At 42.7% G+C, this 288,358-nt stretch overlaps 1 protein-coding gene across 1 annotated transcript; it reads left to right on the top strand.

Annotated features, from left to right (window-relative positions):
* The first annotated feature begins 48,272 nt into the window (after positions 1-48,272).
* Positions 48,273-278,017, top strand: LOC124620085 (lachesin-like). The gene is made up of 9 exons (XM_047146754.1): positions 48,273-48,315; positions 48,365-48,567; positions 66,833-67,040; positions 151,823-151,993; positions 171,577-171,705; positions 221,283-221,421; positions 267,275-267,423; positions 271,390-271,452; positions 277,863-278,017. The coding sequence occupies exons 1-9, from the start codon at positions 48,273-48,275 to the stop codon at positions 278,015-278,017; spliced, it is 1,260 nt and encodes a 419-aa protein (XP_047002710.1).
* Positions 278,018-288,358: the final 10,341 nt, after the last annotated feature.

Here is a 288,358-nt window from a genome sequence, read left to right as displayed (position 1 = left end):
GAAAGAAACATAAATCAATGTGTTGCAGAGAAGTTGGGAGCCGATGACTTCCGTTTTTCCTTTATTTGTTTAGCACATTGTTATCACTGCACATCGCTCACTGTTAGTCCATTCTGCATTCTATACTGTTCCAAAATATAAGTAACACTTAATAAGTAATAAAAATTAGCTTATCGCGTAATGTCCGCGCTTTTATGTAACCAAGCCAGAATAGTTTACGTGCACAAACTTAAAATAACAATATTATTGTTGTGTCTTTTGCTCAATAGAACGTTCTTTATCGTGATCAAAGCAAGAGCTTTCTGTTTTATTGGTAACTGTGAAAGTTTTTTATGAATGAATTAAGCATTTTTATGTGAGCTCAATGAAGTATTAAAATATTTTTGGTACGTTTTTGTTTTGGGATCCTTTTTAATTTACGTGTCTCTGAGGAAACAGCGTCTTAAATCGATATGTAATAAACCTGTAATTGTTTAATTTTTTTTTATTTTTACAACGACTCCCCTCTGTTTCACGTTAGGAATCAACAGTTTTCAAATAAAGTGTGAATTAAACATTTACAACTCCTATTCTGCTATAAATACTGTTTACTTTTAAATAACAGACAGGAAGAATACCGCAAAGGACAAATATACTGATCAGCCAGAACATTATGACCAACGACCTAGTATCCATGTAAACCCGTCCAGGCGATGGCAGCGCCACCTCGTGGGAAGTAACTTCTAGTCAGACACACGCACCGTGCATGTAGTATCAATGAGCGTGCTACCCGTTTGCAGAACGGGGAAGGTGCGAGATCTATCTGAGTTTGACCGAGAACAGGTTTTGATGGTCCAGAGGCATGGCACGGGCATTTCGGAGATTGCAAGACTTGCCGAGTGTTGGTGGAGTGATGTGGTGAATATCTTCAAGACGTGGCGAAACCAAAGTGAAACCGCATCCAGATGTCAGGGGTTTGGGCGGTCACACCTCTTTACAGATGTCTATCGTGGGCTGGGCGGACTGGTAAAAATGGACAGGCGGCCAACTGCGGTGGAACTAACATCAAACTTTAATGCTGGGCAGAGAGTAAGTGTGTCTGAACACACTGTGCACCGAACGCTCCTAACAATGTGCCTCTGCAGCTGACGACCCACGCACGTGCCAATGTTAACACCACGACATCGGCAACTTCGACTGAAATGGGTCGTGACCATCAGCACTGAACGCTAGCGCAGTGGCAGAGTGTTGCACGGTCATACGAATCGCGATACCATCTTCATCATCCGGATAGGTTAGCGCGACTCAGTTGTCTTCCCGGAGAACAGCTCATTGACACCTGTGCTCTGGGACAGAGGGCGGCGGCTACATTGTGCTCTGGGGAACACTCACGTAGGCATCCATAGATCCAGTTGCGCTCGTGCAAGGCACCATGAGTGCCAAGGACTATCGTGCACTGGTTGCAAACCAAGTAGACCCCTTCATAGCGATCACGTTTCCCAAAAGCATTTGCATTTTTCAACAAGGCCAGGAGTGTGGTGTGTTACAAATGACGTGCTGGGCCCCAACTAGCTAGTTCTGAAACCGATTGAACACATCTACGATGTCATCAAACGTGGCTCTTCACCCCCTCTCCACAATGTACATGATTTAAGCGATTTCTGTGTGCAGATGTGGTGCCAATTCCCTGCACTGACCTACCAAGGCCTCATTTTTCCATGTCACGACACGTCACTGAAATTATCCGTGCCAAAGGTGGGTGTACCATCTATTGTACGAGTCTAGGTGGTCGTATTGTTCTGGCTGATGAGCGTATGTTCTGTAGGTAATGTGGCCCTTTACGTACGCTCACTCAGTATCTAGACGGGTCACTGCTTCCATGTTCTAGGGAAATCTAATAAGGCACTGATCTCAAAATGTAAACAAAGCGATCGGAATGAGGTAACGGCTGACAGGTATGCAAAAGGCTTAACGAACATGTAGCGTGGTTGTGATCCCAATTGGTCAAAGCTACTGGGAAAAGTTACCGTAGTCTACGCTTGCTTTTGATAGTCTACGACAGCCTACGGTAGTCTTACAACTATACTCCCTTCTTATAGCTTCCCACTATGGTCATATGTTTGCTTATGTTAGAGCGCAGTAGGTACATTTAAGGCTGTCCAACTCTCCGTGTATACTAGGCACGTACGGCTGTTGTACGAAGGGAAAGAATTGAACTAGGCGAGGTCATGCACGTATCTAATTTGTGCACACAGAACACAGTTCATAGACATTACAGTTGGGGAGACATGTGCAACAATGAACTGCTTCTCAGCAATTCTATTCGTTTTTTGATAATTTTTTTACAGCCCCTGTCTGTACAAAAATTGATTTTTCGCACGCATTCACATTCCTTTGCGTTAGGCCTAAAAAGCCAAATATATGATTTGGGCAACGTATATCGACAAAGGACTAATTCCGCCGACTACAAAGACAGAGTTAAACGAAGTGTTTGTCTACAGTTCCTCACTAGTGAGTACAACCTGGAAATGTCAATATCAACCATCAGCAAATAGCAGCTTCCATTCGCACTTTCGACGACTACACAAAAAATACATGGTGAAGAAGAGAGTTGGTTCAGGACACCCGGTTGAGAAGGCGTTGTATTGCTTTCTCGGCGAGGTGCATTTCGTCATTCTGATTGGTAATTTTTCCAGAGAATGAAACATCAATCGATTAACAATGTACCATAATTCGTCTTTCGTGCCAATTTGTAGTAGACAGATAGCGGTGTGATGGATACCTTTAATTACAACATTCAACAGGACCTGAACAGTTGAAATTTCCTGCACATAACACACCATTTAAAAAAAGTCATGCATACCAGGTTGGACGATAATGCTGGCGAGGTTTCAGCCAATTGTAATGATGATATTCTGGCTATGGAGGTCTGATTTGATGAGATTGCTCAGTCCTGGTTACTCTAGGATGACAACAGGACCTCTTTATCTGTTACTTTTTCATACATTGTGGGGGTGCACAGTGATTAATACTGTTACAAATATTTACTATCAAAAGCAATCTTGATCACAAATTATTTGTCCCGGTGAGCGGATTCGACCACAACTGTGGTCATCTTCAGACCAATGAGTATGAACATCCTTCTGGTGGTAAATCACTACCACCAGAAGGAGGTTCTTACGGATTGGTCTGAAGATGGCCACAGTTATGGTCGAAACAGGTCACTGGGATAAATAATTTGTGATCAAGACTGTTTTTGATAGTAAATATCTCTTCATATGTGTTTTACGTGAAATGTTTTTTCAAAAAGTTAACAGATGCACGAAAAGGATGAATCGCAAGAGAAAGCAGCTTTCTTAACTAATCCACCGTGGAGAAAAAGGGATGGAAGCCACTGTTAAGGGAAAAGAGGTATAGAAATTTTCCAAAGAAAAAATAACAAGGATAAAACTGTTTAAGAAAGAGAATAAAATTAAGAGTGGAGGAACCAAAGGAAACTACGTGAAGATAAATGAAAGGGAGAAGAAAAAGGACCCAAAGCTAATGAGGGTGATTGTGAGGACTGCCCTGACTGTGAATGTTTATACAGGGTGGTCGTAAATTTCCATTACAAATTATTAGGACTTGTAGAGGGGAGTGAGTACATAGTACTCAGAAAAAGAACCTACGTCCAGAAATGTACCGTTTCCGTACTAAAGCCGTTGGAAATCGTAGTTGCTAGGTAGATCCGCAAATCCGCAAGAGTGTAGTCATGGTGGCAGGCGCTTATGTCAGATCGGCTCATGTCATTTGACGCCCAAACGGGCTCTCTTATGTGGTTCGAGTCCCATTCACTTGTCTGTGAGGGTCTGAGCAACATGGTTGAGCCAACGTATGTAGAAAATACCGAGATGATACTTTTGTATGGTGAATCTCACAATATTGGATGTCTTGCTCGTCACTTGTACGAAGATCATTTTCGCCACAGTTACGCATGAAAGTCACATATTTGTCTGACACGTGGGAGAATATCACAGACACGCTGAAGAAGCTCAAATGGCAGGTTCCTGAAGATTGACGAAAACAAATCCGAGAAAGAACCCTTACTAAGTTACATGAGAGACTTTAAATGATGACTACAGAAACATATTAAATCTCCTGTGCTTCGCTCCCGGAGGAATCGTTAGTACAATGATTAATTACACCACGCATGGAAGCATTTAAATAATCGTTTTTCCCCCGCAAAATACGAGACCGGGACGGAGAAAAGTCATAATAACTGATGCGATGGGACATACCCATTGCCACAGTCAAGTAAGGGGCGAGCCTTTGTACTCTGAATATATCCTATGTTCGGAGGAAGTAGTGGCCGCACGGGCCGATCGGCCAGCCGGGACCCGGCAGCAAACACGTGGTGCCGAACTTTAGCCGGAGTAGAAGGGTAGCCCCAGCGCATGGTCCAGCCACGTGGCTGGGAATTCCATTGTGACGCTGTGTCGCAGGGAGTGCCAAAGAGGGCGGACTTTGTGAAACCTTAATGACAGACATTTCACACTTCGTATAGAAATTAATAGTAGCTAGATGTATCATGATTATTAAAAAAGAATAATGTACGTTACTATTATTTGCACGACGATTCTGATGGTGTAATCAGATTTTCAATAACTTTATTAGTTTAAAGTGTAGAATCTGACTGTAAATTATACAAGTAACACCGAATTTCGAAAATCCAAACGGCTGATCCGATTTCGTCGATCTACATGTCTTTAGAAGATATAAGTCTGAACCTAAATTGGTATGAATTACAGGCATGTATCTTGAATAGTACATGAGTTATTGGAGGTCAAAGTGGCCGATTACTATCGATCGCGTCAGGCCGTAAGTTCTCCACAGTCAGACGAAAAAACGGTAGCAGCATGCTTATAAATATATTTATTCATCTATGTCTTTGTTTATATCCGATATATACTATTCATGAAGAAATTGGTTAAATATTTACTGTGTTTTAGAAAGTACAGAGACATTAGGCACTGGCCTACCTTTTGTTGCTATTCTTTTGATATGTTTACTTGATTTGTTTATATAATAAATAATGTGTGTTAGAGCGTGTTTATGGTCCAGCCGTAGGATTATTCATTTAATTTCAAGTATTCAAATGTAAATCTAGCATTTCGTATATGTTTTAATACGTTTGTGGGTAGGTGTTGGTTAGGAGACATGGAGGGAGCGTCCTACCCAATCACAGAGCTCGTGAATGGGGAGACTGGGTGGAAATTGGAGAGAGGACAGGGGGCCTCTGAGGGTAGTTCTGGACAGTACGGGAGAGGACACGGTGAGTGCTGGACACGGACAGTACTTCGCGGATCGCGCGGGATTAGCCGAGCGGTCTCAGGCACTGCAGTCATGGACTGTGCGGCTGATCCCGGCGGAGGTTCGAGTCCTCGTTCGGGCATGAGTGTGTGTGTTTGTCCTTAGGATGATTTAGGTTAAGTAGTGTGTAAGCTTAGGGACTGATGACCTTAGCAGTTAAGTCCCATAAGATTTCACACACATATGAACATTTGAACAGTACGGCGCGACGGAAGCACAGTCTCGGGAAGGACTTGGAGAGTGGAGCGGTTTGCGCGTGGTCGCAGCAGATAGATATACTTTGGAGTGCCGACTTGTGGACTTCTGAGATACCCGTGGCTTCTGCAGTGAAGGCATAGTGTACGTTTAGGAGTGAATATCTCTAGAGCTATGTTGTTGTTCATACCTAATTACGTGCAGTAGGAATCTATTCTTTGCCTGTTATTCAACTGATATTTTATTTAAGTGCTGAACCATCGAGACCTATAAGTCTTTTGCGGAAATATACCTCATTCTCAAGAGTACTTCTACTATCGTACACATCATTTAAAGTCGTTAAGACAGTACCTGCAGATTTTATTTAATTGCAACCTTACATTTATAAATTTATATGTTACTTTCATAATTCGCAATTGCCGAGTGATAGAAATATTCGACCATTCGATTCATGTGTGTATTCTTATCGTATATTGTAGTCTTAGCAGTATTTGGCCTGTAATGCGGCAAATACGTATCCCAGCCCATAAACAACGAAACCAGCCAAATCTTTTAATATTGTAGTTGAGGGCAACCAACCTCATTTCATTTCCTTATCGGAAAGCCCGCACCTAGCAGAGTACATATTTGGATGTAGATATGGCTGACAGTACTCAGATACAACCCGAAACTCCTACTACTTTCTTTGCCATTTATCCTAATTTGTTAGTCCTTTATTAGGCTTAAGCCACTCAGCTGTAATACGAACAACTTTCAATGTAATACTCATTTCGCATTCGACCTATCGCAAGCTAATAGTTAGTTAAGAAAACCTGGTAAAAATGGCTTGTTTTAATAAATACAAACAGTTAGTGACCATTTTTGTGATTTTATCGATTTCTAGTTGAACGATCCCCCAGAGACCTACGTTCAGGCCCCTTAATACTAGTCTGATCACAATTCAGCTGTCGCCGAAAACTGCTAGTAAACTCGAAGTTCCGGAACCTGCCTAATTAAGAAGGAGGGACTTAGATTTCTAATTAAACAATCCTTGGGGGCCGAGAGTCAATTTAGTAAGACCATACCGGCCATCGTAAGTAACCGAGCCCTGAAACGCTATGAGGATGTACGTTCCACGGAATGTCAGTGCCGGCTTTGAGGAACCAATGAGCGTCAAGGGATGTAAAGGACGTCTGGGGTCGAATTCACGGGCAGCTGTAAATACAACGTTAGTTCAACAAATAAGTGGAAATGTTGTATGAAATGATACAAAACTTCGACAAAACTTGCGTCATATGGGGTTGGCAGTCCGCTTTGCAAACGGGATGCTGGGTGTCATCCTAACAAGATGGGGGCGCCCTTGAAAGTTTTCACCATCGTGGTGCTACCGAGTATGGTCCGATTTCTGTTAGCTATAGGACTGCAATCAATCGAACTCTGCCATCGGATGGCAGTACACTGTAGTGAAAACTATTTGAGTCAAACGCAAGTGTACAAGCACGCAGATAAATTCAAACAGGGTGTAGCAAGTGTTCTACATTCATCATGCCCTGAACACATTGTCTAATCACGGATAACAACACTGCGAGGGTTAATTGACTGATAAGGAAAACTATGCGTATTACCGTAACTGATTTTGCAACAACTATGAACATTAGCCTCGGATCAGCCCACCAAATTGTTGATATTCAAGAAAGTGTGTGCCAGGCGAGTTCCAAAACATTCGACAGCATAAATGAAAGAAAGGTGCATGGATATGTGCAGGGGCACCTGAGGTACGTCTGCTTATTCCATCTCCTGTATGCACCGAAAGCGGCACGTCTGTGACTCAGTGTTCGCTGATGATGACGTAGTGTAGGGTAAAGTGCTTAATTTGGTGCTCACATTCCCCCAAGAATTCTTTGCACGTTGTACTGAGAAGTCTGTCCAGCCCTGGCATAAGAGCGTAAAACTGTAGAGGTTCAATTGGCTCTGAGCATTATGGGACTTAACATGGGAGGTCATCAGTCCCCTAGGACTTACAAGGGAACCTCCCCATCGCACCCCTCTCAGATTTAATTATAAGTTGGCACAGTGGATAGGCTTTGAAAAACTGAACACAGATCAATCGAGAAAACAGGAAGAAGTTGTGTGGAACTATAAAAAAAAATAAGCAAAATATGCAATCTGAGTAGTCCATGCGCAAGATAGGCAACATCAAGGACAGTGTCAGCTGAGGAGCGCCGTGGTCCCGTGGTTAGCGTGAGCAGCTGCGGAACGAGAGGTCCTTGGTTCACGCCTTCCGTCGAGTGAAAAGCTTACTTTCTTTATTTTCGCCAAGTTATGATCTGTCCGTTCGTTCATTGACGTCTCTGTTCACTGTAATTAGTTTAGTGTCTGTGTTTTGCTACCGCACCGCAAAACCGTGCGATTAGTAGACGAAAGGACGTGCCTCTCCAATGGGAACCGAAAACATTTGATCGCAAGGTCATAGGTCAACCGATTCCTCCACAGGAAAATACGTCTGATATATTCTATACGACACTGGTGACGGCATGTGCGTCACATGACAGGAATATGTTGTCGATCCATCTATCGTGTCCACTTGGCGAACGGGTAAAATTATTCTTCCACCTTGCCCGATTTAGGTTTTCTTGTGGACGTGATAATCACTCTCAAAAAGTGACGGACGGATAATAATAGTCTGAAAATAAAGAATTAAACTTTTCATTCGAAGGAAGACTTGAACCAAGGACCTCTCGTTCCGTAGCTGCTTACGCTAACCACGGGACTAAGGTGCTCCTGAGCTCACACTCTCCTTGATGTGGCCCATCTTGCATATGGACTACTCAGATTGTATATTTTGTTATTTTTTTCATAGTTCCACACAACTTCTTCCTGTTTTCTCGATTGATCTGTGTTCAGTTTTTCAAGGCCTATCCACTGTGCCAACTTATAACTAAACCTGAGGGGGGTGCGATGGGGAGATTCCCTTGTTAGAACTACTTACATGTAACTAACCGAAGGACATCACACACATCCATGCCCGAGGCAGGATTCGAACCTGCGACAGCAGCATTCGCGCTGTTCCGGAATGAAACGCCTAGAACCGCTCGGCCACCGGGCCGGCAACTGTAGAGGGACTACTTTGAAAAATAAATGTGTGTTGTATTCCATTCTCATAACACATCCTTTAAAAGAAATTCGGATTTTTCGTTGAAAGACTCTTCCAGTTCACAGTCTAGTTGGAGATCAGCAAGCGAATAAACATAACAACACGACTAAGAGAACCTGAAGAAGACGTCTGGGTCACTATGCAAAATATCTTGCGTAAAACTGAAGCCACAACTCGCCTGAACATGCAGGAATACACCGCTACCAGTGTTCACTAAAGCTAACTTTTTTTTTTCCAAACTGTTAATCTCCGATACCTCACGAGGGTGTTATTGTTTGCACTTAACGCAAACAAACTCGTCCCAAATGGACTGTTGACATTTCTTTCGTGTTTTAAAGTTACTCTCATCGTTCTTTTTTCAGCCCTAGGAAGATATAGAAAAGTGTTTGAAATGTCACTTAACGGCGAACAGAAATTATAGCCATTGCCTGCTGGGACCCAGCGTTTTTTACTGTGTAATTTACATTATTTCCATGGCAACATCGATACTAAAGGATTAAAGAACAAACCCTGGTTTTCTGGCCATAAAGTGTTAATAGCCTGCGTGTCGTATGTTATGTAAAATAAAAGCTCCTGGGCACTTTATGGCTCTCTGTGGGAGCAATTATGGTTATTAGGGGCATATAATTAGCACGCGAAGCGGCCCGCCGGGTATATCGATTACCTACACGATCCCGAATACATACCGCGAGCGGAATTTCAATTTAAACGGCGTCGCTCGTCAAAGTAGAATGAGTTTAGTCGTGCGACGGCCGCATTTGGTCACAAAACGCCGTAAATGGTGAATGAGAACTGAAGGTAGAAACGTGAAATTTGATGCAGTGTGCTGTGTGGCACTATTCATAAAAGAAAAAAAAAAAAAAAAAAGGAATGCGGTATTACAGGTATTAGAAACCTGAAATTAATTACCTGCCTTCATCTAAATACGCTGAGAGTAAACTATTGGGATGAGCTCTTCCAAAATGCGAGTGATACAAGTATCACTGTTGGAGCGAGAGAAGAGTGAAGGACTTGTGTCATATCACAGCCCTCTAGATCATGCGATGCCCCTATCCGAATTTTCTGTATTATTATTAGACCATGTGACATCGTACTTCCGGAAAGCGGCTCTCGCATGTCATAGGTTTGAATAGACACTCTATGGTGATCCAACTACTACACGGAATTTTTGGAAAAAATGATGATAATGGCGCGTATCAAACTTATTTTGACGTCTGTATTTGATTACTAGTAGCACCGATAATCTCTTTGAAGTGACTGAACAGGGATCACTTAATTCTGTATGTTTGATATTGTCTAGCAGGAGGACATTATTCATTTAGAACAACACTGTAGTGACTTGGCAAGACAGCCAAGCCACTCGGAGGTAGCCGAAAGGCACGCGTTTAAGCTCACGCAGACTGGCGTGATGTCTGGAGCAGGACAATGTCTTGAGAATTACAAATAAAGTACGAAGATCTTGGAATCCTTAACTTTAATCCATAATTGGTGTACATCGCTCTTGACGGTACATTAATAACAATCTCAATATAAACTGGTAATGGCGCCTTGCTAGGTCGTAGCAAATGACGTAGCTGAAGGGTATGCTAACTATCGTCTCGGCAAATGAGAGCGTATTTGTCAGTGAACCTTTCCTAGCAAAGTCGGCTGTACAACTGGGGCGAGTGCTAGGAAGTCTCTTTAGACCTGCCGTGTGGCGGCGCTCGGTCTGCAATCACTGACAGTGGCGACACGCGGGTCCGACGTATACTAATGGACCGCGGCCGATTTAAAGGCTACCACCTAGCAAGTGTGGTGTCTGGCGGTGACACCACAAACACCACAGCCGGAAATCGTTTCACAATACATAAACACCGTGATAAACACTTGAACTTGTTTTAGGTTAATGTAAACTACACAAGTTGTAATTACTGAATTTAGTGTTATTGAGCTTGCGTTGTGCTGAAGGTACGCTTAATTAAAGAACAATATAGATCCGCTTGTCAATATAGTTACTGAAAACACTAATAGGGAATTACGTTGCTCGGACGGAACCGAGCAATTTTTTACTTTGGCAATGTACTGAAAAGCCACCACATCGTCCTGGCTAGTAATTAAGGTGGCACAGTACCTGGCATCTTCCATCCGTTGCATGAAGCGGCGTCTGCTGCCAATTTCGGCGTTAATTCCGACTATTTTCTCTTGTAATATAGCTACGCCGATAATCACGCACCATGACTTTTCACTGATGTTGCAGCACATATAAATCACTGGATATGGGGTAATAATGAGCTAGTTCCGTTAAATAATTGATTACACTCGGGGAATGCAATTTAAACCACAAAATTATTATTGCCTCCAAAACAAGGTATTATGAAACGAATCACTGAACATAACACAGGGTGTATCCAAAAGAATCATCGGATTTAAAAAATGTTAAGTATTGAGTTATTTGAGACATGAGCGTGAACAACGTACTGCTGGAAAGAGCAAATTGTCGAGTTTTATATGGTTCCCGCTAGGTAGCAGCAGTCTGAGCCCTCTTCAGTTCTACTAAAAATGGTGTCGGGACGGCAGAACGCGTTTTGTGTTGTATGTTTTGCGCAGTGCAGGTCAGTAACAGCCGTTCAGGGTGACTTTCGTACTACGAGTAGTATGGTGTGGATCCTCCTACAGCACAGAGCATTGGACGATGGCATGAGCAGGTTGTTTCTGTAAAGGCAAAATGCTGGGCCGTCCCCGAGTGTCTGACAAAGACGTCGAATGCATCCGCCATGGTTTCACAAGGAATCCACAGATATCGCTTCGCTGTGCATCTCAACAGCTCAAAATGTCCCCGATGTCAGTCTGACATGTGTGCGACAAGTTTACACATGAAACCAAACAAAATTCAGCTACTGAAATCTCTTTGTGAAGGTAACAAACAGCAACTTGCGGAGTTCTGAACTTCGTTCCTGGTAAGATGAAGGATGACAGTTTTCTTTCTCGCTTAGTGTTTAGTGACGAGGCAGCAATCCCATTAAAGGGAGAGGTGAACCATTATAATGTGAAAATGTGGGTTACGGAACAAAAACATGAAGTTACACTACATGAGAGGGACTCTACAAAATTTAATGTGTTTTTTGCCGTTTGAAGTGATAAGTCCTATAGTCCATTTTTCTTTGCCAAGAACTCTGTTACAGGAAGAACATATTTCGATATGCTTGAGAACTTCCTTTTTCCACATTTCTAAACTGATTCGAACGGCGTCTTTCACCAAAAGAATGGGGCACCACCACACTGGCTTCTGGAAGTGCTGTAATTTGTAAACCAAAGGATTACTGAATGATGGATCGGTCGCTCTAGACCAAATGGTTCAGCCTTACACTGCTGGCCTTCGAGGTCACTGGACCTGACTGTAAGTGATTTTTTCTTTGTGAGGGTTTATAAAAAACTGTGCTCATGTGCCTTCGTTACCAACAATGGTGAATGACCTGTGACATCGCATTGCATTAGATGTGAAAGCTGAAACTCAAGATACGCTCGCTGCAGTGGGGGAAGAATTTGAATACCACATTGACATACGCCGTGCATCTCAATGAGGGCTTATTGAACATCTATGAAAAGGTATTAGAAAAAAAAAAATGCTTTGTGAGTGGGCCGTTCATCGGAAAACAAAATTTCTTGTTTAAATTTATTAGTTTCATAAATATAGACATCCCAAATCGGATGATTCTTCTTGGTACACCTTGTATTTTTGAGCCAAAAACGACACATGTAACGATGTGTTTTTAAGTATTCTGCTTTCTGCATGTTTTAGAATTAAAGAACCCAATGATGCTTGTGATTTTGTTGTTGAAACTAGTTTGGTAACATATAAATAAAAAACAACGGTGTTTTGCATCAAGGTGGACCCACGGTCCCATATCGTTGGCCACTTTCAATAAATAAGCAATATGTTAAAAATGTAACCTAAGGCCTTTCAAATCGGCCGCCGCTCCAGGGCGATCTAAGTTATGGGTAGCTGCAGTTATCATTAATGCACCAACCCGTAATCACAGAAAGCAATATAGTGCCCCACTGTTATAACAAAAGTTACAATCGCTATCATTCCATGATTCATTACTGAGATATTACAGAACGAAACACTGAACTCAAGTTTGGCATGAAAAGATTTCTGACTTAATAGACATATAATTACCACAAATAAAATTAAATTACACTACATATACACTTTTGTTATTCCCATTTATAGAAGTGTATCAGATTTTTTTAGTAGTGATCATATTCCAAATATCTTTCTAATATGAAAAGAATATGGTGGGGACCCATAAACTGCTACTTTCTCAATAGGAAACTCTATGATTATTTCAGAAACAAAGTTCAATTCCACCAAAATTCATGTATAGCCCCACTTGGAATAATTTATGTTTCCATTCTTTAAAGCAATTTACTCAACATTGAGATCGAAAAACCTTTAAAAAATAATAGTTTATGGTATCAATTGTGACTAAATTACCTTCAAAATAATCTTAATTTATTTGCCTTTTCCATCGCCTGCGAAGAAGGTATTTTACACAGTGACATTTACACACCCTGGCACTGAACTTTTGCACATTTAATACACAGAAACAAATCACTAGCTTGTTAGAAACAGTACACTCGGTTTTCTGCACACTTAGGATAGGGTCCTGCATCGGTTCATGATAAGGATAACGTTATGGTTCAAACACAGGTCTATAGCTCTTGGATTATTATTGAAAGACACTCACACAAATTATCTGGACCATGCTCTAATACATATCTACGAGTCTAAAGTTGGTGGAGCAGTGGTGAGGTAGTGATGGCAAGCGACGTGGTGGCTAACTATACTCACTCCTCTTGATGTTGAATTACCTTTATAATTTCGTCTTGGCGTCGGATTTGTATCGTATTAGAGCCATTCCTTATTGCCTAGAGCACCATGCAATAGCCAAATCCGCATCCTAGGCAATATTCCATACACAACGGCTTCCAAATGCCTCCTTCGGCACCCTCGATGTTTTCTGTACAACGGCTATCCAATGACTGCGTACCGATCCCACCAAGGAACTGCCCAGATCGACAGCCAAAACCACCTTTTACCTCTTGCCAAGCCACTTCCGTTGCGGTGGGCCTTCCCTACAGCTTTTATATTTCACAATACAAGTTCCCTAAGCATGAAACAGCTCCCAATATACATATTTCTCTTTATGAACGTACATATTTTGTAATATTTCTTTATTTTAAACAACATTACCTATTTTTCGTACGTACATTACAAACTTTAAATTTCTTGACGCAAATCAATGACCTTAATTAACAAACAACAAACACTTCATGATCAGATACACATTTGGATAGTATAAACCTACTTACTATCGATATTGTTGTTACATTGTGCCGGTAGATTAAGAAATCTTTATTACGCACGTCGCCTAACAGTGCCAAACACAATTCTCTGCACATTAGTGAAGCTGTTAATACGCAGAGAAGGATATCCTCACTGTAATGCTATTGACCTATGTGTTTATGACATAACGCATAATTTGACGATCAATAACATTTATCATGATGATAATAATAATAATAATAATAATGTAATCAAAGACAAACTCTCTAAGGCTATCGTTTGGTATGGAGGGTATAATATTTCCTGAGGTAGCTTCTACTCTTTTCCGAAACGATATAATTGCCTCCAATTGGGACGTGTAAGTTAGAAATTACGCACAAAGGTGCCTGCTACCTTATTCTGTAGTGCTGCAAGTGGATGACGCCCTGCAACGTCACCCTCTGGCACTACAACGCTTGAAACAGCAAGGTGTCTACACATGCGAAGAAACGGTCGCAGCTCAGCAGTTCGTGTGAGCTGCAAAGTGAGTTAAAGATGTCACACTGCCACCAAATTTCACGAAAACTCTGCCCTACGCTACCGTGGACGTGTCACACGATGGGAAAGCCATCACAGCTCCTTTACACACTTTTAACCGCTCCTTTTGACGTCTCTGCGATGGAGGTCAGCACCGCAGCACCCAGCATTGAAATCACACGCGTTTCTTAAAGGGTCAGTGAAACCTTCCATTTCCATGGGGCACTGACTCTCGCACATTTACCTATCGAAAACAAGAGTTCACATTGCGTTGAGGCACAGGAAGATGCTCTTTACCTCCTTTGACACTGCTGATACCTCGGGCATATGAACTCTAAGGTCATTGTAGCGCTGCATGTTCGTTGAAAGTAATCACACTCCCTTTGGAGTGCAGCGCAACTGCAATTTTTTTTCTCTCGTGTACAGGGTAGGGTCAATAGGGACCTTTAAAATCCGTCCGACAGATTTCGAACGTGATCCGAGGCAGTAAAGGGTACTTAAGCTTTTCCAACCGTCCTATTTTGTGCTCACCTGTGGCGTCATCACGCAGGAGTGTTACTTGATCACTTCCGCGAATCAGCCAGAGAAGTGTCCCTCAAGGACCGTCCCAGATCGGCAACACCCTCAGTGCTACCCACGCAACTTTACTGATCCCGTTGCAAATGTGCTTATCACAAACTTCAACACCAATGCAGCCTGACTGCTGCGCTGGTGCCTGAAGGTTTGCAAACTGCACCCGAGGATGTGAAACGGTTGCCTAAGCCTCAGGCGTCAGAGCAGCCGCTACGTTGCTTTGGTGTCGAAATTTGTAGCGTGGTCAACAATACTTTGTGGGAGACACGTATGGTATTACCATACTGATCCGTTATATTCACACGTATACTGCACAGAAAACAGGAAGGTTGTAAAAGCGTAAGTACATTCACTGGTTAGGACCATTTTCAAATTTCGTCGAATTTCTCTGAATCGTTCGTAATGACTCCAACCTGTACATATGAGCAAAAATATCCTTTGCAGAAAAGCACCTGGTACTTAAGTGCTACAGCTACATCTGTGAATGAACAGGAACAATTTTTAACATACAATGTAATACAAAATGCTCTAGCAAACCCTTATGTCTGTCTGAGAGTGAAGTTAACTCAATCGGAAACAATCATGACTCTGACTCACTCTTAAAACCTAATGCTAGAATACATGTGCGCACGGAATTGTGAAACTGTGACACTATATTCACCATCCAGGTGCTTTCAAGTGGATATATATAGGGCTAAGCTGGTATTTAACATTTCCTGGAACATTGGCAAGTTTCAAAACAACATTTATTAACATATAATGACGTTTAATGAAACACAAATCAAGGTACGAAAGTTGAATAGGACAGACGAAATTTTGTCATCATAAAACGTGAAACTAATGTATCTAAACTGTTTAAACCATTTCATTGAAAATGGACCATTTAATTTACTTGTTAAAACAATAAGTTTGCTAGAATTCCAGAAATGTCACTTACAGTGGCCTAGCAATTAACAACATGAGAATAAATTTCACCAATTCCTGTTTGCAACACGATACAAGTTATTTGATACCAAGTGCCCACGGCTACTGGCCCGAGCTGAGGAGAATTAACAATTTGAATAACAGAGAATTCGGGCTTTCGCACTCCATAATACACTTAGGAGACACATGTGACTACATAATAAAGTTAACAGATTACATTAATACTTCTTCCATAGAACGTGAATATGAAATTTCCTAATGATGTGGAACATGTCATTTCAACATATGTTTTCATTACACAGTATAATTTTCCTTTACTTCAGTCATCAGTCTTCTGACTGGTTTGACATGACCTGCTACGAATTCCTGTCCTGTGCGTATCTCTTCATCTCAGAGTAGCACTTGCAACCTGTGTCCTCAATTACTTGCTGGATGTATTCCTATATCTACATCCTCTACAGTTTCTGCCCTCTATGGCTCCATCTAATACCATGGAAGTCATTCCCTGATTCTTAACAGATGTCCTATTATCCTGTACCTTCTCTTTGTGCCGGCCGCTGTGGCCGATCGGTTCTCGGTGCTTCAGTCTGGAACCGCACTGCTGCTACGGTCGCAGGTTTGAATCCTGCCTCGGGCATGGATGTGTCTGATGTCCTTAGGTTAGTTGGGTTTAAGTAGTTCTAAGTCTAGGGGACTGATGACCTCAGATGTTAAGTCCCATAGTGGTTAGAGCCATTTGAACCATTTAGAGCCTTCTCTTTGTCTGTATCTTCCACATATTTCTTTCCTCTCCGATTGTGCACAGAACATCCTCATTCTTTACCTTATCAGTCCACCTGATTTTCAACATTTTCACGGCTGCAAGGTGAACTTGGGTGGGCTCCAGCTATCATTCTGATTACACGATTTAGTGCAGTGAATACTTTTTCTATTAATGATGAATTACCCCAAAATATGACACCACATGAAAGCGGCGAATGAAAATAGGCATAGAAACTAATGTACTGATATTTTTATCACGAAAATTTGAATAATGCTAAAAGCATCAGTAACTGAACCTAACCGTTTCAGCAGATCATCAATGTTCTTCTTCCAGTTCAACTTCTGATCAATAGACACACCCAGAAATTTTAAATATGACACCTCAGAAACCGATTTCTGTTCAAAGTCTATATTTATCAATGGTGTCATGCTGTTTACTATACAGAATTGAACATATTATGTGTTCTAAAATTTAGTGAGAGTCCATTTGCAGAAAACCACTTAATAATTTTCTGAAAGACATTCTTTACAAATTTCTCAGCTTTTTCTTGTTCGCTGGGTGTGATTACTATACTTGCATCATAAGCAAAAATCTGCAGCTTTCCATCTCCATGAATATATAGTGGAAAGTAATTAATGTATATTAAGAACAATAAGGGACCCAAGACTAAACCCTGTGGATGACTTTCTTGATACCTCCCCAGGTAGAGGAATCTGTTGATTTGTGTAGACTACTTGTACTGTTAATTTTAACATTCTGCATTCTTGCAGTTAAATATGATTTAAAATGTTTGTACACTGTCCCACTCATACCACGATACTCAAGCTAGAAGATTTTCATTATTTACAAAGTCAAAAGCCTTTGAGAGAACACAGAGTATCCCAATGGATGATGTTTGGCTATTCATAGCATTTAATATCTGATTAGTGAAAGCAAGAACAGCATCTTTTGTTGAAAAGCCTTTCCGAAAATCAAATTTACATTTTTAGTACTCCATTTTTACCAATGTACTACTGTTTAACGCATTGCTTTTTCTAGAATTATCGATAAAGCTATCAGAAGTAAGATTTGGCGATAGATGTTAACATCAGACCTATACCATCTTTTATGCAATGGTTTAAAAACAGCATACTTCAGTCTATAAGGAAAAATTACTGTTGCAGTGAGCTACTATATATGTGGCTGAGAATCGTGCTTATCTGTTGGGTACAGGCCTTTAGTACTCCACTGGAAATGCCATGAATTACACACGAGCTTTTACTTTGGCACAAATTTATTATTTTCTTAATTTCAATAGAGGAGGTGGGTTGAATTTCAATATTATCAAATTGCATTGATATTGCCTCTTCATTATATAGCCTTGCATTTTGTAATGAATACCTGGATCCTATTTTATCTACAAAACATAAGAAATGATAGTTGAAATATTTTATACTTCCGACTTTTTGTTAAGAAACTTTTCATTGAGTGCTGATAGAAATACAGTCTTCCTATGCTCTCAGTTCCCTTGCTTCATTTTTAGTAATATTTCAAATTGTTTACTTCTAATATCAGAGGTGCTGATCTCATACATAATGCACGTATTTCTGGACTTTTTAATAATTTATATTAGTGCAGTGAAGTTGTTTTTATTATATTTCACTGTTTCTGACTCATTAGTCCTTCTAGCTAAAAGATACATTTCCTTTTTCTGCTTGGAAGATATTTTATTTCTTTAGTGAGCTATGGCTTTTTAGATGGTTTCCAACAATAATGTTTCACTGTTTTCTTAGGGAAACTGTTTTCAAATACACTCACAAAGGTATCGTGAAATAGTTTAAATTTTAGATTAGCATCATATTCCCTGTACATCTCATCCCTTTCTAACTGTTGCAAGCTTTCCCTAAAATTTGGAATTGTTAAATCGTTCACTGAACACATTACTTCATACGACTATTTTGCATAACTGTATGGAGCTATGTCATATACTGTAATTGGCTGTGTATCTTGATCAGGTAGATCAATCTAACCAGGGCAAATTTTTATTTGATTAAATTTATCTTGGTCTGTAACACATTATCTATCAGTGTGCTACTCTCCTGAACCTGAGCAGGAAAATCAATAACTGCCGTCAAATTGAAAGATCCAAGTAATACTTGAAGGTCAAGATTTCTGTTGGACTCTTTCAGAAAATCTACCTTGAAATCCCCACAAACAATAATTTCATCCCTCTGTCAGACAGATAGCACAACAGAGAACCCAAGTTTTCCAAAAATAGATAAAATTTCCCAATGCAACCTATGCACAGCTATAATTATAACAAAACTATTATTTGGTTTAAACTCACATGCACCTGTAACTATATGTTGAACTACATAAAACTATTTTAAGTTTTTCACTCTATGATAAATGTTAACGTATATGGCAACTCCTCGTATCTACATAGTGTCTCTACTTACATGTGCTGAATGCTTACATCCATATCTGTGACTATTTTATGTTTAGACAGGCATAGTACATCTATTGCACCCTCAGTTTCTAAATCTTCTAAACCAACAATAAGCGCATCTAGTTTGTTATTTAACTCCTGGCATTCTGATGCAATATACGAACATTATATTTCACTATGCTTTGATGAGAATCTTGTGTGGTACTAACATTATCTATTCCTCTACTTTTATGAGAATCTTGTGATATTTTCACATATCTATAACCTTTTTGTCTGAGCTTCTCCTTAAGCTTAATTTAATTCGATGCTAAATCATTGGACACCGATCTTAAACTAAAGAAGACGTACTCCCATGAGTTTCAGCGCCCCCCCCCCACCCCCTTAAAGATTTTGCTATCATCCCGTCCCTATTGAGATGCATGGGATGCCTTGTGAGGTCCAACCTAGCAATATGATCAGCAGGAGAACCAAGCCTATACCTGACAAAGTAGCCGCCTGAAGCAGCTGATCTAGCACCACATTGACCCTCCTGACAGAGCTGTTCCGATCGTACAGCACGAAAGCAGTAGCCAAACTAACATTTGTATAGTTCGTTGCAGATGTTATTTTTATCACGTCACACTTAATATTGCAGCCCAGATCCATATCAATACGCGTTGTTTCCCGCTCCACCTGCAATCACAATATGATCCCGCTTTCTAGAAACTCTTGCACAATTAATCTGCATCGTCTGTCACTTGGCCAAGACCAGCACTGGGCTAAGAAAAACTTGTGACCTGGTACCTATCACCTAGTTTTTCCCTCAAGATCTGGTCCACATCTCTTCCTTGGATACTACCTGACAGCAGAACTTTCTTTTTACTTTTTTCTAACAGTCGGATTTCTGATGAATGTCTGTTGTGTATTAACTACACTAACGTCTACCTGAGCCTCTTCCTTAGTTAATAGAGGTAGTATGGCAAATACGTTGTTTGTGCCCATGTTGAATTTGTCATACACTGTTCCTATTTCTGTGGCCTCTGTTCCTTGCTACCATTTTCCACCTGTCTTCGCCCCTCTCTCCCCTTAGCCTCATCAGTTCCTCCATATTACAATCCAGTTAACCATCGAGGGCTCTAATCTTCCCTTCCTGTTCGGCTATTATCCTATCCCTTGATCATATTCTACAATGCCATGGAAAAGACTCATTTACTTCCTCAGTTCCCATGCCACTATATTCCCCTAATGCAACCATTTGTCACAACCGCTGCATAGAACCCCAGAACTTATTTGCCGATGGCAGCTCAAACACTTCTTGCTCATGGTTGTTTACAATAATTTTACAAAATTTATCTGGACAATAACAGTAATATTCCATTAACTATAGATCACAAGAGTCACTAATGTTATGTGAAATACTGAAATATGTGTATACCATCAACACAGTAACGTAATTCACTTAAAATAACATTGAAGCTCAAAACTTATACATCCGAAAAATTAGGCCTTAGATCGCTTATATGTGATATGGACTTTACGCGTTTTGAAAAGAAGTACAGACAGAAGTTAAAACCTTTAACACACGGAGTGGATAAGGCATTACTAAAGAATGTGTAACGAAAATAACCTAAATTCTTCACTTAATACTTACGCAAACGTCTCAAATTTGTATGTAAACCTACGCCTCTAGTTCGCGGAAACATGCCCTTGGGTTATGTTTTTTTTTTTTTTTTTTTTAATTAGAGAAATATATTGAAGTGAGTGAAATCTTCAATAGCTAACTTGAAATGGACTCTAATTAACTTCCTTACAGTGTGATAGTAACTTAATAGACAGTTATTACAGAATTAACTACTCATCTTCAGGAGCTCAATATTCAAGAGTGTGCGGTCTGCACTAGTGGCTCTGAGCACTATGCGACTTAACTTCTGAGGTCATCAGTCGCGTAGAACTTAGAACTAATTAAACCTAACTAACCTAAGGACATCACACACACCCATGCCCGAGGTAGGATTCGAACCTGCGCCCGTAGCGGTCGCTCGGTTCCAGACAGCAGCGCCTAGAACCGCTGCCAAGTATCAACAGATGGAAGCAAGGGTGGTGGTTGGGGGGGGGGGGGCTGCGCCAGGCAGATCTATAACGCCCAAGGCAATTATAACGGAAGACTGACATGATAGTCGCAAAATTTGCGTACCAGTCATGGCATTGTTGCTAGGCATTATTCGCGGACTGTTCAAAAGGTGGACACGACCAAGAATAATAATAACAAATAAACGACAGCAATGCATTCAGAGTGATTTCTGAAAAGAAAACCTCTCAAACCGAGGTAGGAAATTTAGCAGGGTGGAAATGTCTCCGCCCATTTAGTCCCTGTGGACCGATATTAGTTTAGTCGCCAGCCATTATTCAAAATCAAATATTGCGCCTTTGGCGATGAACCGAAACGAATTCACGTATCGGCACGCAGGACACACTCAACGCGTGTGCGAAAATGCTGCCGAACGGTTATCTAGGGAACTTATTTTGTACTGTACCAGAAAGCTTTTGCTGTAATAAACTTTATCAAACTTCACCATAATGAGTTGTTAGATTTCAAGGTAAAATCTTCATTTACAGATATACGTTCTGATTATAGTCTAAAGGATAAAACAATCACATTTCATTTGTGGGTGGACTCGTTGAAGCGATATTTTCTTTTACATACAAGATTTTTAGTTGCGATGGTTACTTTTACTGTAGTGGTTTTATTTCTGTCATTTAACTTAAGATTCCCTGTCAGTCCAACTCGACGTTCTCTCTTGTGAACGTTGTGCGAAAGAAAGTTGGGAAACCTACCAAATATGTCAAACTATATTTTCAGTAGCTAGAGGACACTGAACATACACCGGGCTTAGGTACTCAGTTTTTAGGCAAAACGCTGTATTATGGTAGTAGTCTTTTCATACCACATTGTCCTCTTCTTGGTTATTTGAAAGTATAACAAATTAAAGTTACATTCACGATGAGAAAATGCATCATTTAACTGGAACAAATGGGCATATAAAATCAAAAAATCCTCTTAAAATGTCTTCCCGACGCCGTATTACTCAATAAAGCACTGTAATTGTCATTAAAGGACGATAGTTGCGTGCACAAGAGAGAGTTAAAGAACAAGGAGCAATCGTGTGGTAATAATTCTGACATACTAATATGGCGGTGCCCCATTCAAACCAACGTACAGTGTAAGGCTGTAGCAGCGTAATCCTTTATTATACCTCCATGGCCGCGGCTTATCGATTGACCACGAATAATAAACGCTATGAAATAGCGTGGAAGTAGTAGTGAATCTTAAGTTGAGGAATATATACACTGAAGAGCCGTAGAAACTGGAGCACCTACCTAATATGGTGTAGGACATCTGCGAGCAGGCAGAATTGCCAAAGGAAATGTTTAAACTCAGAAGAGTGTCCCCGGAGCCACTCTGTAGCAATTATGGGCGGGTGGTGTGTAACATTGTCCTGCTGGAATTGCCCAAGTCCGTCGGAACGCACACTGGACATGAATGGATGCAGGTGTTCAGACGAGATACTTACGTACGTGTCACCTGTCAGAGTCGTATCTGGACGTATCAGGGGTCCCATATCACTCCAACTGCACACGCTCCAAACCACTACAGAGCCTTCACCGGCTTGAACACTCCCCTGCCGACATGCAGGGTCCATGGACTCATGAGGTAGTCTCCGTACCTATACAGGTCCATCCGCTCGATAGAATTTTATGCGAGACTCTTCCGACCGGGCAACATGCTTCCCGTCATCAACAGTCCAATGTCGGTGTTGACAGGCCCAGGTGAGGCGTAAAGCTTGGTATCGTGCAATCATCAAGGGTACACGAGTGGGTCTTTGGCTCCTAAGGCCCATATCGATGATGTTTCTTTGAGTAGTACGCACGCTGACACTTGTGATGGGCCAGCATTGAAATCTGGAGGAAATTACGGAAAGGTTGCACTTCTGTTAGGTTGAACTATTATGTTGGTCCCGTTCTTGCAGGATCTCTTTCCGACCGGTGTCGGAGATTTGCTGTTTTGCCGGACTCCTGAAATTCACGGTACACTCGTGAAATGGTCATACGGGAAAATCCCCACTTCATCCCTACCTCGGAGATGCTGTGGCCCATCACTCGTGCGTCGACTATAACACTACGTTCAAACTAACTTAAATCTTGATAACCTGCCATTTAGGAGCAGTATCCGTTCTAACAACTGCGCCAGACACTTGTTGCCTTATATAGTCGTTGCCGACCGCAGAGCCCTAATCTGCCCGTTTACATATCTCTGTATTTGAATACGTATCTCTATACCAGTTTCTTTGGCGCTTCAGTGTATTTTATCAGTGAAAAAGTTAATGTGACAAGAGATGCAACATCTGCTGGAATCAAAGACATTTAGTTTATTACAAAATGCCAGAGAATGAAGAGGCACTTTATATTACAGGTTCGTCTTGATCACATAATTTTTTTTACATATCACAATGGCTGGTTTCGGCTACTGCCATCTTCAGATCATAAGATATTTTGATGTAGTATCAATTTGAAACTAAACCTGTAGGTAAATAGTAAGTGAGTACTATGTACATACATATTTAGTTTGAGAGTAATACTACATCACAATATTGAAATGTAAAAAAAAAAAATTATGTGATCAAGATGGACTTGTAAAAGAAAATGCCAAAAATATGATCACAGACACATTTTTAGACTTTATGTCTTGAATTGAGAATGAAGAGGCATCTAAATAGATCATGAAACCATGAGAATTACAGAAAAGAACATTAACTATGAGACGTAGGTAAGTGAAATATCAGTGAGAAACATTACCCGACGGGGGTCAGTATTTGGTGAATATCCTATACGTGAGCTTGTGAAATTCAACTCGAGCAGACAACACATCAGTTTCAGTGACTGCCTGTCAGTTCAAAGAAACGAAGAATCCCATAAATGGGAATGCACTGACGAATGTCTGAACTGCTATCCGTAATGGTTGTAACAGGCCGAAGCTGCAGGTTAACCTAGCCATTATCAGTGGTGTGATATGAGCAGATTTTTTACTCAAAGTCTGATTGGCGTCGAGGACAGCACGATCCGCTCTGCAGAGGACTCCAACATCGGACCCTGTCTGCTGCTCCAATTCAGAGTGAATGCGGTGGTATACCGATGCGTTCAGTGACGAGTTTGGAGACGGAGTCTTAATTTCTAGTCAGTAAAGAACCAACTTTCCTCTTATTTCCGCCAATAACCTCAAGAAGTGGTTCAAATGGCTCTGAGCACTATGGGACTTAAGTTCTGAGGTCATCAGTCCCCTAGAACTGAGAACTACTTGAATCTAACAAAGCTAAGGACATCACACACATCCATGCCCGAGACCGGATTTGAACCTGCGACCGTAGCGGTCGTGCAGCTCTGGACTGTAGCGCCTAGAACCGCTCGGCCACTACGGCCGGCGAACCTTAACAACCAGTCCTCTTAAATTTATGTTGGTCCGCCAATGGCGTAATTGTTTCCTGGTAACAACATAGCACTCCATCTCGATTTACTCCCAACAGCTCTAAAGAATCTCACGCAGTGTTTGCGACTTCCTGACGCCCCATCAATTTCCCCAGTCATCTCACTTTGAAGCAACAGCTAGCATCGCATCACGGGCTGTGGGAAAAGTTAAAGAAACAGTGCTCGAGACTACCTGCTGCTCTCCAGTCTCTTATGAGCTGCTTCTCGGTGTTTCTTTGGACAGCAGGTAGACGTTTATAGGCTTAATGCGCTTTCTCTGCATCCTCCTGCCGAGAGAGTTCCTTCGTAAGCAACGAATGGCTGCAGCTCAGCCGTTCTAAGCGGGTAAGTGCAATAACCTGCACAACAGGCCCGGCGCTAGTAAGACGCTAGCCGAGGCGACTTTCCCCAAGAAACACCAGCAGCCGACTCACGTCCATTATCCGCTGCCATTTCTGCGTAGCCCATGTTCCCTCTGTCAATAGAGGACGGTTTCGGCGTGCCACACTGTTGAGTCTCTTGTGTGTATCTTCAGTGCTTCCCAATTCTAAACCTCACCCTCAACATAAGTCATACAGCTAGCAACAGGTTAAATTAAAGAATTCATTTTAAAAAGACAAGACCACTTTATCAGTAAGTCTTTCATTTATAGGCACGACCAGTTGCATTGTTGTGTGTGTGTGTGTGTATGTGTGTGTGTGTGTGTGTGTGTCTGTGTGTGTAACAGGATGAGGCACCATTCATAGCGAGCAATTTTTCGCGAGGAAGCGGTCGCTAAACATAAAACACCATAAAATAACGTAAAACGCTCCCGTAATACGCTCCCATGGAAGCATGCGCAAAATGGTATGGGGGCTCCAGACACACGCTATAATATCGAGTATGGGATTATGTAAAATAAAGTAGCTCATGGTCCGTCGTTTACCGACTGCAAGAGTCGTTGGATTGTGTAATAACGGTGACATACTCTCCTGGAAATTGAAATAAGAACACCGTGAATTCATTGTCCCAGGAAGGGGAAACTTTATTGACACATTCCTGGGGTCAGATACATCACATGATCACACTGACAGAACCACAGGCACATAGACACAGGCAACAGAGCATGCACAATGTCGGCACTAGTACAGTGTATATCCACCTTTCGCAGCAATGCAGGCTGCTATTCTCCCATGGAGACGATCGTAGAGATGCTGGATGTAGTCCTGTGGAACGGCTTGCCATGCCATTTCCACCTGGCGCCTCAGTTGGACCAGCGTTCGTGCTGGACGTGCAGACCGCGTGAGACGACGCTTCATCCAGTCCCAAACATGCTCAATGGGGGACAGATCCGGAGATCTTGCTGGCCAGGGTAGTTGACTTACACCTTCTAGAGCACGTTGGGTGGCACGGGATACATGCGGACGTGCATTGTCCTGTTGGAACAGCAAGTTCCCCTGCCGGTCTAGGAATGGTAGAACGATGGGTTCGATGACGGTTTGGATGTACCGTGCACTATTCAGTGTCCCCTCGACGATCACCAGCGGTGTACGGCCAGTGTAGGAGATCGCTCCCCACACCATGATGCCGGGTGTTGGCCCTGTGTGCCTCGGTCGTATGCAGTCCTGATTGTGGCGCTCACCTCCACGGCGCCAAACACGCATACGACCATCATTGGCACCAAGGCAGAAGCGACTCTCATCGCTGAAGACGACACGTCTCCATTCGTCCCTCCATTCACGCCTGTCGCGACACCACTGGAGGCGGGCTGCACGATGTTGGGGCGTGAGCGGAAGACGGCCTAACGGTGTGCGGGACCGTAGCCCAGCTTCATGGAGACGGTTGCGAATGGTCCTCGCCGATACCCCAGGAGCAACAGTGTCCCTAATTTGCTGGGAAGTGGCGGTGCGGTCCCCTACGGCACTGCGTAGGATCCTACGGTCTTGGCGTGCATCCGTGAGTCGCTGCGGTCCGGTCCCAGGTCGACGGGCACGTGCACCTTCCGCCGACCACTGGCGACAACATCGATGTACTGTGGAGACCTCACGCCCCACGTGTTGAGAAATTCGGCGGTACGTCCAGCCGGCCTCCCGCATGCCCACTATACGCCCTCGCTCAAAATCCGTCAACTGCACATACGGTTCACGTCCACGCTGTCGCGGCATGCTACCAGTGTTAAAGACTGCGATGGAGCTCCGTATGCCACGGCAAACTGGCTGACACTGACGGCGGCGGTGCACAAATGCTGCGCAGCTAGCGCCATTCGACGGCCAACACCGCGGTTCCTGGTGTGTCCGCTGTGCCGTGTGTGTGATCATTGCTTGTACAGCCCTCTCGCAGTGTCCGGAGCAAGTATGGTGGGTCTGACACACCGGTGTCAATGTGTTCTTTTTTCCATTTCCAGGAGTGTATAAAAACGCAACTGCCACAGTTACATCCTGACATGACGTCTGTTAGTATACAATCCAGTGCTCGCACTTGCTGTGGGTAAATGAGGGACTCTGAGCTGCTTTATTTCACATAGTCCCATAGGAGATCATGTCAAGAGTTATCTATATTTTTACAAAGCTCCATTACAAAATGTAGACCTTAGACAATGGAGATTGTCGTGTAACACTTGGATATGAACTACGAGGGTTGCCCAGAAAGTAATGCACCGCATTTTTTTTTCTCAGCCGAAAACAATGCTACGAATGTGAAACGCTACGTATGTATTACTTAAAGACTCCTGACCGAGCACGCCAAGTTTTCGTCACTTCCGACAGACAGATTAGCAGCAGTACAGTTTCAAAATGGTGTCGGTAGGTGATGCACGTTACAAGCAACGTGCCGTCGTAGAGTTTCTCACTGCAGAGACAGAAACTGTAGGGAATATTCACAAACGCTTAAGCATAGTCTATGGAGCATCTGCTGTCGACAGAAGTGCACTTAGTTTCTGGGTACAGAGTGTGAGGTCATCAGAAGGCAGTTCAGCAGAGCACCAAGACCTTCAACGGTCGGAGAGACCATCCATGCCTGTCGCACCTGACATGTTGCAACGAGCAGGTGCTGTCATTCGCGAGGACATAGGCTTTACGACTCTGCATTTGGCTCTGCATCTGTCAATGAGCAAAGGAAGTGTGGATGCAATTATCCGCACTGTTGGATATTCAGAAGTGTGTGCAAGGTGGGCCTCGCTATGCCTAACGGTGCTTGACAAATCGCACAGAAAAACACGATTGTCTTGATTTGCTGCAACGTTTTGAAGCTGAGGGAGAGACCTTGTCCCTGATTGTGACAGGTGACGAAACCCGGGTTCACCATTTTGTGCCCGAAACAAAACGACAATCAACTGAATGGTGCCATTCCCACTCACCACAGAAGAAAAAATTCCGCCCGTAACGTCATCGTCACGGACTTCTGGGACTGTGAATGTGTGATTATCATTGAAGTGACGCCAAGTGGCGGTGCCGTTAATTCAGAAGCATACGTCAACACATTAACAATATGAATCGTCCCCTTTGTAAAATTATGAATTACTGTGCTGGTACACTAAGTTATTTGATACAGAAACAGCTGAGTACAACACAACGTACGCAGACAGTTTTCTCTTTACTTATTATGATCAACGCTAAACTGACAATATTTTAGCGCAACGCAGTCTGACTTTCAATAATTCATACAAAAGAATGGCCCTGACTAACAATAACCTATGCCTTTCATGAATCACTTACCTCACAAAAACCTTCGTTACTCGAACTGCTGAAATTTCGGGAGTACGACGGTTCAATCCCGCGTCCAGCCATCCTGATTTAGGTTTTCCGTGATTTCCCTAAATCGCCCCAGGCAAATGCCGGGATGGTTCCTTTCAAGGGGCACGGCCGACTTCCTTCCCTGTCCTTCTCTAATCCGATGAGACCGATGACCTCGCTGTCTGGTCTCCTTCCCCAAAACAACCCAACCCAACCAGCTAATGAAATACAGCGGGCGCCAATACTGACAGCTAAATAAATGATTCTAACTCCTGAAGGCACTAACTACAGATTGGCATAGTTAGCAAATGAAAGATTCTGATAGAGAACAATGTATTTACCTTAATAATGTTCAAAAGTCACTATGTAATCAGTTCATGATATCCAGTATTACAAATTTACTCTTTCTGGCGGACACACGTCCAGATCGTCCGCTTTTAAAATTCTGCCATCTCTCTCCCCACATCCACCACTGCTGGCAGCTCAACTCCAACTGCGCGACGCTAAGCGCTGTTCATGTCCAACTGCCCAACACTACACTAGCGAATATTCCAACAATGAGTCTAACCAGCGACAGACTACACACAGCAGTCAGTGATTTTCATACAGAGCACTATGTCGCGTTTCCAACATAAATACCTAAACTGCCTATTTACAACAAAACTCAAAACGCACTTCCGGCAGCTTCGGGGTCACAGCAACCCATGAGATGTTTTGGTGCTAGACGACAACGCTAAGCTCCACGCAAGTCTGCGGACTGCTGAACACATCGCAAAACGGGGCTGACCAGTGTTATCTCATACAACCTACAACCCTGACCTAGCCCCCTTGGACTTCCTCTTCCTTGCGCCATTAAAGGGTGCCATTCGTGGAAGACATTTTGAGGACGATGAGGAGGTGATTCGCACATTGAAGCACTGGCTGCGCCACCAGGACAAGGGTTGGTACCGAAAGGGCACACACGCCCTCATATCGCGCTGGAAAAAGACCACAGAAAGGGATGGAGATTACGTGGAAAAATAGTGTGTTTAGATATAACACAACTCTTTCGTGTGTGTATTTCTCATTATGTTCAATAATGAATTTGTTGAAGAAAACAATGCGGTGCAATACTTTCCGGGCCACCCTCTTAAGTAACAAAATAAAAAATGATTACCATTACCGATGCCATCAAGGTATCTTGAAATAACCGTGGTGGCACTTCTTTCAGATCCAATGCTGTAATGCTAAAATTCTCGTTTTCGCCAGGCATGAAGCCTACTTTGAGCAATAATATACTGAATTGCTCCGTCACCAGAACACACCTGTGCAAAACCTCATCGGATTTTCACTGTCATTTCCACTTCGCGACCGATCGTTCCTTACTTTCCGAAGTGGTAAAGGGAACAGTCGTTGCCGTGGCAGTGGTCGTGGGCCAGGAGATAAGCTTATCAGCGAGGGCAGACCGCTGACGTCCGTGCTGTGGGCGTCGAGCGCCGAAGCTGGCGTGGCGTGGCGTGAGTGTTAATCAGGCCACGCCCGGCGGCTTCCAGCGCAGCAAATCTGCGCTTCGCGTGGTACCGGCCGGACAAACCGATACACCGGCCACGCGGCTCTCCACTTACACACAATTATGTTTCATTTACATACCAAGCGCGGAAGCCCCCACAAAACGGTCACTACCTTCCAGAAGGCTCGCTCTCAAGCACACGGTGTTGGGCGAATTTATACCAGCAGTACTGAGCTCTTTCTGAATAACACGCCTCAACTCTCAGCTTAGTCAGCTCGAAGACGCGTGCCCCATTCTTGAAAATACATTCTTGGAATGCAAATAAATAGAAAAATCAATGTATGCTTCTCACAAAGTGCACAACGGAAGTTAGTACGAGGGCTATTCGGAAAGTAAGGAACGATAGGTTGCGAAATTGAAACCACAGTGAGAATTAAACTTTTTTTTATTTGCAACAGTTAGCTTCTACTTCCAGCTACTTATCTCCATAGTCGCCGATCCGACTTAGACAGTTTGTCGTAGCATTGTACCAACTTTCCAATACCCTCGTTACAGAAGGCAGCCACCAGTGCTTTCCGGCAATTCTCTACGCTGGCCTACAGCTCGTTGTCTGTGCCAAAATGTTGTCTTCATAGCCAGCGGTCCATGTGAGCCAAGACGCAATTACGGGCTGTAGTGAGGGTAATCAAACATTTCCAATTGAAAACGATGCAGGAGCATCTTCGTCCCCGCAGACTGCGGCTGAGAATTGCCTTGGACAAGGAAACGCACGTCAGTTATGTAATGTTGGCTGCATAGCTTCAGGCGAAATTTCTCACCAGGCCCTCGAACTTGGCGGGAGACACTATTGTCCTAGGTATCTTTATGTGCTCCCTGTGTGCTCAGATGTAGAAAGAACGACGTAACGCTATCGACGGGCATACTAGAGACAATGCCCAACAGACCTGTGCAAAACCTCATCGTATTTTCACTGTCGTTTCCATTTCGCGACCGACCGTTCCTTACTTTCCGAATAACCTTCTTATTTCCATGAATCGTGAGAGGATAAGGTTTAAGCACATCGAAGTTTTTCATACATCGACAGCCTCTTACAAAGGTGAAACGTAGAGAATACAGTTATTTACACATATTGCAAGAACTTTTTTCAAGGAGATTCCCTTTCGCAGCACAATGAACTAGCCGTTTCATTTTGGACAGTCAGGAGACCTAATGCTTCTTCCACTGATATTTCGGCCATGTATGTTCCAACCGTCCTGACTTTGCAAAGGAACTGACGACACGGTTTACAGATTTACATCAATAAACCAAATAACAATGACCACCATCTACAGCGACATCCAATCCGCCATTTTTCCTTTTTTTTTTTTTTTTTTTTTTTTTTGAATTATCAGTATTCTGACTGGGAGTAGAGACAAACAGCCAATCATTTTTGAAAAGATAAGGGCATAAATGGCAAAGTCCATTCACAAAAGCGATTTAGAGGAAGGACGAATTGTTGTGGCTCGACACCTGGGACGGTTACTTCACAAACATCGCTGCTTTTCGCGTGGTATTATCGTGCGCATGGAGGCAGAGTACGTCAGAGAGGCAACACCCCGACCAGTGAAGCCAACTGAGCAACCGTCAGCTGTGTTCTCGGAAGTCAAAACAAAAGGAAATGGTGCATGACATTTCATAAGGAAATTACGAAACCTACGTGGATAAATAAATTATCATGTCTACGTGAACTTAAACACATAAAAGTTCTCCGGCTACGTTTGAAGTATGTGCAGAATATTTAAAGCTACTGAAAGATGATGCATTCGGAGTACGCACAAATAAAATGTATTCGTAGCTTTATTGCATTTTTTATGTGCAGTTATACAAAGCGAAAACGTTTGGCGTGATTTATAAAAGAAATGTGGCAATTGCTTATCTTACAAGTGCGCAGCTGCAATATCTCGCCCTAAAAGCAACAGCAGAATGACGAGTGATTAAAATGAGGAAGCTGCAACTGCTTCCGGCTCGTGACGTCCCTTGCTCGCTACTTATGAGAGCAATCATCGTATTTAGTTTTTCTCCGTAACATTTGCGCTTTACGACAGTGAACCGCTCCAAAGCAACGGTGAGTTACAGAATTATCACAAACACGAAACTCTAGGTACGGTTTGTTGTAGCTAAACGTCAGTAAAAGGCACATCAACCGTAAAAGTGCTCAGGAGATTCCACGCTAAGCGACAATTGTGTTCGAAATTGTTTGCGATCACTGTCGTCATGTGGTTAGAGACGTGTAGTTACGGAATCGAAGGAAGTGTTTTCGTGTTCTGGCAAACGATATATTTTTTCTCTCCACCTTCGCATTTGTAACACGTTCTGGGATTCATTACTCGAGTGCGAGAAAGTACTTTCTGCAATATTCGGTGTTATGTACAAAGAAGAGCATGATGTAGAATGAATTTCTTCGATTTCGTGACTTCATTAGAAAACCAAAGATGAAATTTCTGCCAACACAATGACATTTAAATTCTTTCTTATCACAAATATTTGGGTGTTCTCCGATGGGAATGGTTCGGCAGGAACCTGAGAGTATAGATTAAATGGCTGCGAATGAAACAAGAATCGGTCACAGCTACAGTCTTTCTTGTCTTAAATATTTAGCTGCAGTCGAATCCTCAACAACGCTGTCGCATCACACAGCGAACGCTGGAAGTCAAGTGACCGATTACTGATTTCAGCCGAACGCCAGTTGCGCGCCGTGGTACTTCCCCAGTTTAGTTACTCGTACCCAACGACTTCCTGAAATATGGCGATTACTGTGGCACCCCAGTGAGCTCCAGATAACGCTCCACAGCCCCTGCACGTATGCACACTCTTTGGTTGCGAACATCTATGCTTGAGGAGCTTTCAGTCCACGAGTAGGCCTCAGGATGTTGGAAATCTTCGCCTCACCACCTCTCTGTAAAGTAGTATATGCGGCGATCTGTGTAAGATCCGAAGCCACAGTGCTTGGAGCATGCCATACAGCGCGCTTTTTTGAACGTGGGTCTCCAAAACAGACGACCCCTATTTGTTTCCCTGTTGAACCAACTATACTGACAATTGTGATTGCACTGGGAACAGAATCTTCGAGGTAAGGCCGTAGTGTATTGGAAAACTATAGCTTGATCAGATGAATCACGTTTCTTGTTACAGCAGGTCGATCATCATGTCCAAATACGCCATCATCCACCAGAACGGCTGCTTGAAAAATTCACCATGCCAGTAGGCTTTCATGCTCTAATTTTACTCTACAACATGTTGTTGTTGTAGTCTTCACTCTGAAGGATAGTTTGATTTTACTCTCCTCACAGATGTGTTCACAGCAGGCCCCTTCAAAACTACATAACTACTGCAACCTACATCCACTTGAATCTAATTACTATAAGTTAACCCTGATCTCATTCTATATTTAGTATTTCTGTAATATTAGTCATTCTATGTTGAGTACATTCATGTTCAGAAAAAACAGAACGCCTTGAACGACTAGAGGTAGGACGTTCATATTCACGGGACATGTACATTAGTATGTCCTGGAGTAATGATTATCATTTGAACCACGGCGGCCCGCGCGTTCAAGGACAATATCGATATCTCAGGGCATGCCACATTACGCTAAAATGGCTGCAGTTCTCGTTGTCGCTATAAACAGAAACTAATGGATCAGTGTGACTTTAGCAGACGTTCAGGATGCCTCGCAGACGTACGCGCGAATCGTACCGTCATGTCAGTGGGTTTGGAAGAGTGCGCATTAGCGAAATGAGAGAATGTGATGCATCCCTCCAGGAGACTGCTGTTCGTGTGGGACGAAGTGTTTCGGAAGCGATTGTGTGCAGTATGGTTCACTGAAAGCCGCAGAACACGACGAGATGCGTCAGGTCGCACAACCCAGACCAACGCCCAAGATGATCGATACATCATCTGAACGGCATTTCAGGATAGATCTGAGTCCTTCTCGGCTCTGGGTCACTAGCGGTGAAATCTGGGTTTTGCAGGACAGAGCGGATCAGGTTATGGTTGTGGGAAGGGGTCAAGATCAGTTCCTGTTAGTTGTACTAAACACACATCTTCATTTTCCTAAAAAGACTTAATCAAACATGCCATGAAAAGGATTCAATAAGAATACGGCCGAAGGCCTGAACACAAGTTATTAAAATTGCCTTAAGGAATACACACGGCTGAAGACCTTAGTTACAAAATTTTACCTAAATAGTCGGCTGAAGGCCACACACTAGACATAGAATAACTGAGGCTTAAGGCCTCGATAACAAAGATTTCAAATGGAGGTAAATCTCCTTTGTAAAACAGTTTTAAACCAATCAATCTTGAAGGCTTAGTTTAAATCGGCTCAAGGCCTTATTTTAAAATTAAAACAACTAAACTAAGAGACGGCTGAAAGCCTGGCACAGTATTTGCGACAAAAGGAAATCACAATCACAAACAACAGAACAGTGGTGCTCAGAAGTGTTCCAAGGGTCGGCTTGAGGAGGAAACCCTAACAACAGGTTAGGTGAGACAGGCCGCCAAGAATAAGACTTAATAATTGGATGGCAACCCCACCCAGGGATGGCTGAAGGACCGACCACAACCTTATCAAATCCGCTGCGCCGACCAACGGCACGACAACGGAAAATACCAGCCAAGGACGAAGATGCCAGCAGCACTACGTCTTCTAAATTGGTGTCTAGAAACAGCCAAGGCACAATAACCACTCAAAAATACGAACAATACCAAAGGCTGTCAAACTACACGCGCTACGGACAGCATCAACACGGCGAGGAAAAAGACACTGCGGAACACTACGGTAATAGACTTCCTCGCTGCACTGTCCCAACCGACCGACTGCCTACTCCAGTACGCAGACAGCATTAACGTAACTACTCAGTCGAAGTTACACAAACTAGACACAGTTCCACGAAAACACTTCCACAAGAGCTCGAACAATCGTAAAAGCAATCACTGTGGAACAACCAGGACGAATGACAAGTCGACACACACACAGAGAACCAGAAGCGGTCGGCGACCAAATATACGTCCTCAGATGAGACGACCGACCGGACGACAAACCAAGGTCGTCCCCACTCAAGTCATGACGGTCAGCTACGGTCGGGCGAGTCTTGGCTGTCCGGACCTCACTTCAGCTCCAACCCGACTCAACTCCATGTCCAATTGGAACTCCAAGACACGGCGACCCGGGCACAATGGCTCGGACCCAACCAAGCAGAGGTAACACTTGCCCACTGGCCACCCGACATCTCTGCACATTGAAGGAACCGACCCACGTCCGGCAAGATAACCAACTGACAAGGCCCAGAAACGGTCAAAAGATCAAATACACGTCGCCCGATGACACGACCGACAGAACGACCAACCAATGGTCATTCCCGCCACAGTCTCCTTCCGTCGGGCAGTGCATGTGTGTCACAAGCGGTCGGCGAATACTGGCTGTCCGGACCTCACTAGGGCTGCCTCCCGACTGAACCCCCGACACACGACGAGCCGCAAATACTAGCGGTCTCTTCCAAGATAATACGACAGTGCTCTTATCCATACGCGCTGCTGCTGCCACTCGCGGGCAGGCAAGCCTGCAACTTAGTGACGCCAGTATATCGAATAAGAAAGGAGGAGACAGTTCCGTAAAGAGAAGCTGTCAAGCAAGAAACGGAATGAACACGGGCCGTGAACGGGTCAAGTGCAACGGTGTAACACATCGTCCAATATTACGGTCGACAGTCCGTCATGGTATATTACGGAATGGGTTACGCGGGTGTCCTCCACTTCTCCGCCTACCTTTGTCATATAGCAAAAACATGCAACATGCAATGACTGCCTTCGCACAGATCATACAGCACCAACTCATGGCCTCGTTGTATGGGATGCTATTGGGTACAACCACAAAACATAGCTGGTGCGTGCCCAGGACACTGTGACCAGTGTGATCTATGTGTATAACATCCTGCGTCTCGTAGCCATACCCTTTCTGCATAACACGCAAGACACCATTTTCAGCAAGACAATTCACGACAACATTTTGCTGCATGAACACGTGCTATCTTGTTGTCACAGAATGTCAGCCTTTTGCCTTGTCCCGCCAGATCACCAGACTCGCCGCCAATTGAAAACGTGTGGGATATGCTGAAACGACGGGTGCAGCACTGTGACCCAGTGCCAACCACCACAGATAAACTTTGGAACCACTTGAATACAGCGTCGATGGTTATACCACAAGATGCAGTTCGCGCCTTCAAAAAATGGCTCTGAGCACTATGAGACTTAACATCTTACGTCATCAGTCCCCTAGAACTTAGAACTACTTAAATCTAACTAACTTAAGGACAGCACACAGATCCATGCCAGAGGCAGGGTTCGAACCTGCGACCGTAGCAGTCACGCGGTTCCACACTAAAGCTCCTAGAACCACTTGGCCACAACGGCCGGCGTTCGCGCCTTACATGTGCGATACCATCACTTATGGAACAAGGTATCAGCGCTCATGGCAGACACTGTGCGTACTAGAGAACTCGACACATGCTCCAGAACGTACTAATGCACGTGTCCTGTGAATATGAACGTCCTATCCCTAGTCGTTCAAAGTGTTCTGTTTTTTTTCTGAACATGAGTGCTTATTCATACATACAATAGCGTGAAACGAACGTATATCGTGTTGGTTGGTACATTTGACCCCAAGGAAGACGTCAAGTATGAAAGGATTCAAGTTTCCTCAGTATTTTTCAAGCATTCCACAACTGTAATGGTGCCTTCGAATACTATCGCAGGTCCCATGAAATCGCACGTGAGTGTCCAAAGTAAGACTGCATACAGTTAGCAGTTCTGATAACTGTTGGCAATCTTTACACAACCTGCTGTACATTGGATTGTAACCTACTTGTGTGATTTACGACAGCTGTCAAATTACGTGTATTTACTTGCCACTGTGTAACATCATTGTATTTGGATTGCTGATGAGTCATTTATAGTGTTACGAACTTTTGTGAAACTGATGTACTGCTTTTCTTCCATTGGTGATGGCTACAGAAACGGAAACCGGAAAAGAGTAGAGATGTATGTGTATGGATGATGACAATGTAAATACTTTCCTTCAAATATTTAGCAGCTGTTGCAAGTTGTCTACCTGGACGTGCTGGAAAGCAATACCTCTGAATATTTCACGTGTAAACTCATGAAGCAAAATCAAAAAATGATATTAACATTCTACATCTTTATTCTTCATGTCCACACATTTATTTCTCAACACAGTCACCCTAACGGCGAACACATTTCTCCCAACAAGTGACCAGTATTTCAACATCGCCACTGTAGAATGTTTGATTCTCTAGACGGAGAACAACATTACCTAAACTTGCATCGCTTCATCACTATGAAACTGGAGTCCTCCAAGGCGTTCATTAAGTTCTGGAAATAGATGAAAACTGGATGCGGGCAAGTCGGGACTGAATGGAGGATGATCGGTGACAGTGATCCCAAGGCATTGAATCGTTGCGGATGTTGTAGTGTCCCTATACGGTGTGTCATTATGATTCTGAAGCAGATGGTGCTCCATGAGTGGATGAACTCTTCTTTTCTCACTCACCGACATACTTACGTTACGGCCGGAAATATTCAGACATGAAGAATAAAGAGGCCGAATTTTAATGACGTTTTGTTATTTGAAAAGGTTTAAGAGATTTCACGTAAAAAATTCGGAATCATTCATTTAGAGCACGCCTTCGTATGAAAGTTAATGATATTGAAATACTTTATGAACTGTCGATGAGACCTTAACAGCACACATTTGTCTGTACTGAATGATCTTCACATTCTGCAAAAATAATTATCAGTATGCACCAAAAACTAATTAAAGTAAGGTAAGAAGTATTAGCAGTGCAGAAAACGAGAAAGGGACTACACGCACAGGAGAAAATAAAATATTAACACTTTTAGTTATAGAATTGCACCAAACATTTGCTAGCAAACATTTGTCGTGCGTTCCGGTCCATTCTGCAGCGTGTTTGTAATGTTACACTGTTATTGACGTCCTGTCACGGGGAGCGCATTGTGAGGTTTCTACAGCATTGTTCCGTTTTGACTGGCAACAAAAACCAAAATTTCCATATATTTAGGCTTTGAATTGCGGTGTTCTGGTACATGAGGCATTATTAAACTGGAAATTCGACGTACTTTTGTCTTTTTTTATTATTTACAAGGAATGGTGACCTATGTCACAAGCAAAATTTAATACGAGAGTAACAATGAATGCAACTAATTTAGACGAAGCCTGAACTTCATTCCTACAGTTATCAATTTTGATAGGAAGCTACCTGCAGGCAGTTCATTGTTTAAGATTCAAGAAGCAATTAGAGGAATTTAACCTTTTTTATGTAATGAAATATCTGTATACCGATTGTTCAGTACACTATGTATGCTGAATGCATGTAAAAAAACCGATAGATGAGTAGATGCATTTCAAATTACTACGCTTGATATTTATTCTCATACTATTACATAATATTCGCTTTCCATCCTCGCGCACTGACAAAGCAGAGAAATGTTGGTGACGAGTAGTAATTACAACGATGTTTGGCACCACCTAAAAATATAAAAATAATATCATAAGGAGCAGTTACTTGCGGCTATTACTTGGTTTATTTCGACAAATACCACGTTTTGTATAAAAAGTCAAAAATTTAACCAAATTAATGTGGTGTGCAAATTGATACATTAACTGGTGATACACATAACTTCGAAGTTATCGTGTTCATAAAAAAGTTATCACTTTTCGATAGATCATATCATACTGATATGTTTACTGGACAGATTGAACGAAATTTATTTTACATTATGTCGAAACTGTTGATCGGGGATAAAATTCAATGATTAACGTTGGAAATATTTTAGAAACGTGCACAATTCAAATATGGTTACTAAAATCACTTTTGGGATGCTACGACTCTAAAGAAGCATTTAGAACTGAAAAGAGTATGTTGAGAAGAAGGAGCACATTAAATTGAAATATTGTCTTTATCAGAGCCAACATCAATTAATCATATCACTCTACTTTGTATATCCTTGATAAGAGTGCTAAACTGTATTTGTTTAGAATGTGAATATACATGAGTGCACATGTTGATTTAGTAGTACCAACACCTGTTTAATATTTAGTCAGCAGTCTAGAGTAATTATCAGAGTCCTTCATAAATAAATCCATAAACATAAACGTTTTACTAACTTCCGAAAACGTGCAAAAAACAAGAAAGAGCGTTCCTTCCTTGACATGCAATGGAGAAAGACTTGTGTGTGTGTGTGTGTGTGTGTGTGTGTGTGTGTGTGTGTGTGCGTGTGTGTGTGTCAAAGCACTGTGCAGCGTGAACGCCCATCTGTGAACCATAATGCGCGTGAAACATAGGTGAAGCATGAAGAAACAATGAACGGGGAAGACATATTTCACTTTAACTGGCAGCGCTCAATGATTTACTTCGATTCACTTCACAAGACACAATGTATAACGTTTCTACAGAGCTGCTAAGGCTGATCTGGAGATACCAACCACGCATTTTCGACTTCAGCGAGGTCACCAAGAATAAGTATAAGTACATCGTGCATCCGTATTTTCTTGAGCATAAATGAATCTGTAGTTCTGAATTTAAGTCATCCATGACGGCATAGACTAACTCTTCAGATATTTCCAGTGGAGGTGAGAGTTATTGGATTCGTGTATTGAAAAATTGACGTAACAGCGATCTTGGTTCTGTTTGCGTGATTTTCAGGAAATCCATTGCACTGTCTCGTATGAATAACAGCAGGTTACTTTTCTGAATCGAATCCTAGTTACACTTCCACTTGTTTCCATTTTCGCCCCATACGTTAAAAATAAATAAATAAATAAACTGTTATACTCTAACGGTTATAAGTTACAGCGAATTTACATGTCTCAAGTAAACTGAAATGTCGTTTGCATAGCAGAGTCCATGAGCCAATGGTATTCACGTTATTTCACGTCAGTGTGCGCTCACAATGGTCGTCATTCTCTAACTGATGCAATCGCTAACATCTGCAGTTTGTATTATTCTTTACGTTACGTTTAAGTGTCGTATTGTACAAATAGGTTCCGGTACTTCCTAAGTGAAAGAACACAAGATACACAGGAGAGACTACAATTTTGTTGCGATTTTTGTAATGACAATAGCGAACGTGTCTCCGACGTTTCGGAAGGCTTACGTTGTTGTATCATCTTCTGATAAGGCGACTTCGTTGTAAGATGGGAGGAAAGAATAATCCGAACGAAACATCACGGACACATTCCGAAGTCACTAGTAAATTTTATTGCTGTCCTGGGCACCGAAAACATTCATCATTATATGTGAAGAAATTTTTGTTTCTATATTCACTTTAAATATATTATTGTTTGAAACTACAGAACAACACAACAGTACCGCGTCTCTCTTTGCCTCGTAGACTTGTAAGAGGGTTGGAACTTCAATAGCGACAATTATTTATTTACAGCTCGTACAAAATAGATACTTGTTCCAAAGTTTTACTGACCCTCAAAGTAGTCACCAGCATTGTGTGTAACCAGTAGTCAGTGATGTGGAAGTCGTAGGATACTCTTAGCAGTGCCAGTTGTGTTGACAGTTAGAGCGGTACGGTCTATTGCCCGACGAATTGGTAGCAGTTCCCAAACGAATGCCGTGAAGTGTTTCCTTCAGTTTAGAAATCAATTTAGACTCAAGGGGGCTTAAGTCAGCGGAGTGCAGTAGGTGGTATAGCACTTGGCAGCCCCATCAGTCAAACATATCAGTAATAGCTGTACATGCTTGAGCATTGTCCTGAAAAATGATGGTCAGGTCCTGCAGAAAGTGTTATCACTTCTGTCTCTATGCTCTCCACTTTTGGAACACCATCTACGGCCAGCTTACTGTAGTATTTCCTACCCATGACGTACGATTTTAACGACAAAAAAGTTGGTAGTCTTCTTCCAAGAACTTCAGTGGTGCCCTATATACTTTCGAGAACTAAATCACCGTCCTTCCAAGGATTTGTGTTTAATTACACTGCGTGTTTGAGCTGTTCTTTTGTCTGCGTGCTAAGGACTAGTCGCACCTCAGCAGAGCTTCAAATTCACTGCAATCGAATTCCATGATTTGGCATTTATCCACAAGGGAGCTACAATTCAGACCACAAGGTATAAACTCTTTTGAAGGTGCTGTATATTTCTTGACGGTCTTTCGGTGACGGTACTTCCCTAACGAGAAGAGCATTGTCTGTGAGCGATATGAGAGCGCTGTTGGTCCTACCGGAAAAATTCTTTATGTATACTTGTAATATTTCGAAGAATATGCTCAAATCACTTAGTAAAAACAAGTCTTTCGGTCCTGACTCTACACCAGTTAGGATGCTTTCAGAGCTTGCTGATGTAATAGCTTCGCACTTTGCAGTCACATACAACCGCTTGCTCTACTAAAGTGCAATACCTAAGGACCGGAAAATTTCATAAGTTACACCATTACTTATGAAAGGAAATACGAGTACTACAGTGAACTGGAGACTCATATCACCGATGTTGATTTGCGTTAGCTTCTTGGACCGCACACTGTGATCGAACATTATGAATGACCTCGATGAAAACAATTTGTTTGCAAAGAGTCATCATGAATTCAGGAAAAATCATGCTTGTCAAACACAACGAGCACTTTATTCACAGGACGTAATGTGTGTTATCGACAGGGGACCGCAAACTGATTCCACATTTCTAAATTTTCAGAAAGCTTTTAACAACGGTCCTCATGAACGGCTTCTAAACAAACTGCGTGCCTGTGGAATATCGTCTCAGCTTTGCGAACTGTATTCCTGATTTCCTGTCAGGAAGATCACAGTTCGTAATAATCGACGTAAACCAATTGAAAAATTATCTAGATAAGATATCCGTATAGTGCAATTAAACTGTTAAGTCATCCACCTGAAAGTACTAAACGGACCCCGTTAAAGCCGGCCTCTGTGGGCCGAGCGGTTCTACGCGCTTCAGTCTGGAAACGCATAACCGCTACAGTCGCAGGTTCGAATCCTGCCTCGGGCATGGATGTACGTGATGTCCATGGGTTAGTTAGGTTTCAGTAGTTCTAGGTTCTAAGGGAATGATTACCTCAGATGTTGAGTCCCATAGTGCTCAGAGCCATTTGAACCATTTGAACTCCGTTAAATTACAGTTACGTGATAAATCACAAATTTCTTCAGGCCGCCAATTCAATGAGATACCTAGGCATTAGGGTTACGAACAACTTAAATAGGAACAATCACATCGAATATTGAATGCGTACCGAAGACTCTGTTTTACTGGCAGAACACTTAGATGATGTAAAAGATCAACCTTGCCACATGGGATCCGCAATTCACAGAGGACATGGAACGGTTCAAAGAAGGGGAGCTCGTTTCGTATTATCGCGAAACGAGAGAGAGTATCACAGATATCGTACGCGAGTTAGAGTGCAATTAAAAAAAACACAATTTTCGTTGCGGTGATATGTTTTTACCAAATTTATGTCAACGTCTTTCTCCTCTGGCTATGAAAATCTTTCGGTGGCGATGCCCTACGTAGGGAGAAATAATCATCGTAGTAAAATAAGAGGAACTAGAGCTTGCTCGCTTCGCTTTCCCTCTGCGCTTTTCCGGAATGAAACACTAGCGAAATATTCTGAAAGTGGTTCGATGAACCCTCCGGCAGGCGCTTGAATTTGAATCGTATAGTACTTATGTACATGTAGATCTAGATGATGTACTAGGTCGTGAGGGTATTGGTCCATCTGCTCTTATGTAATGAGAAATATTGTAAATGATTTCCAGCCACGCGAAAATACTAGTTTTGTGACTGGTTATTGATAAATATGAGTTTGTAAATTTGTTAATCGAGCACCGTATTCAATTTAAAATCATAAGGGCATTTCGTTCGCCTGCAACAATTGTTTTTTTTCCATTACTGAGGTTTTATTTATTCCTCTCTTGCGTAAATGTCGAGTAAACAGGATGTCTGAGATGCATGCCTTAAGAGATGTGCATTTTTTCGTTATTGTGAAACATGTCTTTGCTACCGAACAACTGTTTGTAGCTCTATGCAATTTGGAACCCGTGTCAGATCTATTATTTGTCTTGTTTTGGTCGTACTACCACCTCTTAAAATATGCAATATTTTTTTAACACTGTGTAGTTATATTTTAAAATGTGTACTGTAAAATTTAAAGAATTACTGTTTTCCTTTCGGCTTGTATGAAAATTCGGTTGTGTAGATGAGGGATATGTAGCAATATCGCCCACAGTCGCACTGGACTATAAACGTCAAACACAGGAGACTCTCAATCGTGTCTCTTCTTGTATGAAATCGTTGGCTTTACATCTCTTTCTACTCGTTCTACAGGACACATAACTTCCCAGTTTTTGTTTTTCTTTTAGGCTTTTCTTCACTCTAGCCCCAGTGTCAGACCTGCAGTTCGATTTCCGAACGGAGATCAACATCATTCGCGACTTCGAGCATGCTCTCAGCATAAAATGGCCGCAATACTTTCATATCTATACGAACGGTTCTGAGCTGGGTTTGGTCGCGCCTTCTTTAGCCCTCTGCTGGCGCCTACCAAATGTCTTCCACCTGAATCTGCTATCTACACGGCCTAGTTACTTGCCTTCTGGGAAGCCATTTTATATAGTACCCGGACATTCAAGTTCGTCGTGATATTTCTACACTCTCCAAATGTGCTGCATAGATTGCAGCATCCCGCGTTTGACAAACAGAGCAAAAGATATGTTCTACATTCTTGGCGGCCATAAGAGGCGCGCAAAACTTGGGCATTGGCGTCCATTTACTTTCGATTAACAGACTGATGTCGTCATAATGAAAATGTTGACCACTTTGCCAGGAGGAGCATTACAGAAAAGCAGCTACACACAACATCAAACCCTTACGGAAGGCTGTTTATTACGCTCGTGACTGTGAATGGCACGTCTATGAGCACTCTAAGAACGGTCACCTGGCGGCCTTACAACCTAACGTCTCGACCACGAATCGCCTCGGGTGTTGTCCCGCGCAACTATATCGGTTGTGGTTAGCCCCTTCCCACCAGTGTGCCTGTTTTACTCCACCATTTTGATAATACATTCGTACCTTGCTCTCAAACTGTTTGAAAGCCACAAGCGCCTCGCGGAGTGGCAGCGTGGTTTGAGACGCCATGTCACGGGCTGCGCGGACCCTCCCACCGAAGGTTCGAGTCCCGCCTCGGGCATGGGTGTGTGTGTTACTCTTAGCTTAAGTTAGTTTAAGTAATGCGTAAATCTAGGGACCGATGTCCTCAGCAGTTTGGTCCCTTATGAAGTCCCACACACATTTGAATAAAGCCACAAGTATCAAAACTTTCTTTAAGAGTTTGCGAGGCCTCCATTACCATTGGCATCAACGCGGTTGTAACTGTCTGCGTAATTTTGTGTTTTAATTAGCGTACAGACCTCTACTTGGACATCAAATTTTCATTACTGCTCTCTTGTGCATTTTATGTCACTGATCTACTGGTACTACTGTACTTACCCCTGGTTGTATTGTGTTTATGATGTTTAATTTTTCTTTTATTTTTAAATACGTCCGTCTACATGCTACATTTCTAATGTTTTTATACACTGAAGCGCCAAAGAAACTGGTACAGAGATGCGTATTCAAATACAGAGATATGTAAACAGGAATAATACGGCGCAGTGGTCGGCAACGCCTATACAACACAAGAGTCTGGCGCAGTTGGTAAATCGGTTACTGCTGCTACAATGGCAGGTTATCAAGATTGATATTCCTCTGAACTGGTGTTACAGTCGGCGCACAAGCGATGAGACATGGCACCTCCAAGGTAACGATGAAGTGGGGATTTTCCCGTACGACCTTTTCAAGAGTGTAGCGTGAATATCAGGAATCCGGAAAACATCAAACCTCCGACTTCGCTGCGGGCGGAAAAACATAATTCAAGAATGGGACAAAAGACGACTGAAGACAATCGTTCGAAGTGACGGAAGTGCAACACTTCCGCAGATTGCTACAGATTTTAATGCTCGGTCATCAGCCAGTGTCAGAAAGCAAACCTTTCAACGAAACATCATCGACATGGGTTTTTGGAGCCGAAGGCCCACTCGTGTATCCTTGATGACTCCACGACAGCCGGCCGAGGTGGCCGAGTGGTTCGAGGCGCTACAGCCTGGAACCTCGAGACCACTACGATCGCAGATTCGAATCCTGCCTCGAGCATGGATGGGTGTGATGTCCTTAGTTTAGTTAGGTTTAAGTAGTTCTAAGTTCTAGGAGACTGATGACCTCAGAAGTTAAGTCCCATAGTGCTCAGAGCCATTTGAACCATTTTTAACTGCACGACACAAAGCTTAACGCCTCGCTAGTGCCCGTCAGCACCGACAATGGACTGTGGATAACTGAAAACATGTTGCCTGGTCGGACGAGTCTCGTTTAAAATTGTATCGAGCGGATGGACGTGTACGGGTATGGAGACAGTCTCATGAATCCATGGACCCTGCATGTCGGCAGGGGGCTGTTCAAGCCGGTGCAGGCTCTGTAATGGTTTGGAGTGTGTGAAGTTCGAGTGATATGGGACCCTGTAACGTCTAGTTACGACTCTGTCGGGTAGCACGTAAGCATTCGTGTCCAGTGTGCATTCCGACGTAGTTGGACAATTCCAGCAATTCGACACCCCACGTGTCCAGAATTGCTACAGTGTGGCTCCAGGAACAATCTTCGGAGTTTAAACACTTCCGCTGGCCATCAAATTCCTCACACATGAACATCATTGAGGTTGTCTGGGATGTTCTGCAATGTATTGTTCAGAAAAAAATCTCGACCCCGTCCCACCCTCCCTCTCCTTTCCAGGACTCTTACGGGTTTATGGACAGTTCTGTCCGATTCATGGTGTCAGTATCCGCTGGTGAACGAGATTTGCTTGAAGGCTATTCATAGCCAGAATGAACTTCAAAATGTGCTCATACTGCTTTTTGTAAAGTCTGAAACCTGTACGTTTCCCTTTTTATTAATTACCTAGTCGCGTTTTAAGACTACAGCCTGGTGTTATTCACAAAACTCTTCTTATGTGATTAATGAAACTGATTACTGGTACTTATTCTTTCGTGCAGAATGAGTGTCCAAACTGTATAATAGCGTCAGTCCACAATATCTTATCAGGAGTAGCTAGACACCTACACGTGAACGTTAATACAGAATGCGTGTATCCTTCGTTGTGTGCATCTGGTTGATGAGGGTTCTGAGTACCTCTGAAGGAATGGACGTCCGTTCTTCCTCAAGAGCAGAAAGTAGAGGAGGTAGTGATACTGGACGCTGGTGTCTCGGTGAAGTCGACTTTCCAACCCATCCCAAAGATGTTACAGTGGGTTCAGGTCCCTCAGACATTGCCTCAAAGACATATGTTTGACTGTCATGTTGATACTGTCCAGAGATGTCGCTCTTTGCAGCACCTCAAGTGTCGCTTAACAATGACAGTAGAAATCTGTTGTTTATGAGGAGCTGCTCGAAGTTTGTATGCCATTCGTCTAAACTTCCTTCCTATGTACAATCATTGTGGTTGTTGAAATACTGGTAGCAAGTTGGAACTCACAAATGACCCTTTCCGCTGATACCATGGGATTCATGCAACCACCCTCAGCAGTGCTCGACGGTCCCAGTCTGGTTGTAATGATTTAGCTGCGGTTATGTTTGGCATTTGCGCTTCTATCACATCAACTCTTTAATTGCGCTGTTTTAGAAGGGTTGGAATTCCATGATTAATAGGTTACTCAGGAAATATCGAAATACCGGCTGCATTCGAAGTCTCTGAGCTCCACTGACAGACTCAATCAACTCTTATCGCCCTCTACTGAAAACGCGATACACCTTGCCTGCTTTCATACTGGTGGGTCCGCCTCTCGTGGTGCCAAAAACACACATCAAAAAAAGTTTTGCAACACCTCGATTCCGAGAGTTTCTAAACCTGTACAGAAAATTAGAATAGACATCGACATAAACATCATTTCCGCCCTTTTTATTGCTCATGAAAACCACACATTGCATGCTGTACCACCATACAGAGAGACTTCAACAGGTGATGGTCCAGATAGCTGTACACACCAGTACCTCTAACACCCAGTGGCCCGTCCTCTTGAACTGATGCATTTCCGTATTCGTCCTGGCATACTATCCACAAGTTCAAGAAGGCACTGTTGGTCCAGATTGTCCCACTCCTCAACGGCGATTCGGAGTAGATCCCTCACGTCGTCCATACACAGCCCATTTCAATCTATCCCAGGCATGTTGGATAGGGTTCATTTCTGGAGGATATGCTGGCAACTTTAGTCGAGCGATGTCGTTACCCTGAAGGATGCCATTCACAAGATTTGTACGATGGGGAGGTGAATTAGCGTCCATGAAAACGAATGCCACGCCAATATGCTGCCCATATGCTTGCACTAGCGGTCGGATGATGGCATTCACGTATCATACAGCCGTTACGGCGCCTTCCATGACCACCAGCGGCATACATCTGCCACACATAATGCCACCCAAAAAAAGCAGGGAACCTCCACCTTGCTGCACTCGCTGGACAGTGTGTCTAAGGCGTTCAGCCTGGACGGGTTTTCTCCAGTCACGACGATTGTCTGGTTGAAGGCATATGCGACACTCATCGGCGAAGACAACGTGATGCCACTCCATTCGTTGTTCTGCCCATCTGTACCGCGCTTCATATTGCCTTGGTTGCAAAGATGGACCTCGCTGTGGTCGTCGGGAGTGAAGTTGAGCATCAAGCAGCCTATTGTGCACAGTTTGAGTCGTAACACGACGTCATATGGCTGCACGAAAGAATTATTTATCATGGGGGCGTTGCTTTCAAGATTCCTCCGAGCCATGATCCATAGGTAGTGGTGATTCATCCATTGCAGTAGTAGCCCTTGGGCGGCTTGAGAGAGACTTGTCATCAAAGAATCCGGTCTGTCTGTGTGTCCTCCAAGTCCGAACAACATGCCTTTCGTTCACTCGAGACGCCTGGACATTTCCTTCACTGAAAGGCTTTCTGGCACAAAGTAACAATGCGGACGTGATTGACCGAGATTGACCGTCTAGGCATGATTGTACTACAGTCAACACGAGCCGTGTACCTCCTTCCCTGTGGAATGGCTGGCACTGATCGGCTGTCGGACCCCCTCCGTCTAATAGGTGCTGCTCATGGATGATTGGTTGCATCTTTGGGCGGGCTTAGCGAAACCTCTGAACAGTTTAGGGGACTGCATCTGTTACACACTATCGGTAGTCGACGACCATCTTCAGGGGTTCTGGGAAATAGGGTTGTGTGAAACATTTTTGATGTGTGTACTTAACTCCACTTTACATTTTTGTCATATTGTTTGTGAGTAAAAAATCCCTGTACATAACACAATCTCTGGCTTTTATATCAGGCTCACAAGCACAGTGGATCTCAAGTCGCACAGTGGCTGACACCTGGCTCCGCCTCTCACCTGTTGCAGTGGCAGACACGTGGTCTCCGCCCCGGCTGGTGCCACCAGAGCCAGAGTTCGTGGCGCCCGTTGGTAACCTGACCGCGCCTGTTGGCAAGGAGGTCATCCTCAGCTGCGTGGTGGACCACCTGGGCAAGTACAAGGTCAGTCCACATCACGTCCTCTGCCATACATCATGTACGACAGGTTTCTGGTAACGACAATGTTTTCCACCTCTACTGGTATCAAAATTATCCTTTCGCCATGGTCGCTATTTCGAGCTATTAAGCTAGTTCCAGGTGTTATCTCACCATGTAGTTGCGTCAGTGCATATACTTCCTTTTCAGAGAATACCTTCCTCGTATCAGTCATGTTTAAACTAAATCTTTCTGTTGTGTACATAGTTCTGCGTAGTCAGCGCACACACAACTTTCCCACTAGAGCGCGCCCTGCTGAGCACAACAGCGCAGGCGCAGCGCCCGTCTGTCTCCGCACTACGAGATGGCGCTGCCTTAGAGACGGACCAAATTCTGCTTCCGCCGATCAGCGTAATAATATGTAACGCAGCCAATGAGATTGCTGCTAACATAGAACCTTTTCTCCTCACAGATCACACTTGTGTGTGATAATTAATCAAGATCTGTTTAAAGTTGGTCACCGTCAATCTGCTACTCTAAGCGTGCAAGAGGCATTTCTATCGCCTGACCTAACGGCAGAAGATAAACACGCCATGATAAGACCATGAGACATGTTGCTGACACTCGCCTACTTCGTTAGTGCGACAAGCCAAATAATCTGATGGTGTGTGTACCGAAGGTCTTACAGTACGCACACCACACTTCCCAGTTACCTGCTAATAGTTTAATTACATTTCGTACATCAGCCCTATTTTAGCTGTCTTTCCTACACCTGCGAATACTACAACTGGTAAATTTCATTTACTTCAGCAATATTTGTATACAGGGATATTTGTACATGTATATTTGTATACAGGGTTATTTGTACATGTATACTTACGTCTATTCGTGAAAGACATACATATTGCATTATTGATGAATCCTGATATCAACTGCCGCTGTTCTTTATGATGGCAAAATAAAGTCACGTAGTAATTTCACAACTGACAGGTCTCAACAATGCTGTGTGTTTCTAGATTACAGCTATTCAGCGGTATTGTTTGAGTTACAGATAATTTAGTGGTCTGTGGAATCTTTGGTTGTTTATTTTTTATCCTTTGGCACGTTCTAGAATGTCAATAAAATATTGTAGGTAATATTTATGTTTGATGTTTTGCGGATAATTTGTCATGTGTATATGTGTATGTATGTTTCAGTTTTTCCAGCATTTTCATGGCAAGTCATATGGTATTACACGCAAGATTTGAAACGTAGTTTCGATTTTCTCGATTATATGGTTCTAACTTTTTAAATGTTTGAAGAGATTCGATTGTTACTATCATGATCAACACCATCATCGTTTTCCAACTCCAGTTTCCCGGATGTGGTGTATAAACATTTGCCATCTCCTGGTCTTCATACATATTCTGTTCCAAGGCAATTTTCCATTTGTGCCCTTTCTTCTCCACACCAGTAAATAGTATACTTAATGACACCAGCTTATGGTGCACAGAAACAGATTTTTGCTTAAACATAACTAATCATAGTGAATACAATCTGTAGTAAACTCTCAAATTACAAGATTTTATTAGTCACGGGCTGTGAAGCCAAGTTGTCAATAGAAGGCAATCATGCTTGGAAGTGTGGCTGTCTTCGGGAAAGTTCAATTCAGCTATATCCACCATAAGAGTAAACACCAGTGATGTACGATGATTCCGGCGTAGATAACATAATTTTATTAGTATCGCTCTATTATGCACTGTGAAGCTACATTTGTTGGAGCATCTTGTGGATGTCCTGAACATGGCCCACGAAAGAGGCAGATGATGTGACACTTAGAGCACTTCCTACGTCAGTGCTCCAAAATTTTTATACCAAGCGTTTCAGGGCATCCCATCCTCAGGATATCTGCAAAACAAAATACAAACAATACAAACTCGTGAGTACATGCGTAAACATGAATAGTCATTGTGAGTATAAATACCGAAATTATTACAAAAATTTTCAAAAAATAAAATAATCATACTAACAGTTACCTGCACAAAGTATAACGTCACATACCTACGCCCTCACAATCAGTACTCAGCTCATGGGGAGTGGCCATTACAAAACCTAACTACCATAATAAACCAGCAGGTGGTGTGGCTGTGTGGGTACCGTAAAGTGGCGCTACTGACGTCCATAGAACGAAATAAACAGCTAGATAACAACCGTTTGTAAAATTTGTACAGAAACCGGAACAAAGACCTACACATGAAACTCAATACAAAAAATTCAAAAACGTATAAGCAATAGTACATTAATGCATAAACGGCTCAATTGGGACCGATGGACTTGGAAAGTGAGGCTAACAGGAGAGGGAGAAGGGTTGGGGAGAACCAGCATAATGGGGAAGTAAGAAACCAATCACACTGCAAAATCCATAGAAAGAACCAAAAAATGTGAAGCAACAAAATCAGCCCAAGTACTGGATTACATAATCACCCATGCTGGCTGGTAGATAAAGGAAGACAGCAGTGATGGAGAGAAGCACCTTTATTACAAAGATGGTGTCACTGCGCCGACTGAGTCCTTAATACACCACTGGGTTTTCTAATAATGTGTGCATCTGTATTGTAACACTAAACATCGGTGCATCTACGGAAGAGAAGTACAAAACTTAAACTACAGGGTTCTTACAAACAGGACAACGTTGTCCAATTAGTAACGAAAAATTGTTGTATAAAGCCTTATGCCAAGGAAAATTAGAACATGAGGATTAGTTATTCGTACATTCTATGAAAATAAAAGAATAAAAAAAGTGAAAGTACGACGCAAAACGAATTATCCGAGTGGATCGGATATCGGTAGATGTAATGTACATGTACAGCTAAACAAATGATTACAGTTGCAGAGGAAGTGGATGATTTACTCAAGAGAAAGGATTTCACAGGCTGAGCGAGTCAACGTTGCGTTGGCTCACCTCTGACCATTATTCATGCGGTTATTCGACCTGTCACTGACTGATACAATTGTAAGATATCCTTCTGGGGGATATCATGCCAAATTTGTCCCACTGGCGCGTCATAACGTCAAAATACAGAGCTGGTCTGACGGCCCCGCCCATAATCCACCAAACGTTCTCAATCGGGGAGAGGGCAAGTGACCATGAGCCCTGGTTGTCTGGCTGTACCCAGACACGATATTGCTAGAACCCGGGGAACATTTCGAAGTGGAACTCATCAAACGGAGGCAAATCCATTCCAATCAATAAGATTACAGGCCGAAGACGTGTTGGAGACTCACTGGGCAGCGTTGGGATACCGCCATACGGCCCGACAGTCTTTGGTTGTCACCCCGCGGCTCTCTTACAGCACAGCGATACGCTGACGATATTCTACGCCCCGTTTCTTTCCGCCAGAGTATTCGAGGGTTTTTACTGCTTATCTTTGTGCCAGTAAAACCCTACATTGGCCATAAGGTCGCCGGAGTTGAGAATGCTGGAAGCATTACGAGCAGGGCCTTTCCCAGCTTGGGATTTTGACAACTCTACAGTCGGACAGAATTTGGCAGCATATCCCCAGGAGGAGATCCAACAACGCTATCAATCAGCGCCAAGCCGAATAACTGCTTGCATAAGGTCCAGCGGTTGACCGAAGCATTAATGACTTGATCGATTTGGGAACCTATTTCCACTGAAAAAAGTCATAAGTTTTTTCTGAAATCGCAATCATTTATTTTACTGTAGATATACATCACATGTAGCGATTCCAATGCCATTCGGATGGTTCCGTCGTGGTATGTCACTTTTCTTGTTTTATAGTGTATTCCATAAACATAAAAATCTGTCTAACGTTGAGAGTCTAATCAGTCCTAAGAGACAAAGCTTGCTGTAATGTAACGTCCCTGCGTATGTCGGAACAATTGGATCAGCGAGTATCAGCTGTCATTCATGAACAACCATAAAGTAAGAAAACAGAACACCACCGTGAAGGAAACTAACAATGTTGAAATATGTTGATATAACTGAAAAACATGCATACACTTCTTTCAAAAAGAGATTCACAGTAGCGTAGAGGACAAAGTTTAAACAGCCTTGTGATACGTAATAAATATAGCCATAGCAGTGGGTTTAAAATAGAACAAAAGGGGTTCGGCTGGGTTCACAGAACTACAAGCCATTTAAACAAACGCCACGCAGGGGTGAGAGTCAAAGGGTTCTTGAATTTATTTGACTCTGTCACAAGTGTAGCAGTGTACTGTTGGGCGGACATTCTGAAGAAGGGCCGCACTCGAGATATAAGAATTTTTGAACAACATGGCCAGTTCATTTCTAGTGACGTAAGAAGTGGTCTCCATTTTACATCTTGGTCACAGGCCTCCTGCGTGACTTCTTGTCGCATCTGAAGGCGGTGGGACATCATTTGGAGGCAGCAGTGGCCACGGGACAGCTGTGTTCGTGCATCGCAGGAAGTGTACGGGTTTTTGTAGCACTGGGTAGGAACAGGCTCTTTAAAACTCCACAAAACTTCCCCGAGATCCGTACTTCCAAGACCATCCACTACGTTCCTCTGCAACAAAAACATGACTATGTGACTATTGTATTGTGAACGTTACTGGAACGAATGGCCATGAGATTCAGTGGAGCCGTCCACTTCAGAACTAGGAGCGATTGACCACCATCTCTTATGGCGAAAATGAGCAGACGTAGCATGGCATGTTCAATAGAGACACGGACGAACAGAAAACGTGAGAGCTGCTTGAATAACTCGATATGACCTTGCATCAGAGTTTGACCCAAGGAACAGAATTTCTCAGTGCTATGAAGGATTGTCTAAACGGTTCGTAACGGAAGGTCCTGTTGACACTAATGTTTTTATGTTGCCACGTAACATCTAGTAGCCTAGTCAGCTCATTTGATTTGAAAGTTTCCGTTACAGAACCCTTCAAAGAAATGTTAAATTTTACGCTTTGTTCAAACCGAATGGCTGGAATAACAGGCGATTACAACATATTTTTGACGAGTTACAGTCTGCGAGATGTACTCCTGAGCTGGTGTGGGCTCGTAAGGATTCTCGTTACCATACATTCAACACTGCGGAATTGTCCGTTGATTTCACACTCGACGCTCCTTCTTTTGAGAATTCTCCATGTGGAGAACATACTAACACCAACCACCGACGAAAAATTCGAGTAAGTGAACAATACAGAATATATAATCGTCAATCATAACTGTGTGCAGTAATTGACACTAGCGGCATACTAGAATAACTGTTATATTTTGGTATTTGCAGAATGTATTACACGATGTACTTTGCAAATTCTTAGGCACGCCTGCGTGTCTGAAGGAACAGACACTGCCGCGAATGACAGCCTTATCAAATGGATTATTTCTATTCGCATTGCGAATACATTCAAGTCATATTGTGTTTTACGTGAGCGAATAACTACGAATGCGATATCTGTACGAAATGTGCCGAATTTTTTAATGCTCCTTTTTCACGTTACATACCATAGCCAAACGGTCTTATGAAGACGCTACTAATTTAGACATGTAGGAAATTTAAAGGTTATCAGTGCTTCATAAGCCGAAAGCGGTTGTGACAAGAAAGAAGGATCAAATTAATAACAACCTAACTGGAAAAAATCCGCATTCATTTCTGAATGCTGACCTGAAGTATGACTGACAAAAAATATTCAACACTTTTTTAATGATTTGAAAAATAATTCAACTGATTTGGCGCGAATATTCGATTTTTTCGGTATGTAAATTTTGACTCGATAAAAGACAGCTAGTATAGCCGTGCATGTGTAGCCAATGGTCCTATAAAGAAAAGAAATTATGTTGTCCTTCCTAGAGATATTTCTTCTACCACTAATTATCTTTAAAGTCGTATTTTGGAAATTCCACCCAACCTCTGTAGACTAGAGGAGAAAGCACACAAAGTAAAACAGGGAAGAAAATCACTTTTCATTGTGGCACTGAGAATTGTTTGACGAAACCAAACTGTTAACAAGAAATCAGTGAATACGTAATTTTCTCAGAAACCTTTTGCAAAGTGAACTATTGCTCTCCCCTTACGAAGGGAATTTAGGAAATCCAAGCTCTGTAGACTGGAGGAGAAATCACACGAAGAAATGGGAGGAAGAAAATTACTTTTCATTGTAGCACTGAAAATTGTTTGACGAAAACAAATTGTCAACGACAAATCAGTGAGTATGTGTTTTCATAAAAAAACTTTTCGGAGTGATCTACTACTTTCTTCTTTTGAAGGGAAATTGTTGTTGAAATATCTTGTTACTGTGCCGGAAAACGGCCTATTTTTCGGAAACAATTTAACAAACACTCCTGTCTACATTGAATGAAAGATTAGCAGTGCGACGAGCTTTCAACCAAGTAGTCCTTGGCCATTGTCAAGTGGAATACAATTATTTCTGATACCTCCATAGAGAGAAAAACGTCATTCCTTCCAAATCTTACCTGTACCACCAAGTTGCCGATCGGGCGCAATAGGAGTGCCAGCTGTGGTGCTATGCCATACTGTAGGAGACTCACGTCGCCATGCCTTTTTATATAAGAGGACGCAGATATAGATGTAGATGTAGATTTAGATTGTTCTGGGGGTTCGAAAACCTGGTCGCATTTCTCGATAATCTTACTTAAGGGGTGTAACAACAGGCCTGTGGAAAATATCTTGTATTTTTATTCACAAATCCCGCTTCGTATCAAGCAATTTTCAAGTGCATTTCGTGTTTATCCCGGGTACAAGCCACCACGCGGGCGGAGGGAGAGGCGCTGTAGGTATCGCTCACAACGAACAGACAGGACAGACTAACAAGTAGCGGACCACATACACTAAGACCGACCACGCCACAACACGAGGCAAGCAAGCAGGAGCGGAGGTGACAAACACGACGAGAAGACAACAACGCAGGAACACTCCCAAACAACGGGCATGCAATAAATGTTTCTTATATTACATATATGTTCAGTTCTCCGGATAGTCACTTAATACATTAGAAAATAGCCCGTAATGGAGTCTAAACCGGGTAGGTTTACGAAATTACAACAGAAATGGCATCTGGAGCACTTTATGTCAATAAGAGTGATAATCTCATTCTTAAATGTTTTCAAAGAGTGGCAACTATACGTCACTAAAATTCCGTATGTGGGTAATAGACAGCTCGTGTAACATATCAAGGATAGCGAACATTGGAATTATGAAATTATGTAACGACAGCTAGAGCCACATTTATTGCCATCTTACTAGGCAACAGCAGGTGTCTCTTCGTACAAATATAGCACCAGATACCATAGAAGCTATACTAGCTACAGCGGTGTAGAGAGCTGTTCTGATGCGTGCATCACATTGTAAATTATTGGATACCCGCTATCACAGTAAAATTAAAGATATTTCTGGTCCACGATGATGGTGGCATTTTATGTAGTATACTTTGGTCAGCAACCACACTGTTAAAATTCTTCTGGATGTAGTGGGCTACACCCCAGAGCCACATTTTCGGCAGTGGCACAGTCTTCCAGGCAACAACACCGCTGAAATTCCAAATATAATGTCAATTCGATGATCACATTGTTTTAATAAACTGTAATATGTCACTGCTACTAATCACTTGCGACTTTCCCTCGAGATAAAACTTACTTGGAATTTATGCTATCAACCGACACCCCGTTAAAGCCCTATGAGAGTTGCTTTCTCTTCCCAATATCTTAGTATCAGCGTTAAAGAGGATCCTCAAAACATACCGATGTGTGCCAACCGTATCTGCTCAGTAGCTTGGTTTCCGTCATAAATAAAAATGTGCTCGTTATGGAGAATTTGCTGCCTAATATCATCTGTTTTAAGATTAATTCTTGATTTTTCAACTGGATGTACTCGGCTGGAACTTGTTTTCATTCGAATAAGTCACTCTCTGTTCCACAAAATTAAGTAAATAACATATGAATGCAATGATTTAACCTGTAGCTAAGCTTTCAACTATCTGTGAAACTCTCACAATGAGAGCGTAGTTGTCCGACTATATACCAGCAGAAATATTATATGTAGTTAGAAATTTATCAGGCATAAGCATTATGTAGTTTCCTGAAAAATCTATGGATAAAGAGTGGAAAAACTGTAAGATGGCAACATTGTGTGAAAATACATACTGTAGGCTAGTCTCATCACTTAATTTCTGGATAGCTACTGAACTGATGTTAACGATTAGTTAATGTGCCTTAAGGGGCCATGTTTATGTGACCCAGCGTATTATGACACCTGACAGAGACGGATAGAAACTTGTGTACGGGGAGCTTTATTCCTAGCGAAAAGACATCGCCTTCTTTGTTGCGGTGAGCAAACGGTCAGTTACTCTTGGACCCGTAGCAGTCTTAGTGATGAACGACCGAACTTGTCAATGTAGTATCCTCATCGCAACAGTAGAGTCTTATACTGTAAGGAAGCAAGGGAGTGGATGTTGCTATGGGTGACCGGTCTTCTCTTTCTACAGCACAAATGCACACGTGGATTAATGCGGTTCTTTATTTACATGAACTGGATACTTACCTTTAATAGAGACCATATTGTGTAGTAAAACCTCTTCGGTAATAGTCCCCTTGCAGACAAAATCGATAACCTTGCTATTAGATATTTTAGTCTCACAGCTGGTCCAGCTATGGTAACTAATCTGGTCTCTATGTACCGTCGTAGCTACTGATGCGATCTGAGCCCGCTCTACAATTGAACTGACGGCAGCCAGACTAGAGAGTCGAGTCAAGCCCTCTGGTTAGCTGAGGGGGCCTAATACATTCTGCTGAGAAGGCGGTGGCAGCATGTTGCTTGTCAGGGTGTCTCTGGCCTCTCTCGTGACAGCTACTCTTGATCCATCGCCTACTATCGATCTTCGCCTACATATTTACCCACTGGTGTGCTGGCGAGAGCTTACGCCAGCACAGTTAACTGAGGACAAGCAAACATGAATTGCCGACAAATGCTGGTTTCTGTGATTTCATGGTGCGATATACACTCACCCGTTCTTCCACTTCTTCATGTCATGCAAACATTTCTCGATGTTTAATTGATAACAAACGATTGCATTTGTTAATTCTTTCATTTACAAACGTATATAATTTCGATGTAAGGTGCTCATTCGACTGCAATTGTAGTCACGATCGTGATGGCTACACCATTGCCTGCATTCCACAAGCTACTTTACGAAGCAAGACGATGGGTTCTTATGACAGCACTAGTAATTCAGCTCTGCTATATTTACTTCACGAATGGTACGCAAAAGAACGAATTTTAGAAAATAACAACCCACTGTTGATATTTTAAGCATTTGATAATTATGGTAAATAACACCTGAGTGAAAAATGTTCATCTTAAATAAATGGATTGGAATCGCGAGCGGCAAGAATGTGGGAAAATTGATCAGAAAAATATATTTTTAGGAACAAAACTGCTTTTGGACCCACGTTATACAAGTACAGTTTAGGAACTACTATTACTCGTGCAATGCCCATTATCAGTAACGAGATTCGTTGTGCCACTATCAGCGTTTTTAATCGTAACTGCTATACTGCTGGCCATTGAAATGCAGATGATAAATGGGTATTCATTGGACAAATATATTATACTAGAACTGACATGTGATTACACTTTCACACAACTTGGGTGCATAGATACTGAGAAATCACTACCCAGAACAATTACCTCTGGCCGTAATAACGGCCTTGATACGCCTGGGCATTTAGTCAGACAGAGCTTGGATGGTGTGTATAGGTAGAGCTGCCCATGCAGCTGCAACACGATACCACAGTTCAACAAGAGTTGTGACGGACGTAATGTGTCATGCCAGATGGTCCGCCACCATTGACCAGACGTTTTCAGTTGGTGAGAGATCTGGAGAATATGCTGGCCAGGACAGCAGTCGAAAATTTTCTGTATACAGAAAGACCCGTACAGGACCTACAACATGCGGTCGTGCACTACCCTATTGAAATGTAGGGTTTCGCTGGGATCGAATGAAAGGTAGAGCCACGGGTCGTAACACACCTGAAATGTAACGTCCACTGTTCAGAGTGCCGTCAGTGCGAACAAGAGGTGACCGAGATGTGTAGCCAATGGCACCCCATTCCATCACGCCGCGTGATACACCAGTATGGCGATGACGAATACACGCTTCCAATATGCTTTCACCGCAATGTCGCCAAACAATTATGCGACCATCATGATGCTGTAAACAGAACCTGGATTCATCCGAAAAAATGACGTTTTGCCATTCGTGCAGCCAGGTTCGTCGTTGAGTACACCATCGCAGGCGCTCCTGTCTGTGATGCAGCGTCAAGGGTAACCGCAGCCATGGTCTCCGAGATGCTATTCCATGCTGCTGCAAAGTTCGTCGAACTGTTCGTGAAGATGGTTGTTGTCTTACAAACGTCCCCATCTGTTGACTCAGGGATCGAGACGTGGCCGCATGATCCGTTACAGCCATGTGGATAAGATGGCTGTCATCTCGACTGCTAGTGATACGAGGCCGTTGGGATCCAGCCCTCCTGAACCCACCGATTCCATATTCTGCTAACAGTCATTGGCCTCGACCAACGCGAGCAGGAATGTCGCGATATGATAAACCACAATTTGCGATGGGCTAGAATCCGACCGTTGTCAAAGTCGGAAACGTGATGATAGGCATTTCTCATCCTTACACGAGGCATCACAACAACGTTTCACTAGGCCTCGCCGGTCAACTGCTGTGTGTGTATGAGAAATCGGTCGGAAAGTTTCCTCAAGTCAGCACTTTGTAGGTGTCTCCACCGGTGCCAACCTTGTGTGAATCCTCTGAAAAGCTAATCATTTGCACATCACAGCATCTTCTTCCTATCGGTTAAATTTCGCGTCTATAGCACGTCATCTTCGTAGTGTAGCAATTTTAATGGCCAGTAGCGTAAAAGACAAATGGAACTGGCAAATGGACTTTGAAGAGGGAGCTGTAGTGCAATTACCGGGCGTTGAGCGGGTTGCTGGAGGCGAAACTGTAGGCGCGCTGGAATCGGCTAGTGACATGCCGACAGCGGCGTGAAGCCAGCGTGCACGCGCGCAGGTGTCAGCTGCTCTCATCTCCCGTGATCCGGAAGCATGGAGGTGTTAGCCGGCGGCGCACGGTCCTGTGGCAGCTGCCTGCGTTGTCTGTCCGGCGGCGCATTGATGACTGTCACTCAGATCGCGCGTCCTGCGTGAGCTGCCACACGCAGCCGTATCGGCCGACACGCTCGTGCGTGCTGTGCGAGCGACAAACACCCCCTGCAACAGCCGAATAGCTGTTTCTAGGACTGCCGACAATAAGCGGTACAATCATGTTGCTCGTGATTATGGCACCAAAATCAGTTTCACGTAGGAAAATAAGGCGAACAAGAACAGTTGTGCATGAACTGTACAGAGGGATCTTTACGAAAAAGTTAAACTTTTATATCTCCATCTGATATACGAGGACACACATAAATATGCGTGACTCTCTTAGCAATGGATTAAGATGGAGCGGTTCTTATGTGTCCAAGAACTTTCAACAGGGGATACGTTTGGAAGAAAACTGAATTAAGGTGCCCTTGGTCCCGGGATAGCGTCCTTTGCTATGCGATAAGTACGGAATTAAACTAAATGCTGAATTAAAATCCATGTGGTCTAGGAGTAACATAATTAGCTATTAATCAACAATGCAACGTGTCCTGGGTTGGAACACAGGAACCGCTGCTTAGATTTTAGCTGAGATAGCATAGTAACTTAACTACAACCGCATCACATCCTGTGTGTACTAAGTTTTATCTATACTCTTTACGTTCCATCTCAGAGTACGTTTTCAATATCTTACCAAGGTAAATTAGGTGTTTACACACCTATCCCAATATATGAGGCACACTAAATTCTTCATAAAACACATGGAACTACCAAGAAATTTTGCCGATATTTGATTACTGACATCGCATGAGGAACCATCGCTGATTCCAAGGAAAATGTTTCAAATAATAGGAATAGCCTGCATAAATTGTGCATAAATCATCTTTTCTATTGAAAATTGCTCAAATGTATTGTGAAACAATTTGTGTAGAAGAGAAAAATATGATAGGTTAGAAAAACATTTCATAAGCTTAGTTAGCTCTACATAGTTTTGAGCATCATTTGTGTCAAATGTTTCTTTAAATGACTTCATATTTCGCTTTTAGACAGAACCCTTCACAAAACATTTGACCAAATCTTTAATTTATTTAGCTTTTGCAGTTCTGTTCATAAAGTATGACATTTGACACGTCATTTTGCTTCCTAATGTCTTCTGTTATCTAAATGTCCTAATTAACTACTTGATTCGGGGGAAGCAGTTTTTTACAGTTACATATCACATTAATGTAACTTTTCATGGGTAAAATAGCTAGGATTTTAATAGGTAAAATATCTGATACCTCATTCGCACAATCAGGAGCAACTGTGCGTCAAATAGTCAAATACTTCAGTTTTTCCACACATCAAGATGTTTGTCTGAATATCCCAGATTACTTTCACGCATTTTTTTTTCAAAAGTAGAACTCATTCAGGTCATTTGGATACCCCATTTGCCCAACTTCGGTTTTGGCTATGAGAATTCAAAGAAGATAGCACTGAATTTTATAAAGAGTCGTGGTTCAGGTCTGCTTACACATTTGACCAAAATGTTATGTGCCTCTTTACATGGTATCGTTAAAAAACTCATTTACATATCTTGAACGGTTCATGAAATATGATGATTATGCTGGTTATTCAGTACTTTAAACCTTTGCAACTGGTCGGCTGCTCTTAGTCTGATTTTGATGCTGGTTATTATTGTTAAAACCACGTTATTCCCAAAGCACATAGCTTTGGGCACACCAAGCGTGCATTATACGCCAGACATAAAACCCAATACCTCGAGAATGGAAGTAGATAGTCTTCAGATCCCAACTTGAAATACAATTTCAATATATTGGCTAAATTTCATATGCTGCAATACGCGACCTATAATGAAACAAATACAAACGCTACTCAATGTGTATTCATACCTGCAAACTTCAGACATTTCATATAATATTTTACTTAATCATAATTATCAGAATAACTATAATTAACATCGAAAATAGGCTCAGGGTTTATCGAGCTGTAGATACGAAAAAATATACTTTCCTCCTGAACAATAGTCCTAAAATCAGAGGATAAGTACTTCATAGGAGCTGGCATTTAAACTCTAGCACTTTGCCGAGAGGTATCATAGCTTCTCTGATATGCATGCCGCAACGATAAGATTGAAACATGTCTGAATTCAAACATCACCAGTTACATGGAACGGCAAATAGCTAGCAGCAGAGACGTCGCTGTCCTAGGATGCTTCTGCAGCTATGCTTACCATCGCAATTGTTGGCCTGAAGGTGTCCTGTACTGTCAGTTTCTTCTCTTGCTTACAAACAACGCAACCTCAGATGCCAGTCAGAAGTTTCGCCTCCGCTGTTGCAACGACAGATGACCTCCGGGATGATCTCTTTGGACTGGTCACAGCTACCTCCCTGGGCGTGGCCACAGACCCGTTAGCTGAGCATTTTTTATTTCTGAGCCGCTAAATTGTTGTTCAACATAGTCATTAAATATTTTCCATTGTCCTCAAATCTCATGTAGGAAGACTACAAGCAAGTTATTGCCACACGGCTCTCACTCGCATATCAGACTGCCTGTTGTCAGTTAATACTTGGCGCTTGGGCACTGTGAGTGCGTCCATTGCATACCACATGCAGGCCCTGAAAAGGATAGTTTCTAGGTAGCGCCCCATTGCTTGGTAAGCTGCATATATCTTTTTATCTCTCGTTTAACAGTGTGTTTGAATAGGCGCCGCCCCTTCCATACACCTCACCAACAAGATCGGTCAGTGTCTCCTGGCGTGCAATAGCTGCTGGCTGAGGAACCTGGGCCTTCTCTCTTCATAAGGTGCACGTCTGTCAGACGATGTGGCGAGGTTCCTCCTCAGAGTGCGAACAAATGTTTTATCTCAAGCGCTTGTTATCCCTAGGACGTGATGGAAATATCAGTGAGAGTTCAAATATTTATCAAAAATTGTTTATTTTTTCACAAAATATTATATAATATCAAAAAGGGAGTATCTGTTTCGGGCATCATCAGCTATCCTTAGATCATATGAGGATGTAGTTGACACACAATAATTTTGAGAAAGCACATTGCGTAAGATTTAATTTCTACTTCTTTCGTATGATCTATGGTTGACCATTAATGACCAAAGCCGGTAACATCTTGCTGACATGATTGTACCAGAAAATAAATTATTTCATAAACGAACAAGTCCGCCCCTCGTAGTCTCGCGGTAGCGTCCTCGCTTCCCGAGCACGGGGTCCCGGATTCGATTCCCGGCGGGGTCAGGGATTTTTCCTGGCTCGAGATGACTGGGTGTTGTTGAGTCGTCTTCATCATAATCATTCATCCCAATTACGGTCGGAGGAAGGCAACGGCAAACCACCTCCATTAGGACCTTGCCTAGTAAGGCGGTGCGGGTCTCCCGCATCGTTCCCCTACGCTCTGTAAAGAAGCATGGGACTTCATTTCCATTTTTCCAAACGAACAACGGCTGCCAGTAAAACTGCTTAATACCTCTTAAATTTTTGATTATTTTGCCTGTCCGTTGTTGTAAGAAGTGAAATGTTACATGATTCTCCTTGCAATAATAGAACTGAACCACTCGTTAGCAAACATATGTTTCAGTCATAAAACAATTGAGCTACCGATTGAACATCAGTTGGTACTCATTCTGACGATTACTTCTCTTAACAAAGTCCAATTATACACACAACAAAGTTGTGCTTGATAATTATTTAAGGTCGAAACCATGATAGCGGAAATATCACACATTTAATATATGTGACCAGTTCTCTCTGCATAACGGGAAAACGAATGCTTCCGCCTTTCCCAGTTATATTGTCTCTTTTCGTTTTCTCATTTTTTTCTCTACCTATACCACTATCTCTCCTTCGCCCATTCTGTTTTCCTCCTCCATTGTTGCCGGTGGGCATATATGTACAGGCACGTATTTATTCTTAGTTGTTTTGTTTTTCACGAGCGAATATAAACTACCTTACTCTAATGTAGGAACTATTCCTGTCAATGGTTCTGTCATTATTGTTCTGAGTTTTTGATTGCTTGTAAGATGTTAGCTCGCTTGCATTTCGTGTGTTGTAGCGTATATTCTTCTTCTTCTTCTTCTTCTTCTTGTCCTCATCCTTTGTCCCACATCAGAGCAGAGTCGGCATGGTTACTAATGGATTATGGCACGGTTAGTTCAATGGGTAGCCGGATGGCCATCGTCTCGCCACTACGTCACACTCTCAAATGGAATATGTGCACCCGAACTGTCTGCGTGGAGTTTTATTTATGTGGAAGTGAACAAAAATTTTCAAAATGTTTGCGAATCGTGTAGCTCAGGCGAGACTTATGCATCAGACCGGTATTCACCTAGTGGCATGAGGGAAACTGCCTAAATCCAACATTGTGCCTGATAGTTATATTTCATTGATTTTCTACTTATCTACATGGGACACCCTGTTCATCATACCTTGACAATGACTTCACTCAACATACTGTAACTGTACACCCAGCACAGTTGTACTTGATAATGGGTTAAGGCCGATTCATTATAATAATATAAAAAACAATGAAGTTTTAGAGTCAAATGGGGGAAATGTCCTTCAAACATTATTACGTGACTGTAGCCAAAGATATGAAGAGATTATCTGTACGTAAAAGATTTGGGAACAAGTAATGAGATTTACGATTGGAGTGCTTCCATGCTGGCAAAGGGACACTGAACTGAGCTGAGAGTGCAGGGTAGCTATCTACAGTAGTGGTCAGCAGCGTCACAGAAGGAGTTTGAGAATGATTTTGTTTCATGGATGGGTACAGCTATGGAATGAGGTGAATGAGATCTTGTGATTATGGGGAGATAAGAGCGTTACTTAATCACTGATGCGAGGTACTGTTATCCCCGTGCACACACTTGCTCATGTAACTTATCTGAAGTCCCAAATCCTATTACAATATGTCTCAAACCTTAAGAAAGCCACTGAAAGAAGCTGAAGTCTTACTGCACATGGTGATGGTATTCTCCTGAGACGCTAATCCGAAACTTACATAGGACTTTCTCAGCTTTTTCTGATACATTATCGCCAAACTAAACAGCGGACTGTTGTTGGCTGGATTCAGTCTTAATTAGTATGTGATGTGATAGTCCAATTGTTATTGCTATAGTGTCACAACTCAAATGTTTAATGCTCTTACAAACCATACAGCGAAGACAGGTAGTAGTGCGTTTGTCTATGAGAAATACACCTTGATAATTATCATTGCCAAAAGCTGCGAGGCTTAAAGTCCTGTATCTCCTACTCCGTCAATATTTTTCGTTAACATTACATCTGGAATAATGTGACTCTGCGTCGTGTGGTGAACGGACTGTAATGGAACGAAGCTCATGTTGCTGGAACTAAAAGATTTTAATTTAGAAGGAGTGTTTTTCAACAAGTTGATGTTCGTATCTTCGATTGCCATGACATGAAGCTGTTGACGTTAAGTCGCAGTCCGGGAACGCTCTACCAATTTACAATCCACATTGATTTACACTGTGGATTAAATTCCGGGACTACAAAATCCGTCAGTACTGTGCAATTGTGTCAACACTTCGTTACAGTTTCCTGGCGTTGAAATTTCTGTTCCTCTTTAAAGTAACAAACCCAGTATCTTTCCCTGTTTCGTCAAATACCGATCTTTCCGTAGAATACTTCAGTAACAGTAGCATTTCAGGTAAATCTCATAAAGTAAAATGCTTATTTACTTCACAGTGATTCGTCTTATTATTATTGTCATTAATTATTTCCTTCATTCATCATCTGAATTCACTTGTTCAAGCCAACAACGTCCGGCCACCTCCTCGGTGGTCTTCCCCTCTGTCTGGTCCCTCTACATCTGTAGTCGAAAATTTGCGATCGAAGCCTATTTTCATACATTTTATCTACATGTTCCCACCACCTTTTTCTGTTTAGACCCGTGTTCTTTTGCACTGAATCTGCTCGTAATCCATTCTCGGTATTTTGATTCTGTCATAATATTCTGTGGAGCATCTCTAATACTATGGAAAAATTGCATTTGCGCAGCCTGGACGCTGGTCATACCCTTTCGCGTGGGAACCCAAATTTCAGATCCACAGAGCGTAGTGGGTACTGCCATGACTTAGAAAAGTCCATGTTCTTTACCTGGAAAACCGAGCATACTGTCTTCAGATCAGAGAAATAGAGCGTTTAGTAACACCACTCCAAAGTAGAATACTCGCAACACATGAATAAAGTAATGAATGAGATACTGAATGAAAACTACTACGACAAATGTTTATATCAACACAATAATAGGTCCAGCTGAAACATAACAGATACACCTGTGGACACCAATTAACACTGAGGTTAGGGCAACATGTCTAACTGCTTTACGTGGTTACACTGGATGTAATGATTCAGTGTTTTGGTCAGACAACGCTCTTCCTTTTACATGTGGTTTGAAATGAATCTGCCGATTACTTGCGCTCAATGACATTGTCAAAGGAGACATTAAGGAAACTTTATGGACTTTCAGGAACGCCCATTTGCCTTTTAGTGTGAGCGAGTTAACTTCTTTTTAAACTTTGGTACATTAGATTCAGTTATCAGTGCTGATAACATTCTCAAATATAATTTACTTTTAAACGAAAGTATGCTGAATTCGATTTCAGGAACGTCAAATATTTATTTACTTAAACGGAGAAATAATGCAGCCAACCCGTTGCCAAAAACTGCTTAGTGCGCTGTCCTAGTTTTCGACACAACTGAGGATGTCCTCATCTCAGTGAAATTTTAAAATTTCATTCTAATGAAGACGCCTTAGGGGTGTCGGTTGGCTGTATTATTTCTCCGTTGAAATTTATAAGTCGTTGCTGAAAGACAGCCCTGTTCAGAATTTTATTATGTGTTTATTTAGATAAAACAATCGTTAACTTTCATTAATGTTAGGACATTTCCAATTGAATTTTATTGTTTTCTCCACACCTGTATCTTGTGATACGAAATCTAGTATACAGTGGAGTGTCAAGGAATTCTTTCCTCATAATATGCTGCTCTAAGTTTTTCTCATTCGCAAACATATTGAGAAGAAAAGGGATGTTTCCATTGACTTCCTCAACCTACTGACTTGTGTGAATGGATTACAGTAAACCTATTTTTCTGTGAGGCGGGGTACAATTCCGCATTTTCCCTTTTTAGGTGGGCTGGTTGCGTTCTGAAGACCAGACCGTGCTTACAATGCATGACAAGGTGGTGACACACAACTCGCGGGTCGGAGTCTCGCACGACCAGCTCCGAACGTGGCGTCTGCACGTGCGCCAGCTGAAGGAGTCGGACCGCGGCTGCTACACCTGCCAGATCAACACCAGCGTCATGAAGCAGCAGACCGGCTGCATCGACGTGCACGGTAAGGCAACCCCACCTCATTGCCGCTTATTTTTCTGAAGTAGTTTGCTTAGCTCACAAAACTAACCATCTATCACTTGTTTCGTCTCACTGTGCAGATTAAATTATACACACGTCAAAAAAAGTCTTGCATCACCTCCGCTCCGAGAGTTCCGGAACCTGTACAGATAATTGGGATAGAGATCAACATAAAGATCATTTCTGCCCTTCTTATTGCCCGTGAAAACCACATATTGCAGGTTGTACCACCATACAGCGAGACCCACAGATGTGGTGGTCCATATTGGTGTACACACCGGTACCTCAAATACCCAGCAGCACGTCCTCTTGCATTGACACATGCCTTTATTCGTCGTCGCGTACTATCCACAAGTTCATCAAGGCACTGTTGGTCCAGATTGTCCCACTCCTCATTGGCGATTTGGCGTAGATCCCTCAGAATGGTTGGTGGGTCACGTCGTCCATAAACAGCCCTTTTCAACCTATTCCAGGCATGTTCGATACTGTTAATGTTTAGAGAACATGCTGGACACTCTAGTCGAGCGATGTCGTTATCTTGAAGGAAGTCGTTCAGAAGATGTGCTCGATAGGGGCGTGAATTGTCATCCATGAAGACGAATACCTCCCCGGTATGCTGCCGATATGGTTGCACTATCGGTCGGAGGATGGCATTCACGTATCGTACAGCCGTTACGGCGCCTTCCATGACCACCAGCGGCTTACGTCGGCCCCACATAGTGCCACCCCAAAACAGCAGGTAACCTCCGCCTAGCTGCACTCCCTGGCAGTGTGGCGGCGTTCAGCCTGACCGGGTTGCCTCCAAACACGTCTCCGACGATTGTCTGGTTGAAGGCATATGCGACACTCATGTGTGAAGAGAACGTGAAGCCAATCCTGAGCAGTCCATTCGGCATGTTGTTGCGCCCATTTGTACTGCGCTGCGTGATGTCGTGTTTGCGAAGTTGGACCTCGCCGTGAACGTCGGGAGAGAAGTTGCGCATCATTCACCCTGTTGCGCAGAGTTCGAATCGTAACACTACGATCTGAGGCTGCACGAAAAGCCTTATTCAACATGGTGGCGTTACTGTCTGGGTTCCTCCGAGCCATAATCCGTAGATAGTGGACATCCACTGCAGTAGTAGCCCTTTGTCAGCCTCGGCGAGGCATGTCATCGACAGTTCCTGTCTCTCTGTATCTTCTGCATGTCCGAACAACACCGCTTTCGTTCACTCCGAGACGCCTGGACACTAGCCTTCTTGAGAGCCCTTCCTGGCACAAAGTAACAATGCGAACGTGATCGAACCGCGGTATTGACCCTCTAGGCATGATTGAACTACAGACAACACGAGCCGTGTACTTTCTTCCTGGTGGAATGAGTGGAACTGATCGGCTGTCGGACCCCCTCCGTCTAATAGGCGCTGCTAATGCATGGTTGTTTACATCTTTGGGCGGGTTTAGTGACATCTCAGAACAGTCAAAGGGACTGGGTCTGTGATACAATATCCACAGTCAACGTCTGTCTTGAGAAGTTCGGGGAACTGGGGTGTTGTAGAACCTTTTTTACGTGTGTAGGTTTGTGAATGAATTAATAACTCCATACGTTCACCAACACTAAGCAGCTGACCTAAAGTTGTGATAGCACAATGTACCGTCACTTGTATTTGATTTCTTTACGCCTGCCTTTCTGACTGGTGTGTGAAGTCTCAGTTTCTCTTAACAGTTGCCATTAGACATACAATGTCCTTCATTGCGCGATTTGTATCTTCCCTTCCCTGAGACTTCTAAGCATTCTTGACATGGTGTTTTCATTTGGAGGACAGAAGATAACAGCACGACCAGTGCTTGCTAAAATCATGTCTCACAAGAAGACGCGTTTCTGCCTAGGCTGCAGTCTGTACCCTTTCAACACTAACTTGAAGCTTGTACGAAAGTACAAAATAATAATTATGAAAATGGCAATGAAAAATAGTTCTGGCCCAGGAAGACGGATGAAGTGTCAGAGTGAATCATCAACAGATTCGTCTGCAGAAACGTGAAACGAACCACCATTAACAAATATCAAAGCAACTGCTATTTGACCGGTACGTGGGTTAGTGGCTTTAGTTTGGCCTTCGAGTGTAGCTGATCGCAGCGACGAGGTGGATCCTCGTAAGATTGACAAGTGCTGAGTGCTGACCGGAAAGGCAGGATAATGCAAGTAAGCATGTAATGGGAGAAATTCTCTGATTGCGCTCTGCTCCTTATGGTGGATAAGGAGCCGTGGCTAAGGACCCGTGGCTAATTCCCATCAATATCGCTTTACAGCCAAGGACAACACTTCGCCAATATCAGAAAAATACTGAAATGCTCTAGTGTAAGATATGAGGATATCGAATTGTGCATCTCGGCCTCACGATCTCAGTGCACCACGATGATGCGTGAACTCTTGTTTTCCCTTGTTGAAAGCCCTTCCTGGCTCAAAGTAACAATGCGGAAGCGATCGAACCGCGGTATTGTCCGTCTAATTTCATAAGCAGCGATTGAAGAAATATTTGAAATTATTCTGTTGGTAAATCAATACGGCCGCATCCATAAACAGTAGGTCGAATTGAGGCTGACCTGTACAGTGAACACGTACTAATATAATTTACCTGAAATTTAACTGGATCCAAAGTAACGACGATATTCATTAAAACGTCTCAGTGTAGTGGATTAGAACTAAATGTACTCCACAATCACACATATAGTGACGTCACGTCGCATACGTTACAGTATGGCTTTATCCTTTTTCTAAACGTCTTTGTGTTAGATATACAAGATATTTCCTCGACAGAAAAATAATTACGGTGTCTGATGGAGGATAACCAGCAATTACATCGTCCGTACGTCAGTTCTGGTGCGTCCCACATAAAAACCAAGAGCACAATGTGAAAGAGCAGGAAATTCCGCTCTTTCATGATTTCATGCAGTTTTCCACTTGCGATTATTTATTTGTTTTCTTTATTTGGAAGTTGTGCATAATTCCACTGTATAATATTTACATTAATATATAAGTAATATGTAATGTAGAACGTTTCTTAAGGTCAGAAAATCAATAACGCTGGTTGGCGCTCATTTCAATTCAACTAGTTTTAATAAAACTGTGTATCTACATCTACATCCATACTCCGCAAGCCACCTGACGGTGTGTGGCGGAGGGTACCCTGAGTACCTCTATCGGTTCTCCCTTCTATTCCAGTCTCGTATTGTTCGTGGAAAGAAGGATTGTCGGTATGCTTCTGTGTGGGCTCTAATCTCTCTGATTTTATCCTCATGGTCTCTTCGCGAGATATACGTAGGAGGGAGCAATATACTGCTTGACTCATCGGTGACGGTATGTTCTCGAAACTTTAGCAAAAGCCCGTACCGAGCTACTGAGCGTCTCTCCTGCAGAGCCTTCCATTGGAGTTTATCTATCATCTCCGTGACGCTTTCGCGATTACTAAATGATTCTGTAACGAAGCGTACTGTTCTCCGTTGGATCTTCTCTATCTCTTCTATCCACCCTATCTGGCACGGATCCCACACCGCTGAGTAGTATTCACGTTGTGGGCGAACAAGCGAACTGTAACCTACTTCCTTTGTTTTCGGATTGCATTTCCTTAGGATTCTTCCAATGAAACTCAGTCTGGCATCTGCTTTACCGACGATCAACTTTATATGATCATTCCATTTCAAATCACTCCTAATGCGTACTCCCAGATAATTTATGGAATTAACTGCTTCCAGTTGCTGACCTGCTATATTGTAACTAAATGATAAGGGATCTATCTTTCTATGTATTCGCAGCACATTCACTTGTCTACATTGAGATTCAATTGCCATTTCCTGCACCATGCGTGAATTCGCTGCAGATCCTCCTGCATTTATGTACAATTTTCCATTGTTACAACCTCTCGATACACCACAGCATCATCTGCAAAAAGCCTCAATGAACTTCCGATGTCATCCGCAAGGTCATTTATGTAAATTGTGAATAGCAACGGTCCTATGACACTCCCCTGCGGCACACCTGAAATCACTCGTACTTCGGAAGACTTCTCTCCATTGAGAATGACATGCTGCTCTCTGTTATCTGAGAACTCTTCAATCCAATCTTACAATTGGTCTGATAGTCCATATCCTCTTACTTTGTTCATTAAGAGTAATTTAAAAATAAATACTAAACATAATTTGAACGTGCTAAATGGGTCTGGTTTCCTGATGTGATAAATGTATGGCACTGCAGTGCCTTGTCGTCTTTGGCGGCCTACCTGTGAGGAATCCATTGGTTTCACATGGGTACCTTTAAGCAGGAGTTCAGCTTAATGACTGGGCGCTGCGAGTGCAGCCTCATCATGTCAAAACTAAAATTTTATGGGCGATAGAATTTTGAGCAGGAATCTTGAGGAGGAACTAATAAGTTTTCACGTGTTTTCGAGTGAAGTGTGTTTTTGCGGCAGGAGGTCTTTAAATGGCAAGAACGTTCATGACGGTCCTTGACGGACAGTGAAACAGTATCAGTGATGACGTTCATGTTAACAAATCCTCAGATCATGGACTTCAGTTCTATTTGCGGCGTAGATGACTTATTCGCTATTCACACAATCTTGACTATTCTTAGCTATGTAGTTTTTTTTTAATTAATGTCGAAAACAACATAACTTTCATGATTTAATGTAAGATTATCATACTTCTTTTTTGTGAACAGCAGCAACGATACGCAGTATTCACATTAACTAAGCCATTGTGTTGACTTAACTTTTTATTATTCTGATTCAACTAATTTTTCATGCCCTTTATTTAACTCGCATTATGATTCATTAATTATTACATTATGCGTTAAACTTCATGCGTGTTATCGATGGTTCCGTAATGAAAACCATAGTAAATAGCTGGTGCTTTCATTAGCCCAGACGCATAGCGGTGGATGACGCATCCCGATGATTGTTGACGCACACTTAACTGCTAACTCTGTCTAACGGGAGATGAGAACTGGGTTGTCGTAAAGGAACGTTGGAGTGTTGTCGAGAGATTGAAGTTAATCGAATATGCAAGAAGAGGGATTCACCGCAGTGTGACCTCAATCAGTTTATTAATATGTACTTCGACCTTTGCTTGTGGTGACAGTGAGGTGGTGCAACAAATAAAATCCTGAACTCAGATGTATACACAACGGTCGACGCACAATCTTCAAAACAGCTTATGAGAGTTGACGAATTAGTGAAATTACGTTTCTTTTTACGTCCTACACTGCTCCAAAAAACAATGAAACCGTTTCTTGACGTCAGACATCTTATCTTTCGAAATTACTTTGTCAGCCGTGACCTTATGAATTTTTTCTCTAACTTGTCGTTTCTTGAGCCCTTATATGGAGTTTTCAGTCTCGAGGAAATGCTCCAGATGTGATTAATCGAGTTAATAAAGCATATATAAAAAGTTTAAATATTTTTTCGGTGTTAAAGTGCAACAGATTAAAACTACAAAGGTTGTACAAATCTTATGGAATTCTTTGGATGCAGCTTTAACATTATTGACATATTTTGTAATTTATTACCTCAGTGGAAGACTTTTATGTGAACCACGTTAAGGCTGTTAGGAAATACGGTTATCGTAACATTCACTTTCTACTTTCATAACCCATTTTTTTCGGGCTTGTAGAAGCACCGCCTCTTTTTCTCTGAGAAACACTTGCATCCTACGACATCAAGTAATTGTTAGATGCATTCCAATCTTTGACGTTTGCCGATGACATTGTAATTCTATAAAAGAGAGCAAAGCATGTGGAAGCTAAACATAATAGAGAGTGACTTGAATCAGGGATATAGAATGAAAATCAAGAAACGAAAATCAAGAATTCTCCAATGCGAGAGAATCAGATTGGAAATGAGACACTGAAGGTAGGTGATGAGCCTCGAAATTTGGGCGGCAAAATAACTGATGATGGTCGAAGTCGAAAGGATATAATATAGAGGCTAGAAATGAAAAATAAATAGTTTCTCAAGGAAAAAAATCTAATACCGAATATAAATTTAAGTGTTATAAAATATTTTCTGAAGGTATTTGAAGTCTAGCCTTGTACAGAAGTGAAATGAGACAACAGAAAATTCAGACAAAAAAAGAATAGAAGCGTTTGGTAGCCGGTGCTACAGCAGATTCCTGAAGCTTAGATGAGTGGATCCAATGAGGAGGTAATGAGTGGAATATGGAAGGAAATAAATTTGTGGCAGAACTTGAATAAAACAACGGATGAATTAATAGGACGCTACCAGAAACTTGAAGGAATCATAAAACTTTTATTGCAGATAAGTGAGAAGGTAAAAATTACAGAGGAAGGTCGGGAGATGAATGCAGTTTGCTGGTTCAAATAAATGTAGGTTGAGAAAGTTTTTCAAGGGTAAAGAGGCTTACATAGGTTAGAGGAGCGTGGAGAGTTGCGTCCGCAAGAACAGACATAGTAGATCTGATCCGTCGTTCAGCATGTTGGTAAGTAGGTCCGCAAGTTAACGATATGGGATAACACACTTGAATTTCAAAAGGAGTATTTCTCTACAAAGTGTCATAACACATACTAAAAATCAGCTACACCTACTTATTTCTTCTCACATTCACTTGCGATATCAGTTGTGTGTGTGAGAGAGTATCTGATCGTTACTAGTCCTACCCCTGATCTGCATCCAACCAGTTTTATAGAGACGTGTCTGTCGATTACTTAAAAAAAATTTAGTGTGGTTAGACGCCTATGAAGCTTCTATGTGACTCGTAGAAGAATTAGTGAACGATAGTTTCCTAGTTTCGTATGGTCTTGGTTTCACTATTTCTAGTACTTCGACATACTTCAACATAGGTGGAAGATTTCACGTTTTTAGGATACTGGAAATCTATTCCAATGTAGCTGTTCATCAGTTAGCTAGATATTCAGGGTGTATTGTTTTAAACACAGCTACATTTCCAAGTTTCATTATTTTGATTGCATATTTTGTTTCCACATCTTGAACTGGAATCAAGAATCTAGAAGTACGTGCGAGAGGTCTTCTTTTGGTATTCAATTATAAATTTTTATTCCTTTTAGTCCGTCATTTATTTTCCTGGATACTGATACCAGGTGTTTAGCAAATTCGAACAAATTGATCACGTTATTTGACTTTTTGGTTGCAGAATTTGACGAATGTAGGTTCCTACTGATGGACGAGGCTTTCCTGCTAAAGGGGTATTATCTAAGGATTCTACTGCTTCATCCCTTTTTTTTTTCCTGTCCTCAACCAAGTGCTATGAGACACTTGTTGCATTTTCAGACGGTGTTTCTCGTACTCTGTTAGTAATTTCACTCTCCAGCGAAGGATCTACTCTTCACCTCTACAAATGCGTCGTCTAGTAACCCCTTCGATAATCCGAACAATTCTTCTCCAGTTGTTGAAGTTCCATTTTATCTATCTAATGCTAGCGTCTTTTCACTTTTCATATTCAGTTGTCTTTCTTTATCTTCCGTCTCAGATTAGGATGTGATCGTGTCACATGTATCGACATCCCCAGCGGTAAGAAACAAGGTCTGTGTTGATTGTAGGGGAAATCATTAACACTGTACGCCGCACATGATTGAGTGACTAATGAGACTGAGTTGTTAAAAAAAGGAGAGGGGTGCATCTTCTAGTCCAGCGGACTAAATGAGTAATAGTTAGGTCTCCAGCATCATCAATTAATTTCAGATTTTCAGTTTCCCTCTAGTTTTCAAACACTTCACTATTAAACTCACTCTTGTTCTAAGCCCACAGATGATAATGGCTGTTTAAATCACAAAGGTATAAAGCTGATTGCTGCTGAAATATTATGAGAGAGGGTTAGGGCAATTAGTCTCTAGGTCTTTTATACGTTGACTATGGTCGAATTTTCAATTGTTACCATAGTAATAGAAGTGTCATTTTCAGTGTGTATTAACCAGCATTTGGTTCTTGACGTAATCATACACTGCAAGGCTATGCACTGAGTGGAAGTTAGTGGCTTTTAATTTAAACCTAGTATTGTTCCCCTGCTCTGTAACTGTTCTTCGTCTCCTGTCTGCCTTTTGTGAAGCACGATGCGGTACTTCCGTGAAAACCTATAGAGATATTGGCATTTCGCTCCACTTATCCCTTCGATATCAAGTTGACAAATGCGCAAAGATGATCCAATTTTACGAAGTTATGAGTCCTGAAAAGGACCTTCCGGCGTTCGTTATGTCATTTGACCAGTAGCTCCTTTCAGACATTTCAGTTGCATCTTATAACTACTCGTTTCCTAGCACCACATCCTGGTCTCATTAACTGTAATTCAAGGTTATACCAAAGGACATAAAGCAATGCAGACCTCATTCCAAAGCATCTTAGTCGGCTTCATAACATACCTACAATAAGCCCATCTGATCATTTCGTTTCATATCCTTACTATTACACTCAGGCACTTGCATGGGTTGACTGATTCCAGTAACTGTGAATCGATGATACTCTAGTCATAAGGCACTGTGTATGCTTCATTTCACGAAGTGCACCTTTCTACATTTCTGAGCGTCTAATACATATTTCCAATCTTTGCGCCATTTTAAAATTTTATCAAGTTCTGAGGGAACATTTGTGCATAGTTTTACAGACAGTATTTCACTACAAATGGCAGTATCATCTTCGGAACACGTGAGATTACTGTTAACATTGGCACCTAGTTCATTAATATCCAACATGTCCGCCTGCTCAACTGTCCAGCCTCCCATGCAAGCGAGCCCGGGTTCGATTCCCAGCCAGGTTAGAGGTTTTCTCCGTTCGGGGACTGGGTGTTGTGTTGTCCTCGTCATCATATCATCCTCATCACGGCCTGCAAGTCTCCCGATGTGGCGTCCACTGATACAAGGCTTGCACTTGCCGGACGAACTTCCCCGATGGGGCCTCCCGGCCAACAATGCCATACGCTCATTTCATTTCCAATATTCATTGTGAACAGCAGATGTCAGAATACACTTTACAGGGGCGTGGCTGAAGTTACTCCACGTCTGTGGATGATTCTTCACAATTACTACTGTGCCGCCATCAGCATTTTTCCTTCCAGCTTGAAAAATGGAGTACTTTGTAAAGCGCACAGGCGTTATGGAGGTGTGAGGCCCACAGGCAGGGCGTCTCCCCCCCCTCCCCTACTCCCCTCTCCGCCAGAAGAGCCACCGCCTGGCAGCAGCCCTACAACCTCCCACTCCCCCTGCTAATGGGGCCCGCGTGTTAAATCAGCTGCGGCAAGTCCGCAGTTCAATAGGCAATTACCAGCCCTAATAAGGCGGCGTGCGGCTCGATCGTCGGGCCTGGCGGAGGCTTTCATTTGTCACCGTCAGGCACCGTCCTACGCCTGTAACAACTGCCACACCTCCGCGGGTCCCTCACGCGCCGTACTTATTACGCCAACTTCCACTGTCACTCCTCCATGTCATTACGCAACATAAACGCAACATAACATCAGACACTTGGCATTGAAAACCATACTCAACAGCCCAAAGCGTGATCTACAGGACTAAATAAGGCGCTTAAGACCACTAGAACAAAAATAATTGCAAAACGATTTAGGCAGGCTATCTGTATCTGTGCGTAGAAGGGGTGACACCTTGAGCTAGATACGCAGAAATAATTTTACTGAAATCGATTTTGGTATTACATTGCACCATCTTCAGGCCAGATTAAATCGTGGATACCGGGCAATCATCATTATAGTTGGCTCTGAGCACTATGAGACTTAATATCTGAGGTCATCAGTCTCCCATCATTATAGTTGTCATGGTGCAAACAAGTCTATGTCTGCTACAGTGAATCATCTTATGGTACACTTATGAGATATGTGACTATGGTTGTGTGGTATCCACATGATCACCTAGAGATGAGCTAATGTAACACCAAAATTTGTTGCAAACGCAATGACACCTACAAATATAGCTGAAGAGCTCAGAACGAATTGTTCGCTCTGCAGCGGATTATTTGCTGGTATTATATTTCCTGGCAGATTAAAACTGTGTGTCAGACCGAGACTCGAACTCCGAATCTTTTCCTTTCGCGAGCAAGTGCTCTACCGAATAAGCTACCCAAGTGTGACTCACGACTAGTCCTCACAGCTTCTCTACCGCCAGTACCTCAATCTCTACCTTCCAGACTTCACAGAACTTCTCCTGTGAAACTTCTGAAACAAAAAATATTCCAAAGATATGGCTTAACCACAGCCTGGAGGATATTTTCCGAGTAAAAAATTCATTCTGGGAACATCCCCCAAGCTCTGATTAAGGTATGTCTCCGCAGTACCTTTTCTTCCAGGAGTGCTACTCCTGTAAGTACTCATGTGAATTTTCGAAAGTGGGAGAAGAGATACTGGCGGAAGTAAAACTGTGGGGACAATTTGCGAGTCATGGTCAGTTAGCTCAATCAGCACAGCACTTACACATGAAAGGCCAGGATTACAAGTTAGAGTTTTCGTTTTAATCTGCCCGCAAGTTTCATAACTGAAGGTGTCGAACTGCTACATAAATACATAATGACAGCTATTAGCTAATGGTCTACTGGAAGTTGGTTGTCTGAAGATATGCTTAGTCTAAACAATGGCAACTGGTTGTAAACAACAAAAATTGTGAGGTAGGATGCTAACCACAATAAAAGCCACAAATTAGAAAGTTGTAGATTCGTCTGAATACCTAGATATTACAGTTACAAAAAATTAAATCGGATGCATCACACACAAAATGTTCTCTCACCACAGAAAGATACTACGGGCAAATTAAAATATTTTCTTAATATTTCCTCCGTCCAGCTCTAATCCAAGTGAAAGTGGACGAGTGCAGTGTGTAGCAATCAGAATGGCGAGCAGGAAGCGAGCTGATACTGCGAATAATTTTACACAACTTGGAAATTATTGCTTCGCCTGACTCTAGAGAGATGTCTGAATCGTGGACTTACGAAATTTTTCTCACTGAGGAGAGACATAATATCATTCTGACAACACAGCACAATGCCACAAGAATAAGGACCCCCGACAGGATGGAAAAGCACTAACTGAAGCACTGAAATCTGTTATTGTAGCACCGAGACGTGATAAAGAACGCTGATGAGCGTATAAAACGAAGACACAAACTCTACGACCTACACTACATGCCCATAGCAGTGTAAGGCGTCGAGACCTTCTATGAGTATCCATGATGGACGCGATGGCCTGAAGAATCTGCTGGACGATTCCAGCACGTTACAAGGGAGTATGGTGCATCCGCTGCCCTCACCAAGGATGTGGGGACCATAATTCAAATGTAACGCTTAAAATGAATAAAGGTATGTCTTGCCAACGCTACTTCATTAACACACAGAGTGCCATCTAGCCTTCGCCACCATATCTAACACATTGCCATCCTACAACGGTAAGGGTCTCAGGCCAGACAATCATAAAGTTGCGGGGAAACTGTTTTATTGGCAGAGCGCTTAGAAGCTGCAATGTTTGTTCAACCTCATCTGGAACCATTACTGAGCAGGTTAGAATACTTGCCATAGAGTAATGACAGAGAACATAGAAAACGTTAGAAGAAGGACAGCTCGTATTTTTTACTCCCACGTACATATGGAGAAATGACCTCCGTACTGCAGTAAAAGAAATCAAAGTCCCTACATGAAAATTTTGGCATTTTTTCCGGTGCTCTTCAAGAGTGGAACGGTCCACAACCAGTCTTGAAGTTAATCTGTAATCCCTATGCCCAAGATTTAAGTGTGAATTTAGCTGTAGATGTGATATTATTTAAACTTAAAGAGCTTACAAATTTAATCATTTGATATTTAAATGCCGTTCCTGAGACTATTGCCACAGTTTTTCCGCAATAGTTACGGGTTCCTGACAGATCATCTGAGGGTCAATAGTGGTTGGAGATCGATTAGTCAATTTCAGATCATTCAGTGACCAATGGGCACTGAACACTGCTTCTGAAACTTATTAGTTATTCTGAAACTACAGTTTCCTTTAAAAAGTTCTCCAAATGAACGGAAGTTTAACATCGTGCGTAAAATTTTAAAATCTTAATTTAAATTTTAGTATTTTAGAAACTGAGTTATCCTGGGTTTCTCCACCTAACACATGCATTCGTAAACACTTTGCAGAACGTAACTTTTCTCTCACCCCTTCGCTTCTGCAATAGAGTTTGACGCCTACGTGGGTACTTCCCGAGGCACTCTCTTGCCTGTAATTCAGTAGCGACTCTACCATTTCCCACATCAGATCAGTCAAGACACGACTTTAGATACATACGAACGTCAACATCGTGGATAAAATACATTGTATTGTAGTTTTAAAACCTGAGTTTTTCCGCGTTCCTCTGCTAAACAGTGTTCCTTCGTAAATGTTTTGCACAATCTCCCACCTTTCTTCTCCTCCATTTCCGTCTAAAATACAGTTTGATGCCTTCATGGGCAGCTCCTGAGACACTTCCTTGCCCAATATTTCATTGGTGACGCTAATATTAATGGCAAACATTCAGTTGAGGTACGACTTTTACGTAAATCTCTTACACAATTACGTGTATTTAGTAGTACAATCAACGCCTTGCCTATTTGTACACATACTTTGTTCAGTTATTAAAATATGTATATATGGCCTGTAAATGGCGAAACTATTCCTGGTTATATAATGATTCTCATAGCTCTGACTTACATAAATAACAAAAATTATTAAAAGTTGGTGTTTCTCTCGAATTCATTATGTCTGGCCTTATACCACTTGTTTGATTGCTATAGATAGTTTAATTTCAAAGTTAATAGTCTTGCATCGAGCTCTGTGCTTTGAAATTTTCAGATTTTTACACTATTTTTTCGGTGCTTTACAGATGAAGACTTTTCTGTGACACAACAATTACTTTATATGAGTTCCACTTTTTAAAGTAAGGATACAAAGAAGGAAGACGACTGGATCGACACAACACAGTGATACACACATCAATTATTCGTAAGCCCGCATCTCGTGGTCGTGCGGTAGCGTTCTCGCTTCCCACGCCCGGGTTCCCGGGTTCGATTCCCGGCGGAGTCAGGGATTTTCTCTGCCTCGTGATGGCTGGGTGTTGTGTGCTGTCCTTAGGTTAGTTAGGTTTAAGTAGTTCTAAGTTCCAGGGGACTGATGACCATAGATGTTAAGTCCCATTGTGCTCAGAGCCATTTGAACCAATTATTCATAAGCCATTCAGATATGTCAAGGCATTCAAAAAGGTACTCTACGCTCCGAGAGAGCTACTTCCTGTATTTTTAATGTCTCTTTGTCCTTTGTTAATGGTTTTTCATATATGTGTTAACAAAGTAGCCACTAACATTAGTCATAAAACACGTTACTTAAATCACTGCGTATTTTACTTGCCCAAAGATTTATTTCCATACATTGTATAATGAATGAATAATTATATATTGAAGATATTATTGGGGAAACTATACACAGGTAAACGAAGTATTAGGAACTAAGGACTTTTGTAGAATCTGCTAATCAGATACACATTCGATACCGTCTACCTCATAATCACTGAAACCCTACCTTCTTTAGTCCGCTTCTGCCACTTGCTCCTGGCTTCGTTTTTCTTCTGGTCTTACATCTTATGCAGTTAACAGAGAGATGTAGAGAGAACAGGTTTTGGGTAACTCTCTTTCCCTCGTGAATTTTCGTTCGCCGTTCATTGTGATTTTCTAGACTTTAGAGTACACTATGACCAACATCCTCTCAAATTCCATATTAACATTGCATACGAGACAAGCTCTTTCTCTGAAGACAGCTATCCTTCATTTCACCACAGTGCTTCTGAAACATTCGCTGCTGCCATCTATCTCTGCGATCTCTCTCCACAAAAAGATTTCTTTACCCACTCTACCACTGCGTCCATCCCGTTTTCGTGTTTGTAAAGCTGCAATTTACCTTCATCTACATCTACATCTTCATGATCACTTTGCAGTTTGCAATTGAGTGCCTGGTAGAGCTTTAATCGAACAGCTTGAAGCATCTGTTTCACTCTCAAAAAGCACGCGGGAAAAACGAACACTTAAGTCATTCCGTGCGACCTCTGATTACTCTTATTTCATTACGATTATTTATCCCTATGTAGGTGGGCGCCAATAAAATATTTTCACACTCTGAGGTGAAAGTTGGTGACTGAGATTTTATGAGAGGCTCCTGCCGCAGTAAAGATCCCCTTTGTTTCAATGGCTGCCACCCAAATTCCAGTCTCATTTCCGTAGCACTCTCTCCCCTGTTTCAAGATAATAAAGAAGGAGCTCCACTTCTTTGAATTTCCTCGATGTCCTCCATCAATCGTATCAGATGCGGATCACAAACCACACAGCAATACTCCAGAATATGGCGGCCAAACGCACTGTAAGCAGTCTCTTGAGTAAGCCTGTTACATTTTCTAAGTGTGCCCATGAAACGCAGTCTTCGGATGGCTTTCCCTATAACATTACGTGTATGATCGATCCAATTTAAACTATTCCTACGACAGTTTTTCGCTTTCGCTTTGGCTTTGTAAGCTATATCCTATGGTATTCAAGAGAAGGATTATGCCTCCTTACTTTCGTGCCACACCGTTGGTTTCCCTTCACTGCACAAGCTTTGTCGATCAGAATTACAAACTTTCTCCAATTCAGTAGACAAAAAGGAGAGCTCACTGTTACAACTAAAAACAAAGTGTATCGGAAATCGATGTCCATGAAATCGTAGACAAGAGTATCCTTACAGAAAACGGCTACGAGGGGTGTGCAAACGCCAAAGCTTTGAAGGAAGGGATACTGAAGACGCACAAAGATGTCAAAATTGATCAAATAGCCCAGTGTTACGATGACAGGAAGGCAATCAACTGTACGGAAAGGTAAATTGCTTTTGTTTTCGGGCGCGAATTTATATTCGTTTGCCGAGGTAATATGCAATAATTCTCTCCGTTATATGTTACGAGCAATAGGTTTTCTTCACGTCCTTCATTTCTTTCTGATAACTTTTTTTAAACTCAAAACCAGATGATGACTGTACACTAATTAAAATATCAATGCACAAAGGTTTATCAAAAAGTTCTTTTGCAGTTTGGTAACTCGTCTCGGGGAAGATGTACATCTTTTGCTATGGGCAATTAAAAAAAACAATGAATATAAATTGCTTGATTTATATGCAGACAGGGAAAAAAATTTTCTTTCCAGAGTTTGATATCTCACTAAATATTCTGCTGTGATTGCCTTCTGTATTTTCTTTACGTTTCTTTTCACTTGCACATCTTCTTGCTACCCTCCTACACGTAGAAAACGCAAACAGTTTTAAAATTGCTTAAGTGCACTCACCTGCGACGTACATTCACAGTCTTCACTTCTTTTCCTAGAGACGGAATAATATTCGGTTGTCATTAAGACACTAGATATTCATTTACATTTAGGTTCAAATTCCTGTCTGGTATCAAGGTTTACGTTCTCCTTGCACACATATTGCCAAACACATGGAGTATTCCGCTGACAACGATACGGATGGCTTTCTTTCCATTCTTCCCCAGTCCTCAACCCCCATCTCTACCTTACGCACCTTTCTTTCATTTGTCCGTGTTTCAATATTGTACGTTGCCTCCCTAGGAGTTCACGCGTCCATGTAACGCATAGAGAACAACGGAAATTGATTCTAGAAATTAAGGTTCACTAACGTCCAAAAGTTAAGCATAATCTCGAAATAACGGAAATGAAAAGAGAAGGTGGTCAGTCACCCAACAACACCATGAATGTTTACCTAAGAGTCCATCTAGTTCGATCTGTACTTCAGTCTGCGAATAGTAGCGTAACTGAGAGATGAACACAAATGGTGCATGAGACCACTCGCTTCACAGTTTTGTTTGTCCGTTCATGGTGAGCAGAGTGTAGTGTCTTTGGTGAAGTTAGCACTATAATACCACAATGACGCTATCTGGACCCTGTTTTGCTGGGTAGAATCCTGGGGCGCCTGGTTGCTGGCCAGATACAGTCCGAGATCCCAGTATTCTTGAATGTGTTACAAAGTATGATTTCGTTGCTTTTGTAATGGTGCTGAAACACAAGAGATGTTCGTTGTAGGCCAGTACTAGTTCGACGAAGAATAACACCCATTAGCAGTACCGATATCTGACCATAACTGCCCATCGCAAGCGGAGTACACCTACAAGAACATTCGCTGAAAGCTTGCAGCTGCCTCAGGAATTGCCATATCTGGGCAAACTGTGTATGGGAGGCTCAGAACAGCAGACTTTCTGCCAGAGGTCCGGCCCTGTGCATCCCGCTCACTCCAGCACAGAGAAAACAGACCTGTGTATTGTGGAGTCAGCAACTGGACTGTGAAGAATAGAGGAATGTTTACTTCACAGATGAATCCCGTTTGGGTTTGCAAAACGATTTTCGTCGCACATTACTGTGGAGAGACGCTGGAAGCTGGTAGAATCACGGGAACATCTTGGAGGGAGATTGATTTGGTGGTGATGGCATCATCATGTGGATAGCATCATACTGAGTAGCCGTACTGATCTGCACATTGTTGTTGATGGTGTGAGGGAACTGTAAAGTCACAGAGGTACCGAGATGAGGTATTGTTACCACATGTTAGCCTTTTTAGAAGTGTTGTAGGTCTAGATCCCCTTTCATGGGACAATAACGCCCATCCGCTTGAGTTTCTCTGGAGGATGATTAAACTGTAGCTTGTTCTGTAATCGTTCCAACAACCAGAAGAGGTAGTAAGTCTTTTTTCCTGATTATGCTTAAATTTTGGATACTAGTGCACTTAGAAAGTCATGTTTCACCTACGTCATGTGTTCAGATTGTTTACAGACTAAAAGACCAAGGAAACGTAACAGTATTTTGAATATTCCACCTCAACGCAACAACGGATGACACATCAACAGATCATGTAGGTAACAAATTTCACGACCTACCATTGTTGTTCAAATAATAGTCTTGGAAAGAAAACATATTTTTTTGATTTGGATGTCTGTGGAAACCGAAATTGAGAGAGGACAAATTACTCTCTCACTTTTTTCATATTTAAGGCTACTCTTTAATGTTGTTGTTACACCCTAAACTTCATTTTGTCACACAACAAGAAGCTTTCAACATGAGCGGGTATTGATGAGAGCATGTACGTTATTACCTGTATAGTAACTCTCCTCCGAAATGTATTTTCTGGAATTGAGAACAAGCAGGAAGTTTGGTTATCTAACATTAATTCTTGCAGTAGACATTTGAGGCTTGAGAGCCACGTGGAGTTGTTACGGAGGAGAACATCTCAATACACGTACTGGGGACTGAACTTGCCATACCGGTGTGCAGGCAATGCTTTTGGCCAGAGAGGCAGAAAACTTTCTACCCAGATCTATGTGTCAGGCGTTTCTGGCCATGACAGGGACAGGGGCGCAAGAGAGAAGTGGGTCATCCAGCCAAGTCATTGCAAAAGTGTCGCTATCGCCCACTGTGTAAATAGCTGGTGCCATAAAAATCCACAGCTTTCCACGTTCACCTTCAACTGGAAGCTACTGATGGAGCCAATCAGCTAGTATCATCCCTCTCCCTGCCAAGTTTTTCGGAAACCTCAGACCTTTGGAAGAATTTTAGGATGGAATGAAGCATTTATGACAGCTCTTAAATGATATATGGTGGGACGCAAAACCAATTTGGCTGAGACACATGCCATAACGTTTGTCCCATTAGGCCTAAAAGAAAACTCTAAACACACGGCTTAAAGTGGCTGAGGGAAAAACAATTTATGAGTGCCTCTCCTGCCTGCACAGAAACGTAATAGTCTGAGATTGACCGCTTCTTCAGGGGGGAAAAGAATATTTTTAACTTAGGTTAGGAATTGCTGGGAGGTAAATTAGATGAGCTATAGGGGAGGCATGGGGCTCGTGGATTCTTGTGATTGACGCAGAACCGTTAAGGGGGTGGTTGCATGGGTGCGCTTTTCAAGATTTGATGGAAACGGTTGAGCGAAGAAATGTTGCTTCTGATTTAGCGTCCACTCTGTAGAGGAGATTCTGGTCTTGACTCTTGTGATGAGTGGGTTGCGCTTGAGACACTCACCCCGAGCGTAGCAGTGCACTGGCACTGGTATGGACTGAGGAACCTGTGGTCCAGTCTTAGTTGTATCGAAAGTTTAGAACTCAGTAACCTCAGACAACTCACTGTGCCGCGGGTTGTCTCATTCATGTCAGAACCGCCCACCCTTAACTCTCACCTCCTTGTGCACTCTGCCTTATAATTGAGTCAAATTGGTCCATGGTACCACAGGAGAGCGAGAATGTCACACGGCGGAATCTGACAAGATTTCTCTGCTCCATCAGAGAGTAATTGCGATCTATCTAACAGATCGCCTGCCGTCACTTTGCGTATTTCATGCCCATGATAGCGAATTACAGGCGCTGCAGCGTACCATGACCTTCACCTGAGACAGCGCTACCCATTGAGAAAGTGGTATAATATTGCTGATCCGGCTTCGTAAGGCAATCAGGATCACAATCTCGCCACTTGTTCTCAGCTACGCCGCTGTAGCATAACTACAGTAAATCCTTCAAAGTCTATTAAGCGTTAGATGACTTCAGATTGCGTTATCCATGTTTTGAGCCATGATAAATAGATTCAACCGATATACCTTAGTTTTTGCCAACCAGAGGCCATCCAGTGGAGGGCTTATTATTTGTTGCTTCTATTTGTGATGGCAACAGTTCCTGATTTATTTGTCATATCGCTTAATTTGTCCTATTTTACGATCAATAAACTCTTGCTATCACCCATCAATACTGACTGCAATAATGACATGGCCACCATTTCATTAAATTATTTCAGCATTCAAGTTTTATTTAAGATTCTGATGAAAGTAATCTGAAGCCATCATTAGGAATTTCTGTGCCATAAAATAAATTGCGGTTATATGGTAGCCTGAAAGCCATTACTTTGCTCTAAGATGATTGTAACGGTGTTAATAATATCGACATAATTGCGTTGTGCCCAAAAACCGGCATATTATTTATGTGATCGATTTTGAAGTGAATGTTTAACCCTAGTTAAGAAACTTCTGGTGAAGACAATACTGGGTACTGACAGCATTTTAATAACATGCCACTTGTTATAATCTAACAGATTTATAACAAATCCATTTTTCACTCCTTCAAACATTTCTGTTACAGCCAAATTTGCTACAGTAAGAGGTATAGCGGTTTAACAGCAATTTCAGGTTTTACAAGCTCCAGTGCTCTGATTTCTAGGCCTGGTATATGATTTCTTAGGCTTCTCAAAATATTTCTGCCTTTCGCCACTGCACGACTCCAGATCTGAGATCCACTTTGAGTTCTTCTGAAACATCTCCCAGTTATTTCTCTTGGTTGCTCCACTATTTAATAGCTGCTTGAAATGCTCCTCTTATCTTTAGCTGTTCCGCTTGGGTTATAATCACCACCCCCATCATTGCCCGTATCTGGTTCTTCACGTCAAAAATTCTTCATTTATAGCTGTTTGGTAGTACTGTTCAGCTCATTTATATTTCCCTATCTAGCTGCCTCTATTCCTAACTGTGCATGATCATCTGTCCGTTTCCTTTTTAACCCTCCTCGATCCGATTTTCGCTTTTTTGCTTGCTTCAATTGTGACGAAACAAGAGCTGTATCGTTGTGAGAGATACAGAGGCGAGCGAGACTGCCGACACTTGCCCCAGTTCACTGCTACCAGTGCTACACCACCTGTGTGTGGCGTAGAAAGTATTGCACCATAATATAATAATGAAATAAAAAATTAAAGTAACCTTTCCAAACTTGTTTCGTTGCATGCCTCAGTATATTGATGTTAACATTTGGAGGACTCTTATCGATCTAATGTAAATGTTTCAGTAAATACATTAAGAAAAAAATAAGTGGCGCAAAATAATGAAGCTAGAAAAAAAAAACTGTCAAGAACATGCAAATATACATTGCAATGAAAAGTTACAACTCTCAGCTTGATCGAAGCAATGTTTTGGTCAAAATCGACATTTTTACGAAGAATTGAACGCGCTAAATATACGATTCAGCAAGATGAAAATTCGTAGCATCAGTTTAAAACACAAAAAGATCGGCTATGTGACTCTGTTAAGATAGCTCTATTAGCTTTCCAGTTATTAAATAAACACTAAATTTGAAATGAAAACATCCCTATTCATGATAGATAAAGTATCATTTGTAATAGTTATAGAAAGTTCTAATTAGAGCACTCGATTACATTCAGGCTGTAATACATCTGTAGGAAATTTTAAGACTTTACTGCAAATAATAATCATTACAAGGAATCTTAAAGAGCCAGTTCAGAGGTCATGTTGTACTATTAGTTCCAGTCTAAAACTTCCAGCCGGCAATGTTAAAATGCAGTTAAGCTAAAAAATTTTTAGTAACTAAAGCAAACTTAACACTATGTAGAGAAAACTTAGGAGGATTGTAAATTATTAAACGAGAGAGATGTTAATTATTATATGTCCAAGAAAGGGATTATTCAGATGCCGTTACCTGTCTTTAGAGTAGCTGGTAGCAGATGTTGCTCAGTAGTCTTCTGCGCCCTTATATGAATACAGCTAGTGAGGCAGTATGAAGAGACACTTCACACTGAACTATCAATCTGTCCACATCAGTCAAATGAATGCGTACGTTGCGGCTCGGATGACGTCAGAGCTAGGCACCTACCAAAAGAGTTTTCACTAAGGGAAGTGAAGTATAAAGTGTAATAACAATTTCGGTTTCCACTGACAGCCAAATACAGAAAATAAGTGTTCTTTATGACACCGTTATTTGAACAGCTATGCTAGGGATGTGGAATTTATTACCTACACAATTTTTCTATGTGACAATATAAATAATTACGTTACGTTTCTCATGTCTTTTAATCTGTAAACAATCTGAAAACTAGACGTAGATGATACATTACTACCGAAGTGCGCTAATATCAAAAAGTTAGTCATAATCATGAAAAGAGGACATACTGCCTCTTCAAGTTGGGAAGATTACAGAACAAGCTACAGCTGAATCACAAAAAGTTTGGCGTACAAAGTACCCAAAACATTATATCAGATAAGCTCTCATAGCTATGACACTCATTTGTAAGAAACTAACTCAGCTAGGAAATCACTTACATAACAAAAGTAGCTGTTAATCGGGGATATACACTCCTGGAAATGGAAAAAAGAACACATTGACACCGGTGTGTCAGACCCACCATACTTGCTCCGGACACTGCGAGAGGGCTGTACAAGCAATGATCACACGCAAGGCACAGCGGACACACCAGGAACCGCGGTGTTGGCCGTCGAATGGCGCTAGCTGCGCAGCATTTGTGCACCACCGCCGTCAGTGTCAGCCAGTTTGCCGTGGCATACGGAGCTCCATCGCAGTCTTTAACACTGGTAGCATGCCACGACAGCGTGGACGTGAACCGTATGTGCAGTTGACGGACTTTGAGCAAGTGCGTATAGTGGGCATGCGGGAGGCCGGGTGGACGTACCGCCGAAGTGCTCAACACGTGGGGCGTGAGGTCTCCACAGTACATCGATGTAGTCGCCAGTGGTCGGCGGAAGGTGCACGTGCCCGACGACCTGGGACCGGACCGCAGCGACGCACGGATGCACGCCAAGACCGTAGGATCCTACGCAGTGCGGTAGGGGACCGCACCGCCACTTCCCAGCATATTAGGGACACTGTTGCTCCTGGGGTATCGGCGAGGACCATTCGCAACCGTCTCCATGAAGCTGGGCTACAGTCCCGCACACCGTTAGGCCGTCTTCCGCTCACGCCCCAACATCGTGCAGCCCGCCTCCAGTGGTGTGGCGACAGGCGTGAATGGAGGGACGAATGGAGACGTGTCGTCTTCAGCGATGAGAGTCGCTTCTGCCTTGGTGCCAATGATGGTCGTATGCGTGTTTGGCGCCGTGCAGGTGAGCGCCACAATCAGGACTGCATACGTCCGAGGTACACAGGGCCAACACCCGGCATCATGGTGTGGGGAGCGATCTCCTACACTGGCCGTACACCACTGGTGATCGTCGAGGGGACACTGAATAGTGCACGGTATATCCAAACCGTCATCGAACCCATCGTTCTACCTTTCCTAGACCGGCAAGGGAACTTGCTGTTCCAACAGGACAATGCACGTCCGCATGTATCCCGTGCCACCCAACGTGCTCTAGAAGGTGTAAGTCAACTGCCCTGGCCAGCAAGATCTCCGGATCTGTCCCCCATTGAGCATGTTTGGGACTGGATGAAGCGTCGTCTCACGCGGTCTGCACGTCCAGCACGAACGCTGGTCCAACTGAGGCGCCAGGTGGAAATGGCATGGCAAGCCGTTCCACAGGACTACATCCAGCATCTCTACGATCGTCTCCATGGGAGAATAGCAGCCTGCATTGCTGCGAAAGGTGGATATACACTGTACTAGTGCCGACATTGTGCATTCTCTGTTGCCTGTGTCTATGTGCCTGTGGTTCTGTCAGTGTGATCATGTGATGTATCTGACCCCAGGAATGTGTCAATAAAGTTTCCCCTTCCTGGGACAATGAATTCACGGTGTTCTTATTTCAATTTCCAGGAGTGTAGTTACACCCAACAGCCACACATGCTGCAGAGTGAAGTGTCTGCTCTCTAATAGATGGTTAGAGATCTCTGTTTAAAGTCATTCCCCTTTCTTAGCGAAAACGATGCGGAGGTTGTCAGTGTCCTTGGGGGAATCTGATACGATGAAAATTGCGTGTTCTATGGGTAGTATCTGAGATCAGTAATTAAAAAGTCTTCAGTCCCATGTTGGAAAACCGCCACTGCTTAAATTTTGATTAATAATATGCACTGGCGACCGAAGACTTCCGGCATATGAAGTTACCATAATTCTGCCAACAGCCTTCTCAAAGAGGGAGGAGGAGCAGACAGAGGTTGAGGGCACTCTCTCGTCCTTGGGGTGGGAAACTGCCCCAAAAGGTAGAAGAATCACCAATGATCAAAGACACGAGGATGACGAAGGCAATGGAAAAACTGCATTAAAGACACATAACAGGCATCCACAGGACATGTGTCTGCAAAGAAAAAAAATCTCATCTTGATCTCTCCATTGGCAAAAGATTCCAAAATAGTCCCCCATGCGGAACTCTGGGGAGGGACTGCCGGAGATGAGGTGATCATGATAAAAACATTGAATAACCAAAGACAGGATAATGTTCTTCGAGTCGGGCCGTGGAATGTCTGAAGCTATAACATGGTAGGGAAGCTAGAAAATACGATAAGAGAAGCTAGCAAATCTGAAAAGGGAATGCAAACTCTATCTAGATATAATAGGGATCATTTAAGTCAAACGGAAAGAAGACAAGGATTCCTGCTCAGAAGAGTATAGAATAATAACAACAGCAGCAAAAAAAATGGTTTAAATGGCTCTGAGCACTATGGGACTTAACATCTGTGGTCATCAGTCCCCTAGAACTCGAACCTGCGACCGCAGCAGTCGCGCGGTTCCGGACTGAGAGCCTGAACCGCTAGACCACCACGGCCGGCCAACAGCAGCAGAAAATGGTATATTGGGAATAGGACTCGTTATGGACAGCAAGTTAGGGCAGAGAGTGTGTTACTGTGAATTGTTCTGTGACAGGTTTTTTATAATCAGAATCGACAGCAAACCAATTCGGACAACGATAGTTAAGCTATACATTCCGACGTCCCAAGCTGCAGATGAAGAGACAGAGGCAGAATATAAGGATATTACAAGGATAATACAGTATGTAAAGGGATATGGATATCTAATAGCCATGTGGGACTGGAATACCGTTGCAGGGGACAGAGTGGAAGAAATGGTTACAAGAGAATATGGCCTTGGGACAAAGAACGAGAAACGGAAAAGGCAAATTGAGTTTTGTAGAAAATTGCAGATTGTAATAGCAAATACTCTATTCAATGATCACAAGAGGATAAGGTACACTTGGAAAAGGCCGGGTGATAAGGCATTTTTCAGATAGATTACGTCATGGTCAGACAGAGATTCCGAAATCAGAATCTGGATTGTAAGGAATACCAAGGAGCATACAATGACTCAGATCACAATGAAGTTGTGATGAAGAATGGGCTGAAATTTAAGAAATTAGTCAGGAAGAATAAATACTAAGGAAAGGAGTTCTCCAATACTATAGATACAGAATATGGAATATCTCAGTAGGCATTACAGTTGAAGAGGAATGGGCATCTCTAAAATAAGCAATCACAGAAATATGAAAGAAAAACGTTGGTACAAATAAGATAACTGCGAAGAAGAAGTACTTCAGTTGATTGATGAAACGAGGAAGTACAAAAATGTTCGGGGAAGTTCAGGAATACAGATATAGAAGTTGCTGAGGAGTGAAATAATCAGAAAGCACAGGGTACCTGAGACGAAATGGCTGCATGAAAAATGTGTAGAAATCGAAAAAGAAGTGATTGTTGAAAGGACTGACTCAGCATATAGGAAAATCAAACCAATCTTCGGTGAGACTGAAAGCAACGGCAGTAGCAATATTGACTGCAACGGCGAGTTCACTGTTAAATGTAGAGGAGAAAGCGAATACGTGGAAAGAGTACACTGAAGGCCGAAGATTTGTCTGGTGGGTAGAAGAAGTGAAAGGAGTCGACTTAGGAGAGACAGGGGATCCAGTTTTAAAATCACAGTTTAAAAGAGCTCTCGAGGACTTAAGGTCAAATCAGGCAGAAGGGATAGATCACATTCCATCAGGGTTTCTAAAATCATTGGGGGAAGTGACGACAAAACGACTATTCACGTTGGTGTCCAGAATGTATGAGACTGGCGACATACCATCTGAGTTTCGGAAGGATGTAATCCACACAATTCCAAAGAATGCTAGAGCTGACAGTTGCGAGAATTATCGCACAATCAGTTTAATAGCTCATGCGTCGAAGTTGCTGACGAGCATGATATGCAGAAGAATTGAAAAGAAAATTGAGGATATATTAGAGGACCATCAGTTCGGCCTTAGGAAAGGTAAAGGCCCCAGAGAGGCAATTCTGACGTTGCGCTTGATTGTGGATGCAAGACTAAAGAAAAATCAGGACACATTCAAAGGATTTGTCGACCAGGCTAAAGCGTTCGACAGTAAAAAAAAAAAAAATGGTACAAGATGCACGAAATTTTGAGAAAAATAGGGGTAAGCTGTAGGAATAGATGGATAACATACAATACGTACAACAGCCAAGAGGGAATATTAAGATTCGATGACCTACTGTGCAATCTGTACATCGAAGAAGCAATGCTGGGAATAAAAGAAAGTTTCAGGAGTGGGATTAAAATTCAATGTTAAAGGCTCAATGATAAGTTTCACTGATGACATTGCTATCGTGAGTGTAAGTGAAGAAGAATTACATAATCTGCTGAATGGAATGAACAGTGTGATGAATAAAGAATCTTGTTTGAGTGTAAATCGAAGAAAGACGAAATTGATGAGAAGTATCAGAAATTGGACATCGAGAAACTTAACATCAGGATTGATGATCATGAAGCTGATGAAGTTAAGGTGTCCTACGAATAGGCAGCTTCTAGGCGCTCAGTCCGGAACCGCACGACTGCTACGGTCGCAGGTTCGAATCCTGCCTCGGGCATGGATGTGTGTGATGTCCTCAGGTTAGTTAGGTTTAAGTAGTTCTAAGTTCTAGGGGACTGATGACCGCAGATGTTAAGTCCTATAGTGCTCAAAGCCATTTGAACCACGAATAGGCAGCAAATGAACCAATGAGGGACAGAGCAAAGAGGACTTCAAAAGCAGACCAGCAATAGCGAAAACGGCATTCTTGGGCTACAGAAGTCTACTATTTCCAAACATAGGCCTTAATTTGGGGAAGAAACTTCTGCGAATTTACGTTTCGAACCATGAACTGTGGGAAAACCGGAACAGAAGAGAATCAAAGCTTTTGAGATGTGGGGCTACAGAAGAACGTTGATAATTAGATCTACTGACAAGGTAAATCATGAGTCTGCTCAGAATCGAAGAGGAAAGGAATATGTCGAGAAGACAAGGAGAGTGGAGAGGATGAGAGGACATCTGTTAAGACATGAGGGAATGACTTCCATGGCACTAGAGGGAGATGTAGAGGGCAAAAACTGTAGAGGAATACAGAGTTTGGAATACATCCAGAAAATAATTGAGGATGTCAGTTGCAAGCGCTAGCCCGAGATAAAGATGTTGACACGGGATATGAATTCACGAGGGGCCGTATCAAACCAGTCTGAATACTAATGAGTGAAAAGAAAAATAAAGGTTATTGTGTGCTCCGTTACGTCGAATAAACCGCCCGGCAAGTGGCGAGATTATTTTCCACCTTTAAGATGAGCAATTAACTTTGATGATTAGAAGTCAGGCAGGGTGATAGACCATTTTACTTAGAACTTACCACTGTAGAGGCCACCTCTGAACACCTAATACTGCTGTTTCGGATAGGGACTTATTATTATTAGCAGGAATATTATTATGTCTGTGCGTGTGAGATTTTACTGAATATGTCTGTCAGTTAGAACTCAAAACTTGTGTTTATAGTCATCATTTCCTGATTCCGCTGTGTACGTAGCAAATAGGAACTTTTTCTTTCAGTGAGCACAAGAATAATATCAACTTGCAGATTGGAAATTATGGTGAGTATGCTCTCCATCGCTTTCTGGTTGACCGCAAAAATAGTTTTCAGGCTCTAGTAAAAACGCCGCCCACACAGTGTATTCTTTATGTACTTCGATCTCAACTCGGCGAAGAAGAGAGTCCACAAGTTCCATCAGTTGTGCTACAGCCTGTTGAAAGCAAAAATAGATATACAATATTGCGGAGGTGTTGAGTACTGAGTTTCATCCAGCGTTTCAGACATCCCAAGATATTTTCTATGGGTTCAATATCGAATGCGACTGGATGCCAGATTGATCGTAAAACTAGGAACATCTTCGTGAAGTCCTAATACAAGACGCTCACCATTTATTGACTAACCAAACGTTGATTCTCTGGGGTGAAGTTCTTTCCCCATATAACATGAACTTTTCATGGTTGCGAGCACTCTATTGAACAAAACAGTACTTAATATCCTATGCTTCCCCTGAATGCCAAGTCATCTGAAGTCTCAGAGGTGTTACTCGCATTTGGCTCTAGGTTCTATCACAAAGGAAACGCACCACGGAGATAAAATTACTATACTTCAAATCGACATATCAGGGATATAATTTTACAAAATATTTCCAAGTTACTTGCTCTTTCGGGGTACACGAGATTAGTGATCACTGGAGAAGGGAAGGTGTGCTGATACGCACATCAGGGAACTAGATCAATGCTTAAAGGACATCTATTTACGAAGTGGAGCGTGCTCCAGAACTTCTTTCAACACGGAACCTTTACAAAACCTTAAAACTATGACCTCATAGAAAGAACTGTATTAAACGTCACTATTCAGCGAGAGCAGTTGGCGTCAGTGTAGCAACATGTGCTCACACGCAAAGAGTCAAACATTCACAGAATAACCAAAGATAATATTCAATATTTTCTAGCTAAAACTGAGTCGTAAAAATTGGCTTGTGACTCTCAGAGGAAAGAAATGCGAAAATAAATTGGCATCACGATGTAGAAGTGAATCATGACCAGATTAGGAGCACGTTAGGCAGACCACACTTGAATCCAGTTCAATTCTAGCAAAATTATCGCTCGCGAGAGGCTTGTAATGCATCTTACAGATGACATTAAAAGTACAGGAAGTTTCTAATTATGTAAATCTGGACTTGCTACCACCAGAACTCGTCATCTATGTCCGCACAGACGCGTCACATTGTACTCAACACACATCAGCTCAGTGACAGCTGCACCATTTCTGCGTTTATTCTGTGACTGACCCTGTACGAAATACAGTCTGCTTAGCCTCCGTGCACCGACTCTGAAAATATTTGGAGAGGCTGGGCTGCTGAATCAACAAGACTAGTTATAAAGTTGTACCAGACACCTCCTAAAATCAGAAGACAGGAGTCACAATGACTGTTCCCTATTGCTCGAAATTTCCCATCATTCCTACGTCTAAAATTTGAACAAACGCATTCGTTCCCACGGGTCTGAAGTAATCATTCGCAAGTTTGCCCGTTACGAGAGCCTGCTGAGGCAACGCCTCGCTCGTTTGGCACCTCAAGTCATCTTTGGAGCTCAATCTTAACTGCATTTCTCCGGCCTCTGCTGCAGGATAAACCAATAAAATCCGAGTTCACCAAATTGCATGCGCCTGTAATTCCGCCCATTTTCAACCAGTTCTGCCATCATCATATTGGATAAAGGTACATCGTTTGGTGAATGGAAACGAAAATAAAAAAGAGTCAATTTCGGTTCAGCGCGTGATCGCCCTCCCCGGCTCAAAAAATATGTGAATAAACGGGCACCGAAAAATTTTATTAAACGACAGACCTGCACGATATTGGTATTGAATGCCGCCTTTCACTATGAACAAGGCTGTTAGTACCTTTAAGGCGGCGGTGACCACGGCAAACTACATCATGAAAATACAGAAGGAAGAGCAACACTTTAACACGAGAATCCATATAAACAATAAAAATAGATCTACACGTTACATTTCAGTATGTCCCACACCTGCTACTAAATTACTGTATCGATTTCAACCAAAGTTGGTCCACATATCAATGTCTGGATCACTATGGGTGTAAGATCCCACTACTTGTCAAAGCGGTGTGGCGTTGAAAAGCAGTGTAGCGCACAACTAGACATTACTTATAGTTTGTTCAACGAGTATTTAAGAATGAGAGCACTCAACGACTTGCAGCAAGCATTAGCACGTGATTTCAAACGATTGGGAAACGTTCTCTCGTTGATAACTACCTTAAGACGAAGGAAGAAAAACGCCTCATCGCTTACTAACTTTCCACTTTTCGCGCAATAAAATTACGGCATGAAACATGACGTTTTAATCTATCACATCCTAATCTATAGCAGCTACACATTTTGTACACAATTTGTACATTTACCAGTGATGTACCAACAAAATTATATCAGCTTACGGCGCATAGATGAGGAGATACAACGTTATAAACGTAGAGATACCTGAAAAACTTGTGCATTACCCAAGCCGTTAACATTGATTGCTTCTTTGCTAGCAACATCATTCGGGACATATATCGAACACAATTTTCACATTCGCCGGCTCAATGACACTAAAAAATGCACAATTGTACGACATATGGATCACGAGATACGACGTCGACTATTGAGATGCGTGAAAAATGTCGTTTCTTGCATGACGGTTCAAATTGTTGTTTCTTTTCTGCTAACTCTCTTTGCAACGCATTTCTCAGATGGTATCCACACATTTCGCTGACTATACGTGCAAAAAATATCATTGCATAACACTGTTCAAGATATACGACGTTATAAACATTGATCTACGTGCAAATGAAACCTTAGGGCGAAATTTGATAGAGATAGAGGTGAAATATGTGTACAAATACATATGCAAGATAGTGGATTTTTATGTGAAATATATTTGACACGACCGTACGCGGTCAAAGTCACGGGTAAATATTTGGTACACGTATTAGTTACGATATGGAAAGAAGTACTGTTGCGGTAAGATCCACCATCCTCCTATTAGGATGGGCTGAGAACGTTTTCTGAGATATGCGGGGAAAAGGGGGGGGGGGGGGACGAGAGGAAGAGATGATGGACAGGCAGAGAGGTGGCAGGAGGATACAGACAGGGAGGCTAGGAGATAAACAGACACAAGGAGAGGAGAAATGGACAGAGAGAGGGAAGAGGACGACATGGACAGAGAAAGGAAAGAGGATGGAATGTACGTAGAGACGTGAGGGGAGTTGTTGAAAGAACGGAAGGGCGATTAGCTGTAATTGATAAAAACCATTCACTATGTATATGGACTTGGCATTTTGGACCAGTTGCTGTATATTTTTACATATCTGAGCGGTGCCTAACGTTTATAATATGCTGAGTTTTACAAACATGACATCTTGTACATTATGTTCAGCGTAAAGTGAACATGTTTTACTACAAAAAATGTTAAAGACCTGAAGATGACAGATAAGACTGTTACAACCAGTTACCTTGAATTTAAAAAAAATTGTGCGATCTTTGATTTTGAACGGTTTCTAACTGGAACATTTACTGGGTTCTGTTCGGAAAGTAAGGTCCGATCGGTCGCGGAATGAAAGCCACAATGATATCAAAATTTTTTTATTCGCACCACTTAGCCACACCTTCCAGCTACATCCCTAAACAGTCGCCGCTCCGATTTAGACATTTTCCTTGGCGTTGTACAAACTTTCCAGTACGCTCGTCACAGAAAGCAGCCGCCTTTGGTTTCCACCAATTCTCTACGCTGGTCTGCCTTACGTTGTTTGTGCCAAAATGTTGTCCTCATACCCAGCGGTTCATCCAAGCAGAGATGAACAATGGAGGGAACCAATTAAGGGCTGTAATGTGGGTGATCAAACACATCCCCTTGGAAACGCTGTAGGAGCGTCTTCAATGCGACTGAAAATTGTCTTGAAGAAAGAAATGCACGACATATATGTTATGTGGGCTGTATAGCTTCAGGCGAAATCTCTCCCAAATCCACATCCTTTTCGGGAGACACTGTTGTTTTAGGGATTTTTTCGAGATCACTTTGCACTCCGAAGTGAAAAGAGTGATGTGAAGCTATCGACAAGCAAACTGAAGACACTGTCCAACACATCTGTGCAAAGTTCCATTTGATTTTCACAGTTGTTTCCATTTCACAGTTAATTGGACTTTACTTTACGAATATGCCTCGTACATACGTTGGCAATTCCAGGTCCTCAGCTAGTTCTGAAATAACACTGTTTATGTTTGAGGTAACACCAATGAGTGGCTAAAGTAATGGTACAAGAAACACCTACAAAATATCTCAGAACCATCTCTATTACCTACTACAGCCTCCCTGAAGGCATTTATCTATGTTGTCTAGTTCTGTATAGTGATCATAATGTGAGATATACGATGCTAACAGGAGCATTAAAACATAGTTTTAAAGGAACATCGCACCTTTTAATGTATCCATCACCATTTCCAGAGAACAAAGTCGACTTTCGTCCTAAGAGCTCCATTTAAGTTTCTGTAGTATTACTGTTGCACATCTGCATAGGCTATTATCCTTACCTGATATGTTACTAGCGACGTGTTTGCAGTAATGCCTCCTTGATATCTTCAGATGTACACTTGAGAGCAAAAAAAGTGGGTCACCCCTGAATTCCAATGTGTAGGCTGCACCTGAATGTATGCAACCAACGTGGCATATCTGTGTTGCACATAGTCGCAACCCTCCACAGTACAGTCATTGTTAGATACACAATGGGTACCGCTTGAGACTACTAGAGAACACCAGTCTTTGTGACAGTCAGCCCAGATGTAAAGTAACACCACCATAGTACAGAAGAGATCAGACAGTCCTTAACGTTTGTAAACTAAACTTATTTACAATAAGTGACTTTTCAAATGTTGTGGGACAACTAGTTTTGTCACATAAATCACTCACTAATCCTTAGGCACAATTAAATATTTGAGACAGTATATGGATTTATAAAGTTGTTTGGCAATTGGAAACAAGTTCTTTGCTGTCTAAAAGGTTTACCCAACACATGCTGAACGTCGTTCAACGTTCAACAGGGAGTGGTTTTGCATCAACTTTATGTAATACTAAGCAGTTAAAAGAAAACGTGATTAACGGCGGCAAACACTCTACGGATATCCCAACATTAACAGCGAATCACAAGTAATATCATTGTGCACATTACTCATCAATAGTTACTTGTGCACGAAGTTGTACTTTAAATGACATGACCAACGTCTTCGATCCCGATCCGGATGCAAACCAAGAACGTAAAGCCATTGTTAATCAAGCATAGCTTTGTGTGTTATCGAGACTAGATCACTAGGCAGAAAGAGACCTCAAGTATTGACGTTTGCACCAGTATCAGTTATCAATTCTCAACTTGAAAGTAAATGACGATAATGTTTGTACGAAAGCAGGAACCTAACATGACAATTACCTTCTTGGTAATTAACCTCGAAAAACGACGTATAGTGTTACATTGTCAAGGAATAAAGGATGTACATGTTTAAAATTGAAATGCCGTCATGCAATGCTGGGGACAAGGATGCGAACCCAGACCGTAATCGGATTGTTGAATAAGTACATAAAATCAGAATGTAGATATCACAGTTTGTCACCAGTAGTGGGGTTGGAACCTTAAATGACGACTGAAGTTGTATTGCCTGACCGGGATTCGAACACGGCGCCTACCGCCGTCGTTGTCTAACCAGTAACAGACGAGAAATGTCCAATGTTGGTCCACCATCAACGATATGTGCGCACGTTTAACTAGAAATAAGGTGACGAAAACGTCTATGCTGACTGAGACTCGAATGCCACTCACATGGTTATGAAGACACGTTAATAATCAACTTCATATTCAGTAGTAGCTAGGAGTAGCATGTTTAGTTGCAAACCTTAAGGCCTTACTCATCCCTAGTAACGTGTTGCCTAATATCTTCGATATCATGATGTTAATTTACAAGTGGATTGACTGCCGTAAAGAGCAATGTTCTCTAGTAGTCGTGTATCCTTGAGATGTAAATAAAGTGCCTCAGCAGAAAGTAATTTCCGTCATGCAGCACGTATTGTTTCAGAGACACTGAGTGCATGTTATAAGTGCACAAAACGTGTGTTATATACTAAGTATATACTATTATTTGTTTACTTTTACATTCCGCTTAGTTGTCGTGGTTGAATACAGGTTTTCTTAAGGCTACATCTAATGCACAGCGCTTACAAGAAAGTGTAGTTTCCTGCGTCATGCTATTGCTATCTAGGTGAAGTATTATTTGGTAGCTATGTTTAAAATGAATGTATTTTTGAAAGTATTGTTCGTCAAATATTTGAATAAATCGTCAACTGTAGGTGTGCCTGCACATGTTATAGCATAATACCTGTAGCTGCGTTAGTCTGTACTACAGACTTGGGTAGCTTAGGTGTAACTTTTGATCCTTCAAGGGGTGATCGTGGCCATGCGGCCCGGGTCTGTACTACCCGCGGCTCGCGAGCTACGGGCCAGCCAGGCTGGCCGAGGCGAGACGCAAGTGAACGAGCTGGCGGTGGCGTTGGTGGGCCAACAGCCCGGCATGAGCCAGCACGGCTGCGCCGCACGCCACTGCCTCTGCCGCTCCGTTTGAAGTAAATATGTTTACCTCCTCTCCTGGAATCAGTATAAGAAATGGTTCAAATGGCTCTGAGCACTATGGGACTTAACATCTATGGTCATCAGTCCCCTAGAACTTAGAACTACTTAAACCTAACTAACCTAAGGACATCACGCAACACCCAGCCATCACGAGGCAGAGAAAATCCCTGACCCCGCCGGGAATCGAACCCGGGAACCCGGGCGTGGGAAGCGAGAACGCTACCGCACGACCACGAGATGCGGGCATCAGTATAAGAGCGGCAAGCAGAAATACTCATCAGGCTGTCTGCCTTTATAACTCCCTGGGAGAGGTCTATTCGAGTTAGAGTCAAAAAAGGGTTCAAATGGCTCTGAGCACTATGGGACTTAAAATCTGAGGTCATCAGTACCCTAGAACTTAGAACTACTTCAAACCTAACTAACCTAAGGACATCAGGCACATCCATGCCCGAGGCATGATTCCAACCTGCGAACGTAGCGGTCTCGCGGTTCCAGACTGAAGCGCCTAGAACCGTTCGGCCACTCCGGCCGGCCGTGGTAGAGTCGTCGCTCTCATTGAGGAAGGAGGATGTTCCATCAGTGAAGCTGGCAGACGAAATGGCGTACCACATACCCCTGCAACGAGATGGTGGAGGATCTGCCTTGAAAGAGGCACCACCAACAGGGCTCCTGGCTCAGGCAGGAAGAGAGTGATCTCACAGCAGGAAGACAGGGACCTAGTGTCTAGGAGCAGAGAAAATCCGTTTCTGAACCCGAAGCAGTTGCGGCGGGAGCCCAACTTCCTCGGCTCCATTGACACGATTCGCCGAAGGCTGAGGGACGCTGGACTGCATGGACGACGATCCGCTGTGTAACAAGAGCTCAGCGAAGACAACGTTTTATACCGGCTAGCATTTGCGGAGCTCCATCTGAGGACGTCGTGGGACAACGTCCTTTTCACTGATGAGAAGGTGTTTTCCACCAATAACGACGGTCCACGCATCGTTTACAGGCCGCAAGGGACTCACCATCGATGCGAATATGTAACCACGACGAGAAGAAGTGGCCGGCTATCTGTTACCTGATGGGGTTGGAATTCTGCGAGAGGGGCGGGAATTCTTCACAGGATAGAAGGAACTCTGGACAGCGCGTAGTATGCCCACATATTGGAAAATGTGACGCTTCCGTCAGTGCGAATGCTATACGCAGAAGGGGACGTCACATTGGAAGAGGACCATTCTCCCATTCACAAGTCTGCATTTGTTCAGCAGCGGCTCTCCACGATAGGCGTCAACGTAATGGACTGGCCGCCACGGGCGGCTGATATGAACTCCATGGAAAACATGTGAGCTGACGTCGCCAGAACATTATCAGAGAACTGGCCACGAAACCAACCAACTACTGCGGACGCTCTTTGGACTGCATCCTGGAAGCCTGGGAGGAAGTTGTTTCTTCAGGCTGTTACGTCCGACGGCTTATACATTCTATGCCAAGACGCGTGATAGAAATACAAAATAGTGAAGGATTCTGGATAAAATATTAGAGTTCTTAAAATGTTTTGTTATGTCTTCTATTTCGTCATTTTTCCTCTTTGGGAGCTAGTGGAAGATCGCGTGGCAACAGAAAAGATACAATATGGGTTAGCTTTCCTTTGAGTTGCACTTTTAATTCCAGTGGGTTTCTTTTGCACATACAGTTTGTTAAGTATTCTATTTTGAGTTCATTTATACCCTGTCTACACAGTTACAAACTAATCAGCGTAGATGGACTCTGTCACAGTAGTTTTTGTTATTTGAAATACGTCTCTCTCTTCCCCTCCATCCATGAATACACCCTCCGTCCTCCACACAATACGCCAACGATTTGATATTATGTTTACTCGCCGCGCGGGATTAGCCGAGCGGTCTAAGGCGCAGCAAAAATGGCTCTGAGCACTTTGGGACTCAATTTCTGAGGTCATCAGTCCCCTAGAACATAGAACTACTTAATCCTAACTAACCTAAGGACATCACACACGTCCATGCCCGAAGCAGGATTCGAACCTGTGACCGTAGCGGTCTCGCGGGTCCAGACGGCAGCGCCTAGAACCGCACGGCCACTCCGGCCGACGAAGGCGCTGCAGTCATGGACTGTGAGGCTGGTCCCGGCGGAGTTTCGAGACCTCCTTCGGGCATGGGTGTGTATGTTTGTCCTTAGGATAATTTAGGTTAAGTAGTGTGTAAGATTAGGGACTGATGATCTCAGCAGTTAAGTCCCATAATATTTCACACACATTTGAAATTTTATGTCACCTCGTAGTTAATATCTCTTCTATTCTCTCTCACACACTCTCTCTCTCTCTGACACTATCGCCGCAAGTGCCCTTCTATTACACTCCCCCAAAACTTTGTAAACAAATCTAGCGGTTTCCAATGACGCTACATTTTCTCTTTTAATTGCTGCTGTCTTTACTCTCTATCATCCCTCTCACCACCTATGAAACCGTATTCTTTGATCTCCCCCTCCCTATAACCTATCCTTCGTTCTGAGAACAGTCCTTCCTTATCTCTCGGTCATAAGATAAAACGAACTGTGGCACACATCTAAGTAAGCAATACTTTTCAAGCATTTCACGCTTATATTTTGCACTTCTGCACTTCTATCCATTCTCAGATCCCGCCCTCCTTCCTGTTACGCGTCACTTGACATCTGCATCCACATCTAAATGAATAATCTGCAATTCATAATTATGTGCTTGGCCGGGGGTTCTGTGGTCTGGTGGATTAATCTTGCATTGACGTGTAAAACGTGTAGGTTCACATCTCACGTCAGGCGTAGATTTTTAACACAAACTATTAGCTCACCTTCACCCCTAGTAACGCCAAGTGCAAAACGCCAGTATGATCAGCAGTTCAACATCCGCAGTAAAGATAACATCCCTTCGCTGCCGACTGGGCATTCGTTTGAGCTGTGACAGATGGAGAAACCCCGTAAGGCAGAGACTCTGTCACCAGCAAGCCGTCGTAAACTAGAAAACGTATTTCATTTAATGAACCAATGGCCATGTAAGTTCACAAGGCTCTTACTTTATTTGAAACTGAGACGTTGAAAATTGTCGTGCTGGACTGGGATTAGAAATCGATTTCCGTGTTCCCGAAGATTGCACACTCTTCTAGGCGTCCTCGAAAGGCACCTATCTGGTTTCGAATTCTGATCAGCACAAAATATTCATTATTTCATTTCAAGCCCTAGCATGTGCACTCCGAACTACTGGTGAAAAATAGTTGCATTTTCAACGTCTCTTCGTGCGTTGTCAGCTGTAACGTGTTCGTTTCAACTCACAGCCAGATGATGAGTTTTTTGTCACAACATTACAAGAACAAACGTTTCCTTACATCTTTTCTAGTTCAAACATTCCTCTCCATCCTACTGGTGAAAACTGATTTGGGTTTGACGTTGTGTTCGTTGTGATCACCAACGACGGCATATTGTGGATTCAACTTCTAGCCAGCAGAGTATTCACCATCATATCATTGAGAAAGTACAAACATGCTATTCCTAGCTATTATTGGAAAAGAATTTGATAGTTGAAGTTTCTTCATGACCACGTGTGCGGGGTTTGAATTCCATTCAGCACAGAACTTTTAGTCGCCTGATGTCTAGCTAAACATGCGCCCATCTCGCTACTGGTGAACCAACAATAACTATTTATCGTCTGTTCCTGGCCAGAAAACGAGGGTGCTAGATCCTGGGTTCGAATCCCAGTCAGGCAAAAATAATTCTATCGTAAATTAAGGTTCCAGCATATCGCTATTGGTGAAAACATTTGATATTTAACTTCCGATGTACAATCGTGCTCAAAAGTATGCGAACGACCTGAATTGCATTTCACCTGATTCCCGTGCGACCTACATGACGCAGCTGTCTAGCAGGTCCTCTAATCGATCCTTGGTACAGTCGTTTGACTTATAAAAATGGTTCCAACAAATCACCACTAGAAAACACTGCTCTGTATCGCAATAACTAAAGATGTAAAGTAATACCACGATCCTACAAATATCAGGGAACACCTCATCACAGATAAGACTGCCCTCAAGGCTTGTAAGCTCACATTTATTGCAATAAATGACATACCTGAAATGTTAGCACTCTCATTATTACGTCAGATAGTTAGTTCGTCGTATTCATGAATTCCTCATCAAAGTAACATACCATGCTTGTTATTTAACACAATATGTCATTAAAAATTTACGTTATTCACGAGCAGCCAGTTGAGAATATGTATGAACTTCAAATGACACGACGAACCGCCTCGTTCTGCATATGGATTCCTAACCGGGTCATGCAGGCTAGGCCTTTGTGGCCGAGCGGTTCTAGGCACTTCAGTCCGGAACCGCGTGACTGCTACGGTCACAGGTTTGAATCCTGCCTCGGGCATGGATGTGTGTGATGTCCTTAGGTTAGTTAGGTTTAAGTAGTTCTAGGTTCTAGGGGACTGATAACCTCAGATGTTGAGTCCCATAGTGCTCACAGCCATTTGAACCAATCGTGCAGGCGAAGATTTCGTGCCTGACGGAAATTAACAGTCATTCCTGACTAGGCATAAAGAGAGTTGTATACACCATTTTTGGACAGTATCAGTTAGCAAAAATCAACTTCAAATTACATAACGTAACATTTTTAACGGACGCGATTTCCCACCCAGCATCTATTTTCCCTGTTAACGACCTACGAGAAATGTTAAATATTGCTACTTCACAAGTAACTTACTTGAAACGCAGTTAGGTAAAGCTTTGTGTTGGACAGGGATTCCAACCCAGAACCTAATCGGATTGTTTTCGAAGCACAATCAACTTTTACATATCGGATTTTCTCGGCAGTAGCCAGATGTATTAAATGAAATTACGAGACGAAACATTAATTTTTCCTTCCCAGGACTCCAACCCGGCACGTATCGCTGTTATATTCCAGAGAAAAGGAACGTTAAGTATGGGTATGTTACACCAGCAGCCACTTGTGAATATATTTGAACTAGAAATAATATGACGAAGTGTTCAATGCTGACTGAGAATCGAACCCGAAAAATATCATTGTTGACTACGCACAAAGAGACCTCAGCTAACGAAATTTTCTCCACCAGCAACTCGGAATAACATCCTTGAACTTCCAGTGATCTCGCAAAAAGTTCTGTGTCTCACTAGGAGTAAAAAACGTCAGATATCGTTAATGTTGACAACGAATGAAAATGCAATAAAAATAAAAATTATTATCCACCAGCAGATAGGTGTTCTCATGCTAGAGCTTGATAATACATAGTGAAAAGTTTAGTGCTGGGCCAGGATTCCAACCCATTCATGCGCAATATGTGGAGATGTTGAGGAATCTGCAGTTTTGAACAAACAACAAGTTGTAGTCGAGCTGTATTGTCATGAAAGGATCACATTCCGCGTTATGGGCGGTCTGAGCTGCATTCCCAGTTTAGAACCAATTTTATCGACATACAGAAGTTCAAATAAAAGATGGAATAAGTGTCCTGTGAACATACACAGGGTTTGATGCGTCACTAGAAATAAATGACTAATATAAGAATGGTTACTGGTGATAGAGTTTCTACATGTGGCCACTCCTTACTTTATTGTGGTTCCCCCTAACGTCTACTTGGTAGAGAAGGAGTATCATGTTGTTTTTCAGACCACAATGCCTTTATACCTTCTTCACTTGGCGTAGCCAGAAGAGAATGGAATCTGCCTCGCCCTATCAAAAAACATCGTCAGAATTTGGGATCGAACCCAGATCATCATCATTTGAAACTGTCATCAGTCCAACACACCACCAAACCCTTTTCTCTACGACTCATTTCTCTATCTTAACACCGTTGCGGTACACAAGCTGAGAATTCTGACACACAGGCTCCCTGTAGTGGTTTGCAGGATGTTCAGTACATCCATTTACTTGGTTGACCGAATCGCCATCAACTACCTGCCTTGGCTACCTAGTGCATACATTCGACTCTATTTTGTAATCACCGAAATAATATAACGTAACTGCCACCTACACTGAACTGCCAACAGTGTAGGATGCAGAAAGTTAAATAGGAAGTGTTCCTTTCCAATTGAGCTTCTCTATTGCGCTACCTGTTTCTTGAAACCATCGTGCAGTGCAAAAGAAATGCTGTAACTGTCTGTCTCTCAGAAGTCTAGATCAGGTCACATGCATTATCTCACAGCACTGTGGAATGCCGAAGTTCTGGAGGCACTGTTGTTCACTTGTAGAGATGCTGCAGCTGCGTGACAGCTAGTAGCCTAACAGTAAGTGTCGCGCACTGTTGATAAGAAGTCGCGTGTTCTATTACATTCGCTACTACATTTTTATAAAACGTATTTCTGCTGTCTGCTGAAGTTAGCAATTTAATGGAACTTTGAACATAATTCTCTTCACTTCTCAACCCAAAATAGTCGCATGTGGAAAAAAGGCTAACATTTGCGTCATTTTCTTCTTTTCAGGTTTAATAGACGGCCAGGCAGCAGATGCGTCTCGAAGCTTTTGTATTATGTACGGGCAGAGTGCATCGCGCCAAAATAGAAAAGTATTTTCTACATTAGCTCTCGTCTGGTAGTGGCATTTTATTCATTTTCAAACCTTGTTTGACAGCTTTAACTCATAACAAGTTTTCTACATGCATGTAATGAATAAACTGCATGTGCATTGTCAGGCTGTTATAGATAACTTATGACGAAAGTCTGTTTTAACAAAACTGAGTATCTGTACACAAGCGTGCTTCTATCTGCACGAATTAGTAAAATACTACTCACTTAGATTTCGATTGTGTCTGTGTTTAAATGGTATGCTGTGTCTTACTCAACAGGTATAAAAATGTGGCATTTCATAAATAACGTTACGTATTCCTAGAAACCCAAAATTTGCTTGTCAGCAGCGTAAAGAGGCGTTACCTGTTGTGCAGCATTGTAAGTTTTTCACCATTGCACTTTGAGCTGAAAGTATTTTCTTGCGATTTGCTAATCAATTTATTTTCTTCATACTTATCACCCTGGCATGAGAGTCTTAAGTGAAGAACATTATTGAATTTCGTATCGTTGACGGTCGATTCGAATTTCTTCACAGACGCTTGTGCTGTATAGCAGCTTGGCAGTCAGAAAGCCGAGACCTACGACCATTAACAGAACGTACTGAGTCGTACTGCCAAGAGGATTTGATGTGTAAAGGTTTTCTTCTGATTTTGTTACAGAATTTTTTTCTGGGAATTCGCAGCTCCATGAAATAATACACAACAAAAGCTCGCACGCGCTGCCCCTACCACGGTTAGAATTCACGATTTTCTTATCCGTTGGAACACGAGACACGGGCGGTACCACGGGGCTGCGGACACACTGCTGCCAGCACGCCACTCTCGTCATGGTATAGGTCGCTCAGCCTCATAACGCATTTTGAAAGGTATTAAAAGTTGTCACTTATGTGAAGAACAGCATTTCTTTAGCCAAAAAATTGAAATTTCTGTCTCAGTGTCTTAGTTTACGTGAGGATTATATACCACGAGTCATTAAAATGGAAAGGGAATATGAAGTGAATTTAGCGAGTCAGTACAGTACCATACGCGGAAGTGATTGCTCTGTCACAGTGTTGCCAAACGTTTGCGACGATGTTGCCAATTCTCAGCTGTGCTAGGAACAGCTCTGTAGCGCTATAGGAGAAGAGTCCTGTGCTCGTGTCATAGAAGGATACGGAGAGGAGGCGCGGGGTTTGGTTAATATGCAGCGTTTTCTCCTACCAGCTGTGTCGAATATTCAGGTGTGTAATCTTCCATCACGATTACAGTTTCCCACAAAATATATACGAGTAAAACACTTACCTTGTTACTTTGTTACAAAAGATTATTTCAGTACAATTAAAGTCTTTGAAAATCAACTTTTCCAACCTGTCACGAAAAGTAAGATAACAAACACTTTGCACCTCGAAATCGATTGCATCTATGTGCAGGTCTAGTGATCACACAAGTAGAATTTCATGAATTGCATGAGAATGCAGAAAAATGTTGGTGCGAATGGAAGCTGTAAGAAACACAGTTACCTAATTATTCTGTACCACGTAATGATCAATTCATTTGATAATTCAGAAGAGAAGAAACGAAAAATTATGCCCATTAAGACAGAAACTAAAGTGCAGATGCGGGCACTGTGCAGATCCGCGCATTTTCTTTTTCAGATCTATACAAATAATGTATACTAAACAGCGTATTCATTGCTTTCGTAATGTTTCCCTCCTGCTTAGTCTTCTTATGATGAACTGGATCCACACCCATGAGTCTGATTTTTTTTTTTTTTGTATCATTCCATCTACTATCTTTGTGTGTTATTGTTCGGTGTTCAAAAAGCAAAATATTATGCCTGCTGCCACGAGGTATTAAAATGAGGTCGCAAAAAGGCTAACGAATTATAATCAAAATACAGTGAGACGCCAATTTGTCTGTCGTCATGATGTTAAGTGGACAGAAATAGTTGGGTGTTATTGTCGTCTTTTCTTATTGAGATTTTCATATTACCCTGACACAAGACGCCGAGATAAATGTGTATATTCTCCGTGACGAAACATCCCACATTCCATTCATCCTGATCCATTCGTTACGTGCATCAACGGCAATGAGTGATAGGAAAGCTGTTGTGGGGTGACGAATAACAATAACCATGGTAGTAATTACAAATCAATAATGAAGGATGTTTATTGCATTACCGACGATTAACAAAATAACCAAGAATGGCTGAGTGTTTAATTGGTGCACTGAGTAGGTGTTGTTACCACTTTGATACTGAATTCTGTTCTAGTTTGCAGAAAGAAAACAAAGGACCCTGTAGCCAAACATATCGGTAGTACAACGAGATATTACCTATCAACTATACTTGCTTTACATCACGAGATGAACATGGCGTCACTGAGCTGATATTTGAAATACATTTCTGTTTTCTCTCTCTGTCTCACTCTCTCTTTTTATTTTTATTTTAATTTTTTGAGGAAAGCATCGAGAAGCGCGATAATAAGCAAGTAGACATATAACCTGTTTACTGTTATTTTCATCGGGATACATAATCCAAAAATACGACCTTTAAGGGTGTTATTGCGTAATTCCAGTTACTGACAGTCTATTCGTGAGCTTGCTCGCATTCAGTGGGGTGAAACCTATCACAGAAGCAAGCAAAACACAAATATTTCTTGCACCATGCGCAACACATAAACGAAATCTCGCTGCACTGACGTGTTGTCCGATATATTGCATGGAAAACATATCTGATTCATGTTCCTAAATACAGCTCTATCAGATATCAATTTGGAAGCGCACCAAGTGTATAAAAGTATATCTTGAAATACGCCGAAACGCCCATAGAGGTATTCGACTGACACATAGCCATGACCAAAATTTTAGCTGGGGTCGACAGCATCGTCGTCTACCACCATGACAACTCGAACGGTGACAGTGCTCTGCCGGTTACTTACGTTTACTGGTATCAAAGCTACAGCATGAAAACACAAAAATGTTAATAACCCGAAGATCATTAGTTTTTGAACCCATAGAAAGTAAAGCAGTCATCGGTCGCAAGAGTGGTTTGAACACCACAGTGGTTTAATAGGTACGGACTTGTTGGAGGTGGTATGCTGTTGCTTTCATCCGACCTTTGAGTTGACTTACCTAGCCAGTTAATAAGGGAACCTACAGTTTTACGTGGCTTTCGGACCACAGTGCAACTCGGCATTTTTCACATCAACAAACACTGCCCCAGGGGAAATAGGTGTAAAACGGCACATAAAAATCGTGCGACTGGTGAGGTATCGAACCTCAGACCTTCATATCCATAGTCTTGCTCTTTATCACCTTGCCATCATGCAGCCAACACTGTGGTTTCTGCTTGCCATTAAAATTAAGGATCTCTCGTTTGTGCCTGCGTTGGCACTTGCCTTACCTTTGGGATTACCCTCGTATACGTGTGTCTAAACGCCTTCCAATGCCCACTCAAGGAAGACTAGGATACCTAGTCTAGCTTCAATATTACAAATACGCCTCTGTTTGTGGATGAACGCAGACTTAGGTTGATCATCATTTTGAATATTTATTACTACTTTACCCATTAGTGTGAAACTCGTTTTCTACCAATGATTCCCACAGCTACAGGATCACTACTTTAATACCTCTTACACAAAATACTTACGCAGTGCTATCAGACGAAAAGATCAACCTGACACAAACTGTGGGAAGTTTGTTTTACAGCCTTCGTACCTGGATAAAGAGATTTTCCTATTTGAGATATCTGTGAACGTTGCTGCATAAGACGATTTAAGAAGAAACTAAATTCCTTCAGCTACGCCAATGTTTAAATAAATCGAGATTAACGGCACTAAATCGTGGTTTGTAAATCGCTTACCAGCCGTACTCTGCCGCATTTCGCTGGTTCGAAGGCAAGTAGCTTACTGACAAATTTCACAGAAGGAAAAGGGGGACGAAATGTCTCCCAGTCGAAGGTCATGTTGTTTTACTAGAATGATTACAAAATCGGGTAAAACGAAAAATGAGGTTCTCAGTATAAGTATGTTACTGTTGTCAATATGATGTTACACCGCCCAGGGCCTTTAATGATAAACGGCCCCTTTAGGTCAGGCATATTGCACACAGAAGTGGAAGAGAGAGCACCACTAAATTCTACAATCCGTATGCATTGCATATACACAGAAATTACTGTTACAATGTACTTATGGAGCCCAATGAGTGAATTGCATATTTTCCGGTGCGAAACAGCACTGGCAAACAGTCTTCGCTACATTAGGTTATTTAATCTGGTGTCACTTTGAGCTAGAATTTATGGCCAGCGACTAAGTGTAAGGACAGTGAGTCGGATGCGGGTTTTGCAACTGTGAAATACTTTCCTTACATTATGGAAGCGAATATTAACTTTGAACTAATATTGTGAAAATTTTGGACATGGATAGCTTAGAATGAAAATCTTTCTGTTTACGGCAAAGGAACAATTGATTTTCTAAAACATTCTGTGTCATACACAACTTTAAACAGGTCACGTCGACCAAATCATATGGAAGAACCGACAGCGACGTATATTGGAAGGCAGTAAGATCCCTTGGCTTTCGTTTGGCAGTATTCGACAGCCATTTCTAGGCCCAAGTAAATGAAGAAAGGCAGCGCGTTTTCGTTATCATGTAACGTCTTCATCAATTACTTTAGTTTTAATGTGATCTACGAGTAATTGCTGATGATTAATATTAACATGAAAAGGATTCCGTAGACAGGGAAAGAACTTGTTCTTGGGCAACTACTTCTATAATGACCAAAAGGACTTAAATGATCTTCAAGCATGTGTGTTCCAGCAGCGGTATGAAGCAAATGATAGTAATAATGACGGTGATAATCGAATTATCCGGTAACTTCACACTTCACAGTCGATTTTCTGGAACTAAGAAATTTCCTGAATTAGTGAAAATTTCAAAATGGCTTCAAATCGAGGCTATGACGCCTAGAAGAGTCTTTACATGCTGCTGACATGAGAATAGCATAGCCTCCACGTCAGAAGCTTGCTTCTACTTAACCATTTAATAGCATCGCGTTTTTTTTTCCACCGTGACTAGTTTAGTAAGCTAAGAACATCATCCATTACAGCACACTTCTGAGGCTGGGAAATGTGGCCACAATGGTCTGGTGGAACGAACTATCACAAGTGCAATGCGTGGGTTCAGGCATTTACTTTAAGAGGCACAAACAGATTTACTTTACCTCTGGTAACCTCAAGAGAAAGCTATTATAATCCAGAATCCGCATTAAACATCAGATTCCTTCATTCCAAACACGGCAGAGCCGGTTTACGTTGGAAAATGACATACGTGGAGGTCAGGGTAAACAGAAATACTGTCACCAGTACACTTACTTACATTAGAAAATCTTATTTTATTTGATGAACTGATAGCCGTCTAAAGGAACAGGGCTCTTATTTTACTTGTACTTGATTGAACTAGAGACGTTGAAAAATTTGGTGCAGGACTGTGATTCGAATTCGTATCTCCTCTTTCGAGGATCTGAATCTCTCGGAACAGTATAGTTCAATCATTTCATTCCTTTTCCCAAGAATGCAGTCTTCTCTAGGTCTCCTCCAAAGGTAATCCTGATCCAGTACAAAAATATTCATAATTTCATTTCAAGCCCTATCACGGGCACATCTGCCTGCTAATGAAAATTAACGTGCATTTTTAATGTCTGTTCATATTGCCAACAATTTATGGACAAACACGCACACATCTTACTGTTGGTGAGTAAGCAATTGATACTTAAGTAATATTCGCGGACAATAAAGAAGAACGATAGGTGTGCGGTTCGATTGTCGCTCAGGCACAAAAATTTGTGTCTTCATTTTAGTTTAAACACCTAGCAGCTGGCAAGAAAAACCGATACGTAACATTTGATTTTACTTAGTTAAGAATCCGATTACGTCTTGGGTTCGTATCTCCGTCGCAGAACTTCACATTATGCGCTTCATCTTTAAATTCATACACACTTCGTTACTTCTGAATTCAGGTATATCAGACACCTTTCATGGTTAGTTAACAGGGATGAAAGGGTCTTGATAGGAGTCCCGGTTTATTACAAAAACTGTCGTCTTTTATTTTCAATTTTAGATTTGGTTACTGATATAGGCGAAAATTTCGGTACTTCATGACTCTTCACGGATAGTCAGCAATATGATATGATTAGATTAGATTAGATTAATACTTGTTCCATAGATCATGAATACGGCATATCGTAATGATGTGGAAACAGTCATTTTAATGAAAGATTTCTTTACATACCAGTATTCAATTTCTTTACAACAATTTTTTACCCTCTCTCTCTCTCTCTCTCTCTCTCTCCCTCTCTCTCTCTCACTCTCTCTCTCTCTCACGCACACCCACACACCCACATTCTCTTTTTATTTTTATTTGTTTGTTGTGCTCGACTATCGGCGAGGCACAAAAACGTCCGTGAATGAGTTTCTTAGTTTTGAGTACTGTTACGAAAGAAATATAACAACTATGAGAGTTATTGATTTATGATGTTTAGTAGCAGTCACTTCTGAGTATTATTAGCAACTAAGCTCCAGTCCCTAAACCCAGTTAAAAAAAATGCGAATCAGACGCATTACGTATTCCAGGCCGTAGCAGCAGCGTCTTTGAAGCACCAGCTATGGTCACTTCCCAGCCCACTGTAGGATCACATCGGTTCGTCTTCTTCCTGCTGGTAATGTAACTGAGATTTGGCAACAACGCAAGGTATGTTTGGCAACCCTGTGATCGACGAGTAACTTCCTGGTGTGCACGGAATTAAGCCACAAAATTCACTTGATTTTTCGTGTCATTTCCATTGAATTACCTGAGTTGTTATCGTTTGAGGTGTAACAGAAGATTGTAAATTTACGGTTTTCAGCCCAGCAAAGTCATGAACGTGGCAATCGCAACTAATCTCGTCCTGTACATAGCGGTTTACGAGTTCTTGTCACTATTGTCCTCGTGAGTGGAAGGTGCGAACCGTATCTATCCGCTAGCTCTGTGTTGACGTGCTGACCTGTGGAAATGTGACTGCTATGGTTCGCGGTTCCAGCCTCGCTGAATGTAACGCTTTTATCCCTTCTGTGTAAGAGCTGCAAGCAGTCACATCAAACATCGATAAGCAAATCGTAAGAAAACACTTTCAGCTCATAGTGCAATGGTGAAAACTTACAAAATGCCTCTTTCTGCTGCTCACAAGCAAATTATAGGTTTCTAGGAATACGTAACTTTATTTATGAAATGCCACGTTTGCATACCTGTTGAGTATGACACAGCATACCATTTAAACACAGACCCAATCGAAATCTAAGTGAACAGTGTTTTACTAATTCGTGCAGATAGAGGCACACTTGTGTACAGACACTCAGTTTTGTTAAAACAGACTTTCGTCGTAAGGTTATGGCTGGTTCTGAGCACTATAGGACTTAACTTCTGTGGTCATCAGTCCCCTAGAACTTACAACTACTTAAACCTAACTAACCTAACGTAAGGTTATCGTGGGTAGTTTTATTTCATTTCTTACAATACAGCGCACAGTTTTCGTAAGGTTTCTTTTAGTGTCGTTAAAACAATACTAAACATGAGAGAGAAATTAATCATCAACTATATATGCGAATTCTCTGATGTTATCTATAACAGTCTGATAATACACATGCAGTGTATTGATTACATGCCTGTAGAAAACTTGTTCTGAGTTCAAGCTGTCAAACAAGTTTTGAAGAAGAATAAATGCAACCACCAGACGACAGCTAATGTAGAAAATACTTTCCTGACAATTCTGGCACGATGCGCTCTCCCCGTACATAATACGTAAGCTTCGAGACGCATCTGCTGTCTGGCTGTCTATTAAACCTGAAAAGAACAAAATGACGGAAAAATTAGCCTTTTTCCCACATGCGACTATTTTGGGTTGAGAAGTGAAGAGAATTATGTTCAAAGTTCCATTATATTGTTAACTTCAGCAGACAGAACAATTGCGTTTTAAAAAAATGTAGTAGCGAATGTAATAAAACACGCGACTACTTATCAACTGTCCGCGACGCTTACCGTTACGCTACTAGCTGTGACGTAGCTGCAGCACCTCTGCAATGAACAACAGTTCCTCCAGAACTTCGGCATTCCACAGTGCTGTGAGATAATGCATACGGCCGGATCTAGACTTCTGAGAGACAGACAGTTACAGCATTTCTATTGCATTGCACGATGGTTTCAAGAAACAGATAGCGCAACAGAGTTGCTCAAATGGAAAGGAGCACTTGCTATTTAAATTTCTGCATCCTACACTGTTGGCAGTTCTGTGCAGGTGGCAGTTGCGTTATTTTATTTCGGTGATTACAAAGTAGAATCGAAAGTATGCACTGGGTACCCAAGGCAGCTAGTTCATGGCGATTCGGTCAACCAAATAAATGGATGTACTGAACATCCTGCAAACCACTACTGGGAGCCTGTGTGTCAGAATTCTCATCTTGTGTACCGCAAAGGTGTTAAGATAGAGAAATGAGTCGTAGAGAAGAGGGTTTGGTGGTGTGTTGGACTGATGACAGTTTCAAATGACGATGGTCTGGGTTCGATTCCAACTTCTGACGATTTTTTTTTTATAGGGAGAGGCAGATTCTTTTCTCTTCTGGCTACGCCAAGTGAAGAAAGTCTAATGTCATTGTGGTCTGAAATCACATTAAACATGTAATTCCTCCTCTACCAAGTAGACGTTAGGTGGAACCACAATAAAATAAGGAGTGGCGACATGTAGAAACTCTATCACCAGTAACATTTCTTGTACTAGTTATTTATTTCGAGTGACGAATCAAATCCTTTGTATGGTCCCAGAACACTTATTCCATCTTTTATTTGCGATTCTGTATGTCGATAAAATTGGTTCTGAACTGGGAATGCAGCTCAGACCGCCCTTAACGTGGAATTTGATCCTTTCGTGACAAGACAGCTTGACTACAACTTGTTGTTTGTTCAAAACTGCAGATTCCTCAACATCTCCACATATTGCGCATGAATGGGTTGGAATCCTGGCCCAGCACTAAGCCTTTCACTATGTATTATCAAGCTCTAGCATGAGAACACATATCTGTTGGTGGATAATAATTTTTATTTTTAATGCATTTCATTCGTTGTCAACACTAACGATATCTGACGTTTTTTACTCCCAGTGAGACACAGAACTATTTGCGAGATCACTGTAAGTTCAAGGATGTTATTCCGAGCTCCTAGTGGAGAAAACTTCGTTAGCTGACGTCTCTTTGTGTGTAGTCAACAACGATATTTGTGTGGTTCGATTCCTAGTCAGCACTGACCTCTTTGTCATATTATTTCTAGCTCAAACATGCTCACATGTCGCTGCTGGTGTAACATACCCATACTTAACGTTCCTTTTCTCTAGAATATAACAGTGATATGTGGCGGGTTGGAGTCCTGGGAAGGAAAAATTAATGTTTCGTCTCGTCATTTCATTTAATACATCCATCTACTGCCGAGAAAATCTGATATGTCAAAGTTGATTGTGCTTCGATAACAATCTGGGTTGGAATCCCTGTCCAACACAAAGCTTTACCTCACTGCATTTCAAGTAAGTTACTTGAGAAGAAGTAGTATTTAACATCTCTCGTAGTTCGTTAACAGGGACAATAGATGCAGTGTAGGAATTCGCGACCGTTAAAAACGTTTACATTATGTAATTTAAAGTTGATATTTGTTAACTGATACTGTCTAAAATCGAGGTGTATCACTCTCTTTATGCCTAGTCAGGAATGACTGTTAATTTCCGTGAGTCACGAAATCTTAGTTTGCATGACCTGGATTAGAATCCATATGCAGAACGATTCGGTTCGTCGTGTCATTTGAAGTTCATACAGATTCTCAATTAGCTGCTCGTGAATAACGTAAATTTTTAATGACATTTTGTGTTAAATAACAAGTATGGTATGTTACTTTGATGAGGAAATCATGAATACGACGAACGTACTTCGTGCAATACCTATCTGACGTAATAATGAGAGTGCTAACATTTCAGGTATGTCAGTTATTGCACTAAATGTGAGTTTTAAAGCCTTAAGGACAGTCTTATCTGTGATGAGGTGTTCCCTGATATTTTTAGTATCGTGGTATTACTTTACATCATTAGTTATTGCGATACAGAGCAGTGTTTTCTAGTGGTGACTTGCTGGAACCATTTTCAATAGTCAAACAAATGTATCAAGGAGCGACTAGAGGACCTGCTAGACAGCTGCACACAATGGGTTGCATGGGAATCAAGCGAAATGCAATCCAGGTCGCTCGGATACTTTTGAGCATGACTGTACTTCGTTAACAATCCGATTAGGTGCTGGGTTCGCATCCCTGTGATAAGCTTTATATGATGGCATTACAATTTTAAACATGAGCATACCTTGTTCCTTGTGAATGACACCATATCAAATGTCGTTGGGGGTAGTTCTCAGGACGGTAACTGTTATGACAGGATTCCCAGGTCAGTACAAACATTTTCGTTATTTATTTTCAGGATCTGAATTGATAACTGATACTGGTGCAAACGTCTATACTTCCAGTCTCTTTATGCCTAGTGATCCGATCTCAATAAGGCACAAACAAAGCTTTGCATAGTTAGCAATGGCTATAGGTGCTGGGTTTGTATCCAGGTCCAGTACGACGACGTTGGTCATATCATTTAAAGTTCAAATTTGTGTTCACGTAGCTGTTGATATGTTACGAGAACAATTATATTACTGGTGATTCGCTGTTAATGATGACATTTCTTTAGCGTGCTTGTTGCCGTTAATCGCGTTTTTCTACTGGTTCGTCCAATATCCAGTTTCCAGAGCCACTCGCCGTTGAGCGACCTTCAGCACGTGGATTGAAAACCTTTTAGAGAGCGAAAAACTTTTTTCCAATTGCCGTATGGCTTTGTAACTCCATATATTGTCTCAAGTATCTAATTTTGTCTAAGGAATACTGTACGATATATGTAAAATAATCCGTTTTCTCAGAACTTTTGGAATGTCACTTGTTGTAATTAAGGTTAGTTTATGAGTGTTATGGGATGTCTCATCGCTAAGAACGTGTTTTCTAGTATGCTTTGTATGACGATATTAGTTGACGCTTAGACTGACTGCCATAAAGACCTTTGGTCTCTTAGTAGTCTCCTGCGGTACCCAGTGTGTGTAGTCAAACGACTGTACCCCACAGGGTTTTGGTGTTTAGACGACCTGCAACACAGCTACGTTATGTTGGTTGTATTCGGCAGTGACCCACTTTTTTTGCTGTCAAGTGTACATGTTCGTTCGCTCGTCTCCCCCCCCCCCCCCCCCCCATGCCCATAGATAGCTTCTTAGCATTTTGCCCACAACTATTTTACTGACGTAATGTGCTCCAGATGTTCGCCACAAATATTATTTTCGGAGGTTATAATACTGTGTTTTATTTGTCATGTAAACCGTATTGCTTTTACAAAAAAAGCTACCACTCATCAATATCAAATGCAATTTTGTACAAACTTTTTTACATTTCCTTACTACTGCCCAACGACGATACTACCTTGTAGGCAACAATCTCATTAGTGAACAATTTGACAGTGCTGTTGGTTTTTATGGGACGTATATATCTTCAAAATTCGCCGTTTTGCGGTTGACGAAAGCAACTTGAACGCAAGAGAATTAGCTGATTTTCCTGACATTAACCGAGAACCAATAGTCTACCTGATCTATGCGGTGTGGAAGCGGGTTAAAGGACAACTGCCACCACTCCACGTATGCGGCTCGCGGTATCGTGTGCTCGTCGCCAGGTCGTCAGCTTCGAGGTTTTTGTCCATTGTGTTCGCCACTGAAAAAGCCTTTCAGTTGCGGCGTGTTACGTGTTAGCTGTCGGAGCGCGCTATGGCAGCTCCATGTTCCATTTGGTCGCTCCACGGTATCAGCAGAGGCTTCTTGCTGGACTGTAGCTTTAAGAGCTAAAGTTTGTACTGCATTTGAGATAGGTACTGGCACAGCGTGCGTTACTGATTTAGATGTGCGCATCTCTGAAAATTCTCCTGCCAAATATTGATCTCTCAAATGGAAACAAGAACTGATAGAACCGGACCATCCTCTTTGTTGTTGTTTAGAGGCGTAATACACTCACACATTGCTTCAAATACGTTGCGAACACTTAAAAAAATTCACGCTTTTCTTTATCACGCTGTTGCGTTTCAGTATTTTATGCCATACTAAGAGAATATTTTTGTTTCATTTTGATGCTACAAATTTTACTGTTTCAGAACGCAAAAATTGTCTTTTACACGCGTTACTAAATTCATTTCTGTGTTTACCGTAAGAAACAACAGGGTGCAGGTAGGATTCTGTACGAACGTAGTGACGTACATCGGTGACAGTAATAGTTTTGTGTGACTTAAATAGTGTAGTGCAAGTCTTTCTACTGGACATCATTCATTCAACCGCTGAAAGGGGGGGGGGGGGGAGGCTACAGTTTATCTAGCAATCTGAACCACTTGTTGTTTATGGCGATTCCGCACATCGCTGAGACGTGAAGACTACGTTGAAATGAAGATTAAAAATCCGTGATCCGACCAAGAGGCGGCCCCGAGACATGAATTTTTCTAGGCACACCCTTAACCGCTAAACCAACAGACCCGTCATATTCATATACAGACAGTTTATCTATAGGCTTTGATGAGTGAGTTTAAGATTACCAAAATATGTGCCATACCTGGACGTATCGACTTAGAAGCTCAAATTATTTACACTGCCAAGGGATCGTAAACGGTAGTATTCGAACGAAATTTCATTCTGACACCTCTGCCCGTCCCTGTGAAAAAGGCAAGGTTTTGGGTTTTTTCCCTTACATGCCCTGCAAACCCTTTCTTATTACCGTATTGGATGATTTTAGGCCAATGAGAAGTACCCTTTAGTATCTGACGAGTGAGTCTGAAAGATTCCAAATATGTGACGTAAATGACCCTATCTTTTGAGTGAACTGAGTAACGAGCTTAAAGTTTTATCACCACCAAGTGATTCCGCGTCTGAAAACGTCAAGTTTTAATCAATGCGATTCAGAGAATAAAAACTTTGTGGTCAAAAAAGTAGGAAGTAAGATACATGAGGCTAAAGAGCTGCAGATGCAGTAGAAACACGTGAATGAAGATACCTTAAAAAACTGTTTTCCAAAACAGATGGAAATCTTATAAAGCACACAGGTATCGACACTTCGGAAAACTTACTATAAATTTGCTTTTCAGTTTTCAGTTCACAACGCAACAGTGGTCAGAGAGGCACGTAGTAGAGTCTGTGGAACGTCTTTAAGTTCGTATCGCAACGTGTCTGATCATTCGTTGTTAAAGTGCATTGGACAAATGTAGAAATCACTTTAATACGTTTTGTTAATGCACTCCTGGAAATTGAAATAAGAACACCGTGAATTCATTGTCCCAGGAAGGGGAAACTTTATTGACACATTCCTGGGGTCAGATACATCACATGATCACACTGACAGAACCACAGGCACATAGACACAGGCAACAGAGCATGCACAATGTCGGCACTAGTACAGTGTATATCCACCTTTCGCAGCAATGCAGGCTGCTATTCTCCCATGGAGACGATCGCAGAGATGCTGGATGTAGTCCTGTGGAACGGCTTGCCATGCCATTTCCACCTGGCGCCTCAGTTGGACCAGCGTTCGTGCTGGACGTGCAGACCGCGTGAGACGACGCTTCATCCAGTCCCAAACATGCTCAATGGGGGACAGATCCGGAGATCTTGCTGGCCAGGGTAGTTGACTTACACCTTCTAGAGCACGTTGGGTGGCACGGGATACATGCGGACGTGCATTGTCCTGTTGGAACAGCAAGTTCCCTTGCCGGTCTAGGAATGGTAGAACGATGGGTTCGATGACGGTTTGGATGTACCGTGCACTATTCAGTGTCCCCTCGACGATCACCAGTGGTGTACGGCCAGTGTAGGAGATCGGTCCCCACACCATGATGCCGGGTGTTGGCCCTGTGTGCCTCGGTCGTATGCAGTCCTGATTGTGGCGCTCACCTGCACGGCGCCAAACACGCATACGACCATCATTGGCACCAAGGCAGAAGCGACTCTCATCGCTGAAGACGACACGTCTCCATTCGTCCCTCCATTCACGCCTGTCGCGACACCACTGGAGGTGGGCTGCACGATGTTGGGGCGTGAGCGGAAGACGGCCTAACGGTGTGCGGGACCATAGCCCAGCTTCATGGAGACGGTTGCGAATGGTCCTCGCCGATACCCCAGGAGCAACAGTGTCCCTAATTTGCTGGGAAGTGGCGGTGCGGTCCCCTACGGCACTGCGTAGGATCCTACGGTCTTGGCGTGCATCCGTGCGTCGCTGCGGTCCGGTCCCAGGTCGACGGGCACGTGCACCTTCCGCCGACCACTGGCGACAACATCGATGTACTGTGGAGACCTCACGCCCCACGTGTTGAGCAATTCGGCAGTACGTCCACCCGGCCTCCCGCATGCCCACTATACGCCCTCGCTCAAAGTCCGTCAGCTGCACATACGGTTCACATCCATGCTGTCGCGGCATGCTACCAGTGTTAAAGACTGCGATGGAGCTCCGTATGCCACGGCAAACTGGCTGACACTGACGGCGGCGGTGCACAAATGCTGCGCAGCTAGCGCCATTCGACGGCCAACACCGCGGTTCCTGGTGTGTCCGCTGTGCCGTGCGTGTGATCAGTGCTTGTACAGCCCTCTCGCAGTGTCCAGAGCAAGTATGGTGGGTCTGACACGCCGGTGTCAATGTGTTCTGTTTTCCATTTCCAGGAGTGTATTTTTTAAATTTTTGCGCGATTATTACATAAACACCTTTTAAACCGTTTGCTTAATTCTGTAATATGAAATTAATAACTTTATGAGTTAATACGCGAGTTAAGTTATCAGCATCTTCATCATATTTAACCAATCTTCTTTTACGGATTTGTTTTCAAGTCTCCATGTTATTTAGACCAGTTTTTTGGCAATAGCTGTCATTGAGGACGTGGTCACACACCCACAAAAGTTTAGACAAGTGGATACATTTTAAAAATACAACACAAGTCATATGATGTTAATTCACGTGCTCAGTTGCTGTGTGATAGAAACAAAGATCCTGAAAAACAGCAGAAGCCCATTTTTATTGTCTGTAACATTTATCTAGCTAATCATCCATCCACTGTCGGAATAGTTGCATTAGAGATATATGTAATTGATTTGTTCAAGAAGTAATAGGACATACTATGCCCGAAGGAAGTTTTAGAGCCATGCTGTTGGCTACACTACTGCTGTCACTATCTCCTGAACACCCACTCCGTTCAACTCCTTTAGTTTCCAAGCAATTTTTTATTTATGCGGAACGTGGTACAACGTCGGTGAAGACTTTCGCAATGTGTAATTTATTGCAACAACGATTTAAGGTGAAATTTGGAATGAAACTGGGGAAAACTTTGAGAAATGGTCAGATTTGTGATACGATCTGTCCAAAAGTAGGAAATATAATACACTACAGAAACACCTGAAGCGCTTTTGAACCGTATGAGCTGCAGCTTAGATACTGATACATTAGCGAGGTTAAGAGTCTCGCGAGTCAAACACCATCAGCTTAATATCAGCTGGTACTATTTAAAATTTTAAAATCCTAAGTCAAACTTTGAAATTCCAATTCTCAATACACCCCACATCTTATGCACATGATTTAGAGCGTAATTTAATGTATTTTATTTTTTACTTCTAGGTTTATCATTTCACGAAATAATTGCCCTTCGACATATTTTAAATTTTCAAGTATTTTTCCAAATGCATGAAGTATAAGATACTTCATTGTCGATCAGTATTGTATTATTACTAAGAGCATACCGATCAAGAGAAAGCAAAGAAGTTTGTTACTTTCACGCACTTGAAACATTTAAATTTTCCTGAAATCATTAATTATATTTTCGGCCAATTAAACATGTTTTCGCCAATCTACATAACACCTTTTGAATTTTATATACAATTTGGCCAAGTAACCTTGGAAAATAGTTTCCTCAAACCACTAATTATATTCTGTTCTGATCACTTTCAAGCTATTAAAACTCTTATTGCTAAACTATACCTCTACATCTACATCTACATATGACTCCGCGAAACACTGTGAAGGTCACGGCATAGGGTGCATCCCATTGCATCAATTATCAGGGCTTTTTCCCCTTAGGTTCATGTATGGAGCGCAGGAATTATGAGTGTTCAAATGCCTCTTCCCGTGCTGTGATGAATATAATCTTGTCCTCACCCCTTGAAACTTCTATAGATAGTTGTCGTCTATCTTCAAAAGTGGTGGGATTGAGAAGGAAAGCGGCCGTGCCCTTTCAGAGGAACCATCCCGGAATTTGCCTGAAACGATTTAGGGAAATCACGGAAAACCTAAATCAGGATGGTTGGAGACGGGATTGAACCGTCGTCCTCCCGAATGCGAGTCCAGTGTGCTAACAACTGCGCCACCTTGCTTGCTATCTTCAAAAGTCTACCAGTTCAGTTCTTTCAGCATCCCTATGACACTGTCCCACGTGTCAAGCGAATCTGTGACAGTTTGTGCAATCCTTCATTGTTTACGTTCAGTATCCCCTGGTGGTCCTGTTTGGTACGAGTCTTACACACTTGAACAATATTCTAGGAAGGGTTGCGCGAGTGTCATGTAAGGAGTCTCTCTTGAGATACTGAGTGCGTATTCCTAGTATTCCAGAAAGAAACAGAAATCTGCAACATACTCTACCCGCGACTGAGCCTCCTAGATCGTTCTACTTCATGTCCCTACAAGGTGCTGTACAATGTGTTTGTACGAGTTTATCGATTCCAGTTGTGATTCAATGATATGTTGTTAAGATCCTATGTTTTTTTTTTCGTTTCTTTCGAGCACGGTTTTACACACCTCGGCATTTAAAGCAAGTTGCAAGCCTTTGCGCACATTGAAAAGTTGAAATGTTATCAAAGTCTCGCTTGTGCAGCTTCGTTGAGACTGTACTTCAATGTAGATAACCGCATCCACTTTGAGGCTGCTATTAAGACTGTCCGTGAGGTCATTAATCTACAACACAAACAGTAAGGGCATCAACACACTTCGCTGGGGTCCATACTAAGTTACGGCTACATTTGTCGATGAGTCTCCATGCAAGATAACGTGTTGCGTCCCTTCTACTAAGAAATTTTAAACCCAGATACAAATATCGCCTGATACGCCATAAAACCCTTACCCTTATAATTTTCTTGACTACGGTACAGGGCCCAATGTTTCTCTGAAATTGAGAAACACTGGATCTACATGACTGCCTAGTCCTATGGCTTTCAGGATGATTAGTTGGTTATCACATGATCCATGTTTTCGAAACTGCTGTTGTTCAGCATGGAGGAGACCGTTTTATTCGATATATCTGATTCCTTTTGAGCTCAGAATATGTTCTAAGATACGACAACAAATGGCTGTGAAGGATACTGGACGGTAGTTTTGTTGATCACCTCTGCCACCCTTCCTGTACACAGTTATGACCTATGATTTGGCTCTGAGCACTATGGGACGTAACTTCTTTGGTCATCAGTCCCCTAGAACTTAGAACTACTTAAACCTAACCAACCTAAGGACATCGCACACATACATGCCCGAGGCAGGATTCGAATCTGCGACCGTAGCGGTCGCGCAGTTCCAGACTGTAGCGCGTAGAACCGCTCGGCCACTCCGTCCGACCTATGATTTCTTCCAACCAATGGGCACTGTGCTTTTCTTCAAGGGATCTAGGATAGATAACAGTCAACAGAGGAGCGGACTCAACAAGAAATTCGGTATAGAATCTAACAGAGATTCATCGGGCTCTGGGGTTTTGTGGAGTTTTAACGCATTTCAATTAAATACCTGATTCGCTTATTTCCCATAGCGCGTTTGGTTAAGAAAATTCGGAAAAAAATGCGTTGTATAATTTATAGGGAGTCTTATTATCGCTCCGCTGAATCATTTTACTAAAATCATTTGAGTAAAAACTAAAAACTGAAGATGGCCCTTGACGAGGACAAGGCTTAACTGCAGGTGACAGATCTCGCATTTAGAAAAACAGGAGAACGTTTAGAAAGGATCGGAAAGTCAGTTCAATCTCTCGTAACGTTTTAACCGAAACAAACGGTTTTACAGTTTCTTTGTTTCCAAGATAGAAGTGAATCCAGGGAACGCTTCATGAAAAAACTTTGAACAGTTAGGTGATGATAAATTATTCATGCTAATGACTATCACATGAGACGAATATCGACGTCATCGTGAGGGAGGTCTTAATGTCGCTTTTTTTTGTAAACATCTTATTTTTATTTAATTTTACACGTTCACTTCCTTAAGGAGAAATTTAGGAGCAAATATTGCAAGGTCATGGAACGTGCCAGTACATGAAATTATACTTTACTACCAAGCTAGTGGAACCAGGAAACAGAAATATTTTAGAATTGCCTGTAATACTAGAGGCATCATCGTTTTTATAAATGAGGAAGAGCAGTGGCCCAGCACTGATCCCTGGGGCACTCCCCACTTAACTGTATTACATCCAGACGTCACTTCATAACCATTCCCAACACTGTGGAGAATGACATTTTGCTGCCTATTACTAAAGTAAGAGGAGAACCAATCGTGAGCTACTCACCGTATTCATAATGGTCCCACATCTCAAACACCATTTTGTGATTAACACAATCAAACGCCTTAGTTAAATCAAATGAGATGCCTAGCGTTCGAATCCTTTCGTTTAATCCATCCAGTACCTCACAGAGAAAAGAGAATTTTTCAATTGCTAAACTACTTCTAAAATTGAACTGCACCTTTGATAGCAAACCATGTGAAATGAAATGATTAATTATCCTTAAATTCGCAGCTTTGTCACTAATTTTAGCAAACACTGATTACATAGAAATAGGTCTGAAATCGTCTACATTGTTCCTTTCGCCCTTTCTATTACCGGCTTTACTACTGAGTACTTTAATTATTCAGAACACTGGCCATTCTTAAAGGAAAAGTTATAAATATGGCTAACTACAGGGCTCGTCGTGTAAATAAGTTAAATGTCGATTAGATGTCAAAAAGATGTTCACTGTTTCTCTGTTTTTTTTAATGCGAGTGGGCTAGATGTTTCTTATTTTTTCCTTAAATTCAAATAGCCAACTCTCATAACAGTCAATGTGTTTAGAAAATTGTACAAGGAAAGAAACATTAATTATTGCTTCATTCTTTTCGTAGGAAGGTAAAGCGTTGGCCAAAAATGAGAAACAGCAACGCAGGTGACATTCGAACAGTTTACATGACAATAAACAATATCAGATGCTACTCATATTATTAACGTCAAGTACTAAAGGAGTTTAGTATGCTGACTCGTTACCACCAACGTGACAGTGGAGATCTAATTCACAGTTCTACACTAGGCCAAAAATTGTTATAAAGTTGACAGCTAAACTATTGGCGTCTCGGCTAAAATAATTTATACCTTCTTGTTATTGCCCTCTCTTTCTGTTGTAGTTAGACTAACATTTTATGAATATTAGAAAAATTTTATAAGTTGTATAATAACTTAAAGAATACAGTGCAAAACATACTATTTTGAACTGGTATAAAAGGTTTCTGAAATATTTTGAGGAACGTTATTGTCAAAATGTGAATGCTGTACTCAAAAAGGATACTATTTAAAATTATCGGAAGAATATCAGTGCTCTGTTATGACGATAGTGCGAAATGCATAAAGCGCCTGTCACATACACCTAACACATCCTGTTAATAGATGACTCTGTTTATAACAGGTACTTATATCAACGGCACAGAATATTTCATTTCAAACTTTTGTGAATAGCTTTAAATGTACAGATGTTATTAACTGTTTCAGAACCACCCAGTTACTACTGTAATGATGTACTGTGGTTTGAACATAGTGTTTATCTAGTTTCGTATTTGTATGTTACGTCTTGACCAACCATGGCTACTTTTGACAGCTCTGTAAAACGGTTTGTATACTTCTATACGTGGACTTCACATCTTGAGTAACAATATGCTCTTAATCCACGTAATAAATCGATAACGAATAGAGACACTAGAAACAGCAATATGTTGCATTTATTTATTTATCTACTTTCTAGCTGCATTATGATTACTAGAGCCTGCTATGTTATTTATTTTAGAATATCCAGTTGTCCACGTATAGCTGAAATCTACATCTCAATCTTTTATTTCTCCTTCCAGCCAGTAACTTGACACATACAAAGACAACAAGTATTCGAATTCCAACACGTATCTATTTATTTCCTTGTACACTATCTCTTTTATGGCTTTAACAATCAGTCCAACTGACAAACACTTCTAGAGGTGTGTGGTGGCTTTAACATCCACAGGAAACACAAACATCCAGTGGCTATACCATATAAAGTGGAATTAGCCAATGTTTAAATTGGATGTTGTAATGGAGAAGCTGACTAGAATAATGCGGCGGCTACGTGTTGACGAGTATTACCTTTTGAACGAGGCGCAATGCTAGACTTTGCTTGAATGTTTAGTGAAATGAAGCTCTATGACTACCTAATATGAAACCGCCAACATCAGCAGGGAAGGAGGCTGCCAAGAAAGCAGCCGCGTGCTTTTGCACAACAATGAGGAAGTGGGAATGGACTGCTTAACGTGGATGCCCTCTAAATATATAGCATAGATATATAATACATTTATACACTCCTGGAAATTGAAATAAGAACACCGTGAATTCATTGTCCCAGGAAGGGGAAACTTTATTGACACATTCCTGGGATCAGATACATCACATGATCACACTGACAGAACCACAGGCACATAGACACAGGCAACAGAGCATGCACAATGTCGGCACTAGTACAGTGTATATCCACCTTTCGCAGCAATGCAGGCTGCTATTCTCCCATGGAGACGATCGTAGAGATGCTGGATGTAGTCCTGTGGAACGGCTTGCCATGCCATTTCCACCTGGCGCTGCTGGACGTGCAGACCGCGTGAGACGACGCTTCATCCAGTCCCAAACATGCTCAATGGGGGACAGATCCGGAGATCTTGCTGGCCAGGGTAGTTGACTTACACCTTCTAGAGCACGTTGGGTGGCACGGGATACATGCGGACGTGCATTGTCCTGTTGGAACAGCAAGTTCCCTTGCCGGTCTAGGAATGGTAGAACGATGGGTTCGATGACGGTTTGGATGTACTGTGCACTATTCAGTGTCCCCTCGATGATCACCAGTGGTGTACGGCCAGTCTAGGAGATCGCTCCCCACACCATGATGCCGGGTGTTGGCCCTGTGTGCCTCGGTCGTATGCAGTCCTGATTGTGGCGCTCACCTGCACGGCGCCAAACACGCATACGACCATCATTGGCACCAAGGCAGAAGCGACTCTCATCGCTGAAGACGACACGTCTCCATTCGTCCCTCCATTCACGCCTGTCGCCACACCACTGGAGGCGGGCTGCACGATGTTGGGGCGTGAGCGGAAGACGGCCTAACGGTGTGCGGGACCGTAGCCCAGCTTCATGGAGACGGTTGCGAATGGTCCTCGCCGATACCCCAGGAACAACAGTGTCCCTAATTTGCTGGGAAGTGGTGGTGCGGTCCCCTACGACACTGCGTAGGATCCTACGGTCCTGGCGTGCATCCGTGCGTCACTGCGGTCCGGTCCCAGGTCGACGGGCACGTGCACCTTCCGCCGACCACTGGCGACAACATCGATGTACTGTGGAGACCTCACGCCGCACGTGTTGAGCAATTCGGCGGTACGTCCACCCGGCCTCCCGCATGCCCACTATACGCCCTCGCTCAAAGTCCGTCAACTGCACATACGGTTCACGTCCACGCTGTCGCGGCATGCTACCAGTGTTAAAGACTGCGATGGAGCTCCGTATGCCACGGCAAACTGGCTGACACTGACGGCGGCGGTGCACAAATGCTGCGCAGCTAGCGCCATTCGACGGCCAACACCGCGGTTCCTGGTGTGTCCGCTGTGCCGTGCGTGTGATCATTGCTTGTACAGCCCTCTCGCAGTGTCCGGAGCAAGTATGTTGGGTCTGACACACCGGTGTCAATGTGTTCTTTTTTCCATTTCCAGGAGTGTATATAAAATCACAAGTCCAAAGGTAAACAGTTATCGCTGACCACCTTACAGATGTTATAAAGCGCCCAGGCGCGTAACGAGGAGAAACTTTCAGGTCTTCCTTAGCTAAGGAGCATGACATTATCAAGCTGGTGGCTACAATATATAATTACAGAATGGGTCTTGTGTTTTACCTTATGCAGGAGTGTTTAAGTGTATTAGACTCTAACGAAAACAACTTACAGTCTGATCCACTGAACCCTGTGTCAATCACATCCATCTTCTGTGAGGTAACTAATAACTTACAGAAAAACTGCTGTGTGGTGCTTAACAATGTTCTGCAGTTTGTTTACTAGTGTAATAAAAATGCCCATAAACTGACCGGTGAAGAAGTAACTCTGCCAGACTGTCAAATAGTGGAAATAGCTTGTAAGCTATGTTCTGTCTGCATGCAGTTTTAATTGTCTACCTGTGAACTATGTGGAGATTCTTAATAACGACTTTAAAAAACATTATATAAGTGCTATACAGATGTGTTATATTAAAGCACTTGAAACAGATTCTTCAAAATCTACGACATTGTACTGCACTGTACCATCAAATATGGACACTGTCCGAATTGGGTCTGGTTCCTAGAAACAGTGTTATTAAATAAGTGTCAAGGAAAAGAACTAATGTGTCTAACGGACTGAAACCATTCCCTATTGAAAAAATCACTCCCCTAAGTATAGTTAACGTTTCATGTGCACGAAAATGAAAAATTGGAAATGGAGGATATTTAAGTCTAGAAACGAAAACTGGAGTACATGGCGGAGGCAAAAGCCATGAAGGAAGAATGTAAACTGAGTTGGAAAAAGGAGTAGCTGTTGGAGATGTCAACACAGTATATGGAGAAATCTAGCTACAACTAAGGAATGTAAAATATATGCGTTTACATTAAACAGCACTGGAGACTAGTCACGTGGTGCGGTTCTGGCCAGGAAGGACAGACTGGGACACTTTAACATATTAAGGCGTACACGAAAAATCTGATTACAAAGCTCCACTCACCTTTCGATCTGATTAAGAAGGGTAGCTACATCGTACCGAAATGTTGTGGACTGAACGTGATACACTTAGCCACGGCATGACCGTTTACAGAGCTTAAAATAAAAAAAAATTACTACGTTTAATGGCCACTCATTTGTAAAAGTTGTAAACATGAAGTGCTATACGGGAATTCCACAAGAACTTGATGCAGAAGATCTAACATCACTGACAGCAAAACATAAGGGGTGTTTTAATAACTGTGTCATGCAGGAAATAACAGTGTGTCATGAGGTTATAAAAGACGAAATTAATATTCCAGAATGCTAACAGCAGGATGAATTGCAGAAAGGAAGAGAGCTCATTGTTAAAGCCATAAACAACATAGTTTACGACATTCAAATAAATACGTGTTGGAACTGGAAAACATACCGTCTTTCTGTCTGTCATGTTACTGTCTGGAGAGAAAAATGAACGATTCAAATATAGATTTCAACTGCAACTCCTAAAACTATTCCAAAAAAAAAAAAAGATAACGAAAGAGCTGTTTTCTGTGTGTAAATGTATATACAAAAAAAAACTTTTTGTAGAAGTATATTTTTTTTTCTTATTTTCTGTATGTTGGGTGTGGGCATGTGGTTTGGTCCCACAGTGATAGCTCTCTACCTAGTCACCGAAAGGCGGGGACTAGACATCCTTCACCTACAGCCTCACACATACGTCTTGAAAAGTGACTGCGATGAGAAAATTAGATGCTAAAACAAAGGTTTTTACTGAGAGACGGCAGCAGAAGTTCCGTCATTTATTTCCTAGATAAATAAAAGACATTATTCTTCCATGACTTTTGTATACCTATAAATGGATGGGCTCACATCTTAAAAGGTAGACTAAATTTATATATACGTGTATACATCACAAGCTATCGTACGGTGTATGGCAGAGTGAATCCCATGGCACAATGAGGCATTTCCTTTCCTATTACGCTCACAAATAGACGAATGGAAAGAAAGCTTATCTGTATGCCCTCGTAAGAGCTCTAATTTCTAGTACATTCGTGGTTCTTATGCGAAATGTATGTTGGCGGTTCTAGAATCCTTTTGCAATCAGTTCCAAATATGAGTTCTCTAAATTTTCTCTGTAGTTTTCATCGAAAGACACATCGTCTTCCCTCCAGGGATTTCCATTTGAGTTACCCGGCGAGTGTAATCTGACAACTGGAAAAAATTACTCACCCTGGATTGGGTCTCCCATGACTAATTTAATTATCAGTTGGGTGGCTGCAAGTGAAAGCGCGAGTACCACGAATATCATTTGTGAGTTGTAGCGGAACTCATGTTTTTTAGTGTTCCAGTGAGATCTTTAAACGAAATTTGAGTCTCTCGTGTAAATTAGGGGGAGATAGCCATCGCACTAAAATCAGCTGTATTACAGAACTGGTAACGTGAACGTGGTATTAATCTGATATTTACAACTCCTGTGTGCTGCTATTCGGATTCCTTAAGAGACTCAGTATTGTGACGAATCATTTGACGACCTTAAGAGGGCTCGAAAGTGGGGAAGTATCCCATGACAGAGGTAGGGCACACTCTTAGCGCTCAGTCATGAGCCAAAAATTTGTTTAGTATTCTAGCCCCATGGAGCATGACATACCAGGTATTATGCTGATAAAGGAAGATTTTTTTATACCGTATGAGGGAATACCTAGAGGCAATATGAGCTGTACCCTGCTGTTGAAAACGGTTTTCACACTAAGAAGGAAACACCTCCAACTTGGCCTTATATTTCATGAAGAAAGCCCACAAGGCAGGTATCGGCCTCAGCAATTTACCCTGCACGAAAATGTATCCTCAATTCTGGTATCACGCAGCAGTGTTCTTTGGAACCACAGATTTTAAACATTCACCAACACTTGTGGTTTGTCACTCACTCCATCACATAACAGTTGACTAATGCCTGAGCGTGGAAGTTCTGTGCAGCTGAGTGACAACCAAAGCCCTCCGCAGAGTGTTGAAGACGAAGCAAGAGGGGGTGGGAGGTGGGAGGTGGACACATCGGCCCTACGTATTCTGACATCTTGTTCGATATCGCATGTCATTCTACGTGAAAAACAGCGAGCGATATGAATATGTAACATGTCAATTCCCATTGTTTATGTTGGCTAGGGTGTGAGTTGCAACTCGTAAATAGGTACAAGTGTATTGCATTTCCAAATGCAATAGTTACATGACTCCAAGACATCGGGGCAGGGTTTTGTAGCAGCATAGGCTTACTGCAGATGGTAAAATCTCACCTACATGTCCACACTAGAAAGCCAAAAATTTTCTTAACCAGTGCCCTAACCTAGCACCGCTTCCTACCTGCAACACCAGCAAGGAATCCCACCCAACTTACTCTTCAAAATGCAAAGCTAAGCTTCAACCTGTCGAACCTGAGCTCTCTGTCGCAGTCCATCCCACCGATAGCCTTGTTCATCCCAGCAATACCCACCATCCAACTCCCACTGTTGAATACACTATAAAATGCATTACAATCGTCCTCCAAAATATCCATGCTTTCCAATGTCCACACATACTCCACAAATCTGTCTCGCTGCCTGCTCCATCTTCCATCTCAACAACCAAGCTACCTACACCCACAACCAGGTATAGTTTGTTTTCAACCACCTTGAAACCCGTGTCTAAAGCTCCTCATACCTCATACATACAAACCACTCTTATCCCTTACGAGGCACAAATGCCATCAAAAGATCCTGTACAACAATATCCGCTACTCCCCCCCCCCAACAAAAACATTTAATGCGTAGTCTGTGCCAACACAATATCCAAACATTTATGCATAAGAAAACTCTCATTCATCCTTATCACACCATCTGCACATCTACCTTTATCCTCCACCACAAAGATGATCCCCAACCCCTGGCCAGAGGCAGAGTTGCAGTTGGCTACAAGGAGAACGTCCCTGTTCAGCCATAACCCTTATACAATACTCCCACCAAACACCTTATTCATACCTTCTTTTCCACGCCCTAACCATTACTGACGCCACAATCTACATTTGACCTAATACTGTATGACTCCCTCAGCCATGAAGATCGTACATTTTCCTATATATACTATAGCTGCAGACCTTGAAATCCATAGTAGATCCCCAGCAGAACTCCAGTGGTGGCATCACATCCTACACCACACCCATCCCAGCATCTCCCAATTTTCTTGGACGCCTCACTGCAGAAATCCTCTATCCAACTGAAAGTGACCACCAAGCTATACTCACCATCTCCTTCAAACAACCCCATTCCCATGCACCGGATTAAAATCTCCATCTAGGAGTTATCCAAGACTACACCAATACCAACTGAAATGCATACCAGGAATCCATAGAAACCAATGTTGGAAGCCACCTGCTGTCGTTCCAGCAACCTGACAATTTCCCTCATGCTGTGTCCTTCCTGCAGCACACCTCATGAGACAGTTCATCAGCTGACATTACTAACAAGGCAATACATTCTGAACACCCCTCCCTCCCTCCACAAGCCTTACTGCTCCTATGAGAATCCTTCATATTTACCACTCCTTTTCCTAGATATGTCCTCTTACTGTGATACACTCACGTAACTGGTAAAAACAGACACTTATCAGGAATATACTAAATGCAAGAAAACTCTTGGACTGGTGCCAGACATGCACCTGCCTCAGTGCTTTACTCTTATGCTTAACTCTTTCAAGTACTGGAAAGCATTCTATCGATTCACTGGCTATAACCCAATAACAGTCCGTCCTGATAGATGAGTGGTCAGCGTGACGGGTTGCCGTGCTACGGGCCTGGGTTCGATTCCCAGCAGGGTCAGGGGTTTTTTTCCTCTCAGGGACTGGGTGTTGTGCTGTCTTCATCATCATTTCATCCCCATCCGGATAGCAGGTCGCCCAAAGTGGCGTGGAATGTAGTAAGACCTGCACCAAGGCGGCCGGACCTGCCCCGCAAGGGGCCTCCCGGCCGATGGCGCCAAACGCTCATTTTCATTTTAACCCATACCTTGCTAACCAAAGCCAACCACTTTTTATCCTATGTGTCTGGCATCTTCTCCATCTTTGATGACTTACATTTTGATTTCTCTTCTTTCTCTACCATCCATGAACGTACAAATACCACCACCCCAGTGATACCTGCACGACATACCACACACGAAATTAAATACGCCAATTACAGCAGCTAACATAAAATATGTACTCGACAAAAAACGCAACACTTGCCCCATTCATTACTGTGTTACATATTGACACAACAAAGAATGCTGCCTCTCCTTTCTCTTCACACTTGATCTCTTGCAACCCATCTCCAAGATTGATATCCTCAACTATGGAATACACCCAAAATCCTATTGTTCCTCAAACCCCAAATATCTCATACTGATATGTCCTCTTACTGCCCTGTCTGCCTCATCTAAGTATTTAGTAAGGTATCTGAATCCATCCTCTCCCAGTGCATCCATCAACACTTGAACCAACGCCATCTTCTTCCCATTACTAAGAATGGCTTCCATCCCAATATCTCTTCTGACAACCAGCTCCTGCATCTCACCCATCCCTTACTCACCAACTCAACCCCCATAAATCCGCTGTTTATGTCTCCTTTGATATAGAAAAAGCCTATGACTTTGCATTTCATTCCAGTCTCCTTTTCGAACTCCAGATGTGCGCATTTCCAGTATGTCTGCCTAACGGCATCCTTCTTGTCTAACTAACCACCCTTTGTCATCAATTCCCATACCTTCCAGCCCTCTACACCACTGACATGCCCTCACCATCCCCAATAGTCCTTCTCCTTTGGTTTACTGATGACACTGCTTTTCTTACTCTCTACCCAACACTCCAGTAATTCTAATGATCCTTTCAAATCTACCTCACTCAGTTTATCTCCTGGTGTAACCAATCGCTCCTCATGATCATCCCCTCCAAAACCCTGGCAATAATTGTAAGACTTTCACCCTCCACTTCCATTGCTTCTGTCTTATCATTTACAACCATTCTATTAAACTAACTAAAACATTATTATAACTTGGAGTAACCCTAGATCAGCACACAATATGGAACCCACACCTACTAACCATAGAACAGAAAGCCCACAGTAAACTACTAAGAAGGTGAACTTCGGGATTACACTGCTCCACAATCCTTAATGCCTACAAAACCCTGGTCTGACCCGTCCTTTTTTATGCAAATGTTGTGTGGGTCTCTGCCCAACTAGAATTTTATAAATCCCCCAAATCCTTGAATGCCATGCTCTCCACCTCACTTTCCACATTCGTTTATCTCCTTCCACCTGTAACCCCTACCATCTCATCAAATTCCCACCCCTCCTCACCCACATCAAACACCTATACCTCTTTCATACTGTTTGAAAACTAGTCTCCAATAATCCCATCATTAAGTCTGATTGCCATCCCTGGTATGCTGCCGCACCTTCAGCAACACATCTTTCCATCCCTACACCTTCACACACTTCATATCCTGTCCCGAAGCAACTTGAACCCCCTCTCCCAGACAATCAGATCTGCCCTCCTATCAACTATCAGCCTTCCCCACCTATCCCACTCCATATCAGGCTCCTATTTCCTTTTCCCTCTACACCCACTCATATTCCTTTCTTCTTGCGCCATTACCCTCCCCACGTGTTACTCTTCCTACCATCTGTCATTCCCAATATCTGTATTCCCTCTATCTGCTTGAACTCCTACCTATCATCTCCATAGTTTCCCCACCTAACAGATCCCCGTCTCCTAAACCTCCCATCTCCAAACCTCTGTGGAACATATTCTCTCCTCACAGAAAACTTTTTCACCCTGTACAGGTCCTTCAGATGTTCAGTAAAAGTGCAGTGGTCCAGTGTTTGTTTCATTGAAGACTTTCACCTCATCCCAACTGTGTTTTTTAATTATATATATTCTTCATCCTTTCAACTGTCTGTCATTAACCTTTTTAACTTTCAATGTAATAAATCCTCACATATTTATCTCTCTATCACATATGTTCTCTTTTTATGTACTCTCTTTGCTGAAGTGCTGAGTCTTGTGGTACTGACAGCCAACATCGCACCCATACTGGATGTGGGGGGGGGGGGGTGAAATAACAAAGGAAAAAAATAGCAGCAGTGACACAGTGGGTCGCTATCCTCACATTTTTACCCCGCTTTGGGTCTCTGCCAGGAGCTGCACAGTTGTAGATCAACAGGAGGCTGCTCCCCTGTACTCCAGTGATAGTTTGCTGTCGTGTTATTACCTATCCTTACCACATAGGGTTATTGGCTAAACTGGCTAGAAGTACTGCTACATTAATAGCGAAAATATCGTCTCTACATCCAGCAGTCACACAACAAAATTTGCATTTTACCACTGATTTTATAATTCTCGGCCAATTTTTGAATTGTCCTAGAAGTTTTTGACTTTCTCGCCATTAGGAGGAGTGAATTAGACTGGACCAGTATTCAGGGTGGGCCATTATGGACTATAATGTCGCAGGTAGACTGCAACAGTATCCGAAAGATAATGAAATGAAGAGAGTACCCTACAACCTTCTACACCTGCAATATGCAAATTGAATTTTTATAAGTTATAAATATATTATTGTTATTAATATTATATCCTCTGCAATGGAACATATTTATCATTAGAATATACAGTGAAAATTCAAATTTACCACGAAAATTTACATTCCTCATTGATTTTGAATTTTCTGCCAGGTTCCCAGGTGGAGAACGGAGGGAAAGGTTTATTAATTAATGAATTTCATTAGTTACTCGTTTAATTTGTTACCAAAACTGTGGCAGGACTTCTTCATTTACCTTATGAACGTCAAAGGCAAAAGTCCAAGGCCCAAGCTCTGGTCCAGCACACAGGTGTGATCTCTCAGAGGGGTCGGAGGGGAAGATGGGGATTTTCCTGAGGAAGAGGGTTGACTGGGGATTTACCAGAGGGGTAGTGGGTAATTTATTGATCCATTTAACAAGTGGCCCAGATTCGGTGGAGGGAAGAGAGGGGAAGGTGGGGTGTGTGTCGATTTCCCAAGTGGGAGGGGGAAGGAGATTTCCTAGGATGGCTGGAGCAGGGGGTCTGAGGAGGGTCCACCATCTTGAGTGAATGACAACTGCATCAGAAACCCCTTATGCTATCATTCGTAAATGGCACACTTAACAGATTTCTGCTCTCATGCACAGCACCACGTCTGCGCCAAAAATATTAGATCATATTCACTACATATAAAACTACAAGAAATTTTCTCGAAAGAGTTACATTATACCTATAGTGCAATTAATGAAGGAAAGGTAACTGAGCTAATAAAGGAAGTAAAATAGAAATGAATTCTCGATAATAATTCGACCGACAACATTTGGAAAAATACATATCATAAATTTCTCACCAGTGACGGGATGACACCCTGTTACTGATTAAAAAGGAAAAGCTACATAAAATACTTTATCAAAAAAAGCAGTCCTGATCGTAGTAAATTATTTAATTTTAGTTCGGTTAACTGGTTTTTTGATCGTGGGAATATCTTCAGATCAGAGGTTCTAGATGACAAGATATTCGCATTCACGGAGCTGCTGTGAGTACGAACTGGTACCCATCACCTGCTGCTCAGCAGTGAACAAGCTCATCACCTCACTTGAATGTTCTGGTCTGAAGATCTGACTGTCGTCCGTAACCGGTTACCAGAATTAAAAATAAATAATTTAGTGGGATGTGGACTGCTTTTGTGGTACTATAATATGTACGATCGCTGAGATTTGTCAAAGACTTCAAAAGGTATAAATAAAATACGTTTATCGGCGAGCTATGAAGCACAAACTCCTAACGTAGTACACAGCCTGGCACACAAGTCCATATGTGACTAAAACGTAACGTGGTTATGGAGTCAAAGTAAGCTAACGATAAAGCAAAGGATAAATCTAACATTACGTAGCAGGTGGTGTCGAAACTAGACAAATACGTTAACCCAGCTCCAAAAATAAGGAAATAAATTAGCATAAGCCGACATAACACATTTCAAAATTCGGAAAATTAAAGAAATAAACTTTTCTAACATGCAGGTACAAATGAACTCAAAAGATTGCGACTGTGCACAAAAAGTGCAATGACATTCAACAACTATTTCCACATTATTTCTTCTGAAGACTGTAGAAAGTAGAGAGCTAAAATCTCATCATGAAATGCATAGACCTGGCTTCGTAAACAAGTTCGTTCGTTCGTTAGTTAGTTAGTAGCATCTTCCAAAGATCATTTGAATTATTCCTTTATCGGAGTGATTTTGAAGAAGAAAGTTTAAACGATATGCGTACGTAATTAGTGTTAACATAAATAAAGGCATGATATTAGTGCTACTCAAGACACTACAATTTCAAATTAGGGCTATTTTTAATTTTTATTTCATTTTTAAAACTGTCTGTCGGCTACCGATTTTTAAGTGGAAACTCGTCCCCCGAATGAAACTGATCTTCAGGATAAATGATTTTAGGTTAACTTTAAACTTTCTTTGCTACCAGTATGATACTTATGACATGGGGAGAAGATGAAAATTTTTTGTTGCTGCACAACACCGATCTGAATCAATGACAACTTTGCTACTGGGTAATAGAAATGAGTTTTTCCTCTAGTGTTTTAGGATTATTGACGAATTTAATTAGTGAACATACGCCTTCTAACGGTACAGTTAAAATTCCTAACCCCTAGAAGAGATACCAACATGACTACAGCAGGGAAGCTGCTGAGAGTAGAGTATAACTTGAGCTCCCTTTTGAAAAGCGCTTTGTTTGTGATATTGTACGCCCTGTGTCTCACAAGAGCTCACTTGATGTTCTTCAGCGCTGACGTGCTACCTAGAAGGTCTCGAACAAGACGATCGAACAGGTAAAACTAGTCATCACTTACCCAATGAATGCTCCATAAGATGCATACATGCTAGATTACCGAATACGCCGACAAGTATGGTTACGGAAATTATATGATGACATGAAGACAGTGCAAAAAAATTCGGTCACCAAAATGGTGCAGGGAGGGTTGTTGAATGAAAGAGACCGGAGATTTTAATTATAGGAGAGAGAGGGTGTAATCTGGATTTAAGTGCGCATAAAACTTTAATCTAGCTGCTGAAAGAATGTGATTCAACTGTCTGGAGCGTTATCAAAAAAGAACGGAATAGCGGAAGAGCGGCCAAGGAGAATAGTAAAGTTAGGATCTGAATCAAGGAAGAGGCTTCTGTTACAAAGTCAGAGTAGTGGCATACTCAGGAAATTACAGGAGGGAAGAATACGCAGGAATCTTGCCTCTCCGCTGTAGGCAAGGCTAGGTCCTAGTGGAAGCTCTTTACCATTGCCTTCCTCAAAATGTTACGAAGTTTTCGCTGTGTATCTATATTGTGTGGATGGCTTTGATAAGTGCTTGCATATTGTTGTGTTTGGTCTGCGTTGTAGGGTATGAAGGGGCTCCGGTACATAGCGTACCCATCTTGAATCGTACCAACTCGGTCTCCGAGCTTAACGTCCCTATCAGATGGATAGATCACCGAGAACTGTGTCACATGCCCTCACTTGATGAGACACTGAGGAGAGCTTTGGAATATAAACCAACACATTGGCGCAAGGAACTGATTATCAGGAAATTGACCCACCATCTCTCCTCCCGTTGCAGTCCAAAATGCTGGTAGTTCGAACTACTTCACCTCCGAGTTAATGCCATCGCACAGGTGTGCGTTAGAGACATCCGCTACGGAGGCGTGTTAAGTTTTCAACGGGCCACGTAAACAAAGATGCAGTGTGGTTTAATTATTTATTCACGAATGAGAGTAAAGTAAACGTCTCTGCAATAAATGGAAGTACTATAGTGTAGGGGACCTCGACTGTAAACATTGTTGAGTGCAGTCTATCAGGAACAAAAGTTATTACATTTAAAATATGGTATATGGTGTGCTTTATTCATATTACTTGATAATTCCACTATAAACTGAGAAATGGAAGTCCTAATTTCAGACTGTCACTTCGGCATCTTTGCCCGGATGTGTGCTTGTAAACACTGGCAAGTGCCAAAATCTTGCAGGTTAGTGGTAATAATGCCTGCAGTGTTCGGGCCAGGGTAATGTTGTTTATGAATACTTTGTACAATTCCCAATATGATATGGATAATCACGACTAAGGCAAAGGTCCTGAATAAGTTACTAAACGCAAAAGCGCTTCACAAAGTGTTGTTAACCAGAAAAATGTGAATAATGATTTCAGCAAGTAAACGATGAAAAGTTGTATCCCTTATCACAGTTTACGTGAATTTCAGTAATCGTATTTTGGAAGATATCTTATAGGCCATCAGTAGCGTTGTTTGTGTGAAGTAGTAAGGCGACAATAACACTAATATTACAGTCAGCTGAATAATAGACTATTTTTGAGGTTTTTATGCTTTACAATTGGAAAAACTGTTCATTCAAGTTTTAAATCTATAAACTGGAATAATTCTGAGGTTTCAGATTTGAGGTTTTGTGAAATTTGCATTCAGTTTATAAGTGGGCAATGTGACCCATTTTCTAGAATAAAATTTCCGATACAATTAAGAAATTTTAAAATATTCCAACTCTAAAGAAACGTTTTTTTTTTAAAAAAATACGACTTATCTCAATAACTTTATATTGAAATTTACCGAACTTTCTTAAAACAACAAAAATGTGCCTTAGCAAATTTACAGGAGAGGGCCTCAAATGTAGAGGAGTGGCCAGAACATTTGCAGCATACTGCAAATATGGCGGTGGGGAATGTTTTAGTGAAGGGGTTTATATCGTCATCTGGAGAGGGTAAGATTAATTTCAGTGATGGACATCGTGGTCATAATTAAAGTAGAATTACTCCTGGAGGTTCCGTGTGGGATGTAATTCTCACACGGCAGCGAAACTGGGTTGACATCCTACTGAGTTAATGAAAAACAAATTTACACTTAAAAACAAGGAAAGAAGAATTGCAGAAGATGCTGAAGGATGAATGATAACTAATTTGTCCTGAGTGCATCGTAGTAATCCTTGATGAAGAGCAAGAACATTTGAAAATAGTAATAACTCTGAAGAGATATCTCATGAAGTATTGAGTTGCATTTAGTTCCAATATTATTCCTGTATTCAAGAAAAGTTAAATTATTGACAGTTGGAAAGTACAGCACAGTGTTAAGGCGTGGAACATTATATATGATAACATTTTGTTATTGTGTTACTTAAGAAATTGTACGCCATTGTTTACATTTATTAAGAGAACGCCCCGCAGATTATACATATTATGAAAATGTGTTTTCTATGTATATATATATATGTGAGTACGTGTGTGTGTGTTTGTGTGTGTGTGTTTGTGTGTGTGTGTGTGTGTGTGTGCGGGTCTGTGTGTGTTTCACGTATCCTTTTAAATCACAGGACTGACTACAACCAAATGTGGTAAACACATCCCTTACCTCAAGTAGTAATTGCTTTTGGGCTAAGAACCACCTTCATTGTTCAGGAGATATTACGTCATAACACTGACATGCGCGAAAACTACCGCATTCGACGTTTAAATTTATACTCCTTTTCTACTAACTGTATTCACAACACATTTTGCTGACAATACCCACATATGCCGCTCAATGTAATTAAGAAATTGTATCATTGTATGACATGTAAATGAGGAGATATGACGTGATGAACACTGAGACGGGAGGTAAAACTGTTGCATTGTCCATGACGTTTAAATTTATTGCTTGTCTTCTAACAACTGTATTCGCAACACATTCTGCAGACAGCATTCAAATACGCCGCTGAATGTCACTGCAAAATTATATCGTTTTATGACACGCAGATCTGGAGAAATGACGTCATAAACACTGAGATGCGTGAAAAACTACCGCGTCATTCATGTGGTTTAGATTCATTACTCCTTTGCTACTCACTCTATTCGCAAAATATTTTGCTGACGGTACCCACATATGCTGCTGAACGTACTTACACAAATTTATCATTTTATGACACAAGATTCAAGAAATGTGAAGCCATAAACAAACTGCTGAATCATGCGTGAAGATTTGATTTATTTATTCTTTACTGCTAAGACGCACCTACAGTAGGGTCGGCTTAACGGAATCCCTGAAATCTGGCAGTGCTTTGGATAGCTTTTAACTGAGAAGCGCGAACAGCAGTAATCGAAAGCGATAGAGTTATGAAGAAGCGTTGCGTTAGAGACGTTAACAAAATCGCGTTGTAGAAACGCAAAGTAGTTGCGCTTAGTGAGCAGAAACTGTCCGGCATCATGTTTCCTAATTTGGTTATTGTACTTATTAATTTTTGCACTATGCTTATTACTTTGTACGACTGTGTCTTAAATTCAAAGGTGTTTTTACGAATTCATGCAAATTACTTTTTCGACACTTCACTACAAATGTAGTTCACTTCTTGTTTTCTTTCGCGAGAGGAAAGTGGTCTATGTTTGGTAGTATGTAATTAAAGTACCTACTATTAGAAATGTAAGGCCGCGGAATCTTTGAGGCTGACTGTGTGGTTTACGGTTGCGTGAGTTAGGTAGGCGCTGCACCGTACAGGCTGAACAGGCGCTTTGCACGCGTCCTCTCCAGCAACGCTGCGGGCGGCTGGGAGCGCTAAACACGCAATCGTGGACTCCCCACAGTCGGACACAACAGGGGCGACCCCCCCGCGGCTCCACACGCCGTTGGATGCATGGTTCGCATGCGTACGTGCGTTCTGCGCGCAGGACAAGCAACGCCTGCCCCACACAGGAGGATGAGGAGATGGTGGGTGGGGGGGAGGGGGAGGGGTACTTGACAAACCACGGGCTGGCTGGCTGCCTGTCCTGGAGCATAAGGCTCGCGGCAAGCCGCCGCTAAGACCGCTGCAGCGTGGTACAGTACAGCTGTACAGGCCACTGATTCCAGCTGTCACCTGCACCTCCAACGGCACCTAGACCACAAGTTCAGTGTAGAACTCACAAGTTAAATATAAATGAGAACTGACCAAAAAACCTAAAGCTACTATCAATTTTGCCATACCTAAAGGTAGCAAGGAAGAGACAGCTATAACAATACAAGAAAGAGCCTTCATTTGCTGGAATACAGACAAGATAGACAGGTCTATCAACATCGAACACAAGGCCCTAGAGTAAAAGACGACGTAGCATGAAGTAATTATATGAATAGAACGGAATTTGGTATAAGTAATTAGGCAGTAAAGGAAACAAAAGAAAGTTCGGAGTAGGTATTAAAATCCATGGAGAAGAAGTAAAAACTTTGAGGTATGCCGATGACATTGTAATTCTGTCAGAGACAGCAAAGGACTTGGAAGAGCAGTTGAACGGAATGGACAGTGCCTTGAAAGGAGGGCATAAGATGAACTTCAACAAAAGCAAAACAAGGATAATGGGATGTATTCGAATTAAGTCGGGGGATGGTGAGGGAATTAGATTAGGAAATGAGACAAATGGCTCAAATGGCTCTGAGCACAAAATTCGACTTAACTTCTAAGGTCATCAGTCGCCTAGAACTTAGAACTATTTATACCTAACGAACCTAAGGACATCACACACATCCATGCCCGAGGCAGGATTCGATCCTGCGACCGTAGCGGTCACGCGGTTCCAGACTGAAGCGCCTAGAACCGCACGGCCACACCGGCCGGCAGGAAATGAGACACTGAAAGTAGTAAAGGAGTTTTGCTATTTGGGGAGCAAAATAACTGATGATGGTCGAAGAAGAGAGGATATAAAATGTAGACTGGCAAATGGCAAGGAAAGAGTTTCTGAAGAAGAGAAATTTGTTAACATCGAGTATTGATTTAAGTGTCAGGAAGTCGTTTCTGAATGTATTTGTATGGAGTGTAGCCATGTATGGAAGTGAAACGTGGACGATAAATAGTTTAGACGAAAAGAGAATAGAAGCTTTCAAAATGTGGTGCTACAGAAGAATGCTCAAGATTAGATGGGTAGATCACATAACTAATGCGGAAATATTGAATAGAATTGTGGAGAAGAGGTGTTTGTCGCACAACTTGACAAGAAGAAGGGATCGGTTGGTAGGACATGTTCTGAGGCATCAGGGGATCACCAATTAAGTACTGGAGGGCAGCGTGGAGGGTAAAAATCGTTGAGGGAGACCAAGAGATGAGTACACTAAGCACATGAAGAAGGACGTAGGCTGCAGTAGGTACTGGGAGATGAAGAAGTTTGCACAGGATAGGGTAGCATGGACAGCTGCATCAAACCAGTCTCAGGATTGAAGACAACAACAACAAAATTTGCCAGCAAATATATGTAATCGTAAGACCCCTTCTCATGTAAATATTTGCTCTCATGCAATCACTCTTTTCACCCTTTCTCTCTCTCTCTCTCTCTCTCTCTCTCTCTCTCTCTCTCTGTGTCTCTCTCTTCCTCTCCTTCTGCTTCCAGCCTCTCACATCTGTCTATTAATCCCAGTCAGATATTGTCGTCTATGTATTATTTTACTGGTGTAGCCAATATGATAATTGTACATAAGGCCTGTAACATTTTACCTAATTGTTATTAACAAGTATGAAGTTTAAGTCATTTTAACATTTCACCTGATTCTATAAACGAGTACGAATGTTAAGCTATTTGTCAAAATCGGATTTATATGCCACCTGAAGTACACACACATATATTCGACACCTCAAAACAAACACCTCCAAATCCTTTAGATAATTATTCTGTAATAATGTTGTTGCGATGTATATTCTTTCTGCTTGGCGATTCTGTCTTCCCTTCTGCTATACGAACCTTGCACCCAGCAGATTCCTGACGCCATATTTGTTTACAAATTTGATGTGTTACGACAGCGAAAGGAGCCTGTGACCGGCCGGCCGGTGTGGCCGTGCGGTTAAAGTCGCTTCAGTCTGGAACCGCGTGACCGCTACGGTCGCAGGTTCGAATCCTGCCTCGAGCGTGGATGTGTGTGATGTCCTTAGGTTAGTTAGGTTTAATTAGTTCTATGTTCTAGGCGACTGATAACCTCAGAAGTTAAGTCGCATAGTGCTCAGAGCCATTTGAACCATTTGAGCCTGTGACCACTGGAGGTACTCTGTTTCACTTAAGTTATGTTTACCATTAGATAACAGTTTAATTTTTAGTCGGAAGAAATCCAAAACCATGTTCTCAAATAGTGTCTTGTTTTTCCACTAGGCAGTGACACAAGTTCCTCCATCAAATCGTAACACAACACACACAGAAATGTCTTACTAACTAATGTAAATCCACCCGATGATGGCGGTTTAAACCTTTGAAACGGGTCGTGGAAATAAATAAAACGGTGACTGGTAACAGTGAACTTGTTGTTTCATTAATGAGTAATTAGTACAGATGGGCAAACAAATGATTACAATCCTAGAAAAACTCGATGATTTATTCAGGGGAAAGAGTTCCAAGAACTGAGCAAGTCAATAACACCTTACTTCTCACCTTTATGCAAGCGTAAGCGGCCTGGAGCTTCACTTACTGGAACAGAATTGTCTTCTGTCACGAGTTCCTGATGACCAGCGAACACCTGCCTGTGGACGCCCCGGAGAGCGGTGGGGCACCAATCGCACTGTTGCACGCCATACTGCTCGGCAACTAGGAGTTGAACGTGGGACGCCATTTCTTTTCATAGGAGGAAACATCTGGTTGTCATTCACGTGACCCTTGCAGCACAGCGGTACGTCGACAGATTTCTACACCTTGTTTGGTTGCCTTTCATACATTTCAGCAACATAACGCCCGGCGAGATATCCTACTATCAGTCTTCGTGCTTTACAAACACTATCTTGGCCAGAAAGGCCGCCGGATTACTCAACAATTGAGAACATTTGGAGCGTCATGGGTAATGGCCCACCAAACATCACGCGATATTGACGATCTAAAGCACCGATTAGACAGGATTTGGAATAATATCCCTCATGGGGACATTTAACAACTCTATCAATGCCAAGCACAATAATTGCTTGCATAAATGCCATAGCATGACCAAGGAGTTACTGATTTGGTCAATTCGTAAATATCTTTCTTTTCAACAAATGATGGAAACGAAACTGTAATAATTTGTTTGTAAATTTGCATCATGTCTGCTGATTTACATCTCATTTGCATTATTCCTTGTCAGTCTTAGAGTATACATGTAACACCAACAAACATTTTAACACAACTTAACGATTCTGAATGACTACATCCCATTTATCTTAGTCAAATAAATGTCCGAAAAGACCTTTAAGGTCCAGAAGTACTGACCTACCCCTGTGTCACCCTCAGCCTGTAGGCTTCACTGAATGTAGACTGTAGGGTGTAAGTTTTCGTGACCAGAACTTCTGCTCCTTAGTTAAGTACGATCTCAATTATCCCTCAAGGGTTGAGTACAGCCCACTTCCAACAGCACAAGGTCGACCTGGACAGCCACGTGTCTTAGTGATATCCGAGCCCGACGGCTCTTAACTTCGGTGATCTGATGGGATCAGCACATGCCAAGGTTGTTGGTGTCAAATTCCAATAAATCTTGAAAACATTCCGACAAATCTTAAACAGGAACATACTGAACCCTCCGACTGCCATTTTGTCATATGATGATATGGTAGGAGATCGTGGCTGTTATTTGAAGACAAATGTTGATGGTGTTGAAGCAACAACAAGCCACAAATTTGTTGCTGTCTCAACACCATCAACATTTGCCTCCGACTGCTGTCACAGTTCGAATGTGAAGCGCAACGAGAATGCACAAGCGATGCTTTTGTAGAACACCAATGGCATGATACTCGTGTTGTGAACCAGTGATCAGTACCACTCCTACAGAAGTATCCACTTGTGTATTCTCAGCACGGCCTGCCCTGGAGCACTGTCTGCCCAACAGAAAAAGAAACCAACATCAGTCAGTCTGTTAGCTGCAATCTCAGGCCTGAACTCCACCAGGATAACGCACTTTTGACAACACGAATTTGCAGCTTTGTCCATACTGTTCACACCCTTCTCTACTGCTGCTTTGTTGTGCTACCTCGGCAGCTCTCCACAGAACGACTACATATTCCTGACTTCAGCTGCCGGACATATACTAACAGTGTCCACCCTGCACTCCATATACATGGGGCTACTGTACTGGCTGCCAGCGCCCGCAACCAATTGGCACTCGTCTTCCCTGTCGCCTGTTACCAGACTTTGTCGCTCGACTGCTGCCCTACCAAGTACTGGATCATCAAACAACGGGGCAGCTCTCTTGTGTCATCAGCATACTGCTGTGGCGTATCCTCAGCATATCCTCAGAGACGTGTCGGTGCTGCTGTACTCGGGCCAGCTTCAGGAACCAAAAACTCATCCACTCAAAGTAAAGCTGACCGTGCGCCCTTTTACGGCTTGTGCCACACTCTGAGAGTTATCCTGGAGCTGCTGTACACGGACACCAGCAATGGCTCCATGTTCCGAATGCCAAATGGTTCAAATGGATCTGCTCACTATGGGATTTAACTTCTGAGGTCATCAGTCCCCTCGAACATAGAACTTCTTAAACCTAACTAACCTAAGAACATCACGCACATCCATGCCCGAGGCAGGATTCGAACCTGCGACCGTAGCAGTCACGCGGTTCCGGACTGAAGCGCCTAGAACTGCTCGGCCACACCGGCAGGTCTTTGCTGCCACATCCCAGACTTCTTCATTCACTTTTTTAATTCGACGCCATTCGTCGTTAACAGGAAGTAGTGTGGGCTTCTTCTTCTTAAATGAGCATGGTCCATATTCAAAGACTAACACATAGAAATTACTTTCGAGGTTGTAACAAAGTATCAGCAGAATATTTTTTTGTAATTTATTTCGACAGTACAGAAATTAAATTATAACTTTTTGATACAGTCATACTGCATTTAAATGCACTAGAGCCCTAGTTCCATAAGCTTACCAATACTCTCAGAATAAGTTTTGGCACTGTATTGTAAGACACTTTTGCGCCGGTTCCCGTACTTTTAAAACAAATTGAACAAATGGAAGTCGAAAGAAGCGGCACCGGGACTGAATGCAAGGACTTCCAACACCCGCAAATGAGTGCTTAGCGAGGCTTAATAGCATTTGTGGGCAAATGTCGTGCGTATACATCGTTATAGGTCTCCGCTTTTTTTTTCGACTTGCAGGCTTCAGTTTTTTGATAGGCACATCACTGTTACCGTAACTGTTTACTGTTACCTTCTTTCCCAGGGAATGTTCCAAAATTGGGTCTTGTATATCCCAAGAAATTGAGTGCACAATACCAGCAGAAGGATGAGCCGCTAATTTCTCTTTGACTGGAGATCTAAGGCGTTTTCACCCATGCACTGAAGTTTGCTCTCTAGTTCAATGTGATGAACTTATGATTCACCTTCAGCTTCACCTTAATTAGTGTGAAAGTCCAGTAGCTACTGAAAGGTTCTCAAAAGAATACACATGTACTTTCTATCGACTTGTTTGGATGTCCATATTACAATGCTTTTGCGTAGGTTGAGCCAGTTATAGAAGACACCTTATGGAGAAGCATGACGAACACGCGTTTGGTTTCGCACCTCATTAACATTGACTTGTTAGTCACTGAAAATCTGGTCACCCACATGCGCCGTGCTATCATCAGTACTGAATGTTACTGGATATCAAGCCCTTTCCTTTTCCTTGACACATTTTTGCCGTTTTTAATTTTTCAGTCAACTAATAAACTCTTAAGTGAGGTAAACCATTGTCCCTGTATGGTGTTGAAGGTATTATATAGTTTCAGACATGTCCGAAAGAACAGATACCATCGGTGACCATTCAGCTCGTTAGAATGGAATTACAATGAAATGAACACCCTTAGCTGCTTACAGGCGTTGGCATACGTCAACGGGGAGAGATGATTATGTGTGCCCCACCGGGACTCGAACCCGGGATCTCCTGCTTACATGGCAGACGCTCTATCCATCTGAGCCACAGACGACACAGAGGACTGCGCGACTGCAGGGATTTATCTCTGGCACGCCTCCCGCGAAACCCACATTCTCAACGTATTGTCCCGCACTACATTCGTAGTGCCCCCGCCCATTATACTCATTACTCGCGGCGCGTTGCCGATTTCCGTAAGAGTTCAGGCACTGTTTGTGCATTCGCACAGAAGAAGAATATTGTCAAGTGGCCGGTGAGTCTTAACTATATATATATATATTGATGTGTCGACAGAAGTGCCGACACAGTGTTATTTTGAGGGGGCCGATAGGCACGCTATCTAACGCAGAAGGGCGTGAATTCTGGAACAGGATAACTATTGAATGGTAGCAAGAAAAGTACGTAGCTGCTTTATACTTAACTTTTAATTATTGTTGTATACATCGTTCTTCTAGAGACATTTATACGATAACTCTCAAACTATGTAAGGCTAATGGCGCCTTGCTAGGTCGTAGCCATGGACTTAGCAGAAGGCTATTCTAACTGTCTCTCGGCAAATGAGAGGAAGGCTTCGTCCGTATTGTCGCTAGCAATGTCGTCCGTACAACTGGGCGAGTGCTCTATCGTATATCGAGACCTGCCTTGTGGTGGCGCTAGGTCTGCGATCACACAGTGGCGACACGCGGGTCCGACATGTACTAAATGGACCGCGGCCGATTTAAGCTACCACCTAGCAAGTGTGGTGTCTGGCGGTGACACCACACACATATATATATGTCCGAAAGAACCGATTCCATCGGTGACCAAGCAGCTGGTTAGAATGAAATTACAATGAAATGAAAACCTTACCTGCTTACAGGCGTTGACGTACGTCAACGGGGACTGATGAAAATGTGTGCCCCGACCGGGACTCGAACCCGGGATCTCCTGCATACATGGCAGACGCTCTATCCATCTGAGCCACCTTTCTTTTACTTTTTTTTTCCTCTCCCTATCCAAAATCATTGACAGAGGTGGGAATCGAACCCAGACCATACGTATAAGAACCTATCATCAGTCCTTTCTTTTTTTTTTTTTTTTTGTAGGTTCTCCTTCCTCCCCTTCAACCCATCCTTGCGCTCTCCAATTTCTGCCTTCTCGGCCTGGCTTCTGTGCCATTAAAAGAACGTTTAACATAAAGGATGCTTCTTCTGCATCAAGATATTAAAGCGTGTTGTCACTGCAGTGGAAAGTTCAAGGTGCGTTGCTTCTGCAGCAAAGGAAACGTTTCATTCCTTGTTGATGACTCTTTGCTGCAGAACTTTTATTTTCATCTTGTTTTTTTGGTTTCTTTTTACTTTTTTAATATACAAAAAGGTTTTTTAATATACAAAAATGTTTTTTTAGTTGTTTGTTTCCACTATTCTTTGCGTGAGACATCTCGGCTTGTTGACGGCACTCAACGCTCGTCTTCTCGGGGGTGGCCTATTATGGTATACCCCAAGCATATACCTTGGTCTCGTTTCTTTTTCCCCGTTTGCATGTGATCTCCTATGTCGGCAGTTGTCTTCTCTTAGCATTGAGTGCCCAATTGCCGGACGCCACACACTGGTTGTGACGTGGAGTATATGGACGTGAAAAAAAAAAAAAAAAAAAAAAACACTGCCATCAGCGTTATTAACAATCGGACGCAGTGCATACATCTATTTCGTCATTCCTTGTTCGATTTTTTTTTCATCGTCTTTGTCGTTCATAGTGTTGTTATTCTCAATGCTGGTATATACTTCGCGGACTTTTGTCTGTATTTGTCATCCTTCATCAGCAGTTGCGCTTGTGTGGCTAGATATACTCTGTAGCCCTGGTAGCAAGGTTCGCAGGAGAGCTTCTGTAAAGTTTGGAAGGTAGAAGACGAGGTACTGGCGGAAGTAAAGCTGTGCGGACGGGGCGTGAGTCGCGCTTGGGTAGCTCAGTTGGTAGAGCACTTTCCCGCGAAAGGCAAAAGTCCCGAGTTCGAGTCTCGGTCTGGCACGCAGTTTTAATCTGCCAGGAAGTTTCATATCAGCGCACACTCCGCTGCAGAGTGAAAATCTCATTCTGGTTCCATACTGTGCTTAAACAATGTGACATGTAATAGTTTCAGTGTGTTGAAACGGTGTTGCTGCATTGGCGCCAAGAAACTAAGTTCAGCTCCTACTGAATATTGCCCATACATATCAACCCACTGTCCGCGCAAACAGGGTGTCTGCCTACAAAAGAGTGAACTCGAAGAAGACAACGAAGGGCAGTAGTGCCGCCTATTTAATACGTCGGAAACCTGACGACCTTAGCTATGCTCATGATCTCTTGCAAACGGTTATGCTCATCACTTCTTACAACATTATGTTAAAAGCGGCCATAACTCAAAACACATTATTTTTCTTACAAACAAACCTACTTAAATGAGCGCTTCCTCACACTAGCTACATTCGCACCTTACAAAACTTCGTAACATACATACAACCGTAAATATTAATAAAACATGATACTGTGATATCATTTACACCTTTGGAAACAAGACAATACAAGCAAATATATATTTATGTAACTTGTGTCATACCAACAAAGATCACAGCTTCATTCATGTTTACATGGTACTAATTTAAAAACAAGAGTGCACTCAACGTTGTGCAATGCTGTATTGAATTAGAGGCGCTGAGACGCACAACTAGCTCTCTAAACACGCAATGTGAATGAGCTCATCATGTACGGAATGTTAAATTCGACATTTTCTTCCTTCGTTTGTTTCTTAGTAATTTCAGGACAATCAATAAAGCACATTGTAATGGTAACAGTTCGTGGAATACCTTTACTGCATTTATAGCAGAGTATTCGCTGTGCTGAGAAAACGGTAGCTCCAACTGTTTGGCTGACCAGGAATCCACAACGATCTACGGGTATAGGCGCAGTTGATCTAATTCCTGTATGTTCCTCCTGTCCACAGTCCCACCGGACATCTTGATTGAAGAGACGAGCGGCGACATGGCGGTCACCGAGGGTGAAAACGCCACCTTGCGCTGCCGGGCCTCAGGGCGGCCAACCCCTCGGATATCGTGGCGCCGGGAGGACGGCGAGCACATAATGCTACGGCTGGGAGCCCGCAACCTCACGCAAGGTTGGTATCATGTGTGCTTTCCGGCCTCATTACTTAACGTCTAGCCAGAACTACAACGATCTACTCTGTGTTCAAAGTATAGTGCAAACAAAAGGCGCTCTTCTCTCGAACAGAATTCTGTCGATATGGAGTATACTTTCTCCACATTACAGACCAAGAATCACAAGTCGCGATCAAAAATTTCTTCCAGTATACTAATACCACGACTGTAAAACTATTTTACCTACATGAAATATCAAGTGCCGTTTGTTAGATTGATTTTGGTTGTCCATCCCTCAGGGTGTTCCCAAGTTTCATTATCAAAATTATATAAATGGTAGAGCACTGTAAGTTCTGAACTTTGAGATAAGCAATTATTTTTTGGAAATGTATATTTTATTTTCTGTTGAATTAAACAGCTTACCCTTTTTGTTGACAAAATATGCCTATAGCATTTTTTCAAAGTGACGATCACATTTCCGAATCTTATTCAATTAAACAGGTGCCACCTTATAGCAACAGAGTCGCCTCACTGCAATTTTTCAAGGAGACCACCGTCACTGATGTAGGCATAGTAATACATCAGAGGACCGTACTCTAAATTCAAACTTATTTTACCCCCATTTCTTATACATTTGGTCTATGACAGTTGTTTTATTACTTCTGTACTGTATACTCTGCGCGCCGTATTCTTCGGAGTAAACTTCATAAACGTGCTGAGAGGTGCACATTGTGTGGTGAATTTCAAACTGGTAGCGCTCCGTCCTTTCTGCCCCACCCAGCCAGCCTTCACTGTGCTGCCACAGACTAGAGAGTATATAAAAGGGAACGCAGAGGGCGGCTTCTTTCCATCGTATGAAGCCAAGCGTTGCGCTCAACGCCGTAATGAAACCTCGAAAATGCGTAAACGTGAAGCGACAGGTGCTTATTACTACGGCTTGGAATGGATGTGCTTACCAAGCGGAGGTGATCTATCGACTACATGAAAACTTTTACGAAAGGAAAAGCTAATGGAACAAATCGTAATAAATCTTTACATAAAAACTTATCACATGAGATTTTAAATTCATTACTGTTCACATACGCAAGCTGTGAAATGAAACAGCTCTTAGTTTCAGATGACTCTGAGGCAACTTTGTTTTGCAAATAGCGGATTTTTCCTTGCAGGAATCTTATTTTGTTTCCAACAGAAACGGCTGTAATTTCAATTCAGCACGTCGGGAAAAGTTCAAGAATCAGAAACAGCTGTCATCGGAAAATCTGTGCGAGTTTCAGCGTCTGTATCAGTGTTGGAATATTCATTCAAGATTTCAACCTGAATGTAACGCATGGGTATTACTTTAAATGAAGACTACATCAAAATATAATTTATGGAAAAATTTTCAATTACTGTCTCTTTAACATATTATATAATATGAATTATATTGGTATAATAAATGACTATATCCAAGTGTTACGAAGAAACTTTTGTCAAGCTTTTTATCAAGTATCAGATATATCAGCTTTACCGTTATGTAACTATTGGCCTCTTATGTCTTCGTCTTCATCATTTTCTTCAGCAGTTAGCGATAATAATTAGAGAAACGTGCGTCTACTTCTACGAAGTGTTCTCGACTGAGCTGCAAGCTACTTGCGTGTTGATAGCGCGCACGTATAAAATACTTTAACTTCTGTTTTGTCCATACTACAGTGATATGTGACTTTCCTTAGAACTCCATAAGCAATTTTAATATGGTAACTATACTTAGTGAATAACAATGTGCCATCGAAAATAAACCAAATGTAAAGTAGCCAGTGACCCCTTTTTCTTTGAAAAGCCTTCAAAGTTTATGCTGCAAAATATTTAAAAAATAAGTTCCACAGTAAGTGTAACCAATATAAAAAATGGACATTTCGTTGTCGTGCTGTGATATGAATCTATCAGATAAGAAAAAAAATACATTTTAAGTGCCAATAAGCTTCCTCAGAGTGGTGTGAGACACGGTAGTGACAAAACTGCTCAAATGTAAATGAATTTGTTTTTAATTTTTTACAGGAAAAAGAGAACCTCTGATGGCCATCTAACTTCAGGATGTAGGCTTGCTTCAATTACATACGGAGTATTTCTCTGTTTAATGATATTTTATAGTTCACAGCAAGGAACTCGGAAACTTATTTTTCTCATGTACTGCTATCAGCCGCTTCGTGGGAACCGCTCGTTATTTTCCGGTGTTGTTTTTCCTCTTGCTACTGTTCATTTTACAAGATGACTCAGAATTTCTACTACACAGTTATGGGTGTTATAGAGGGGACACGGGAGAGCAATATTTGGTAATAAGCTCATGTCCATAAATGTGACAGTTTGGGGACAAACGACTTTGATAGAATGTCGAAACACACACTGCAAGTGCATCAACCAACGCGCGCCAGCGTTAACTACAACATACGCTGAAAGTGATGACCACGAGTTTCATAGCACAAAGTATAGCTGCGAGCAATGTTCACATGCAGACGGCCCGGAAGTCCTGGAGTGTCCAGAATGACTTCTGCTGCAGCGATTACAGGGGAATGGAGTCTCGTAAACAATATCCTTCACGTATTTCCACCGGAAAAGTACATATGTGTCTGTTTGGGTCATCGTGGAGGCCAACGAATCGGTTCATCGTCATATATCCAGTTTTCCCCAAATGTATGGTGAACGTGTAGCAGAATGTCGCGTGTAGGATGGGCTAGCGCGCCGTCATGCTGTAACCACATAGTCCGATGGATATGCAATGGCCAAGCCTCCAAATGTTGCACCGGTACGCCTTACAGGAACGCCAAGTAGCTATGACCCGTTAGGTGGGACGTCAGAATACGCGGGATATTCAGACGACCATGGATAATACGGCCCACACGTTAATATCGAAACGATGTTGAAATCCATGGGGATATGTGGGATGAGGGTTTTCCTGATTCTAAACGTCGGTTGGGCAGACATTCGTTTGTGAAATGCCCTTCATTTGTGGAAAAAATGATCCAACGAACTATGCGCGGTAGTCGATAAGTGGTGAAAAATCAGCTGGACTGACCCACTGCCTTCATCCTCTGGATGCGGTTTGGATGAAGTTTATGTTCATGGAGAACTCACCAGACACTGCTCTGGGATACGTCTACCGAACCTGTGATGTTGCAGGTATTCGTTCACAGTTCTGGTCGACCATTTGGAAGACTTCCTTTCCCAGCCGACAGCGTGGCGTGTACTGTCACGACCATAAACGGATCTATTGGCTTCCAAAGTGCCGGTTTCCCGTTGCAATTGTTCCAGCCTTGCAAAAATTCACGTGCATGTGGTGGACAGGCACAAAACGGAACTTGTTCGTGATACAGGCGGTGTCCTAGCTGACCATTACCATCCACTTTCATTGTGGATGAGCAACATGTAGGTGTTCTCGGGAAACGTTTCTTGTGCCATTCTGTAATGTATCGCCGTTCCTGATCATTCAGTGCAACTGATGTACATTCGCGTTAAATCGTTGTGTTATTCTATGATGATATGTGACTTGAATTCACAAAAGACATCATGGGAGACCAGACACCGACCTATGTTAATGTGTATTGTCTTCGATAGTTCCAAGTTATTTATATTCCAAATGGCCCATTTCTGAATGGGTTTGTTATCAAATATTGCTGTCCTGAGTGCGCATGTATAACACTCTGCATTCTGTGGGGTAGATCTCGCGTGAGTGTTTCGTTTAAAGAGCACGGTGTCACTCTGAGCTGACCTGGCCCAGTACACTCTCAAAGGGAAACATGTCCAGGAATCGACTGCTATGACCGCACTAGTGCGGTCGGGAAGCCTATAGCGTCTCCGGCGATCAATGTCGGGCTTAACCGCGGTCGAAGCGGCGGCCGAAGCTGACGAAACGCTGGCAGCGTGGTAGGAGATGCGGCGTCAGAAAGAACAGCCTCCGTCGGTAGCCGTGGTGTAAGCGGCTGGAGATTTGTGGGGTGGTGCCAGGCCTGTACGGTTGCTTGTGCCCGACTTGTCTAAAGGGAGTAGCGAGACAGAGGCGTCGAACTGGTGGCAATCAGAGCTGCGAGAGAGTGGGCACAATTGGTGGCCAGCCAACTGGAGTGCCATTAACAATCAATGTGAAGCGTTGCTGAAGAGCGTTTGCACGAACATGGTAGGAGGGTAGATGGTATATTTCTCTAGCGGGAGGACAGTGACTCCGAAGAATTTGCAGAGACGGGTTTCTATATTAGAAGGGGAGCACAACATAGTGCTTTAGTGACCGACATCAGAGGATTGGCCGATTATTTGATTCAAGGAACTCTGGTGTGCGGTGACGGGCACAAGCAGTGCGCACTGAGTGTAATGATTTGTCAGTCATATTCCATACTGAAGGACCATGTGAAGAGTGCGGTGTGTTGAGGCTACAGAGCCTGCTTGCATGTTGGGCGTGCGATTGCTTTCTCTAAACGACATTTGGGTCAATCTTACCTGTGAGTATTACGATTTCAGCGTAACCAGAACTGCGTACGCCGATCTACAGAGATCTGTAATTCCTAATTTTTTGTAGCTAATATTTTAGTTCGTTGGTGCTTGCGTTTGTAATAGTTAGTAGTTGGCGAAGCGAGCGGTTGTCGACTTACAAGGGAACTGTCCAATCTGAAATGTCGAAGACTGTCCTGACATTTATTTACTCCAAAGAAATACAATTTCAAATTTTAGGTGCGAAGAAATACTGCCAATATTTAAAAAATAAAACTGAATATTGCCATGATCGTTGCTCGACAGGTAGTTGGAAGAATGTTCACCTCTATCGTAGATGCGAGACACAGCACCTGCGCAACGCGCTGTGTGTATAGCCTTGATTCACGACAAATCGGTAAACAGATAACACGATCAATGCAATCGTAATTTGTAATGCGCATCTCCGTTCCGGTTTATCGGGCACAATTTTCTGCAGTTACTGTTCATTTGAATCTCGTTTAATACACATAATCAGTAAGATTTTTCTTTGCGGTATCGTGTTAACAAATGAGATAAAGCTGAATATGTTTTCTTTGTGTTTTCTTCACGTACGCCAGCATTCGTTCTTGTCCAGATTACAAAGTTTCACAGCACTGTGGAATCTAATTAATACGAAGAACGTGGTATTCAATCGATATCGTCTACATCTCCTGAAGATCTATGTATGCGTTATTTCGAAGTTAATTTCTCGGACATTAATTCGAAATGTGTCGAAATTGAAGATATTGCTTTGACGTGAATAACACGATTCCGTGAATTGCAGTCCGAGCGATGATTTTTTTACAAATTGAAGACCAGAACAAAAACACAGTACCTTGCTAGCCCAAAGAATAAATCACGGTGAAAGCTTTCAGTGTCAGAGAAAGGCTGTAAATCTTTTGGTGAAACGAAGGAGGGAGAAAACGTTTACAGTTATGGAATGTGCAAATAGGCTTTCGTTTCGTAAAATCTGAACGTCAGTTGTATAAATGAATAAGGATTTACACTATGTACGAAATACTGGTCAAAATGAAACTCGTAAAATTGTGAAAGAAGTACTATTCGAATGATTTACAACTGCTCGTGAGAGTCAGTGCAGTTACCGACGAAGATATACGTCGCTGAGCCCACTGAATTGCTGGTGTGATTAATACTGCTTGTTACCATGTTCCTTCGACATATTTAAAAACATTCAGAAAATGATACGAAAGGTAAGTCGGAAAACTAGAAGGTTTATTTCAATTAGACTTGTAGGGTAGAAGATATTAATAGATACTACAATAGAAAAATTCGTAGCTGACGCAAAGACGAAGCTTGTAGTTGTACCTTAACATGCTGTGTATAAAGTCAAACCAGTCAGGCTTCGGGCAAGAACGGCGTGCAAACCGTAGTTCATTATTTCGCCCGAAGAATGGCAAATTCGCTTGTGTAATCGATAAGTACTGTGTCACACTCATATACAACAATGCCGGTGATACGTATGAGTGGATGGCTGTTTCCGCATCTTCGTACATGTCTTGAGGAAGCTCTAGGTAAATTAGGACTATTTGGACGTAAAAGTCTCGTAAGCGACGTAGTAAAATCTGGAAAAATGGAAGAGATTGGTTTTCAATATTACCTCCGAAATGCCTTATTACCAGACAGGCTACATAAAATCAATCGGCGCTTTTGTTGGGCCCTTGACCTGGACATAACGTCTTATTAGCCTTTAGAAGGACGACAAAAAGTTTCAGCTCTTCAGTATAGAAATTTCTGACACTGTAAAGTATTTTTCAGAATGTTGTGAGACAATGTAATTTCTGATAGGTCTTTGTCGTTCCAGGTTTATCAGCGGAATAGCGTTGATACACTTTAGTCATCTGTGAAATATCAATTGGTGTCACCACATTTTACGAATTTGATACAGTACGACTGGTACGCAGTACAATATGCAGAACAGTGAGCACAAACATTTCTTACTCCAACACACTTCTATCTAAACAAAACTAGTAATTACTGTGACGCGCCTAAACGGATTATTTTTTTACTTTTATCAGGTGTGCCCGGTGTAAAGATAATGTTTTCCTTTCGTCATTCAGTAGACACTTCACATTTTATATACGTTACTCAAAAGTTATCAAAAGAAATGTGCTTTAGAAATTGTTATTAAATATTTCATGTGAACTTATTTACGTCCACATTGATGCAAGTTGTCTTCATGTAACATCTTACGCTGCCTTGATTTTGTTTCCTGTGCTAGTCACTTGTGTAAAAATTAAACCTGCTACAGTTATTCAAAAAAGTAATGATTGGATTGTTTTTGAAATGTTGTAACTGCTTACAACTGAAGCGTGTGCGGTGGATTTGCAGTATGCAGGGCTACAATCTGTCGCTGATTCGTGCCGCGGCGGGCAGGAATGGTTGCACAAACAATTGTTAGAAGTGGTTCTTTATGAGGCAAATATGAGTAACTTTAACGTGTTTTAGAGACTCCCTGTACGCTTTAGCAGCTAAAACTTTGTCAGCGCATTTCTTTCGGTGCATTCTTCCTGTGTGAAAAGTTTCAGGTTAGGTTTTTACAAGTCGGATTGGACCACTTTGTCTTCATTATTTAAGTGTAAATGAATGACAAAGGCCAACTAATATCAGGGCTGTGGTTGTGTTATATGGTTCTGTTTGCAAGTTTTTTTCATTTTTTGGTATCTGTGTTTTTCGCCAAGAGGTCGACTATTGTGCACTGTTTGTATTTTGTTGTTGTCCCGAATTTTCGTGTTGCTGCTTCGGTTTTAATGCATATAGTTGCATTCTTACGCAGAAGAAATTTTATGTCGTATATTGTCTTATTCTAACGCCTACGTTTCAGGAACTATAACCTTGCCCACATGTGTGAATTCAGTTCGTCAAATTGCTATTTTGTTAATATTCAAGGAAGACACCTAGTCTGAATCTCATTCCACACAAATCCTACTCTAGAATACTGACGAATCATCAGGATGCGCTCCCTCATCCCAAAAATTCTACTGCGCGAACAGTTCTTTGTGGAAAACCCTTGCGGCATGTCTTGACTTGAATGGCAACGTTTCTCGCACGTCACTATTTTCGGGAGAATGACGATTCAAATCCGTGTCCGCATATTCAGATTTAGGTTTTCTGTGATTTCCATAATTCGATCAGGCCAAATTCCGGGATGGTTACGTTGAAAAGGCACAGCATGTTTCTGTTCCCATTCTCGACAAAGTCAAGTTTGAATTCCATCTCTAATGACCTCGATGTCGCAATTACATTAAACTTGAGTCCTCCTTCTCTCCTTTGGTCACTGGTCACGGCGAACAAATTTCTTCCAATTGGACATTACATTTGTTACAGTATTCCTCCTTGCACTGATTCAGATTCCGAGTACTACTTTCTGCTCAACCATCAATAAATGCACCACTGAGTGTTTCTATAACGTCTACAAACAATGTTGATCTCCAATGTGGAATCGTCACAAAAGAACTTATACTGAGGGGGAAAAAGTCATGAATTACCACCTAATATCGCTTCGGACCTGCTCTTTTCGATGTAGTGCAACAACTCGACGTTACACATACCCAGAAAATTGTTGAGAGTCTCTTTCATAAATACTGAGCCATGCTGCCTCTAGAGCCATCTATAATTGCGAAACCGTTGCTGGTGGTTGATTTTGTGCTTGAACTCACCTCTCGATTACGTCCCATAATTGTCCCATGACTGGCAGTCAGCTCGCTTCAAGTGAAACCAGGACCAATCTGACCAGGTCTCAGTTTCCCAAACGTCTGGGATCCAACCGATATGGTCACGAGCCCTGAAGAGGCGCTGCAGGCGATGTCGTGCTGTCAGCAAAGGCACTCACGTCGGTCATCCGCTTCCATAGTCCATTAACGCCAGATTTCGCCACACTCTCCCACGTCAGTCATACGTCCCTCATTGATTTCTGCGGCTATTTGATGCAGCTTTTTTGCCTCTTCGTACTGATAACTGTACGCCAACGCCTCTCCTCTCGGTCGTTAAGTGGAGGTCGTCAGCCACTGCGTTGTCAGTGGTGAGACGTAATGCCGGAAATACGGTATTCTTGGCTCATTCCCCCCTGCGGGTCCGGGGGTAAGAATAGGCCCGCGTTATTCCTGCCTGTCGTAAGAGGTGACTAAAAGGAGTCTCAAAAGTTTCGGCCTTATGTGATGGTCCCCTGTCGGGTTTGACCTCCATATCTCCAAATTCTTCTGAAGAGCAAGCCTATTGGGGAAGGGCGCCTTACTTGGTGCATTGTGTCCATTTTGCGATCAGACCTTTCGCCAGCTTATTCGTCGTTGCATTGCTGTCCTACCCGCTCTCCATCTCTTGGGCATGGATACGTTCCTGCGTGCTCTCTCCACCTTGCGCTGTGCAGTGCCACTTTCTGCACTGATGGTGACCATGGACCACATGTCACCTAACATCCAGCACGGTAGCCAGTCTGTTGTGGTGGGGCCGCCATGTACCCTGTTGGTTGTAGCTCCCTGAGAACACAGGGATCACTCTACTGATGCCTGCGCCGTTAACTCCCCACGTATGCCAAGGAGTAGATGCCTATCCTCCTGGGGTATCGAGACTCCCGGCAATGGCCATCCTGCCAGGTGGCTCTTGCTGAGGCTGGGTGGCGCCCGTGGGGAGTGCCCTTGGTCGGAATAGGTAGCATCAGGGCGGATGACCCGCAATGAAGCGTGGTACATCATCACTTGCTGGCGGCCAGCCGCCAGCAGTCTCTAAGCGTTATCGGGCTCAATTTAATGCTCAGAAGCACGATCCTAAAACGTTCCCCTCCTTGGCCACGCCGTGGGAGGATTGTAAGTCTCAGGATGGCAGTAACAGTTATTCTCCCCGATTCTTAGTTTGTATGAGAGCTGATGGGGAGTCTTTTCTATCCACAAAGCCTCAGTTCTTCGTCGAGCATTTAGAGGACAAGTTTGGGGAGGTGGAGGGCTTGTCCAAAATGCGCTCTGGGTCAGTACTGATACAAACGGCATCTCTGCCCAGTCACGACGGTTACTTGCTTGTGACAAGTTGGGGGATGTTGCCATTACGATCACACTCCATAAGAGTTTAAATATGGTCCAGGGAGTTATTTACCATAGGGACCTTCTTTTGCCGTCTGACGACGAGCTGCGCCCAAATTTAGGGCGCCAAGGTGTCCATTTCGTCTGATGCGTTCTTCGCGGTCCGAAGGATAATCAGATTGCTACCAGTGCCTTCATCTTGGTCTTCGAGGGTGATACATTACCGGAGAAGGTCAAGGTGATGGTCTACCGATGTGACGTCAAGCCCTACATCCCTCCCCCGATGCGGTTCATTAAGTGCTGGATGTTCAGCCATATGTCTTCCCGCTGCACTTCCAGCCTCACATGTCGAGGCTGCGGACGCCCATCACATCCCAATACTCCATGTGTCCCGCCTCCCATCTGTGTCAACTGAAGAGAGCATCATTCACCTTGCTCGCCAGACTACAGAATCTTCCAGAAAGAGCGCAAAATCATGTAATATACGACCCCAGACCGACTGACCTATACTGTGGCCAAAAGGAAATGTGACTGACTGCACCCTGTGTGAATGACATCTTCCTACGCCACTGCTACAACAACTGTGCTAGCTCCAGCCGGATCAACGAGCAGTACTACTCCTCCTGCCCCCTTGCCCGTGGGGGAACTACCCACCCGGTTGCTTCTGCGCCACCTGCCTTAGGAGCAATACCCTCCCACCCATCGGTGATGTCCATCCCCGCTTCTCAGCCGGAGAAGCGTCCAATTTCTTCGGCTACTCCCGCTCGTAAGGGGTCCCTTGGGTCCCTCCCTTCCCAGGCTTCCACTAGGGGGAAGGATGACGCCAGTCAGTGGCATAAGTTCCCACCAGCAGCTGGTCGTAGGGCTTCGCGATCCTCCTCTGTCCCGGAGACTGAATCGGTGACGCCCTCCCAGCCAGTGAAACCCAACGTTCAGTGAGAGACGTCCAAGAGAAAGATCGCTAAGGCCAAAGAACTGGCGGTGGCACCAACCCCACCACACCCTTTGTGGTCTGTGTCTGAGGATGAGGTCGAGATCCTGGCGTCCGCTGAGGACCTTGATCTCGCTGGTCCCTCAGACGTCATGGATGTTACTCGCAAAGGTGCTGAATCGGTGGCAGCGAGTGAACAACTGGCGTAAACTGCCTTCCCAGTCTCTTCATGCCTTTCTCAGCCATGGACAATAGCACCCTACAGTGGAACTGGAGTGGTTTCTTCCACCATCTAGCTGAGCTCCGACAACTTATCATCCTTTATCCTTTCTTCTGCATTGCTCTTCAGGAAACTTGGTTTTCAACAATGCGAACCCCCGCCCTCCGTGGCTATCGGTAGGGGTTATTATAAGAACCGGGCAGGCTATGAAAGGGTATCTGGTGGCATCTGTATCTAAGTCCTTCACTCTCTTCACAGCGAGTCTGTCCCTCTACAAACACCTTTAGAGGCTGTCGCTGTTCGGGTGTGGACTCTACAGGCTGTTACAGTCTGCAGTCCGTATCTTCCACCAGATGGTGATGTCCCACAGTATGTCCTCGCTGCGCTGCTAGCCCAGTTGCCGCCACCGTTCTTGTTACTGGGTGACTTCAACGTCCATAACCCTCCGTGGGGTGGGTCAGTGGCAAGAGGTTTAGGCGCCACCATTGAGCATGTATTGGCACAGCTCGACCTTTCCATTTTAAATGATGGTGCCTTCACACATTTCAGCGTGACGCATGGCACGTACTCCGCCATCGACCTTTCGATCTGCAGTCCTAGGCTCTTACCATCTGTCAAATGGAGTGTGCATGACGACATGTGTGGTAGTGACACGTTCCGATCTTTCTGTCACTGCCACAGCGTCACTCTTCTGGGCGCCCTAGCAGATGGGCTATGAATACGGCTGACTGGGACATGTTCTCATTCATGGCCGCTATTGCGCCTCTCTCTAACGAAGCCATTGATACGGTGGTTCACTCGGTCACCACCGGCATCGTTACTGCCGCAGAATCTGCCATTCCCCGTCCTTCTGGGTCCCCTCGGGGCGGGACTGTGCCTTGGTAGTCGGCTGAGATCGCTGAGGCGATTAAAGATCGCCGGTTGGCGCTCCAGCGTCATAAGCGACATCCCTCCATAGAAAACCTCATCGCCTTCAAACGGCTGCGTGCGCGGGCCCCCGCCTTATCCGCCAACGCAAGCAGGAGTGCTGGGAACGGTATGTCTCTACCATTGGCTTCCAAGTCTCTCCATCGTAGGTAGGGCCAAGATAAGACGCCTCTAAGGCTATCGGACCCCTGTCAGTGTCCCTGCGCTCTCACTGAATGGAGCAGTTTGTACTGACTCCGATGTAATTGCAAACCGCTAGGCAGAGCATCTTGCTCTGAGTTCCGCTTCTGCGAATTACCTACTGGCCTTCCGCTCCATTAAAGAGCGGATGGAACGTTGGAGCCTTTCATTTCGCACCCACCATCCTGAATCATAAAAAATGGCTCTGAGCACTATGGGACTCAACTGCTGAGGTCATTAGTCCCCTAGAACTTAGAACTAGTTAAACCTAACTAACCTAAGGACATCACAAACATCCATGCCCGAGGCAGGATTCGAACCTGCGACCGTAGCGGTCTTGCGGTTCCAGACTGCAGCGCCTTTAACCGCACGGCCACTTCGGCCGGCTCCTGAATCATACAATGTTCCTTTCAGTGAGTGGGAATTTTACAGTGCCATAGCTGCTTGCCCTGATACAGCTCCTGGGCCAGGTCGCATCTACTGTCAGATGCTGAAACACCTTTCAGTGGACTGCCTTCGCTGCCTCCTCGACCTTCACAACCGTATCTGGGACGAGAGTGAGTTTCCGTCGCAATGGCGGGGAAGCTGTGTTATCCCCGTTTTGAAACCTGGCAAGAACCCTTTGGAGGTGGACAGCTACGCCCCATTAGCCTCACCAACGTTCTTTGCAAGTTGCTCGAACGGATGGTGAGCTGGCGATTGAGTTGGGCACTCGAGTCTCCTGGGCCTCCTGGCTCTGTCTCAGGGTGGGTTCCGTAATGGCCGCTCTGCCGCCGACAATCTAGTGAGCCTGGAGTAAGCCATCCGTCCGGCCTTTGCCCGCCGTCAGCACCTGGTCGCTGTCTTTTTCGACATGGCGTCATCACATCCTCTCTACACTTCATGATAGGGGTCTTCGGGTCCGCTGCCGATTTTCATACGCAATTTTCCTGCGCATCGTACCTTCCGCGTGCAAGATGCGGCCTCCCATAGTACCTCCCAAGTTCAGGAGAATGGGGTACCGCAGGGGTCTGTTTTAAGTGTCTGCCTGTTTTTAATTTCAATTAACGGATTCGCTGCGGCGGTGGGAACGTCTGTCTCGGCTTCCTTATATGCTGCCACTACTATAGCTGCATTGGCATTGCCGCTGCTGAACGTCAGCTGCAGGGCGCTATCCGCAAGGCGCAGTCTTGGGCTGTAGCGCATGGCTTCCAGTTTTCGGCTGCCAAGACCTGCGTTATGCATTTCTGCCGGCAACGAACAGTCCACTCTGAGCCGCGGCTTATCTTGCCGGCGAAAGTCTTGGTGTGTTGGAGACACAACGTTTTCTGGGTGTGGTTTTTGATGCCCAATTGACTTGGTTGCCTCATATTCGACAGCTTAAACAGTTGTGTTGGCGGCATCTGAAGGCTCTCCGATGCTTGAGCCACACCCGCTGGGGCGCCGACCGATCTACCCTCTTACGGCTCTACCAGGCGTTAATCCAGTCCCGTCTTTATTATGAGAGACTGGCTTATGGCTCAGCATCCCCATCTCCGTTGCGGGTGCTGGACTCAATCCTACACAGCGGGATACGACTTGCCAGTGGTGCTTTCCTGACCAGCCCTGTGGACAGCATACTTGTGGAGGCAGGTGTCCCTCCACTGCGGTTATGGCGTCAACAAATACTGGCCGCTTATGCTGCGCATGTTTGTAGCTTGCCCGGGCATCATAATTATCGGCTCCTGTTCCCGCAGTCAGTCATCCGTCTCCCAGAACGTCGGCCCCGGTCGGGTTGTACGATCACCGTCGGCGTCGGAGAGCTTCTCTCTGACCTTGGGGTTTTCCCTCTTCCACCTCCTTTCCGGGCCCCTCTGCATACACCCACCCGGTGTGTGCCTCGCCCTTGCCTTCGGCTCGAATTGGCACATGGCCCGAAGGACTTGGTCCCTCCGGAGGCCTTTCGCCGCTGCTTTCTAGCCATCCTTGCCATGTATCAGGGGTCTGGCGTTGTTTAGACTGACAGCTCGATGGTTGCTGGTCGTGTCGGTTATGCTCAGACTCTAGGAGACCACTACGAACAACATTCATTGCCGGCTGGCTGCAGCGTTTTCACTGCTGAGCTGGTCGCCATCTTTCGTGCCCTAGAGTATATCCGCTCCAACTCAGTCCTTCGTTATCTGTAGCGACTCCCTGAGCAGTTTACGAGCTATCGACCAGTGTTTCCCTCGTTCTCGTCTGATGATGGCTGTCCAGGAGTCCTTTCATGCTCTTGCCCATTGCGGCCGCTCTGTGGTATTTGTGTGGACCCCAGGTCATGTTGGGATACCCGGCAATGAACATGTAGGCCGCCTGGCGAAAGAGGCCACCAGTAAACCATCTCTGGCCATTGGCCTCCCGGCGACTGATTTGCGGGCCTCTCACGCCGCAAAATTTTCGAACTATGGGACACTGAATTGCGCAACCTGCCCAGGCCCAACAAACTCCGTCCTACTGCAGGACGGGTTTCACGAGACATGGCCTGCACCTCAACAGATATGGGAAGGGGAGGTTGGCAAAGCTTACAGGTGAGAGGATAGGTGGGGGTGGTTGGATCACTCATGGGAAAATTCCTGCGGTAGTGGGTGTTAGAGCTGCACCTTTTTTAGATTGAAGTCAGCTGATAGGTATCCCTGCTTAAGGGAAGTCACTCTAACAAAGGAACCACATTTGACAAAGCTTAGGTATCTGAGTAATGAGGGAATTACTATATTCCATCAAAATATACAAGGTATTAGAGATACAGTTAGTGAACTGCTTATAGATGATGACTCTGAAATTATTGGTATATCTGAACACTTCTTAAATAAGGAGATAATTCAGAGGCTTCCTTTACCAGGATACAGGTTGGCTGGCAGCTTTTCTAGGAGCTCTTTGCGGTGTGGGGGAGTAGCTATGTATGTGAAAAACGGCATCCCATTTGAGTCAATTGATGTTTCAAAGTACTACACTGAAAAGGTGTTTGAGTGTTGTGCAGGTGTGGTTAAATTTAATGGAGCTAAACTTCTAACTGTTGTTATTTATAGACCTCCAGACTCCGACTTCACATTTTTGCTAAAGCTAGAGAAGGTTCTTGGTTCACTATAGGGGAAATACAAAAAGTTAGTTATATGTGGTGGCTTCAACATTAATTGTATAAGTGATTGTGCAAGGAAAAGGACGCTGGTAGACCTCCTTCATTCATATAATCTTATGCAAACCGTATTGTTTCCAACGAGAGTGCAAGGGAACAGTAGAACAACCATAGACAACATTTTTGTTCATTCCTCATTACTAGAAGGGCATTCTGTTAGCAAAAAGGTGAATGGCCTTTCAGATCATGATGCACAAAGTTTAAAAGATTTTTGTGCTGCAACACATGTTAAATATAGTTATCAACTGTTTACGAAAGCTGATCCAGTTGCTGTAGAGACCTTTGTAAACCTTATCAAGGAATAAGTGTGGCAAGATGTTTATAGCGCTGATACAGTAGATGATAAACATAACGCTTTTCTCATGACTTTTCTCGTGCTCTTTGAAAGTCGCTTTCCGTTAGAACGTTTAAGACAGGGTACTAGCACAAACAGGCAGCCTGGGTGGCTGACTAGAGGGATAAGAATATCTTGTAGAACAAAGTGGCAATTATATCAAAACGTTAGAAACAGGCAATATCTAAATGCAGCAGCCCATTACAAACAGTACTGTAAGGTGCTTAAAAATGTTATTAGGAAGGCAAAAAGTATGTGGTATGCAGATAGAATAGCTAAGTTTCAGGATAAAATTTAAACCATTTGGTCAGTCTAAAGGAAGTGGCTGGTCTGCAGAGATAGGTCAAGGATATAGAATCACTGCGTAGTGGGAATGTCCATGTTACTGATAAGTCGCGTATATGTACAATATTTAATAATCACTTTCTGAATATAGAAGGTGAACTAAATAGAAACCTAGTCCCAACAGGGAATCACATAGCGCTCTTAGAAAAAAGTGTTCCGAGACTGTTACCTGAAATGCTCCTCCATGATACTGACAAGAGGGAGATTGAGTTAATAATTAAATCACTAAAGACCAAGAACTCTCATGGATATGACGGGGTATCTACCAGAATACTGAAGTATTGTTCTATGTATGTTAGCCCAGTGCTTAGCCATATCTGTAACAGTTCCTTTAGGAGTGGTCGGTTTCCTGACCGATTAAAGTACTCGGTAGTGAAGCCACTTTATAAAAAGGGAGACAGGGATAATGTTGACAATTTTAGACCTATTTCTATGCCATCGGTGTTTGCTAAAGTTATCGAGAAGTTTGTATATACAACGTTACTGGAGCATTTAAATTCACATAATTTGCTGTCAAATGTACAGTTTGGTTTTAGAAACGGTTTAACAACTGAAATGCTATAGTCTCTTTTCTCTGTGAGGTTTTGGACGGATTAAATAGAAGCTTGCGAACGCTAGGTGTCTTCTTTGATTTAACGAAGGCTTTGACTATGTTGACCACAAAATGTTACTGCAGAAGTTGGACCATTATGGAGTAAGGGGAGTAGCTTATAATTGGTTCGCCTCTTACTTTAAGAACAGAAAGCAGAAGGTAATTCTTCGTAATATTGAGAGTGGTAGTGATGTTCAGTCCCAATGGGGCACTGTTAAGTGGGGCGTTCCCCAAGGGTCGGTGCAGGGTCCACTGTTGTTTCTAATTTATATAAATTATATGCCTTCTAATATTACAGGTGATTCAAAAATATTTCTGTTTGCTGATGACACAAGCTTGGTAGTGAAGGATCTTGTGTGTAATATTGAAACAGAATCAAATAATGTAGTTCATGAAATAAGTTCGTGGCTTGTTGAAAATAATTAGATGCTAAATCACAGTAAGACTCAGTTTTTACAGTTTCTAACTCACAATTCAACAAGAACCGAAATTTTGATCAGACAGAATGGGCATATTATAAGCGAGACGGAACAGTTCAATTTCCTAGGCGTTCGGATAGATAGTAAGCTGTTGTGGAAAGCCCACGTCCAGGATCTTGTTCAGAAACTAAATGCTGCTTTATTTACCATTAGAACTGTATCTGAAATAAGTGACAATTCAACACGAAAAGTAGTCTACATCGCATATTTTCTTACACCTATGTCGTATGGTATTATTTTTTGGGGTAATTCTTCTGATTCAAAAAGGGTATTTTTGGCTCAAAAACGGACTGTTCGAGCTATATGTGGTGAAAGTTCGAGAACCTCTTGTCGACCCCTATTCAATAGTCTGGGATTCTGACATTGCCCTCACAGTATATATTTTCTTTATGGTCGTCTGCTGTTAGCAAAATTAGCCTATTCCCAAGAGTTAGCAGCTTTCACTCAGTTAATACTAGGCAGAAATCACACCTGCATTGGGAATGCACTTCCTTGACTCTTGTGCAGAAAGGAGTGCATTATTCTGCTGTATCCATTTTCAATAAGCTACCACAAGAACACAAAAATCTTAGCAATAGCCCAAACTCTTTTAAGTCTAAACTGAAGAGTTTCCTCATGGCTCACACCTTCTATTCTGTCGAGGAGCTCCTGGAAGAGCTAAAAAATTAAGCGGGTTCCAGTGTTACATTGTTGATTTTCTTTATTTAAACTTAAGACTTATCGCCTTAATATGATTTTCATATTTCATTTTATCTGTTTCTACTATCGTGTTATAATTCCATGTATTGACTCGTTCCATGACCATGGAGACTTCTTTTTAATTTGATCCCACGAAACGATAAATAAATAAATAAAAAATCAAGGAGACGACCACTGTGTGACGGTCATCCATGCGGGTCTCTAGCAAGGAGTCTATTGTCCTCTACCGACTGCGCATTGGGCACACTCGGCTGACGCAAGGCCACTTATTACGCCATGAGGACCCACCTCTATGTCGCTGCGGCTCCGTTTTGTCTGTGGTTGACATTTTGTTGGAGTGTCGCCTTTTAGCTCTGCTCAGGCAGACGTTTGCGCTGCCTGATACGCTCCCTGCACTTTTAACAGATGACTCAGCCATGGCGGACTTAGTTTTGCGTTTTATTCGGGCAAAGGGCTTTTATCACATGATCTAAGTGTTTGTCTATATGTTGTGTTGAGTTTGGCCTTTGGCCTCCGGTTTTAGTCTGAATTTTTAATGTGTTCTCGGTGGTTGGCTTTTCCTTCTTTGTCTCTATGGTCGGCCAACCACTGTCACACTCTGTGTGATTTTAATTCGTTTTGTCTGTTCTTTGTCTGAGTCTTTCTTGTCCTGTGTCGTCTGTTGTCTCCATTATCCGTTTTTTTCGCTCTGTGTGGGTGTTTTTAAGTTTTGGAACAAGGGACCGACGACCGTAGCAATCTGGTCCCTTTAATCCCACAAACCAACCAAATACTTGGCTCATTCTTGACACAATTGCTCTCGGGGTACTGAATTTGATGACGATTTCCGAAATCGAATGTCTAGTACTTCTAGCTCTATTCCTCGTTCAAGGGCCAAAATCACGCTGGAAACCTTTTCACATGAATCACCTGAGTACAAATGACAGCCTCACGAATGCACCGCCCTTTTATATGTCTTGCACGCGATACTACCGCCATAAGCATCTCTATGCATTACAGCTACAGACACTAGACATCGGTCTGGAGAAGATGAGCAGGTCTTTACTCGTAAAGCTATTACATCTAAACAACGTCAACTGTGATGTCGCTCTTCGCAAGTATCGGAGCATTAAAGGAATACGGAGAGGTCCTCTTTCCACACCGCAGTTGAAGAACATGATTCGAAAGTTCGAATTAACTAGCGATTTCGGAAATGCTCCAGGGAGAGGCCGACGGCCAATTGCGCCACAAATTGTTGGAGAAGTCATGGCAGAGACTGCTGGAAGCAATTCTGAACATTCTGTGAACAATTGTGAAACGGTATCTCTAGCGCGGTTCCTGGATGTATATGGTAGTCACATGGAGCTACTTTAGTAACCTGGAACGCACATGAGGTACACAATTAACAAATTTTACTTTCTTATGTGGCAAATGAAATGTGTTTCTTTGCATGGTTCCGTCTTTATTTCTTTTCCGCGTGTCCTTACAAATATTTCCACAAAGTTTCATTTTCCAGAGATCACTCGTTTTCCGTGATGACCCTCTCAAGTGGCGAAAGTTTAATTACAAACACTCTGCACATTAGTTTCTGTCTAAGGGCTGTTGCGTCAGCCTGTGCTTTGTGTTCTGCATATCGCTGATTGAATATTACAAAAGTTTTCGCTGTTGTGGAGGTATTTCCACTCAAATTCAGGTAACTGTGATAACAAACCGAATAAATCATTACTGCATTATTGTGACGAGCCATCGGAGACCACTGATCACGTAAGCGAAAATCCTCAGAAAACAAACCGGAACAACCTCGGGAGTTTTGTTGGTAAAATCGTGTATTCTCTGGAATGACATTTTCATTCTGACAGATTAAAACTGTGTGCCGGACCGAGACCCGAACTCGGGACCTTTGCCTTTCGCGAGCAAGTGCTCTACCATCTGAGCTACCCAAGAATCTCATTCTGGAAACATCCCCCAGGCTGTGGCTAAGCCATGTCTCCACAATATCCTTTCTTTCAAGAGAGCTAGTTACGCAAGGTTCGCGGGAGAGCTTCTGTAAAGTTTGGAAGGTAGGAGACTAGGCACTGGCAGAACTGAAGCAGTGAGGACGGGGCGTGAGTCGTGCTTGGGTAGCTCAGATGATAGAGCACTTGCCCGCGAAAGCCAAAGGTCCCGAGTTCGAGTCTCGGTCCGGCACGCACTTTTAATATGCCAAAACGTTTCGGGTATACTCTGTGTATGAACTGCCGACCATGTTTTCTCATCTGACTTGTTTTTCTGGTCCTTCCAGTGGAGACGTACGTGGGCAGCGACCTGCACCTGTGGCGGCTGGACCGTCGCCAGATGGCGGCCTACCTGTGCATCGCCTCCAACGACGTGCCGCCCAGTGTCAGCAGGAGAATCGTGCTCAGCATCAACTGTGAGTATGGGCAGTGCTGCGTATCCAAAGCAAGCAGCCCAAGACCCCCGTGCAGGTGCCTATGACACAATTACCACTTATTGTTCTTTATTTTTTGTTTTCACTTTGCGTTAGGACTTTCTCGGTCTGTGGCAGCTACATGTGGTGGCTCAGTTTTTTGCTGGCCTTCCAAAGCCGTTTTGCATCACTTCGGTTCTGCAAGTTCCGGAAGCCGTATAGAAAATTGGAATAGAAATCAACATAAGCATCATTTCCGCCCTTTCTATTGCTCATGAAAAACCGCACACTGCGTGTTGTACCACCATACAGCGAGACCTTCAGAGATGGTGGTCCAGATTGCTGTACACTCTGGAACCTCTAATACCCAGTAGCACGTCCTGTTGCAGTGATGCATGCCTATATTCTTCGTGGCATGCTATCCACAAGTTCATCAAGTCACTGTTGGTCCAGATTGTCCCACCCCTCAACGGCGATACGGCGTATATCCCTCAGAGTGGTTGGTGGGTCAAGCCGTCCATAAACAGCCCTTTTCAATCTACCCCAGGCGTGTTCGATAGTGGTTTTAGGCGCTTCAGGCCGGAACCGAGATGCTGCTGCGGTCGCAGGTTCGAATACTACATTGGGCATTGATGTGTATGATGTCCTTAGGTTAGTCAGGTCTAAGTAGTTCTAAGTCTAGGGAACTGATTACCTCAGATGTTAAGTCCTGTAGTGCTTAGAGCCATTTGAACCATTTTTAATATGTTCGATAGGGTTCATGACTGGAGAACGTACTGGGCACTCTAGTCGAGCAATGTCGTTATCCTGAACGACGTATTCACAAGATATGCATGGAGGCGTGAGCTGTCGTTCATGAGAACGAATGCCTCGCCAATATGCTGCTAATATGGTTGCACTTTTGGTTTGAGGAAGGCATTCATGTATCGTACAGCCGCTACGGCGCTTTCCATGACCACCAGCGGTGAACGTCGGCCCCACATAATGCCACTGCGAAACAGCAGGGAAGCTCCGCCTTGCTGCACTAGCTGGACAGTGTGTCTAAGACGTTCAGCCTGGCCGGGTTGTTTCCAAACACTTCTTCAACAATTGTCTGGTTGAAGGCATATGCGACACTCATCGGTGAAGAGAACGTTATTCCAGTCCTGAGCGGTCCATTCGGCATTTTGCTAGGCCCATCTGTACCGTGCTGCATGGTGTCGTGGTTGCAAAGATCGGCCTCGCCATGGACGTCGGGAGTGAATTTGCGCATCTTGCAGCATACTGCGCACAGTTTTAGTCGTAGCACGACGTCCTGTGGCTGTACGAAAAGCATTATTCAACATGGTGGCGTTGCTGTCAGGGTTCCTCCGAGCCATAATCCACAGGTAGCAGTCATCCACTGTAGTAGTAGCCCATTGGCGGCCTGAGAGAGGCATGTCATCGACAGTTCCTTTGTGTCTCCTCCATGTCCGAACAACATCACTTTCGTTCACTCCGAGACGCTTGGACACTTTCCTTGTTGAGAGGTCTTCCTGGCACAAAGTAACAATGCGGAACTACAGACTACACAAGCCGTGTACCTCTTTCCTGGTGGAATGACTGGCACTGATCGGCTGCCGGAGCCCCTCCATGTAATAGGCGCTCTTCACGCATGGTTGTTTACATCTTTGGGCGGATTTAGTGACATTTCTGAAGAGTCAAGGGGGCTTTGTCTGTGATACAATATCCACAGTCAACGTCTATCTTCAGGAGTTCTGGGAACCGGTGTGATGGAAAACTTTTTTTGATATGTCTATGTGCGTATATGTATATCTAACGAAATTTTTTTGTCGCTACCCAACGTTCACTCCCATAGAGAAATAGTGGTACTGTTATAACTTTATAAAATTCACGTTATCTTTCTGTTGTTACTTTATTTCGGATAGATTTTGTAATGGTATCATTTAGATAATGGAACCACTTAGTTTCCTGTTTTGTGATTTAGATGTCCACTGTAAACTTGTATCCTCCCTAAAAATTAAAATATATCTGTCTGGCCTACGACATGGTTTTCTATTAGGCGTCAATCCTCTTGTCGTTACTGTGGGTCTTACCGAAGTTCGCAGACCTCCCACCCAACACTGAAGATGCTTTCGTTAAGGCAGTGTGCCCTGGAAAGGCGTATTTTAATAGAGAATTAAATACTATGGTAACCCCTCGAAAGACACACGGGAAGGTGTAATGTTATGGCACTGAAAAGTTGTACATGTGCGCATTGAGATGGGTCGAGGTAAACATCTGCAGATAAAGGACATCGTGATTGAACTTGCACGTGACCACATCGCGAAGGAAGGTATATGAGCACAGATTGTCCAACGTGTCGACAACGATGAGGTACGGCACTTAATCACGTGACGTTGCGTAAAATCAGCGACTGGAGAAAGATCGTAACCGACAGAGGCCGGAGACAAGTGTTGCTCCTCGTCAATGAAAATCATTTTCTAACAGAACAGGCATTCGTTAATTCGATACATTAAGTAGTGCTGCAGAATAAGTCGGCAGTGAGAAGGAGGCTGGTTATCACGGAGGCAGAGGTAGCAACCGGAAAAATACGGCACGATTGTGAATTATGACAGTCGGGACAGTGAGCCTTGAGAACGGATTTTACTCGATAGTAAAGATCTGTGGAACCCACAAGTTTTCTAGCGCGAAGCTCCGATTTTACTTCATTATATATTCAATATTAAGATCACTTTCTGGCACAGCTGATACTAAGAGTAGCCTACGGGTCATCAGCGCCTCACTGCAACAGTAGCACTATGCAGTACATCTGCAAATTCAATAAATAATTGAATATTTTTAATTTGTGGAAGATGTATGAAGCTTTGCGAAGCGTTATGATGTAAGCAAGAGCTTCCGGCTACGCTCCAGATGCGATAGGACGTACTTTGAACTTGTCCATATGTGAGAGTCGGCTACAAACTGTATTCAGGTACTGTTCATTTACATCATTCGGCTCTACCACGGTCTCGGAACTTATTAACTTTGTAAAAGGAATTCTTTTATGATATTAAACTGTTACTGTTAACGGTGTTAGCAAATAAACGTATCGTAAAGTCATTCCGGGACTAATTTCATAGGAACTAGCTACTCACACCACAGATAAGAATCACAGCCCGCCTGCCTGCGTCTTCTGAAGAGGCCAATGCTATACCACATCCGCTTTTCGGGACATCATCTACAAGAGCTTCACAGATTACAGGTAAGAAGAAACCCTACTTTGCCATTTCACTAAGGCAATCCAAAAAAGGGTCATCTTAACTAGTGCAGTCTTCGGTGGGATGGCTTGAACAATGTACGTACTGTGCGTCACCTACACCAATTTATACCCAACGGCAGCTGACCTGAGATATTCGTGTGAAGGTTTATATACGTGATGGGAGGTTGTACACCGAGTCACCGACTGCCGAATGAGGCGTTTAAGACGCAGTAGCGTGCAGTTCAGGTCTGAAGTCGTGCTATGACGTTTTGGGCGTGTTTTCCGTGCGATGACCTGGGCTCTTTCATTTAGGCAATATGAAAATGAAACAGGACGCTTAATTTAACTCTGTAGGCGACCAAGCGTTGCACAGGGCTGTATGCCTACGTTCTTCATTTGACAAAAACTCAGACCGCTATCACAGTTCGGCTGACCTACAATCACATGACATTAAACCCACGCAAAGTGTGCGCCACTATTTGGAACAATGAGTGAAACTTAGCAAAGTTAGCACCCTGCAACGTGGTAGCGCTACTCGGTCTAATCATTTATGGATACATTCAGCTAGATATGCAAAACGTGCCTGAAGAAATTTGTAGACTGCCTTCTTCGCGTAACTAATGCTGTTATCAAGTCCAGACATGGTGTTACCCGATAATTTCGTGATCAGTCCTCGACGTGGCTAGTTTATGAGTCCTGTAAACTTGGTTAGCTCCCAGTTTGTGGGCTGTGAAATATTTTTCGTAAAAAGTTACGCAATCGAATTGGGAGGATTATTGGATAAAACTTCGGTATAATGGGGCACAACGACTTCACCTTTCGACAACAACGTCTTTGTTAAGGGCCAACGGTAACTGTTGTATCGATTATCTGTCTAATGAGGAGCCTATGCCCTTCATTATGTGTATGTTTTTTCCCGGTCTGATGCACTCACCCACGAGATAATCAGCACCCTCAGTAAAATTTCAACAGACGACTGTGATCGGAATGTTTTAAACATGAAGTACCATCATTTAATTCTCAGTCACTTTTTCTCATTCTCAGAGAGCCTCCTACACGGTCTTCATGAAAGAACTTCGCCCCTAAAACATGATGGAAGGGCGTACAAGGAGAGAACGCCTACCCATCATCGCGGAATTCGTTGAAGTTTATGGTACATGTAGGGCTTGGTGAGACAAGAAAGCGTCCCAAGTGGAAACTCCAGATGGCCAAGCGTTTAGGAAATAAAAGGAATTTTGGTACGGATCCATAACCATGTGCACATTATCAATTGTCCCTGTTAGAGTGTACTTACGAAGCGGTGTTGGGCTCAGCAGTGGCAAATATTTTTGTGCTCTTTGGCAATGCGTACACTACTGACATCAAAATTAACCACAATATCGTATAGGTTATTTTATTAATTTAAATAAGCGCAGAAAGTATAGGCATAGGGTGAAATGCGGGTTAATTATGACGTCAGTAATGTACGCATTTCCAAGGAGCTCAAAAATATTGGCACTCTTTTATAAAATTGAACGAGAAGAATATGATCATGGGGAGTTCCTTTTTTTTAAGGAAAAAAAAAGGACAGAGGCTGGCGAAGGCAGGGTGGACAGGGGTCGAAACCCGAGGCTAGGCCACCGCGTCTCCTTTTCTGGAGACGAATCCATGGTATGAAAGGGAATTTTGTATATTTTTTAAAGTTTTATTTGAGGTGTTTCTTGTGTCTATTGATTTTTATTGTCTTCCATAGCTGCTAAACACAACATACAGAAACTAAAGGTGCCATTCAACAAAACCAAACGTAAAAACGGCTCGTAACGCCATCTACACTTAAAGAGTTCACTAGCAAAAGAAATAAAAAAACGGGACCTTGCAACGGCCCTGTTGGCGAGTATCCAGGTCGGCTTCTCGCTAACTTAAAAACTATATATAGTCCCCTGAATACATCGGGCTTGAACGTTAGTTCTTGAACGTTGAGCTATCTTCTCATTTCACTTCTCATACCCGGAAAACCTCACTAGCCAGAGGGGCCGTGAATAGCGAACCCAAGTAACTGGAAAAACATGTTCTGTATTTCACGTGTCGCCGCAAGATGACATGTTGCTCTTGCAGTACGTACCAGAAGCCTATGACAAATAATATGTTACCATCCCCTTTATCCAGTTTACGGCGTTTGTCCTGGCGGTGGGAAAATATACTTCATACGGGAACAGTAGGTCGTCGGCTGTGATCACCGTGTCAGAAGGCAACAGTAGATTGTCATGCAACAGATGAAACTGTGCTCGTCAGAGTCGACGAGTGCGCAGTGGGGGCATATCGGCGTGCCGACCAGAAGAATTGAGTGCAGTCGATACGGTTCGGGGATTTGGTGTTCACCACTACACACCACAATGCACGTACTTCTGTAGGGAGAGAGGGAAGATGGACCGCTCTCAATATTCTCTGCCACTGCATCGCCGGGTACTTCTGTTCCGCCACATTGCGAGATTGTTGCTGAAGGAAGCTTCGATATATGTCTTTCGTTGTGGGCAACTCCGGCAAACTGTCCTGAACGTAATTGTAATCGACGAAGATGTCCCGAAGTTGTGCGAAGGGTGCCGTGATGTGGCCTACATTGACTGATGGACAAAGTGAATGGGGAGCTACTTCGTTGATCATAGCGCCCATTAAGATGACGTCCTCGGTTCTCCAATAGCGTTGCATCGTACTAAGAAACAGCGCACGCGCACTCTTTCTCACGTTTACGAGTCCTGTGCCTCCTCCTCTCTGTGGCAGCGTCAAGGTATCGTAGCAGATTTTGCAGAGGACGTCAGCACTTACGAAATGTCCGAAGGCCGACTGCAGTCTTGACCCGATCGTGGTGGGCAACGGCAGCATGTGTGCCAAGTGACAATTTCCGGTGCCAAATATACGTTGACATAATGTGCGCGCTGGAACATATCTATGTCGCGCAATGCATGTTGCACCAATGCGTGAATCTGTCGCAGTAGCCGTCGACAATTAGACGCCGCTGTACGCCGTATGTTTCCATGGAATACCGCTCTCAAACACTCAAGAGTGGGGACCATGGTGATTGACACTGCTGTCCCTTGTGGCTGCCCTCTGCCCACATCCAAACATCGATCTAACCGCCACCGCTCCATACTGCTGAAGCTATTTCAGCGCAGCCTGGATTTCGGCTCCGGACTTGACCAAAAGAACGACGTCGTCGGCGTGTGCGCGGCATTGCAAAGATACAGCCCATAGTTGGACGCATTCAAGTCATTGTAGAAGGCCGTCTAGTGCAGGATCAAGAGCAACTGCAAACAAGATGGTCGATAGGGGGCAACCATGCCGCACTGAGCGCTGGATCGTGAAAGGTTCTGAGCTAATACCGTTCACCAAGACACTCGAGTTCGCGCCGTTAATCAAAAAATGGTTCAAATGGCTCTGAGCACTATGGGACTTAACTTCTGTGGTCATCAGTGCCACAGAACTTAGAACTAATTAAACCTAACTAACCTAAGGACATCACACACATCCATGGCCGATGCAGGATTCGAACCTGCGACAGTAGCAGTCGCGCGGTTTCAGACTGTAGTGCCTAGAACTGCTCGGCCACTCCGGCCGGCGTTAATCAACCTCATGATCGTATCCACAAACGGGAGAGGGATTCCCATCCGTTTCATGACACCTCGTGGGAACACATGTTCCACTCGATCGAAAGCGTGATTGAAATCTCTTTTTCTTTTTTTTTTTTTTCACTATGGGACTTAACAGCTGTGGTCATCAGTCCCCTAGAACTTAGAACTACATAAACCTAACAAACCTAACGACATCACACACATCCATGCCCGAGGCAGGATTCGAACCTGCGACCGTAGCAGTCGCGCGGCTCCGGACTGAGCGCCTAGAACCGCGAGATCACCGCGGCCGGCGTGATCGAAATCCACTGTCACGAGGGCTCCTCGTAATCGACATGCAGACATCAATGCTATGACAATCCCGTATGCCCTCAGCACTATATGTGTATTGTTCTTCCCACCTAGACAAGTTTGATCTAAATGTACTTTGTCCTTTATCGCCGCTTGAAGGCGAGCACGTAGGATATGTGCAAATATATTGTAGTCTCCATTCAGTTATGTCAAACGCCGGTAGTCTTCTAGTCTATGACCACCAATTGGAACGGGTATCATGATATCCTCTGTGAACTCGATAGGGACACGTAAGGTAGGTTTTAAAGAGTTCATTGCACATCTGTACCCATGTCGGTCCCATTACGGTATAGCTCGTGAGGGAGCCCCTTCGGTCCAGAGGATTTATTTAACGCACCACACTTTAGGGCTGCGTCCACATAATCTATGGTAATATCAGGTATAAGGCCGTCAGCTTCAGTGGGATGCTCTTCCGCTGGCATTTGTCGAAGCACGTCTGCCAGTCCTACTCTGTCCACCGCATAGAAAGTGCGGTAGTGGTGAGCAAAAGCACGTGCAATGTCCTTCCGTAACGTGGCCCGCGATCTGTCTGCCATTTCGACATCCCGTATGAGTGTACGTCGCCGCTGCCTTCTTTTTCTCAGAATACAGTGTAATGAGGGCCGTTCGTTGCGTAAACCGTCGAGCATCCTCGCACGTTCTTTAACCCCTTGCATCTTCACTGCCGTAAGAGGCAGCAGTTGTGCTATGATACGTTGGACAGCCTGCTGACAGTCGGGAGACGGTGGTTGTTTCGCCAACTGACCTAGAACTGTGAAATAAAATTCGGAAGTCGCCCGTTGCCAATGTGACTTATCTTGCCCATATCATGTGAACGTTCTGCGGAAAGCCGGTTTGACGTAGCAGAGCCACCATTTGAGCGTCGAATCGTGCGTACGTTGACGCCGTTGACATTGTCGCCATGTGACTTCAGCCTCCCGTAAACAGTTCTCATGCTGCAGGTGGGTTATGTTGAGCTTCCACGGGCCCATAATGCGCAATGTCTTCTGTCGTGGCAGAGTGATGGTGCAGATGTAAGCCTCGTGAAGGCCATAGGCCACACCTCGGCTTCTAAAGTACATATATCCGCAGCTGTCGCCATGCGTCATTTCCCATATGTCATGCAGTTCAAGATCCCGGCCCAGCGTTTTTAGCACCGGGCAAGGAACGAAGTGTGGTCGTTGGTCCTCGGGTTGCAGAACGCAGTTGAAGTCGCCGCCGACGATACATTTGTCGTGTGCGTATTGTAAGACCTTCAGTACACACACCATCAGATTATTGGACTGGTCGCTCTAACGAAGTAGGCGAGTGTCAGCAATATGTCTCGTGGTCTTAACGTGGCGTGTTTATCTTCTGCCGTCAGGTCAGACGATAGAAATGCCACTTGCACGCTTAGAGTAGCAGATTGACGGTGACCAACTTTAAACAGAACTTCATTAACTTTCGCACACATTTATTAAAATAATAACAAACATTAAAATTACTTAACTTGGTTCTGGATGCTATTTACAATTGACAATCTGAAGTTCCTTTACTACAGGTATGTGAATCTCATTCTCAAATATATCGCAGATACATGATAAAAGTGTCTATACATTTATCTTCATGGCTATGTACAGGAATATGGTAATCTTATTAGGCGCAGACTGAAACTTGACTATAGACTGGTACACACAAATGTAGACTGGTACAGACTGGTGCAGACAAATGCAGACTGACTAATCGGAGGTCTGTACATTCGTTATAATACCTCGCGCGTTCATGTATCACTGCGCGAGTGTGATCCACGAGGAGAAAAGGTTCTACATTAGCAGCAATCTCATTGGCTGCGTTACATATTAATACACGGATCGGCGGAAGCAGAATTTGGTCCGTCTGTATGGCAGCGCCATCTCGTAATGCGGAGACTGACGAGCGCTGCGCCTGGGCCGTTGTGCATAGCGGGGCGTGCTCTAGTGGGAAAGTAGTGTACGCGCTGACTACCCGGAACAATGTACACAACAATAATTCTCCTGACGTCTTCGAAATAGCGGCGTTACTTCCTTTGTGTAAAAGTATCTTCGTTCGTGTCTCTTGGTAGAGCCAGACGTTGCGTAAACATTCACCAAGCGGGTATCCCAACAGTCAGGGCAACACCGCGGGTCAATGGCAAGTACTCCACATCTTCCGCCACTATTCCTTCACGTAACAATATGGCCGTTCCACCGCTACCGTCGTAACCTGTTAAACGATAGACGTCATAACTATAAAACTCAACTGGGACATCGTTTCGTATTTCCTGCAAAAAAACAATGTCGATGTCCGCTGCCTGCAACAAAACTTGCAGGATTTGTGTCTTTACTGAGGTGGGAATACCACTGATGTTAACTGTACCAATACTGTAGACGTGTGACATCTTATCGGTTCTGCTCTGCTGGAAAGTCACGCATCTACTGAACGGTCGTCGACAGAGCGTTCTTTCAGGACCAGTACCACACGGCACGGCCTCATTGGCCGACGTGAACAAGGTTCACTACCGACTAATTGTCGGTGGGAGCCAATGACTGAACGTCGACCTCCTGCATCTCATCAGTTTGTTCCATTTTTTGTGCACAATCTCCTAATGCACTGATGAGGACTCTCGTTGTTGACAAAAGTTCATCTGCAGGTGGTAACGAATCATGTTCGTTCCCAATGTTTTGTTCGTTTTCTCGGATGTAGTGCTCGTCTTCTGTGGACAGCAGTCTCTTCTTTCGTTTCTTCAGCCGCTGTATCCGTGGTAGAGCTTCCACGTCTGCCAAGGAATGCTGTTCAGTGCGATCCTCTCTCGTATCCGCTTCCATTTCTGAAGACGGCCTCGACAAGAGCGTGGTAGGACCGTGGCTCTGCAGCTTCTGTGGGGCGTCTGGCTGATGGTGTGGCAAGTCCATTTGAGCCGTACGTGACGTGGAATCTGGGGCGATACTCCCAGACTCTATGGCAACTGCCTGTCATGCGCGTCGCCCACTTCGTTCCGTTGTGCTTCCACTTACGTAACAGGCACCGATGTAATGTGATGTGGCGGGTGCTGGGTGTCCGGAGGAGATCTGAAGACAGTCAGTTCGAACATGGCCTTCCTGTCCGGAGCCAAAGCAGGTTTTCGGTTGACGATCGTATATAAGGATAACATGGTATGTGCTTCTAGAGCTCAATTCTTACTAGACGCACTCCGTTGAGTACGGGATATATCTCGAAGCTGGTCCATTTCTCCGCAGCATGATTAAGGACCGTGCCGTAAGGGCGAAGTGCTGCGATAACCATGTCCACAGGAACTTCGAAAAGAAGTTCGAATACGCGTACCGTTCTCACTCCGAGACCGGCATGATCAACAGAAACCACACCCACGTTTCCGTCGGTGTGCAAAAGTGGTAACCGTCGGTGGATCGACGAATAAGTCTGTTGCACGCTGCCTCGTCTATGAGTTTTGCGTATACGACGCCGAAATGGAAAATGAGTGTACGGCATTGTGCACCGGGAGTCCTCCATTCAGGGAAGTTCGGCCGCCGAGGGCAAGCACTTATTGGATTCGACGCCACATTTGGCGACTTGCGCGTCAGAGATGGGGACGAAATGATGATGAGGACAATACAACACTCAGTCCCTGAGCGGAGAATATCTCCTGTCCCAGCCGGTAATCGAACCCCGGCCCCTTGTCATGGCATTCCACCACGCTGACCACTCAGCTAACGGGAGCGGACGTATACGGCGCTGGTTACTATTGATAGGTGAATTCCTGTCAGCTTCCGGGGGTCTAGTTTCACCACTTCGCGCATCAAACTTTCGGTTTCATGTGCTTTTGTTCTCGTGTATTGTGCGTCGAACGTGAACTTGATAGTCGCCTTCCTGTGAGAAAGAGCCATCGTGATCTGTAGTAATCAATACACCGCTATGCGAAGCCTCACGGATGTACACAAAGCTCGCATTAAACGGGGGCGCGACAGATGCGCTAAGCACATCCGGGCCGCTACAACGCCGAAGACGGACTACCGCTGAACCAAACACCGCTTCCTCAACGAGTGTCACAGGGACAATTGATAAGGTGCACATGGTGACAGATCCGTATCACAATTCCTTTTATTTCCTAAATGCTTGGCCATCCGAAGTTCCCACTTGGGGTACTTTCATGTCTCACCACGTGCTACATGTAGCATTTGGACTAATTCGGCGATGACGAGTAGGCGTCCTCTCCTTGTTAGCCCTAATACTTGCTATACCAAACAGATTATCGAAGAGAAACATAGAACGGTAAATCTGAACGAATAGTTAGCCGATCCCTTGTAAACATAAAGGAAGAAAGTGGATGAGTTAGTCAGCCTGATGATACATTAAAATATTACCGGTAGTAAAACAATAAATAGATCGAAAATAGACATAGAAATAAAACGAAAATATTGACATAAAGGGCTCTTCATCGGCTAGAGTTGAGAGCTGAGAAGCTGGTAAACTAATCGCTTTCCACTTTTTATGATGTACAACACACTACACTGGAATGCAGGATACAAAGATGTTGCCGGCCCATGTGACCGTGCGGTTCTAGGCGCTTCAGTCTGGAACCGCGTGACCGCTACGGTCACAGGTTCGAATCCTGCCCCGGACATGGATGTGTGTGATGTCCTTAGATTAGGTAGGTTTAATTAGTTCTAAGTTATAGGCGACTGATGACCTCAGAAGTTAAGTCGCATAGTGCTCAGAGCCATTTGAACCATTTCAACAAAAATATTTACCCCAGAAGCACGGAATACCGTTAAGATCCCTCGCCAGAGATGTAATATATCACTGGAAAATGTGCACTCCGAAGTCGGGGAAGGCGGGCAATGAAGATTTTGTTACTCCTCTGGGTGGAAGGGTTTTCTTGAAAGGTCGGCCTGTACCTTCATTGCAATTACTCAGGCCGAGCGAGGTGGCGCAGTGGTTAGGCACTGGACTCGCGTTCGGGAGGACGACGGTTCAATCCCGCGTCCGGCCATCCTGATTTAGGTTTTCCGTGATTTCCCTAAATCACTCCAGGCAAATGCCGGGATGGTTCCTTTGAAAGGGCACGGCCGCCTTCCTTCCCCATCCTTCCCTAATACGATGAGACCGATGACCACGCTGTCTGGTCTCCTTCCCCAAACCAACCAACCAATTACTCAGTCTCGTATTTGATGCTTCTATACAACAATGATCCAAATACGTGCGGAGATTTACACTTCTAACACTATAGACATCGGTAATACATTCTTGGCGGCTGTATCTTCCTTGAAATCCCGCTTTCTCTGTTAGCCAGAAGAACATAATCTGCTTCGCGAGATGAAGGTGAACCAAGGTATCGATGATAAAATGGCTGACATTTTAGCTGCAGAAATACAATGAACAGCTGTCAGTACCCTCAGTAATCCATTCAGATGACACATTTTGTGTCTGTGAGGCGTCCTACATCGTTCAGTGCCCCGAATATCGTAAATAAGCATGTATCATACATGGTGAATCACGTCACCCTGCTCTGTCTAGTCAGTGTACACTGGAATATAATTTTAATGCCGATCTAAAATGTAAGAAATTCTGTTTTTAGTGTTTATTATAAACTGAGCAAGCAAAAATCAATTCTGCAATTAAATTAATTTTTCCTAAAATTTTTCTAAATTTTCAGTTACCATCACTCAAGGGCCAGACCATTCCACTATACTTGCAATTCGGTATTGTTTTTCTGAAAGAGAATCTACTTTATATGTTTTCATTCTCAAATTATTAATAAACTATTATAATCATAGAATTAATTACTTTGTGATTAGAAGAAAGTGATTTATACTGTCAATAGATTTTTGTGCAACCTTATGTCCCAAAATAATTAATCTTCAGTTACATTTCCTATATTAGCTATATTATTCTTTTAATAGTAAAGATTTTCAAAGTAGCGTTATTCTGCTTCTTTATGTTATTAGCAGTCTTTTTGCTAACTGACAATCTGTCACTTCTGCTTGAATACTCTATAGCTGTCCACTATCTATTAGCCAAGTTTCAATCACAATATTTTGTACTGCTGTCAAACTGCTATCAAAGTAATGCCGTACATTAAATTCAACAAAGTATTTCTCATAAGAAGCTAAATTGCTATACCATTACAATCGGCACATTGCCGTCCTTTCAATTCGATGAAACCTTCTCTACACTTTTTCTCACTATTATGGCGGCACCATGCCGTTCTGCATTTATTAATATTTGAATTCGTCATATAGACGTCCACTTCATATGGTTGCAAATAAAACAAACAAAACGCCTATAAATTTCACCAATACATGTAGACGGAATAACATTACACTCACACCTTTCACCAAATAACAGCAACCCATTCTGATGATTCTGTTGTCAATGATATAGTCTTGCGTTGTAAAACTACGGGCTATCCAAAGCGGTGGTGACCTGAACAACTAACAGTTCATTCTCCCACCTCCAACCTCACCATACACCTCCAGAATAACTCCTTGAAACAATACAAAATGCTACAAAGAAATTATAAATAAACATGTTTTCATGCACTATTACAATGTAAATACGAAATATATTATGTTTTGTTTTGATTTTGAGTGTTTATAAACATAGCAACTGTTTACATCGTTCTACATTTCTACGACAGTGCTTCATCAATATTTTCTTTGTGGTCACAGCTACAGCTCCATACAGCTAGGGCATTGCACTGCGCACTCTTTAAGAGATCAGCGCTTGCTTCGCTAATAAACTACACCGCTAGCCGGCTTCATATCCTATGCTCTTCAAATCTTACCTACAGAGGCTTACAACTGTGATTAACAGCTACATCCAGAGAACCTTTTAGAATCTTGTTTAGAGCACAATGCACAAACACTCATTTATCAAATCGTTGCTTCATTCCAAAGTATGAGGTATCATTCCTTCTACATTTGAGTGTAATTGATGCTACAAAAAGTACTAGTGGAACTCTATTCATGTAATGACTGTGTATTTTCGGCTGACGTTCATATCTGATCATTAGGTGACTTTGTAATATGTAGGGGCTAGTTATTTAATTCTTAGCATGACATTTTATACCTTCTATTCATATTTCAAAACCTGTGTGTAATTTTACTCCCTGTACTTCATATTATGTTGTGTTCTATTTAAACCTTAAACACTACATTTATGTCTTTTATGAGATTTCCACACCAGTGTTGTGGCCTATGTCAACAATATGTCTACCCCTTGCACTTCACAAAATAGCTGGTGGAAACCACTTTGCCCATTACTAAACCTTCCTTTCGCTTTTCCTCCCTTATCCTTAATAAATGATTCGCCGACTTCCCCGTCACGTAAGTACTATATTTCTCCTTCCTCTCTATCCCTAAATAATAGGGTAACTTCTCGGTAACCCAATTTATTACTCACCATTTACCTCCTTTCTCTCTTTATAAACTGTTGGCAGACTTTTCAGTCGCCTAATAAATAAGACTTTCCATTTACCGTAAACGTCATTGGAAGCACTATTCCTGCTTTATCACTGTATCATAATTCATTACAGTGGAAACCACTTCGCCCTTTCAGTTCATAATAAATGTAACTATATGTCTATTTTGGCACAATCTGATCATCATCTCAAGACATCAGTTAAGAATTTCCATTACTTTCCGCCATCAAAAATTTTGCTGTTGTACATTGTCACATTCACTTAACTGTCTTACCGTCGTCCTCTTCTGCAGCATTCAGCTTCTTTAAATGCGTTATTTCATCTGCGTTATAGCCTATGTAATTGCCCTCGTCTAGCTTTCTCATTCTTAAAATATTATCAGAATTAAGGGTTTGTGTATCGTTGTTGAAATATTCAAAAAAATTGTCCCACTTACTCCATGTTTTTCGTTATGTGCATTAATATGGTACAGGTGTACTGTTATAATTACGTAATGTGTTCTCTTACTTGTGTATCTGTAGTCCTATACCTCGTATATTCTGGCCTGTCCCATTCCGTAAAATGTCTGTTTTCCATTCGTCCAATTCAAATGTTTCTTCTGATGGGTTACTTTGTTTGTGTCATTGCTGGTTTTTTTGTTGTCACAATCAGTGTAAGGAGATTTGTTCATAATAACTTTGATAGTGAAAAATGTTACGGAAGACGGATATAATTCAGAATGAAAGAATGGAAAGAACTAACAACAGGAAAAGAGAATGAAGTATGCTCTCATCCTACTCGGGCACGTGCCCATCGTCAATTACCTAGCAATGCAAAGAACGTCATTGCCCCCTGAGATTAGTATTCGTAACATTTTTTTTCATTTCATTGATTGACATTCCATCTAATACTTGTAGTGGCGGTATTTCCGTTTTAGAATGAGGTACTTCATTCACAACTTTCTCAGATTCAACCACGTAATCTAGGCCCACATGATGCTTCTTAGATCTGAAATGGTAACTTTTTCCTTCTTAGACGAATTCAGTACACATTTTACCACCTTTTGCTATCGGCCTTTGACAGAAGCTGGTTGTCAAGTCTATGTTTATTGATAGCTTGATATCACTGAACTTCAGTACAGGACCTTCTAGTACCTCACTCTTGTCTATTTGCGATATGATGACTTTTTCACTATCAAACCTTTTATCTACAAATACTTCACCTCACGAACTGGTTTTTGTGCTGTAAGACCAGTCTTGATTCAAGAGTCTTGATTCAAGAATGGTTGAACAAATTTTTTATATGTTTTACATGTGTTGCTGACTCGCGTTACCATGATTTTACTTCTCCTTCTGACATTCATTTTGTTGTTGTTCAGTCATGCTTTCAGGAATGATGCCCTCAAACTGACTAATGAAGGCTACAGGATGTATAGTTCCCTACATAGAGAAATGATGAAATTTACACACATTAGCGTGATTTGCTACGTCACTTACATGAACAATGCCTTTCTTTCATTCTTGTTTACACCAAATTTCTACTTCGTTTTCTATTTTGTCCTGCATCTCAGGAAGTATTTTTTGCTCTGTTTCGCTCAATTTCCCCTGAATCGCATTTGTTTCCTTTGCAAGAGCTTTCTACATGTGAAATATCATGACTAAGCATTTCTGGTCATTTTTGATACTCTGTAAATTACTCGTGATAACTTTGTTTTACTCTTGTCTTACATTATTAATTCTATGAATTGTTGTTTATATTATCCCTTTTTGACCCTGCAAACTCTTATTAAACTTTTTTGATTTCATGATCAACCTTTAGGTTTATTTCCAAGTAACAAACTTCCAATTTTTACGCCATTCTTTTCTTCGTAATTTATATCCTTACTTCATCCTTCTGTTTGAACCTCAAGATTTGTAGCGTTTTTTGTTCAAAGGCATCAAATATATCGTTAACTTACATATTAGAGACGGTATAGCCACCATTGTTGCGCCCCTCTCATCTCTTTCCTTCTCCTCTCCATCATAGCTTCGAACTTTACCATTCTATTTCTCTCCCTTTCTACCTCTTCTGTATCTCTTTCACCCCATTCTTATGTCTCTGCTCGATGAGAATAACTCACAAGCTGCAAGAACATAACGAGAAAATTCCCAACTAGGAATAGGACTGACATTCATAAAGGAAAAATATGTTTACTTTCACATACATAGTCATTACTATTACTATTATTATTATTGATTGTTATAATTATTTTTTATTGTTATAATTATAATTGTACTACTGTTATAATCTCTATTTCTTCTTTAACATTAATACTGTATAACACGTGGTATGTCCATAATGTTCTGTACAAACTGAAATTCGTTCAATCTGAGTATGCCTGGTTAGGTGTAAGAGAGGGCCTGAAGGTCCTAATCTTGCCAGGTAAAATAAATGCGTAACTAAATAAATAAATACATAAATTTGAGCTATTCTTACGTAAACTTCATTTAAGCCTTTCTGTATTTTCTTTCGTGCTTTACTTCATTCCTCCTTACATTCTTCCTGTGATTTTCTTAATTCTTCTTTACATTGTTTTACTGCCTGCTTACATTGTTTTCGTGTTATTTTTTGTTCTTGCAAAATTAAATTTAGCGTAGACCTGATATGCTGATCTTCCGAAGTTGCCAAAGTGTCTGCTGATGCTGTATCACGACTTACTTCCTTTACTCCAGACAATTTACTCATACTAATGTTCCAGTCACAAATCCTACAATGCTATATGCTAGCGCAACACTTACACTACATTTTTTCCTCGACCTACTGTCGCTGATCCTCATAGATGTGGGCTGCACCGCCGGCTGCAACTCCGCTGTTGTGGTGTGCTGAATCTGTCACTTCCAACCCGCCGTGTAGTGTTAACAACGCCGGCCGCTGCCTGCTTTCGCCGCACCAGTTGTCCATGGTAATGTCGTGTTGCTCTGTACACCTCGCAGTCTCTTACCACGAATAATCTTGAAGCGACGATTTGTATCGTCATCCCATGGTCCGCGCACAGAACGTGAATTTTTATTCTCATAGTGCGGCAGCCCTACTTATTCCTCAATTCCCGGTGCTTCTTTCATTGTAAGAGAAATTTTGGTTTTGAAGCAACAGGTATTAGAGTTCAACTGAACTCCAAAAACAATTCAAACAAAGTTCAAAACCTACTTATCACAGTTCTCATGCAGTTCTCTTGTCTTTCACAGTTCACCCGTATCACAGTTCTCACACAGTTTGCTGATGGCCTTGGGAGAGTCAGTCATGACAAAACTATACTATCTGGTGAGCAAGATGTATGAGTCATGCGAAATACCCACAGACTTCAAGAAGAATATAATAATTCCAATCCCAAAGAAAGCAGGTGTTGACAGATGTGAAAATTACCGAACTATCAGTTTAATAAGTCACAGCTGCAAAATACTAACGCGAATTCTTTACAGACGAATGGAAAAACTGGTAGAAGCGGATCTCGGGGAAGATCAGTTTGGATTCCGTAGAAATGTTGGAACACGTGAGGCAATACTAACCTTACGACTTATCTTAGAAGAAAGATTAAGAAAAGGCAAACCTACGTTTCTAGCATTTGTAGACTTAGAGAAAGCTTTTGACAACGTTAACTGGAATACTCTCTTTCAAATTCTGAAGGTGGCAGGGGTAAATTACAGTGAGCGAAAGGCTATTTACAATTTGTACAGAAACCAGAGTCGAGGGGCATGAAAGGGAAGCAGTGGTTGGGAAAGGAGTGAGACAGTGTTGTAGCCCCTCCCCGATGTTATTCAATCTGTATATTGAGCAAGCAGTAAAAGAAACAAAAGAAAAATTCGGAGTAGGTATTATAATCTATGGAGAAGAAATAAAAACTTTGAGGTTCGCCGATGACATTGTAATTCTGTCAGAGACAGCAAAGGACTTGGAAGAGCAGTTGAACGGAATGGACAGTGTCTTGAAAGGAGGATATAAGATGAACATCAACAAAAGCAAAACGAGGATAATGGAATGTAGTCAAATTAAATCGGGTGATGCTGAGGGGATTAGATTAGATTAGGAAATGAGACACTTAACGTAGTAAAGGAGTTTTGCTATTTAGGGAGTAAAATAACTGATGATGGTCGAAGTAGAGAGGATATAAAATGTAGACTGGCAATGGCAAGGAAATCGTTTCTGAAGAAGAGACATTTGTTAACATCGAGCATAGAAGTAAGTGTCAGGAAGTCGTTTCTGAAAGTATTTGTATGGAGTGTAGCCATGTATGGAAGTGAAAAATGGACGATAACCAGTTTGGACAAGAAGAGAATAGAAGCTTTCGAAATGTGGTGCTACAGAAGAATGCTGAAGATAAGGTGGGTAGATCCCGTAACTAATGAGGAGGTATTGAATAGGATTGGGGAGAAGAGAAGTTTGTGGCACAACTTGACTAGAAGAAGGGATCGGTTGGTAGGACATGTTTTGAGGCATCAAGGGATCACAAATTTAGCATTGGAGGGCAGCGTGGAGGGTAAAAATCGTAGAGGGAGACCAAGAGATCAATACACTAAGCAAATTCAGAAGAATGTAGGTTGCAGTAGGTACTGGGAGATGAAGAAGCTTGCACAGGATAGAGTAGCATGGAGAGCTGCATCAAACCAGTCTCAGGACTGAAGACCACAACAACAACAACATAGGAGTAATCCATCGAACTACAGACCTACATCATTGACGTCGGTTTGCAGTAGGGTTTTGGAGCATATACTGTATTCAGACATTACGAATCACGTCGAAGGGAATGATTTATTGATACGTAATCAGCATGGTTTCAGGAAATATCGTGCTTGTGCAACGCAGCTAACTCTTTATTCGCACGAAGTAATGGCTGCTATCGACAGGGGATCTCAAGTTGATTCCGTGTTTCTAGATTTCCGGAAAGCTTTTGACACCGTTCCTCACAAGCGACTTCTACTCAAGCTGCGGGCCTATGGGGTATCGTCTCAGTTGTGCGACTGGATACGTGGTTTCCTCTCAGGAAGGTCGCAGTTCGTAGCAATAGACGCAAAATCATCCAGAAAAACTGAAATGATATCAGGTGTTCCCCAGGGAAGCGTCCTGGGACCTCTGCTGTTCCTGATCTATATAAATGACCTGGCTGACAATCTGAGCAATTCTCCTAGTTTCTTCGCAGATGATGCTGTAATTTACCGTCTAGTAAGGTCATCCGAAGACCAGTATCAGTTGCTGAGCGATTTTGAAAAGGTTGCTGTATGGTGTGGCAGGTGGCAGTTGACGCTAAATATCGAAAAGTGTGAGGTGATCCACATGAGTCCAAAAGAAATCCGTTGGAATTCGATTACTTGATAAATAGTACAATTCTCAAGGGTGTCAATTTAACTAAGTACCTGGGTATTAAAATTACGAACAACTTCAATTGGAAAGACCACATAGGTAATATTGTGGGGAAGGCGAGCCAAATGGCAGGACACTTAGAAGATGCAACAAGTCTACTAAAGAGACAGCTTACACTACACTTGTTCGTCCTCTGTTGGAATATTGCTGCGCGGTGTGGGATCCTTAGTAGGTGGGATTGACGGAGGACATCGAAAGGGTGCAAAAAAGGGCACCTCGTTTTGTATTAACACGTAATAGGGGAGAGAGTACGGCGGATATGATACGCGAGTTGGGATGGAAGTCATTAAAGCAAAGACGTTTTTCGTCCCGGCGAGATCTATTTACGAAATTTCAGTCAACAACTTTCTCTTCCGAATGCGAAAATATTTTGTTGAGCCCAACTTACATGGGTAGGAATGATCATCAGAATAAAATAAGACAAATCAGAGTTCGAACAGAAAGGTTTCGGTGTTCGTTTTTCCCGCGGGCTGATCGGGAGTGGAATGGTACAGAGATAGTATGATTGTGGTTCGATGAACCCTTTGCCAAGCACTTAAATGTGAATTGCAGAGTAATCATGTAGATGTAGATGAAGTCTGGGGGACTGAGGACGTCAGATGTTAATTCCCATAGTGCTTAGAGTCATTTGAACCACTTTGAAATCATCCAATATTTCTGAACTCTAATAAATCCCTCGTGGTGCGTCGTGTATTTTACTTTTGTCTTAGAGTGTATATACGTGATCACACCTGAGGCTGAAGTATATTAATTATCCTGATAAATTCCGGGTGGAAAGGGTTGCTGGTACCCGGCACGAATCCGCCCGACGGATTAGTGTCGAGGTCCGGTGTGCTGACCAGTCCGTGGATGGTTTTTAAGAAGATTTTCCATCTGCCTCGGTGAATGCGACCTGCTTCCCCTTACTCTGCCTCAGTTACCCTAAGTCCGCGATTGCTGCGCGAACACTTTCTCCATGTACGCGTACACCATAATTACTCTACCACGCAACATTGGTGTTACTCTCGTCTGGTGTGAGACGTTCCCGGGGAGGGGGAGGGGGGAGGGCCGAGCCGCACAATAACCCTGGGTTCGGTGTGAGGCGACGGTGGGGTGAGTGTGGACTGCTGTAGCTTGTAGTGGGGTTGTGTACCACTGCGGGCTACAGCGGGGTTGAAGCCTCTCCGTCGTTTCAAGGTCCCCGGTTCCATACAATACAATACAATCCTAATAAAAGTATACGACCATGAAACTGACTGAAACAGGTAGGGAATAGCAATGGAATTCTAAATATAAAATGGAATATTTATCGTAAGGATAGGTCAGTTGTTGATGGTGGCGTCGTATTTATAGCAGTTAAGAATTGCACAATATCTAGAGTGATTATCACAGATTCCGAATGTGAATTAATCTGGGTGAAGTTATGCGTGAAAGGTGAGCCAAAAATTTTAATCGGATGCTTCTCTAAACTACCCGAGTCAGGAGCAGCTGTGGTACAGCGCTTCAGAGAGAACTTGCCGAATGTCATGAATAAGTTTCATGATCATGCTTTTGTAACAGAGGGTGACTTCAGTTTTACAGTTATAGAACGATGGAGTCAGGTATCAAAACTGGTGGCATAAACAGCGATTCGTGTGAGATCATTCTGTATGTCTTGTCGGAAAACTGCTTCGAGCTGATAGAGTACCAACTCGTCAAGGTAAGGTCTTAGATCTTAGACCTGAACCAGTCTACGTAGAGGAGAATATCATTGATCATAAGATTATTGTAGAATCCATGAATAGCTGTATGATAAGTAATGTCAAGAAAGACGGAAAAATAGAAAAACTGAAAAGCATCGTTCAGTATGCCCTGTTGTTAGACAAGTACGAGGGATATTTGGAAAGTGAGGTCCGTTCGGTTGCGAAATGGAAACCACAGTCAAAATCTGAAAGAGCTTTGCATAGATGTGTTGCTCAGTGTCTCCAGTATGCCTGTTGATGGTGACATGACTCTCTTTCCAGTTCTGAGCAAATAGAAGTGCCTAGAGTAATAGTGTATCCTGCAAAGTATGAGTGGTTGCTGAGAGCTTTCGCCTGATTTCGTGTGATGCATTCCCTTCTTCATGCCAATTCTCGGCCACACACTGCAGGGACAATGATGACACCCCTTTAGGGTTTTCGATGTGAAGTGATCATCACCATACAGACCAGATTTGGCTTCTTCTGACATTCGTCTCAGCTCACATGAGCCAGTCGCCAAGAAGACAACATTATGGGACAGGCAACGAACTGCATATCAGCACGGGGAATAGGTGGAAAGCACAGGCGGCTGCCTCCTGTGACGAGGGCACCGGAAAGTTGGTACCATGCCACGACAGATGTCTGGGCCGCAGCGGCGACTGTGGAGACAGGTAGCTGGAAGGTGTAGCGAAGTGTTGTGAGTAAAATATTTTTGAGTTTAACTGTGGTTTCGATTTCGTGTCCGATCAGACCGTAATTTCCAAACAGCCTTCATATGTTCCGAGCAAGACCTTAAGAAATGGGAAAGACCCACCGTGCTTTAATAGCCGCGTTAGAAAATTGCTACATAACCAATGAGAGCTTCGTCACAGATTAAAGAGAACTCAAGATCCAATTGTCAAATAAAATGCTGCAAAAAGCGAATATTAGCGGAAGCAGAGCAATTACTGTAGTGTTAATTGTTATTGAAAGTTAAAGTTAGTCACCCGGTCTGACTGGAAACCATACGTAAGGGCAGTGAGCGGCTCGGATTCATCGGTTCAGTTGCTCAATAACATTAATGGCACCGAAACAGAAAATGACAGTGAAACGCCCGCTCAACCCGCAGGGCAGAACAGGCGATTAGAATTATGGAAAGGGCCAAATAAGGTGGCGGTCAGTTTCACTCGAAAACTGTAATTTATTGTAATTTAATAACAAATTTGAACTAAAACGGCACATAGCCGAACCTTTACAACTACAAGTTTCAAAATCCAATTTTTTCACAGCTGAAGGCCTCCAAACAAGAAATCTTAAAATATCAACATGATAAATTTCAAGTGACTGAAGACATGCAGTTAAAATTGCAAATAATATATACAGGCTGAAAGGCTCAAGGCAAATGTGGATAGAACAAACATGAACAAGGTGCAAAACAAACGACTAAAGGCCACAATTAAATTTCAGAATTTTAAAATATATTACGATAATCTTTTAAGGCAGAAGGCCGCAATGTTTTCTCTTAAGGGGAAATTTAATGAATAAGGCTTTAAGTGGTTGAAGGCCTTCTGTCTGGAACCGCGCGACCACTACGGTCGCAGGTTCGAAACCTGCCTCGGGCATGGATGTTTGTGATGTCCATAGGTTAGTTAGGTTTAAGTAATTCGAAGTTCCAGGGGACTGATGACCTCAGACTTAAGTCCCATAGTGCTCAGAGCCAATTGAACCATTTTTTTGGCTGAAGGCCCCCAGTTGATTTTCCAGAAATTCAAAATACCTTAAACCTTTAAGTCTTAAGTGGCCGAAAGCACATTAAATGAACAAGCAACGTAACGACGGTAACTAAATTTAAGAACAAGGTTTTAAGCGGCTGGAGGCCCACAGTTGATTTTCCAAAGATTCAAAATACCTGAAACCTTTAAGTTTAAAGTGGCTGACCACACAATAAATGAAAAGATAATACAACAACAGTAACTTTCAGTAAATTATCCACTTGCCAGAATTCAAACTTACTCTTACAGGCTGAAGGAAATTGATTTACATAAAACAAAATAGTTTTTTTAAAAATATCACTAGATAAAATAGATTACCAACAGACCATTAAACACCCATGAAAAGGACAGTGTAGACAATGGCACTCAGAAGCTCCAGGGGAATGGGGGGGGGGGGGGGGGGAGCTGTCCTCGTAACATAACGATCACTTAGGTGAGACAGGAGGTGGAGCCAACTACACTTGAGACAGTCACGGACCGAACGACAAAACGACTTGCTAGCCACCAATCGGTACATGAAAACTCAAAAACCGAACTATTACAGACGTGATTATCCACAATGAAATACGTATTAAGCTGTCAAAACTACACACCATGTTGGGCAGCGACAACAGATGAGGAGAGGACTCCGCCTGAAATTACATTAGTGGCCAGGGCAGGTAACCGGAACACTTACGGCCACAAGGCAGAAAATACTACTGGTACACTTGAATTTGAAATAAGGATATATAGTTAACTCCCCAAAAATGAACACTGCCTGAATTTACGTCAGTGGCCAGGGCAGGTAACCAGAACACTAACGGCCACAAGGCAGAAAATTCCGTTGGTGCACTTCAGTTGTAGCGAACCAATATAGTTAACTCCACCGCACGGCGGCTCGATTTCACTGCTACAACCACTCAGTGCTGCTCAGAGGAAAAGCTCCCCAACAGCGAACCACCGAAACGAACGACACAAAGTGAACGGACGTGGCATGGGTCCTTAAGACACCACTCAACTTTCACATCCTGGATCGGTAAGCCACGAAGCTCGTAGCGATCGGACAGCTCCACACACTCTCCGACACCGTGCATTGACTGCCAGCGAACCCAGCCGACTGCGCCACATGGAGATACCCTTCCTCGTCTGCGCCAACCGACCGACTGCCAGCACACACCCTAGCCGGAAAGTATATGCACAAGACCAAATATGGTACACAGTGCAAATATCTTTACACCCCGCTGTTGCCACACGTAGAAGGAGGAAGAAACACGGCATAACCGCAACAACGGCGGGAAACCAAATGCGGATGCACAGCCAAGTTCAAGGAAGCGCATAGTTCAGAGTGAGCACGGCTCAGACAGAGAGGAGGCCGAAATACGGAGTTCTAAATTCCGAGGATCATAGCACGGTCCCTCATTTCAATCGTTGTATGAACTTCGTAGTGGCAGATGTGGAGATAACAGACCGCAGAATATAAATACAGCTGCAATCGCTTTTTATTTTAAAGATATCAGTTCCAGATAAAATGCCTGAAAGTTCTACATAAGCTATGCGAAAGATCTTGATCCCTTCCCACCAGCAATTTGTCGTAGGCCATCGGAGCAACGAAGCGTACTTAGGAGTGCAAAAAAGTGCGGGAAATCTCCGTTTCAAGGATTATCGTATGACAGATGGACATAATTATAGGCTTATATCGTTGGCGCCAATCTGATTCAGAATCATACAACATGTTTTATGCTCATGTCTTATGACGTTTTTGGAGAACTAAAGTCACCTCTATTAAAAAAAAAGTATGTTATGTATCCCATAAATCGATAGCTTTCGAAGCTCACTCTGTTCCTTCATGAAGTCCACTGATTTGTGAATACCATCGCTCAGGTTACTGTCGTATACCTCGACGTTAGAGAAAAAAAAGAAAGTGTTTACCGAGTATCAGACCAGATTCGGGACAGGAATCGACACTTCCCTGCAGAGATAACTCAAAAGGTCGTTCTTAAAGGAACAAAATTGACATGCGTAAAGGTATGTTTGGGATACTCCAAGTAAGTGTGACAGGAACGTTACTGTTTACAATGTCTATAAATGAACTAGTAGAATGTGTCAGAAGCTCATAAGGCCGATATCAGATGATGTGGTTGTCCATTAGAAGGTAGCAATAGCAGAAGTCGGTAACGACGTGCAGAAGAATCTCCAGAGGATTGCTGAATGCTACATGGATTGGCAGTTGACCATGAAATGTAACATATTGTGCATACATAGGAAAAGAAATACATCACTGTACAAGTGGACTTGTGTAGCAAAACTGCTGGAAGTAGTAACCACTGTAAAATATCTTGGGGCAAATATCCAGCTTGATCTTGAGTGAAATTACCGCATAACACAGTAGGAAAAGCAGGTGTAAGGCTAAGGATCATTATAGGTATATTCTTAAGGAAATGTAATTCGACCTTTAAAGGGGTGGCCTCACAAAGCACTTATTTAACTGATTCTTGAGTATTATTCATCAGTTTCGGACCCCTAGCAGGTATGACTGAAAGGAGGGATAGAGAAGATCTAAAGCGGAGCGGCGCGTTTCGTCTTGGGCCGTGTAGTCGGCTCGAGAACGTTACAGAAAGAAATCTCCAGCGGTAGATGTTACAAGGGAGACGTTGTGCATCACGGAGAGACCTACTACTGAAATTTAGAGAGAGTGCTTTCCGAGAAGAGGCAGACAACATATTAACTCCTCCCACATACGTCTTGCGAGATGCCCTCTTCGAGATAATTCGACAGATTTGACCTAATGCAGATGCTTACCGACAACTACTCTTCCCACCAGCCATTCGCGAAAGGATAAAGGAAGGGTTTTCATTTAGTGGTACCAGAAATACCCTCCTCCGCACACCGTTAAGTGGCTTGCGAAGTGCTGAGGTAGATGTACGAGGGTCACTCCGATAGAGATGCGCACTATATTTTTTTTTTTAAATCCATACTGGTAGAAACCGACCTCGGGGAAGATCAGTTTGAATTCCGTAGAAATATTGGAACACGTGAGGCAATACTTTCCTTACGACTTATCTTAGAAGAAAGATTAAGGAAAGGCAAACCTACGTTTCTAGCATTTGTAGACTTAGAGAAAGCTTTCGACAATGTTGACTGGAATACTCTCTTTCAAATTGTAAAGGTGGCAGGGGTAAAATACAGGGAGCGAAAGGCTATTTACAATTTGTACAGAAACCAGATAGCAGTTATAAGAGTCGAGGGGCATCAAAGGGAAGCAGTGGTTGGGAAGGGAGTGAGACAGGGCTGTAGCCTCTCCCCGATGTTATTCAATCTGTATATTGACCAAGCAGTAAAGGAAACAAAAGAAAAATTCGGAGTAGATATTAAAATCCATGGAGAGGAAATAAAAACTTTGAGATTCGCTGGTGACATTGTAATTCTATCAGAGGCAGCAAAGGACTTGGAAGAGCAGTTGAACGGAATGGATAGTGTCTTGAAGGGAGGATATAAGATGAACATCAACAAAAGCAAAACGAAAATAATTGGATGTAGTCGAATTAAGTCGGGTGATGCTGAGGGAATTAGATAAGGAAATGAGACAATTAAAGTAATAAAGGAGTTTTGCTATTTGGGGAGCAAAATAACTGATGATGGTCGAAGTAGAGAAAATATAATATGTAGGCTGGCAATGGCAAGGAAAGCCTTTCTGAAGAAGAGAAATTTGTTAACATCGAGTATAGATTTAAGTGTCAGGAAGTCGTTTCTGAAAGTATTCGCATGGAGTGTACCCATGTATGGAAGTGAAACATGGACGATAAATAGTTTGGACAAGAAGAGAATAGTAGCTTTCGAAATGTGATGCTACAGAAGAATGCTGAAGATTAGATGGGTAGATCACATAACTAATGATGAAGTATTGAATAGAATTGGGGAGAAGAGGAGTATGTGGCACAACTTGACAAAAAGAAGGGACCGGTTAGTAGGACATGATCTGAGGCATCAAGGGATCACAAATTTAGCATTGGAGGGCAGCGAGGAGGGTTAAAATCTTAGAGGGAGACCAAGCGATGAATACACTAAGCACATTCAGAAGGATGTGGGTTGCAGTAAGTACTGGGAGATGATGAAGCTTGCACAGGATAGGGTAGCATGGAGAGCTGCATCAAACCAGTCTCCGGACTGAATACCACAACAACAACAACAACTTTTATTCTAAATGTTTAAAAGTTGTACAGTATGTAGATATATCGTTTAGGAACCATATTTTCGTTTCTCCACATAATTTCCATCCCTCTCAACTGCCTTACGCCATCTTGGAACCACCGCCTGTATACCCGCACGGTCAAATTCTGGATCAACCTGTTGGAGCCACTGTTTGGCAGCGTGCACAAGGGAGTCATTATCTTCAAACCTAGTTCCACGAAGAGAGTCTTTCAGTTTTCCAAAGGGATGATAGTCACATGAAGCCAGACCAGGACTGGAAGGTAGGTGTTTCAGTGTTAACCATGCGAGTTTCTTGTTTCTTTGTGCGCCACTGTCAACCTTTTTTACGCCAACACTTTCAGTATTCTGCAAACACTTCCTTCCCCTATCCCAACTGTGATGCGTCTGTCAGCATTCACCAGTTCGTTAACGCTCTGCACCTTGTCTGGAGTGTGTGCAGTACGAGGCCAGCCGTTGCGAGGACAATCCTCAATACTGCCGTGCCCGCTTTCATCACGTAACCTGCTTGCTCACTGACTAACTAAACTGCGATTGACAGCAGCATCTCCATACACCTTTTTCAACCTCTTGTGGATGGTTCTCACTGTCTCGTTTTCACAGCACAGGAATTCTATGACAGCACGTTGCTTCTGACGAACGTCAAGTGTAGCAGCCACCTTGAAGACATGCTGTGACGGCGCCACTCACGGGAACAGGTTGAACTAGGTTTGAAAACAAGCGGGAAGGATGTATCTACACACTGTAAAACTTGCACACATGCAGGATGAAAAATGTATTTTTACAAAAATAGTGTGCATTTCTTTTGGAGTGACCCTTGTACCAAGTGATCCAGACAGCCTCGTTCTCAATTTCAACACAGTGATGGAAACAATAAATTCGACTAAGTGAACGGTCAGTTGAATAAAAAGAACAAAAATCTCTTCTGCGACTCTCTGTGGCAGTTTATGTTCTAAATCAAATTTGTTTAGAAGAATGAAAAGAAGTATGTACTATACTGACAAAAGCTGCAATAAGTATAAAAATTTGTAACAGAATTTATTCCAATGAGAATACTATAATTAAGTGAGCCTGAAGGAGTCCAGCAACACATCAAAGATACCTCCGCAAAATCATTCGAGCTCTAGAGACACAGCGGTAACTGCTAAAGACCAATCCTGTAACTAGCAAGCATTCCCGTACACGCAAATGTTTGTACTGTGCTCCGTCTCTTTACGGATTCGTTACACCCAGCGGCGAGGACCACATGAATACAATCTGCGCCTTGCGCTTCTCTTCCGAAGTGTGCGGTTTCGGTAGTGGATGTTTACCACTGCCTCTTTGTGTGAATCGATATGCGCAGGTCATATCTCTTCCGCCGGTAGTGTGCGCACTGTATCGTGGAGGATGGCATGTGGGATCCGATGTATTGGTTAAGTGCTTGACTTTGGAATTTTGGGTATACAACTTTTCGCTGTCTGCTGGTGGTGGTGGTGGTGGTGGTGGTGGTGGTGATGGTGTCACTCACTCGTGTTGTGTGGAACTTTGACGCTATCTCACGACAAGATCGTCGGAGATATGGGGCGGGACATTTGCGCATAACGTGAACTGTTTATTGGCGGGTATCTTCTGATGGCGTTCCCCCTGCCTGCACTGGATGCCTGCAAAGCAACAGCATCGTGGCTATGATAGCAATGGAGACGGTTGAAGGGTCCGCCTTTGGCATTACAGGCTTGATTAGACATGCCAGCGCGATACCTAGTGTTGAGACTTTATGACGGAGACTGTACTGGGTGTCCAATCAAGGGTCGCAATAACGTTGAGATGGAGATACGGACGGGGAGGCAGGAGATTAAATAGTAATTCAGCTTGGTAGATTTCAGCAAGGGAGCAGTGTTCAGGATGTCTGCCGTGGAGCAGCCACACAGATCCTTTCCCCAACATTAACAAAGCGTTATAAGTACTAAGATAAAGTATCACGTCTGTTTATGAAGAGGTTCATTTCTGAAGATTCTCTGCCTCGTAATGACTGGGTGTTGTGTGCTGTCCTTAATTTAGTTAGGTTTAAGTAGTTCTAAGTTCTAGGGGACTGATGACCATTGATGTTAAGTCCCATAGTGCTCAGAGCCATTTGAACCTTTTATGAAGAGGTTCATTTGTGAAGAGTTCTACTTCCCCATTACTTCGTAAATGGATTTATTATGAACTATAGTGCTGCGGCTCATTCTTTAGGACGATAAACTGAAAGATGTGGCTTATAAATTCAGGTTTGTTGAGTAATTTGATTGCCTTTTCCTTGACCCAGCCGGCCGGAGTGGCCGAGCGGTGATAGGCGCTTCAGTCTGGAACCGCGTGACTGCTACGGTCGCAGGTTCGGATCCTGCCTCGGGCCTGGATGTGTGTGATGTCCTTAGGTTAGTTAGGTTTAAGTAGTTCTAAGTTCTATGGGGCTGATGACCTCAGATGTTAAGTCCCATAGTGCTCGGAGCCATTTGAACTTAACCTTATTGACTACCAGATTTGTACATTTAAATTCATAAGTGGTCACACGGAGATTTTGTCAGCTTCGACCAGCGCACAAATGCCGTCAATCATAACGCATGACACGCAACGGATTTTTGTATCTTGAAAATGGTTCAAATGGCTCTGAGCACTATGGGACTTAACATCTGATGTGATCAGTCCCCTAGAACTTGGAACTACTTAAACCTAACTAAACTAAGGACATCACACGCATCCATGCCCCAGGCAGGATTCGAACCTGCATCCGTAGTGGTCGCGCGGTTCCAGACTGAAGCGCCTAGAACCGCTCGGCCACACCGGTCAGCTCTTTGTCTCTACATGCAGTGCCTCGTCCATGTTTTGCTGTGATAACCTCTCCTTGCCTTCAGGTAAACATTCTGGAGGCTATGACGGCCTGAGTCCACAAAGACTGTCGAATGGTGGCTGAATGTTTTATTTGCTTATACTCACCCCCTGTGCAAGTAACAGAACATGGCTCGGTAAAGAAAAATTATACAATATTGCTGTCATGTGACATTTCGCTTGCCAGCCCCCACAGAGCAGGCCATAAAATCTGTCAAAGTGGAGTATCGCTTAGTAGTTTCATTTAGCACCTGTAACATAATTGGAATAGTTCGCGAGAAGAACGTTTGACTATATGCCTCCTTGAGGACTCATACTGTGTAATTTCATCTTCATGGTGTTTTCGCGGGATACACGTACGATGGAGCAACATATTTGTTGCCTCCTCAAGGAACGTACGCTCTGAGAACTTTAACAACATACCATACCGTGATCCACAATGTATGTCTTGCAGCGTCTCCCACTCAGCTGATTGGTCACCTCAGTGACGCTTTCCTGTTTACCAAATTAACCTGTAACGGAAGGCTCTACTCTTCTTTGTGTTTTCTCTCTCTATAAGTAAATCTGGTACAGATCCCACACTGACGAGCAGTATCCAGAGTACTGCTCGAATGTGTGTTCTGAAAGCTACCTCCTTTGTTAATGGTCTACATTTCCTGAGGATTCTCATAACGAGTCTGTCTGCTTTCTGATTTAGTCGCGATTAATTTCATGTTGTCGTTCCCCTCCAATACACTCCGTACGCACACTCCTAGATATTTAATACAAGCAAGTTTTTCCAGTTATTGCTCTACAAATGTGTGATCATAGAGTAGGGTCTTTCTCTTTAAGTATTCGCAATAAGTAACATTTATTCACGTTGTGAGTCAGTTGGCCTTGACTGCAACAAACGTCAACAGCGAAAAGCTTCACGGAGCTTCCGGCGTTATATACTAGGCCATTTATATACAGATTGGTCAGAAATACACTGAAAAGTCTGTGAGTGTGTTGCAGGATAGGATGTGCTGATAAATAGTTGTTAAGAAGAACATTCGATGCGTTGCGTCTTTTCCGAGCTAATTAGCACTGAAGTTAACGAATCAGGGCTTTGCGTGCGCTAATTCAAGCGGCCCACCAAATACAGTTATTGTCAATTATCGTAATAGTTTAGATGACACCGCAAGGGAGTGCTTAGCCTTTGGCTTGTGTTCTATCCTTATTACCGTCAGATGGACAGTTTTTGTATCGCTCTCTTCTTCGGTTTATAGGATATCAAATGAAGAACACGTTTGGAGACACCGCCTCTCGCGGGCGCCTTGATTTTCACCCGCAACGTCCTTTTTGGCTAATTTCAATGCTAATTAACTCGGAAAGGCCCAAAATTTCTAATTTTTTTCATAACAATTATTTCTCAGCAGAACCTATGCTGCAACATGGTTACAAGGTTTTAAGACTGTTGAAGGCCACCCTGTATATTTTGAAAAGTAATGGTCGTCCAGTACTCCCCTTTGCCGTGCTCCAAGCTATTTTTGCCTCTGAACACTTATGTACGTTCAGAATGACATCCCTTGACAGTAACAAACTGTATTCTGTTTTCAAGAAACTCCTCAGTCAGATCAGCCATCTGTCGTGTTATTCCCTATACTCGTATTTTGTTTATGAGGTGGCATTGCGGAACTGTGTCGAATACTTTCCGGAGGTCGAGGAGGACGGTAGCAACTCGGCCGCCGGCATTTACTGCCTTCTGGGTCTCATGGACTGACGGAGCGAGTCCAGGTTTCAATCTATCATGTTTTCAGAATCCTTTTGCTCCCTACAGAGGAGGTTTTCGGCCTCCAGAAATGTCAAAATACCCGAGCGAATATAGTGCTAAAGATTCGTGTTGTAGAGACGGAGATGGAAATCAGTGCAGATATCTGTCGTTTCTGCATTTCAACGTTTCCAGTACCCCGAAAAAGACTGGGTTCTTAAGAGCAAATTTTCTGACTTTTTAAATGACAAGCCGGTTGAAGGCAATACTAAACTGACAAAAACGTTAATTATAATTTCGGGAAATCGAAATAACAATTCTTAGGTTGCAAAGAAATGGAAAGATTGTTCATGGTAGTCTTGTTGCTGATTTTCTTTGGGTTGGATGCTTTAGACATAAAACAATATTTAATCTGGTGGACAGACAAAGTACAAAGTGAGAAACTTTTAAATATCAAACAATGACGTATGTCTGTTGGGGCGTTCGCGCTAGAACAAACCAAAATAAAGGTGACAGGATACGCCGAGTGCAACCTGTAGTAGTTTGAGGGCTCCTCACTAGACCTCGAAAGTGACACTACCTGGCGAGAAAGCAAACATCGGATAAAGTGGTCGAAATTTCGCTGTGGTTTGCTGGTTATTGGACTATAGGAAGGAGGAGGATCCTTAAATTTACTGATTCATAAAATAATTCCCCATTAATCCTTTCAAAAATAAACAATAACATACATACAAAGAAATATATACAAAAATAATTGTTTACAAAGTTGTTATACCAATATTACTGTTGTTCTGAATGGTTCGCAGGGGTGCTTCTGTAAAGCTGTGAGGGCGGGGCGTGAGTCGAGCTTGGGTAGCTCAGTTAGTACAGCGCTTGCCCGCGAAGGGCAAAGGTCCCGACTTCGAGTCTCGGTCTGGCTGTGTGCCAGTTTTAATCTGCCAGGAAGATTCATATCAGCGCACACTCCGCTGCAGAGTGAAAAACTCATTCTAGGAACATCCCCCAGGCTGTGGATAAGCCATGTCTCCGCAATATACTGTCTATCAGTAGTGCTACTTGTGCATGGTTCGCAGAAGAGCTTCTGTAAAGTTTGGAAGGTAGGAGACGAGGTACTGGCAGAAGTAAAGCTGTGAGGACAGGGCGTGAGTCGTGCTTGGGTAGCTCAGTTGGTAGAGTACTTGCCGGCGAAAGGCAAAGGTCCCGAGTTCGAGCCTCGGACTGGCATACAGTTTTAATCTACCAGGAAGTTTCATATCAGCGCACACTCCGCTGCAGAGCGAATATCTCATTCTGGATTACTGTTGTAGTCTCTGAAACTGTTATGACCAATATTTTGTTCCTGTAATCACTATTCTCTATTAATATTTCTATTCAGATAAATGATAATTATCTTTATAAGTTTCACCTGACAATGAAATTGTAATTGAACATGTTTACACATAGGACAGAACTTCTTAAATTTAACTATTACCTGGAGTATTCACTCGAAAGTCTATTTAAAAATCTAATCTCGTTACTCCAAAAAGTTATCAGTTATTTTAATTATTGTTATCATTCGAGCACATTCACTCTTTCATAAAAGGGAACATTCTCGTAACAGGTATCGGACCCTGACAAGGTGAGTGACTTAGGATAAAACAATGTCCGCTTAAGTGATGGTGGGGAGTATAACAGGAACTGAACAAAAATGATAATAGGACGAAACACAAAGGCTGTTACAAAATAACGAAAATTCCGAGTGTCAGTGTGCTAGTACATCATGTAATTGAGTATAAAACGGGAGTTAAGTCCTTCCCAGCGGTCCATCTCAAAGCTACATTCGACGGCACTCTTCGTCATTGAGTAGGTCATGATTACATATGTGCGTCTCCATAGCGAAGCGTCAGGTGTCTGACCACGATGTGAAGGACCTGGCTGCAGGTCCCATTAATGTGTGGAGCATTCCCTTGTTGCAGACAGTTACTGGATGCACTCAGCCTCATAATGCCAAGTGAGAAGCTACTTGAGTGAGATGTAGCGGATTCAAGGCGTACTACGGCCAAGAGAGCGGTATATTGATAGTATGTCCACCCACACCGTATCGTAATGACTCCATACGGCAGAGAATGAAACGCCGCACGGCTGCTACTGAATAGTGGGACGGGAACAGTAGTCGGAGCTTTAGTTTCTTTGGATTACATATACGCTGTCTCTTAGTTCACATTCACAGTTCTTAATCTTCCTGTCCTATTCCGTACACTTGTGCAGTTAATACGCACAAAAAGGTAAATTTAAACTTATCGTGATACCTAGTCAATCAAAGGTTTGGGACAGACTGATACAGACATAATTGGTCGCCGGCCGGAGTGGCCGAGCGGCTCTAGGCGCTCCAGTCTGGGACCGCGCGACCGCTACGGTCGGAGGTTCGAATCCTGCCTCGGGTATGGATGTGTGTGATGTCTTTAGGTTAGTTAGGTTTAAGTACTTCTAAGTTCTAGGGGACTGATGACCTCAGAAGTTACGTCCCATAGTGCTCAGAGCCATTTGCACCATAATCGGTCACTGAACTAGGTTGAATGTCATTATGATGTACTTAAAGTACGGTGTACATTGATGGTTCAGTCACTGTGCGTTTATCTAAAAGCACGTTCAGCAGTCGATTTCTTCATTCAGATGACTGCCACGTTAGTGTAATACATAAATGTAGTCTCTAAAACATCATTGTAATTACGTAATCTTCACATATAATAGGGCTCCATTGTAATCAGTAACGATGAATTTAATCTCAAATGCCGGTACCGGTGGTCGAGCGGTTCTAGGCGCTTCAGTCCGGAACCGTGCGACTGCTACGGTCGCAGGTTCGAATCCTGCCTCTAGCATGGATGTGTGTGATGTCATTAGGTTAGTTAGGTTTAAGTAGTTCTGAGTTCTAGGAACTGATGACCTCAGATGTTAAGTCCCATAGTGCTCATACCTATTTTTTTAATCTCAAATAACAAAGCCTAACAATAGTCAAGAAAGCAGTCAAGAAAATTATCGTTCAGTCCAGTAGTGTAATGTTATACTCGTATAATTATGGCATTAATGTGAACAGCGTCTTCGACGAACATACATCGCATCACAACCTAAAATGTTATAATGTGTGTGAAATCTTATGGGACTTAACTGCTAAGCTCATCAGTCCCTAAGTTTACACACTACTTAAGCTAAATTATCCCAAGGACGAACACATACATAAATGCCCGAGGGAGGACTCGAACATCCGCCGGGACGAGCTGCACAGTCCATGACTGCAGCGCCTAAGACCGCGCGGCTAATCCCGCGCGGCATCACAACCTCGAGTAGTCAAGCAGTTCAATTAGGTTGGCAGAAGTTCTGACGCATTAGAATACTACCACCAACGATACAGTCGAAGAATGCCGTGTGCAAATTAACATTGTAGAAATTAACATCAGAGATCATTAAGCAGTACAGTAACTTATTACGCACACAAAAACGAAATGCAACAATCAACGTTTAGTTAATATTACTCATCCAACTGGTTTTCAACCTAGAGGCAGGTCTGCGTGGCAGCTGGCCAGAAATTTACTTCTGCCGCTGTCTCGTTTACTGCACTGACTGCACTGCTGCACATAATCCTTGCGTGTTGTTGGCAATCTGGAACTGGTTGCCGAGTCCACATTAAATGAGCGCTCTGCGTGCAGTTCACAGGTCGAAGAAAGGTTGGCCGGTCACACCGTTTCAATGGTCTAGGGTGTGCAGCCGTCTGGCATTATATACTTCTGTTACTAACAATAGTTCCACTTGTTTTGGTTTGATAGTAATCGTTTGTTAGCGGAAAGAAATCGAAGTGTAATTTGTCACCTGAAGCGTTACGTATTGAAAAGATGCGTCAGTTACTTTAGTGGGATTCGAAAGAACTGCTGCGGTCGTGGAAAGAAATGCGGTTGCCAGCAAAAACACAAAAGTAATTCCGAGTAAATGATAGCCCAAAAGGTAAGCTAAATACTGCCACGCGGAGTGGCCGCGCAGTTAGAGGCGCCATGTCAGGGATTGCGCTGCCTCCCACGTGAGGTTCGAGTTCTCCCTCGGGAATTGGTATGTGTGTGTGTGTGTGTGTGTGTGTGTGTGTGTGTGTGTGTTGTCCTTAGCCTGCCAGTGTGGCCGAGCGGTTCTAGGCGCTTCAGTCTGGAACCGCGCGACCGCTACAGTCGCAGATTCGAATCCTGCCTCGGGCATGGATGTGTGTGATGTCCTTAGGTTAGTTAGGTTTTTATGTAGTTCTAAGTTTTAGGGGACTGATGACCTCTGATGTTAAGTCCTATAGTGCTCAGAGCCATTTGAACTACTTTTTGTTGTTCTTAGTTTAAGGGGGTAGGACGTCAACCGGGCTGACTTGGAGCAGGAGAGGCACCACAGGACATTTTATTTTCTACTGTCTATACTTTTACAAGTGAATTCATAAAACTTTGTCAGCATGATCAGGAAGAATTCAGGATTCACACTCGTAGCAGCGGAAGTTAAAAAACATAACAAAATAATCTTTTTTACATGTGAAATCTCATCATTTTTTCAGTTACTATTGGCTGCATTTGTTGCTATAGGTACTCTTTTCTTCATAAGTAAGATAGACTGATCGATGAATTTTGCACAGCATACAAACCATATGTGTAGGTGTCTCAAACTCTAGAATCAATTTAATTTATGAACAAATGAATGAGCTGTTACGTTTTAAACTTTATGCTTAGATAAAATCAAATTTTGTAGTTAATTATCTCAATTTTTACCACAGTTTTTAATAGATTTGGAATATTCTAGAGTTTTACACACCTGTAAGTATGGTTTGTATGGCGTGCAAAATTCATCAAAGAATCTCTGTTACTTGTCAAGAAAAATGTACCTATAGCAACAAATGCAGCCAACAGTAAGTGAAATATGAACAAATTTCATATCTAAAAAAAATTATTTTCGTATGTTTTTGCCCTTCCACTGCTTTGAGTGTGAATCCTGAATCCTTCATGGTCATTCTGACAAAGTCTTATGAATTTATTTGTAAAAGTATAGACAGTAGAAAATAAAATATCCTGTGGTGCCTCTCGCGCTCCAAGTCAGCCCGTTTGACGTCCTACCCCCCTTAAGTTAGCTTAAGTATTGTGTAAGTCTAGGGACCGATGACCTAAGCAGTTTGGTCCCTTAGGAATTCACACACACTTGAACATTTGAAATTAATTATTGATCTGTACTTCAATTAGAAATAGATACAAAAGCAACAACAGTAAATACTAGCAAGAGTTAGCAACATAACTAGTCATGAGCAGAGCTGCTATCCGAGTTGGGGCAACAAACTAATTCTCACCAACGTGGGCCGTCTGATTTAGAGTGAGAAGGATAATGTTAATTACAAAGTACCACTCAACAGAGGAAATGTACTGATAACCTGAACATGAGATGGTATTAACACTTCAGTAATGAAGGACTGTAATTCTGAAACACTTACCAAGCTGTTTGACTAACGTGAACAATAACAGCTTTCTTCCAAGCTGCGACAGTGTCGCGAATAAAACAGTGACCCGAATATAGAATAAATTTCCTTTACTTTACATGTATGGTCACAAACTTTTGTCATCAGTCTATCAGTTTCGGTCTATGCAGCACATTAGGACATGTTTTTTTATAAAACAGATCTGAAGAGTGTTCTAATGTTCAAATGCGTGTGAATTCCTAAGGGACCAAACTGCTGAGATTATCGGTCCCTAGACTTACACGCTACTTAACGTAACTTATGCTAAGAACAACACACACACCCATTCTCGAGGGGGACTCAAACCTCCGGCGGTAGGGACCGCACAGTCCGTGACTTGGCGCCTCAAACAGCGCGGCCACTCCGCGCGGCTTTGAAGATCGTCATTATGCAGTAAATTAGAACAGGTTTTTATAAAACAGAACTGAAGGTTGTCGTTACAAACCGAAACCGGTAGTCGGATGACAAAAATTTGTGACCATAGATGAATAGTAAAGGAAATTTAACAGCTTTCTTAGTTTGTATGTAAACTTCAGCATATCACAGAACTTGAGCTGTACATGGGGATCCCAGATATGCTATAGTTTAAGATACTGAAACTCATTACTTTAACATAATTAATAGTTCAATAATAATGAAGTAAATTTTTCCTGAACGTGCACTGTGAGTTACAGATTGACGGACCATAGGATGGAGGAGGACCCTGAAGCTGATCTGACTCATAATTGCCCATTAACTCTTTCAATAATAAACAGTAACACATACACATACAGAAATATACACAAAAAATAACAAACTTGTTATCCCAATATCACCGTTGTAGTCTATGAAACTGTTGTGACTAAAGTTTTGTTTCTATAATCACCGTTCTCCAGTAAATTTGCTGTTCCTGTAAATGATAATTATCTTTATAAGTTTCACTTGATAATGAGACTGTAATTGAACAAGCTTATACATCGGACTGAATTTCTTAACTATTACCAGAAGTACTTCAGTCGAAAGGCCGTTTGAAAAAACTCATTACTCCAAAAAGTTACCAATTCTTTTAATTACTGTAACTGATCATTTGAGCGCTTTCACTTTCTCATATAAGGAAAACTCGGAACTTTCTCGTAACATGTATCGGGCCCTATGAACGTTGATGACTTACAGCAAAACAAGGTGCATGAGACAAAGTTGGTCTTAATCACTTATTAATTCAACACTTCAGTAAACAGTGGTCCGTGCATCCATTTACAAAATTATTACTCTTCGTTGAGACGAATTCAGTTGCTATCTTCTCTGGCGATTCGGGAGGCAATGTTCTCAGTAAAATATCTTCTTGGCGTCGTAAATTGATTTCAGAGTTACCAATAAATGCCATGAGACATCCGCTAATAACAATCCAGAGCCGGGGCATAATTACACCGCCTTCCTAGAAATCTCTGCCTCAATAATGACGTGGGATTGTTGAATCGTCGAGAACTATCCATCTGAGTCACTAAGACTTCTCATGAAAATCGCAGTGTTCCACTGTTTACATTTCCCTCCAAGACTTTTCGCTGCGAAGGGACTTCTCATGAGATTTTCTATCGTATACAATCCTACATCCCCTAAGTATGAACCAGTTACGTTTCACAGTTCTGTTCATAAAATGGCATAGTTTCAGAGAAAAAGCCATTTAAAAATGTTTCCAGATTACATCAAACTGGAGAATATTTACATGTATTTCTAGTCAAATAACTTCCAGTTTCTAACCCACACTGCACGACCGTTTCACGCAACAGGTATTGACTAACTCGATACAAGCAAACGGCAAACACGTTAGTCTGAAAACAGTTTCTGTACAATGGTTCCTACTGTGATTACTTACAGATAACGCTGTGATTTTATACGCACTGATCGTCAGCGTTATAAAGCTAAGTATGCTTCGTAGGAGGTGTGCCAAAATCGTCCAGATCAGGCACGGGCAACTTTTGCTAACGTGCAGGCGTAATTTGCATACTGAGCTCGCCGGATGCCTTGTCAAGTGACGCGACGTGACAGCAGCGCTCCTAGGGCATAAAACGTCGAGTACGTTGATGTGTGTGGGATGGGGGCATGGGGGCAGATGCACAAATGGGAAGGGCAGCCCTTTCCCGACACGTCATTCCAAGAAACATGGCTTAAAACACACATTTGCGAAAGATCATTCACTTTTTGTGCACCCTATCTTCAGATGTTTTCATTTACGCGTCGTGAACATCGTATGTTTACTTAAGACGATTTAAAATAGCTACCTCAAAAACTTCGGTTGCCAAATTCTGCAATGCCTTTGGTAATAAATAAATAAATATATGAAAAAGGTGCCCATGACTGGTTGCAGCTAATTCATTATTAATTACCTTAAGTTTCAACAGCTGTAGCGTCCTAATATGTACATAACGGATAAGAATTATTTATTAATGTTAATACGAGAATGACAAGTGGAACAATATACGGCGATGAGACAGGAATTCATGCTCAACAAACAGTTAGGAGTAACGATGCGAATTTATTCCGCAGACCGGATTGAAGCCTGTCGTGGGCCACTAATTGCCCAGCTGTGGTCTAGATACAAATTGTTCTGTTTATTTTCATCAAACGTATTAAATGCCTAAACACACACAAACAACTGGAACATCAATACATACAGAAGGAAGACCACTTAACTGACAGGAAAATAGATGGACATTGGTAGTGCCAAAGCGAATACTGGCCTAGAGAACAAGTATGAAAAGACGGGACATTTTCGATTGCTAATAGACAGCAGGAAAGACACAGAATATTTACGAATATGACAGAAGACCAAGAAGACAGAAGTGAAGAAGAGCGTCCGTTATAAATTCACGGGGTATGGTACACAGAGTAGCAGTTGGACATACGCCTAACATCAAAGCATAGAAACGAAAAGGGAGTAGAAACGTCGAGTACGGGTTGAAAACGTGGAAACGTTTATATTTCAACAAGAGAACGCAGCCAGAAAGTCGTGTTGTTACAGTATTTCCGTAGCTGGGAGCAGATAGTAAGAAGCCCACTCGTCCACAATAAATTTAAGACATATTATGCAGGTGAAGGAGAGCGGAATATAAGGAATCGCACAAGGTTGCACTAGCGATCTGTAGACGTCAAAAGTAAGGGGAAGGAAGAGCCTTCGCAGAGGGTTATCACAACCATTCGGGAAAAGAGATACGACGCTTACATCGAATGGGTGTTCTGCCATTGATTTCTAGAAAATATTGGCTCTGCATAAATTGAAGCCGCAGTGCTTGCCAACGGAGAAGACCCAAGACCGGGCCAGCCTTTTCGTAAGGAGAGAATATGCGTTCCGATATGGCGACGCCTTCCGCCGACAGAGCGCAGGAAGCCTGCCCCGGCTGCGTAGCCTCCTCGTCGGAAAAACGACGAAGCGCAGAGGAAATGGAGGGGGAGAGAGAAATTCAGACTGCTGTGAAAGGTGGAACAGCGGAAGGGCATTAAGGAGCTGACGTGAAGTGCGACAGAAAGAGCTCACAGATTATGGAGCCGGGTCGCGTTCCAGAACAGTGTGGGTGGCGTCACAGGGCGTTCTATTGAAAGTGGGGAGAGGGGTGGTTGTCTGGAGAGAGGGGAGGTTGTCGTAAGGGCGGAGAGCGACCTGTCGGCGACATGTTGATCCACCCTCACAGGAACCGTATGTTTCTCATCTCGTTGCCACTCGCGTCCCTCCTTTTCTATCCTGCTACCCCTCTCCTTCGAATAACTTCACAACTGTTTCCCCAACTCTTCATTCAGCTGTGAGCGCATCTGTGTGCCTCTGTCCGTTCCTCCACCACCTCTGTCTATCTCTCCCCATCTCTCTTTCCCTCTGTGACATTATGCAAGCAATACAGCTACAAGGTCTCCTTCTCTATAAGTACTTTACTACAGTAATATACACTCTATGTCAAAAAAGACACACCACGAAGGAAGTAACCGAATGGAATGGAAATCGGAAAAGTGGATGAACATGTACAGACAAACAAATCTCCGGCTGCGGTGGCAGAGCGATTCTAGGCGCCTCAGTCCGGAACCGCGTGACTGCTACGGTCGTAGGTTCGAATCCTGCTTGTGGATGGATGTATATGATGTCCTTAGGTTAGTTAGGTTTAAGTAGTTCTAAGTTCTAGGGGACTGATGACCTCAGATGTCAAGTCCCATAGTCTTCAGAGCCATTTGAACCATTTTGAACAAACAAATTGCTAGATCTACAGAGCAAGAACCATCTCGTTCTGCCAACTTTTTTATCAAGGAAACTGCAATAAAGCACCAACAGTAACACACTCTTCAAAACCAAAAAGCAATTAGGATCCCTTCTGCGGATCAAGCAAATAACTCGTAATTCCTATAATCAGAGCTTCCTTCAAGTCTACAGGGTGAAATATATTTAAACTGTGGGAGGTTGTAGGGATATCAAAACAAATATTTTTCCCTAATGTCATTTCTTCCTATGAGGAACGTGTAAACTGGCAGAGGAATATTTCTCTAGCGGCAAATTAAGTAAACCAACAAACACTCTGCCTCTGCCAAACCACGTTTCTGGGACCGTCGGTCCAGGAATCGACGCATATGATGACTGAAATGTGCCGGCGCCCCGTCATGTTGGAACCATATGCGTTGTCTTGTAGGGAGCGGGACTTTTCCAGCAATTTTGGCAATGCTCTGGTGAGAAAATTCCAATAGTGCCTGCCACTTAATGGCCTATGTAGCATGTACGGCCCAATTAAACAGTCCCGAACAACACTGGCCCACATATTAACGAAGAACCACCCTTGATGAGCGCTAGTAACTGTGACATGTGGATTACACTCACTCCAAACATGTGAATTGTGCATGTTGAAGACTCCATCACGACCGAACGTTGCTTCCTCGGTAAACAACACAGAGGATGGAACTGTAGGATGCATGTCACACTGTTCTAGGTAACACTGCGAAAACTGTGCTCTGGTGTGGATAATCAACTGGTTGCAGGTTGTGGACACTCTGTAAGTGCAATGGACGTAAAAATTGCTCTCGAAGGACTGTTCTTACATTCGTCTGATTGGTCCCCATGTTACGTGCAATTGCACGAGTGCTGACTGAAGGATGCCCCTTCACATGCTGGAAGACAGCTTCCTTAAATTGCAGCGTTCTTACCGTGCGACGGCGTCCCTGTCCAGGTAATCCGCTAAATAACCCGGTCTCACGCAGACGTTGGTACACAGCAGCAAAGGTCGTATGATGCGTGATACGGCGATTATTATTTTGTTGTTGATAAACCCGCTGTGCAGCTCGTCCGTTGTGGTGCGCTACGTAGTACGCACCAACCGTATCAGTGTACTCACTCCAGGTGTATCGCTCCGTTAGTAAACAGAGACAATGCACTACTACACTGGTGGACAGCAGTTTCCTACAACTGAAGAGCGTAATACGGCCTCTAAGAACTGGTTGGTCCACATCTGGGCGTAAGCATGGAATTTTTCGGCTTGTCGTAGGTTGACAGAGCTGTTGGAGGTTCTCCTGAAGGACATCGTGCTAAATTCTGACCAAATATTGCTGTAGATTGTCAGCAGTTGGGTAGCACTACCTGTCATAGTCTCAGTCTCCTCACACCACACCAGTGTTACTCATGTTTTAATGTTTGACCTTTTGAAGAACATTATGTTTTATATTTTAATGTATGACCTGAGCAACTCGGCTCTTAAATCACTGTACATTTTTGATGATATGTTCATCATGTAATTACCTTACCTTCTGATGAAGTCACCCGTAGAGGTGACGAAACCTGGTCAAAGTATATAGAAAACCTATGCAACCGGTTGGCTGATTTTTACATATTTTTCAAAACAGATCAATGACCTTAACTAACGAAGAACACACATTCCATAATCGTAGATAGTTACCTAATATAAACCTGCCACTAATCGATATAATTGTTACAAGTACATAAACTGCTTCATGAAAACTACATCAAAAACTCATCCAGTCCCTTATCTCTCTCTAATACAGATGTTGGCTATTGGTGGACATTAAAAGTTTCACTTCCTAAAGCATTAGTAAAATATTGTTAAAAGACACTGACGCGTGATCGTTTCTCCTCATCTCGCATTCAATTATTAATGAAAAGTTCGTATCCGCCAGCGATATGAACACCAATTGCTTCCGCCTGTAGCAAATTAGCAATATTGGAAAGGGGAGCAGGAAAACACATGAAATACGTGAGAAATTTGCGGCTCATCTCATTAACACTTACTCAAAAGCAATTAAATTATCTCTCCAAATGTAATGCGGCAGCTTTGATATTCACATACGTTATTCTGAATCCGATTACGAACTGTAAGAACTCGTTCGACATTAACTATATAAAGCAGCTTCGGTCATCCATTCACTTCACCCAATGTTACAAGCGCACACGGACACATATATGCGCGCGTGCTCACACACACACACACACACACACACACACACACACACACACACACACCCACACATGGAAGAGCCAATGTACACAAACATTTTACTGAAAAATGCAGATACAGCGCTGGAGACAGCACGGTAGATTGGACAACCAATGAGCACAACAGTATGCTCCATCCAATATGGTAATATAATCAAATTACCTTCCATTATGAAAGTTGAATGCGCTTAACGACTGTGATATGACTTTCAAAATGACAGAGAGCGGCGAACACTCGTAATTTCCTTTCCAGCTTTACTAAAGCAGATCTAGATTTCGGCTAGTAACTAGCCACTAATAATGCTAAAAACATAAGAAGTACATAGTCAGGGAATAGCACAAAAAATTACAAGTCATGACAGAAACTATATCGCTTGTACATTAAATTACATACCAGTAATTCAAAGATTTTATACATGCCCTTGGGCGTATATACTTTTTGCTCTGGCTCCTGTCAGGTAGGCTTTGCACAGAACTTATCGGTTCTCTATATAGCGCCCTCTACATTAACTACGTAAGTAAACTTAATAGTACAGCAATTATTGTCTCTATTAGAATTTGAAATATGCATAGGAATAGAATACAATACAAGTAAAAATAATGATACTGCTACACTCATTTGCTGCCACAATTAACAATTAACGTTAGAAGATGTAAAAAATTATAGAGTCAATCATTGTAAGTCAACAGTTTAGCTCGTTTTTAAAAAGCATAGGTAACGTTAATTCATAAAATATTTGTACACAAAACATTTAGAAACCACTGGGAGGCATAAGATGTATGCTATTGTTGTATCACGTCTTATTACGGAGAAATCTGTGTCATGTACTGTGATGTGTGTAGAAACCAAAGACGTTCCTCCTTGCATGAGAAAAGAGAACATTGTCGTTGAACTATCTCTGATATTTATTATATATTTTATTGAATGTAACGTTAATGACTTCAACTTTGCTCTTGTCCTGATCAAGAGGAAAGGAGCTTATAACTGTGAGTATTAAGTATTACAACTCAACAGTAAAAGTTTTGTTAAAGGAAGAAATAAAGGAGTGCTCATTTCGGATAAATAATTATGTGAGAACCGAACTTAAATGTTATTCTTTCTAGACATTTGGATTACAATAGAACGTTTCAGCTACACTACGTAAACAAGAAATCTTCCACAGCACTTTACCACCTTATTACCACACAATAAACCACACACAAGGAGAGTTTAGTGTAAATGAACATTTCAATATACCACTTGAAAACCGAGAATATATGCAAATCTTGCCTACAAAACCATAAAATAAATAACCATATACTTTGAGTATTCGAACTGATTTGATCTGAACATTTTTTTTTTTTTTGTATTTTTCTTTAATATTCATGAAAAGATATGTGACTCCCCTTATATAGTGAGTAATGCATAAATGGCACCAAACATCAGCACGGTAGACGGTTGGTGTGATTTGCCAATCCCTAAAAGATGTAGAGAGTACTGATCTCTCTGCTACTTCAAATAGATTTTTAATTACAAAAAATGGTTCAAATGGCTCTGAGCACTATGGGACTTAACATCTGAGGTCATCAGTCCGCTAGACTTAAAACTACTTATACCCAACTAACTTAAGGACGTCACACACATCCGTGCCCGAGGCAGGATTCGAACCTGCGACCGTAGCAGCAGCGCGGTTCCGGAGTGAAGCGCCTAGAACCACTTGGCCACATTGACCGACTTTTTGATTAAAACTACAATAAAAACAACGTACTGATTTTCTGTTATTATTTTATTTTATTCCGATGCATATTTTATGTTTCATTAGACACCATATTTGCTCTACTATGAAGTTTACGTATTACGTAGTTAGTGTTGAGGACGCCATACAGAGAACCGATGTGTTCTCTGCAGAGCCTACCCTTATTACACAGTAGTCTTGAATGAAGTGTGAAACACGTATGTAACGCAGCAGCGATGGCGAGGCATTGTAGCATCTGTGACCAGAGTGTATGCGCTTGACCGCGCGAGTGTTGCGAGCGGTTCTCAGTCAGTAGTAGTCTTTGCGAGTTAGTTGTCGCTATGCAGAGTAGCAGTCAGTCAGTCGTTGCGAGTCTGTCAGTTCAGTCGTTGCGAGTCTGTAGCTCTGTCTAGTTGAGAGCAGTACTTAGTCTGTAGTCGTCATGCAGAGCGGTCGGTCAGTAGTAGCAGCCCAGTGCGGTTGTGTGATGTAGGCGGTCGGCAACAATGGTCAAGATGAGGAATAAGGTATACTGTTAATTAATATAATCATTAGATAATGAAAAATTTTATTTATTGTAATTATTCTCCAACAAGTCTCCCAATAATAATTTTTTATTTCAAAAGCATTTTCTCAAAAGTTTAATTTTTTTTGAACTAAAGATCTCGTTGCACTTCCCATTTCATTCCACTTCTTTTTGAAGAAAAATTTCACTAGAATTACAAAAAAAAAAAAAAAGGAGAATATTATTTGCAATGTAGTTCCTGCAAGTGGTGCGCAACAACAAGAGCAGATATGTGACATCCATTTATTCTGAGGTAAGACTTTAATTCTGATTGTTTTACACAGGGCCAAAGACCGATATTTCGGTTTAATTGAATTTTTTTGTCTCTGAATGGACTTTAATTTTTTCAAGGATTTATATTTGAGTCAGATTGCGAATTTCACATTTTTTGTTGCCATTGTCAGTACATTTCATTGTGGGCAGGTTACGTATAGAGCCATGTCAATCAGCATTTCTAATTAGTATCGTTATTTTCTTTTAAAATTTTTGTGGGGAGTTTACACTTGGCGACACCCAGTCCAGGATCGTATTTCGTTGAGAGTCTTTTGAGCGACAGTCAGATATCTGCTCTTATTTGCTTAGATAATTAGGATTTGGCGCAACGCTTTTAATAATATTGTGACTTTCTTTCTACAGGTCAACGGCAATTTGCTGCTTTGTTGTATTTGTGTGTTGCTTTTGCATTGTGCTTATTTGCTTTGTGAAAAATTTTGACTATTGTAAAAGAACCAAGTGTAACCTCCCCACAAAAATTTGAAAGAAAGAAACACGACAATATTTAATTATGAATGCTAATGGACACTGCTCTAAGCGTAACCTCGCCCACAATGAGAGGTTATGTACTACATCTAATTATTCTTGCCAGTCTGTTTATTTGTTCTGCATATGCTAAAGATTTTTTCAGTGCCTGTGCACTTTGTTATCTGTCAAATAATTTGTATATACTTTTCTGATTTGCTACTATGTTTAGTATTCACATTTTGTCTTTGTCTGATATATTTTGTACTTAGTGCGTGTGCACAACATTTAAATATTCTGTAAGTGGTAGGATTTTGTTAATTAAAGAAAAATTTTGCCGCGCTTGGCAAGTCCAAATGACTCACCATCGCTGCCAAATTTTTGCCCCCCGAGTGGAGGGTTATGAAACACGTATGTAACGCAGCAGCGATGGCGAGGCATTGTAGCATCTGTGACCAGAGTGTATGCGCTTGACCGCGCGAGTGTTGCGAGCGGTTCTCAGTCAGTAGTAGTCTTTGCGAGTTAGTTGTCGCTATGCAGAGTAGCAGTCAGTCAGTCGTTGCGAGTCTGTCAGTTCAGTCGTTGCGAGTCTGTAGCTCTGTCTAGTTGAGAGCAGTACTTAGTCTGTAGTCGTCATGCAGAGCGGTCGGTCAGTAGTAGCAGCCCAGTGCGGTTGTGTGATGTAGGCGGTCGGCAACAATGGTCAAGATGAGGAATAAGGTATACTGTTAATTAATATAATCATTAGATAATGAAAAATTTTATTTATTGTAATTATTCTCCAACAAGTCTCCCAATAATAATTTTTTATTTCAAAAGCATTTTCTCAAAAGTTTAATTTTTTTTGAACTAAAGATCTCGTTGCACTTCCCATTTCATTCCACTTCTTTTTGAAGAAAAATTTCACTAGAATTACAAAAAAAAAAAAAAAGGAGAATATTATTTGCAATGTAGTTCCTGCAAGTGGTGCGCAACAACAAGAGCAGATATGTGACATCCATTTATTCTGAGGTAAGACTTTAATTCTGATTGTTTTACACAGGGCCAAAGACCGATATTTCGGTTTAATTGAATTTTTTTGTCACTGAATGGACTTTAATTTTTTCAAGGATTTATATTTGAGTCAGATTGCGAATTTCACATTTTTTGTTGCCATTGTCAGTACATTTCATTGTGGGCAGGTTACGTATAGAGCCATGTCAATCAGCATTTCTAATTAGTATCGTCCTTTTCTTTTAAAATTTTTGTAGGGAGGTTACACTTGGCTCCCATTTCTATTAAGTATTGCTTTATCTTCTTTAAAAAATTGCGGTGGGGAGGTTACAAGTGTGACAGGAGCCCGAACTAAAAGTGTTTACGTACGAGGGCACGTACAAAAACTCCGGCAAACTGGCATGTAATTTAATGCACAATGGATATAGTTTATGTCATGGGTTGTAATTTTTATACTATGCCCTGACTACTATGCCTACTATGCCTTCACGCTGAAGGGGCTAGACAAATGTGGAATACCCTTGAAATGGAGGTAGCCTATACACTGAACTAACACACAGGTTACCCTCGTGACGGAAAAGTCTATCATGACAGTTAACTATCAAATGAATGCTTTATGTTATGCGTAGATTGTTATTAACTATTTTGACAAAGATAAATATTATACCAGAAATTCCTATCATCCCAACAAATCTGCCTTTCCATTTCTAACGCTTGCAGTTCACTTTGAAAGTGTCTTTCTCAATCACTATGAATAAGAGTCAGTTATGGACCGTAAAAGAGAATAAGAAGTGTCGGAACGTTGTTTACAGAGATGTATTACAGTAATTTCCGGATTTACAAATGCACAAAGGTAATTACGATCTTTTCCGTGGTAGGCACACTGCAAACAGTCAAATTATTCTTTGCCTTTCCTGAACTATTTTGTAACTCACTATTCGGTCGCAAAAGACTTTTTCTTTCAGTAAACGAGTGCGTTGTGAGCGCCGTGTATCCTGTCACATTTTCCGATCGTCTCAAAATGTGGTATGTTTTTCGATATCGTGCGGTCTTCTTGGCCGCAAGTTGCTCGTGCTTCAGTACCTCCAAGAGTTAATTTTTTGTTTTGGCGCACACTCGTGGATAGGAGGTCTCGAAATTAGAATTTCTTTATAAGCAACCGCTTAACCGCAGATAACAATGCGGGGCGCAGCTAGTGTATTTATAAAGCCCATGTTTAGCACGTTACCATGTAAAGATGTTGGCAAGTTATTTGTTTCAAATGTAAAGTTTTCCTTCCTTTTAGGATATAACATTGGATATCTCCTTCTCGTTATGTCATTGTTGGTACTATTCTATTTTAAACAGCAATTACTTTATCAAAAAACATTTCAACTATAAAATATTGATTACGGTGTCAGAGCAGCATCTTTTGCGGTACTTGTGTATCACTGTCTTTCTGACCGAAACTTGCTGCTTTTGTTCCAGTTGCTCCGTCGGTGAAGGTCCCCAACCAGCTGCTTGGAGCCCCCCTTGGCACCGACGTGCAGATGGAATGTTATGTGGAGGCCTTCCCCAACACCATCAACTACTGGGTCAAGAACAGGGGAGAGATGCTACTCGACGGGTAAGCATTTGTGTGCTTCTTCATTAAGAAGCCTGTTGTTCGTGTTTCCAATCTAAAATTATATTCAGGAACTTGAAATTAAATGTAATTAATTATTTAAGTAGAAATGGAATCCTCGAGGAACTATGTATTCTCTATCTACTTTGTGTTGGAATCTGCTTTTGAACTGTTAAACTGAGAAAACTTCGCCTTACGGCACAGTCGTCCTATTCTGTATCAGCAATTCAGAATTATTCTCTGTAATATGTTGCTTATTCATATATTAACTGACATCTTTATTGTGTTTTTAGGTGTTTAATTCTCTTGTTTGCAAATTTTCTAACCAGACGTGGTAAACGAACTATGTACTTATGAACTATGTACTAAAGCGTTCCATGACTATCTATCTTTGAATCGCTTTGTCCCACAGTACATGATAAATAAACATATGACGTGTTCTCTCTTCCACTCCTAAAACTAGGAAACATGTTGTCAAACTCTTTCACAAATTATTCGGATGTAACCTGTCTGTAGGCTGGCGCATAGTAACACATTTGCACATGATTGTGGCAAATTGAACTAACAGAATTGGGGAATTAGCTGGCACTTACCATTGCGTCATGCTCCTCAGGTGCCAGCCAGGGTGGCCGAACGGTTCTAGGCGCTACAGTCTGGAACCGCGCGACCGCTACGGTCGCAGGTTCGAATCCTGCCTCGGGCATGGATGTGTGTGATGTCCTTAGGTTAGTTAGATTTAAGTAGTTCTAAGTTCTAGGGGACTGATGACCTCAGAAGTTAAGTCCCATAGTGCTCGGAGCCATTTGAACCATTTGCTTCTCAGGTGTTCTTGCAAAAGGACGGGTTAACATTTTCTCTGCATTTTGAAGTCACTCGCGTGTTTGTCTTCCAGAAACAAGGCGATGCTCTTCTACTTGTTTCGTCAGATACCTAGACTTTTCAGATCCGAGTCTGAAATGCAACCCGGAATTCTTGTTGCGTTATAATAGTCGTAATGTTTTGAGCACCCGCACTTATCACCAGTAAATTTTTAACATATAACTCTTTGAAAGTTGTTACTTGTGCAGTTCACTCTGCAGTAACGACTTTGAACTGGAACTTACAGCAAGGCCCCAAGTTGGTAACCAATTTTTCAACAAAAAGTTTCCCATTGTCTCTCAATTTGTGAAAGTAAAATGTGGGCCTCATTTTCGTTAATGACTAAGTGGCTGGGACTGTTGTTACAGGAATATTACTGCCTGAAGCATTACTAGTGGCCAGTTCGATTCTTCTTAATTGTACAAGCGTCCCATTCGACTTTAAACGTTATGTGCTGACAAAATATACCATTTCAAATCCTCTCGTTTATGCACTTTGAAGCACAACTCAGACTTTATAATTTTAATGGGAACATCTGGACTTACTATTCAAATAAGCACCAAAGCCAACGACGTTATTTGATTTTTTATAAGACTATTTAGGAAAACGCAAAGACTAAAGAAACTTTCGCGTGCTATGTCACTGCCAGTAATATAGGTGGATGAAACTGGACGATACATAGAAAGAATTTCTGGAGTATAGTATAGGAGGTGACTGAAAGAATAAAGCGATGAGAAATCACACTTTTATTCAAAGACAGTAATTGCTCTGAAGTCACTGCGGTTCATGATGTTCCCACTTGCAGCAACACCGAAGAGTACCGAGGAGTTTATTTCCACATTCTCTCCCTCTCTTAGATGTAAACGTCAGGGTGCTGCCTCCCCCCCCCCTCACCACCCTTAGCCCTCGCTCCTCTTTCCGGCCCTTCGATGCACGCAGTCCCCATGACGCCATTACCAGCCACCGCCTACCGATTCACAATAAAGGTCCCCGGCCGACAAGTTTGCCTAGGCACTTGCTGCGCCTAATATCCATCGTAAACAGAAACTAATATCGGAAGTTTGCGCCGGGCCGGCCCTTGATGGTCGGCGGCGCAGGCCACGACGGCATTGAAGGCTACCTTAAGCGATGCCTCTGAGGCGCCCAGCCGGCAGCCTTCATACGTCTTTATGCATACTGCATAACACTGGTAACGCATCCGCTAAAGGCACCAGCTATGCCAAACAAAGGAACACGTTAATCGCGAGCACAAAACTAATGTCACGCTACATCTACGAAAACTCGTGGGCCATCTGTGTTTACCATAGAACTCAAGTATCCTATGAAGTTTACAGCAGCCGTTCCAGCACTTTATGAAACTTAACTTTTGCCGTTCAATTATCAAGGTCATAACTGACAACATTCAGCTTTTGGTCTCCTCATATATTACTCAAGAAACTGTCGACAGTACATGTTTGAGCGAAGTTAAATCAGCTAAGCACGACCAAGAAATACGAGACTGTTTCTTGGGCGTGTCAGTAAAGTTAACCAGTAATAATTTAAAACGGCCCCCTTAGCGTGTAGCACAAGTAATTACTGAAGTTGCGAAAACAAATACGCGAATTTGAGAACAAAATGTACACTACCGACCATTAAAATTGCTACACCAAGGAGAAATGCAGATGACAAAAGGGTATTCATTGGACAAATATATCATACTAGAACTGACATGTGATTACATTGCCACGCAATTTGGGTGCATAGATCCTGAGAAATCAGTACCCAGAACAACCACCTCTGGCCGTAATAACGGCCTTGATACGCCTGGGCATTGATTCAAACAGAGCTTGGATGGTGTGTAGAGGTACAGCTGCCCATGCAGCTTCAACACGATACCACAGTTCATCAAGAGTAGTGACTGGCGTATTGTGATGAGCCAGTTGCTCGGCCACCATTGACCAGACGTTTTCAATTGGTGAGAGATGTGGAGAATGTGCTGGCCAGCGCAGCAGTCGAACATTTTCTGTATCCAGAAAGGCCCGTACAGGACCTGCAACATGCGGTCGTGCATTATCCTGCTGAAATGTAGGGTTCCGCAGGCATAAAAAGAGGTGACGGAGACGTGTAACCAATGGCACCCCATACCATCACGCCGGGTGATACGCCAGTATGGCGATGACGAATACACGCTTCCAATGTGCATTCACCACGATGTCGCCAAACACGGATGTGACCATCATGATGCTGTAAACAGAACCTGGAGTCATCCGAAAAAATGACACTTTGCCATTCGTGCACCTAGGTTCGTCGTTGAGTACACCATGGCAGGCGCTCCTGTCTGTGATGCAGCGTCAAGTGTAACAGCAGCCATTGTGTCCGAGCTGATAGTCTATAGTGCTGCAAACGTCGTCGAACTGTTCGTGCAGATGGTTGTTGTCTTGCAAACGTCACCATATGTTGACTCAGGGATCGATACGTGGCTGCACGATCCATTATAGCCATGCGGATAAGATGCCTGTCATTTCGACTGCTAGTGATACTAGGCCGTTGGGATCCAGCAAGTCGTTCCGTATTACCCTCCTGAACCGACCGATTCCATATTCTGCTAACAGTCATTGGATTTCGACCAACGCGAACAGCAATGTCGATATGCGATAAACTGCAATCGCGATAGGCTACAATCCTACCTTTACCAAAGTCGGAAACGTCATGGTACGCATTTCTCCTCCTTACACGAGGCATCACACCAACGTTTCACCAGGCAACGCCGGTCAACTCCTGTTTGTGTATGAGAAATCGGTTGGAAACTTTCCTCATATCAGCACACTGTAGGTGTCGCCACCGGCGCCAACCTTGTGTGAATGCTCTGAAAAGCTAATCATTTGCATATCACAGCATGTACTACCTGTCGGCTTAATTTCACGTCTGTAGCACGTAGTCTTCGTGGTGTAGCAATTTTAATGGGCAGTAGTGTAGCAAAATAAGAAAACGTCCTACATAACAAAGTAAATGAGTAAATGGTTACACCTGACATTTATGCCTGCGTGACGACAGCTTTGCATTGTGAGTTATCATTACCTGCCGAACAAACAGGGTTTTATAAATCATTGAAGCGATTTCACAGATTCGCTGTATCTATATTATTTCACATGTTGGTGCAGGACATCACTAACACATAGAAAAGCTGGAAAAGTGTTCTTTTATTTATTAAAAGTCCTCCGTACGTGCCTCCATACTCATTCTGCAGATATCTAATCGATAATCAAGTTCTTCCCATGTTCGGCACAGCACGACCACATCAGTATGTTCAAAGGCGCTGTTGATGTAGGCTCGCAATTTCGGGAGTTTCGTTGGTAGAGGAGGCGAAACACTGAATTTCCCACGCTACCACGCACAAAAAATTGCAAGGGATTACGTCAGTAGAGCGTGGAAGTCATGACGTGAAATTTGCCTGTACAAGTGTTGCGTTTTCTGACTATGCCAACTAACGTAGCGGCAGTGAATTTATGAAATCTATTTCATCGTAATAACTTTGCATTTTACATGTAATCGACAGTTAGAGTTAAACAGCTAACCTGATGTGATATAGCACGATTTGTGTGTGTGTGTGTGTGTGTGTGTGTGTGTGTGTGTGTGTGTGTGTGTGTGTGCGTCAAGAATTTTCGAAAGCATGCACTGTCTTCGTTTTACCAGTTTTAAACAGTTAGTAATAAAAATACACTGTGTGATCAATAGTATCCTCCGGTCACATGTCTGAAAATGACTTATAAGTTCGTGGCTCACCCCATCGGTAATGCTGGAATTCAGTATGATATTGGCCCACCATTAGCCTTGAAGACAGCCTCCACTCTCGCAAGCATACATTCAGTTAGGTGCTGGAAGGTTTCTTGGGGAATGACAGCCCATTCTCCACGGACTGCTGCACTGAGGAGAGGTATCGATGTTGGTTGGTGAGGCCTGGCACGAAGTCGGCGCTCCAAAACATCACAAAGGTGGTCTGTAAGATTCAGGTCAGGACTCCGCGTAGGCCAGTCCAATACAGGAATGTTATTTTCGTGTAACCACTCCGCCACAGGCAATGTATTATGAACAGGTGCTCGATCGTGTGAAAGATCCAGTCGCCATCCTCGAACTGCTCTTCAACAGTGGGAAGCAAGAACGTGCTTAACAAAGTAGACTGTGCTGCGATAATGCCTCGCGAAACAGTAAGGTGTGCAAGCTCCCTTCATGAGAAACACGACCACACCATAACACCATCGCCTCCGAATTTTACTGTTGGCACTACAAACACTGGCAGATGATGTTTACCGGGCATTTGCCACACCCACACTCTGCCATCGGACAGCCACATTGTGTACCATGATTCGTCACTCTACACAATTTTTTTTCCACTGTTCAATCGTCGAATGTTTACGCTCCTTACACCAAGCAAGGCGTCGTTTGGCATTTAGCGGCGTGACGTGTGGCTTACGAGCAGCCGCTCGACCATTAAATCCAAGTTTTCACACCTACCGCCTAACTGTCATAGTACTTGCAGTGGATGCTGCATTTTGGAATTCCTGTTTAATGGTCTGTATAGATGTCTGCCTATTACACATTGAGACCGTCTTCAACTGTCGGCGGTCTCTGTCAGTCAACAGACGAGTCGGCCTGTACGCTGCACGTGTCCCTTCACGTTTCCACTTCACTATCACATCGGAAACAGTGGACCAAGGGATGGTTATGAGTGTGTAAATCTCGCGTAGAGACATATGAAACAAGTGACACACAATCACCTGTTCACGTTCGAAGTCCGTGAGTTCCGCGGAGGCCCCCATTCTGCTTTCTCACGATGTCTAACGACTAATATGGTCGCTGATATGGAGTACCTGGAAGTACGTGGCAGCACAATGCACCTAATATGTGAAACGTATGTTTTTGGGGTTGTCAGAATAGTTTTGACCACATATTGTACGTATTCCCCAATCTATTCATACATTCATCGGTAATAGACAGTATGTATGAAGTGCTACTTATGTGATTCAGAACTAAATATTTGCAATCAAGCTAACATTTGAAGAGGTTAGCGGAAGAAAGTGCTAATCCTCAATTTAGTGGGAATTAATGTCATCATGCTACCTGTCGTGGTTTCAGCTGTAGTTCATGCTGACACAAGTAGCTCCATTGCGCTCCTAGAAAGGATTTGTCGGCTATATACTTGTACATTGTTTTCTCTTACCTTTTGTGTTATTCCCTTTGAAAGAACACAGTGCCATGCAATAGTGTCACCATGGCGGTAGAAAGCTTGTAATCGAGTAAAGAGATGGATCCTTAGCGAGGCTGTTAAAGGTAAAAGTAATCCTTTCTTTGATAACGGTGATGCATATCCTGAATATTCATCCAGTGCTGAAACAAAAGCCATTGTGGGTTAGCGATGTATTGCCACCAATAAAACGTCGAAAGGTGTTGACAAATCATCTGCTAAATTTCTTGGAAATACTTCAATGTTAGCAGTACATACATTTAATGAAAGATGTATCAGCAAACATCTTTAAGGTTGTTAGAGTTACTACTCTGTTTTACCTTGTAACAATAGAAAAACCTACAATGAACACTCGTGAAAGCCAAGAAGAAGATATAACTGCGACTATTTAAAAAACTGAAGGAGCATTTCGAAACTTAGAAAACAATAAACTAGTGGAGACGTCTCTATTACAGCGGTACTTTCCAAATGGCATCTACCAAAAATATAAAACCAGTTAACAGTAATCTCCGAGGACAGCTGGACAACACAAAAAAGTCCCATGAGAGTGGAATGTATTCTTGATGCGTCCAGTACATAATAATGGCAATAGAAAAAACGTTAACAACTACAGAGGAATTACTTTGCCATCAGTCTCATATAAAATATGCCAGACAGGTTAAAAATTACACTGGACTGTCACTGAGGTAAACATCAAAATGATTTTTGGCTAGGGAGATCAGTAGCGAAGACATATGCAATGCATAGACGATCATTCGTGTCACAGAATACTGAACTCATGAGATAACGTAGTCACGTTTCTGGTTTCGAAAAGGCCTTTGATTCCGTTGGCAGACAGGGTATAGATAAAAAAAAATTGTCTAAAATCTAAATTAATAAATCTAATTCGTGGAACATTTGCAGGCAGTAACAATAAAATTTCTTAATTTATTCATTATTATTTGAGTTTTACTCGGTTGTCACATTGAATGGACACCCGAAAGCAACGCCAGAGGGTGCCTGGCGTTACCATTAGCTTAATAATCTGCATGAGCTGCAATCATTCATATGAATGCGCTACGGTTAAAGCCGATCGCGCTCTGGGGTCGTTGTAGTGCACCGCCGTGTTTACGGTTTGCGCGCGATGTCTTGTTCTGCGCTACTACTGCTGCCGTCGCCTCGATGAGGTAATAAGCATTTTTCGGTTTCTCCTTCGTTCTCTGCTCATGTCTGATTCAGGTGCTTTATTTCATTAATTTTTAATATTTTTTTCGTATGGGTTACCTTTTACTAAGGTTTGTTCGGTGTCATACCTTCTTTGATGGATGCTATTTGGCAGAAAAATTCTAATTTTTTAAAGTTAGTTACATTAAGTTTTTCTATGTAACTTTAATCTGACGGTGTTTGAAGCTTGTTCTGCTTTTATAGTAACCCGGGACAGGAACACGCCAGATGTAATGTCGTCGTCCCCTTATATTTTGAGATAACCTGATGATTCACTATCCGAGCGAACCGCGTCGTTCTTCAAACAACCTGCGACTGTTTTTTAAGTAGTAGCAGTAGAAGGTTGCTGTACAACCACGCCAAGATGGAATGGAATAATTTTTAGATAAAATTTATGGGACAAATATCTCTGCCGTTTGAAAGAAACACAGGTGTACGGCAAGTTGGTGGCCTATCATCAGTTCTGTTTAACTGCGTTGTAGAAAAAAATAGTGAGAATTAGTGACGAAAAACTGAATGAAAACAAGATTTCAACAGTAACGTCATTTTCACATTTGCGGACATGTAGTAACTTTGCTATACTTTCTGAAAATGTGATATCTGCTGCAACACAAATTGACCTTTCAGAAGAAACAGCCTGCACAGGAAAACAATTTTCTTACAAGCATTAAAAATGCACAGAAGTTACTGAAAATAGGTATTTTCCTAATTGAAAATGTTAAAAAATTAAATGTATTAAGGTGTTAACCCAAGAAGACAGTTCGGAAGAAACTCCTGTAGTGGGAAGGGTACATAAAATGGGAAGGGCATATGATATAACCAGAGACTTTTACAAGTAACCTTGCCTGTCTGAAACTGCTAACATAAAGCATTACAGTACAGTAGTGAAGCCAGAATCTCAGTATGAAAGTGAATGACCAAAATTAATCTATAATTTACACAGATTATGAATGCTACAAAGGAAAATGTTTGGCATACGAAAATTTATGGAAGATTGGAAATTACGTAGTAATTAAATCAATCGAAACGTAGAAAACGTATCAGAATTAAAGACAAAAATAAGACTAGTATTATTTGGACACTAATGAACGTCAGTAGTTTAACCAAAACTATTTTCAAATATTTTGGGATAAAAAGTCCACTAGTTGTATCCATGAACTAAAAAAAGGATATAGAAGAAAATGATATAAAATGATACAAAACCAGAAGGAATAACCGACAGAAAAATGTCTGGCGAAAACAGTATTGAATATGGAAGGATTTCAGGTTAAAGGAGGGAAAAAACCTGATATTAAATGTCCATAAGATAGGAAGAGAAACCATGGGGAATATATGATGTAATATCAGAAGATAAGAAAACAATGATATAGGAATTAATATTGGCATATTGTCCCTAGCTGGCCTATAAGAAAAGGATTAAGAAAGAAAAAAAATGAGTTTGAGGTTTGGCATTCTTTTGGCCCAATGGTCAGCCATTATGGGTCAGCACAATATTTCATCCTGATTGATTTCTTTACAAGCAATTTTAGGAAGGAGCACAACCTAGATTCACCGAAAGAGGAGTGGAAAGGAGGTGGCAATGTTAGTGAAGGTCAAACATGAAGTGAATGGAGAGTTTTCAGATGCTGCATTACAAAAAAGTGACAAGGAGGCAATTCCTACCATCTTATAGTTAGACAAAAAAATTTACCACAAAAATTATCATCCTAAGACAAATACCTGCATACCTACTATGCATACCTACTATGAATCATTGCTATGTTGAATGCTCTCAAGTGAAATAATAAGGTAACAAATAACCTCACGTCGTTTCGTTTTATAGTGTAGATTATTTATGTGAGAATTTTTGACTCTGTAATATTCTATTTTCTGTTACAAAAGAAAAGAAGCAAGAGACTGTGACAGGGCTCTAGCTACTGATGCAAATCCGTAAATCACCTATTTTCTGGCAAAACTTTTCCAGGTACTTTTAGATGAAGGCACTGCTTACTCTCAGTAGTAGGAACAATGTTAAAAGTAAACAGTTTTCTACGACTTGTTAGAAACTCTTTCACACCTATGGCAGATTATCTAGCTGTAAGAATAGTCTAACATATCGTAGAAAAAATTATATGTAACTCCATTGCTATTTACGTTTTAGAGACTGAATGAAACATTAACACATGTAACCTAAAACTGTGTTCTCCTGTGTCAGCACTTTCTTCCACCGACTTCATTACTTTCTACTTTTGTTTCGTTGTACTTCACTCAAGACATCTGAGTCTGTTAGGCTAAAAAAATTTGTTAAAACTATAATGAAACGGACGAGAGGCGTTCAATATGTAGTGCAATACATTCCTTTTCTCCGCCAATTTCGGTTGAAAAGAGCGGAATTTTTTAAACGACATAGTGGAATATTCCCGTTTCAGCCTCTGTAGTTTCATGAAGTTCTGGTAGGTGGAGGCGCTAAACGCTGCATTCAAAATGCTGACAGCAGCGGAGGTGCGTTCCAAACAGACAGCTGTCATTCCTTCTGGCGGAAAACCAGGGCATCGCAGATATTCGTGGGCGCTTGCAGAATGACTACGGAGACGTGGTAGTGAACAAAAGCACTGAGAATCGTTGGGCGAGGCGTCCATCATCATCGCCGCAAAGTCGTGCGAACCTGTCGCATTTCCCGCTTGCCGGCCTGCCGTACACAGCTGTGACTCTTGCAGTGTTGGAAGGAGTGGACACTCTTATTCGAGGTGATGTACGAATCGCAATCACACACCTTGTTGCTCAACTGGGCGTTTCTGTTGGTACTGCTGACACAGTCGTTCACCAGCTGCGGAACTCAAAGGTAAATGCCGGCTGGGTTTCTCGCCATAAACGGCAACGGAGGAACATCTGTGTGGAATTGGTTGCTCGTTACGAGGCTGCTCGTGACAGCTTTTTGGCGGACATCGTCAAGAGCTCTGAAACATGGGTTCATCGCTTCGATCCAGAAACAAAACGGCAGAAAAGGTTCAATGCCACACCCTCATTTCGTAAAGCTATGATGACAGTCTTCTGGAACTCCAAAGGGGTTATTCTGTTTGATGTCCTCCCTCATGGTACAACCATCAACTGTGAAGTGTATTGTGCTACCGTCAGGAAATTGAAGAAACGATTTTAGCGTTTTCGTCGCCGCAGAAATTCAAACGGACTCCGCCTTTTCCATGTCAATGCAAGGCGTCACACAAGTTTGCGCACCGGACAAAACTTCATTGTACTGTCGTTCCCAACCACCCATCAACCTGGATCTCGCACCATCCGACATCCACGTGTCTGGCTCAATGGATGATTGACGCCACGGGAATCATTACGTACATTATGGGGAGGTTATTGATGTGATACCATCCAGGCGTACAGGCCCTCACATTAAGGTGGCGTAAGGCCATAGCAATGAACGGAGATAATGTTGAGAAACAGAGTTTTGAAGACCAAAGAGTGGAGAATAGTATGGTGCACTGCAGCCATGAATAAAGCAAAACTGTATACAGAAAGGCAAAAGTGTTGAGTCATTTACTGAACGCACCTCGTAATTGCAAATAATGGTAACCGCTATTCTTATCTTCGTCGTCTTCTTCTTTTTGTACTTCTTCTTTCTTCGTAATCCCTAGTTAAAAAGCAAGTTTGAATTTTTTTAGCTGGGTCTGACAGTTTCTTCTCTTCTCAAAACGTCTTAATGAATTAGCTGTGTTGCTTCTGGCGTTCTCTGACAACTGTTTTCACTGGTACTTTTCGCTTTATGTTCGAACGTGTGATTTGCAGTTGTGATTCCACAGACATTGTGTTCTCTAATGCTATTCATATGACACTAATATTAGTGGGACAACAAGTTGTTCTTAGAATTTTTACCTCTACCTTTCGGTTTCCGTGCATCTCTGAATAGACTCTTAGGGATGTAGTTCCTAAGGCATGATAATTGTTTGGTAATGCCGAGGTTTCACACTACTGGATATCTATCTTTTATTGTAGTGATTCCACGTTATTCTGAAAGCGTTATGGAGTTTGGTGACTCTTTCGTAACTGGCTTCTCTGCCTTGTCCAGACAGTACTATGATCCCTACGAGATATTTAAAAGAAGATGCGTGTGAAACAATCCTCTGGGTCGTTTGCAGTGTGGATCTTCTGGTATATGTATGTAAATTTTCCATCACTTGAATCTTTTCATAAGATACTTGTATTTGAAGGTCTTTCTTTGATAGTGCTTCTCGAACGTGATTTCTTCCATAGTCTTAGTGAAGACACCTAGATATCCAGCAAAGGCTAGGCACTTCACTTTGATTCTCTGTCCCGAGGGCCCCATGTTCATACCCTCCACCTCTTTCCCCTATTCTCTGGTGACAGTTTAACTCAACGTTAATAAGAAGCGGGAAGAGGCCATTTCCTCATCGAACTCCTCATAAACGTCATAAATTTCACCAGGAGACGTCGCCTGAGATGCTGTGTGTGGGAGGATCTGGTTTATTAGTTTTCTAGTCTTCCAGACTACCGCGAGCTCCTCTAAAGCGTCCAATACGGTTTGTCTGTCTGCGGGGTAAAACTCCTTCTTGAAATACACGAAGGTGACGTGTGTACTGCTACTTCGACGTATCCTTAATGTTGCCTTGAAACGGCAAACCTGCTCAGCACACGATCTGCCCTTCTTAAAGCCTGCTTGATATTCACCAATCAAATGACCTGTTTACTGTTCAACTAAGCTTAAGGGAGCTTTAGATAGAAGCTTGTACATCACTGGCAGAACAGATAGCCCGCTTATTCACAGTAGCTTTCTGAAGTATTCTTTCCTTTAATTAATGGTTCCAGGCCAATCCAATTTGGGGAGATACAATTACGCCACAGAATGATTTAAACAGGACATTTGTCTGACTTTATCACAGGAAACGGAACACAATGTATTATTTATACAAGTTGTATAAAAAGAAGCAAAAACCTGTGTCTGACAGTCAGTCTACAAAGTACATTAGTCGGACTGCACAGTTACAAATCTTGACATCAAATGCTTAGAGGTGGAAGATCATGTCATGGGGAACCACTTTTGTCGGAGGCAAGTTGTTCACTGAGTCTTTGCGGCGACACTATGTGTGATGTTGTATTGATTATACCATGAGAGGAAGCACTCTGCGGTTTGTGTATCCCCTGTGCATTGCCTATAATCCAGTCATCTGTTGAGAATCAGAGTTTGTAGTCCCTCAAAAATGAAAATTTCTCTTGTACTTCTAAGATTTCTTTCTCCGGTTAGAGGCAGTCATTATAAAGTTTTCTTTCCGTAATCACTATCAGTTTACTGGTGTACGTATCATGCTGCACACCTGATTAGCAGACTCTCCTAGTTCAGTGAAATCTCGTCATTGCAAAGCCAGAAAATATCAACGGACGCCTAGCGTTGTACGGAAGAGTCAGCAGGTTTGCCTGTCACAAAATTAGTTCCCCGTGAGTGGTCTACTGTCCCTACTTGTTTGATACAAAGACTTTGTAACATAAGAAAAGATGATCTTCTTCATGACAAAAGTAATCCTTCATAGGATAATCATATTTATCACGCTCTATTAGTGCGAGAACTATTCGGAAAGTGTGGTCCGATGGGATACGAAATGAAAACCTCAGTGAAAATCCGATGAAGCTTTGCACAGATGCGTTGGGCACCGCCTGTAGTACACCCTTCGATCGCGTCACGTCGCTCCTTTCAGTTCTGAGGACAGAACACGGTGACCACGTTAAGATGCTTAAAACAATAGTTTCTCTCGCCAAGTAGGCGATATTTCGCCTGATGCCATGCAGCCCACACAACATACCTTTAATGCGTTTACTTCTGCATGACATATCTCGGCCGCACTCAGCAGGGGCAATGAAGATGCTCCTGAAGCGTTTTCGATGGGGAGTTTTGACTGATCAGCCACAACAGCATCCGTAATTGACTTTCCCTGAGTTTCATCTCTGCTCGCATGAATCGGTGGGTATGAACATAATGTTCTGGCACAAACAAAGAACTGCAGACCAGTATAGAGAACTGGCAGGAACGACAGGCGGCTGTCTTCTATGACGAGGGTGCTGGAAAGTTGGTACAACGCTACGACAAATGCCTAAATCGGAGCAGCGACTATGTAGAGACGCAGCGGGAAGGTGTAGCTAACTGTTCCAAACATTTTTGATTTTTACAGTGGCTTCCATTTAGCAACGGATCGGACCTTATTATCCGAATAGACCTCGTACATCTACACTGTTGTCTTCTGTTTTTTCATCTCAGAATTTTGCTGTGTGGTTCAGCTGTACCACTGGTATCCTAACTTTTTGAGACCATTAAGCACGAGTGCGATCAGATATTAGCTGTTACCACTGCCTGCCGTGTACACACCTCTATCACTAGCAATAACGCCTAAGTAAACTTTAAAATGGAAACAAATTTTCTTCCAATGTTTTTATTATTGAGGCTACGAACCCCATATAATGTTTATTTTTTGCCGGTGTATTATTAAACCAGGAAATATTGATTCAATTAGACAATTAGTTACTTCTTATTTGTTACAACCGCTTCTACATTTGGTGTTATTGGAGCGCGCGCGGGCGCCTTTGTGTATGTGTGTGCGTGCGTGTGTGTGTGTGTGTGTGTGTGTGTGTGTGTGTGTGTGTGTGTGTGTTTTAGAACTCTCCTTCCATTGTAAGCACTGCCGGCAAATCCTTTTCAGAAGAGGAACATACGGTACCACTCTGTACAAATTGTGCTGCCTCTTTACTGCTCCTTTACCTTGCAACAGCTGCCTCAACCACTCTCTGCACCTCATTTAAAATCAACAAGCTAAAACTATAAATAATTTATTGTTTGTATATTGTTTGACTGCTCGACTCCTTACCTCTGAATTGTCAGAAATAGAAAGACTTCAGGCTGCTACTGGTTTGTTTTGTACCTGAATACTGTCCACTAATAATAGTATATAATAATAATAAATATAATAATAATAATTAGCCGGCCGAAGTGGCCGAGCGGTTCTAGGCGCTACAGTCTGGAACCGTGCGACCGCTACGGTCGCAGGTTCGAATCCTGCCTCGGGCATGGATGTGTGTGATGTCCTTAGGTTAGTTAGGTTTAAGTAGTTCTAAGTTCTAGGGGACTGATGACCTCAGAAGTTAAGTCCCATAGTGCTCAGATCCAGCCAATAATAATAATTATAATAATAGTAAAACTGTTTACCACATTACGGCAGCCTTTTGTACTTTCTGTTTCGTTACCCTGTCGATCATTTCGTTTGCCTGTATCACAATAAGTAACACAGCAATTTCTCGTCCACTTCAGTTCTACCAAAAGCTTGGAAAGGAAATTTTCATGAGGCATCTAACATTTACTACGTGTCTCATTCTTACTCTCATATATGCGCTATACAAGGCACTGAGTAACTGTTTACCGGATAGATATGTGAACAACAAAACCCGTGCTCTAGGGGAGCCGGAACCGTAGCTCAGCGTGTTCCGTCAATGGTGTGGCTGATCTCTGTAATACAAAACTCAGTATAGTATGCAACGGTCAGCTTCAAGGGGTGTCCTGTGACGTCCGTCTATACCAAATGACGAGACCGAAGACGAAAAAAAGGAGGGAGGGAAACGTCTTTGATAGGAAGTCAAAACGTCCTCGGTTCCGGGTTAGATAACCGCCACTGCCTAAATTGTGAAAAAGCGTTATCGATAGCGGCCGAAGACTTCCGGCATAAGAAGTCATCCTCATTCCGTCAACAGCCTTGTCAAAGAGCCCGGAGGAGCGGAGAGTAGTCCAGGGTACACTCCTGCCATTGGTGTCTATAACAGGCGGATGAATGAGCAAGGCCTGAGGATGCATATGGCAAAGGAACCATTGGATTAAAGCTACATAATGTGCATCCATAGGACTTATGGCCTGTAATTGAAAAATGGTAAGATGATCTCTCCATTGGTAAAAGTTGCCGCAACAGCTCCTCATCTGGATCTCCGAAAGAGGACTGCAAAGTCTGAATAACCAACGAAAGCATAACTTTTACGAGTCGGGAGGTGGAATGTCACAAGTTTGAACGCGTTAATAAAGCTATAAAATCTGAATAAGGAGCTATTAAAGCTCAATCTACATACAGCAGGTGTAAAAACGTTGAATGGAAAGAATACAAGTATTTCTGGTCAAATGAATGGAGTAATATCAACAGTAGCCGCAAATTGAATAATGGGAGTAGGATTCGTTATGAATCGGAATGTAGGCTCACAGTAAGTTCCCATGAATGTTCCAGAGATTGGGTTGTTCTCATCAGGATCGTCAGCAAACCAATGCCTGCACCGATAGTTCAGGTATACATGCCGACGTCGCAAGCAGAATATGAAGAGGCAAAGAGAGTATATGAGGATACTGAACGGGTGATTCAGTGCGTAAAGGGAGATGAAGGTGTAATAGTCAAGGGGGATCGGATTGCAGTCGTAGTCAATGAGTGCTAGAAAGGGTTACAACAGAACAGGTGGTTTGTACTACCAGTGAGAGAGGAGAATGACTGAGTTCCATAATATATTTCAGTTGGTAATAGCAAATACTTTGTTCAAGAATCACAAGAGTAGGAGGAAAAGGACGGGAGACGCGGTAAGATATCAGTTAGCTTACATCATGGTCAGGTAGAATCTATCCAGGAGCTGGTACAGACTCAGATCACAATGAAGAGTAGATTGAAGTTTAAGAGATTAGTCATGAAGAAACAATGCCTAAAAGAATGGGGAATGGAAGTACTGAGGAATGAAGTAATACGCTTGAAGTTCTCTGAGGCCAACGATACTGCGATAATAACAGTTCAGTGTGCAGTTCAGCTGAAGTGGAATGGACATCTCGAAAAAGGATAATCACAAAATCTGAAAAGAAAAACATAGGTACAAAGGAAACAACAGCAAAGAACCCATGGATACAGAATAAGTACTTCATGTGAGCGATGAAAGAAGGAAGCGCTGAAATGTTAAGCGAAACTCAGGAATACAGAGATACCCGTCACTTAGGAATGAAGTAAATAGGAATTGCAGCGAAGTTAAGGCGAAATGGCTGCATTGAAAATTTGAAGAAATCGAAAAAGGAATGATCGTCGGAAGAAATGACTCATCGTATGGAAAAGTCAAAACAGCCTTCGGTGAAATTAAAAGCAATGGAGGAAACATTAAGATTGCATTAGGTATTCCACTGTTAAATTCAAAGGAGAGAGCAGATAGGTTGAAAGGATACATTGAAGTCCTCTAGGAGAGTGGGTAGAGTTATCTGATGACGTCATAGATGAAGAAACAGCTGTTGATAACAAGAGGCAGGGAGTCCAGTACTAGAATCAGAATTTAAAATATCTTTGGAAGACGTCAGAACAAATAAGAAGGAAGGGATATATAACATCCCACCAGAATATCTAAAGCCACTGGGGGAAGGGGCCACAAAACGACTGTTACGGTTGGTGTGAAGAATATGTGAGATTGACGATGTACCTTCGGATTGCGGAAACCCACCATCCATCCAATACCCAAGATTTCAAGAGCCTACAAGTAAGAGAGTTACCGCACAATCAGCTTAACAGCTCATGCATCCAAGTTGCTGACAAGAGTAATGCATAGAAGAATGGGAAACAAGATTCGCGATTTGTTCGGGGACCATAAGTTTAGTTTTACTATAGGTATCAAACATTGGCTTCAATTTGAGGAATTAATTTCTGAGAATGTAAGTTCGGAGCACGGTATTGCATAAAAGTAGAACATGCACTCCGTCTTCAGGCCACGAGTGGCCTACCGGGAACATCCGACCGCCGTGTCATCCTCAGTGGAGGATGCAAATAGGAGGGGCGTGGGGTCAGCACACCGCTCTCCCAGCCGTTATGATGGTATTCTTGACCGAAGCCGCTACTGTTCGGTCGAGTAGCTCCTTAAATGGCATAACGAGGCAGAGTGCACCCCGAAAAATGCCAACAGCACATGGGGGCCTGGATGGTCACCCATCCAAGTGCCGACCGCGCCCCACAGCGCTTAACTTCGGTGATCTCACGGGAACCGGTGTACGCACTGTGGCAAGGCCTTTGCCTAAAGAAGAACATGGGCACTGGGAAAACCGTAACAAAAGGGAACTGAGGCATTTGATGTATGGCACTACTGAAGAATGTTGAAAATTCTGTGGACTGATGAGGTAAGGACTGAGGAGGTTCTGCGCAGAATCTGCGAGGATAGTAATGCATGGAAAGCATTGACGATAAGAAGGGATGGGATGGCAGAAAATCTGTTAAGAGAAGTGGAAATAATTTCCTTGGCAGCGGAGTGAATTTTAGATGGTAGAAGCGGAAGAGGAAGACAGATGTAGGAGTAGATACACCAAATGATTGAGGACGTAGGCTGCAAGTGGTACTTTGAGAGAGGAATTCGCGGCACTATGCACCAAAGTATTCAGTAGAGTGATGACTCAGGAAACAGGTGAAAAAGTATTCTTCAAACATTTGTTTCAATGGTTCAAATGGCTCTGAGGACTATGCGACTTAACTTCTGAGGTCATCAGTCGCCTAGAACTTAGAACTAATTAAACCTAACTAACCTAAGGACATCGCACACATCCATGCCCGAGGCAGGATTCGAACCTGCGACTGTAACGGTCGCTCGGTTGCAGACTGTAGCACCTAGAACCTCACGGCCACTCCGGCCGGCCATTTGTTGTAATAGCTGTAAACGCATTTACTCATCAACAGGGTCCTACATTATTACTTGTAACATAAATGATCTTATAATACAAATGATTTCGTAACTGAGATACGATGGAACAATTTTGCTTCCTACCTCTCAGACAATTTCTTGTTGCTTTTCAGTGGGTAAGTGCCTCCAGATTGGGAGCCACAGAACTATACTATTCCAAATGTTAAACCATTGGCAGAAACAGTACGATCTCATAAAAAGTAATGGAGCACTGAACACTGGTAGGAAGTATAAAAGCGGAAAGCTTACGTGTTGTTGTTACCACTGGATACCGATGATGTATGGCTTCGTAAGTGAGGAACGCAGGCAGAGTGGCTAATTGCGCCATTGGCGGCACCGACGTTATACTTGAGAGAGTGAGAGGGAGGGCGAGGGAGCGCGTATAACAGGCGAGGGAGGGCGCAGCCAGAGAGGGACCTGTTACGTCCGCTAATTATGGCCATAATTCAGGACCCAGCGAGGAGACTTCACGTGAGCAGAGCGCGGCGGCGCCGCGCTCTAGGCCCAAATCAATTTCCCGGCAGTAATAGCTTGTCGCCAGTTACGCGACCGCCAGCTCATTAGGCAGCTGTCATATTTAACGCGCACAAATGACTAACGCGGCGCCGTGACGGACGCGTCGCCGCGCTGCAGGCTGTATTGACGGATCGGCCTCGCCTCTACTGTGCATCCGCGGCCTACATCTGTAGGCCGTTCGCCTCCTCGGCCCTCACTTTGGTACCGAAAATGCACAGTCCTCTTCCTCCCTCTGTCCACCTGTTCTCTGTGTGCGATTCGCGCGCTCCACCGAGACTGAGGTGGCGGACACACCCCTCGGTCAACACGGCTGCCGGCAGCCGTCCCGTTTCCGACTCGCCCCCGCCGTGCTATGTGGACAAACACCTGGGCGCGTGGCTCGGAATACTGACGACGCCTGTGGTGTGTGCTCCACACCCTCACAGGCGGTTCCCTCTAGTGCTGTGTCTGACGCCTACACACGCGAGTACCCTGGAGAATGTTTCTCTGGTCGTCATGCGTGGGGTGGAGGGGGAGCTGCCGTAATCAGTCCTGCAAATACAAGTATAGAAAAGTAGTTAATTTCCGCACATAACACATTTTAACAGTCATCATTAATAGCGAAAACTGACCCGGATGAAAGTATTTGATACTACACTGCCGGAAAAATATTTTATACACCTAGGCAGTTGGCGTCGATTTTGATGCGATGAAGGAATGTGCCGCCTGGGGAATAGTAGATATACTGATAATGGATTATACATTGTCCGTCTGTAGATAGCATAGTGGCATAGCTACCAAATCGCCATCTGTGTCTACCCCTTAATATGGAATGCTTACAGCCAGAAGACTCACTGTGGTGCAAACGTGTCAAACAAGCACGAAACCATGCCACAATGGAGCACTTGTGCTTCCTACATCAAAGTGATCGTGTGTGAAAAGGGTCAAACTGTGGACTTCCGGGGTCCTTTCGTAGTATTGCCACACAAGTTCGACGAGATGCGTCAGATGTACAACGTAACCTACTCATATCTACAGACGAGGTTCTGTAAGGGCAACAGCGGCAGATTGTGCAGCTATCGCAGAACAGACAAAATGTGTTGAGAGCCCAGACACGTCAACACGAACTGTTTGCGAACTGGTTGTTAGCTGTGGGATTACGGGCAAGCGCACCTCTAGCCCGACATCTGCTCACACCACAGCCTTGACGTGTACTACTCGACTGCTGCTTGTAAGATGGAATGGTGGTTCGTAGTCCTCAGCTATGAAAGCAGATTCTACCTGTGCGCAAGTGACTTTTAAGAAGAAGGGAAAAACTTAAAGGCAACCGTATCGAACATAGCAAAGGAGGTATTGAGGACTGAAACAGCAATTAAAGAAGAACAAGAAGGTTGCAAGGACTATATGAAGAGATTCCTCTGCTGAGAATTATAAATAATTCAAACAGAAGAAAAATAATGCGAAATAAATAACTCCGAAAAAGCACGCAGAATCTTAGGAACACTTTATTAACAATACAGACGATGAGTTACATAGCAAAGTATCGCTTATAAACTGAAATCCTTCAACAGATAAGAAAATGATCACGCACGGTTAATAATGTAGGAGAGAACGAATGGAAAAGTAATTATAAAAAATGGTGGCATAATGATCCTTTAGTTCAGGCGTTACCTGAACTGCATGTCACAAAGAGCGTGGACGATACTGATGTGAGACAACAGGTGGAAGTTTAGATCGCATTAATATAGATCTGTGGAAAAATGAAGATTCATTCCAGCACCGAAGACACCTTCGCATATTTAATCAATGTTGTATAAATAAGAAGGAAAGCCTTCTGGATTCATCCTATAAGTTATGTGCCAAAATCCTGAACGCAGGATCTAAACATGTCATGGAAAAGCTAATGCCTGATGAATAATCAGATTTTTGAGAAGTATGATCAACTGTTGACCATGTTTTTACACTGCAGCAAGTTACAGAAAAGCATTCGATAATGTGAAAAGAGACATGCTGTGAAATATCATGGCTGAAAGCGGTTAACTATTCTCCTCATAAATGCTTTTAAGAGTCTATACAAATTCACCGTAATTGTTACAGATACGGGAAATATAACAAATCCAATGAACACAAAGATGATGTACCACAAGGATGCTGTATTTCTCCAAGACCCTCTCTCTATCCCCCCCCCCCCCTCTCTCTCTCCCTTAAATTACAGGTGTTCCACTACATTAAATAATAAAAAATTGAATAGTTGAAGGAGTATGAATGAGAACAGTGGAGTATGTAAGTTTACAAAATAATAACAACATTTATTAATCAAAATGGTTCTAATGGCTCTGAGCACTATGGGACTCAACTGCTGTGGTCATAAGCCCCCTAGAACTTAGAACTAATTAAACCCAACTAACCTAAGGACATCACACACATCCATGCCCGAGGCAGGATTCGAACCTGCGACCGTAGCAGCCCGGCGGTTCCGGACTGCGCGCCTAGAACCACTAGACCACCGCGGCCGGCTTTTATTAATCCTTTCGTAGCTACAACCAGCTTATAAATGTTACCAAATGATAAATACAAATCAGAAAAGGAATGGTGTTTGATAGGAAAAGCATTCATTGGGCTGAAAGCTATACAGACTGTCCTCTAAGTTAATCCACTTTTCATCGCAATCTAACCTTCTTTACATGAATCCACTGTGAGGCACAACTCTCTTCTAATGGAAGCATCTATGCCCAAGTATACCACAACCTATGGTTTACCTGAAAACAAGGAACTGACCTACAGCGGTTTAGCCATATTTTGCCCTTTCACTTTGATTCAGGCGGCAGCAGCAACCATTGCTCTGTGGGTGAGGAATGGCGTACTGCAGCACCCGTAATGTTCTGACACATCCATGAAAATTTGTGAACTATACGGTCTGGCGTTCTGATTATCTTAACGCGGGAGATTTTATCAGAACCCTGAAATCTCGACAGATTTCAGTTTGAGGTGTACCCATTCCTGGTTGGCCAGGTCAATTTCACTCACAAGCATGACGGTGGTCGCTGGAATTGTCAAACGTCAGACAGCCGATTCAGATGGATCAAATGGCTCTGAGCACTATGGGACTTAACATCTGAGGTCATCAATCACCTAGACTTCGAACTACTTAAACCTAACTAACCTATGGACATCATACACATCCATGCCCGCGGAAGCCGACTCAGGTCGAATACGTTTACCCTCGTGAAACATGATATGATGTGCTGCTTCACTGTCGGTACTGTAGAAAAGTGCCACTGGCTCCCAGTCCACTAAAAGATAAACACCACAAGTCTCACCCACTCGGGAAACATCTGAAGTTCTTCACCAGGGCAGGACCAGAAGATGAAGAAAACAAAGAATCATAACCGCATTCCACACGGCCTCGGCAGGGGAGCAGAATTAGGGAAAACGAAGCCGCCCCCACGTTGCACATACCAGTAGAACTATCCTATACTCATTGAATCTCCCCTTTTTATTGTTCTGTTGACCTGGTAGCTAAACCAGGCACGGCAACAGGTTCCCACGCTTGGGGGCAGTAAGCCTCCACTTTGCACATCCTGAGAGGAGCCAATCAGCGACTCCTAATCTCTCAAGTCAGAAGATTTTACTCTATGGAGGCATCGTTCTCATGGTAAGCATGACCATATTTTGGCAAAAAACCTCTACCTAGACGGAACCACAGTCCCTCATTTGCAGAGAGATCTAATGTTACTTGAGGTCATTAACCTTACCAGACAGATGTGCCCATTAAAGATATGCTTTTGCTGCTCGCAAACAGAACATGGTGACTTCCTGGTGTCAGGGGTGGGGGCTACAGTCTTGCCTGCAAGGAACATGTGCATCATCTGGTCTGTCCATATTGTCACAGCTTCTAATAGAGAAATGCACAGAGTTTTATGACCTTCTCACCGTTCGCACGAAAGCTCAGTTTAAGACCATCTCTCTTATACGGTTTCCTCCACCCACTTTCCACAAGCTGACTACCTTCATGATGAATTGCCACCTGGCCCAGGTAAAATACTTTCCGAACTTGCGCCCTTCTCTCCAACCCTCAGTAGAAGGGATTAGGGCTTCGTCCAGAAGTCACTCTCCAAATACAATCCACTGAGCGCTGCTCCCCGTAATCACTCACATAGCCTGGTCACTTCACTCAGCATTTATGGCCCGCATCCATCTCTCTCTCTCTCTCTCTCTCTCTCTCTCTCTCTCTCTCTATTCTCCATAACCTCCACTACAGCCCCTCGGGTCCCCGTTCTCTACAGTGTACACAGGCAGTTAGAAGAACATTCTGTCCATAATTTCCTCATGTAAAAAGTCATTAACCACATATAGCAAATGTAGTACTGGGGAACACTGAGATCATTACCTAAAGTATGAACCTTAATCTGACTGACAATGTTTTTAAAGTGAGAGAGTAGTGTGACACCTCTCAATGTACATAAGGGGGTCAATAAGTTGCATCAGAGATCCTCAGATCACAATCTGACATTATCGGTCGATAAAACGAAAGTGATGCCATTTTCGGGATGAGAGAAGTTAGAAACATCTACATCTAGATTCATGTTTAGTGTATCATAAGACATATGGTAGATATTTCAATGAATATACCTCACCTACTTTCTGAAATATTAAGTAAAAACCAATTTCTGTTCTTAAAATTTAGGAAAACTAATTTGATTTAAATATAACTTTTGAAGCTAAAATGAAAGCACTATATTTGATAAAAGTAATTATGTAAATGTACTAACTTTTACTCTGATGTTGTAATCCCGCAAAGAAAGAGAAATACGCAAAGATATAGTTCAGAGGCCTCAATCTACCATCAGTTCACTTTTTCTAGTTAGAGACAGTGACAACGGGGCACTGCTCTCGAAATGGTTCAAATGGCTCTGAGCACTATGCGACTTAACTTCTCAGGTCATCAGTCACCTAGAACTTAGAACTAATTAAACCTAACTAACCAAAGGACATCACACACATCCATGCCCGAGGCAGGATTCGAAACTGCGACCGTAGCGGTCGCTCGGTTCCAGACTGTAGGGCCTAGAACCGCACGGCGACTCCGGCCGGCCACTGCTGTCGACACAGGAAACGATTTTCGAGCGACTACTTCCTTCGCCGTACGTACCGAGCATGAACAAAGTGAACATTAATAAAACTAACAAAGTTCAGGGACGGATTCCTGTCTGGAATTGAAGAAAAAAGGTCCGGTGAAAATGCCTCTGGAAATGGATTGTTGCCATGGTATACGGCGCTAACGAATAACAGTTCATCTGAACCACGCGCCGTGTGTTTCTTGCGTTGCAAGCTGTGTGACTGACGCAGCGTATTGTTAACAGCAGTCGAATGGTCCGGTATTCATGTCTGAAAGAAGCCGAGATGGTGTCCATGTACGGCCAAGCAGATGGAAGCGGTCAAACAGCATGGCTATACCAAACCAAGTGCCTTCACCTGACACTAACCACCTCACACAATATTTCTAGCCATTTTTGGGAGTTAGTGTGATCATGGGTCCTTTCGGACTGAGAGGGGGGGGGGGGGGGGGGGACGTACAGGAATGCTGCAGACTGAGCGTACAGCAGATGTTGATGACCCGTTTCTAGTTTCTAAAGGATACAGAGACGAGGTGTAGCACAAGCTCCATGCAAGTGGACCGCCAACATGGTGTAAGCCAAAGTACGATTATGTGTATCTTGCATTACAACAGCTGCTGCCGCTATCACCTGCAACATACAAGAAACATGCAGCACATGCTCAGAAGAACTGTCATTAGTCAACGCCACAGTTGTAAAGACGCGTTTCAGTACACACGTTGATAGGACCTTTTCTTACAATGTCCACTCAGAAATCCGTCCATGTAAATCGTCTGTTTTATTAACGTTCACCCTGAATAAGAACGAACGAAATACGAGTACCTGGAAGTTATTCGATCGTGGTCAGTGATACAGAAAGGTGCCACGCACCGCTGCAGAATGTATTGTGATTTTGTCCGCGACAGTGGCTGCTTAAGCCTCGGATGGCTTTGAAGAGGACTGACATTGTTGTGTGTTGGTCGAATGACACATCGCGTGTACCCCGTGAAACGGTCTAAAAGTGAACTTACTTATATTAAGAATTTGTCTGGAAATCCCGTGTTTCGTTCCTGGGGTTCTGCTTTGTGTGCCGGCCGTTACATTACGGCATATCTCGTGAAAAGCGTTCGATATTGTCCTCAAACTTTAATGAGAGCAGTAAATTTGTCATAAGGTTGAACGAAGAGTAGAAATCGTCTTTCAACTGTATCGAGTGGTGTGTACAATAAGGCTAGCTTTAATGATTTTCAATACTGACACTTGTGCATGTGAAATTCAGACAGAATATGCTAATCAGTTAACGGGCAGTATACTTTCATTTACCGTCGTCACTCCTGACTCCTTTGCATAATTATTACAGAGTTTGAACATTGATTTTCGTTTCTGAGAGCTGGGAAGTAAACGTGTCAACAGAAGACTGTGAACAGCACGTCTTCCATTCCTTTTTGGTGGTTGACACAAATAGAATTTTGGCCTTTGTAAAAGGATGTGGAGTGAAAAACTAACAAACAAGTAGTATGTCCAAAAATTAAATAGCAAACCACAATAATTTTTACCTGGCATCCCACATCTTATGATCCCAATCGGTTCGGGAAACTGAACAGTGAAAGTAAGCTAAACTCTACCAAAACAGGCCATGAAGGCCCAACGGCACCGACCGACCGCCGTGTCATCCTCGGCTCACAGGCGTTAATGGATGCGGATATCGAGGGGCGTGTGGTCAGCACACTGCTCTCCTCGCTGCACGTCACTTTACGAGACCGGAGCCGCTACTTGTCAATCAAGTAGCTCCTCAATTTGCCTCACAAGGGTTGAGTGCACCCAGCATGCCAACAGAGCTCGGTGGACCGGATGGTAACCCATCCAAGTGCTAGCCCTGCCTGACAGCGCTTAACTTCGGTCGCCCGGCGGGAACCGCAAACAATGAGAGTGATCTGTATAAAAACTGCTTTCGGCAGACACAAACAGGATACGGAATCGAAATATACCGAGGCATGATGCACTGTAACAACAGTGGGGACGGCTTTATTCGCGAATGTTAAGCCTGCTATCCAAGGTAACCTTGTAGAGGACGGGAGGAAAGCAGACAGTTCTGCACTGAAGCTAATCTCAGCGTTGAGCACTGAGTGAACCGATGTATTCTCGTGGACTGTTCTACTCCACAATTTGCACTGATCAAATGGTAGTCATTAGTGGCGCATAACCCTAGCGATTTCGGTCACTTTTTATCTTCCAGCTACCTGAAGCCTCCACGTTCCGTCATTTCTGAGAGCTCTTTCCATCCAACTCGTACTCGCTTTGTAATATGCCAACACTCGCATGGATAACAATACTAACCGACTCGATAGATCAGTGAAGAACACGCACACCAGGACTCCGAAATGACTATTACGTTAAAATACAAACTCTGCTCCAAGTAGCCCACGATTTTCCATCTCAGCATCACGAGTGCTGACGGACGTCTCGATTTTGTGAGCACTCATCCGCTCTCCAAATTGTTTAAAGTACAGGCGTTCCAGTCAGTTTGAAAACAGGAGCAAAAGCAAGCACTGTCATTGGCCACTACGCTGTTCCTGCTTACAAGACGCCTGAAAGGTGCTGTTCCCTGTCGGGATATTAAAGATCTTTCCTCCAACGACTATGATCAGGATATATCTCTCCTTGTAAGACCGGCAAGTAGTATTTGGTCGACCTATCTAGTTGACACCCGTGGTCTAGGGATACAGTCTGGCATTAGCTGCCGCAGCGGTCGCACGCTCCTCAAGTTTGCTCCGTGAACGTTCAGTGTTTACGCCAGTGTTTTCGTGTTTTGTGCTCGTTTATTGACGTTTTGCACGTGAATTAAGCGTTATCAATTGAGCATTTGGTCTTATTTCGTGTCATCTTTCTACGAAGTGCCGTTGGGATTTCGGCGTTGTCCGAGATTTCTTCGCTGCAGAACACCATGGCAAACTCCGTGAGAAAAAACACCGTGATTTTCACCTTCGACAAGTGCACCCGTCGAGTACAGCCCTCTGCACTTGAAATACACGACTGGATTACCGAGGTAATTGGCCTTCATTCTGAATCTGTTCATACCATGCAGCTGGACTCTGATGAATACTGCATTTTTGTAAAGTTTAACGATTCCGCGAGTGTAGACCGCTTTCTGGCAAAATTTGGTTATGAAACGGAATTTATACACCGTGATGGTACTAAAAGTACTGTCAAACTCCGGAATTCCGAGTCTGTAATTAGGAATGTTAGGGTTTTGAATATTCCCATAGAAGTAGACAATTCGAAAATTAAAGATGTCCTTTCAAAGTATGGGGTTGTCAGGCAAATAGTCAACGAAAGGTGGGCTTCGCATTTCAAGCTGCAGTGCTTTAACGGCATTCGCTCCGTGGAGATGGAAGTGAAAGCAAACATTCCCTCCCACATCTTTGTTGACGGGCACAAGGCGCATGTTATGTACTCAGGACAAACCCCTACATGTCATGTATGTAACGAGTCTGGTCACCTCCGTCAGGACTGCCCTCGCCGTGTATTTGTGCTAACAAATAACCTTACGCAACGCCGAAAATTGACACTCAACGATTTGTTGCCAGCCAGTAATACAACAGAGCCAGCGGCGGTCGTGGATCCTGTTACTACCTCTGAAAATGTTGCACTTAATGTTAATGACTTTCCGTCTTTAAAACCTGCATTAACTGCTGAAATTCCGTCCCGTGACAGCGAGATTCCCACAAAAAAGCGTCCTCTAGAGGACACTGAAAGAAATGTTGATGAGGACTCTTCCTGTGAAACACCCGTTGCCAGGAGGCCGAAGCCCAGTCCTGAAGAATTGTTGGAAGTGGAAAAAGGAGATGGAATGAAGGTCGATGTGGCTCCCACTTCCGCACAAGGACTTACACCGCCACGAATAGATAGTGACGCAGCGGGTAGTGATTTTTCACGGAAATGTGACCCTGAGTCTGAGGTCACGGCTGAAATAACCGCATCAAGTGCACAACCCATACAGTGCGAACCGTACGAGGAAGTACCAGGTAAAGAACCTGCTGACTCCGAAGCGCAACGCCGCGCCGAAGGAGGAAATACACAAGCATCACCGCCTCGCCAGCAAAACAACACAACAGACACCACGCCGGAACCAAACATTGACGACTCGCAAACCACGGCCGTTGCCCCATTTAGCCACCGCCGGCGGCTGCGACAGACACCGGGCCTTGCTGTCACGCGTCATCAAGCGAAAGTCACACCAGAGAAGAAAGACATCAAGAAAAAGAATATCAAATATAAAGTCATCAGGTCCAACACTGACGAGGAGAAAAAGAATGGCCACAGTGACTTATAGCAATGCATTGTCAGGATTTCAGGATACTTTTCTTCTCAAGCTATTTGTTTAAAAGCAGTGCAAATTTTCTAGGCAGTTAGTACATGTAATGGGCACACAGCTTGTAAAGATCGTGCCTTGTAGGGAAGCACGTTTGCTGCTATAATCATACCGAACCTCATCCCAAATAGCTTCTTCCGGTATGTCTGTGCTGCAAGCTTATAGCATTACTACTATTAACATTAATAAAATACAGTCACCCTTGAAATTGGCAGCACTAAAGGAATTCTTGTACCAGTCCGGAACAGATATCGCGTTGCTACAAGAAGTTGCGATAACGGAATTTCGGATCCCAGGCTTTTTTGAAATTGTTAATGTTTCTACGGAAGCCAATATCGGTACAGCCATTCTTATAAGGGAAGGCATTCCGGTGACTGAAATCGAACGACTAGAATCAGGAAGAGCCATAGGCATAAAACTTTTCGATGTGACAGTGATTAACCTTTACGCCCCATCAGGAACTTCCCACAAATTGGATCGTGCGAAGTTTTTTCAAGATGAACTGATTTATTTATTGAGGAAAAATCCGTGTTCTCTTATACTAGGTGGAGATTTTAACTGTGTTTTAAACCAGAAAGATCAACAACCCAACTTCAACTACTCGCCACAGTTAAAAAAATTAGTAAGTGATCTACACCTTAAGGATGTGTGGGAACTTCAGCACCCGACGTCAGTCGGGTTCACGTACATAACCAGCCACTCCCGCAGCAGACTAGATAGAATTTACGTGTCACCAAATTTGCAAAATTATTTATTAAACGTTGAGACTATTCCAGTGTATTTTAGCGATCACAGTACACTTTTAACTTGCTTTAATCTAAGTGTACAACCAACCCGTCGATTCAGAGGCCAATGGAAATTAAATATCTCTGTTTTAACTGACGAAGAACTGGAACAGGAAATAAGGTTTGCGTGGACTATGTGCCTCCGCACAGTAGACAAGCACCCAACAGTCATAGACTGGTGGACAAGGAGGGCTAAACCAAGGCTGCGGAAAGTTGTCATGCAGTATAATGCAGCCAGGCACAGGGAGTTGAGGAATACAATGGAGTTTTATTATAAAGTTTTAAGAGACTTATATCAACAGGCCCATGATGACGTAATTCGTCTAAATGATATAAAAAAAATAAAAGCCAAGTTATTAAGCATTAAACGGCAACAGATGGAGGGACTCAAAATTAAATCGAAAGCCACATCAGTCGTAGCAGATGAAACAGCTTCTCTGTATCACTTGGTGCGGCATGCTAAAAACAGACGTCAAACTTTAATTGATGAAGTCCACACGCATACTGGTACGAGGCTCACATGCCAGAAACAAATACTGGACGAAGTCCACAGGTACTATGAAACCTTATATGCCCCTACCACAGTGGAAGATGCAGCTCTCGAGGACTTTCTCACTACTTTAGGTCCACAATTGTCGGGAACAGACAACGCTGACATCCTGTCACCTATTACTAAAGATGAAGCGCATGAGGCAGTGCGTAACTCATCTCTCAACAAATCTCCGGGACTTGATGGCCTCCCTGTGGAGTTTTATGCCCGCTACTGGTCTATAATTGGGGACAAGATCACTTCCATGGCAAATGAGGTCCTGAACGGAAAACCGGTCGCTGCAGAGTTTAAGGAAAGTAAAATAGTACTGATTCCTAAGAGTAAAGGCAAAACCAACTTAAACAATTTTCGGCCTCTTTCGCTACTAAATTCTGATTACAAAATAATTTCGCGTATTATCAACAAAAGACTCTCTGCCTTTTCCAACAAAATATTGAGTCATCACCAATCTTGCTCTCCGACCAGAACGATATTCGAAAGTCTATCTGCATACAGAGACGTCATTGCAATTACCTCAGTGACAAGTATAAAATGTGCTTTAATCTTTATAGATTTCAACAAAGCTTTTGACCGCGTTAGTCATAGATACCTCTTTGCGACGCTGTCAAGAATGGCTTTCCACCCCCAGATTGTGAACATGCTAAGGAATATTGCAACAGGTGTAAATGCGAAAATAGCAATCAATGGCCAAACATCTAAACCCATACAGATAAGGCGAGGGGTTCGACAGGGCAGTCCCTTATCAATGTTTTTATTTTCAGTATCTTTAGAGCCCTTCCTCCGCACTGTCCACGAAAGATTAACAGGCATAACATTGAGTGGTGAGAAAACTGTCATACGAGCTTATGCTGATGACGTGGGCGTTGTAATAAGGAATAAGGAGGAGGCAGTTACACTGGAAAGAGAAATCCAAAGATATTGTCTAGCGTCGGGAGCGACAGTAAATGAAAACAAAAGTCAAATATTGAATCTACGGGGCCTAGACCACCTTCGACTGGCATGGGCAAAACAAGACAACAAACATAAAACTTTGGGAATCACCTTAATGGCATGTCCGATGCGGATGGCTGCTTTTAATGGGACGGAAACTAGGAGGAAAGTTCATGGTGCTGTAATGGAGAACATCCATCGAACTATGGACCTGGTGCAAAAAGTCAGATTCATCAACTCCTGCGTTTTGTCTAAAGCGTATTTCACTGCGCAGGTATTTCCAATCCCTAAACTAGTAGCGAAAGGGATCATGTCCACTGTTACCAATTATTTATGGAGAGGAGACATATTCAGGGTTGGTGCGAATACGGTTATACTGGATGTCAGAAACGGGGGCCTCGGTTTGGTGCATATTGGCAATAAAGCGTCTGCTCTGTTCCTCAAACGGACTTTCCATATACTCAGAGAACTTCCACAATGTATAACCGCAAAGCTCTTTGAGGCTGTGACACCCCATAGCCTGCAACCACCGATTGATGTGCGAAGGATTAATGCCCGTCTGCAGTATGTGAGGAACTTTTTCCTCGAAGCAAGTTATCTTAGTGACGAAATCAGAAGCAACACACGTATCACAGCGCGCGACATCATACTTGAAAGGAAGTCAAATGAGGGTAGAAACAAAATTGAAACGAAATTCCTAAATTGTGACTGGAAAGCTGTATGGCGGAACATCAACTATGCCGGGCTATCTACAGACGCTATTTCCGCATGGTACAAAACAGTTAATAATGTCATCAGCACCAACGAGAGACTATATGGGATCGGTTTAAACCAGACACACCTTTGTGGAAAATGCAATCTGGTGGACACACTCAGCCACAGATTCACCTGTGGTGGCAATGTGCATAACTGGAATTGGATCAGGCAACAAATCGCCTTTCTCACCAGATCCTCTACGCAATATATAACGCCGTCGCTCCTCCTGAGACCGGACATGACATACTTTCCGAAATTAAAAACCAACGCCATTAGCTGGTTACTGGGAAAATATGTTAGTTATGTCATCCACACACTTGGGTCGGACAACGAGATAGAATTCCGCGTTTACATGAAGTGTGAATATGCAAAAATCAGCGCGTATCGCAACCACAAGAAGCACTATGGCAACATGCTGAAGATCATTTTTGAAAGAATGGGTGTTGGTTAAATATGTGAAACCACTACAACACCTTGAACGAGAACGAACAGAAGAAAAAAGTCACTTGGTTCCTTATTATTATTTACTTTAACCTTGCTTCCGGAACCTTTTTTTTCTTTTTTTTTTTTTCTTGTTATTGTATGTGTTTAATTGGATTGTATTTAAACTGGTTCATAGTCAAGAAAACTGGTATTTAATATGCTATATTTTTTATTCAATAGACAGTTTACAAATTAAACAGTGAATTCAACTTAGTAGACAAACCCACTGATTGGGTGACAATAATTTGCACCTAGAATAATCTCAGTTATCTTGAGCAAAGTTTATACTGTAACCACTTTTAAAGTTTGTTTTACCATTATTACTGTATTAGACATATTTAGCATATAAATAGTTTAAAACTGGTTCTTTTTTTTAATGTTGCAAATGGTTTAATCATTAATTGTACTGTTGAATACTTGAACTGTATGTTTTAGTAAAATACAATAAAAAAAAAGGGGTAGCGTCCTTGATTTATAATCAAAACGTCTTCGGTCCCGGGTTCGATCCCCGCCACTGCCTAAATTTTGATAAATAATCAGCATTGGCGGTCGAAGATTTACGGCATAAGATGTCAGCCTCATTCTGCCAACGGCCTTGTCAAAGAGGGCGGAGGAGCGGATAGAGGTTCAGGGCACTCTCTTGTCCTAGGGGTGGGAAATTGCCCCCAAAGGCGGAAGAATCAGCAATGATCAACGACATGAGGATGCAGAAGGCAATGGAAACCACTGCATTAAAGACACGTAACGTGTATTCACAGGACATGTGGCCTGTAATTGAAGAAGTGTCATGATGATCTCTCCATTGGCAAAAGACTCCGGAATAGTCCCCCATTCGGATCTCCGGGAGGGGACTGCCAAGGGGGAGGATACCAAGAGAAAAAGATTGAATAATCAACGAAAGGATAACGTTCTACGAGTCGGGGCGTGGAATGTCAGAAGCTTGAACGTGGTAGGGAAACTAGAAAATCGGAAAAGGGAAATGTCAAGGCTCAATCTAGATATAGTAGGGGCCAGTGAAGTGAAGTGGAAGGAAGACAAGGATTTCTGGTCAGATGAGTATCGGGTAATATCAACAGCAGCAGAAAATGGCAAACAGGTGTAGGATTCGTTATGAATAGGAAGGTAGGGCCGAGGGTGTGTTACTGTGAACAGTTCAGTGACCGGGTTGTTCTAATCAGAATCGATAGCAGACCAACACCGACAACGATAGTTCAGGTATACATGCCGACGTCGCAAGCTGAAGATGAAGAGAGAGAGAAAGTGTATGAGGATATTGAAAGGGTAATGCAGTATGTAAAGGGCGACTGGAATGCAGTTGTAGGGGAAGGAGTAGAAGAAAAGGTTACAGGAGAATATGGGCTTGGGACAAGGAATGAAAGAGGAGAAAGACTAATTGAGTTCTGTAACAAGTTTCAGCTAGTAATAGCGAATACCCTGTTCAAGAATCACAAGCGGAGGAGGTATACTTGGAAAAGGCCGGGAGGTACGGGAAGATTTCAATTAGATTACATCATGGTCAGACAGAGATTCCGAAATCAGATAATGGATTTTAAGGCGTACCCAGGAGCAGATATAGACTCAGATCACAATATAGTGGTGATGAAGAGTAGGCTGAAGTTTAAGACATTTGTCAGGAAGAGTCAATACGCAAAGAAGTGGGATACGGAAGTACTAAGGAATAACGAGATACGTCTGAAGTTCTCTAACGCTATAGATACAGCAATAAGGAATACCGCAGTAGGCAGTACAGTTGAAGAGGAATGGACATCTCTAAGAATGGCCATCACTGAAGTTGGGAAGGAAAACATAGGTACAAAGAAGGTAGCTGCGAAGAAACCGTGGGTAACAGAAGAAATACTTCAGTTGATTGATGAAAGGAGGAAGTACTAACATTTTCCGGGAAAATCAGGAATACAGAAATACAAGTCGCTGAGGAATGAAATAAATAGGAAGTGCGGGGAAGCTAAGACGAAATGGCTGCAGGAAAAATGTGAAGACATCGAAAAAGATATGATTGTCGGAAGGACAGACTCAGCATACACGAAAGTCAAAACAACCTTTGGTGACATTAAAAGCAACGGTGGTAACACTAAGAATGCAACGTGAATTCCACTGTTAAATACAGAGGAGAGAGCTGATAGGTGGAAAGAATACATTGAAAGCCTCTATGAGGGTGAATATTTGTCTGATGTGATAGAAAATGAAACACGAGTCGATTTAGAAGAGATAGGGGATCCAGTATTACAATCGGAATTTAAAAGAGCTTTGGAGGACTTACGGTCAAATAAGGCAGAAGGGATAGATAACATTCCATCAGAATTTCTAAAATCATTGGGGGAAGTGGCAACAAAACGACTATTCACGTTGGTGTGTAGAATATATGAGTCTGGCGACATGCCATCTGACTTTCGGAAAAGCATCATCCACACAATTCCGAAGACGGCTAGAGCTGACAAGCGCGAGAACAATTGCACAATCAGCTTAACAACTCATGCATCGAAGCTGCTTACAAGAATAATGTACAGAAGAATGGAAAAGAAAATTGAGAATGCGCTAGGTGACGATCAGTTTGGCTTTAGGAAAAGTAAAGGGACGAGAGAGGCAATTCTGACGTTACGGCTAATAATGGAAGCAAGGCTAAAGATAAATCAAGACACTTTCATAGGATTTGTCGACCTGGAAAAGGCGTTCGACAATATGAAATGGTGCAAGCTGTTCGAGATTCTGAAAAATGTAGGGGTAAGCTATAGGGAGAGACGGGTCATATACAACATGTACAACAACCAAGAGGGATTAATAAGAGTGGACGATCAAGAACGAAGTGCTCGTATTAAGAAGGGTGTAAGACAAGGCTGTAGCCTTTCGCCCCTACTCTTCAATCTGTACATCGAGGAAGCAATGATGGAAATAAAAAAAAGGTTCAGGAGTGGAATTAAAATACAAGGTGAAAGAATATCAATGATACGATTCGCTGTTGACATTGCTATCCTGAGTGAAAGTGAAGGAGAATTAAATGATCTGCTGAACGGAATGAACAGTCTAATGAGTACACAGTACGGTTTGAGAGTAAATCGGAGAAAGACGAAAGTAATGAGAAGTAGTAGAAATGAGAACTGTGAGAAACTTAACATCAGGATTGATGGTCACGAAGTCAATGAAGTTAAGGAATTCTGCTACCTAGGCAGTAAAATAACCAATGACGGACGGATCAAGGATGACGTCAAAAGCAGACTCGCTATGGCAAAAAAGGCATTTCTGGCCAAGAGAAGTCTACTAATATCAAATACCGGCCTTAATTTGAGGAAAAATTTTTTGAGGATGTACGTCTGGAGTTCAGCATTGTATGGTAGTGAAACATGGACTGAGGGAAAACCGGAACATAAGAGAATCGAAGCATTTGATATGTGGTGCTATAGACGAATGTTGAAAATTAGGTGGACTGATAAGGTAAGGAATGAGGAGGTTCTACGCAGAATCGGAGAGGAAAGGAATATGTGGAAAACACTGATAAGGAGAAGGGATAGGATGATAGGACATCTGCTAAGACATGAGGGAATGACGTCCATGGTACTAGAGGGAGCTGTAGAGGGCAAAAACTGTAGAGGAAGACAGAGATTGGAATACGTCAAGCAAATAATTGAGGACATAGGTTGCAAGTGCTACTGTGAGATGAAGAGGTTAGCACAGGAAAGGAATTCGTGGCGGGCAGTAGACTGATGACCAAAAAAAAAAATCTATTTTAATTAGGGAGAAACCTCTTCCCTGCAGTAGGGAACTGGCTGTGGTGGCGACACATGCCAACAGGGCTAGCACAGACACGTGGCCAATAAAGACTTTACACTATTCTCCAGCACCATGACGATGTGTGAAACTGGAGTCCAGTTACACGTGTTGTTAATCGAATAGTTTACATTTCAAAAACATCAGTAAGAACTGGGAAAATATTTCTCTCCGAAATCAGCGACTGCTCCTAGAAGTATTCGCAACTACCTCGCAAGCGGCTTGTTAGCGGAGCGACATTTATTGGAGTATTTATGCTACTATACTGCATCAGAGTTAATACACCCCTTTACAAGTTTTCAGTTCAACAAGATTTATTGCTGGAACAGTGTATACAGAGTACATAACATGACTACATTTATAAATCAACAGCACAAGCGGTTCTGAGGTAGTAGGTATTGACCCGTGCTGAACCACCTACATTAGTTCGTGGTGTAGCCTTCAAGGGCAGCAATGGAGATGGTGATTCTGGTATCCGGACTATCATATAGATGGGGAATACTGTCACGGGATACGTTATCCCACGCCTACACGGTCAACTCAGGTAGTACTGTAGGAGTTGTTGGTTGACGAGTCCTATCATATCACACATATGCTCGACTGGAGATCGTGTTGGCCAGGGAAGTTCCTGCACGTCTTGGAGAGCACGTCTCATTACACAGTCAGTATGTGAGCGAGAATTATCCTGGTGGAACAATACACCACCTTCCTTTTGCAAAAAAACTTTCTGCACGTACAGGAGTTATTTAGCGTCCCCTCCAGAAACACCATCCGTACTTGGGTCAGCGTGTCTTGGAAGGATGCACTATACGAAACAGGTCGCACCAGGTCTACCACATGTTCTTGTATAAGATGAACAACAAATGTAGAACAAAGGTAATCGAGTTCAGATTAATTAAATCAGTTGATGTTCACGGAATTACATTAGTAAAAGTGAAGAGATTAGTTTTGGTACTTAGTCAGCAAGATACCTAACGACAGCAGAATTGAAGAGGTTACAAAATTTTGTTCCTTATTTGAACATTTCGAGCAAATGAAGACGACAGACTGCACTGAAAAAAAATGGAAGATTAAAATTGAAGATTAAAAATGCCCCAGTGAACTAAGACGGATGTTCAGATGAAAACTTCCCATTTTATTACAAATAAAGCTTACAGTGAACGTGTATTATTAGTTTACACTTACTACATCCTTATAATGCGGTAAAACAATCAAATAATGAGTGTTCTCCACCGAGAAATAGAGATATACAAGAGTAGAAAGCATGAAAATGGATCAGGAGCCAGCCGTAATTTTGGGTACATTGTAAATGAAATTGAGGCAGCAGGAAGTTCAGCTAGGTGGATAGATGTTACATTGACCAAGGACGATATTTGCTAGATATTTGCGTCAATGATGTCATTTTGTCAGAAAAGCTTTAAATGTTTGATCATGTGTGCTTATGTACAGGGTTTCAGCAAAAATATGGAAAAACCGAGGGAAATAGATACTTGAAATAAATTGAGACGATAGCCAGCGCTGCAGGTTGCACTGTTATACGAGGGTTGTCCAGAAAGTAAGTTCCGATCGGTCGCGAAATGGAAACCACAGTGAAAACCAGAAACGTTTTATTTGCAACAGTTAGGAACACCTTACACCTACTTCTCTATATAGCCGCCGCTCCCACTTCGAGGCCGGCCGAAGTGGCCGTGCGGTTAAAGGCGCTGCAGTCTGGAACCGCAAGACCGCTACGGTCGCAGGTTCGAATCCTGCCTCGGGCATGGATGTTTGTGATGTCCTTAGGTTAGTTAGGTTTAACTAGTTCTAAGTTCTAGGGGACTAATGACTTCAGCAGTTGAGTCCCATAGTGCTCAGAGCCATTTGAACCATTTTGAACCCACTTCGAGTTTTGTCGAAGTGTTGTATCAACTTTCCGATATCCTCGTCATCGAAAGCAGCCGACTGTGCGTTTGGCCAGTTATCTGCACTGGTCTGCCGCTCGTTGTCTGCGGAAAAATTTTGTCTTCATAGCCAGCGGTTCCTGTGAGCAGAGATGAGACGCAGGGGGAGTCAATTACGGACTGTATTGTGGGTGATCAAACACTTCTCATTAGAAACGCTGCAGGAGCGTCTTCACTGCCCCTGCAGTATGCGGCCAAGAATTGGCACGAAGAAGGAGCTGATCGATAGTTGTGTTATGTGGGCTGCATGACACAGGCGAAATCTCTAACCAGGCCCTCATACTTGCCGGGAGACGCTATTCCCTACGCATCTTTACACGCTCACTGTTCGCTCAGAACTGAAATGAGCGACGCGAAACGATTATCGGGCACACTAGAGACACTGCCCAACACATCTGTGCAAAGCTTTAGCGGATTTTCCCAGTGGTTCCCATTTCGCAACCGATCGGAACTTACTTTTTGGAGAAGCCTCGTATTTGGACAAGAACGGCACCTGTGTAATTTCCTAAACGCATGTCTCAATCGTGGGCATAATAGTTTTTCTTGCAGTAGTGAGTGCATTATGTCGAAACTAAGTGAATTCGAAGCTGGGAAAATCGTTGTTGACCTTACGGTGCGTACTTCCGTAACCGAGATAGGCGAATTGTTTGGTATTTCGAGAGGATCGTATCGAATATTTATACTGCATACAAGGAAGGCGGGAAAACATCATCGGCTAAGTCACGTTATGGACGGACGTGTGTGTTGAGTATCGTGACTGTCGGCCACTTGAGAAAATTCTGACGAAGAATAAGAGGGCCACAGTGAAACGTCCCCTTTGGAAAATTATGAATTACTGTGCTGGTAAACTTCTCACGTTATTTGTTTTTCAAACAGCTGAGCAAAACTGAACGTACTCAGAAAGTTCTCTCTTTACTTATTCTGATCATCACTAAACCGATACATAATATTTTTAGCGCAACGCAATCTGTCTTTCAATAATCCCTACAAAAGAATAGCCCTGACTGACAAATGACATATACCTTTCATGAATCACTTACCTCACAAAAATCTTCGTTACTCGAACTACTGTAATACAGCAAGCACCAATATTGCAAGCTAAATAAAAGATTCTAACTAGTGAAGGCACTAACTACTGATAGGCATAGTTAGCAAATGAAAGATTTTGATAGAGAACAAGCAATGTATTTACCTTAATAGTGTTCAAAAGTCATCATATATACATCTATCAATTCATGACATCCATTTTTTCAAATTTCCTTTTCTTGGCGGACGCACGTCCACATCGTCCGTTCTGGAAATTCTGACATCTCTCTCTCCTCATCCACCACTGCTGTCCGCTCGCCAACAACTGCCAAACGCTACGCGCTGTTCACATCCAGCTGTCCAATACTACAAAAGCGAATATTCCAACAATGAGTTCAACGAGCCACAGACTGCTCACAGTGCAGTCAGCGATTTCCATACAGAGCACTACGTGGCGTTACCAACCTAAATAGCCTACTTACAACAGTTGTAAAAGGCACTATAGAACTGAATGTCGCAGTCGCAAACCCTGTCAGCACCACAACACGAAAGGACCTCCATAAACATGGAATTGTAGGGCGAACTTGGGTCCCAAACGGCTCACCGGTGGTGCAAATTCTCAACAGTAAATCGCAGTGCCGAAGCCATAACAAGTGCATTACGGCGCCATGGAGGAATTGCATTTGGTCGGAAGAGACTTGTTTCACACCGTTTCCAACATGTGGCTGAGCTTACGTCCTAAGAGTTAAACTTGGCGGGGGTTCGGTGATTATAGTAATAGCCACACTGTGGCGTTGCATGGCCCCCATTGGTTACTCTACAAGGCTGTATTAGTGCCAAATACACTCCTGGAAATTGAAATAAGAACACCGTGAATTCATTGTCCCAGGAAGGGAAAACTTTATTGACACATTTCTGGGGTCAGATACATCACATGATCACACTGATAGAACCACAGGCACATAGACACAGACAACAGAGCATGCACAATGTCGGCACTAGTACAGTGTATATCCACCTTTCGCAGCAATGCAGGCTGCTATTCTCCCATGGAGACGATCGTAGAGATGCTGGATGTAGTCCTGTGGAACGGCTTGCCATGCCATTTCCACCTGGCGCCTCAGTTGGACCAGCGTTCGTGCTGGACGTGCAGACCGTGAGACGACGCTTCATCCAGTCCCAAACATGCTCAATTGGGGACAGATCCGGAGATCTTGCTGGCCAGGGTAGTTGACTTACACCTTCTAGAGCACGTTGGGTGGCACGGGATACATGCGGACGTGCATTGTCCTGTTGGAACAGCAAGTTCCCTTGCCGGTCTAGGAATGGTAGAACGATGGGTTCGATGACGGTTTGGATGTACCGTGCACTATTCAGTGTCCCCTCGACGATCACCAGTGGTGTACGGCCAGTGTAGGTGATCGCTCCCCACACCATGATGCCGGGTGTTGGCCCTGTGTGCCTCGGTCGTATGCAGTCCTGATTGTGGCGCTCACCTGCACGGCGCTAAACACGCATACGACCATCATTGGCACCAAGGCAGAAGCGACTCTCATCGCTGAAGACGACACGTCTCCATTCGTCCCTCCATTCACGCCTGTCGCGACACCACTGGAGGCGGGCTGCACGATGTTGGGGCGTGAGCGGAAGACGGCCTAACGGTGTGCAGGACCGTAGCCCAGCTTCATGGAGACGGTTGCGAATGGTCCTCGCCGATACCCCAGGTGCAACAGTGTCCCTAATTTGCTGGGAAGTGGCGGTGCGGTCCCCTACGGCACTGCGTAGGATCCTACGGTCTTGGCGTGCAACCGTGCGTCGCTGCGGTCCGGTCCCAGGTCGACGGGCACGTGCACCTTCCGCCGACCACTGGCGACAACATCGATGTACTGTGGAGACCTCACGCCCCACGTGTTGAGCAATTCGGCGGTACGTCCACCCGGCCTCCCGCATGCCCACTATACGCCCTCGCTCAAAGTCCGTCAACTGCACATACGGTTCACGTCCACGCTGTCGCGGCATGCTACCAGTGTTAAAGACTGCGATGGAGCTCCGTATGCCACGGCAAACTGGCTGACACTGACGGCGGAGGTGCACAAATGCTGCGCAGCTAGCGCCATTCGACGGCCAACACCGCGGTTCCTGGTGTGTCCGCTGTGCCGTGCGTGTGATCATTGCTTGTACAGCCCTCTCGCAGTGTCCGGAGCAAGTATGGTGGGTCTGACACACCGGTGTCAATGTGTTCTTTTTTCCATTTCCAGGAGTGTATTATGTAACCATTTCGGCTGGTTAGTTCCATTGTTGATGTTGCGGTCTTCAGTCCTGAGACTGGTTTGATGCAGCTCTCCATGCTACTCTGTCCTGTGCAAGCTTCTTCATCTCCCAGTACCTACTGCAACCTACATCCTTTCGAATCTGCTTAGTGTATTCATCTCTTGGGCTCCCTCTACGATTTTTACCCTCCATGCTGCCCCTCAATATTAAATTGGTGATCCCTTGATGCCTCAGAACACGTCCTACCAACCGATCCCTTCTTCTAGTCAAGTTGTGCCACAAACGTCTCTCCTCCCCAATCCTATTCAATACCTCCATATTAGTTATGCGATCTACCCATCTAATCTTCAGCATTCTTCTGTAACATCACATTTCGAAAGCTTCTATTCTCTTCTTGTCCAAACTATTTATCGTCCACGTTTCACTTCCATACATGGCCACACTCCATGCAAATACTTTCAGAAATGACTTCCTGACGCTTAAATCTATACTCGATGTAAACAAATTTCTCTTCTTCAGAAACGCTTTCCTTGCCATTGCCAGTCTACATTTTATATTCCCTCTACTTCGACCATCATCAATTATGTTGCTCCCCAAATAGCAAAACTCCTTTACTACTTTAAGTCTCTCATTTCCTAATCTAGTTCCCTCAGCATCACCCGACTAAATTCGACTACATTCCATTATCCTCGTTTTGCTTTTGTTGATGTTCATTTATACTCTCCTTTCAAGACACTATCAATTCCGTTCAGCTGCTCTTCCAAGTCCTTTGCTGTCTCTGACAGAAGTACGATGTCATCGGCAAACCTCAAAATTTTTATTACTTCTCCATGGCTTTTAATACCTACTCCGAATTTTTCATTTGTTTCCTTCACTGCTTGCTCAATATGAAGGTTGAATAACATCGAGGTTAGGCTACAACCCTGTCTCACTCCCTTCCCAACCACTGCTTCCTTTTCATGTCCCTCGACTCTTACAACTGCCATCTGCTTTCTGTACAAATTGTAAATAGCCTGTTGCTCCCTGTATTTTACCCCTGCCACCTTCAGAATTTGAAAGAGCGTATTCCAGTCAACATTTTCAAACGCTTTCTCTAAGTCTACAAATGCTAGAAACGTAGGTTTGCCTTTCCTTAATCTAGCTTCTAAGATAAGTCGTAGGGTCAGTATTGCCTCACGTGTTCCAATATTTCTACGGAATCCAAACTGATCTTCCCCGAGGTCAGCTTCTACTAGTTTTTCCATTCGTCTGTAAAGAATTCGCGTTCCATAACTTGGAAAAATATTTGTTCCCCAATGCTGATGCCGTATTATAAGACGATAGGACCACTTCTAACACAAGACTGAGGAGGACGACGACGAATTGACGCATCTCCCCCGGTTGTCACAGTCTCGAATCTCAATATTGTCGAGCCAATGTGGTCTACGATGGAGTGAAGTGCGCATGACTGCTTTTCACCTCAACCATCATTACCTGAACTTGCCTCTACTTTGCGGTAAGAATGGTACAACATTTCCTCGAAAACTGGAGACGACTTGTATTGATTCATCCCGAGACTACTAGAAGCTGTTTTGAATGCCAAAGGTTTTCTACATCTTCATCTGTAATCCACAACCCACCTTATGGTGTGTGGTGGAGGGTTCTTGGTGTAGTAGTGTCACTTCCTCTCTTGCCTGTTCCAGTCACGTATGGTTCGCTGGAAGAACGATTGCTGGTAAGATTCCGTGTGCGGTCGAATCTCTTTCATTTTATATTGTTGGTCTTCTCGCGAGGTACAGGACCTCCTGTAGGAAGCTATAAATTAGTTGACTCTTCTAGATGCATGCGTTCCCATAACTTTAACTGTAGACAATACTGTATCCAGAACGCCTCTCTTGCAGCATCTGCCACTGGACCTGGCTGAGCATTTCCGTCAACCTTTCGCGCTTACTAAACGAACCGCTAACGGAACGTAGAGTAAATGGATATGCTATCTGTTCTTTAGGACATGTCCGAAAGAACAGACATGTAAGTATATAGTTCTGGCAATAGTGGCCATGACCTTCTTCTTCTGTGTGGATGCACACATACTACCCGAACTCTTATGGAAATTGGTAAGAATATCTTCCACGAGTAATGAGTGTTTTGGGTGGGGACACTACGATAGTAGTGTTTGGACATATACGGTGAGAATTTGGGTCTCGCGGGAGGCGTGCGCGAGATAGTTCCTGCAGTCTCACTATGCTCTGTGCCCTCGGTGGCTCAGATGGATAGAGCGTCTGCCATGTAAGCAGGAGACCCCGAGTTCGAGTCGGGACATATATGTCAACGCCCGTCTTTGGATTTCTTCACTACCTCCTTCTGTCCTATGTACTATGAGTGCCACATTAGCGAGCAGTATTAAAATACTGGTCGAACGAGTATTTTGTAGGCTACTTCGTTTGTTTACGGCGAACATTTCCTGAGTATTCTTACAATGAATCTGTCTAGCAAATGCTTTCCTTACGCTTAATTTTATGTAGTCACTCCACTTCCGATCGCTCTGTAAGCATACCCCTAAATATTTTGTGGAATTAACTGTTCCGAGTGATTTTTCTGAAATTTTTAATCATAAGATAAAGGGACTTTCTGTGTACTTGCTTGTAATGCGTTAAATTAATTTATGTTGAGTGTCAGTTGCCACTTCCTGCACTTCACCGCAATTTCCTAGTGTCGCGACTTCTCCTTACCGATAGAGGTGGCACACTGGTCAGCACACTGGACTCGCATTCGGGAGGGCGACGCTTAAATCCAAATACAGCCACGCAGACTTTGGTTTTCCGTGATTTAACTAAATCGATCCACGCGAATGCCGGGATGCTTCCTATGAAAGGGCACGGCCCATTTCGTTCCCCTTCCTTGACACAATCCGAGCTTATGCTCTGTCTGTAATGACCTCGATGTCAAAGTGACGTTAAACCCAATCATCCTTCATTCCTTCCGTGAAAAGCCTCATGAAACTTCCGACGTTACCTGCAGGATCATTATTTATACAGGGTGGACCATTGAAAGTGACCGTGCCAAAATATCTCACTAAATAAGCGTCAAACGAAAAAAACTACAACGAACGAAACTTGTCTAGCTTGAAGGGGGAAATCAGATAGCACTATGGTTGGTCCGCTAGACGGTGCTGCCATAGGTCTAACGGATATCAACTGCGCTTTTTTAAATACGAACCCCCATTTTATTACATATTCGTGTAGTGCGTAAAGAAATATGAATGTTGGACCACTTTCTTCGCCTTGTGATAGATGGCGCTGTAATAGTCACAAACATATGGCTCACAATTTTAGACGAACATTTAGTAACAGATAGGTTTTTTAAATTAAAATACAGAACGTAGGTACGTTTGAACATTTCCCCCACAGAAAGAAATCCGGGGACGTCAGATCAAGACTCGTGCGGGTCATGATACGGTGCTTCGACGACCAATCCACCTGTCATGAAATATTCTACTCAATACCGCTTCAACCGCACGCGAGCTGTGTGCCAGACATTCGTCACGTTGGAAGTACATCGCCATTCTGTCATGCAGTGAAACATCTTGTAATAACATCGGTAGAACATTACGTAGGAAATCTGCATACATTGCACCATTTAGATTGCCTTCGATAAAATGGGGCCAATTATCCTTGCTCCCGTAATTCCGCACCATACATTAACCCGCCAAGGTAGCTGATGTTCGACTTGTCACAGCCATCGTGGATTTTCCGTTGCTCAATAGTGCATATTATGCCGATTTACGTTACCGCTGTTGGTGAATGACGCTTCGTCGCTAAATAGAACGCGTGCTAAAAATCTGTCATCGTCCCGTAATTTCTCTTGTGCCAGTGGCAGAACCGTACACGACGTTCAAAGTCGTCGCCATGCAATTCCTGGTGCATAGAAATATGGTACGGGTGCAGTCGATGTATATTTAGTATTCTCAAAGCCGACGTTTTTCAGATTCCCGATTCTCGCGCAATTTGTCTGCTACTGATGTGCGGATTAGCCGCGACAGCAACTATAACACTTACTTGGGCATCATCATTTGTTGCAGGTCGTGGTTAAAGTTTCAGATGTGGCTCAACATTTCCTGTTTCCTTAACTAACGTAACTATCCTGCGAACGGCCCGGGCACTTAGATCATGTCGTCCAGGATAACGAGCAGCATACAAAGCACACGCCCGTTGTGCATTTAGTCACAATAGCGTACATCAACACGATATCGACCTTTTCCGCAATTGGTAAACGGTCCATTTTAACACGGGTAATGTATCAGGAAGCAAATACCGTCCGCACTGGCGGAATGTTCCGTGATACCACATATTTGTACGTTTGTGACTATTATAGTGCCATCTATCACGAAGCGAAAAGGTGATCCAACTAAAACATTCATATTTCTTTACGTACTACACGAATATCTAATAAAAAATGGGGGTTCCTATTTTAAAAAACGCAGTTGATATCCGTTTGACCTATGGCAGCGCCATCTAGCGGGCCAACCATAGAGCCATCTGGTTACCCCCTTCACGCTAGACGAGTTTCGTTCGTTGTAGTTTTTTTCGTTTGATTATTATTTCGTGAGATATTTGGCCCGGTCACGAACAATGGACCACCCTGTATATTGTGAAAAGTGATGGTCCAGAATGTCATTTTGTGTTCTATTTGCTAAAGGCGCTTCAATCTAGTCACACAGATGGTGTGATATTCCATGCTCTCGTACGTTGTGCATCAGTCGTATCGAATGCCTTCTGGAGGTGAAGGAACGTATGTATCTACTGCTTTCTGCGTCTCGCGAAGGGGCAGAGGCAGATGGATTACAGACGATCATTGCTTTCGAAAGCCATGTTGGTGCCATCAAATTGGACACTGTAATGTGTTGGGTCTTTTGTGCTTCCATACCTTAGTCACTCCTTGTAAGTTTGAATGTAGGTAACCTGCGTGTTTGTGTGTGTGGGATTGGGTGTTGGTGTGTTGGTGTGTTCGTGTATATTATTTGTTCCTGTCATTGTGTCAGTATATAAATATAAAACTGTTCAGGTAGTTTCTCTTGTACGTGTCGCCAATAGATAGAAAAGCTGCCGGGATCGACTTAGTCTTCCTCACGCTGGATATCGGAAACAAAGTGTTGGGTGTCGCCAGTACATGTTGAAACGCCGGCACAAACTCGTTGCATTTCGCAAAGGGTACTTTCAGTATCTCCCGTGATACCATGATGCAGTCACTTTACGTCACGCAACACTTCAGAACGCAGATCAGTAACATCGCTTTGGACGACACGTGTCCATAGTTCGCAGGAAGAAGCTGTTGCCTCTTTTTTACCAATCTGTAAAAACACGTCATGGACCAGAGCGTCTCCTGAGGCCCATCCACTCTGCCGCAGGCCCAAGTACGTGGTGCGCGAGAGCCGGATATCCTACAAGGTGTACATGTGGCTGGTGGTGAGGCGCTTCAGCCGCAGCGACGTGGGCACCTACAACTGCGTCGCCACCAACTCGCTGGGCCGTGGAGAGGGCACTCTGCGACTCTACGGTGAGTACTGTCACAGGCTAAAGCACCGGCAGTCGTCATACGTAGTTTAATAAAATATTGTATGTAACAGGCTTCATCGCAGAAAAGCATATTAACTCATAAATGGTGACCGGTTTTGACTCGATGTGGATCACCTCTGCACCATACTCCAGTGACGAAGTGTGGAGCCGACGGCTCGGAGCAGGAATTGTGGATACCAGCCACTGATGTCACTAACTTAAGCGGGTATCCACAGATCCTGCTGCGTGCCATCGTCTCCACACGTCGACACAGGAGTATGACATAAAGTTGATCCTCATCGGGTCGAAACCAGTCACCAGTTATGAATGTGTTTTAATGCCACCAAGACTGTTCTATACAGTATTTTATTACTGTTTCATTGTGATCGCTGCTAAGCCCTAGATGTTTGCAAAGACTATTGTAAGTACTTAGGTTTAACGGTTCGCTTTAGCACTGCTAGGTGCATATTTGCATTTATGTCATTAAATGGTTTGGAAAGCCGAGAAATCTACATAGGAACTCTCGTTTTTGATTCACATTCTTCGCTGCTCTCAACCTTTTCAGCTGTTTCAGATTGAACTCATTTTCATTTGACTCACCACAAGATGAACAACATCATGTTGCGGATGCGACAAATGTTCTGAATGTTTCTTAAAATTTTAAAGAAATTATGATAGTCTTATTTTCAATATCGCACTTACATGAGGCAATGAAAATATGAAGACTGGCTAGTTTCGGTTATAAGTAATAGCCATCTTGAGACCATGCACTTATTAAATGCTGGTTGAACACACAGTGATTACACCAATACTAGTCGTCATGCTGTGACACGCATTCGTGTGGAAAGCTACATCAATAAGTAATTTGGTGGTATCAGAAACAACAAAACTCAGACACATTGTATACCATACTCCTGCAAGACGCAGGTTGAACGAATCTGTTGTCTCAGTAAAAACCATAACTCGTGTTATGTTCTGGCATTAAATGGGGGCATTCAGGTCAGTCGGGCTGCACACAGAAGCATTTTATTTCGTTGTCGACGAGTTACCTGATTTAAGGATATCCGTTTATATATATCATAATTCACGATAGTCCTATCTACCAGGCTGTAGAATAATTGTCAGATTTTGTGCCGTTGTATTTTTTTTTCTTTTCTTTTAGGTGAACTGGTCTTTCATATACAAGGTGTACAACTTTTCTTCCGCCGTTTGCCGATATGTGGCGGCAACGGTAAGTAGCGGTCGAAAGAAATAAATCGCAGACGTCAAGCAGTTAGCTTGGACCTCGGTCAACATAACCTCATTCAAACATTAGTCTATTTGTGTCTGCATCATAAAGTTGTTCTTGATTGAGAGTGTCAGTTTACGAGCCTAATTCTCGTCATTTATGGAATTGTTACTGTTTTGTTTCAATATAAAGAAAACAGCGGCTGAGTCTCATCGAATGCTCTCAAGTACGAATGGTAATGACGCTAATAGTGAAAGAACGTGTCATGAGTGGTTTCAACGCCTTAAGAACGGTGATTTTAACGTCGTAGACCGGCATAGTGGTGGAAGAGAGAATGTTTTAGAAGATGCAGAACTAGAGACCTTGCTGAGTGAAGACTCGCATCAAACTCAAGAAGAATTGGCACAATTAGTGGGAGTGACACGGCAAGCCATTTCAAAACGTCTCAAGGCTATGGGAATGATTCAGTAAGAAGGAACTTGGGTCCCGTGTGAGCTGAAACCAAGAGACTTTCAATGGCATTTGTGTGTTTGTGAATAGTTGCTCCAGAGGCAAAAACGGAAGGGTTTCCTGCATCTCGTTGTGACCGGGAACGAAAAATGGGTTCATTACGATAACCCTAAACACAAAAAATCATGGGGATATGCCGGCCATGCTTCCACTTCGATGGCCAGACCGAATATTCACGGCTCTAAGATCTTGCTCTGCATTTGGTAGGACCAGCTTGGACCAGCTTGGCGTCGTGTGCTAGTAGGTGTTAAAACCAAGTGAAACAATCACTGGTGCTCGTTATCGATCGCAATTAATGCGTGTGAGCAGAGCAATAAAAGACAAATGGCCGAAATACAGCGAGAGGCACGATAAAGTGATTTTGAAGCACTGCAGCGCTCGACACCATGTTGCAAAAGAGGTAAAAACGTACTTGGAAAAGTTAAAATGGCAAGTCCTACCACATCCGCAGTATTCTCCAGACATTGCTCCCTCTAAATATCACCTGTTTAGATCAATGGCGCATGGCCTGGCTGACCAACTCTTCCGATCTCATGAAAAAGTCACAAATTAGACTGATTCACGGATCGCTTCAAAAGATGAACAATTTTTTCGACACGGGATACGTACACTGCCCGAAAGATGGGAGAAAGTAGTGGCCAGCGATGGAAAATACTTTGAATGATATATGTGTAACGAATTTGTTTTATTAAAGCCTCAAATGTTGGGGAAAAAACGGCGGCAGCAAAGTTATACATCTTTTAATTGCAGGTTAATGATTTATGTAATTTTTACTGATACAACTAGTTCTTCAACCTGCGTCTTGTAGGAGTGTTGCGAGCAACTTGGCTCAGTTTCACGATATTGTAGTGCCTGTGTTGTTCAGAATTACAATGCAACATTCCTTCGGATATGCATGCATGTCCGAAGGAACAGCTACTGCGGTGGCACACCCATTATGAAACACATTTGCGAATGTGGACAACCATCAGCTGTGTAATGGAATGACGACAATGAAAATTTGTGACGAATCGCGACTCCAACCTAGATTTCCCGCTGACCGCGAGCGGTCGTCTTTCGGTTATGCGTGCATATCCAATGGGACACTAAATCGTAATTCGGAACAACAGTGGCACTGCAATTTGGTATTTATTCTTCGACATCGGCAAGTGACTTTCAATTAAAATGTTTCCCCTGTGTGGGAATAAGCTTAATGTATGCAAGAGTGCGGGTCTTAGAGACGTGGTTGGAAATATATGGAATTTTGTCTTTGTCCGTAGAACGTGTCCGGTTAGCCTAAGAGTATGAAAAGCAGGAAATCAGGGCTCCAGTCCAGATTCGGCACAAATTTTCATTATCGTCATTCCGTCATACAGCTGATGGTTGTCCATATTCGCATATGCGATTACTTTTCATGTGGCTCAGTTTTGTTATGCAGCACCAAATTTGTTAGTCATGTTGCTTTCTACGCAAATGTATATCACAGGATGATGATTATTACTGGTACATTCACTTTGTGTTAAAACCGCAAATAAAATGCACATGAAATAAAGATAGTTATTACTGATTAGTTAGTCATCACTTTTTAACTGTCCTTTGTAAATGCAATATAGGCAAAAGATTATGTAAAGGTTGCTTTCTCCGTCACTGATAGTGGCAGCCGTAACTAATAGCTTGTAATTTAGCCTGACCGTCAATTTTTTCCACTACATCTGATACTCTTCCATCGGCATGGGAAACGTCTGCTCCTAAGCCAAAGCAGTAGCGTATGTAACGCGTCACGTACCCAAATGGTTAGGTGTCTAGTCTGGCAGAAATAATCCTCCCTTACACCTGTAAGTAAGCTAGTTTCATAGAATATTGTAGCCCCTTCCCACATTTTATACGACGTTATAAAGCGACCTTCATAAAAATAACAACACATGTTAAACAGAGCAGCACGATCAGCAAAAAAGTCTGCTATCACCATTTATATAGTGATTGCTATCACACATACTTTCCATTTCTCTTAAAAACTGGTCTTTGCTGAATATACTATCCACCAAAAGTTTATAGCTTCCAGATGACATTTGTCGTGTCCAGTATTTGTTGATGACGTTGTAAATTTCAAATTGAACACTCTCGCATCTTAGATTCACATATGTGTATGGCTGCTCCATGTATGTGACATGTAGACGCTTTTTCCTGCTCTTTTCGTTAATTTGTTTCTGAAGTATCTTGTGCTACATTATGCGTTTGTAATAATTTCAGAGATAAAACTGCACTCTGGAACAGTACGTGATTCGACGGACAACCAACTCGCCGTTGTTGGAGGTAAGTCCATACTTATAACATTATATTCATCTATTAATGCAAAGACGAAAAGGCTTTCCGTAGATAACATTTTGCGTTTAGCTAGAGCATATTAAAATGTTTTTGTACATCTGTATTTCAGATAGGCACGCATTAATGGTATTTTAGCTACATAATAAGGAGTTTTTAAAAATATTTTCTTGCATTTGTCCACTTACTCATATCCGTGATAATATCTTTCTCTGTCGACCGACTAGCACACATCACCGTGCAAACTTCGTGCTGCTCTCTTTTTGATACTTAATAGATATCATAGTTCTAATAGGGCCCCAGAGAGGAGTGGAGCATCTTCGCTCGCACTCCGTAAGCCACGATATGCTGCGTGGTGATGGGTACCCTGTATCACGACTCGTCATTTCCTTCTCTGTTCCACTAGCAATCAGAGCCGGGGAAAAACTGCTATATGGCCTCTAACGAGCACTAATCCTCGTGGTCTTTACCCAAAATGTGAGTTGGACGTTGGTGGCAGCAGAATCGCTCTGAAGTCGGCTTCAGATGTCGATTCACTATGTTTTCTCACTAGTGTTCCTTGGAAAGAACTTCACATTCCCTCCAGGGATACTGATCTGAGTTCCCGAATCATGTCCATAATACTTGCGTGTTGACTGAACCTGCCAGTAAAAATCTGGCAGCCGTCCTCTGAAGTCATTCGATTTCTGCCTTTAACTCGACCTGGGTCGCCTGAGCAGTAATGGAGAATGGGTCACACCAATATCCTTGCATGCTCGTCCATTTCATATCGGTTTGCAACGACACGACTAGCTGTTTAATTGACGTGGCTGTCTCAAGCAGCACGCTATTGTTGCTGTATTCTGCCATTACGGCATAGTTTATCGTATTCATCTGTATTAATTTGTTATTTTCTACGTCTAGAGCCGGCTGGAGTTCATCACACCAACTAGAAATTATATGTAAGTCGTCTTTTATCCTTCAACAGTCTATCAACGATGAAATCTTTCCTTATACCAAAGTGTCCTCAGCAAACGGAAGCAGATTGCTGCTCAGTTGTTCGTCAGATCATTTGTGTATAGAGAGGAGATCAGAGAAACCTAACAGAGCCATCGTTTATTGTAACAGGGATGCCTTTCTTAATAAAGTGTAGTAGCAAGGGACTCTATATCAGACTTTATTTACTGGTTGCTGAGAACGATAACTTAATGCGAACATTTTTACTTTCAGTGGCCACTAATGAACGCTGAACTTGCTGCCGTACACCCACATAAAATGTAAATATTCAATGTCGAACTTCGTCCGAAATGTTTGAAAGTCCAGAGAAGCTAAAAAGGAAAAGAAAGAAAAGTGCGATGACAGTTGATAACATGTCAAAGATCAGCAACACTCGTCGTATTTGGAATGCCAAAAGAGCAAATCATTGCGTCTAAGGAAGCAGTACTCTGGCACGCATCTACGACAGAAGCTGAGAAAATTAGGAAGGAAACTGTCTGAACATTGCTACGTACAAGCTACCGAAGTAAAGCCTTAGTATGACGAAGGGGCAGCTATCTAAAGAACTAAGGAAGATCAACAAAATAGTGATATTGCAGCATATATGACATAGCTACTGTTACCGTAGAAACCGTGCATTATCACTCAAGAACTGAACAGATAATATTAACAAACTAAGAGCGTCATTCCCAGTATTCCAGTTCATTCTGTAATTTATGGAGTGCCAAAAATACACATAAAGGAAGCTATCCTTTGAAGCCGGTAGAGGATGGAATGAACTTCACAATGTAGAACTCGTGCAAGGAGAATCAATTACACCCATGGAAATCATAGTGATCTTCGACAGCCGGCTGGGGTGGCCGAGCGGTTCTAGGCGCTACTGTCTGGAACCGCGCTACCGCTATGGTCGCAGGATCGAATCCTGCCTCGGCCATGGATGTGTGTGATGTCTTTAGGTTAGTTAGGTTTAAATAGTTCTAAGTTCTAGGGGACTGATGACCTCAGAAGTTAAGTCCCATAGTGCTGAGAGCCATTTGGTCCATTTGATCTTCGACATAAATCCATTATTCACAAACGTGCCAGTATTTGAAAATTTTCGTGTCCTGTAAGTGCATTTCATGCCAAACATACACGATTTGGTTGAGTTATGTTTGCCATCTACACAATTCAAGGGACAAGGAAAATACTGCAAGCATACAGACGGTGTGGGAACCGGTTCCTATCCTACTGCCATTATCAGGTAACATATTCATGTAGCAGTTAGTTTTGGTCCTTTACGCCAACGATTTTTATCACAAAGCGATCCACACAGCCGTAGCAAGGAACTAAGAAAGCCAGATAGGCACCATTATCAGGCAACATGTTCATGTAGCAGTTAGTTTTGCTCTTTACGCCAATGATTTTTATCACAAAGCGCTCCACACAGCCGTAGCAAGGAACTAAGAAAGCGAGATAGGCAGGAAATTGATACTCTACGACCAGCAGTGCCCTTACCCTATGTGGCGATTGTCACTGACCAGTTTGGTAAACACCTTCACCTGGTTGGTGTCGAAACTACAGCAGCCACAAGATCCTGGATGTGCGACGCCCCACGAATGACAAGGTAGATGCTATGGATGACAAACGTCGCCCAATGTGGGTCCACGACACTCTGGAGCTGCACTAGAGAGTGCTATACTGCTGCACGAAAGATTTCAGGCGTGGAATACGCTACCTCCTTTGCTATGCTCATTTTCAACCTCCAACGTCTGTAAGTGTCCCACTGATAAAGACTGTTTTTAAGGTAACCACACAGCGAGAAATTATAATAGTTCATATCTGGTGATGGTGGCTATGCAGTTTGTATTGTTCGGGCAATGATTTGATTTTCTTCATATGTGCTCTCCATCAGAACACTTGAGTCCAAAGCATCTCTCTCCCATAAAGCAGGGACCACACGTCAGCGAAGCAGAACACAGTGACGTGTGTCGTTCACGTTCTTGATCCTTGGAAACCGGGTTCGTCCTACGTCGCCCTACCAGTACCGGCGCCTTACGGCAAGTGATGACACTAGTGTTATTGTCAAAGCAAAAGCTGCTACGCACAATCAGAGCATGATTCCCATAAAGTTTGGTACCCATACGGTAAATAGTTTTTCGTCTATGCTGGCTAAAGCAGCCAAAGTGTTTTATAACCACTGTGTACATTGGCAAGACCAGCACTCCAGTAGCAACGTACGTACGAAAGCGCAAGCGGTACGTTCAAATTTGGCGGCGAATCAAACGTACAGTGATCGAACACAAGAACGACTGTGCCAAGGAAATAAAATTTAATGAAACCTGCTTACTTGTCAAGTAACTGGGGATTGTGAAATCCAAGATCAGAGAAACCATCGAAATACTAAAACATCTTAGCAATACGAATCGAGAAAGTGGACTCCAGTTTCTCCTATCGTGGCTGCCAGCCATCAGAGGCCACTCACTAACAACACGAGACGCGAGCGCTACCAGCGAGTAAGTGGAGACACACAGTGTGCGTTTCGTAGGAGTCCACACCTCTATTGCTGATGATATTCTACTGTGGGACACAATTCGGAAGGCAATCATCCACAGCAAATCCCCTCTTCCTCCACCGAGGTAACCTAATACAATAAATTTCCCTCTCGTTCCACATTACGTCAACATGTTTTTAATGCAGTGATGTAAAGTCAGGCTTATTCTGCTGTAGGTATCCACTGGATGTAATCCTATACGAAGGTTGAGAGCGGTCAATTACAAAGGCAGTGATGAGAACCTGTGTCAAGGTTTGGGCGTCAATGAGACAGAACTAAATTAACGTTCCATTTGTTGTCGAGAGTTTTACGAGGATTGGAACTTTAATAGTGGCAACTATTTGTCTACAGATCGTACAAAATAGATAAATGTTTCAAAGTTTTGCTGACCTTTAAAGTAGTCATCAATCAGCATTGTGTATAACTCGTTGCCAGCTATGTTGAAGTCGTAGGATACTCTTAGCAGTGCCATTTGTGTTGACAGTTCGAGCGGCGTGGTCTATTGCCTGACAAATATGTAGCAGTTCTGAAGCGAATGCCGTGAAGTGTTTCCTTCAGTTTAGAAATCGGATTGAACTGAAGGGGGCTTAGGACTGGGGAGTGCAGTAGGTGGCATAGCACTTAGCAGCCCCATCAGTCAAACAAATCAGTAACAGCTTGAGCATTGTCCTGCAAAATGACGGTGAGGTCCTGCAGAAAGTGTTAACACTTCTGTCTCTAAGCTGGTTGTAGGTTCTGTTCCAAAAATGAAAAGCATAGAGACAGAAGTGATGATACTTTCTGCAGGACCTGACCATCATTTTGCAGGACAATGCTCAAGCACGTATAGTGCCCGCTGTTACTGATTTGTTTGACTGATGGCGCAGCTAAGTGCTATACCACCTACTCTATTCCCCTGACTTAAGCCCTCTTGAGTTCAACTCGATTTCTAAACTGAAGGAAACACTTCACTTCATTTGCTTCAGAACTGCTACAGTTTCATCAGGCAATAGACCGTGCCGCTCGAACTGTCAACGCAACTGGCACTGCAAAGGGTATCCTACTACTTCCACATTGCTGGCAACGGGTTATACACAATGCTGGTGACTACTTTGAAGGTCAGTGAAACTATGAAACATGTATCATTTTGTACGAGCTCTAAATAAATAGTTGCCACTATTAACGTCCCAACCCTCGTATAGTGTCTGTCTCTTACTCGGCGCCGCCTGGTAGCAAGTGTGCTGTGTCCGCATCGCAGGAGCGTGTAGAGTGGTCCGTAAGCACCCATCGCGGAATCTAAAGTCGTAGCCAACCGCTTGGAGTCGGACATACTAGTTCGTCATCCAAGGAATGCATGCCCGGCCCTCGTGTTCCGTCAGCCAACGTTGTGACCAGCAGGAGTGGATGTAAGCGAAGTTGAAGTTTATCCTCCCTCTGTCCACCACAGGCAGACGTAACCAGGTCATCCTGCAACTAACGGACCTGGCTTTCTGTCGGTATCAGTGAGGTGCAGGCGGAATGACTACACTTAGAGCTGTGAGTGGAAGGAAAGGAAGCATTATATAGTGGTCGATGACTTCATTCCGTCATATGAGTAACCAAATGTGGTCCAATTTTTCGAGCCTGTCAGCGCTCTCGGTTGGACTAATGGTTTTGGAGGTTCAGAGTGCTCTTTGCACAAGGTTTGCAGCCTGAAAGTCATTCTCGAGTAGTTTTTTGGTTTCTTTGTTTTTTTTTCCTATGGGCCAAAATGCTGCGGTCTTCCGTACCTAGACTTACACGCTTCTGAATCTATCTTAAACTAACTTACGATAAGGACAGCACACACACCCAGCCCGAGGGAGAACTGGAAGCTCCGACAGGGGGAGCCGTGCGAACACTGGAAAGTCTCCTCAGACCACGCGGCTACCATGCGCCCCTCTCGAGTAGTGGTTAAGTGTTCTTACACGACAATTGTAATTGTCAGAGACCTGAAAGAGCAGCTGAACGGAATGGACAGTGTCTTGAAAGTAGGGAGTGGCAACTGACCCTTAACATAGATAAATGTAATGTATTGCGAATACATGGAAAGAAGGATTCTTTATTGTATGATTATATGATAACGGAACAAACACTGGTAGCAATTACTTCTGTTAAATATCTGGGAGTATGCCTACGGAACGATTAGAAGTGAAATGATCATATAAAATTGATTGCTGACAAGTAGAGATTCATTGGGAGAGTCCTTAGAAAATGTAGTCCATCAACAAAGAAGGTGGTTTACAAAACACTCGTTCGACCTATACTTGCGCATTGCTCATCAGTGTGGGATCCGTACCTGGTCGGGTTGACAGAGGAGATAGAGAAGATCGAAAGAAGAGCGGCGCGTTTCGTCACAGGGCTATTTGCTAAGCGTGATAGCGTTACGGAGATGTTTAGCAAACTCAAGTGGCAGACTCTGCAAGAGAGGCGCTCTGCATCGCGGTGTAGCTTGCTGTCCAGGTTTCGAGAGGGTGCGTTTCTGGATGAGCCATCGAATATATTGCTTCCCTCTACTTATACCTCCCGAGGAAATCACGAATGTAAAATTAGAGAGATTCGAGCGCGCACGGAGGCTTTCCGGCAGTCGTTCTTCCAGCGAACCATACGCAACTGGAACAGGAAAGAGAGGCAATGACAGTGGCACGTTAAGTACCCTCCGCCACACACCTTTTGGTGGCTTGCGGAGTATAAATGTAGTTGTAGATGTAGATGTAGACTCTCGTTCTGCACGTCACGCGCTGTAACCGGTGCTTGTCCAGGTTTTTGCAATGTGGTCGCATTAAAGTGGGAGGATGGAGTAGTATGAGGCGATACCACAGCCGGACTGTGGCCGCGGGAACCTGTACGGTTATGTCAGTATCATTGTTTGCTAATTATTGCCGTGGCCGTCCTACAGGGTTGAAGGAGGCTGCGCTGCGGCCAGTGGGAGCGGCGTCATCGTCGGGGTCGGTGCTGCGGGCGCCCTGCGCCCCTCACTGGCTTCTGTTTCTGGCAGTCGCCGTGGCCGCCTCCGCCGCCGCCGCCGCCGCCGCCACCGTCTCCTGCAGGTGACGGACGCTCCCGCCGCCCTCGCCGCCTCCGCCTCCACCGCCGACGCCAGAGAAGGCACCAACTCCGGCGGCCTCCTCCAACTCCTCCGGCGGCAGACTCTGCAGACTGGAGGCGCACGTCTCGTCTGTGCACCCCTCGCAGTGGCCACAGCAGCCGTGTTTTGTGATCTGGAATCGGAGTAGCAAATCTGCTGGCTCTTGCGGAATTTTCAAATGAAACTAGTGAGACTGAGATACACTGGCGGCCAGTGTCGTAGAGGAACTAACTTTTTGTCAATTAAAACTCGACCAGCATCAGACACTCATCCAACGCAGCTCGCGTCCTCTACAGTGTGCTTTCTTCAGTTACCCCGTTATCAGACTCCAGACTCCAGCTTCATTCCATCAGTGGCAGTGAAAAATCGTCTATTGGAAAGGCTCTATATGAAAGCAAGTATGTGTGAACTGATGTTCTCAATGCATCACTCATCCATTCCTTGTGGCTAACATCCAGTTTTACGAACTGGCGTAGCACAGTATTTTGTTTCCAATGACCTATTTGGTGTTGTGTTATGTATTATTGTCCTTATGCTGTCGACATTTGTACAAATGGATGAAAGTACACACACCCACACACATACCATCACCATCATTCTCAGCTGTTCTCGACCCCACTATCGTCGCAAGCTGTTTCTCAAAATTCACATAACATGAGTATCACTACACAAATGAGAAACTTATTGCAGAGAACACTGATTGTGGGAAATGTAAAAGTATGAAATTTTGCAATGTGTATACATGTGTATGAAAAGGTACATGTTGTGTTGGCAGAAGAGCCAACACCGTGTTACTACTGGAGGCCGAAATGCACGCGTTTTAGCTCACGCAGGCTGGCGTGAGGAGGCAAGGACTATACTGACGTGAGATCTGGAACATGACATGGAATTATAATTCAGAAAGCGGACGTAATTACTTTCATACTTAACTTTAATCCATTAAAGAGGAACGTCGCTCTTGACGGTACATGATTCACAATATTATCTGTTCAGAAGACATATAGTAACTGAATATGGCGCCTTGCTAAGTCGCAGCAAATGACGTAGTTGAAGGCTATGCTAAACTGTCATCTCTGCAAATGAGAGCTTATGTGGACAGTGAACCATCGCTAGCAAAGTCGGATGTACAACTGGGGCGACTGCTAGGGAGTCTCTCTAGACTAGATCTGCCGTGGGGCGGCGTTCGGTCTGCAATCACTGATAGTGGCGACACGCGGGTCCGACGAATACTAACGGACCGCGGCCGATTTAAAGGCTACCACCTAGCAAGTGTGTTGTCTGGCGGTGACACCCCACCACAATTTACGGTGTTTGGAAGCAGAGTATCTGCATACAGATACAATTTTGCTTCTTCTGTTATAAAGGCAGTCTTATAAATGGGCGGTCTAATGAAGAAGATACGCATTGGAAAAAAGTAAAGAAACTGTTTATTGTTTAAAAAGCAATGGCAATAACAGTTAATACATTTATCCCACTGTGAGACAAAAGTGTCAACGCCTTCAAAGAAAAACGTGTGCCGTTGCCTACAGAATCGTGACTCTATCCATGTGTCCACCTCTGCCTGAAAATCGTCGTCCAACAAAGTATTTCTTCAGGGCTCCAAAAATAAGGAAATCGCATAGAAAGATATCCGGACAGAGTGGTGGATGTATGAGGAATCTCCATAAAGACTTCTGCAGCGTAGTTGAAGCAACCTGATAACAAAATCCTCGCCCACACGTTGTCAAGTTGGTTTCTGTTACATTGCAGAAGTTGCGCTGGAAAGCCATGAAACATCCTTCTGAAGTCGCGATTTTTCCCGAAGCGATTTCCTTAACTTTGCTGTCCTGAAGAAAAAAATTTGAGGACGTCGATTTTCAGGCAGAGGTGGAGACATGGTACCGTCATGGTTCCAGAGCCAATGACGGTTGTGTAAGCAAGCGGAAACATTTTTGCATGAAGGAACTGACAGTCTTGATTCACAATGGGATAAATGTATTAAAATCTTAAAATAATAAACAGTTTGTTTACTTTTTTCCATCTGTCTCGTTTTTTCATGAGACAGCCCCAGGTTATGATAAAAGAGTTGTGGTACTGAAGGATTGAAAAGGCTGTGCACAAACTGAAAGAGCTACTAGAGGAGTGAAGTACAGCTATGCATTACTAACTTACTGTCTTACAAGTAATCTTGACCTGTGATGGTTATGATTGACAGAAACAACAAGAAAAGTCAATGCACATGCACCCTAAGTTCAGCAAAGATCGTATTGTTCACTCAACAATGCTGTACATTACAGAAGGCGTTTCAAATGGCGACCACCCCATTCAATACAGCCACGACATACCCATAGGAAGTTGTGCGGTGCTGTGTTAAGTACACCAGGCATTGCATAAATCACAACAGACTTTACAGTTTTCCTCGTGACACGTACACGACTTCTTTTCTTTTTAGTAATAGCTCACAAAATAAATAAAGGAAGCAGTCAAGCTGCAACAGACCAATGTGTGGGAACCATGAAATTAGACCTCCAGATCCAATCGTTGTATAGGCAGGAGCTCCCACTAGTTCCTTCCAATCATACATATACAGATGCGTGTGTGATGATTATTCTTGTTATTGCTCACATTCCCGAGTTTTCATTGGGTCAGCATTACTTTCAAAACCGTAATTTCCTGTTCAAAGTTTTTGTACTTAGACTCCTCTGTCAGCTTCTTCAGCTCATGCGCAGCTTCATGAATCATCCTATGTATGAGTTAGTACTGCAAACGATGTCCGATTCAAAAATTATACGTATGAAAACTCACCAATATCCACGAATCAAATATTCTTTTTAAAATGTATAAGTATTAGTAAATGCCATCACTAGGTGATATAGCCTGTCGTAACTTGCATAGCTTTTTTCGGACCAGTAATGATTCTTTTCCAGAGACTGGGTGCTGCTGCTAAGAGACGTGAGGCACTTTTCTCTGGTGCTTTGGTAGATATTAGAAATTTCGTTATTTCATTGTGTAGCTAGAGGCAGCCCCAAAAGAATACTGCTCACCATGTCTTCCATGCTACTCCCATTGTCGACGGACGGCGAAGGTTTGTTTCCACTTTGAAACAAAATTACTTTTAAAGCGGAATTTTTTGTTTGTCCTGTCAACTACAGTGTGGTAAGTGTTTTACCAGTACGTATTAATAAGGAGCGTAGAAAACGAATAGTAACCAGTACTCCAACTGTGACTGGCTAGCCCTGCTTCACGGCGACGCGGACCATGGGATGCACATGGACCGCTACTGGATCTCACGTTACTCTTTCGTGTTTTACTGTCACTACTGTTACGTATAGATAAAACGAATATCGCACTGGACTAATTTGGGATGTCCTCTGATCGAATGGACACATAAAATTCCGCTTTAATAACCATTATGTTTGCAACGGGAAATAGATTGACGCTTTCCGTCGACACAGATGGACATATGAAAGACGTAAGGAGCCGTATTTGTTTTGGCTGACTCCAGTTACTGACAGCAAAAACTAAATTGAATATATCAACCGAAATGCCAGAGACGACACGTCTGAAAATGCTTAGCTTGGATACTCGGTATTTAGTGAAACTCTAAAGACTTTATTTCCAATGGAAGTTTCATTAGTACGATACCACGATTACAACGAACTATCATTCGCAGAGATTTTTTTGGCTCTATGACTTCATTGCCTCAATAATGAAGCTGTGAAAATGTTTTCTCAAATATACAAATACCGATAAACTTAAATCGAAGCAGCTGAAACACGTATTCATTTCCTATTTCGCTATAATCTGCAGTGATACTGACACAGACAGTGTCAGGTAGTACGTGTCATAATTTATTTTTTATTCTGTTGCTAAGAATCGATTTTCAGTCAATTACATTTAAAGTATATCATAAATGACCACAAAGCGTGTTAATTACATTCAGTGTATACCATAATCGTTCACAAAGCGTGTACTAAAAACAGCCAAACTTAAGACAAATCGATCCCTGTGCTAAATGGAAATCATTCTTCGCATTCTAAAACTTGCTCAACGAATTATGTAGCGTCCTTACTAGAAATGACAACAGATCGGATGTAACAAAAATTCAGAGAATTCTACTAAAATCAGTGAGATTTGGTTATTAGGTTCAACAACAACTCAAGTCATAACATAATACCGAGGGTTAATTTATTAAAAATGATTTGTGACGGAAGTAATTTGTCGTTTCGAAATTTATGCTGTGGTGCCTCTATGGCACATCAAATTTTGCGACGAACCTCTATTTACGTTTCTATAGCTAGCCTGTGCAACTGACTACAGTTCTAACTTACAAAATACACGACGAGCATTCCACCCAGATCAAAACCATTTCACCTACAAGTTTCAGTACTTCCTTTGTCAAAATATATTTGTCCGCTGACAGATGCTTCGGCAGTTTCCGAATTGTGCTAGAAGCCTAAGTCACAAATCATCACCTTATCATTACCAAGCGTAATCAGTCATCATTTTGATAATTAAATGTTTCAACTTCAAACATTTGAAGACAGATCTTCCAATATTCTGTCGTTTTTAATGTCAAATATCAGCAACGTTACAGGGTGACCAAATATGATACAAAGTACCGTCTTTTTTTTTCAGAAAATCAAAAGTCTTTAACTCTAAAGCTGATGTCTGCGAGACAGAAAATACTGGTGGGCCTCAATACTACAATGTTACTTATCTGAGTCTGTTTTCAATAGATAAAAAGGAACGACACGGTTCGATTCAACAACTGTATGAAAACCTGAGTCGTTATATTCTGTTACCAGCACTGCACTAAAAACTGTTACCTGTGTCACTCCTTCCAGCGTCAGTGAATGTTTGATCCAGGAAAAGCCAGGTAATGTTCACTATAGCTTCTGTTTACTCAGTTCTTTGCTGGTATGATTATCTGAACATTACCACAAGCAGTGAAAATATGTATCCTTTATTGGTAATGTATCTTTATTCTTATTTCCCAGAGCCGTAATCTTGTGTGACGTTGACGCAACCCTGTTAAATGTATTACCGCTTACTGATGATGGTGTTTGGATGATGTTACTATTGTTCACACATCTATTTTCACTTTTTAAAAAGTGGAGATATGTTACTGGCAAAGACTAAAGATTTTGAGAGACTTAAAGTCGCTATAGATTGTGCCACTGCTGCTCAAATATTACGTCCACGCAAACGAAAAATAGCTTACGTTTAAAAGAAAGTATTCTGTTGGAGAGAAACTATTGTACAAAGACTTTATTAACTGTGCCAAAGATAATTAGGAAATTTTGTCATATCCTCCGTAAGTTTAAAACAGATCTTTATTTCATAATTTTCATTTTTTTCTCAAATATTGCGCCTTGCTGTCCAGTATTTCACTCATTAAATAAGCCTGCTGTAGATAATAACAGTACCATATCAGTACGAAAGTGATTTAAGACAGTGTATTTTATAAAAGAAAATTACTTTATGTTTTATGAGGATAGAATTCTTGACTTCCTAATGTATGAACACTATGTCAATAATAAAGATAAATAAAATATTGTTGTCCATTTCCCTGATAACAGTAATCCCATTTCTATCTTGAACCCGATCTTGAATACACGTTTAAAAGCAAATATTCATGTATTTTTGAAGTCAGCTTTCATTCTTTGAGTATTCACAATTATTCTGGGAACGTAGTGTTACAAGATACATTAAGTTTTATCGAGACTGATTTGTATCAGAAGCAATGTATAGAACAAAATTACTACATGGAATTAAATATTTACCTTATAGTAAGCACGGAAATTTAATTAACAGGAACGCAATGAAATTAGTGAGGGCAGAAATTATGATATGAATTTGAGCATTAAGTATTGGTGAAAAAGAAAATATTCCTTCGATATAATATTCTATGCTTTATGGTCATATTGAACACCCCTTTTCCTAAAGAGTCAATGTATTATTGAATCGTTGCTGCAGAACAGCGGAATAAAACTGATTGGGCTGTGTTTCGCCAGCAGAAAACTTGGTGAAGTTCATATCAAGCAATATGGCTATGATAATTAGGGATAAACATTGTATGAATGTAATGCAGGAATTGTGTGGGAATGGTGTTCGACTGTGATTGTGCAAACATGAGCTCAGCATTAATCAATACTTTATGAAATGATAAATTACACCAACAGATCACACACAAAGAGGAAAGCCTTTGCACTTAATCACATGATTAGGGATTTCGGTAATTTGATAACATAAAAATTCGGCAGTAATACTGTAATCTCTTCTCAAACTAGAGCAACAATAACATACCTGAGAAGGTATTCTGAAATACGTGTGTACATCACGTAGATAAAAATAAAAATAATAACGCTTCTGCTCACAAAAACCGCAAAATAAAATGATAACTTGCTTCTCCTCATAAGTCACCTTGTAAGCTGGCACTAAAATCAGATAACAGCTTCCTTCCCCCAAAAATAACTTCACAAGTTGGTACTAAACTAATGATATCAAAAAAAGTTTTGCATTACCTCATTCCGAGACTTCCGGAACCTGTACAGAAAATTGGAATAGAGATCAACATAGACATCATATCCGCCCTTTTATTGCTCATGAAAACCACAAATTTGACGGTTTTACCACCATACAGCTATAGCTTCAGAAGTGGCGGTCCAGATTGCTGTACACACAGGTACCTCCAATGCCAATTAGAACGTCCTCTTGCATTGATGCATGCCTCTATTCGCGTGGCATACTGTCCACAATGTCAGTAAGGCACTGTTGGTCCAGAATGTCCCATTCCTCAATGGCGATTCGGCGTATAACCTGCGGCGTTGCAGGGTTTCAGGAATCCGTGTGCAGGCTGCAAATTAGTATTTACCTACCTCAGAACGGTGTCTGCTCGATGATGTCCCTCCACTCTGCAATATAAATATTTACAATAAGATGTAAAAGCAGCGTTGATACAAAGCACCATCTAATACCTACAATTACTGAAGACGCACAACTCTAGCAACGAAATAAAATTCAGTAGAAAAACTGTCATTAAAATTTATCGAGAGGTAAGAAAATGGATTGCCTTCTGGAAAATAATGTCTGAAATTTCCACATAAAAAGGTTTATTTTGTCCATCTAACTCCACATTTAAACTATTGGCTACTTTCTCCACCTTCACAATTCGTACACTCATTTCACACGCACAGCAGCCAGAAACCTGTCCAAACCCGGCCCGAACTAAACAACGTCATTAATTTCACCACTAACATGAGTTATTACATTTGGTCTGTCAAGTGGACGTCTCAAAAAAGAAACTGCTCGCCAAAAAATGTTCAGTGGTGGAATTCTGCAACATTGCCACGCGGACACTATGAATGCCAATTTTAACAATCGAATATCGGTCCAACTTAACAGTTCTAGAACTCCCAAACTTCACAAAACTATCCATAACTACATCAGCGTTAGTCACACCTCGTATCATAGGCCAGGAACTCAATATTTCTTCATTTTACGCATTATTTTGAAGGGCGCTAGCAACATGAGCGTCCGCGTTCAAAGCTAGCGAGAGACTAACCTCTTGTGGCCTCACAACCAGGTGAACTATCAGGTAATCAGCGGGAACCGTCTCAATTCTGATTGTCTAACCATATTGGCCGCCAATCAGAATTCTCGCTCGTGATCATACTCGCGCCAAAACTGGCCTGCATAAATCCTTACATACAGATGCATCTACGTCATTCTAATATACAAATATTAAAGTAATGTTTAATAAACGAAAACCATAAGGCAATAAATCTGGAAATATCCTTTAGATACAGTTAATATTCTAGTTGACTTTCTGGCTGCTCTGTTACAACAGCAATCACACCTAGTCATATGTCATCAGGAAAGTGGATAAATTCCCTGTGAGCATTTTCCACGACAGGCTTGCATAACTCTTGACGGTTACTTAAGACAGTATATAATGCAACATTGAAATTTGAAGAATGTCCGACGTACACACTCATTCACTGACATATACTCCCACAACAATCTTGTCTGATTTTTTATGTTACGAAAACGAAAAATAATTAAGGTTTCAATACGAAAATCTCAATTAATTCATTCAGCATCCTGCTACTTCTGTTTATGTTTTTAGATAATACCAAAGGATATACTATTACCCTTCCAAACTGAATTTAGCTCCCTGAGCGTCGTTTTATGACTTTTTAGCAATTTTTTCTATCTCTGAAACGATGATTAAGCTGAAACTCCTCCTGAATGTCAAAAGGTAGTGTGCCTATTCTGAAAATATTTGAATAATATTTAGTACCATTTATTTAGGTTCTTGTAGGTGATGAATGTACGTGCACAGTAAGAGACCTGGGATAGCTTTCCCACAGCAGGTAGTGACAGGTGCGCGTGTGTCTCCCACTTAGGCAAGCAGATCTCAGCCCCTGAAGTTACATGCAGCTAGCTATCCTAAAACAAACGTCCGCTAGTAACAAACTTGCGACGCTACACACTCGCTAAGGTCCTAACATTTCTCCTGATCATATTTTATGGTTCTTATTGAGGACAAGTTTTATGTTTTATTTGTAAAGATTTCGTTAACTACACTGACAGTTGTAATCAAAGTGGCCGTGCGGTTCTAGGCGCTACAGTCGGGAACCACGAGACCGCTACGGTCGCAGGTTCGAATCCTGCCTCGGGCATGGGTGTGTGGGTTGTCCTTAGGTTAGTTAGGTTTAAGTAGTTCTAAGTTCTAGGGGACTGATGACCTCCGATGTTAAGTCCCATAGTGCTCAGAGCCATTTGAACCATTTTTTTGATTTCCTCAGTTAACCAAATATCTAAGCTACATGACAGTATTCTACATAGTTACATCGAATATCAAGGGCTAGGACGGAATAGCATACACTAAAATTAATTTATAGAAAATTTTCATCTTTTTCTCATATCACATTTTTCTTACAAAATTATTCTTGAACTCCCTTTTTTTCATAATTGAATTAACAAAATATTTAAATCGGTAAAATTATACATTTACTCTCGAAACTACAAAACTTTTTTTCCTCAAACATAAGGTTCTTTTACATTCATAATGAATTTAAGCAAAAGCAATCAATGAACACTTCGCTCTATCAGCGTCCAAAAAATTGACAACAAATATAATTTCGGGACTGTGGTCGGTGTCCTTTCCTATTACCACTATATTCACTTCGATATGGTGGTAATGTCTTTACCTGACATTTCTCTGACAACACGTTGGGGTTCTGATAACTGTCTCCGATGAATAAAATTGGTGCGGATCACTTCTATCCAAAACTTACATACGGGTCACATCATGGGCTCGTCTCTGGGATACAGTGACCTGCTGTCTCAAATCGGGTTCTCTCTCAATCTCGTATCAGGTTCAGTCGTATTTTCGTACCCGCAATATTCAGTATGACTACGAGTCCATTCTTAATCTATACATCCTACTCTAACACACATACATACTTTAATCAGCAAGCTCTCAAATTCAAAAACAAAGAACTCCATGAAAAATTTTTCGAGAACTTAACAGTCCTCCATAATTTACTTCTTATTAACACACAGCTTTTTTTCTCAGACAAATTAATAGTCCCCGAAAACTCAACGTTTTATATACAGTAGTTAAATTCAGTACTAATCATTTCAGTAGAAAATTAATTAACTGTTCCTCAAAAAAACCAATAGTACCCAAAATTGGCACCACCACTGACATCTTTTTATTTTTCAAAATCTGTTTTGATCACTAAGCAAGTTACTCTTACAAATACTGCTGACTTCTTTCTTAACTCTGTTTCCGAACCAAATTTACTTCTTGCTCTGACACAAATAAGCTATTATACACAAATAACAAAATACAACATCAATAGATAGACTGAAAAATTATCTCCTCCAACATCTGTGGCTCTAAGAAACATTATTACACATTAAATAAGGAAATACAAAATCATTAAGTACTGAAAATAATTCAGTCCTCCTCCTGCAGACCTGCAGCTCCTTCTATGTACATCTTACAAAAAGAGAAAAACGGTGTTATAAAATCACTGAAACATTACTCACATCTTACATAATACCGTTTAAAAAGAACATTTATTCTATAGGAGAGTCCTTAGCAAAATCTCGGAAAAATGTCCTCGCCAGCTTCTGTGGCTCCAATAAAGTCCTCACAATATACACATATTACACAAGGAATCCCCATTCGGATCTCCAGGCGGGGACTACTCAAGAGGAGGTCGCAATCAGGAGAAATAAAACTGGCGTTCTACCGATCGGAGCGTGGAATACCAGATCCCTTAATCGGGCAGGTAGGTTAGAAAATTTAA

The sequence above is a fragment of the Schistocerca americana genome, chromosome 6, assembly GCF_021461395.2.
Source record: "Schistocerca americana isolate TAMUIC-IGC-003095 chromosome 6, iqSchAmer2.1, whole genome shotgun sequence".
In the NCBI taxonomy this organism is placed as follows: domain Eukaryota; kingdom Metazoa; phylum Arthropoda; class Insecta; order Orthoptera; family Acrididae; genus Schistocerca; species Schistocerca americana.
This window is presented reverse-complemented; position numbering and strand designations above follow the sequence as displayed.

Coding starts and splice junctions, on each gene's coding strand:
- LOC124620085 (XM_047146754.1), top strand. CDS start 48,273: ATGTGTGTACTTAACTCCACTTTACATTTTTGTCATATTGTTT. Junction 67,041..151,822: donor CGGCTGCATCGACGTGCACG/GTAAGGCAACCC, acceptor TCCTGTCCACAG/TCCCACCGGACATCTTGATT. Junction 267,424..271,389: donor GGGCACTCTGCGACTCTACG/GTGAGTACTGTC, acceptor TAATAATTTCAG/AGATAAAACTGCACTCTGGA.